The sequence below is a fragment of the Leuresthes tenuis genome, unplaced genomic scaffold (assembly GCF_036924035.1).
Source record: "Leuresthes tenuis unplaced genomic scaffold, fLeuTen1.0.hap1 SCAF_1, whole genome shotgun sequence".
Taxonomy (NCBI): domain Eukaryota; kingdom Metazoa; phylum Chordata; class Actinopteri; order Atheriniformes; family Atherinopsidae; genus Leuresthes; species Leuresthes tenuis.
The window spans coordinates 42,037,587-42,285,032 of NW_027325355.1; the positions used below are offsets into that span (position 1 = coordinate 42,037,587).

General features: G+C 47.3%; 12 non-coding genes and 450 pseudogenes across 12 annotated transcripts; 107 read left to right on the forward strand and 355 right to left on the reverse strand.

Annotated features, from left to right (window-relative positions):
- Window positions 1–24,207: 24,207 nt before the first annotated feature.
- LOC140300427 (5S ribosomal RNA) lies at window positions 24,208–24,326 on the reverse strand (annotated as a pseudogene).
- A 275-nt stretch (window positions 24,327–24,601) lies between these two features.
- LOC140291092 (5S ribosomal RNA) lies at window positions 24,602–24,720 on the reverse strand (annotated as a pseudogene).
- Window positions 24,721–25,265: 545 nt separating this feature from the next.
- Window positions 25,266–25,384, reverse strand: LOC140299241 (5S ribosomal RNA; annotated as a pseudogene).
- Window positions 25,385–25,653: 269 nt separating this feature from the next.
- On the reverse strand, window positions 25,654–25,772 carry LOC140283906 (5S ribosomal RNA; annotated as a pseudogene).
- Window positions 25,773–26,041: 269 nt separating this feature from the next.
- Window positions 26,042–26,160, reverse strand: LOC140305314 (5S ribosomal RNA; annotated as a pseudogene).
- Window positions 26,161–26,429: 269 nt separating this feature from the next.
- On the reverse strand, window positions 26,430–26,553 carry LOC140270912 (5S ribosomal RNA; annotated as a pseudogene).
- Window positions 26,554–26,822: 269 nt separating this feature from the next.
- LOC140289367 (5S ribosomal RNA) lies at window positions 26,823–26,940 on the reverse strand (annotated as a pseudogene).
- A 269-nt stretch (window positions 26,941–27,209) lies between these two features.
- LOC140293425 (5S ribosomal RNA) lies at window positions 27,210–27,327 on the reverse strand (annotated as a pseudogene).
- Window positions 27,328–27,596: 269 nt separating this feature from the next.
- LOC140293426 (5S ribosomal RNA) lies at window positions 27,597–27,714 on the reverse strand (annotated as a pseudogene).
- A 657-nt stretch (window positions 27,715–28,371) lies between these two features.
- LOC140291420 (5S ribosomal RNA) lies at window positions 28,372–28,490 on the reverse strand (annotated as a pseudogene).
- A 269-nt stretch (window positions 28,491–28,759) lies between these two features.
- Window positions 28,760–28,878, reverse strand: LOC140297671 (5S ribosomal RNA). The gene has a single exon (XR_011913386.1). It is a non-coding gene; the product is annotated as a 5S ribosomal RNA (ribosomal RNA).
- A 272-nt stretch (window positions 28,879–29,150) lies between these two features.
- On the reverse strand, window positions 29,151–29,269 carry LOC140292834 (5S ribosomal RNA; annotated as a pseudogene).
- Window positions 29,270–29,538: 269 nt separating this feature from the next.
- Window positions 29,539–29,657, reverse strand: LOC140304985 (5S ribosomal RNA; annotated as a pseudogene).
- A 269-nt stretch (window positions 29,658–29,926) lies between these two features.
- Window positions 29,927–30,045, reverse strand: LOC140314324 (5S ribosomal RNA; annotated as a pseudogene).
- Window positions 30,046–30,314: 269 nt separating this feature from the next.
- Window positions 30,315–30,433, reverse strand: LOC140297894 (5S ribosomal RNA). Its single transcript, XR_011913589.1, has one exon. It is a non-coding gene; the product is annotated as a 5S ribosomal RNA (ribosomal RNA).
- Window positions 30,434–31,090: 657 nt separating this feature from the next.
- LOC140290791 (5S ribosomal RNA) lies at window positions 31,091–31,209 on the reverse strand (annotated as a pseudogene).
- Window positions 31,210–31,478: 269 nt separating this feature from the next.
- On the reverse strand, window positions 31,479–31,597 carry LOC140272323 (5S ribosomal RNA; annotated as a pseudogene).
- A 269-nt stretch (window positions 31,598–31,866) lies between these two features.
- On the reverse strand, window positions 31,867–31,985 carry LOC140268203 (5S ribosomal RNA; annotated as a pseudogene).
- Window positions 31,986–32,254: 269 nt separating this feature from the next.
- On the reverse strand, window positions 32,255–32,373 carry LOC140295154 (5S ribosomal RNA; annotated as a pseudogene).
- A 272-nt stretch (window positions 32,374–32,645) lies between these two features.
- On the reverse strand, window positions 32,646–32,764 carry LOC140287973 (5S ribosomal RNA; annotated as a pseudogene).
- Window positions 32,765–33,033: 269 nt separating this feature from the next.
- Window positions 33,034–33,152, reverse strand: LOC140312759 (5S ribosomal RNA; annotated as a pseudogene).
- Window positions 33,153–33,421: 269 nt separating this feature from the next.
- LOC140297121 (5S ribosomal RNA) lies at window positions 33,422–33,540 on the reverse strand (annotated as a pseudogene).
- A 269-nt stretch (window positions 33,541–33,809) lies between these two features.
- On the reverse strand, window positions 33,810–33,928 carry LOC140312144 (5S ribosomal RNA; annotated as a pseudogene).
- A 272-nt stretch (window positions 33,929–34,200) lies between these two features.
- Window positions 34,201–34,319, reverse strand: LOC140300073 (5S ribosomal RNA; annotated as a pseudogene).
- A 269-nt stretch (window positions 34,320–34,588) lies between these two features.
- Window positions 34,589–34,707, reverse strand: LOC140298048 (5S ribosomal RNA; annotated as a pseudogene).
- A 272-nt stretch (window positions 34,708–34,979) lies between these two features.
- On the reverse strand, window positions 34,980–35,098 carry LOC140310045 (5S ribosomal RNA; annotated as a pseudogene).
- A 269-nt stretch (window positions 35,099–35,367) lies between these two features.
- LOC140312765 (5S ribosomal RNA) lies at window positions 35,368–35,486 on the reverse strand (annotated as a pseudogene).
- A 269-nt stretch (window positions 35,487–35,755) lies between these two features.
- Window positions 35,756–35,874, reverse strand: LOC140297122 (5S ribosomal RNA; annotated as a pseudogene).
- A 269-nt stretch (window positions 35,875–36,143) lies between these two features.
- LOC140304930 (5S ribosomal RNA) lies at window positions 36,144–36,262 on the reverse strand (annotated as a pseudogene).
- A 272-nt stretch (window positions 36,263–36,534) lies between these two features.
- On the reverse strand, window positions 36,535–36,653 carry LOC140300074 (5S ribosomal RNA; annotated as a pseudogene).
- A 269-nt stretch (window positions 36,654–36,922) lies between these two features.
- Window positions 36,923–37,041, reverse strand: LOC140305528 (5S ribosomal RNA; annotated as a pseudogene).
- Window positions 37,042–37,310: 269 nt separating this feature from the next.
- On the reverse strand, window positions 37,311–37,429 carry LOC140295792 (5S ribosomal RNA; annotated as a pseudogene).
- A 269-nt stretch (window positions 37,430–37,698) lies between these two features.
- On the reverse strand, window positions 37,699–37,817 carry LOC140294046 (5S ribosomal RNA; annotated as a pseudogene).
- Window positions 37,818–38,086: 269 nt separating this feature from the next.
- Window positions 38,087–38,205, reverse strand: LOC140290793 (5S ribosomal RNA; annotated as a pseudogene).
- A 269-nt stretch (window positions 38,206–38,474) lies between these two features.
- On the reverse strand, window positions 38,475–38,593 carry LOC140280219 (5S ribosomal RNA; annotated as a pseudogene).
- Window positions 38,594–38,862: 269 nt separating this feature from the next.
- On the reverse strand, window positions 38,863–38,981 carry LOC140307597 (5S ribosomal RNA; annotated as a pseudogene).
- Window positions 38,982–39,250: 269 nt separating this feature from the next.
- Window positions 39,251–39,369, reverse strand: LOC140295155 (5S ribosomal RNA; annotated as a pseudogene).
- A 269-nt stretch (window positions 39,370–39,638) lies between these two features.
- Window positions 39,639–39,757, reverse strand: LOC140269500 (5S ribosomal RNA; annotated as a pseudogene).
- A 272-nt stretch (window positions 39,758–40,029) lies between these two features.
- On the reverse strand, window positions 40,030–40,148 carry LOC140310051 (5S ribosomal RNA; annotated as a pseudogene).
- A 269-nt stretch (window positions 40,149–40,417) lies between these two features.
- LOC140312772 (5S ribosomal RNA) lies at window positions 40,418–40,536 on the reverse strand (annotated as a pseudogene).
- A 269-nt stretch (window positions 40,537–40,805) lies between these two features.
- Window positions 40,806–40,924, reverse strand: LOC140297797 (5S ribosomal RNA). The gene has a single exon (XR_011913500.1). It is a non-coding gene; the product is annotated as a 5S ribosomal RNA (ribosomal RNA).
- A 269-nt stretch (window positions 40,925–41,193) lies between these two features.
- LOC140294639 (5S ribosomal RNA) lies at window positions 41,194–41,312 on the reverse strand (annotated as a pseudogene).
- A 269-nt stretch (window positions 41,313–41,581) lies between these two features.
- Window positions 41,582–41,700, reverse strand: LOC140300665 (5S ribosomal RNA; annotated as a pseudogene).
- A 269-nt stretch (window positions 41,701–41,969) lies between these two features.
- On the reverse strand, window positions 41,970–42,093 carry LOC140270933 (5S ribosomal RNA; annotated as a pseudogene).
- A 269-nt stretch (window positions 42,094–42,362) lies between these two features.
- LOC140289564 (5S ribosomal RNA) lies at window positions 42,363–42,480 on the reverse strand (annotated as a pseudogene).
- Window positions 42,481–42,749: 269 nt separating this feature from the next.
- On the reverse strand, window positions 42,750–42,858 carry LOC140296727 (5S ribosomal RNA; annotated as a pseudogene).
- Window positions 42,859–43,127: 269 nt separating this feature from the next.
- Window positions 43,128–43,251, reverse strand: LOC140289230 (5S ribosomal RNA; annotated as a pseudogene).
- Window positions 43,252–43,520: 269 nt separating this feature from the next.
- LOC140278228 (5S ribosomal RNA) lies at window positions 43,521–43,638 on the reverse strand (annotated as a pseudogene).
- Window positions 43,639–43,907: 269 nt separating this feature from the next.
- LOC140293427 (5S ribosomal RNA) lies at window positions 43,908–44,025 on the reverse strand (annotated as a pseudogene).
- Window positions 44,026–44,682: 657 nt separating this feature from the next.
- LOC140316266 (5S ribosomal RNA) lies at window positions 44,683–44,801 on the reverse strand (annotated as a pseudogene).
- A 269-nt stretch (window positions 44,802–45,070) lies between these two features.
- LOC140314593 (5S ribosomal RNA) lies at window positions 45,071–45,189 on the reverse strand (annotated as a pseudogene).
- Window positions 45,190–45,846: 657 nt separating this feature from the next.
- On the reverse strand, window positions 45,847–45,965 carry LOC140291879 (5S ribosomal RNA; annotated as a pseudogene).
- A 272-nt stretch (window positions 45,966–46,237) lies between these two features.
- LOC140278410 (5S ribosomal RNA) lies at window positions 46,238–46,356 on the reverse strand (annotated as a pseudogene).
- A 269-nt stretch (window positions 46,357–46,625) lies between these two features.
- LOC140273797 (5S ribosomal RNA) lies at window positions 46,626–46,744 on the reverse strand (annotated as a pseudogene).
- Window positions 46,745–47,013: 269 nt separating this feature from the next.
- Window positions 47,014–47,132, reverse strand: LOC140299380 (5S ribosomal RNA; annotated as a pseudogene).
- Window positions 47,133–47,401: 269 nt separating this feature from the next.
- LOC140314603 (5S ribosomal RNA) lies at window positions 47,402–47,520 on the reverse strand (annotated as a pseudogene).
- A 657-nt stretch (window positions 47,521–48,177) lies between these two features.
- LOC140289288 (5S ribosomal RNA) lies at window positions 48,178–48,296 on the reverse strand (annotated as a pseudogene).
- A 272-nt stretch (window positions 48,297–48,568) lies between these two features.
- On the reverse strand, window positions 48,569–48,687 carry LOC140278418 (5S ribosomal RNA; annotated as a pseudogene).
- A 269-nt stretch (window positions 48,688–48,956) lies between these two features.
- On the reverse strand, window positions 48,957–49,075 carry LOC140310344 (5S ribosomal RNA; annotated as a pseudogene).
- A 269-nt stretch (window positions 49,076–49,344) lies between these two features.
- On the reverse strand, window positions 49,345–49,463 carry LOC140272086 (5S ribosomal RNA; annotated as a pseudogene).
- A 269-nt stretch (window positions 49,464–49,732) lies between these two features.
- Window positions 49,733–49,851, reverse strand: LOC140298980 (5S ribosomal RNA). The gene has a single exon (XR_011914572.1). It is a non-coding gene; the product is annotated as a 5S ribosomal RNA (ribosomal RNA).
- Window positions 49,852–50,120: 269 nt separating this feature from the next.
- Window positions 50,121–50,239, reverse strand: LOC140272088 (5S ribosomal RNA; annotated as a pseudogene).
- Window positions 50,240–50,508: 269 nt separating this feature from the next.
- LOC140300080 (5S ribosomal RNA) lies at window positions 50,509–50,627 on the reverse strand (annotated as a pseudogene).
- Window positions 50,628–50,896: 269 nt separating this feature from the next.
- On the reverse strand, window positions 50,897–51,015 carry LOC140312778 (5S ribosomal RNA; annotated as a pseudogene).
- Window positions 51,016–51,284: 269 nt separating this feature from the next.
- Window positions 51,285–51,403, reverse strand: LOC140297798 (5S ribosomal RNA). The gene has a single exon (XR_011913501.1). It is a non-coding gene; the product is annotated as a 5S ribosomal RNA (ribosomal RNA).
- Window positions 51,404–51,672: 269 nt separating this feature from the next.
- Window positions 51,673–51,791, reverse strand: LOC140294640 (5S ribosomal RNA; annotated as a pseudogene).
- Window positions 51,792–52,060: 269 nt separating this feature from the next.
- Window positions 52,061–52,179, reverse strand: LOC140300667 (5S ribosomal RNA; annotated as a pseudogene).
- Window positions 52,180–52,448: 269 nt separating this feature from the next.
- LOC140270944 (5S ribosomal RNA) lies at window positions 52,449–52,572 on the reverse strand (annotated as a pseudogene).
- Window positions 52,573–52,841: 269 nt separating this feature from the next.
- On the reverse strand, window positions 52,842–52,959 carry LOC140289565 (5S ribosomal RNA; annotated as a pseudogene).
- A 269-nt stretch (window positions 52,960–53,228) lies between these two features.
- On the reverse strand, window positions 53,229–53,337 carry LOC140296728 (5S ribosomal RNA; annotated as a pseudogene).
- Window positions 53,338–53,606: 269 nt separating this feature from the next.
- Window positions 53,607–53,730, reverse strand: LOC140289231 (5S ribosomal RNA; annotated as a pseudogene).
- Window positions 53,731–53,999: 269 nt separating this feature from the next.
- LOC140278234 (5S ribosomal RNA) lies at window positions 54,000–54,117 on the reverse strand (annotated as a pseudogene).
- Window positions 54,118–54,386: 269 nt separating this feature from the next.
- LOC140293428 (5S ribosomal RNA) lies at window positions 54,387–54,504 on the reverse strand (annotated as a pseudogene).
- A 657-nt stretch (window positions 54,505–55,161) lies between these two features.
- LOC140316272 (5S ribosomal RNA) lies at window positions 55,162–55,280 on the reverse strand (annotated as a pseudogene).
- A 269-nt stretch (window positions 55,281–55,549) lies between these two features.
- LOC140314607 (5S ribosomal RNA) lies at window positions 55,550–55,668 on the reverse strand (annotated as a pseudogene).
- Window positions 55,669–56,325: 657 nt separating this feature from the next.
- On the reverse strand, window positions 56,326–56,444 carry LOC140291880 (5S ribosomal RNA; annotated as a pseudogene).
- A 272-nt stretch (window positions 56,445–56,716) lies between these two features.
- LOC140278423 (5S ribosomal RNA) lies at window positions 56,717–56,835 on the reverse strand (annotated as a pseudogene).
- A 269-nt stretch (window positions 56,836–57,104) lies between these two features.
- Window positions 57,105–57,223, reverse strand: LOC140273803 (5S ribosomal RNA; annotated as a pseudogene).
- A 269-nt stretch (window positions 57,224–57,492) lies between these two features.
- LOC140299381 (5S ribosomal RNA) lies at window positions 57,493–57,611 on the reverse strand (annotated as a pseudogene).
- Window positions 57,612–57,880: 269 nt separating this feature from the next.
- On the reverse strand, window positions 57,881–57,999 carry LOC140314613 (5S ribosomal RNA; annotated as a pseudogene).
- A 657-nt stretch (window positions 58,000–58,656) lies between these two features.
- Window positions 58,657–58,775, reverse strand: LOC140289289 (5S ribosomal RNA; annotated as a pseudogene).
- Window positions 58,776–59,047: 272 nt separating this feature from the next.
- On the reverse strand, window positions 59,048–59,166 carry LOC140278431 (5S ribosomal RNA; annotated as a pseudogene).
- Window positions 59,167–59,435: 269 nt separating this feature from the next.
- Window positions 59,436–59,554, reverse strand: LOC140310362 (5S ribosomal RNA; annotated as a pseudogene).
- Window positions 59,555–59,823: 269 nt separating this feature from the next.
- Window positions 59,824–59,942, reverse strand: LOC140272094 (5S ribosomal RNA; annotated as a pseudogene).
- Window positions 59,943–60,211: 269 nt separating this feature from the next.
- LOC140298981 (5S ribosomal RNA) lies at window positions 60,212–60,330 on the reverse strand. The gene has a single exon (XR_011914573.1). It is a non-coding gene; the product is annotated as a 5S ribosomal RNA (ribosomal RNA).
- A 269-nt stretch (window positions 60,331–60,599) lies between these two features.
- LOC140272106 (5S ribosomal RNA) lies at window positions 60,600–60,718 on the reverse strand (annotated as a pseudogene).
- A 269-nt stretch (window positions 60,719–60,987) lies between these two features.
- Window positions 60,988–61,106, reverse strand: LOC140307602 (5S ribosomal RNA; annotated as a pseudogene).
- Window positions 61,107–61,763: 657 nt separating this feature from the next.
- On the reverse strand, window positions 61,764–61,882 carry LOC140293174 (5S ribosomal RNA; annotated as a pseudogene).
- A 272-nt stretch (window positions 61,883–62,154) lies between these two features.
- LOC140303480 (5S ribosomal RNA) lies at window positions 62,155–62,273 on the reverse strand (annotated as a pseudogene).
- A 269-nt stretch (window positions 62,274–62,542) lies between these two features.
- On the reverse strand, window positions 62,543–62,661 carry LOC140313906 (5S ribosomal RNA; annotated as a pseudogene).
- A 269-nt stretch (window positions 62,662–62,930) lies between these two features.
- Window positions 62,931–63,054, reverse strand: LOC140268466 (5S ribosomal RNA; annotated as a pseudogene).
- Window positions 63,055–63,323: 269 nt separating this feature from the next.
- Window positions 63,324–63,442, reverse strand: LOC140277087 (5S ribosomal RNA; annotated as a pseudogene).
- Window positions 63,443–63,714: 272 nt separating this feature from the next.
- On the reverse strand, window positions 63,715–63,833 carry LOC140295376 (5S ribosomal RNA; annotated as a pseudogene).
- Window positions 63,834–64,102: 269 nt separating this feature from the next.
- Window positions 64,103–64,221, reverse strand: LOC140312949 (5S ribosomal RNA; annotated as a pseudogene).
- Window positions 64,222–64,490: 269 nt separating this feature from the next.
- LOC140311648 (5S ribosomal RNA) lies at window positions 64,491–64,609 on the reverse strand (annotated as a pseudogene).
- Window positions 64,610–64,881: 272 nt separating this feature from the next.
- On the reverse strand, window positions 64,882–65,000 carry LOC140296664 (5S ribosomal RNA; annotated as a pseudogene).
- A 269-nt stretch (window positions 65,001–65,269) lies between these two features.
- LOC140276130 (5S ribosomal RNA) lies at window positions 65,270–65,388 on the reverse strand (annotated as a pseudogene).
- Window positions 65,389–65,657: 269 nt separating this feature from the next.
- On the reverse strand, window positions 65,658–65,776 carry LOC140289462 (5S ribosomal RNA; annotated as a pseudogene).
- Window positions 65,777–66,045: 269 nt separating this feature from the next.
- On the reverse strand, window positions 66,046–66,163 carry LOC140290153 (5S ribosomal RNA; annotated as a pseudogene).
- Window positions 66,164–66,819: 656 nt separating this feature from the next.
- On the reverse strand, window positions 66,820–66,938 carry LOC140296395 (5S ribosomal RNA; annotated as a pseudogene).
- Window positions 66,939–67,207: 269 nt separating this feature from the next.
- On the reverse strand, window positions 67,208–67,326 carry LOC140310891 (5S ribosomal RNA; annotated as a pseudogene).
- Window positions 67,327–67,596: 270 nt separating this feature from the next.
- Window positions 67,597–67,715, reverse strand: LOC140298850 (5S ribosomal RNA). Its single transcript, XR_011914452.1, has one exon. It is a non-coding gene; the product is annotated as a 5S ribosomal RNA (ribosomal RNA).
- Window positions 67,716–67,984: 269 nt separating this feature from the next.
- On the reverse strand, window positions 67,985–68,103 carry LOC140288769 (5S ribosomal RNA; annotated as a pseudogene).
- A 269-nt stretch (window positions 68,104–68,372) lies between these two features.
- LOC140273810 (5S ribosomal RNA) lies at window positions 68,373–68,491 on the reverse strand (annotated as a pseudogene).
- Window positions 68,492–68,760: 269 nt separating this feature from the next.
- Window positions 68,761–68,879, reverse strand: LOC140298983 (5S ribosomal RNA). Its single transcript, XR_011914575.1, has one exon. It is a non-coding gene; the product is annotated as a 5S ribosomal RNA (ribosomal RNA).
- A 269-nt stretch (window positions 68,880–69,148) lies between these two features.
- Window positions 69,149–69,267, reverse strand: LOC140272111 (5S ribosomal RNA; annotated as a pseudogene).
- A 657-nt stretch (window positions 69,268–69,924) lies between these two features.
- Window positions 69,925–70,043, reverse strand: LOC140289290 (5S ribosomal RNA; annotated as a pseudogene).
- Window positions 70,044–70,702: 659 nt separating this feature from the next.
- LOC140294590 (5S ribosomal RNA) lies at window positions 70,703–70,821 on the reverse strand (annotated as a pseudogene).
- A 269-nt stretch (window positions 70,822–71,090) lies between these two features.
- On the reverse strand, window positions 71,091–71,209 carry LOC140310902 (5S ribosomal RNA; annotated as a pseudogene).
- A 270-nt stretch (window positions 71,210–71,479) lies between these two features.
- LOC140298851 (5S ribosomal RNA) lies at window positions 71,480–71,598 on the reverse strand. The gene has a single exon (XR_011914453.1). It is a non-coding gene; the product is annotated as a 5S ribosomal RNA (ribosomal RNA).
- Window positions 71,599–71,867: 269 nt separating this feature from the next.
- On the reverse strand, window positions 71,868–71,986 carry LOC140288770 (5S ribosomal RNA; annotated as a pseudogene).
- Window positions 71,987–72,255: 269 nt separating this feature from the next.
- LOC140273816 (5S ribosomal RNA) lies at window positions 72,256–72,374 on the reverse strand (annotated as a pseudogene).
- A 269-nt stretch (window positions 72,375–72,643) lies between these two features.
- Window positions 72,644–72,762, reverse strand: LOC140298984 (5S ribosomal RNA). The gene has a single exon (XR_011914576.1). It is a non-coding gene; the product is annotated as a 5S ribosomal RNA (ribosomal RNA).
- Window positions 72,763–73,031: 269 nt separating this feature from the next.
- LOC140291456 (5S ribosomal RNA) lies at window positions 73,032–73,150 on the reverse strand (annotated as a pseudogene).
- A 269-nt stretch (window positions 73,151–73,419) lies between these two features.
- On the reverse strand, window positions 73,420–73,538 carry LOC140307607 (5S ribosomal RNA; annotated as a pseudogene).
- A 657-nt stretch (window positions 73,539–74,195) lies between these two features.
- Window positions 74,196–74,314, reverse strand: LOC140293175 (5S ribosomal RNA; annotated as a pseudogene).
- A 272-nt stretch (window positions 74,315–74,586) lies between these two features.
- LOC140303488 (5S ribosomal RNA) lies at window positions 74,587–74,705 on the reverse strand (annotated as a pseudogene).
- Window positions 74,706–74,974: 269 nt separating this feature from the next.
- On the reverse strand, window positions 74,975–75,093 carry LOC140313913 (5S ribosomal RNA; annotated as a pseudogene).
- Window positions 75,094–75,365: 272 nt separating this feature from the next.
- LOC140269713 (5S ribosomal RNA) lies at window positions 75,366–75,484 on the reverse strand (annotated as a pseudogene).
- A 269-nt stretch (window positions 75,485–75,753) lies between these two features.
- On the reverse strand, window positions 75,754–75,877 carry LOC140293693 (5S ribosomal RNA; annotated as a pseudogene).
- A 269-nt stretch (window positions 75,878–76,146) lies between these two features.
- Window positions 76,147–76,264, reverse strand: LOC140290154 (5S ribosomal RNA; annotated as a pseudogene).
- A 269-nt stretch (window positions 76,265–76,533) lies between these two features.
- On the reverse strand, window positions 76,534–76,651 carry LOC140290156 (5S ribosomal RNA; annotated as a pseudogene).
- Window positions 76,652–76,920: 269 nt separating this feature from the next.
- On the reverse strand, window positions 76,921–77,044 carry LOC140289813 (5S ribosomal RNA; annotated as a pseudogene).
- A 269-nt stretch (window positions 77,045–77,313) lies between these two features.
- Window positions 77,314–77,431, reverse strand: LOC140290157 (5S ribosomal RNA; annotated as a pseudogene).
- Window positions 77,432–77,700: 269 nt separating this feature from the next.
- On the reverse strand, window positions 77,701–77,818 carry LOC140290158 (5S ribosomal RNA; annotated as a pseudogene).
- Window positions 77,819–78,087: 269 nt separating this feature from the next.
- On the reverse strand, window positions 78,088–78,206 carry LOC140293299 (5S ribosomal RNA; annotated as a pseudogene).
- A 269-nt stretch (window positions 78,207–78,475) lies between these two features.
- On the reverse strand, window positions 78,476–78,599 carry LOC140290638 (5S ribosomal RNA; annotated as a pseudogene).
- Window positions 78,600–78,868: 269 nt separating this feature from the next.
- LOC140290159 (5S ribosomal RNA) lies at window positions 78,869–78,986 on the reverse strand (annotated as a pseudogene).
- A 269-nt stretch (window positions 78,987–79,255) lies between these two features.
- Window positions 79,256–79,374, reverse strand: LOC140293302 (5S ribosomal RNA; annotated as a pseudogene).
- Window positions 79,375–79,643: 269 nt separating this feature from the next.
- LOC140270278 (5S ribosomal RNA) lies at window positions 79,644–79,762 on the reverse strand (annotated as a pseudogene).
- Window positions 79,763–80,031: 269 nt separating this feature from the next.
- On the reverse strand, window positions 80,032–80,150 carry LOC140300269 (5S ribosomal RNA; annotated as a pseudogene).
- Window positions 80,151–80,419: 269 nt separating this feature from the next.
- Window positions 80,420–80,538, reverse strand: LOC140289404 (5S ribosomal RNA; annotated as a pseudogene).
- A 269-nt stretch (window positions 80,539–80,807) lies between these two features.
- On the reverse strand, window positions 80,808–80,926 carry LOC140299838 (5S ribosomal RNA; annotated as a pseudogene).
- A 269-nt stretch (window positions 80,927–81,195) lies between these two features.
- LOC140275531 (5S ribosomal RNA) lies at window positions 81,196–81,314 on the reverse strand (annotated as a pseudogene).
- A 272-nt stretch (window positions 81,315–81,586) lies between these two features.
- LOC140281371 (5S ribosomal RNA) lies at window positions 81,587–81,705 on the reverse strand (annotated as a pseudogene).
- Window positions 81,706–81,974: 269 nt separating this feature from the next.
- LOC140300270 (5S ribosomal RNA) lies at window positions 81,975–82,093 on the reverse strand (annotated as a pseudogene).
- A 269-nt stretch (window positions 82,094–82,362) lies between these two features.
- Window positions 82,363–82,481, reverse strand: LOC140289405 (5S ribosomal RNA; annotated as a pseudogene).
- Window positions 82,482–82,750: 269 nt separating this feature from the next.
- Window positions 82,751–82,869, reverse strand: LOC140296139 (5S ribosomal RNA; annotated as a pseudogene).
- Window positions 82,870–83,138: 269 nt separating this feature from the next.
- On the reverse strand, window positions 83,139–83,257 carry LOC140300981 (5S ribosomal RNA; annotated as a pseudogene).
- Window positions 83,258–83,913: 656 nt separating this feature from the next.
- LOC140299839 (5S ribosomal RNA) lies at window positions 83,914–84,032 on the reverse strand (annotated as a pseudogene).
- A 269-nt stretch (window positions 84,033–84,301) lies between these two features.
- On the reverse strand, window positions 84,302–84,420 carry LOC140275541 (5S ribosomal RNA; annotated as a pseudogene).
- Window positions 84,421–84,692: 272 nt separating this feature from the next.
- LOC140306993 (5S ribosomal RNA) lies at window positions 84,693–84,811 on the reverse strand (annotated as a pseudogene).
- Window positions 84,812–85,080: 269 nt separating this feature from the next.
- Window positions 85,081–85,199, reverse strand: LOC140270284 (5S ribosomal RNA; annotated as a pseudogene).
- Window positions 85,200–85,468: 269 nt separating this feature from the next.
- Window positions 85,469–85,587, reverse strand: LOC140291433 (5S ribosomal RNA; annotated as a pseudogene).
- Window positions 85,588–85,856: 269 nt separating this feature from the next.
- Window positions 85,857–85,975, reverse strand: LOC140289463 (5S ribosomal RNA; annotated as a pseudogene).
- Window positions 85,976–86,244: 269 nt separating this feature from the next.
- LOC140299467 (5S ribosomal RNA) lies at window positions 86,245–86,363 on the reverse strand (annotated as a pseudogene).
- A 269-nt stretch (window positions 86,364–86,632) lies between these two features.
- Window positions 86,633–86,751, reverse strand: LOC140302116 (5S ribosomal RNA; annotated as a pseudogene).
- A 269-nt stretch (window positions 86,752–87,020) lies between these two features.
- On the reverse strand, window positions 87,021–87,139 carry LOC140296487 (5S ribosomal RNA; annotated as a pseudogene).
- Window positions 87,140–87,408: 269 nt separating this feature from the next.
- On the reverse strand, window positions 87,409–87,527 carry LOC140300363 (5S ribosomal RNA; annotated as a pseudogene).
- Window positions 87,528–88,183: 656 nt separating this feature from the next.
- LOC140279904 (5S ribosomal RNA) lies at window positions 88,184–88,302 on the reverse strand (annotated as a pseudogene).
- A 269-nt stretch (window positions 88,303–88,571) lies between these two features.
- LOC140319128 (5S ribosomal RNA) lies at window positions 88,572–88,690 on the reverse strand (annotated as a pseudogene).
- A 269-nt stretch (window positions 88,691–88,959) lies between these two features.
- LOC140288532 (5S ribosomal RNA) lies at window positions 88,960–89,078 on the reverse strand (annotated as a pseudogene).
- Window positions 89,079–89,347: 269 nt separating this feature from the next.
- Window positions 89,348–89,466, reverse strand: LOC140305985 (5S ribosomal RNA; annotated as a pseudogene).
- Window positions 89,467–89,735: 269 nt separating this feature from the next.
- On the reverse strand, window positions 89,736–89,854 carry LOC140300479 (5S ribosomal RNA; annotated as a pseudogene).
- Window positions 89,855–90,123: 269 nt separating this feature from the next.
- Window positions 90,124–90,242, reverse strand: LOC140291230 (5S ribosomal RNA; annotated as a pseudogene).
- A 269-nt stretch (window positions 90,243–90,511) lies between these two features.
- LOC140279252 (5S ribosomal RNA) lies at window positions 90,512–90,630 on the reverse strand (annotated as a pseudogene).
- Window positions 90,631–90,902: 272 nt separating this feature from the next.
- LOC140296983 (5S ribosomal RNA) lies at window positions 90,903–91,020 on the reverse strand (annotated as a pseudogene).
- A 269-nt stretch (window positions 91,021–91,289) lies between these two features.
- On the reverse strand, window positions 91,290–91,408 carry LOC140313364 (5S ribosomal RNA; annotated as a pseudogene).
- A 269-nt stretch (window positions 91,409–91,677) lies between these two features.
- On the reverse strand, window positions 91,678–91,796 carry LOC140288533 (5S ribosomal RNA; annotated as a pseudogene).
- Window positions 91,797–92,065: 269 nt separating this feature from the next.
- LOC140299633 (5S ribosomal RNA) lies at window positions 92,066–92,184 on the reverse strand (annotated as a pseudogene).
- A 269-nt stretch (window positions 92,185–92,453) lies between these two features.
- On the reverse strand, window positions 92,454–92,572 carry LOC140300843 (5S ribosomal RNA; annotated as a pseudogene).
- A 269-nt stretch (window positions 92,573–92,841) lies between these two features.
- On the reverse strand, window positions 92,842–92,960 carry LOC140291232 (5S ribosomal RNA; annotated as a pseudogene).
- A 269-nt stretch (window positions 92,961–93,229) lies between these two features.
- On the reverse strand, window positions 93,230–93,348 carry LOC140279255 (5S ribosomal RNA; annotated as a pseudogene).
- Window positions 93,349–93,620: 272 nt separating this feature from the next.
- Window positions 93,621–93,738, reverse strand: LOC140296984 (5S ribosomal RNA; annotated as a pseudogene).
- Window positions 93,739–94,007: 269 nt separating this feature from the next.
- LOC140313369 (5S ribosomal RNA) lies at window positions 94,008–94,126 on the reverse strand (annotated as a pseudogene).
- A 269-nt stretch (window positions 94,127–94,395) lies between these two features.
- Window positions 94,396–94,514, reverse strand: LOC140288535 (5S ribosomal RNA; annotated as a pseudogene).
- A 269-nt stretch (window positions 94,515–94,783) lies between these two features.
- LOC140299635 (5S ribosomal RNA) lies at window positions 94,784–94,902 on the reverse strand (annotated as a pseudogene).
- A 269-nt stretch (window positions 94,903–95,171) lies between these two features.
- Window positions 95,172–95,290, reverse strand: LOC140285580 (5S ribosomal RNA; annotated as a pseudogene).
- Window positions 95,291–95,559: 269 nt separating this feature from the next.
- Window positions 95,560–95,678, reverse strand: LOC140278832 (5S ribosomal RNA; annotated as a pseudogene).
- Window positions 95,679–95,947: 269 nt separating this feature from the next.
- On the reverse strand, window positions 95,948–96,066 carry LOC140278838 (5S ribosomal RNA; annotated as a pseudogene).
- Window positions 96,067–96,335: 269 nt separating this feature from the next.
- LOC140313381 (5S ribosomal RNA) lies at window positions 96,336–96,454 on the reverse strand (annotated as a pseudogene).
- Window positions 96,455–96,723: 269 nt separating this feature from the next.
- LOC140309199 (5S ribosomal RNA) lies at window positions 96,724–96,842 on the reverse strand (annotated as a pseudogene).
- A 269-nt stretch (window positions 96,843–97,111) lies between these two features.
- LOC140302123 (5S ribosomal RNA) lies at window positions 97,112–97,230 on the reverse strand (annotated as a pseudogene).
- Window positions 97,231–97,499: 269 nt separating this feature from the next.
- Window positions 97,500–97,618, reverse strand: LOC140296488 (5S ribosomal RNA; annotated as a pseudogene).
- Window positions 97,619–97,887: 269 nt separating this feature from the next.
- On the reverse strand, window positions 97,888–98,006 carry LOC140300364 (5S ribosomal RNA; annotated as a pseudogene).
- Window positions 98,007–98,655: 649 nt separating this feature from the next.
- Window positions 98,656–98,774, reverse strand: LOC140279911 (5S ribosomal RNA; annotated as a pseudogene).
- Window positions 98,775–99,043: 269 nt separating this feature from the next.
- Window positions 99,044–99,162, reverse strand: LOC140288536 (5S ribosomal RNA; annotated as a pseudogene).
- A 269-nt stretch (window positions 99,163–99,431) lies between these two features.
- On the reverse strand, window positions 99,432–99,550 carry LOC140305992 (5S ribosomal RNA; annotated as a pseudogene).
- A 269-nt stretch (window positions 99,551–99,819) lies between these two features.
- LOC140300480 (5S ribosomal RNA) lies at window positions 99,820–99,938 on the reverse strand (annotated as a pseudogene).
- A 269-nt stretch (window positions 99,939–100,207) lies between these two features.
- LOC140291233 (5S ribosomal RNA) lies at window positions 100,208–100,326 on the reverse strand (annotated as a pseudogene).
- A 269-nt stretch (window positions 100,327–100,595) lies between these two features.
- On the reverse strand, window positions 100,596–100,714 carry LOC140279257 (5S ribosomal RNA; annotated as a pseudogene).
- A 272-nt stretch (window positions 100,715–100,986) lies between these two features.
- LOC140296986 (5S ribosomal RNA) lies at window positions 100,987–101,104 on the reverse strand (annotated as a pseudogene).
- Window positions 101,105–101,373: 269 nt separating this feature from the next.
- On the reverse strand, window positions 101,374–101,492 carry LOC140313387 (5S ribosomal RNA; annotated as a pseudogene).
- Window positions 101,493–101,761: 269 nt separating this feature from the next.
- On the reverse strand, window positions 101,762–101,880 carry LOC140288537 (5S ribosomal RNA; annotated as a pseudogene).
- Window positions 101,881–102,142: 262 nt separating this feature from the next.
- Window positions 102,143–102,261, reverse strand: LOC140279915 (5S ribosomal RNA; annotated as a pseudogene).
- A 269-nt stretch (window positions 102,262–102,530) lies between these two features.
- On the reverse strand, window positions 102,531–102,649 carry LOC140288538 (5S ribosomal RNA; annotated as a pseudogene).
- A 269-nt stretch (window positions 102,650–102,918) lies between these two features.
- On the reverse strand, window positions 102,919–103,037 carry LOC140305998 (5S ribosomal RNA; annotated as a pseudogene).
- Window positions 103,038–103,306: 269 nt separating this feature from the next.
- LOC140300483 (5S ribosomal RNA) lies at window positions 103,307–103,425 on the reverse strand (annotated as a pseudogene).
- A 269-nt stretch (window positions 103,426–103,694) lies between these two features.
- LOC140291234 (5S ribosomal RNA) lies at window positions 103,695–103,813 on the reverse strand (annotated as a pseudogene).
- Window positions 103,814–104,082: 269 nt separating this feature from the next.
- Window positions 104,083–104,201, reverse strand: LOC140279263 (5S ribosomal RNA; annotated as a pseudogene).
- Window positions 104,202–104,473: 272 nt separating this feature from the next.
- Window positions 104,474–104,591, reverse strand: LOC140296987 (5S ribosomal RNA; annotated as a pseudogene).
- A 269-nt stretch (window positions 104,592–104,860) lies between these two features.
- Window positions 104,861–104,979, reverse strand: LOC140313392 (5S ribosomal RNA; annotated as a pseudogene).
- Window positions 104,980–105,248: 269 nt separating this feature from the next.
- LOC140288539 (5S ribosomal RNA) lies at window positions 105,249–105,367 on the reverse strand (annotated as a pseudogene).
- Window positions 105,368–105,636: 269 nt separating this feature from the next.
- LOC140299636 (5S ribosomal RNA) lies at window positions 105,637–105,755 on the reverse strand (annotated as a pseudogene).
- Window positions 105,756–106,024: 269 nt separating this feature from the next.
- On the reverse strand, window positions 106,025–106,143 carry LOC140278853 (5S ribosomal RNA; annotated as a pseudogene).
- Window positions 106,144–106,412: 269 nt separating this feature from the next.
- On the reverse strand, window positions 106,413–106,531 carry LOC140278859 (5S ribosomal RNA; annotated as a pseudogene).
- A 269-nt stretch (window positions 106,532–106,800) lies between these two features.
- Window positions 106,801–106,919, reverse strand: LOC140313398 (5S ribosomal RNA; annotated as a pseudogene).
- A 269-nt stretch (window positions 106,920–107,188) lies between these two features.
- On the reverse strand, window positions 107,189–107,307 carry LOC140309204 (5S ribosomal RNA; annotated as a pseudogene).
- A 269-nt stretch (window positions 107,308–107,576) lies between these two features.
- LOC140302126 (5S ribosomal RNA) lies at window positions 107,577–107,695 on the reverse strand (annotated as a pseudogene).
- A 269-nt stretch (window positions 107,696–107,964) lies between these two features.
- On the reverse strand, window positions 107,965–108,083 carry LOC140296489 (5S ribosomal RNA; annotated as a pseudogene).
- Window positions 108,084–108,352: 269 nt separating this feature from the next.
- LOC140300365 (5S ribosomal RNA) lies at window positions 108,353–108,471 on the reverse strand (annotated as a pseudogene).
- Window positions 108,472–109,127: 656 nt separating this feature from the next.
- LOC140279923 (5S ribosomal RNA) lies at window positions 109,128–109,246 on the reverse strand (annotated as a pseudogene).
- A 269-nt stretch (window positions 109,247–109,515) lies between these two features.
- Window positions 109,516–109,634, reverse strand: LOC140288541 (5S ribosomal RNA; annotated as a pseudogene).
- A 269-nt stretch (window positions 109,635–109,903) lies between these two features.
- Window positions 109,904–110,022, reverse strand: LOC140306011 (5S ribosomal RNA; annotated as a pseudogene).
- A 269-nt stretch (window positions 110,023–110,291) lies between these two features.
- LOC140300484 (5S ribosomal RNA) lies at window positions 110,292–110,410 on the reverse strand (annotated as a pseudogene).
- Window positions 110,411–110,679: 269 nt separating this feature from the next.
- Window positions 110,680–110,798, reverse strand: LOC140291235 (5S ribosomal RNA; annotated as a pseudogene).
- A 269-nt stretch (window positions 110,799–111,067) lies between these two features.
- On the reverse strand, window positions 111,068–111,186 carry LOC140279270 (5S ribosomal RNA; annotated as a pseudogene).
- Window positions 111,187–111,458: 272 nt separating this feature from the next.
- On the reverse strand, window positions 111,459–111,576 carry LOC140296988 (5S ribosomal RNA; annotated as a pseudogene).
- A 269-nt stretch (window positions 111,577–111,845) lies between these two features.
- LOC140313405 (5S ribosomal RNA) lies at window positions 111,846–111,964 on the reverse strand (annotated as a pseudogene).
- A 269-nt stretch (window positions 111,965–112,233) lies between these two features.
- LOC140288542 (5S ribosomal RNA) lies at window positions 112,234–112,352 on the reverse strand (annotated as a pseudogene).
- Window positions 112,353–112,621: 269 nt separating this feature from the next.
- Window positions 112,622–112,740, reverse strand: LOC140299637 (5S ribosomal RNA; annotated as a pseudogene).
- A 269-nt stretch (window positions 112,741–113,009) lies between these two features.
- Window positions 113,010–113,128, reverse strand: LOC140300485 (5S ribosomal RNA; annotated as a pseudogene).
- Window positions 113,129–113,397: 269 nt separating this feature from the next.
- Window positions 113,398–113,516, reverse strand: LOC140278866 (5S ribosomal RNA; annotated as a pseudogene).
- Window positions 113,517–113,785: 269 nt separating this feature from the next.
- LOC140278869 (5S ribosomal RNA) lies at window positions 113,786–113,904 on the reverse strand (annotated as a pseudogene).
- A 269-nt stretch (window positions 113,905–114,173) lies between these two features.
- LOC140289106 (5S ribosomal RNA) lies at window positions 114,174–114,292 on the reverse strand (annotated as a pseudogene).
- Window positions 114,293–114,561: 269 nt separating this feature from the next.
- On the reverse strand, window positions 114,562–114,680 carry LOC140283177 (5S ribosomal RNA; annotated as a pseudogene).
- Window positions 114,681–114,949: 269 nt separating this feature from the next.
- Window positions 114,950–115,068, reverse strand: LOC140300157 (5S ribosomal RNA; annotated as a pseudogene).
- Window positions 115,069–115,337: 269 nt separating this feature from the next.
- LOC140292562 (5S ribosomal RNA) lies at window positions 115,338–115,456 on the reverse strand (annotated as a pseudogene).
- A 269-nt stretch (window positions 115,457–115,725) lies between these two features.
- LOC140293880 (5S ribosomal RNA) lies at window positions 115,726–115,844 on the reverse strand (annotated as a pseudogene).
- Window positions 115,845–116,500: 656 nt separating this feature from the next.
- LOC140291147 (5S ribosomal RNA) lies at window positions 116,501–116,619 on the reverse strand (annotated as a pseudogene).
- Window positions 116,620–116,888: 269 nt separating this feature from the next.
- On the reverse strand, window positions 116,889–117,007 carry LOC140315272 (5S ribosomal RNA; annotated as a pseudogene).
- A 269-nt stretch (window positions 117,008–117,276) lies between these two features.
- On the reverse strand, window positions 117,277–117,395 carry LOC140292564 (5S ribosomal RNA; annotated as a pseudogene).
- A 269-nt stretch (window positions 117,396–117,664) lies between these two features.
- On the reverse strand, window positions 117,665–117,783 carry LOC140296353 (5S ribosomal RNA; annotated as a pseudogene).
- Window positions 117,784–118,052: 269 nt separating this feature from the next.
- Window positions 118,053–118,171, reverse strand: LOC140287710 (5S ribosomal RNA; annotated as a pseudogene).
- A 269-nt stretch (window positions 118,172–118,440) lies between these two features.
- LOC140315283 (5S ribosomal RNA) lies at window positions 118,441–118,559 on the reverse strand (annotated as a pseudogene).
- Window positions 118,560–118,828: 269 nt separating this feature from the next.
- LOC140304024 (5S ribosomal RNA) lies at window positions 118,829–118,947 on the reverse strand (annotated as a pseudogene).
- Window positions 118,948–119,216: 269 nt separating this feature from the next.
- LOC140292565 (5S ribosomal RNA) lies at window positions 119,217–119,335 on the reverse strand (annotated as a pseudogene).
- A 272-nt stretch (window positions 119,336–119,607) lies between these two features.
- On the reverse strand, window positions 119,608–119,726 carry LOC140299997 (5S ribosomal RNA; annotated as a pseudogene).
- A 269-nt stretch (window positions 119,727–119,995) lies between these two features.
- On the reverse strand, window positions 119,996–120,114 carry LOC140294920 (5S ribosomal RNA; annotated as a pseudogene).
- A 269-nt stretch (window positions 120,115–120,383) lies between these two features.
- LOC140318287 (5S ribosomal RNA) lies at window positions 120,384–120,502 on the reverse strand (annotated as a pseudogene).
- A 269-nt stretch (window positions 120,503–120,771) lies between these two features.
- LOC140294921 (5S ribosomal RNA) lies at window positions 120,772–120,890 on the reverse strand (annotated as a pseudogene).
- Window positions 120,891–121,159: 269 nt separating this feature from the next.
- On the reverse strand, window positions 121,160–121,278 carry LOC140318292 (5S ribosomal RNA; annotated as a pseudogene).
- A 269-nt stretch (window positions 121,279–121,547) lies between these two features.
- Window positions 121,548–121,666, reverse strand: LOC140288904 (5S ribosomal RNA; annotated as a pseudogene).
- A 647-nt stretch (window positions 121,667–122,313) lies between these two features.
- Window positions 122,314–122,437, reverse strand: LOC140270955 (5S ribosomal RNA; annotated as a pseudogene).
- Window positions 122,438–122,706: 269 nt separating this feature from the next.
- LOC140287038 (5S ribosomal RNA) lies at window positions 122,707–122,824 on the reverse strand (annotated as a pseudogene).
- A 269-nt stretch (window positions 122,825–123,093) lies between these two features.
- On the reverse strand, window positions 123,094–123,211 carry LOC140293429 (5S ribosomal RNA; annotated as a pseudogene).
- A 269-nt stretch (window positions 123,212–123,480) lies between these two features.
- LOC140297289 (5S ribosomal RNA) lies at window positions 123,481–123,599 on the reverse strand (annotated as a pseudogene).
- A 269-nt stretch (window positions 123,600–123,868) lies between these two features.
- Window positions 123,869–123,987, reverse strand: LOC140299998 (5S ribosomal RNA; annotated as a pseudogene).
- A 269-nt stretch (window positions 123,988–124,256) lies between these two features.
- Window positions 124,257–124,375, reverse strand: LOC140294923 (5S ribosomal RNA; annotated as a pseudogene).
- A 269-nt stretch (window positions 124,376–124,644) lies between these two features.
- On the reverse strand, window positions 124,645–124,763 carry LOC140318297 (5S ribosomal RNA; annotated as a pseudogene).
- A 269-nt stretch (window positions 124,764–125,032) lies between these two features.
- On the reverse strand, window positions 125,033–125,151 carry LOC140288905 (5S ribosomal RNA; annotated as a pseudogene).
- A 647-nt stretch (window positions 125,152–125,798) lies between these two features.
- LOC140306018 (5S ribosomal RNA) lies at window positions 125,799–125,917 on the reverse strand (annotated as a pseudogene).
- A 269-nt stretch (window positions 125,918–126,186) lies between these two features.
- On the reverse strand, window positions 126,187–126,305 carry LOC140300486 (5S ribosomal RNA; annotated as a pseudogene).
- A 269-nt stretch (window positions 126,306–126,574) lies between these two features.
- On the reverse strand, window positions 126,575–126,693 carry LOC140291236 (5S ribosomal RNA; annotated as a pseudogene).
- A 269-nt stretch (window positions 126,694–126,962) lies between these two features.
- LOC140291859 (5S ribosomal RNA) lies at window positions 126,963–127,081 on the reverse strand (annotated as a pseudogene).
- A 272-nt stretch (window positions 127,082–127,353) lies between these two features.
- LOC140296989 (5S ribosomal RNA) lies at window positions 127,354–127,471 on the reverse strand (annotated as a pseudogene).
- A 269-nt stretch (window positions 127,472–127,740) lies between these two features.
- On the reverse strand, window positions 127,741–127,859 carry LOC140313411 (5S ribosomal RNA; annotated as a pseudogene).
- A 269-nt stretch (window positions 127,860–128,128) lies between these two features.
- On the reverse strand, window positions 128,129–128,247 carry LOC140288543 (5S ribosomal RNA; annotated as a pseudogene).
- A 269-nt stretch (window positions 128,248–128,516) lies between these two features.
- LOC140299638 (5S ribosomal RNA) lies at window positions 128,517–128,635 on the reverse strand (annotated as a pseudogene).
- Window positions 128,636–128,904: 269 nt separating this feature from the next.
- On the reverse strand, window positions 128,905–129,023 carry LOC140300487 (5S ribosomal RNA; annotated as a pseudogene).
- Window positions 129,024–129,292: 269 nt separating this feature from the next.
- LOC140278875 (5S ribosomal RNA) lies at window positions 129,293–129,411 on the reverse strand (annotated as a pseudogene).
- Window positions 129,412–129,680: 269 nt separating this feature from the next.
- Window positions 129,681–129,799, reverse strand: LOC140278882 (5S ribosomal RNA; annotated as a pseudogene).
- A 269-nt stretch (window positions 129,800–130,068) lies between these two features.
- Window positions 130,069–130,187, reverse strand: LOC140289107 (5S ribosomal RNA; annotated as a pseudogene).
- A 269-nt stretch (window positions 130,188–130,456) lies between these two features.
- On the reverse strand, window positions 130,457–130,575 carry LOC140283180 (5S ribosomal RNA; annotated as a pseudogene).
- A 269-nt stretch (window positions 130,576–130,844) lies between these two features.
- LOC140300158 (5S ribosomal RNA) lies at window positions 130,845–130,963 on the reverse strand (annotated as a pseudogene).
- A 269-nt stretch (window positions 130,964–131,232) lies between these two features.
- On the reverse strand, window positions 131,233–131,351 carry LOC140289109 (5S ribosomal RNA; annotated as a pseudogene).
- Window positions 131,352–131,620: 269 nt separating this feature from the next.
- On the reverse strand, window positions 131,621–131,739 carry LOC140283183 (5S ribosomal RNA; annotated as a pseudogene).
- Window positions 131,740–132,008: 269 nt separating this feature from the next.
- LOC140300159 (5S ribosomal RNA) lies at window positions 132,009–132,127 on the reverse strand (annotated as a pseudogene).
- A 269-nt stretch (window positions 132,128–132,396) lies between these two features.
- LOC140292566 (5S ribosomal RNA) lies at window positions 132,397–132,515 on the reverse strand (annotated as a pseudogene).
- Window positions 132,516–132,784: 269 nt separating this feature from the next.
- LOC140283187 (5S ribosomal RNA) lies at window positions 132,785–132,903 on the reverse strand (annotated as a pseudogene).
- A 269-nt stretch (window positions 132,904–133,172) lies between these two features.
- LOC140300160 (5S ribosomal RNA) lies at window positions 133,173–133,291 on the reverse strand (annotated as a pseudogene).
- A 269-nt stretch (window positions 133,292–133,560) lies between these two features.
- On the reverse strand, window positions 133,561–133,679 carry LOC140289110 (5S ribosomal RNA; annotated as a pseudogene).
- A 269-nt stretch (window positions 133,680–133,948) lies between these two features.
- On the reverse strand, window positions 133,949–134,067 carry LOC140283192 (5S ribosomal RNA; annotated as a pseudogene).
- A 269-nt stretch (window positions 134,068–134,336) lies between these two features.
- LOC140300248 (5S ribosomal RNA) lies at window positions 134,337–134,455 on the reverse strand (annotated as a pseudogene).
- Window positions 134,456–134,724: 269 nt separating this feature from the next.
- On the reverse strand, window positions 134,725–134,843 carry LOC140292567 (5S ribosomal RNA; annotated as a pseudogene).
- Window positions 134,844–135,112: 269 nt separating this feature from the next.
- LOC140293883 (5S ribosomal RNA) lies at window positions 135,113–135,231 on the reverse strand (annotated as a pseudogene).
- A 656-nt stretch (window positions 135,232–135,887) lies between these two features.
- Window positions 135,888–136,006, reverse strand: LOC140291149 (5S ribosomal RNA; annotated as a pseudogene).
- Window positions 136,007–136,275: 269 nt separating this feature from the next.
- LOC140315294 (5S ribosomal RNA) lies at window positions 136,276–136,394 on the reverse strand (annotated as a pseudogene).
- A 269-nt stretch (window positions 136,395–136,663) lies between these two features.
- LOC140292568 (5S ribosomal RNA) lies at window positions 136,664–136,782 on the reverse strand (annotated as a pseudogene).
- Window positions 136,783–137,051: 269 nt separating this feature from the next.
- Window positions 137,052–137,170, reverse strand: LOC140296354 (5S ribosomal RNA; annotated as a pseudogene).
- A 269-nt stretch (window positions 137,171–137,439) lies between these two features.
- LOC140287732 (5S ribosomal RNA) lies at window positions 137,440–137,558 on the reverse strand (annotated as a pseudogene).
- Window positions 137,559–137,827: 269 nt separating this feature from the next.
- LOC140319818 (5S ribosomal RNA) lies at window positions 137,828–137,946 on the reverse strand (annotated as a pseudogene).
- Window positions 137,947–138,215: 269 nt separating this feature from the next.
- Window positions 138,216–138,334, reverse strand: LOC140304031 (5S ribosomal RNA; annotated as a pseudogene).
- A 269-nt stretch (window positions 138,335–138,603) lies between these two features.
- Window positions 138,604–138,722, reverse strand: LOC140292570 (5S ribosomal RNA; annotated as a pseudogene).
- A 272-nt stretch (window positions 138,723–138,994) lies between these two features.
- On the reverse strand, window positions 138,995–139,113 carry LOC140301076 (5S ribosomal RNA; annotated as a pseudogene).
- Window positions 139,114–139,382: 269 nt separating this feature from the next.
- LOC140302619 (5S ribosomal RNA) lies at window positions 139,383–139,501 on the reverse strand (annotated as a pseudogene).
- A 269-nt stretch (window positions 139,502–139,770) lies between these two features.
- Window positions 139,771–139,889, reverse strand: LOC140288906 (5S ribosomal RNA; annotated as a pseudogene).
- A 647-nt stretch (window positions 139,890–140,536) lies between these two features.
- Window positions 140,537–140,655, reverse strand: LOC140293335 (5S ribosomal RNA; annotated as a pseudogene).
- A 269-nt stretch (window positions 140,656–140,924) lies between these two features.
- Window positions 140,925–141,043, reverse strand: LOC140304045 (5S ribosomal RNA; annotated as a pseudogene).
- A 269-nt stretch (window positions 141,044–141,312) lies between these two features.
- On the reverse strand, window positions 141,313–141,431 carry LOC140293267 (5S ribosomal RNA; annotated as a pseudogene).
- Window positions 141,432–141,703: 272 nt separating this feature from the next.
- Window positions 141,704–141,822, reverse strand: LOC140301087 (5S ribosomal RNA; annotated as a pseudogene).
- A 269-nt stretch (window positions 141,823–142,091) lies between these two features.
- Window positions 142,092–142,210, reverse strand: LOC140295502 (5S ribosomal RNA; annotated as a pseudogene).
- A 269-nt stretch (window positions 142,211–142,479) lies between these two features.
- Window positions 142,480–142,598, reverse strand: LOC140294924 (5S ribosomal RNA; annotated as a pseudogene).
- Window positions 142,599–142,867: 269 nt separating this feature from the next.
- LOC140318309 (5S ribosomal RNA) lies at window positions 142,868–142,986 on the reverse strand (annotated as a pseudogene).
- A 269-nt stretch (window positions 142,987–143,255) lies between these two features.
- On the reverse strand, window positions 143,256–143,374 carry LOC140292736 (5S ribosomal RNA; annotated as a pseudogene).
- A 650-nt stretch (window positions 143,375–144,024) lies between these two features.
- Window positions 144,025–144,148, reverse strand: LOC140270966 (5S ribosomal RNA; annotated as a pseudogene).
- Window positions 144,149–144,417: 269 nt separating this feature from the next.
- LOC140292871 (5S ribosomal RNA) lies at window positions 144,418–144,535 on the reverse strand (annotated as a pseudogene).
- A 269-nt stretch (window positions 144,536–144,804) lies between these two features.
- On the reverse strand, window positions 144,805–144,922 carry LOC140293431 (5S ribosomal RNA; annotated as a pseudogene).
- A 657-nt stretch (window positions 144,923–145,579) lies between these two features.
- Window positions 145,580–145,698, reverse strand: LOC140284389 (5S ribosomal RNA; annotated as a pseudogene).
- A 269-nt stretch (window positions 145,699–145,967) lies between these two features.
- On the reverse strand, window positions 145,968–146,086 carry LOC140290519 (5S ribosomal RNA; annotated as a pseudogene).
- A 269-nt stretch (window positions 146,087–146,355) lies between these two features.
- Window positions 146,356–146,474, reverse strand: LOC140299531 (5S ribosomal RNA; annotated as a pseudogene).
- Window positions 146,475–146,746: 272 nt separating this feature from the next.
- LOC140294539 (5S ribosomal RNA) lies at window positions 146,747–146,865 on the reverse strand (annotated as a pseudogene).
- Window positions 146,866–147,134: 269 nt separating this feature from the next.
- LOC140294303 (5S ribosomal RNA) lies at window positions 147,135–147,253 on the reverse strand (annotated as a pseudogene).
- A 266-nt stretch (window positions 147,254–147,519) lies between these two features.
- On the reverse strand, window positions 147,520–147,638 carry LOC140294156 (5S ribosomal RNA; annotated as a pseudogene).
- A 269-nt stretch (window positions 147,639–147,907) lies between these two features.
- LOC140292078 (5S ribosomal RNA) lies at window positions 147,908–148,026 on the reverse strand (annotated as a pseudogene).
- Window positions 148,027–148,295: 269 nt separating this feature from the next.
- On the reverse strand, window positions 148,296–148,414 carry LOC140292728 (5S ribosomal RNA; annotated as a pseudogene).
- A 269-nt stretch (window positions 148,415–148,683) lies between these two features.
- On the reverse strand, window positions 148,684–148,802 carry LOC140267513 (5S ribosomal RNA; annotated as a pseudogene).
- A 269-nt stretch (window positions 148,803–149,071) lies between these two features.
- On the reverse strand, window positions 149,072–149,190 carry LOC140292902 (5S ribosomal RNA; annotated as a pseudogene).
- Window positions 149,191–149,459: 269 nt separating this feature from the next.
- On the reverse strand, window positions 149,460–149,578 carry LOC140293918 (5S ribosomal RNA; annotated as a pseudogene).
- Window positions 149,579–149,841: 263 nt separating this feature from the next.
- Window positions 149,842–149,960, reverse strand: LOC140291294 (5S ribosomal RNA; annotated as a pseudogene).
- Window positions 149,961–150,223: 263 nt separating this feature from the next.
- LOC140293060 (5S ribosomal RNA) lies at window positions 150,224–150,342 on the reverse strand (annotated as a pseudogene).
- A 272-nt stretch (window positions 150,343–150,614) lies between these two features.
- Window positions 150,615–150,733, reverse strand: LOC140300013 (5S ribosomal RNA; annotated as a pseudogene).
- A 269-nt stretch (window positions 150,734–151,002) lies between these two features.
- Window positions 151,003–151,121, reverse strand: LOC140293919 (5S ribosomal RNA; annotated as a pseudogene).
- A 269-nt stretch (window positions 151,122–151,390) lies between these two features.
- Window positions 151,391–151,509, reverse strand: LOC140316080 (5S ribosomal RNA; annotated as a pseudogene).
- Window positions 151,510–151,781: 272 nt separating this feature from the next.
- Window positions 151,782–151,900, reverse strand: LOC140301098 (5S ribosomal RNA; annotated as a pseudogene).
- A 269-nt stretch (window positions 151,901–152,169) lies between these two features.
- LOC140302630 (5S ribosomal RNA) lies at window positions 152,170–152,288 on the reverse strand (annotated as a pseudogene).
- Window positions 152,289–152,557: 269 nt separating this feature from the next.
- Window positions 152,558–152,676, reverse strand: LOC140288907 (5S ribosomal RNA; annotated as a pseudogene).
- Window positions 152,677–153,323: 647 nt separating this feature from the next.
- LOC140293532 (5S ribosomal RNA) lies at window positions 153,324–153,442 on the reverse strand (annotated as a pseudogene).
- A 269-nt stretch (window positions 153,443–153,711) lies between these two features.
- Window positions 153,712–153,830, reverse strand: LOC140305295 (5S ribosomal RNA; annotated as a pseudogene).
- Window positions 153,831–154,099: 269 nt separating this feature from the next.
- LOC140304049 (5S ribosomal RNA) lies at window positions 154,100–154,218 on the reverse strand (annotated as a pseudogene).
- A 269-nt stretch (window positions 154,219–154,487) lies between these two features.
- On the reverse strand, window positions 154,488–154,606 carry LOC140292571 (5S ribosomal RNA; annotated as a pseudogene).
- A 272-nt stretch (window positions 154,607–154,878) lies between these two features.
- LOC140301109 (5S ribosomal RNA) lies at window positions 154,879–154,997 on the reverse strand (annotated as a pseudogene).
- A 269-nt stretch (window positions 154,998–155,266) lies between these two features.
- Window positions 155,267–155,385, reverse strand: LOC140295504 (5S ribosomal RNA; annotated as a pseudogene).
- Window positions 155,386–155,654: 269 nt separating this feature from the next.
- Window positions 155,655–155,773, reverse strand: LOC140294925 (5S ribosomal RNA; annotated as a pseudogene).
- A 269-nt stretch (window positions 155,774–156,042) lies between these two features.
- Window positions 156,043–156,161, reverse strand: LOC140318314 (5S ribosomal RNA; annotated as a pseudogene).
- A 269-nt stretch (window positions 156,162–156,430) lies between these two features.
- LOC140288909 (5S ribosomal RNA) lies at window positions 156,431–156,549 on the reverse strand (annotated as a pseudogene).
- A 269-nt stretch (window positions 156,550–156,818) lies between these two features.
- On the reverse strand, window positions 156,819–156,937 carry LOC140293533 (5S ribosomal RNA; annotated as a pseudogene).
- A 269-nt stretch (window positions 156,938–157,206) lies between these two features.
- On the reverse strand, window positions 157,207–157,330 carry LOC140270977 (5S ribosomal RNA; annotated as a pseudogene).
- A 269-nt stretch (window positions 157,331–157,599) lies between these two features.
- On the reverse strand, window positions 157,600–157,717 carry LOC140287049 (5S ribosomal RNA; annotated as a pseudogene).
- Window positions 157,718–157,986: 269 nt separating this feature from the next.
- LOC140293432 (5S ribosomal RNA) lies at window positions 157,987–158,104 on the reverse strand (annotated as a pseudogene).
- Window positions 158,105–158,761: 657 nt separating this feature from the next.
- LOC140284398 (5S ribosomal RNA) lies at window positions 158,762–158,880 on the reverse strand (annotated as a pseudogene).
- A 269-nt stretch (window positions 158,881–159,149) lies between these two features.
- Window positions 159,150–159,268, reverse strand: LOC140290520 (5S ribosomal RNA; annotated as a pseudogene).
- Window positions 159,269–159,537: 269 nt separating this feature from the next.
- On the reverse strand, window positions 159,538–159,656 carry LOC140299553 (5S ribosomal RNA; annotated as a pseudogene).
- A 272-nt stretch (window positions 159,657–159,928) lies between these two features.
- On the reverse strand, window positions 159,929–160,047 carry LOC140294540 (5S ribosomal RNA; annotated as a pseudogene).
- A 269-nt stretch (window positions 160,048–160,316) lies between these two features.
- Window positions 160,317–160,435, reverse strand: LOC140294304 (5S ribosomal RNA; annotated as a pseudogene).
- Window positions 160,436–160,701: 266 nt separating this feature from the next.
- On the reverse strand, window positions 160,702–160,820 carry LOC140294157 (5S ribosomal RNA; annotated as a pseudogene).
- Window positions 160,821–161,089: 269 nt separating this feature from the next.
- Window positions 161,090–161,208, reverse strand: LOC140294926 (5S ribosomal RNA; annotated as a pseudogene).
- Window positions 161,209–161,477: 269 nt separating this feature from the next.
- Window positions 161,478–161,596, reverse strand: LOC140318320 (5S ribosomal RNA; annotated as a pseudogene).
- Window positions 161,597–161,865: 269 nt separating this feature from the next.
- Window positions 161,866–161,984, reverse strand: LOC140288910 (5S ribosomal RNA; annotated as a pseudogene).
- Window positions 161,985–162,253: 269 nt separating this feature from the next.
- On the reverse strand, window positions 162,254–162,372 carry LOC140293534 (5S ribosomal RNA; annotated as a pseudogene).
- Window positions 162,373–162,641: 269 nt separating this feature from the next.
- LOC140270988 (5S ribosomal RNA) lies at window positions 162,642–162,765 on the reverse strand (annotated as a pseudogene).
- Window positions 162,766–163,034: 269 nt separating this feature from the next.
- LOC140287060 (5S ribosomal RNA) lies at window positions 163,035–163,152 on the reverse strand (annotated as a pseudogene).
- A 269-nt stretch (window positions 163,153–163,421) lies between these two features.
- Window positions 163,422–163,539, reverse strand: LOC140293434 (5S ribosomal RNA; annotated as a pseudogene).
- Window positions 163,540–164,196: 657 nt separating this feature from the next.
- Window positions 164,197–164,315, reverse strand: LOC140284406 (5S ribosomal RNA; annotated as a pseudogene).
- Window positions 164,316–164,584: 269 nt separating this feature from the next.
- LOC140290521 (5S ribosomal RNA) lies at window positions 164,585–164,703 on the reverse strand (annotated as a pseudogene).
- Window positions 164,704–164,972: 269 nt separating this feature from the next.
- LOC140279792 (5S ribosomal RNA) lies at window positions 164,973–165,091 on the reverse strand (annotated as a pseudogene).
- Window positions 165,092–165,363: 272 nt separating this feature from the next.
- Window positions 165,364–165,482, reverse strand: LOC140294542 (5S ribosomal RNA; annotated as a pseudogene).
- Window positions 165,483–165,751: 269 nt separating this feature from the next.
- LOC140294305 (5S ribosomal RNA) lies at window positions 165,752–165,870 on the reverse strand (annotated as a pseudogene).
- A 266-nt stretch (window positions 165,871–166,136) lies between these two features.
- LOC140294159 (5S ribosomal RNA) lies at window positions 166,137–166,255 on the reverse strand (annotated as a pseudogene).
- A 269-nt stretch (window positions 166,256–166,524) lies between these two features.
- LOC140289069 (5S ribosomal RNA) lies at window positions 166,525–166,643 on the reverse strand (annotated as a pseudogene).
- Window positions 166,644–166,912: 269 nt separating this feature from the next.
- Window positions 166,913–167,031, reverse strand: LOC140292730 (5S ribosomal RNA; annotated as a pseudogene).
- A 269-nt stretch (window positions 167,032–167,300) lies between these two features.
- LOC140267518 (5S ribosomal RNA) lies at window positions 167,301–167,419 on the reverse strand (annotated as a pseudogene).
- Window positions 167,420–167,688: 269 nt separating this feature from the next.
- Window positions 167,689–167,807, reverse strand: LOC140292903 (5S ribosomal RNA; annotated as a pseudogene).
- A 269-nt stretch (window positions 167,808–168,076) lies between these two features.
- On the reverse strand, window positions 168,077–168,195 carry LOC140293920 (5S ribosomal RNA; annotated as a pseudogene).
- A 263-nt stretch (window positions 168,196–168,458) lies between these two features.
- LOC140293061 (5S ribosomal RNA) lies at window positions 168,459–168,577 on the reverse strand (annotated as a pseudogene).
- Window positions 168,578–168,849: 272 nt separating this feature from the next.
- On the reverse strand, window positions 168,850–168,968 carry LOC140278309 (5S ribosomal RNA). Its single transcript, XR_011909187.1, has one exon. It is a non-coding gene; the product is annotated as a 5S ribosomal RNA (ribosomal RNA).
- Window positions 168,969–169,237: 269 nt separating this feature from the next.
- On the reverse strand, window positions 169,238–169,356 carry LOC140315970 (5S ribosomal RNA; annotated as a pseudogene).
- Window positions 169,357–169,625: 269 nt separating this feature from the next.
- On the reverse strand, window positions 169,626–169,744 carry LOC140293921 (5S ribosomal RNA; annotated as a pseudogene).
- A 269-nt stretch (window positions 169,745–170,013) lies between these two features.
- Window positions 170,014–170,132, reverse strand: LOC140308874 (5S ribosomal RNA; annotated as a pseudogene).
- Window positions 170,133–170,401: 269 nt separating this feature from the next.
- Window positions 170,402–170,520, reverse strand: LOC140295945 (5S ribosomal RNA; annotated as a pseudogene).
- Window positions 170,521–170,789: 269 nt separating this feature from the next.
- LOC140293062 (5S ribosomal RNA) lies at window positions 170,790–170,908 on the reverse strand (annotated as a pseudogene).
- A 272-nt stretch (window positions 170,909–171,180) lies between these two features.
- On the reverse strand, window positions 171,181–171,299 carry LOC140299272 (5S ribosomal RNA; annotated as a pseudogene).
- Window positions 171,300–171,568: 269 nt separating this feature from the next.
- Window positions 171,569–171,677, reverse strand: LOC140295830 (5S ribosomal RNA; annotated as a pseudogene).
- A 269-nt stretch (window positions 171,678–171,946) lies between these two features.
- Window positions 171,947–172,065, reverse strand: LOC140288700 (5S ribosomal RNA; annotated as a pseudogene).
- A 272-nt stretch (window positions 172,066–172,337) lies between these two features.
- Window positions 172,338–172,456, reverse strand: LOC140299609 (5S ribosomal RNA; annotated as a pseudogene).
- Window positions 172,457–180,495: 8,039 nt separating this feature from the next.
- On the forward strand, window positions 180,496–180,614 carry LOC140296774 (5S ribosomal RNA; annotated as a pseudogene).
- A 269-nt stretch (window positions 180,615–180,883) lies between these two features.
- Window positions 180,884–181,002, forward strand: LOC140316021 (5S ribosomal RNA; annotated as a pseudogene).
- A 272-nt stretch (window positions 181,003–181,274) lies between these two features.
- LOC140301824 (5S ribosomal RNA) lies at window positions 181,275–181,393 on the forward strand (annotated as a pseudogene).
- Window positions 181,394–181,665: 272 nt separating this feature from the next.
- On the forward strand, window positions 181,666–181,784 carry LOC140289173 (5S ribosomal RNA; annotated as a pseudogene).
- Window positions 181,785–182,442: 658 nt separating this feature from the next.
- Window positions 182,443–182,561, forward strand: LOC140267872 (5S ribosomal RNA; annotated as a pseudogene).
- Window positions 182,562–182,830: 269 nt separating this feature from the next.
- Window positions 182,831–182,949, forward strand: LOC140289635 (5S ribosomal RNA; annotated as a pseudogene).
- A 272-nt stretch (window positions 182,950–183,221) lies between these two features.
- Window positions 183,222–183,340, forward strand: LOC140289174 (5S ribosomal RNA; annotated as a pseudogene).
- Window positions 183,341–183,609: 269 nt separating this feature from the next.
- Window positions 183,610–183,728, forward strand: LOC140267883 (5S ribosomal RNA; annotated as a pseudogene).
- Window positions 183,729–183,997: 269 nt separating this feature from the next.
- On the forward strand, window positions 183,998–184,116 carry LOC140289636 (5S ribosomal RNA; annotated as a pseudogene).
- A 272-nt stretch (window positions 184,117–184,388) lies between these two features.
- On the forward strand, window positions 184,389–184,507 carry LOC140280908 (5S ribosomal RNA; annotated as a pseudogene).
- Window positions 184,508–184,776: 269 nt separating this feature from the next.
- Window positions 184,777–184,895, forward strand: LOC140314518 (5S ribosomal RNA; annotated as a pseudogene).
- Window positions 184,896–185,164: 269 nt separating this feature from the next.
- LOC140266416 (5S ribosomal RNA) lies at window positions 185,165–185,283 on the forward strand (annotated as a pseudogene).
- Window positions 185,284–185,930: 647 nt separating this feature from the next.
- LOC140290522 (5S ribosomal RNA) lies at window positions 185,931–186,049 on the forward strand (annotated as a pseudogene).
- Window positions 186,050–186,318: 269 nt separating this feature from the next.
- On the forward strand, window positions 186,319–186,437 carry LOC140274885 (5S ribosomal RNA; annotated as a pseudogene).
- Window positions 186,438–186,706: 269 nt separating this feature from the next.
- LOC140266438 (5S ribosomal RNA) lies at window positions 186,707–186,825 on the forward strand (annotated as a pseudogene).
- Window positions 186,826–187,094: 269 nt separating this feature from the next.
- Window positions 187,095–187,213, forward strand: LOC140293760 (5S ribosomal RNA; annotated as a pseudogene).
- Window positions 187,214–187,482: 269 nt separating this feature from the next.
- Window positions 187,483–187,601, forward strand: LOC140290935 (5S ribosomal RNA; annotated as a pseudogene).
- Window positions 187,602–187,870: 269 nt separating this feature from the next.
- On the forward strand, window positions 187,871–187,989 carry LOC140289637 (5S ribosomal RNA; annotated as a pseudogene).
- Window positions 187,990–188,261: 272 nt separating this feature from the next.
- Window positions 188,262–188,380, forward strand: LOC140286674 (5S ribosomal RNA; annotated as a pseudogene).
- A 272-nt stretch (window positions 188,381–188,652) lies between these two features.
- Window positions 188,653–188,771, forward strand: LOC140289175 (5S ribosomal RNA; annotated as a pseudogene).
- A 658-nt stretch (window positions 188,772–189,429) lies between these two features.
- Window positions 189,430–189,548, forward strand: LOC140267894 (5S ribosomal RNA; annotated as a pseudogene).
- Window positions 189,549–189,817: 269 nt separating this feature from the next.
- Window positions 189,818–189,936, forward strand: LOC140289638 (5S ribosomal RNA; annotated as a pseudogene).
- A 272-nt stretch (window positions 189,937–190,208) lies between these two features.
- On the forward strand, window positions 190,209–190,327 carry LOC140280351 (5S ribosomal RNA; annotated as a pseudogene).
- Window positions 190,328–190,599: 272 nt separating this feature from the next.
- On the forward strand, window positions 190,600–190,718 carry LOC140289762 (5S ribosomal RNA; annotated as a pseudogene).
- A 269-nt stretch (window positions 190,719–190,987) lies between these two features.
- LOC140267905 (5S ribosomal RNA) lies at window positions 190,988–191,106 on the forward strand (annotated as a pseudogene).
- A 269-nt stretch (window positions 191,107–191,375) lies between these two features.
- LOC140289639 (5S ribosomal RNA) lies at window positions 191,376–191,494 on the forward strand (annotated as a pseudogene).
- A 272-nt stretch (window positions 191,495–191,766) lies between these two features.
- Window positions 191,767–191,885, forward strand: LOC140280919 (5S ribosomal RNA; annotated as a pseudogene).
- A 269-nt stretch (window positions 191,886–192,154) lies between these two features.
- LOC140314521 (5S ribosomal RNA) lies at window positions 192,155–192,273 on the forward strand (annotated as a pseudogene).
- A 269-nt stretch (window positions 192,274–192,542) lies between these two features.
- Window positions 192,543–192,661, forward strand: LOC140266449 (5S ribosomal RNA; annotated as a pseudogene).
- A 647-nt stretch (window positions 192,662–193,308) lies between these two features.
- Window positions 193,309–193,427, forward strand: LOC140290523 (5S ribosomal RNA; annotated as a pseudogene).
- Window positions 193,428–193,696: 269 nt separating this feature from the next.
- On the forward strand, window positions 193,697–193,815 carry LOC140274891 (5S ribosomal RNA; annotated as a pseudogene).
- Window positions 193,816–194,084: 269 nt separating this feature from the next.
- LOC140266460 (5S ribosomal RNA) lies at window positions 194,085–194,203 on the forward strand (annotated as a pseudogene).
- Window positions 194,204–194,472: 269 nt separating this feature from the next.
- On the forward strand, window positions 194,473–194,591 carry LOC140293761 (5S ribosomal RNA; annotated as a pseudogene).
- Window positions 194,592–194,860: 269 nt separating this feature from the next.
- Window positions 194,861–194,979, forward strand: LOC140290936 (5S ribosomal RNA; annotated as a pseudogene).
- Window positions 194,980–195,248: 269 nt separating this feature from the next.
- On the forward strand, window positions 195,249–195,367 carry LOC140293247 (5S ribosomal RNA; annotated as a pseudogene).
- Window positions 195,368–195,636: 269 nt separating this feature from the next.
- On the forward strand, window positions 195,637–195,755 carry LOC140290524 (5S ribosomal RNA; annotated as a pseudogene).
- Window positions 195,756–196,024: 269 nt separating this feature from the next.
- On the forward strand, window positions 196,025–196,143 carry LOC140274898 (5S ribosomal RNA; annotated as a pseudogene).
- Window positions 196,144–196,412: 269 nt separating this feature from the next.
- LOC140287436 (5S ribosomal RNA) lies at window positions 196,413–196,531 on the forward strand (annotated as a pseudogene).
- A 272-nt stretch (window positions 196,532–196,803) lies between these two features.
- LOC140277547 (5S ribosomal RNA) lies at window positions 196,804–196,922 on the forward strand (annotated as a pseudogene).
- Window positions 196,923–197,191: 269 nt separating this feature from the next.
- Window positions 197,192–197,310, forward strand: LOC140292194 (5S ribosomal RNA; annotated as a pseudogene).
- A 272-nt stretch (window positions 197,311–197,582) lies between these two features.
- On the forward strand, window positions 197,583–197,701 carry LOC140288822 (5S ribosomal RNA; annotated as a pseudogene).
- A 272-nt stretch (window positions 197,702–197,973) lies between these two features.
- Window positions 197,974–198,092, forward strand: LOC140277555 (5S ribosomal RNA; annotated as a pseudogene).
- A 269-nt stretch (window positions 198,093–198,361) lies between these two features.
- LOC140292195 (5S ribosomal RNA) lies at window positions 198,362–198,480 on the forward strand (annotated as a pseudogene).
- Window positions 198,481–198,752: 272 nt separating this feature from the next.
- LOC140288823 (5S ribosomal RNA) lies at window positions 198,753–198,871 on the forward strand (annotated as a pseudogene).
- A 272-nt stretch (window positions 198,872–199,143) lies between these two features.
- LOC140293026 (5S ribosomal RNA) lies at window positions 199,144–199,262 on the forward strand (annotated as a pseudogene).
- A 269-nt stretch (window positions 199,263–199,531) lies between these two features.
- On the forward strand, window positions 199,532–199,650 carry LOC140292196 (5S ribosomal RNA; annotated as a pseudogene).
- Window positions 199,651–199,919: 269 nt separating this feature from the next.
- On the forward strand, window positions 199,920–200,038 carry LOC140299096 (5S ribosomal RNA). The gene has a single exon (XR_011914678.1). It is a non-coding gene; the product is annotated as a 5S ribosomal RNA (ribosomal RNA).
- Window positions 200,039–200,307: 269 nt separating this feature from the next.
- LOC140294288 (5S ribosomal RNA) lies at window positions 200,308–200,426 on the forward strand (annotated as a pseudogene).
- Window positions 200,427–200,695: 269 nt separating this feature from the next.
- LOC140300668 (5S ribosomal RNA) lies at window positions 200,696–200,814 on the forward strand (annotated as a pseudogene).
- Window positions 200,815–201,083: 269 nt separating this feature from the next.
- Window positions 201,084–201,202, forward strand: LOC140296853 (5S ribosomal RNA; annotated as a pseudogene).
- Window positions 201,203–201,471: 269 nt separating this feature from the next.
- LOC140288959 (5S ribosomal RNA) lies at window positions 201,472–201,590 on the forward strand (annotated as a pseudogene).
- A 269-nt stretch (window positions 201,591–201,859) lies between these two features.
- LOC140285267 (5S ribosomal RNA) lies at window positions 201,860–201,978 on the forward strand (annotated as a pseudogene).
- Window positions 201,979–202,635: 657 nt separating this feature from the next.
- On the forward strand, window positions 202,636–202,754 carry LOC140294482 (5S ribosomal RNA; annotated as a pseudogene).
- A 269-nt stretch (window positions 202,755–203,023) lies between these two features.
- LOC140296180 (5S ribosomal RNA) lies at window positions 203,024–203,141 on the forward strand (annotated as a pseudogene).
- Window positions 203,142–203,410: 269 nt separating this feature from the next.
- On the forward strand, window positions 203,411–203,529 carry LOC140295929 (5S ribosomal RNA; annotated as a pseudogene).
- Window positions 203,530–203,766: 237 nt separating this feature from the next.
- Window positions 203,767–203,885, forward strand: LOC140290525 (5S ribosomal RNA; annotated as a pseudogene).
- A 269-nt stretch (window positions 203,886–204,154) lies between these two features.
- Window positions 204,155–204,273, forward strand: LOC140293826 (5S ribosomal RNA; annotated as a pseudogene).
- Window positions 204,274–204,542: 269 nt separating this feature from the next.
- On the forward strand, window positions 204,543–204,661 carry LOC140314282 (5S ribosomal RNA; annotated as a pseudogene).
- Window positions 204,662–205,321: 660 nt separating this feature from the next.
- Window positions 205,322–205,440, forward strand: LOC140288393 (5S ribosomal RNA; annotated as a pseudogene).
- A 269-nt stretch (window positions 205,441–205,709) lies between these two features.
- LOC140300670 (5S ribosomal RNA) lies at window positions 205,710–205,828 on the forward strand (annotated as a pseudogene).
- Window positions 205,829–206,097: 269 nt separating this feature from the next.
- Window positions 206,098–206,216, forward strand: LOC140281468 (5S ribosomal RNA; annotated as a pseudogene).
- A 269-nt stretch (window positions 206,217–206,485) lies between these two features.
- On the forward strand, window positions 206,486–206,604 carry LOC140293224 (5S ribosomal RNA; annotated as a pseudogene).
- A 269-nt stretch (window positions 206,605–206,873) lies between these two features.
- Window positions 206,874–206,992, forward strand: LOC140288544 (5S ribosomal RNA; annotated as a pseudogene).
- Window positions 206,993–207,649: 657 nt separating this feature from the next.
- Window positions 207,650–207,767, forward strand: LOC140294427 (5S ribosomal RNA; annotated as a pseudogene).
- A 269-nt stretch (window positions 207,768–208,036) lies between these two features.
- LOC140299938 (5S ribosomal RNA) lies at window positions 208,037–208,155 on the forward strand (annotated as a pseudogene).
- Window positions 208,156–208,392: 237 nt separating this feature from the next.
- On the forward strand, window positions 208,393–208,511 carry LOC140290526 (5S ribosomal RNA; annotated as a pseudogene).
- Window positions 208,512–208,780: 269 nt separating this feature from the next.
- LOC140296641 (5S ribosomal RNA) lies at window positions 208,781–208,899 on the forward strand (annotated as a pseudogene).
- A 269-nt stretch (window positions 208,900–209,168) lies between these two features.
- On the forward strand, window positions 209,169–209,287 carry LOC140266471 (5S ribosomal RNA; annotated as a pseudogene).
- A 272-nt stretch (window positions 209,288–209,559) lies between these two features.
- LOC140290005 (5S ribosomal RNA) lies at window positions 209,560–209,678 on the forward strand (annotated as a pseudogene).
- A 269-nt stretch (window positions 209,679–209,947) lies between these two features.
- Window positions 209,948–210,066, forward strand: LOC140292197 (5S ribosomal RNA; annotated as a pseudogene).
- A 269-nt stretch (window positions 210,067–210,335) lies between these two features.
- Window positions 210,336–210,454, forward strand: LOC140266482 (5S ribosomal RNA; annotated as a pseudogene).
- A 272-nt stretch (window positions 210,455–210,726) lies between these two features.
- Window positions 210,727–210,845, forward strand: LOC140290006 (5S ribosomal RNA; annotated as a pseudogene).
- Window positions 210,846–211,114: 269 nt separating this feature from the next.
- On the forward strand, window positions 211,115–211,233 carry LOC140295982 (5S ribosomal RNA; annotated as a pseudogene).
- Window positions 211,234–211,505: 272 nt separating this feature from the next.
- LOC140290007 (5S ribosomal RNA) lies at window positions 211,506–211,624 on the forward strand (annotated as a pseudogene).
- Window positions 211,625–211,893: 269 nt separating this feature from the next.
- LOC140292198 (5S ribosomal RNA) lies at window positions 211,894–212,012 on the forward strand (annotated as a pseudogene).
- A 269-nt stretch (window positions 212,013–212,281) lies between these two features.
- Window positions 212,282–212,400, forward strand: LOC140274061 (5S ribosomal RNA; annotated as a pseudogene).
- A 272-nt stretch (window positions 212,401–212,672) lies between these two features.
- LOC140290008 (5S ribosomal RNA) lies at window positions 212,673–212,791 on the forward strand (annotated as a pseudogene).
- Window positions 212,792–213,060: 269 nt separating this feature from the next.
- On the forward strand, window positions 213,061–213,179 carry LOC140292199 (5S ribosomal RNA; annotated as a pseudogene).
- A 269-nt stretch (window positions 213,180–213,448) lies between these two features.
- LOC140312019 (5S ribosomal RNA) lies at window positions 213,449–213,567 on the forward strand (annotated as a pseudogene).
- Window positions 213,568–213,836: 269 nt separating this feature from the next.
- LOC140295990 (5S ribosomal RNA) lies at window positions 213,837–213,955 on the forward strand (annotated as a pseudogene).
- A 397-nt stretch (window positions 213,956–214,352) lies between these two features.
- Window positions 214,353–214,471, forward strand: LOC140282229 (5S ribosomal RNA; annotated as a pseudogene).
- A 272-nt stretch (window positions 214,472–214,743) lies between these two features.
- LOC140295054 (5S ribosomal RNA) lies at window positions 214,744–214,862 on the forward strand (annotated as a pseudogene).
- A 269-nt stretch (window positions 214,863–215,131) lies between these two features.
- On the forward strand, window positions 215,132–215,250 carry LOC140299174 (5S ribosomal RNA; annotated as a pseudogene).
- A 269-nt stretch (window positions 215,251–215,519) lies between these two features.
- Window positions 215,520–215,638, forward strand: LOC140301125 (5S ribosomal RNA; annotated as a pseudogene).
- Window positions 215,639–215,907: 269 nt separating this feature from the next.
- On the forward strand, window positions 215,908–216,026 carry LOC140296750 (5S ribosomal RNA; annotated as a pseudogene).
- Window positions 216,027–216,448: 422 nt separating this feature from the next.
- LOC140301126 (5S ribosomal RNA) lies at window positions 216,449–216,567 on the forward strand (annotated as a pseudogene).
- Window positions 216,568–216,836: 269 nt separating this feature from the next.
- On the forward strand, window positions 216,837–216,955 carry LOC140295677 (5S ribosomal RNA; annotated as a pseudogene).
- A 657-nt stretch (window positions 216,956–217,612) lies between these two features.
- LOC140316695 (5S ribosomal RNA) lies at window positions 217,613–217,731 on the forward strand (annotated as a pseudogene).
- Window positions 217,732–218,000: 269 nt separating this feature from the next.
- On the forward strand, window positions 218,001–218,119 carry LOC140294048 (5S ribosomal RNA; annotated as a pseudogene).
- Window positions 218,120–218,388: 269 nt separating this feature from the next.
- On the forward strand, window positions 218,389–218,507 carry LOC140291832 (5S ribosomal RNA; annotated as a pseudogene).
- A 269-nt stretch (window positions 218,508–218,776) lies between these two features.
- Window positions 218,777–218,895, forward strand: LOC140296146 (5S ribosomal RNA; annotated as a pseudogene).
- Window positions 218,896–219,167: 272 nt separating this feature from the next.
- Window positions 219,168–219,286, forward strand: LOC140289722 (5S ribosomal RNA; annotated as a pseudogene).
- Window positions 219,287–219,555: 269 nt separating this feature from the next.
- Window positions 219,556–219,674, forward strand: LOC140291477 (5S ribosomal RNA; annotated as a pseudogene).
- A 269-nt stretch (window positions 219,675–219,943) lies between these two features.
- Window positions 219,944–220,062, forward strand: LOC140282891 (5S ribosomal RNA; annotated as a pseudogene).
- A 269-nt stretch (window positions 220,063–220,331) lies between these two features.
- Window positions 220,332–220,450, forward strand: LOC140291834 (5S ribosomal RNA; annotated as a pseudogene).
- A 269-nt stretch (window positions 220,451–220,719) lies between these two features.
- LOC140292354 (5S ribosomal RNA) lies at window positions 220,720–220,838 on the forward strand (annotated as a pseudogene).
- Window positions 220,839–221,110: 272 nt separating this feature from the next.
- LOC140289723 (5S ribosomal RNA) lies at window positions 221,111–221,229 on the forward strand (annotated as a pseudogene).
- Window positions 221,230–221,498: 269 nt separating this feature from the next.
- On the forward strand, window positions 221,499–221,617 carry LOC140291478 (5S ribosomal RNA; annotated as a pseudogene).
- A 269-nt stretch (window positions 221,618–221,886) lies between these two features.
- Window positions 221,887–222,005, forward strand: LOC140282894 (5S ribosomal RNA; annotated as a pseudogene).
- Window positions 222,006–222,274: 269 nt separating this feature from the next.
- On the forward strand, window positions 222,275–222,393 carry LOC140291034 (5S ribosomal RNA; annotated as a pseudogene).
- Window positions 222,394–222,662: 269 nt separating this feature from the next.
- LOC140309479 (5S ribosomal RNA) lies at window positions 222,663–222,781 on the forward strand (annotated as a pseudogene).
- A 269-nt stretch (window positions 222,782–223,050) lies between these two features.
- On the forward strand, window positions 223,051–223,169 carry LOC140294976 (5S ribosomal RNA; annotated as a pseudogene).
- Window positions 223,170–223,438: 269 nt separating this feature from the next.
- LOC140316701 (5S ribosomal RNA) lies at window positions 223,439–223,557 on the forward strand (annotated as a pseudogene).
- A 269-nt stretch (window positions 223,558–223,826) lies between these two features.
- On the forward strand, window positions 223,827–223,945 carry LOC140296903 (5S ribosomal RNA; annotated as a pseudogene).
- Window positions 223,946–224,214: 269 nt separating this feature from the next.
- On the forward strand, window positions 224,215–224,333 carry LOC140294840 (5S ribosomal RNA; annotated as a pseudogene).
- A 269-nt stretch (window positions 224,334–224,602) lies between these two features.
- On the forward strand, window positions 224,603–224,721 carry LOC140295118 (5S ribosomal RNA; annotated as a pseudogene).
- A 269-nt stretch (window positions 224,722–224,990) lies between these two features.
- LOC140299358 (5S ribosomal RNA) lies at window positions 224,991–225,109 on the forward strand (annotated as a pseudogene).
- The last annotated feature ends 22,337 nt before the right edge of the window (window positions 225,110–247,446 follow it).

Here is a 247,446-nt window from a genome sequence, read left to right on the forward strand (position 1 = left end):
GCCAGGCGACAGCAAGTCCCAGACCCAGGCCCAATCATCACCACACACACTTTCACGTCCCATACATCCACACATCCACACGTCATCCCTCCCTTGACTCCGCTGGGGTCTAGCACAGTGGGCACACCATGGGGCCAGAAGCCCCCCAGCCACCACAGACCCTGAACCAGCAGAATAATTAATTCCTCCTGGCCACTCCTTCCCGAGCAGCAACCAGGAAGCAGGGGTGTGAGAAGACCCCTCCCCTCACCCTTCTGGCTCTTCAATATTTTCTAATAGTGAGCGATTAAAATTGAGGGGCAGCCAACCTTGTAGAACTGGGAGGGCGGCCCTCTGGGCAGCCTACATACCCAAAGAGCCCCGTCCACCAGATGCCACTCAGTGCAACCACCCCCCAAGACCTAATGTGTGTGTGTGTGTGTGTTTGATAAGTAGTGATGTCTAAGGTGTAATTAAAAGAGGGGCGGGGAACTGCAGAGTGCAGCCAAAGGGACCACCTACGTGGCCCCATCCACTACACCCCACAGAACACACACGCCCCCAAAACCCTTCATGTGTGAGTGTGTGCTGTGTATAGGAGCCAAAAGGGAGAGGGTATGGGGATATACACCGGGAGAGCTACTCTCCCCCGGAGAGGGCAGCCAGGGACTGGCAGCAATAGGCACCCCCGCTACCTGGGACCCAGCACAGGGCAGAAGGGCCTGATGTCCACCAGGCTCGGGGCCTGCAGCGACCATATTCCGGGAGCTACTGTACCCCAAGAAGGTACCCACCCCGCCCCACCCCACTCAACCCAACCCCACCCCAACCCGGAGGACCTCTACAAACAAACACACAAACAACAGCAAACAAACCACCCGGTCACACCAGACGCAGCAGCCCGGGCCTGAGACCCACCATCACCCTGGCCCCCCCCCATCAGGGGAAAAGCAACCCCCCCACCGCACGCCCCAACACCCTAAAGGAAACAACCACCTGCGGACACCCTGGAGGTCCCAGAGCAACAAGCCTGGCACCAGGACCTGCACTAACCCACCCATACTGTGGCATGTCCAGGGCAACCCAGCCCCCCCGGGCGCAAGGCAGCGCCCAGCCACCAGGGCCCAGGCCCAGCACTACCACCCACGCCAGAGCGGCCCGGCCACCCGGTACAGAGCCAGCAGCCACCACCCCAAGGCCCCTAAGGGACCCCGCCCCACACAGCAAGACAGCCCCACCCGCAAGCCCCCAAAACTGCCCTCCAAGCCCGACACACAGTCCCCCCCAGCAATGACCAACCCGGTCCCCACGACCCGAGAGACCACCAGACGCCCAAAGCCACACAGCCCCCCCCCAGCACACACCCAACCGCCCAGAGCGACGGGACAGCAACCCACCACCACCACTATGTGATAAAGCTAATCAGCGGGGACCAGAGAGAATGAAATTCAGCCAATTGATGTTTTGAGGAGGCAGACATTGTTTCCATGCTAATATAATCTAAAACAACATTTCTAAACTGCTTAATACACAGACTGTTTTTCGCTTTCCAATTCATGAGAATAGTTTTCTTTGCGATACATAACACTGCGAGGACCATGCAAACAAGCAGAGAAAAAACAAACACACAAACAAACAAAAACAAGCACAAGTAGTGGCAATCGCATACAACACAACTGTGCATATAGATGACCTGAGGCGACATGGTAATACATCAACTGCTACTGGACTAATGAATGTGTATTGTGTGTGTGTGTGTGTGTGTGAGAACATGCAACACCCATGGCACAGGACCTACATGATAACCGTTCATACTTATGAGTGTATAAGTGTACACGGCCACAATCCACAGCCCCCCCAAGCAATCAGAAACAGGCAGAGAGGCCCACAAGACCCAGGCCACCAGCAGCCCCCACGGAGCACAGAACCCAGGATGCCCACCGCAGGGACAACCACGCATCCACCCAGAAGACAGCAGTGGAAGCCCCCGGACAGAGCCCCCATAAGCATAGGGCAGAGGCGCCCGGGAGCCAGGGGCAACAGCCCACCGACCCCACCAGGCCCCAGCCGCCCAGACATGGGCCGTGCACCGGACCCGGCCCCAGGAGCTCGAGCGCCCCAAAACCCCCCGGCAGAGGCCCCACCCAATACCCGGGAGGGCCAAGCGCCCCAGACAGCCACGCAGTGGGTCAGCGCCTGCCCCAGTGCCCCTGGCCAAGAGCCCTGGCAGTCAAGACGTGCCCACAGGTGGGTGAAGTCGCGAGGAGTGGGGAGAGGCAACGCCGCCCCCCCATTGGGAGAAGCACAGGCAGGCCAGGCGACAGCAAGTCCCAGACCCAGGCCCAATCATCACCACACACACTTTCACGTCCCATACATCCACACATCCACACGTCATCCCTCCCTTGACTCTGCTGGGGTCTAGCACAGTGGGCACACCATGGGGCCAGCAGCCCCCCAGCCACCACAGACCCTGAACCAGCAGAATAATTCATTCCTCCTGGCCACTCCTTCCTGAGCAGCAACCAGGAAGCAGGGGTGTGAGAAGACCCCTCCCCTCACCCTTCTGGCTCTTCAATATTTTCTAATAGTGAGCGATTAAAATTGAGGGGCAGCCAACCTTGTAGAACTGGGAGCGCGGCCCTCTGGGCAGCCTACATACCCAAAGAGCCCCGTCCACCAGATGCCACTCAGTGCAACCACCCCCCAAGACCTAATGTGTGTGTGTGTGTGTGTTTGATAAGTAGTGATGTCTAAGGTGTAATTAAAACAGGGGCGGGGAACTGCAGAGTGCAGCCAAGGGGACCGCCTACGTGGCCCCATCCACTACACCCCACAGAACACACACGCCCCCAAAACTCTTCATGTGTGAGTGTGTGCTGTGTACAGGAGCCAAAAGGGAGAGGGGTATGGGGATATACACTGGGAGAGCTAGTCTCCCCCAGAGAGGGCAGCCAGGGACTGGCTGCAATAGGCACCCGCTACCTCGGACCCAACACATCAGGACATCAAGAGGGCCTGATGTCCACCAGGCTCGGGGCTTGCAGCAACCATATTCCGGGAGCTACTGTACCCCCAGAAAGTACCCACCCCGTCCAACCCCACTCAACCCAACCCCATCCCACCCCGGAGGACCTCTACAAAAAAACAAACAAACAACAACAAACAAACCACCCGGTCACACCAGACGCAGCAGCCCGGGCCTGAGACCCACCATCACCCAGGCCCCCCCCCTCAACAGGGGAAAAGCACCCCCCCCACCGCACGCCCCAACACCCTAAAGAAAACAACCACCTGCGGACACCCTGGAGGTCCCAGAGCAACAAGCCTGGCACCAGGACCTGCACCAACCCACCCATACTGTGGCATGTCCAGGGCAACCCAGCCACCAGGGCCCAGGCCCAGCACCACCACCCACGCCAGAGCGGCCCAGCCACCCGGTACAGAGCCAGCAGCCACCACCCCAAGGCCCCTAAGGGACCCCGCCCCACACAGCAAGACAGCCCCACCCGCAAGCCCCCAAAACTGCCCTCCAAGCCCGACACACAGTCCCCCCCAGCAATGACCAACCCGGTCCCCACGACCCGAGAGACCACCAGACGCCCAAAGCCACACAGCCCCCCCCCAGCACACACCCAACCGCCCAGAGCGACGGGACAGCAACCCACCACCACCACTATGTGATAAAGCTAATCAGCGGGGACCAGAGAGAATGAAATTCAGCCAATTGATGTTTTGAGGAGGCAGACATTGTTTCCATGCTAATATAATCTAAAATAACATTTCTAAACTGCTTAATACACAGACTGTTTTTCGCTTTCCAGTTCATGAGAATAGTTTTCTTTGCGATACATAACACTGCGAGGACCATGCAAACAAGCAGAGAAAAAACAAACACACAAACAAACAAAAACAAGCACAAGTAGTGGCAATCGCATACAACACAACTGTGCATATAGATGACCTGAGGCGACATGGTAATACATCAACTGCTACTGGACTAATGAATGTGTATTGTGTGTGTGTGTGTGAGAACATGCAACACCCATGGCACAGGACCTACATGATAACCGTTCTTACTTATGAGTGTATAAGTGTACACGGCCACAATCCACAGCCCCCCCAAGCAATCAGAAACAGGCAGAGAGGCCCACAATACCCAGGCCACCAGCAGCCCCCACGGAGCACAGAACCCAGGATGCCCACCGCAGGGACAACCACGCATCCACCCAGAAGACAGCAGTGGAAGCCCCCGGACAGAGCCCCCATAAGCATAGGGCAGAGGCGCCCGGGAGCCAGGGGCAACAGCCCACCGACCCCACCAGGCCCCAGCCGCCCAGACATGGGCCGTGCACCGGACCCGGCCCCAGGAGCCCGAGCGCCCCAAAACCCCCCGGCAGAGGCCCCACCCAATACCCGGGAGGGCCAAGCGCCCCAGACAGCCACGCAGTGGGTCAGCGCCTGTCCCAGTGCCCCTGGCCAAGAGCCCTGGCAGTCAAGACGTGCCCACAGGTGGGTGAAGTCGCGAGGAGTGGGGAGAGGCAACGCCGCCCCCCCATTGGGAGAAGCACAGGCAGGCCAGGCGACAGCAAGTCCCAGACCCAGGCCCAATCATCACCACACACACTTTCACGTCCCATACATCCACACATCCACACGTCATCCCTCCCTTGACTCCGCTGGGGTCTAGCACAGTGGGCACACCATGGGGCCAGCAGCCCCCCAGCCACCACAGACCCTGAACCAGCAGAATAATTAATTCCTCCTGGCCACTCCTTCCCGAGCAGCAACCAGGAAGCAGGGGTGTGAGAAGACCCCTCCCCTCACCCTTCTGGCTCTTCAATATTTTCTAATAGTGAGCGATTAAAATTGAGGGGCAGCCAACCTTGTAGAACTGGAAGCGCGGCCCTCTGGGCAGCCTACATACCCAAAGAGCCCCGTCCACCAGATGCCACTCAGTGCAACCACCCCCCAAGACCTAATGTGTGTGTGTGTGTGTGTTTGATAAGTAGTGATGTCTAAGGTGTAATTAAAACAGGGGTGGGGAACTGCAGAGTGCAGCCAAGGGGACCGCCTACGTGGCCCCATCCACTACACCCCACAGAACACACACGCCCCCAAAACCCTTCATGTGTGAGTGTGTGCTGTGTACAGGAGCCAAAAGGGAGAGGGGTATGGGGATATACACCGGGAGAGCTAGTCTCCCCCAGAGAGGGCAGCCAGGGACTGGCTGCAATAGGCACCCCGCTACCTCGGACCCAACACATCAGGACATCAAGAGGGCCTGATGTCCACCAGGCTCGGGGCTTGCAGCGACCATATTCCGGGAGCTACTGTACCCCCAGAAAGTACCCACCCCGTCCAACCCCACTCAACCCAACCCCATCCCAGCCCGGAGGACCTCTACAAAAAAACAAACAAACAACAACAAACAAACCACCCGGTCACACCAGACGCAGCAGCCCGGGCCTGAGATCCACCATCACCCAGGCCCCAACACCCTAAAGAAAACAACCACCTGCGGACACCCTGGAGGTCCCAGAGCAACAAGCCTGGCACCAGGACCTGCACTAACCCACCCATACTGTGGCATGTCCAGGGCAACCCAGCCCCCCCGGGCGCAAGGCAGCGCCCAGCCACCAGGGCCCAGGCCCAGCACTACCACCCACGCCAGAGCGGCCCGGCCACCCGGTACAGAGCCAGCAGCCACCACCCCAAGGCCCCTAAGGGACCCCGCCCCACACAGCAAGACAGCCCCACCCGCAAGCCCCCAAAACTGCCCTCCAAGCCCGACACACAGTCCCCCCCAGCAATGACCAACCCGGTCCCCACGACCCGAGAGACCACCAGACGCCCGAAGCCACACAGTTAATCAGCGGGGACCAGAGAGAATGAAATTCAGCCAATTGATGTTTTAAGGAGGCAGACATTGTTTCCATGCTAATATAATCTAAAAGAACATTTCTAAACAGGTTAATACACAGATTATTCTTCACTTTCCAGTTCATGAGAATAGTTTTCTTTGCGATACATAACACTGTGAGGACCATGTGTGCTGAGTTAATTTCCATGTTGATGTTGTCTAAGTCACCCAGCATGCAGGAATGCTACACTTTAGCCATGTTGATAGGTCCGTACACACTTCAAACCAGAACTTCTGGACAGGCGCACAAAACCACAAAGCGTGTGCATAATCATCAGGTGTGTTATCTGTGCAATGTGAGCAGATGTGTGTTAGACCCATCCTGAACATCCTTTGTCCTGTATAGTGTGTTCTATGAAGAATTTTGTATTGTATGAGCTGTAAATTAGGATTTCGAGTCATTCTAAAGGTGTTCAAACATATTTGTGGCCAGAAGCTGTGTGGTTCATCTATTGGGCTAGGTTTAAACCATTTTGATATATACTGTAACCTATTGGCTAAGGAATAGCGCTGAAAATGAGGTAAATCTAATCAACCACTTTCCTTGGTTTTCTGTAGCGTTTTTAAACTAATACGTGGTGGTTTGTTTTTCCACAGAAATTTGGAGATGCATTAATCTAGTGACTTAAACCAAGTAGCAGATGGTTTTATGGGGATCATTGAGAACAAATAGTTAACTTTTGGTAGTATCATCATTTTAATGGTTGTAACTCTCCCCATAAGTGATATAGGTAAGGACTTCCAACGAGAGAGATCGTCCTCTACTGTCTTTAATAATTGCACATAATTTAGCTTTGTTAGCTCTGAGAGCCTGGAGGAAATGTTTATGCCTAAATATCTAATATTTCCTGACTGTAAAGTGATCGCAGGTATATTCTGGACCCTACAGTTAATGGGCAGAACTGTGGTCTTAGACCAATTGATAGAGTAGTCAGAAAGTGCTGAGAATTTATTTATGAGTGTGATCGTGTGAGTGAGAGATGTCTGTGAGTTGTGGAGGAAAAGTAATACATCATCAGCATAAAGACTTATTTTATGCTCAATATTTTGGGGTTGGATGCCTTTAATATTTCTATCTTGTCTGATAGCAGCTGCAAAAGGTTCGATGAAAATAGCAAAAAGTGATGGAGAAAGTGGGCAACCCTGTCTTGTACCTCTCTGCAGACTGAAGCTTGGAGAAGTTTGATCATTTGTCCTGACACTTGCATTTGGGGAGCTATATAATATCCTTATCCAGTTGATGAAGTGTGACCCAAACCCGAATTTTTTTAATGCTGCGAATAAAAATTTCCAGTTCACTCGATCAAATGCTTTTTCTGCATCTAGAGAGACTATTGTGGTTTCCAGGTTGTCGATGGTAGAATAGTCTATGAGATTAATTAGCCTGCGAGTGTTAGTGGATGATCGTCTACCCTTTATGAAACCTGTCTGGTCAGGATGTATTATAAGTGGAGTTATTTTTTCTATTCTTTTGGCGAGGACTTTACAAATTATTTTGAGGTCTGCATTTATTAGAGATATTGGGCGGTAGCTGGATGGAAGTATGGGGTCTTTTCCTGGTTTCTGTAGCAGGATAATGTTAGCAGAGTTCATGTGTGGGGATAATCTGCCATTCTGCTTAACTTGTAATACCATTTTGTGAAATGCAGTGCCAAAACAGTCCACAATTCTTTGTAGAACTCTGCTGGAAAACCATCTGGTGGCCACCCGGGGCTTTGTTACTAGGCATATGTTGAAGGGCTTCATGGAGTTCTCCTATTGAGAGAGGTGAATCCAGAGCCATTGCCTGTTCGGTTTGTAATTTTGGAAGGTTGATATTACTAAGAAACTGATCTATGTTACTGTCTGATGGATCATTTTGTGATGAATATAAGGTTTTATAGAAGTCCCTAAAAGCATTGTTGATTTCATGGGTGACATTTCTTTTTCAGTCTTTAACAGAAGTGATTGTTGTTTTCTCTTTATTTCTCTTTAGAAAATGGATTTTGGTGTCTGAAATATCCCTCATCAAGGAACTGCTAACTATGAATTCCTTCACTTAAACCAAGTTAAAACTGCTTTGTCCTTCATATTTATCCACGTCTACGCTGGTTTCAATGATAAACTTCTTTATATTACCTTATATGAGAAAGAACCACACTTGTTCTTCTAGAATCCGAAATTCGCTTTCTTTCAAGGAGATAGTGAAGATTTCAGATATTGCCATAAAATGAATTGCTTCACTCAAACCAAGTTAAAACTGCTTTGTCCTTCATATTTGTCAATGTTTAAGATGGTTTCAAACATAAATTTCTTTTTATAATCTTGTATGAGAAAAAAACACATGTTTGAGCAATACACTCCTTATGAGGAGTAATGCACGTTTCAGGATTTTGCTGTAAAATGAAATCCTTCACTTCAACCAAGTTAAAACTGCTTTGTCCTTCTTATTTATCCATGTCTAAGCTGGTTTCGAGTATAAACTTCTTTATATTACCTTATATGAGAAAGAACCACACTTGTTCTTCTAGAATCCGAAATTCGCTTTCTTTCAAGGAGATAGTGAAGATTTCAGATATTGCCATAAAATGAATTGCTTCACTCAAACCAAGTTAAAACTGCTTTGTCCTTCATATTTGTCAATGTTTAAGATGGTTTCAAACATAAATTTCTTTTTATAATCTTGTATGAGAAAAAAACACATGTTTGAGCAATACACTCCTTATGAGGAGTAATGCACGTTTCAGGATTTTGCTGTAAAATGAAATCCTTCACTTCAACCAAGTTAAAACTGCTTTGTCCTTCTTATTTATCCATGTCTAAGCTGGTTTCGAGTATAAACTTCTTTATATTACCTTATATGAGAAAGAACCACACTTGTTCTTCTAGAATCCGAAATTCGCTTTCTTTCAAGGAGATAGTGAAGATTTCAGATATTGCCATAAAATGAATTGCTTCACTCAAACCAAGTTAAAACTGCTTTGTCCTTCATATTTGTCAATGTTTAAGATGGTTTCAAACATAAATTTCTTTTTATAATCTTGTATGAGAAAAAAACACATGTTTGAGCAATACACTCCTTATGAGGAGTAATGCACGTTTCAGGATTTTGCTGTAAAATGAAATCCTTCACTTCAACCAAGTTAAAACTGCTTTGTCCTTCTTATTTATCCATGTCTAAGCTGGTTTCGAGTATAAACTTCTTTATATTACCTTATATGAGAAAGAACCACACTTGTTCTTCTAGAATCCGAAATTCGCTTTCTTTCAAGGAGATAGTGAAGATTTCAGATATTGCCATAAAATGAATTGCTTCACTCAAACCAAGTTAAAACTGCTTTGTCCTTCATATTTGTCAATGTTTAAGATGGTTTCAAACATAAATTTCTTTTTATAATCTTGTATGAGAAAAAAACACATGTTTGAGCAATACACTCCTTATGAGGAGTAATGCACGTTTCAGGATTTTGCTGTAAAATGAAATCCTTCACTTCAACCAAGTTAAAACTGCTTTGTCCTTCTTATTTATCCATGTCTAAGCTGGTTTCGAGTATAAACTTCTTTATATTACCTTATATGAGAAAGAACCACACTTGTTCTTCTAGAATCCGAAATTCGCTTTCTTTCAAGGAGATAGTGAAGATTTCAGATATTGCCATAAAATGAATTGCTTCACTCAAACCAAGTTAAAACTGCTTTGTCCTTCATATTTGTCAATGTTTAAGATGGTTTCAAACATAAATTTCTTTTTATAATCTTGTATGAGAAAAAAACACATGTTTGAGCAATACACTCCTTATGAGGAGTAATGCACGTTTCAGGATTTTGCTGTAAAATGAAATCCTTCACTTCAACCAAGTTAAAACTGCTTTGTCCTTCTTATTTATCCATGTCTAAGCTGGTTTCGAGTATAAACTTCTTTATATTACCTTATATGAGAAAGAACCACACTTGTTCTTCTAGAATCCGAAATTCGCTTTCTTTCAAGGAGATAGTGAAGATTTCAGATATTGCCATAAAATGAATTGCTTCACTCAAACCAAGTTAAAACTGCTTTGTCCTTCATATTTGTCAATGTTTAAGATGGTTTCAAACATAAATTTCTTTTTATAATCTTGTATGAGAAAAAAACACATGTTTGAGCAATACACTCCTTATGAGGAGTAATGCACGTTTCAGGATTTTGCTGTAAAATGAAATCCTTCACTTCAACCAAGTTAAAACTGCTTTGTCCTTCTTATTTATCCATGTCTAAGCTGGTTTCGAGTATAAACTTCTTTATATTACCTTATATGAGAAAGAACCACACTTGTTCTTCTAGAATCCGAAATTCGCTTTCTTTCAAGGAGATAGTGAAGATTTCAGATATTGCCATAAAATGAATTGCTTCACTCAAACCAAGTTAAAACTGCTTTGTCCTTCATATTTGTCAATGTTTAAGATGGTTTCAAACATAAATTTCTTTTTATAATCTTGTATGAGAAAAAAACACATGTTTGAGCAATACACTCCTTATGAGGAGTAATGCACGTTTCAGGATTTTGCTGTAAAATGAAATCCTTCACTTCAACCAAGTTAAAACTGCTTTGTCCTTCTTATTTATCCATGTCTAAGCTGGTTTCGAGTATAAGCTTCTTTATATTACCTTATATGAGAAAGAACCACACTTGTTCTTCTAGAATCCGAAATTCGCTTTCTTTCAAGGAGATAGTGAAGATTTCAGATATTGCCATAAAATGAATTGCTTCACTCAAACCAAGTTAAAACTGCTTTGTCCTTCATATTTGTCAATGTTTAAGATGGTTTCAAACATAAATTTCTTTTTATAATCTTGTATGAGAAAAAAACACATGTTTGAGCAATACACTCCTTATGAGGAGTAATGCACGTTTCAGGATTTTGCTGTAAAATGAAATCCTTCACTTCAACCAAGTTAAAACTGCTTTGTCCTTCTTATTTATCCATGTCTAAGCTGGTTTCGAGTATAAACTTCTTTATATTACCTTATATGAGAAAGAACCACACTTGTTCTTCTAGAATCCGAAATTCGCTTTCTTTCAAGGAGATAGTGAAGATTTCAGATATTGCCATAAAATGAATTGCTTCACTCAAACCAAGTTAAAACTGCTTTGTCCTTCATATTTGTCAATGTTTAAGATGGTTTCAAACATAAATTTCTTTTTATAATCTTGTATGAGAAAAAAACACATGTTTGAGCAATACACTCCTTATGAGGAGTAATGCACGTTTCAGGATTTTGCTGTAAAATGAAATCCTTCACTTCAACCAAGTTAAAACTGCTTTGTCCTTCTTATTTATCCATGTCTAAGCTGGTTTCGAGTATAAACTTCTTTATATTACCTTATATGAGAAAGAACCACACTTGTTCTTCTAGAATCCGAAATTCGCTTTCTTTCAAGGAGATAGTGAAGATTTCAGATATTGCCATAAAATGAATTGCTTCACTCAAACCAAGTTAAAACTGCTTTGTCCTTCATATTTGTCAATGTTTAAGATGGTTTCAAACATAAATTTCTTTTTATAATCTTGTATGAGAAAAAAACACATGTTTGAGCAATACACTCCTTATGAGGAGTAATGCACGTTTCAGGATTTTGCTGTAAAATGAAATCCTTCACTTCAACCAAGTTAAAACTGCTTTGTCCTTCTTATTTATCCATGTCTAAGCTGGTTTCGAGTATAAACTTCTTTATATTACCTTATATGAGAAAGAACCACACTTGTTCTTCTAGAATCCGAAATTCGCTTTCTTTCAAGGAGATAGTGAAGATTTCAGATATTGCCATAAAATGAATTGCTTCACTCAAACCAAGTTAAAACTGCTTTGTCCTTCATATTTGTCAATGTTTAAGATGGTTTCAAACATAAATTTCTTTTTATAATCTTGTATGAGAAAAAAACACATGTTTGAGCAATACACTCCTTATGAGGAGTAATGCACGTTTCAGGATTTTGCTGTAAAATGAAATCCTTCACTTCAACCAAGTTAAAACTGCTTTGTCCTTCTTATTTATCCATGTCTAAGCTGGTTTCGAGTATAAACTTCTTTATATTACCTTATATGAGAAAGAACCACACTTGTTCTTCTAGAATCCGAAATTCGCTTTCTTTCAAGGAGATAGTGAAGATTTCAGATATTGCCATAAAATGAATTGCTTCACTCAAACCAAGTTAAAACTGCTTTGTCCTTCATATTTGTCAATGTTTAAGATGGTTTCAAACATAAATTTCTTTTTATAATCTTGTATGAGAAAAAAACACATGTTTGAGCAATACACTCCTTATGAGGAGTAATGCACGTTTCAGGATTTTGCTGTAAAATGAAATCCTTCACTTCAACCAAGTTAAAACTGCTTTGTCCTTCTTATTTATCCATGTCTAAGCTGGTTTCGAGTATAAGCTTCTTTATATTACCTTATATGAGAAAGAACCACACTTGTTCTTCTAGAATCCGAAATTCGCTTTCTTTCAAGGAGATAGTGAAGATTTCAGATATTGCCATAAAATGAATTGCTTCACTCAAACCAAGTTAAAACTGCTTTGTCCTTCATATTTGTCAATGTTTAAGATGGTTTCAAACATAAATTTCTTTTTATAATCTTGTATGAGAAAAAAACACATGTTTGAGCAATACACTCCTTATGAGGAGTAATGCACGTTTCAGGATTTTGCTGTAAAATGAAATCCTTCACTTCAACCAAGTTAAAACTGCTTTGTCCTTCTTATTTATCCATGTCTAAGCTGGTTTCGAGTATAAACTTCTTTATATTACCTTATATGAGAAAGAACCACACTTGTTCTTCTAGAATCCGAAATGGCTGCTGGCTCTGTACCGGGTGGCTGGGCCGCTCTGGCGTGGGTGGTGGTGCTGGGCCTGGGCCCTGGTGGCTGGGCGCTGCCTTGCGCCCGGGGGGGCTGGGTTGCCCTGGACATGCCACAGTATGGGTGGGTTGGTGCAGGTCCTGGTGCCAGGCTTGTTGCTCTGGGACCTCCAGGGTGTCCGCAGGTGGTTGTTTTCTTTAGGGTGTTGGGGCGTGCGGTGGGGGGGGTGCTTTTCCCCTGTTGAGGGGGGGGCCTGGGTGATGGTGGGTCTCAGGCCCGGGCTGCTGCGTCTGGTGTGACCGGGTGGTTTGTTTGTTTTTTTGTAGAGGTCCTCCGGGGTGGGATGGGGTTGGGTTGAGTGGGGTTGGGCGGGGTGGGTACCTTCTGGGGGTACAGTAGCTCCCGGAATATGGTCGCTGCAAGCCCCGAGCCTGGTGGACATCAGGCCCTCCTGCCCTGTGCTGGGTCCCAGGTAGCGGGGGTGCCTATTGCAGCCAGTCCCTGGCTGCCCTCTCTGGGGGAGACTAGCTCTCCCGGTGTATATCCCCATACCCCTCTCCCTTTTGGCTCCTGTACACAGCACACACTCACACATGAAGGGTTTTGGGGGGCGTGTGTGTTCTGTGGGGTGTAGTGGATGGGGCCACGTAGGTGGTCCCCTTGGCTGCACTCTGCAGTTCCCCGCCCCTGTTTTAATTACACCTTAGACATCACTACTTATCAAACACACACACACACACACATTAGGTCTTGGGGGGTGGTTGCACTGAGTGGCATCTGGTGGACGGGGCTCTTTGGGTATGTAGGCTGCCCAGAGGGCTGCGCTCCCAGTTCTACAAGGTTGGCTGCCCCTCAATTTTAATCGCTCACTATTAGAAAATATTGAAGAGCCAGAAGTGTGAGGGGAGGGGTCTTCTCACACCCCTGCTTCCTGGTTGCTGCTCGGGAAGGAGTGGCCAGGAGGAATTAATTATTCTGCTGGTTCAGGGTCTGTGGTGGCTGGGGGGCTGCTGGCCCCATGGTGTGCCCACTGTGCTAGACCCCAGCAGAGTCAAGGGAGGGATGACGTGTGGATGTGTGGATGTATGGGACGTGAAAGTGTGTGTGGTGATGATTGGGCCTGGGTCTGGGACTTGCTGTCGCCTGGCCTGCCTGTGCTTCTCCCAATGGGGGGGCGGCGTTGCCTCTCCCCACTCCTCGCGACTTCACCCACCTGTGGGCACGTCTTGACTGCCAGGGCTCTTGGCCAGGGGCACTGGGGCAGGCGCTGACCCACTGCGTGGCTGTCTGGGGCGCTTGGCCCTCCCGGGTATTGGGTGGGGCCTCTGCCGGGGGGTTTTGGGGCGCTCGGGCTCCTGGGGCCGGGTCCGGTGCACGGCCCATGTCTGGGCGGCTGGGGCCTGGTGCGGTCGGTGGGCTGTTGCCCTTGGCTCCCGGGCGCCTCTGCCCTATGCTTATGGGGGCTCAGTCCGGGGGCTTCCACTGCTGTCTTCTGGGTGGATGCGTGGTTGTCCCTGCGGTGGGCATCCTGGGTTCTGTGCTCCGTGGGGGCTGCTGGTGGCCTGGGTCTTATGGGCCTCTCTGCCTGTTTCTGATTGCTTGGGGGGGCTGTGGATTGTGGCCGTGTACACTTATACACTCATAACTAAGCACGGTTATCATGTAGGTCCTGTGCCATGGGTGTTGCATGTTCTCACACACACACACACACACACACAATACACATTCATTAGTCCAGTAGCAGTTAATGTATTACCATGTCGCCTCAGGTCATCTATATGCACAGTTGTGTTGTATGCGATTGCCACTACTTGTGCTTGTTTTTGTTTGTTTGTGTGTTTGTTTTTTCTCTGCTTGTTTGCATGGTCCTCGCAGTGTTATGTATCGCAAAGAAAACTATTCTCATGAACTGGAAAGCGAAAAACAGTCTGTGTATTAAGCAGTTTAGAAATGTTATTTTAGATTATATTAGCATGGAAACAATGTCTGCCTCCTCAAAACATCAATTGGCTGAATTTCATTCTCTCTGGTCCCCGCTGATTAGCTTTATCACATAGTGGTGGTGGTGGGTTGCTGTCCCGTCGCTCTGGGCGGTTGGGTGTGTGCTGGGGGGGGGCTGTGTGGCTTTGGGCGTCTGGTGGTCTCTCGGGTCGTGGGGACCGGGTTGGTCATTGCTGGGGGGGACTGTGTGTCGGGCTTGGAGGGCAGTTTTGGGGGCTTGCGGGTGGGGCTGTCTTGCTGTGTGGGGCGGGGTCCCTTAGGGGCCTTGGGGTGGTGGCTGCTGGCTCTGTACCGGGTGGCTGGGCCGCTCTGGCGTGGGTGGTGGTGCTGGGCCTGGGCCCTGGTGGCTGGGCGCTGCCTTGCGCCCGGGGGGGCTGGGTTGCCCTGGACATGCCACAGTATGGGTGGGTTGGTGCAGGTCCTGGTGCCAGGCTTGTTGCTCTGGGACCTCCAGGGTGTCCGCAGGTGGTTGTTTTCTTTAGGGTGTTGGGGCGTGCGGTGGGGGGGGTGCTTTTCCCCTGTTGAGGGGGGTGCCTGGGTGATGGTGGGTCTCAGGCCCGGGCTGCTGCGTCTGGTGTGACCGGGTGGTTTGTTTGTTTTTTTGTAGAGGTCCTCCGGGGTGGGATGGGGTTGGGCGGGGTGGGTACCTTCTGGGGGTACAGTAGCTCCCGGAATATGGTCGCTGCAAGCCCCGAGCCTGGTGGACATCAGGCCCTCCTGCCCTGTGCTGGGTCCCAGGTAGCGGGGGTGCCTATTGCAGCCAGTCCCTGGCTGCCTTCATACCCTCTCCCTTTTGGCTCCTGTACACAGCACACACTCACACATGAAGGGTTTTGGGGGGCGTGTGTGTTCTGTGGGGTGTAGTGGATGGGGCCACGTAGGTGGTCCCCTTGGCTGCACTCTGCAGTTCCCCGCCCCTGTTTTAATTACACCTTAGACATCACTACTTATCAAACACACACACACACATTAGGTCTTGGGGGGTGGTTGCACTGAGTGGCATCTGGTGGACGGGGCTCTTTGGGTATGTAGGCTGCCCAGAGGGCCGCGCTCCCAGTTCTACAAGGTTGGCTGCCCCTCAATTTTAATCGCTCACTATTAGAAAATATTGAAGAGCCAGAAGGGTGAGGGGAGGGGTCTTCTCACACCCCTGCTTCCTGGTTGCTGCTCGGGAAGGAGTGGCCAGGAGGAATTAATTATTCTGCTGGTTCAGGGTCTGTGGTGGCTGGGGGGCTGCTGGCCCCATGGTGTGCCCACTGTGCTAGACCCCAGCGGAGTCAAGGGAGGGATGACGTGTGGATGTATGGGACGTGAAAGTGTGTGTGGTGATGATTGGGCCTGGGTCTGGGACTTGCTGTCGCCTGGCCTGCCTGTGCTTCTCCCAATGGGGGGGCGGCGTTGCCTCTCCCCACTCCTCGCGACTTCACCCACCTGTGGGCACGTCTTGACTGCCAGGGCTCTTGGCCAGGGGCACTGAGGCAGGCGCTGACCCACTGCATGGCTGTCTGGGGCGCTTGGCCCTCCCGGGTATTGGGTGGGGCCTCTGCCGGGGGGTTTTGGGGCGCTCGGGCTCCTGGGGCCGGGTCCGGTGCACGGCCCATGTCTGGGCGGCTGGGGCCTGGTGGGGTCGGTGGGCTGTTGCCCCTGGCTCCCGGGCGCCTCTGCCCTATGCTTATGGGGGCTCTGTCCGGGGGCTTCCACTGCTGTCTTCTGGGTGGATGCGTGGTTGTCCCTGCGGTGGGTATCCTGGGTTCTGTGCTCCGTGGGGGCTGCTGGTGGCCTGGGTCTTGTGGGCCTCTCTGCCTGTTTCTGATTGCTTGGGGGGGCTGTGGATTGTGGCCGTGTACACTTATACACTCATAAGTAAGAACGGTTATCATGTAGGTCCTGTGCCATGGGTGTTGCATGTTCTCACACACACACACACACACACAATACACATTCATTAGTCCAGTAGCAGTTGATGTATTACCATGTCGCCTCAGGTCATCTATATGCACAGTTGTGTTGTATGCGATTGCCACTACTTGTGCTTGTTTTTGTTTGTTTGTGTGTTTGTTTTTTCTCTGCTTGTTTGCATGGTCCTCGCAGTGTTATGTATCGCAAAGAAAACTATTCTCATGACCTGGAAAGCGAAAAACAGTCTGTGTATTAAGCAGTTTAGAAATGTTATTTTAGATTATATTAGCATGGAAACAATGTCTGCCTCCTCAAAACATCAATTGGCTGAATTTCATTCTCTCTGGTCCCCGCTGATTAGCTTTATCACATAGTGGTGGTGGTGGGTTGCTGTCCCGTCGCTCTGGGCGGTTGGGTGTGTGCTGGGGGGGGCTGTGTGGCTTTGGGCGTCTGGTGGTCTCTCGGGTCGTGGGGACCGGGTTGGTCATTGCTGGGGGGGACTGTGTGTCGGGCTTGGAGGGCAGTTTTGGGGGCTTGCGGGTGGGGCTGTCTTGCTGTGTGGGGCGGGGTCCCTTAAGGGCCTTGGGGTGGTGGCTGCTGGCTCTGTACCGGGTGGCTGGGCCGCTCTGGCGTGGGTGGTGGTGCTGGGCCTGGGCCCTGGTGGCTGGGCGCTGCCTTGCGCCCGGGGGGGCTGGGTTGCCCTGGACATGCCACAGTATGGGTGGGTTGGTGCAGGTCCTGGTGCCAGGCTTGTTGCTCTGGGACCTCCAGGGTATCCGCAGGTGGTTGTTTTCTTTAGGGTGTTGGGGCGTGCGGTGGGGGGGTGCTTTTCCTCTGTTGAGGGGGGGGCCTGGGTGATGGTGGGTCTCAGGCCCGGGCTGCTGCGTCTGGTGTGACCGGGTGGTTTGTTTGTTTTTTTGTAGAGGTCCTCCGGGGTGGGATGGGGTTGGGTTGAGTGGGGTTGGGCGGGGTGGGTACCTTCTGGGGGTACAGTAGCTCCCGGAATATGGTCGCTGCAAGCCCCGAGCCTGGTGGACATCAGGCCCTCCTGCCCTGTGCTGGGTCCCAGGTAGCGGGGGTGCCTATTGCTGCCAGTCCCTGGCTGCCCTCTCCGGGGGAGAGTAGCTCTCCCGGTGTATATCCCCATACCCTCTCCCTTTTGGCTCCTGTACACAGCACACACTCACACATGAAGGGTTTTGGGGGGCGTGTGTGTTCTGTGGGGTGTAGTGGATGGGGCCACGTAGGTGGTCCCCTTGGCTGCACTCTGCAGTTCCCCGCCCCTGTTTTAATTACACCTTAGACATCACTACTTATCAAACACACACACACACATTAGGTCTTGGGGGGTGGTTGCACTGAGTGGCATCTGGTGGACGGGGCTCTTTGGGTATGTAGGCTGCCCAGAGGGCCGCGCTCCCAGTTCTACAAGGTTGGCTGCCCCTCAATTTTAATCGCTCACTATTAGAAAATATTGAAGAGCCAGAAGGGTGAGGGGAGGGGTCTTCTCACACCCCTGCTTCCTGGTTGCTGCTCGGGAAGGAGTGGCCAGCAGGAATTAATTATTCTGCTGGTTCAGGGTCTGTGGTGGCTGGGGGGCTGCTGGCCCCATGGTGTGCCCAATGTGCTAGACCCCAGCGGAGTCAAGGGAGGGATGACGTGTGGATGTATGGGACGTGAAAGTGTGTGTGGTGATGATTGGGCCTGGGTCTGGGACTTGCTGTCGCCTGGCCTGCCTGTGCTTCTCCCAATGGGGGGGCGGCGTTGCCTCTCCCCACTCCTCGCGACTTCACCCACCTGTGGGCACGTCTTGACTGCCAGGGCTCTTGGCCAGGGGCACTGAGGCAGGCGCTGACCCACTGCATGGCTGTCTGGGGCGCTTGGCCCTCCCGGGTATTGGGTGGGGCCTCTGCCGGGGGGTTTTGGGGCGCTCGGGCTCCTGGGGCCGGGTCCGGTGCACGGCCCATGTCTGGGCTGCTGGGGCCTGGTGGGGTCGGTGGGCTGTTGCCCCTGGCTCCCGGGCGCCTCTGCCCTATGCTTATGGGGGCTCTGTCCGGGGGCTTCCACTGCTGTCTTCTGGGTGGATGCGTGGTTGTCCCTGCGGTGGGTATCCTGGGTTCTGTGCTCCGTGGGGGCTGCTGGTGGCCTGGGTCTTGTGGGCCTCTCTGCCTGTTTCTGATTGCTTGGGGGGGCTGTGGATTGTGGCCGTGTACACTTATACACTCATAAGTAAGAACGGTTATCATGTAGGTCCTGTGCCATGGGTGTTGCATGTTCTCACACACACACACACAATACACATTCATTAGTCCAGTAGCAGTTGATGTATTACCATGTCGCCTCAGGTCATCTATATGCACAGTTGTGTTGTATGCGATTGCCACTACTTGTGCTTGTTTTTGTTTGTTTGTGTGTTTGTTTTTTCTCTGCTTGTTTGCATGGTCCTCGCAGTGTTATGTATCGCAAAGAAAACTATTCTCATGACCTGGAAAGCGAAAAACAGTCTGTGTATTAAGCAGTTTAGAAATGTTATTTTAGATTATATTAGCATGGAAACAATGTCTGCCTCCTCAAAACATCAATTGGCTGAATTTCATTCTCTCTGGTCCCCGCTGATTAGCTTTATCACATAGTGGTGGTGGTGGGTTGCTGTCCCGTCGCTCTGGGCGGTTGGGTGTGTGCTGGGGGGGGCTGTGTGGCTTTGGGCGTCTGGTGGTCTCTCGGGTCGTGGGGACCGGGTTGGTCATTGCTAGGGGGGACTGTGTGTCGGGCTTGGAGGGCAGTTTTGGGGGCTTGCGGGTGGGGCTGTCTTACTGTGTGGGGCGGGGTCCCTTAGGGGCCTTGGGGTGGTGGCTGCTGGCTCTGTACCGGGTGGCCGGGCCGCTCTGGCGTGGGTGGTAGTGCTGGGCCTGGGACCTGGTGGCTGGGCGCTGCCTTGCGCCCGGGGGGGCTGGGTTGCCCTGGACATGCCACAGTATGGGTGGGTTAGTGCAGGTCCTGGTGCCAGGCTTGTTGCTCTGGGACCTCCAGGGTGTCCGCAGGTGGTTGTTTTCTTTAGGGTGTTGGGGCGTGCGGTGGGGGGGGTGCTTTTCCTCTGTTGAGGGGGGGGCCTGGGTGATGGTGGGTCTCAGGCCCGGGCTGCTGCGTCTGGTGTGACCGGGTGGTTTGTTTGTTTTTTTGTAGAGGTCCTCCGGGGTGGGATGGGGTTGGGTTGAGTGGGGTTGGGCGGGGTGGGTACCTTCTGGGGGTACAGTAGCTCCCGGAATATGGTCGCTGCAAGCCCCGAGCCTGGTGGACATCAGGCCCTCCTGCCCTGTGCTGGGTCCCAGGTAGCGGGGGTGCCTATTGCAGCCAGGCCCTGGCAGCCCTCTCCGGGGGAGAGTAGCTCCCCCGGTGTATATCCCCATACCCTCTCCCTTTTGGCTCCTGTACACAGCACACACTCACACATGAAGGGTTTTGGGGGGCGTGTGTGTTCTGTGGGGTGTAGTGGATGGGGCCACGTAGGTGGTCCCCTTGGCTGCACTCTGCAGTTCCCCGCCCCTGTTTTAATTACACCTTAGACATCACTACTTATCAAACACACACACACACACACATTAGGTCTTGGGGGGTGGTTGCACTGAGTGGCATCTGGTGGACGGGGCTCTTTGGGTATGTAGGCTGCCCAGAGGGCCGCGCTCCCAGTTCTACAAGGTTGGCTGCCCCTCAATTTTAATCGCTCACTATTAGAAAATATTGAAGAGCCAGAAGGGTGAGGGGAGGGGTCTTCTCACACCCCTGCTTCCTGGTTGCTGCTCGGGAAGGAGTGGCCAGGAGGAATTAATTATTCTGATGGTTCAGGGTCTGTGGTGGCTGGGGGGCTGCTGGCCCCATGGTGTGCCCACTGTGCTAGACCCCAGCGGAGTCAAGGGAGGGATGACGTGTGGATGTATGGGACGTGAAAGTGTGTGTGGTGATGATTGGGCCTGGGTCTGGGACTTGCTGTCGCCTGGCCTGCCTGTGCTTCTCCCAATGGGGGGGCGGCGTTGCCTCTCCCCACTCCTCGCGACTTCACCCACCTGTGGGCACGTCTTGACTGCCAGGGCTCTTGGCCAGGGGCACTGAGGCAGGCGCTGACCCACTGCATGGCTGTCTGGGGCGCTTGGCCCTCCCGGGTATTGGGTGGGGCCTCTGCCGGGGGGTTTTGGGGCGCTCGGGCTCCTGGGGCCGGGTCCGGTGCACGGCCCATGTCTGGGCGGCTGCGGCCTGGTGGTGTCGGTGGGCTGTTGCCCCTGGCTCCCGGGCGCCTCTGCCCTATGCTTATGGGGGCTCTGTCCGGGGGCTTCCACTGCTGTCTTCTGGGTGGATGCGTGGTTGTCCCTGCGGTGGGTATCCTGGGTTCTGTGCTCCGTGGGGGCTGCTGGTGGCCTGGGTCTTGTGGGCCTCTCTGCCTGTTTCTGATTGCTTGGGGGGGCTGTGGATTGTGGCCGTGTACACTTATACACTCATAAGTAAGAACGGTTATCATGTAGGTCCTGTGCCATGGGTGTTGCATGTTCTCACACACACACACACACACACACAATACACATTCATTAGTCCAGTAGCAGTTGATGTATTACCATGTCGCCTCAGGTCATCTATATGCACAGTTGTGTTGTATGCGATTGCCACTACTTGTGCTTGTTTTTGTTTGTTTGTGTGTTTGTTTTTTCTCTGCTTGTTTGCATGGTCCTCGCAGTGTTATGTATCGCAAAGAAAACTATTCTCATGACCTGGAAAGCGAAAAACAGTCTGTGTATTAAGCAGTTTAGAAATGTTATTTTAGATTATATTAGCATGGAAACAATGTCTGCCTCCTCAAAACATCAATTGGCTGAATTTCATTCTCTCTGGTCCCCGCTGATTAGCTTTATCACATAGTGGTGGTGGTGGGTTGCTGTCCCGTCGCTCTGGGCGGTTGGGTGTGTGCTGGGGGGGGCTGTGTGGCTTTGGGCGTCTGGTGGTCTCTCGGGTCGTGGGGACCGGGTTGGTCATTGCTGGGGGGGACTGTGTGTCGGGCTTGGAGGGCAGTTTTGGGGGCTTGCGGGTGGGGCTGTCTTGCTGTGTGGGGCGGGGTCCCTTAGGGGCCTTGGGGTGGTGGCTGCTGGCTCTGTACCGGGTGGCCGGGCCGCTCTGGCGTGGGTAGTAGTGCTGGGCCTGGGACCTGGTGGCTGGGCGCTGCCTTGCGCCCGGGGGGGCTGGGTTGCCCTGGACATGCCACAGTATGGGTGGGTTAGTGCAGGTCCTGGTGCCAGGCTTGTTGCTCTGGGACCTCCAGGGTGTCCGCAGGTGGTTGTTTTCTTTAGGGTGTTGGGGCGTGCGGTGGGGGGGTTGCTTTTCCCCTGATGGGGGGGGGCCTGGGTGATGGTGGGTCTCAGGCCCGGGCTGCTGCGTCTGGTGTGACCGGGTGGTTTGTTTGTTGTTATTTGTGTGTTTGTTTGTAGAGGTCCTCCGGGGTGGGGTGGGGTTGGGTTGAGTGGGGTGGGGCGGGGTGGGTACCTTCTGGGGGTACAGTAGCTCCCGGAATATGGTCGCTGCAAGCCCCGAGCCTGGTGGACATCAGGCCCTCCTGCCCTGTGCTGGGTCCCAGGTAGCGGGGGTGCCTATTGCTGCCAGTCCCTGGCTGCCCTCTCCGGGGGAGAGTAGCTCTCCCGGTGTATATCCCCATACCCTCTCCCTTTTGGCTCCTGTACACAGCACACACTCACACATGAAGGGTTTTGGGGGGCGTGTGTGTTCTGTGGGGTGTAGTGGATGGGGCCACGTAGGTGGTCCCCTTGGCTGCACTCTGCAGTTCCCCGCCCCTGTTTTAATTACACCTTAGACATCACTACTTATCAAACACACACACACACATTAGGTCTTGGGGGGTGGTTGCACTGAGTGGCATCTGGTGGACGGGGCTCTTTGGGTATGTAGGCTGCCCAGAGGGCCGCGCTCCCAGTTCTACAAGGTTGGCTGCCCCTCAATTTTAATCGCTCACTATTAGAAAATATTGAAGAGCCAGAAGGGTGAGGGGAGGGGTCTTCTCACACCCCTGCTTCCTGGTTGCTGCTCGGGAAGGAGTGGCCAGCAGGAATTAATTATTCTGCTGGTTCAGGGTCTGTGGTGGCTGGGGGGCTGCTGGCCCCATGGTGTGCCCACTGTGCTAGACCCCAGCGGAGTCAAGGGAGGGATGACGTGTGGATGTATGGGACGTGAAAGTGTGTGTGGTGATGATTGGGCCTGGGTCTGGGACTTGCTGTCGCCTGGCCTGCCTGTGCTTCTCCCAATGGGGGGGCGGCGTTGCCTCTCCCCACTCCTCGCGACTTCACCCACCTGTGGGCACGTCTTGACTGCCAGGGCTCTTGGCCAGGGGCACTGGGGCAGGCGCTGACCCACTGCGTGGCTGTCTGGGGCGCTTGGCCCTCCCGGGTATTGGGTGGGGCCTCTGCCGGGGGGTTTTGGGGCGCTCGGGCTCCTGGGGCCGGGTCCGGTGCACGGCCCATGTCTGGGCAGCTGGGGCCTGGTGGGGTCGGTGGGCTGTTGCCCCTGGCTCCCGGGCGCCTCTGCCCTATGCTTATGGGGGCTCTGTCCGGGGGCTTCCACTGCTGTCTTCTGGGTGGATGCGTGGTTGTCCCTGCGGTGGGCATCCTGGGTTCTGTGCTCCGTGGGGGCTGCTGGTGGCCTGGGTCTTGTGGGCCTCTCTGCCTGTTTCTGATTGCTTGGGGGGGCTGTGGATTGTGGCCGTGTACACTTATACACTCATAAGTAAGAACGGTTATCATGTAGGTCCTGTGCCATGGGTGTTGCATGTTCTCACACACACACACACACACACACACACAATACACATTCATTAGTCCAGTAGCAGTTGATGTATTACCATGTCGCCTCAGGTCATCTATATGCACAGTTGTGTTGTATGCGATTGCCACTACTTGTGCTTGTTTTTGTTTGTTTGTGTGTTTGTTTTTTCTCTGCTTGTTTGCATGGTCCTCGCAGTGTTATGTATCGCAAAGAAAACTATTCTCATGAACTGGAAAGCGAAAAACAGTCTGTGTATTAACCTGTTTAGAAATGTTCTTTTAGATTATATTAGCATGGGAACAATGTCTGCCTCCTTAAAACATCAATTGGCTGAATTTCATTCTCTCTGGTCCCCGCTGATTAACTGTGTGGCTTCGGGCGTCTGGTGGTCTCTCGGGTCGTGGGGACCGGGTTGGTCATTGCTGGGGGGGACTGTGTGTCGGGCTTGGAGGGCAGTTTTGGGGGCTTGCAGGTGGGGCTGTCTTGCGGTGTGGGGCGGGGTCCCTTAGGGGCCTTGGGGTGGTGGCTGCTAAGTACTGGAATCATACACTTCCTCTATGTAACCAGATAATTGCAGAGAAAGGCTGATGTGTAGTGGGCATATCATCTTCTCTGATGTGATCATTCTCTCCAGCTGAAACTGAGACTCTCAGATCACTTCGTGTCTGCCAACAAAGCAGCAGCAGCTGAAGATGACCAACTTCCTCATGTGTCACAGGGTGATCAGACGTTGCAACAAAAGACATGCAGGTGGTCAAGAGAAGACAAAAAGCTTACAGCACCTGGTATTCCCAAGCGGTCTCCCATTTAAGTACTAACCAGGCCCAACACTGCTTGGCTTCTGAGATCAGACGAGGTCAGACATATTCAGGGTGGTTTGGCCGTAAGCAACAATCTCTGTGACAAATGTGCATTATATAGGTACTGGAATCATACGGTCCCTCTATGTAACCAGATAATTGCAGAAAAAAGCTGACTTGTAGTGGGCACATCTTCTTCCCTGACGTGATTATTCTCTGCAGCTGAAACTGAGACTCTCAGATCACTTCGTGTCTGCCAACAAAGCAGCAGCAGCAGCAGCTGAAGATGACCAACTTCCTCATGTGTCACAGGGTGATCAGACGTTGCAACAAAAGACATGCAGGTGGTAGAGAGAAGAGAAAAAGCTTACAGCACCTGGTATTCCCAGACAGTCTACCATCCAAGTACTAACCAGGCCAAAACCTGCTTGATTTCCGAGATCAGACGAGGTTGGGCATATTCAGGGTGGTGTGGCCGTAAGCAACCATAACTGTGACAAATGTGCATTATATAGGTACTGGAATCATACAGTTCCTCTATGTAACCAGATAATTGCAGAGAAAGGCTGACTTGTAGTGGGCACATCTTGTAGCTCAGGAGGAAGGTCGGTGGTTCGACTCTGGCTTCCCCAGGATACATGTCGAAGCGTCCTTGGGCAAGACACTGAACCCCACGTTGCTCCCCCAGTGTATCATTGGGGGTATGAATGTGTGTGAATGCTTAGAAAGCACGTAGTTATATCCTAAGACGTGCTGTATGAATGTGTGTGAGTGGGGTGAATGCGGCATGTAGTGAAGCGCTTTGAGTGGTCAGCTAGACTAGAAAAGCGCTATACAAGTACAAGTCCATTTACCATTTACCATTCTTCGCTGATGTGATTATTCTCTGCAGCTGAAACTGAGACTCTCAGATCACTTCGTGTCTGCCAACAAAGCAGCAGCAGCTGAAGATGACCAACTTCTTCATGTGTCACAGAGTGATCAGACGTTGCAACAAAAGACATGCAGGTGGTAGAGAAAAGAGAAAAAGCTTACAGCACCTGGTATTCCCAAGCGGTCTCCCACCCAAGTACTAACCAGGCCCAACCCTGCTTGGCTTCCGAGATCAGACGAGGTCAGGCAAATTCAGGGTGGTGTGGCCGTAAATAACAATGTCTGTGACCAATGTGCATTATATAAGTACAGGAATCATACGGTTCCTCTATGTAACCAAATAATTGCTGAGAAAGGCTGATGTGTAGTGGGCATATCATCTTCTCTGATGTGGTCATTCTCTGCAACTTAAACTGAGACTCTCAGATTACCTCATGTCTGCCAACAAAGCAGCAGGAGCTGAAGATGACCAACTTCCTCATGTGTCACAGGGTGATCAGACGTTGCAACAAAAGACATGCAGGTGGTAGAGAGAAGACAAAAAGCTTACAGCACCTGGTATTCCCAAGCAGTCTCCCATTTAAGTACTAACCAGGCCCAACCCTACTTGGCTTCCGAGATCAGACGAGGTCTGTCATGTTCAGGGTGGTGTGGCCGTAAGCAACAATGTCTGTGACAAATGTGCATTATATAGGTACTGGAATCATACGGTTCCTCTATGTAACCAGATAATTGCAGAGAAAAGCTGACTTGTAGTGGGCACATCTTCTTCCCTGACGTGATTATTCTCTGCAGCTGAAACTGAGACTCTCAGATTACCTCATGTCTGCCAACAAAGCAGCAGGAGCTGAAGATGACCAACTTCCTCATGTGTCACAGGGTGATCAGACGTTGCAACAAAAGACATGCAGGTGGTAGAGAGAAGACAAAAAGCTTACAGCACCTGGTATTCCCAAGCAGTCTCCCATTTAAGTACTAACCAGGCCCAACCCTACTTGGCTTCCGAGATCAGACAAGGTCGGGCATGTTCAGGGTGGTGTGGCCGTAAGCAACATGGTCTGTGACAAATGTGCATTATATAGGTACTGGAATCATACGGTTCCTCTATGTAACCAGATAATTGCCGAGAAAGGCTGACTTGTAGTGGATACATCTTCTTGCCTGATGTGATTATTCTCTGCAGCTGAAACTGAGACTCTCAGATCACTTTGTGTCTGCCAACAAAGCAGCAGCAGCTGAAGATGACCAACTTCCTCATGTGTCACAGGGTGATCAGACGTTGCAACAAAAGACATGCAGGTGGTAGAGAGAAGAGAAAAAGCTTACAGCACCTGGTATTCCCAAGCAGTCTCCCACCCAAGTACTAACCAGGCACAACCCCGCTTGGCTTCCGAGATCGGACGAGGTCGGGCATATTATATTCAGGGTGGTGTGGCCGTAAGCGACAATCTCTGTGACAAATGTGCATTATATAGGTACTGGAATCATACGGTTCCTCTATGTAACCAGATAATTGCAGAGAAAGGCTTATGTGTAGTGGGCACATCTTCTTCCCTGACGTGATTATTCTCTGCAGCTGAAACTGAGACTCTCAGATCACTTCGTGTCTGCCAACAAAGCAGCAGCAGCTGAAGATGACCAACTTCCTCATGTGTCACAGGGTGATCAGACGTTGCAACAAAAGACATTCAGGTGGTCCAGAGAAGAGATAAAGCTTACAGCACCTGGTATTCCCAAGCAGTCTCCCACCCAAGTACTAACCAGGCCAACCTTGCTTGGCTTCCGAGATCAGACGAGGTCAGGCATGTTCAGGGTGGTGTGGCCGTAAGCGACAATGTCTGTGACAAATGTGCATTATATAGGTACTGGAATCATATGGTTCCTCTATGTAACCAGATAATTGCAGAGAAAGGCTTATGTGTAGTGGGCACATCTTCTTCCCTGACGTGATTATTCTCTGCAGCTGAAACTGAGACTCTCAGATCACTTCATGTCTGCCAACAAAGCAGCAGAAGCTGAAGATGACCAACTTCCTCATGTGTCACAGGGTGATCAGACGTTGCAACAAAAGACATTCAGGTGGTCCAGAGAAGAGATAAAGCTTACAGCACCTGGTATTCCCAAGCAGTCTCCCACCCAAGTACTAACCAGGCCAACCGTGCTTGGCTTCCGAGATCAGACGAGGTCAGGCATATTGAGGGTGGTGTGGCCGTAAGCAACAATGTCTGTGACAAATGTGCATTATATAGGTACTGGAATCATACACTTCTTCTATGTAACCAGATAATTGCCGAGAAAGGCTGATGTGTAGTGGGCACATCTTCTTCCCTGACGTTATTATTCTCTGCAGCTGAAACTGAGACTCTCAGATCACTTTGTGTCTGCCAACAAAGCAGCAGAAGCTGAAGATGACCAACTTCCTCATGTGTCACAGGGTGATCAGACGTTGCAACAAAAGACATTCAGTTGGTCCAGAGAAGAGATAAAGCTTACAGCACCTGGTATTCCCAAGCAGTCTCCCACCCAAGTACTAACCAGGCCAACCGTGCTTGGCTTCCGAGATCAGACGAGGTCAGGCATATTGAGGGTGGTGTGGCCGTAAGCAACAATGTCTGTGACAAATGTGCATTATATAGGTACTGGAATCATACAGTTCCTCTATGTAACCAGATAATTGCAGAGAAAGGCTGATGTGTAGTGGGCACATCTTCTTCCCTGACGTTATTATTCTCTTCAGTTGAAACTGAGACTCTCAGATCACTTCGTGTCTGCCAACAAAGCAGCAGCAGCTGAAGATGACAAACTTCCTCATGTGTCACAGGGTGATCAGACGTTGCAACAAAACACATGCAGGTGGTAGAGAGAAGAGAAAAAGCTTACAGCACCTGGTATTCCCAAGCAGTCTCCCATTGAAGTACGAACCAGACCCAACCCCGCTTGGCTTCCAGGATAAGACAAGGTGGGGCTTATTCAGGGTGGTGTGGCGGTAAGCAACAATATTTGTTAGAAATGTGAATTATATAGGTACTGGAATCATACACTTCCTCTATGAAACCAGATAATTGCCGAGAAAGGCTGATGTGTAGTGGGCATATCATCTTCTCTGATGTGATCATTCTCTTCAGCTGAAACTGAGACTCTCAGATCACTTCATGTCTGCCAACAAAGCAGCAGAAGCTGAAGATGACCAACTTCCTCATGTGTCACAGGGTGATCAGACGTTGCAACAAAAGACATTCAGGTGGTCCAGAGAAGAGATAAAGCTTACAGCACCTGGTATTCCCAAGCAGTCTCCCACCCAAGTACTAACCAGGCCGAACCCTCCTTGGCTTCTGAGAGCAGACGAGGTCAGACATATTCAGGGTGGTTTGGCCGTAAGCAACAATCTCTGTGACAAATGTGCATTATATAGGCAATGGAATCATATGGTTCCTCTATGTAACAAGATAATTGCCGAGAAAGGCTGATATGTAGTGGGCACATCTTGTTCCCTGACGTGATAATTTTCTCCATTTGAAAATGAGACTCTAAGATCACTTCGTGTCTGCCAACAAAGCAGCAGCAGCTGAAGATGACCAACTTCCTCATGTGTCACAGGGTGATCAGACGTTGCAACAAAAGACATGCAGGTGGTTGAGAGAAGAGAAAAAGCTTACAGCACCTGGTATTCCCAAGCAGTCTCCCATCCAAGTACTAACCAGGCCCAACCCTGCTTGGCTTCCAAGATCAGACGAGGTCGGGCATATTCAGGGTGGTGTGGCCGTAAGCAACAATATCTGTGACAAATGTGCATTATATAGGTACTGGAATCATACACTTCCTCTATGTAACCAGATAATTGCCGAGAAAGGCTGACTTGTAGTGGGCACATCTTCTTCCCTGATGTGATTATTCTCTGCAGCTGAAACTGAGACTCTCAGATCACTTCGTGTCTGCCAACAAAGAAGCAGCAGCAGCTGAAGATGACCAACTTCCTCATGTGTCACAGGGCGATCAGACATTAAAACAAAAGACATGCAGGTGGTAGAGAGAGGAGAAAAAGCTTATAGCACCTGGTATTCCCAAGCAGTCTCCCATTATAGTACTAACAAGGCCCAACCCTGCTTGGGTTCTGAGATCAGACGAGGTCGGGCATATTCAGGGTGGTGTGGCCGTAAGCAACAATGTCTCTGACAAATGTGCATTATATAGGTACTGGAATCATACGGTTCCTCTATGCAACCAGATAATTGCCGAGAAAGGCTGATGTGTAGCGGGCATATCATCTTCTCTGATGTGATCATTCTCTGCAACTGAAACTGAGACTCTCAGATCACTTCGTGTCAGCCAACAAAGCAGCAGCAGCTGAAGATGACCAACTTCCTCATGTGTCACAGGGTGATCAGACGTTGCAACAAAAGACATGCAGGTGGTAGAGAGAAGAGAAAAAGCTTACAGCACCTGGTATTCCGAAGTGGTCTCCCATCCAAGTACTAACCAGGCCCAACCCTGCTTTTCTTCCAAGATCAGACGAGGTCAGGCATATTCAGGGTGGTGCGGCCGTAAGCAAAAATAGCTGTGACAAATGTGCATTATATAGGTACTGGAATCATACACTTCTTCTATGTAACCAGATAATTGCAGAGAAAGGCTGACTTGTAGTGGGCACATCTTCTTCCCTGACGTGATTATTCTCTGCAACTGAAACTGAGACTCTCAGATCACTTTGTGTCTGCCAACAAAGCAGCAGCAGCTGAAGATGACCAACTTCCTCATGTGTCACAGGGTGATCAGACGTTGCAAGAAAAGACATGCAGGTGGTAGAGAGAAGAGAAGAAGCTTACAGCACCTGGTATTCCCAAGCAGTCTCCCATCCAAGCACTAAGCAGGCTCAACCCTGCTTAGCTTCCGAGATCAGACGAGGTCGGGCATGTTCAGGGTGGTGTGGCCGTAAGCAACAATGTCTCTGACAAATGTGCATTATATAGGTACTGGAATCATACAATTCCTCTATGCAACCAGATAATTGCCGAGAAAGGCTGATGTGTAGCGGGCATATCATCTTCTCTGATGTGATCATTCTTTTCAGCTGAAACTGAGACTCTCAGATCACTTCGTGTCTGCCAACAAAGCAGCAGAAGCTGAAGATGACCAACTTCCTCATGTGTCACAGGGTGATCAGACGTTGCAACAAAAGACATGCAGGTGGTCGAGAGAAGAGAAAAAGCTTACAGCACCTGGTATTCCCAAGCGGTCTACCATTCAAGTACTAACCAGGCCCAACCCTGCTTGGCTTCCGAGATCAGACGAGGTCGGGCTTATTCAGGGTGGTGTGGCCGTAAGCAACAATATCGGTGACAAATGTGCATTATATAGGTACTGGAATCATACACTTCCTCTGTGTAACCAGACAATTGCCGAAAAAGGCTGACTTGTAGTGGGTTCATCTTCCTCCTTGATGTGATTATTCTCTTCAGCTGAAACTGAGACTCTCAGATCACCTCGTGTCTATCAACAAAGCAGCAGCAGCTGAAGATGACCAACTTCCTCATGTGTCACAGGGTGATAAGACGTTGCAACAAAAGACATGCAGGTTGTAGAGAGAAGAGAAAAAGCTTACAGCACCTGGTATTCCCAAGCTGTCTCCCATCCAAGTACTAACCAGGTACAACCCTGCTTGGGTTCTGAGATCAGTCAAGGTCTGGCATATTCAGGGTGGTGTGGCCGTAAGTAACAATGTCTCTGACAAATGTGCATTATATAGGTACTGGAATCATATGGTTCCTCTATGCAACCAGATAATTGCCGAGAAAGGCTGATGTGTAGCGGGTAAATCATCTTCTCTGATGTGATCATTCTCTGCAACTGAAACTGAGACTCTCAGATCACTTCATGTCTGCCAACAAAGCAGCAGCAGCTGAAGATGACCAACTTCCTCATGTGTCACAGGGTGGTCAGACGTTGCAACAAAAGACATTCAGGTGGTCCAGAGAAGAGAAAAAGCTTACAGCACCTGGTATTCCCAAGCGGTCTCTCATCAAAGTACTAACCAGGCCCAACCCTCCTTGGCTTCTGAGATCACACGAGATTGGGCATATTCAGGGTGGTTTGGCCGTAAGCAACAATCTCTGTGACAAATGTGCATTATATAGGCAATGGAATCATATGGTTCCTCTATGTAACAAGATAATTGCCGAAAAAGTCTGATATATAGTGGGCACATCTTGTTCCCTGACGTGATAATTTTCTCCAGCTGAAAATGAGACTCTAAGATCACTTCGTGTCTGCCAACAAAGCAGCAGAAAATGAAGATGACCAACTTCCTCATGTGTCACAGGGTGATCAGACGTTGCAACAAAAGACATGCAGGTGGTTGAGAGAAGAGAAAAAGCTTACAGCACCTGATAATCCCAAGCAGTCTCCCATCCAAGTACTAACCAGGCACAACCCTGCTTGGCTTCCGAGATCAGACGAGGTCGGGCATATTCAGGGTGGTGTGGCCGTAAGCAACAATGTCTGTGACAAATGTAAATTGTATAGGTACTGGAATCATACGTTTCCTCTATATAACCAGATAATTGCAGAGAAAGGCTGATAAATAGTGGGCACATCTTGTTCCCTGACGTGATTATTCTCTCCAGCTGAAAATGAGACTCTCAGATCACTTCGTGTCTGCCAACAAAGCAGCAGCAGCTGAAGATGACCAACTTCCTCATGTGTCAGAGGGCGATCAGACCTTGCAACAAAATACATGCAGGTGGTAGAGAGAAGAGAAAAAGCTTACAGCACCTGGCATTCCCAAGGGGTCTCCCATTCAAGTACTAACCAGGCCCAACCCTGCTTGGGTTCCGAGATCAGTCGAGGTCGGGCATATTCAGGGTGGTGTGGCCGCAAGTAACAATGTCTGTGAAAAATGTGCATTATATAGGAACTGGAATAATACAGTTCCTCTATGTAACCAGATAATTGCAGAGAAAGGCTAACTTGTTGTGGGCACATCTTCTTCCTTGATGTTATTATTCTCTGCAGCTGAAACTGAGACTCTCAGATCACTTCGTGTCTGCCAACAAAGCAGCAGCAGCTGAAGATGACCAACTTCCTCATGTGTCACAGGGCGATCAGACATTGCAACAAAAGACATGTAGGTGGTAGAGAGAAGAGAAAAAGCTTACAGCACCTGGTATTCCCAAGCGGTGTCCCATCAAAGTACTAACCAGGCCCAGCCCCCCTTGGCTTCCGAGATCAGACAAGGTCAGACATATTCAGGGTGGTTTGGCCATAAGTAACAATCTCCGTGACAAATGTGCATTATATAGGCAATGGAATCATACACTTCCTCTATGTAACCAGATAATTGCCGAGAAAGGCTGATATGTAGTGGGCACATCTTCTTCCCTGATGTGATTATTCTCTGCAGCTGAAATTGAGACTATCAGATCACTTCGTGTCTGCCAACAAAGAAGCAGCAGCAGCTGAAGATGACCAACTTCCTCATGTGTCACAGGAGGATCAGACGTTGCCACAAAAGACATTCAGGTGGTCCAGAGAAGAGATAAAGCTTACAGCACCTGGTATTCCCAAGCAGTCTCCCATTTAAGTACTAACCAAGCCCAACCCTCCTTGGCTTCTGAGATCAGACGAGGTCGGGCATGTTCAGGGTGGTGTGGCCGTAAGCAACATGGTCTGTGACAAATGTGCATTATATAGGTACTGGAATCATACGGTTCCTCTATGTAACCAGATAATTGCCGAGAAAGGCTGACTTGTAGTGGGCACATCTTCTTCCCTGATGTGATTATTCTCTGCAGCTGAAACTGAGACTCTCAGATCACTTTGTGTCTGCCAACAAAGCAGCAGCAGCTGAAGATGACCAACTTCCTCATGTGTCACAGGGTGATCAGACGTTGCAACAAAAGACATGCAGGTGGTAGAGAGAAGAGAAAAAGCTTACAGCACCTGGTATTCCCAAGCCGTCTCCCATTTAAGTACTAACCAGGCCCAACCCTCCTTGGCTTCCGAGATCAGACGAGGTCGGGCATGTTCAGGGTGGTGTGGCCGTAAGCAACCATAACTGTGACAAATGTGCATTATATAGGTACTGGAATCATACACTTCCTCTATGTAACCAGATAATTGCCGAGAAAGGCTGACTTGTAGTGGGCACATCTTCTTCCCTGACGTGATTATTCTCTGCAGCTGAAATTGAGACTCTCAGATCACTTCGTGTCTGCCAACAAAGCAGCAGCAGCTGAAGATGACCAACTTCCTCATGTGTCACAGGGCGATCAGACCTTGCAACAAAATACATGCAGGTGGTAGAGAGAAGAGAAAAAGCTTAAAGCACCTGGCATTCCCAAGGGGTCTCCCATTCAAGTACTAACCAGGTCCAACCCTGCTTGGGTTCCAAGATCAGACAAGGTCAGACATATTCAGGGTGGTTTGGCCGTAAGTAACAATCTCCGTGACAAATGTGCATTATATAGGCAATGGAATCATACACTTCCTCTATGTAACCAGATAATTGCCGAGAAAGGCTGATATGTAGTGGGCACATCTTCTTCCCTGACGTGATAATTCTCTCCAGCTGAAAATTAGACTCTCAGATCACTTTGTGTCTGCCAACAAAGCAGCAGCAGCTGAAGATGACCAACTTCCTCATGTGTCAAAGGGTGATCAGACGTTGCAACAAAAGACATGCAGGTGGTAGAGAGAAGAGAAAAAGCTTACAGCACCTGGTATTCCCAAGCAGTCTCCCATCCAAGTACTAACCAGGCCCAAACCTGCTTGACTTCCAAGATCAAATGAGGTCGAGCTTATTCAGGGTGGTGTGGCCGTAAGCAACAATATCTGTGACAAATGTGCATTATATAGGTACTGGAATCATACACTTCCTCTATGTAACCAGATAATTGCCGAGAAAGGCTGACTTGTAGTGGGCACATCTTCTTCCCTGATGTGATTATTCTCTGCAGCTGAAATTGAGACTCTCAGATCACTTCGTGTCTGCCAACAAAGAAGCAGCAGCAGCTGAAGATGACCAACTTCCTCATGTGTCACAGGGTGATCAGACGTTGCAACAAAAGACATGCAGGTGGTCGAGAGAAGACAAAAAGCTTACAGCTCCTGGTATTCCCAAGCGGTCTCCCATTTAAGTACTAACCAGGCCCAACCCTCCTTAGCTACCGAGATCAGACGAGGTCGGGCATGTTCAGGGTGGTGTGGCCGTAAGCAACAATGTCTGTGACAAATGTGCATTATATAGGTACTGGAATCATACGGTTCCTCTATGTAACCAGATAATTGCCGAGAAAGGCAAACTTGTAGTGGGCAAATCTTCTTCCCTCATGTGATCATTCTCTGCAGCTGAAACTGAGACTCTCAGATCACTTCGTGTCTGCCAACAAAGCAGCAGCAGCTGAAAATGACCAACTTCCTCATGTGTCACAGGGTGATCAGACGTTGCAACAAAAGACATGCAGGTGGTCGAGAGAAGAGAAAAAGCTTACAGCACCTGGTATTCCCAAGCAGTCTCCCATCCAAGTACTAACCAGGCCCAAACCTGCTTGACTTCCAAGATCAGACGAGGTCGGGCTTATTCAGGGTGGTGTGGCCGTAAGCAACAATATCTGTGACAAATGTGCATTATATAGGTACTGGAATCATACACTTCCTCTATGTAACCAGATAATTGCCGAGAAAGGCTGACTTGTAGTGGGCACATCTTCTTCCCTGATGTGATTATTCTCTGCAGCTGAAATTGAGACTATCAGATCACTTCGTGTCTGCCAACAAAGAAGCAGCAGCAGCTGAAGATGACCAACTTCCTCATGTGTCACAGGAGGATCAGACGTTGCCACAAAAGACATTCAGGTGGTCCAGAGAAGAGATAAAGCTTACAGCACCTGGTATTCCCAAGCAGTCTCCCATTTAAGTACTAACCAAGCCCAACCCTCCTTGGCTTCCGAGATCAGACGAGGTCGGGCATGTTCAGGGTGGTGTGGCCGTAAGCAACATGGTCTGTGACAAATGTGCATTATATAGGTACTGGAATCATACGGTTCCTCTATGTAACCAGATAATTGCCGAGAAAGGCTGACTTGTAGTGGGCACATCTTCTTCCCTGATGTGATTATTCTCTGCAGCTGAAACTGAGACTCTCAGATCACTTTGTGTCTGCCAACAAAGCAGCAGCAGCTGAAGATGACCAACTTCCTCATGTGTCACAGGGTGATCAGACGTTGCAACAAAAGACATGCAGGTGGTAGAGAGAAGAGAAAAAGCTTACAGCACCTGGTATTCCCAAGCCGTCTCCCATTTAAGTACTAACCAGGCCCAACCCTCCTTGGCTTCCGAGATCAGACGAGGTCGGGCATGTTCAGGGTGGTGTGGCCGTAAGCAACCATAACTGTGACAAATGTGCATTATATAGGTACTGGAATCATACACTTCCTCTATGTAACCAGATAATTGCCGAGAAAGGCTGACTTGTAGTGGGCACATCTTCTTCCCTGACGTGATTATTCTCTGCAGCTGAAATTGAGACTCTCAGATCACTTCGTGTCTGCCAACAAAGCAGCAGCAGCTGAAGATGACCAACTTCCTCATGTGTCACAGGGCGATCAGACCTTGCAACAAAATACATGCAGGTGGTAGAGAGAAGAGAAAAAGCTTAAAGCACCTGGCATTCCCAAGGGGTCTCCCATTCAAGTACTAACCAGGTCCAACCCTGCTTGGGTTCCAAGATCAGACAAGGTCAGACATATTCAGGGTGGTTTGGCCGTAAGTAACAATCTCCGTGACAAATGTGCATTATATAGGCAATGGAATCATACACTTCCTCTATGTAACCAGATAATTGCCGAGAAAGGCTGATATGTAGTGGGCACATCTTCTTCCCTGACGTGATAATTCTCTCCAGCTGAAAATTAGACTCTCAGATCACTTTGTGTCTGCCAACAAAGCAGCAGCAGCTGAAGATGACCAACTTCCTCATGTGTCAAAGGGTGATCAGACGTTGCAACAAAAGACATGCAGGTGGTAGAGAGAAGAGAAAAAGCTTACAGCACCTGGTATTCCCAAGCAGTCTCCCATCCAAGTACTAACCAGGCCCAAACCTGCTTGACTTCCAAGATCAGATGAGGTCGAGCTTATTCAGGGTGGTGTGGCCGTAAGCAACTATATCTGTGACAAATGTGCATTATATAGGTACTGGAATCATACACTTCCTCTATGTAACCAGATAATTGCCGAGAAAGGCTGACTTGTAGTGGGCACATCTTCTTCCCTGATGTGATTATTCTCTGCAGCTGAAATTGAGACTCTCAGATCACTTCGTGTCTGCCAACAAAGAAGCAGCAGCAGCTGAAGATGACCAACTTCCTCATGTGTCACAGGGTGATCAGACGTTGCAACAAAAGACATGCAGGTGGTCGAGAGAAGACAAAAAGCTTACAGCTCCTGGTATTCCCAAGCGGTCTCCCATTTAAGTACTAACCAGGCCCAACCCTCCTTAGCTACCGAGATCAGACGAGGTCGGGCATGTTCAGGGTGGTGTGGCCGTAAGCAACAATGTCTGTGACAAATGTGCATTATATAGGTACTGGAATCATACGGTTCCTCTATGTAACCAGATAATTGCCGAGAAAGGCAAACTTGTAGTGGGCAAATCTTCTTCCCTCATGTGATCATTCTCTGCAGCTGAAACTGAGACTCTCAGATCACTTCGCGTCTGCCAACAAAGCAGCAGCAGCTGAAAATGACCAACTTCCTCATGTGTCACAGGGTGATCAGACGTTGCAACAAAAGACATGCAGGTGGTCGAGAGAAGAGAAAAAGCTTACAGCACCTGGTATTCCCAAGAGGTCTTCCATCCAAGTACTAACCACGCCCAACCCTCCTTGGCTTCCGAGATCAGACGAGGTCGGGCATGTTCAGGGTGGTGTGGCCGTAAGCAACAATGTCTCTGACAAATGTGCATTATATAGGTACTGGAATCATACGGTTCCTCTATGCAACCAGATCATTTCCGAGAAAGGCTGACTTGTAGTGGGCACATCTTCTTCCCTGACGTGATTATTCTCTGCAGCTGAAACTGAGACTCTCAGATCACTTTGTGTCTGCCAACAAAGCAGCAGTAGCTGAAGATGACCAACTTCCTCATGTGTCACAGGGTGATCAGACGTTGCAACAAAAGACATGCAGGTGGTAGAGAGAAGAGAAAAAGCTTACAGCACCTGGTATTCCCAGAGAGTCTACCATCAAAGTACTAACCAGGCCAAAACCTGCTTGGCTTCCGAGATCAGACGTGGTCAGGCATTTTCAGGGTGGTGTGGCCGTAATTAACCACAACTGTGACAAATGTGCATTATAAAGGTACTGGAATCATACAGTTCCTCTATGTAACCAGATAATTGCCGAGAAAAGCTGATAAGTAGTGGGCACATCTTCTTCCCTGACGTGATTATTCTCTCGAGCTGAAACTGAGACTCTCAGATCACTTCGTGTCTGCCAACAAAGCAGCAGAAGCTGAAGATGACCAACTTCCTCATGTGTCACAGGGTGATCAGACGTTGCAACAAAAGACATGCAGGTGGTAGAGAGAAGAGAAAAAGCTTACAGCACCTCGTATTCCCAAGAGGTCTTCCATCCAAGTACAAACCAGGCCCAACTGTGCTTGGCTTCCGAGATCAGACGAGGTCGGGCATGTTCAGGGTTGTGTGGCCGTAAGCAACAATGTCTCTGACAAATGTGCATTATATAGGTACTGGAATCATATGGTTCCTCTATGCACCCAGATAATTGCTGAGAAAGGCTGATGTGTAGTGGGCAAATCTTCTTCCTTGACGTGATTATTCTCTTCAGCTGAAACTGAGACTCTCAGATCACTTCGTGTCTGCCAACAAAGCAGCAGCAGCTGAAGATGACCAACTTCCTCATGTGTCAGAGGGCGATCAGACCTTGCAACAAAATACATGCAGGTGGTAGAGAGAAGAGAAAAAGCTTACAGCACCTGGTATTCCCAAGCGGTCTCTCATCAAAGTACTAACCAGGCCCAACCCTCCTTGGCTTCTGAGATCACACGAGATTGGGCATATTCAGGGTGGTTTGGCCGTAAGCAACAATCTCTGTGACAAATGTGCATTATATAGGCAATGGAATCATATGGTTCCTCTATGTAACAAGATAATTGCCGAAAAAGTCTGATATATAGTGGGCACATCTTGTTCCCTGACGTGATAATTTTCTCCAGCTGAAAATGAGACTCTAAGATCACTTCGTGTCTGCCAACAAAGCAGCAGAAAATGAAGATGACCAACTTCCTCATGTGTCACAGGGTGATCAGACGTTGCAACAAAAGACATGCAGGTGGTTGAGAGAAGAGAAAAAGCTTACAGCACCTGATAATCCCAAGCGGTCTCCCATCCAAGTACTAACCAGGCACAACCCTGCTTGGCTTCCGAGATCAGACAAGGTCGGGCATATTCAGGGTGGTGTGGCCGTAAGCAACAATGTCTGTGACAAATGTAAATTGTATAGGTACTGGAATCATACGTTTCCTCTATATAACCAGATAATTGCAGAGAAAGGCTGATAAATAGTGGGCACATCTTCTTCCCTGACGTGATTATTCTCTCCAGCTGAAAATGAGACTCTCAGATCACTTCGTGTCTGCCAACAAAGCAGCAGCAGCTGAAGATGACCAACTTCCTCATGTGTCAGAGGGCGATCAGACCTTGCAACAAAATACATGCAGGTGGTAGAGAGAAGAGAAAAAGCTTACAGCACCTGGCATTCCCAAGGGGTCTCCCATTCAAGTACTAACCAGGCCCAACCCTGCTTGGGTTCCGAGATCAGTCGAGGTCGGGCATATTCAGGGTGGTGTGGCCGTAAGTAACAATGTCTGTGAAAAATGTGCATTATATAGGTACTGGAATAATACAGTTCCTCTATGTAACCAGATAATTGCAGAGAAAGGCTAACTTGTTGTGGGCACATCTTCTTCCTTGATGTTATTATTCTCTGCAGCTGAAACTGAGACTCTCAGATCACTTCGTGTCTGCTAACAAAGCAGCAGCAGCTGAAGATGACCAACTTCCTCATGTGTCACAGGGCGATCAGACATTGCAACAAAAGACATGTAGGTGGTAGAGAGAAGAGAAAAAGCTTACAGCACCTGGTATTCCCAAGCGGTGTCCCATCAAAGTACTAACCAGGCCCAGCCCCCCTTGGCTTCCGAGATCAGACAAGGTCAGACATATTCAGGGTGGTTTGGCCATAAGTAACAATCTCCGTGACAAATGTGCATTATATAGGCAATGGAATCATACACTACCTCTATGTAACCAGATAATTGCCGAGAAAGGCTGATATGTAGTGGGCACATCTTCTTCCCTGACATGATAATTCTCTCCAGCTGAAAATGAGACTCTCAGATCACTTTGTGTCTGCCAACAAAGCAGCAGCAGCTGAAGATGACCAACTTCCTCATGTGTCACAGGGTGATCAGACGTTGCAACAAAAGACATGCAGGTGGTAGAGAGAAGAGAAAAAGCTTACAGCACCTGGTATTCCCAAGCTGTCTCCCATCCAAGTACTAACCAGGCCCAAACCTGCTTGACTTCCAAGATCAGACGAGGTCGGGCTTATTCAGGGTGGTGTGGCCGTAAGCAACAATATCTGTGACAAATGTGCATTATATAGGTACTGGAATCATACACTTCCTCTATGTAACCAGATAATTGCCGAGAAAGGCTGACTTGTAGTGGGCACATCTTCTTCCCTGATGTGATTATTCTCTGCAGCTGAAATTGAGACTATCAGATCACTTCGTGTCTGCCAACAAAGAAGCAGCAGCAGCTGAAGATGACCAACTTCCTCATGTGTCACAGGAGGATCAGACGTTGCCACAAAAGACATTCAGGTGGTCCAGAGAAGAGATAAAGCTTACAGCACCTGGTATTCCCAAGCAGTCTCCCATTTAAGTACTAACCAAGCCCAACCCTCCTTGGCTTCCGAGATCAGACGAGGTCGGGCATGTTCAGGGTGGTGTGGCCGTAAGCAACATGGTCTGTGACAAATGTGCATTATATAGGTACTGGAATCATACGGTTCCTCTATGTAACCAGATAATTGCCGAGAAAGGCTGACTTGTAGTGGGCACATCTTCTTCCCTGATGTGATTATTCTCTGCAGCTGAAACTGAGACTCTCAGATCACTTTGTGTCTGCCAACAAAGCAGCAGCAGCTGAAGATGACCAACTTCCTCATGTGTCACAGGGTGATCAGACGTTGCAACAAAAGACATGCAGGTGGTAGAGAGAAGAGAAGAAGCTTACAGCACCTGGTATTCCCAAGCCGTCTCCCATTTAAGTACTAACCAGGCCCAACCCTCCTTGGCTTCCGAGATCAGACGAGGTCGGGCATGTTCAGGGTGGTGTGGCCGTAAGCAACCATAACTGTGACAAATGTGCATTATATAGGTACTGGAATCATACAGTTCCTCTATGTAACCAGATAATTGCCGAGAAAAGCTGATAAGTAGTGGGCACATCTTCTTCCTTGACGTGATTATTCTCTTGAGCTGAAAGTGAGACTCTCAGATCACTTTGTGTCTGCCAACAAAGCAGCAGAAGCTGAAGATGACCAACTTCCTCATGTGTCACAGGGCGATCAGACCTTGCAACAAAATACATGCAGGTGGTACAGAGTAGAGAAGAAGCTTACAGCACCTGGTATTCCCAAGCGGTCTCCCATCCAAGTACTAACCAGGCCCAACCCTGCTTGGCTTCCGAGATCAGACGAGGTCAGGCATGTTCCGGGTGGTGTGGCCGTAAGCATCAATGTGTCTGACAAATGTGCATTATATAAGTACAGGAATCATACGGTTCCTCTATGTAACCAGATAATTGCTGAGAAAGGCTGATGTGTAGTTGGCACATCTTCTTCCCTGACGTGATTATTCTCTTCAGCTGAAACTGAGACTCTCAGATCACTTCGTGTCTTCCAACAAAGCAGCAGCAGCTGAAGATGGCCAACTTTCTCATGTGTCAAAGGGTGATCAGACGTTGCAACAAAAGACATGCAGGTTGTAGAGAGAAGAGAATATGCTTACAGCACCTGGTATTCCCAAGCAGTCTCCCATTAAAGTACTAACCAGGCCCAACCCTCCTTGGCTTCCGAGATTAGACGAGGTCGGGCTTATTCAGGGTGGTGTAGCCGTAAGGAACAATTTCTGTGACAAATGTGCATTATATAGGTACTGGAATCATACAATTCCTCTATGTAACCAGATAATTGATGAGAAAGGCTGACTTGTTATGGGCACATCTTCTTCCCTGATGTGATTATTCTCTGCAGCTGAAACTGAGACTCTCAGATCACTTCGTGTCTGCCAACAAAGCAGCAGAAGCTGAAGATGACCAACTTCCTCATGTGTCACAGGGGGATCAGACGTTGCAACAAAAGACATGCAGGTGGTCGAGAGAAGACAAAAAGCTTACAGCTCCTGGTATTCCCAAGCGGTCTCCCATTTAAGTACTAACCAGGCCCAACCCTCCTTGGCTTCCGAGATCAGACGAGGTCGGGCATGTTCAGGGTGGTGTGGCCGTAAGCAACATGGTCTGTGACAAATGTGCATTATATAGGTACTGGAATCATATGGTTCCTCTATGTAACCAGATAATTGCCGAGAAAGGCTGACTTGTAGTGGGCACATCTTCTTGCCTGATGTGATTATTCTCTGCAGCTGAAACTGAGACTCTCAGATCACTTTGTGTCTGCCAACAAAGCAGCAGCAGCTGAAGATGACCAACTTCCTCATGTGTCACAGGGTGATCAGACGTTGCAACAAAAGACATGCAGGTGGTAGAGAGAAGAGAAAAAGCTTACAGCACCTGGTATTCCCAAGCAGTCTCCCACCCAAGTACTAACCAGGCACAACCCCGCTTGGCTTCCGAGATCGGACGAGGTCGGGCATATTATATTCAGGGTGGTGTGGCCGTAAGCGACAATCTCTGTGACAAATGTGCATTATATAGGTACTGGAATCATACGGTTCCTCTATGTAACCAGATAATTGCAGAGAAAGGCTTATGTGTAGTGGGCACATCTTCTTCCCTGACGTGATTATTCTCTGCAGCTGAAACTGAGACTCTCAGATCACTTCGTGTCTGCCAACAAAGCAGCAGAAGCTGAAGATGACCAACTTCCTCATGTGTCACAGGGTGATCAGACGTTGCAACAAAAGACATTCAGGTGGTCCAGAGAAGAGAAAAAGCTTACAGCACCTGGTATTCCCAAGCAGTCTCCCACCCAAGTACTAACCAGGCCAACCGTGCTTGGCTTCCGAGATCAGACGAGGTCAGGCATGTTCAGGGTGGTGTGGCCGTAAGCGACAATCTCTGTGACAAATGTGCATTATATAGGTACTGGAATCATACGGTTCCTCTATGTAACCAGATAATTGATGAGAAAGGCTGACTTGTTATGGGCACATCTTCTTCCCTGATGTGATTATTCTCTGCAGCTTAAACTGAGACTCTCAGATCACTTCGTGTCTGCCAACAAAGCAGCAGCAGCTGAAGATGACCAACTTCCTCATGTGTCACAGGGGGATCAGACGTTGCAACAAAAGACATGCAGGTGGTGGAGAGAAGACAAAAAGCTTACAGCTCCTGGTATTCCCAAGCGGTCTCCCATTTAAGTACTAACCAGGCCCAACCCTCCTTGGCTTCCGAGATCAGACATGTTCAGGGTGGTGTGGCCGTAAGCAACATGGTCTGTGACAAATGTGCATTATATAGGTACTGGAATCATACGGTTCCTCTATGTAACCAGATAATTGCCGAGAAAGGCTGACTTGTAGTGGGCACATCTTCTTCCCTGATGTGATTATTCTCTGCAGCTGAAACTGAGACTCTCAGATCACTTCGTGTCTGCCAACAAAGCAGCAGCAGCTGAAGATGACCAACTTCCTCATGTGTCACAGGGTGATCAGAAGTTGCAACAAAAGACATGCAGGTGGTAGAGAGAAGAGAAAAAGCTTACAGCACCTGGTATTCCCAAGCAGTCTCCCACCCAAATACTAACCAGGCACAACCCCGCTTGGCTTCCGAGATCGGACGAGGTCGGGCATATTATATTCAGGGTGGTGTGGCCGTAAGCGACAATCTCTGTGACAAATGTGCATTATATAGGTACTGGAATCATACGGTTCCTCTATGTAACCAGATAATTGCAGAGAAAGGCTTATGTGTAGTGGGCACATCTTCTTCCCTGACGTGATTATTCTCTGCAGCTGAAACTGAGACTCTCAGATCACTTCGTGTCTGCCAACAAAGCAGCAGAAGCTGAAGATGACCAACTTCCTCATGTGTCACAGGGTGATCAGACGTTGCAACAAAAGACATTCGGGTGGTCCAGAGAAGAGATAAAGCTTACAGCACCTGGTATTCCCAAGCAGTCTCCCACCCAAGTACTAACCAGGCCAACCGTGCTTGGCTTCCGAGATCAGACGAGGTCGGGCATGTTCAGGGTGGTGTGGCCGTAAGCGACAATGTCTGTGACAAATGTGCATTATATAGGTACTGGAATCATACGGTTCCTCTATGTAACCAGATAATTGCAGAGAAAGGCTTATGTGTAGTGGGCACATCTTCTTCCCTGACGTGATTATTCTCTGCAGCTGAAACTGAGACTCTCAGATCAATTCGTGTCTGCCAACAAAGCAGCAGAAGCTGAAGATGACTAACTTCCTCATGTGTCACAGGGTGATCAGACGTTGCAACAAAAGACATTCAGGTGGTCCAGAGAAGAGATAAAGCTTACAGCACCTGGTATTCCCAAGCAGTCTCCCACCCAAGTACTAACCAGGCCAACCGTGCTTGGCTTCCGAGATCAGACGAGGTCAGGCATATTGAGGGTGGTGTGGCCGTAAGCAACAATGTCTGTGACAAATGTGCATTATATAGGTACTGGAATCATACAGTTCCTCTATGTAACCAGATAATTGCCGAGAAAGGCTGATGTGTAGTGGGCACATCTTGTTCCCTGACGTTATTATTCTCTTCAGTTGAAACTGAGACTCTCAGATCACTTCGTGTCTGCCAACAAAGTAGCAGAAGCTGAAGATGACAAACTTCCTCATGTGTCACAGGGTGATCAGATGTTGCAACAAAAGACATGCAGGTGGTAGAGAGAAGAGAAAAAGCTTACAGCACCTGGTATTCCCAAGCAGTCTCCCATTGAAGTACAAACCAGTCCCAACCCTGCTTGGCTTCCAGGTTAAGACAAGGTGGGGCATATTCAGGGTGGTGTGGCGGTAAGCAACAATATTTGTTACAAATGTGAATTATATAGGTACTGGAATCATACACTTCCTCTATGAAACCAGATAATTGCCGAGAAAGGCTGATGTGTAGTGGGCATATCATCTTCTCTGATGTGATCATTCTCTTCAGCTGAAACTGAGACTCTCAGATCACTTCGTGTCTGCCAACAAAGCAGCAGCAGCTGAAGATGACCAACTTCCTCATGTGTCACAGGGTGATCAGACGTTGCAACAAAACACATGCAGGTGGTAGAGAGAAGAGAAAAAGCTTACAGCACCTGGTATTCCCAAGCGGTCTCCCACCCAAGTACTAAACAGGCCCAACACTGCTTGGCTTCCGAGATCAGACGAGGTCAGGCAAATTCAGGGTGGTGTGGCCGTAAGTAACAATGTCTGTGACAAATGTGCATTATATAGGTACTGGAATCATACGGTTCCTCTATGCAACCATATAATTGCCAAGAAAGGCTGATATGTAGTGGGCACATCTTGTTCCCTGACGTGATAATTTTCTCCAGCTGAAAATGAGACTTTAAGATCACTTCGTGTCTGCCAACAAAGCAGCAGAAAATGAAGATGACCAACTTCCTCATGTGTCACAGGGTGATCAGACGTTGCAACAAAAGACATGCAGGTGGTAGAGAGAAGAGAAAAAGCTTACAGCACCTGATAATCCCAAGCGGTCTCCCATCCAAGTACTAATCAGGCACAACCCTGCTTGGCTTTCGAGATCAGACGAGGTCGGGCATATTCAGGGTGGTGTGGCCGTAAGCAACAATGTCTCTGACAAATGTAAATTGTATAGGTACTGGAATCATACGTTTCCTCTATATAACCAGATAATTGCAGAGAAAGGCTGATAAATAGTGGACACATCTTCTTCCCTGACGTGATTATTCTCTCCAGCTGAAAATGAGACTCTCAGATCACTTCGTGTCTGCCAACAAAGCAGCAGCAGCTGAAGATGACCAACTTCCTCATGTGTCACAGGGCGATCAGACGTTGCAACAAAATACATGCAGGTGGTAGAGAGAAGAGAAAAAGATTACATCACCTGGTATTCCCAAGCGGTGTCCCATCAAAGTACTAACCAGAACCAGCCCTCCTTGGCTTCCGAGATCAGACAAGGTCAGACATATTCAGGGTGGTTTGTCCGTAAGTAACAATCTCTGTGACAAATGTGCATTATATAGGCAATGGAATCATACACTTCCTCTATGTAACCAGATAATTGCCGAGAAAGGCTGATATGTAGTGGGCACATCTTCTTCCCTGACGTGATAATTCTCTCCAGCTGAAAATGAGACTCTCAGATCACTTTGTGTCTGCCAACAAAGCAGCAGCAGCTGAAGATGACCAACTTCCTCATGTGTCACAGGGTGATCAGACGTTGCAACAAAAGACATGCAGGTGGTAGAGAGAAGAGAAAAAGCTTACAGCACCTGGTATTCCCAAGCAGTCTTCCATCCAAGTACTAAACAGGCCCAAACCTGCTTGACTTCCAAGATCAGACAAGGTCGGGCTTATTCAGGGTGGTGTGGCCGTAAGCAACAATATCTGTGACAAATGTGCATTATATAGGTACTGGAATCATACACTTCCTCTATGTAACCAGATAATTGCCCAGAAAGGCTGACTTGTAGTGGGCACATCTTCTTCCCTGATGTGATTATTCTCTGCAGCTGAAATTGACACTCTCAGATCACTTCGTGTCTGCCAACAAAGACGCAAAAGCAGCTGAAGATGACCAACTTCCTCATGTGTCACAGGAGGATCAGACGTTGCCACAAAAGACATGAAGGTGGTAGAGAGTAGAGAAGAAGCTTACAGCACCTGGTATTCCCAAGTGGTCTCCTATGCAAGTACTAACCAGGCCCAACCCTGCTTGGCTTCCAAGATCAGACGAGGTCAGGCATGTTCCGGGTGGTGTGGCCGTAAGCAGCAATGTCTCTGACAAATGTGCATTATATAGGTACTGGAATCATACGGTTCCTCTATGCAACCAGATAATTGCCGAGAAAAGCTGATGTGTAGCGGGTAAATCATCTTCTCTGATGTGATCATTCTCTGCAACTGAAACTGAGACTCTCAGATCACTTTGTGTCTGCCAACAAAGCAGCAGCAGCTGAAGATGACCAACTTCCTCATGTGTCACAGGGCGATCAGACGTTGCAACAAAAGACATGCAGGTGGTAGAGAGAAGAGAAAAAGCTTACAGCACCTGGTATTCCCAAGCGGTCTCTCATCAAAGTACTAACCAGGCCCAACCCTCCTTGGCTTCTGAGATCAAACGAGGTCAGACATATTCAGGGTGGTTTGGCCGTAAGCAACAATCTCTGTGACAAATGTGCATTATATAGGCAATGGAATCATATGGTTCCTCTATGTAACAAGATAATTGCCGAAAAAGGCTGATATATAGTGGGCACATCTTGTTCCCTGACGTGATAATTTTCTCCAGCTGAAAATGAGACTCTAAGATCACTTCGTGTCTGCCAACAAAGCAGCAGCAGCTGAAGATGACCAACTTCCTCATGTGTCACAGGGTGATCAGACGTTGCAACAAAAGACATGCAGGTGGTTGAGAGAAGAGAAAAAGCTTACAGCACCTGGTATTCCCAAGCGGTCTCCCACCCAAGTACTAACCAGGCCCAACCCTGCTTGGCTTCCAAGATCAGACGAGGTTGGGCATATTCCGGGTGGTGTGGCCGTAAGTAACAATGTTTGTGACAAATGTGCATTATATAGGTACTGGAATCATACGGTTCCTCTATGCAACCATATAATTGCCAAGAAAGGCTGATATGTAGTGGGCACATCTTGTTCCCTGACGTGATAATTTTCTCCAGCTGAAAATGAGACTTTAAGATCACTTCGTGTCTGCCAACAAAGCAGCAGAAAATGAAGATGACCAACTTCCTCATGTGTCACAGGGTGATCAGACGTTGCAACAAAAGACATGCAGGTGGTAGAGAGAAGAGAAAAAGCTTACAGCACCTGATAATCCCAAGCGGTCTCCCATCCAAGTACTAATCAGGCACAACCCTGCTTGGCTTTCGAGATCAGACGAGGTCGGGCATATTCAGGGTGGTGTGGCCGTAAGCAACAATGTCTCTGACAAATGTAAATTGTATAGGTACTGGAATCATACGTTTCCTCTATATAACCAGATAATTGCAGAGAAAGGCTGATAAATAGTGGACACATCTTCTTCCCTGACGTGATTATTCTCTCCAGCTGAAAATGAGACTCTCAGATCACTTCGTGTCTGCCAACAAAGCAGCAGCAGCTGAAGATGACCAACTTCCTCATGTGTCACAGGGCGATCAGACGTTGCAACAAAATACATGCAGGTGGTAGAGAGAAGAGAAAAAGATTACATCACCTGGTATTCCCAAGCGGTGTCCCATCAAAGTACTAACCAGAACCAGCCCTCCTTGGCTTCCGAGATCAGACAAGGTCAGACATATTCAGGGTGGTTTGTCCGTAAGTAACAATCTCTGTGACAAATGTGCATTATATAGGCAATGGAATCATACACTTCCTCTATGTAACCAGATAATTGCCGAGAAAGGCTGATATGTAGTGGGCACATCTTCTTCCCTGACGTGATAATTCTCTCCAGCTGAAAATGAGACTCTCAGATCACTTTGTGTCTGCCAACAAAGCAGCAGCAGCTGAAGATGACCAACTTCCTCATGTGTCACAGGGTGATCAGACGTTGCAACAAAAGACATGCAGGTGGTAGAGAGAAGAGAAAAAGCTTACAGCACCTGGTATTCCCAAGCAGTCTTCCATCCAAGTACTAACCAGGCCCAAACCTGCTTGACTTCCAAGATCAGACAAGGTCGGGCTTATTCAGGGTGGTGTGGCCGTAAGCAACAATATCTGTGACAAATGTGCATTATATAGGTACTGGAATCATACACTTCCTCTATGTAACCAGATAATTGCCCAGAAAGGCTGACTTGTAGTGGGCACATCTTCTTCCCTGATGTGATTATTCTCTGCAGCTGAAATTGACACTCTCAGATCACTTCGTGTCTGCCAACAAAGACGCAAAAGCAGCTGAAGATGACCAACTTCCTCATGTGTCACAGGAGGATCAGACGTTGCCACAAAAGACATGAAGGTGGTAGAGAGTAGAGAAGAAGCTTACAGCACCTGGTATTCCCAAGTGGTCTCCTATGCAAGTACTAACCAGGCCCAACCCTGCTTGGCTTCCAAGATCAGACGAGGTCAGGCATGTTCCGGGTGGTGTGGCCGTAAGCAGCAATGTCTCTGACAAATGTGCATTATATAGGTACTGGAATCATACGGTTCCTCTATGCAACCAGATAATTGCCGAGAAAGGCTGATGTGTAGCGGGTAAATCATCTTCTCTGATGTGATCATTCTCTGCAACTGAAACTGAGACTCTCAGATCACTTCATGTCTGCCAACAAAGCAGCAGCAGCTGAAGATGACCAACTTCCTCATGTGTCACAGGGTGATCAGACGTTGCAACAAAAGACATGCAGGTGGTTGAGAGAAGAGAAAAAGCTTACAGCACCTGGTATTCCCAAGCGGTCTCCCATCCAAGTACTAACCAGGCCCAACCCTGCTTGGCTTCAAAGATCAGACGAGGTTGGGCATATTCCGGGTGGTGTGGCCGTAAGTAACAATGTTTGTGACAAATGTGCATTATATAGGTACTGGAATCATACGGTTCCTCTATGCAACCATATAATTGCCAAGAAAGGCTGATATGTAGTGGGCACATCTTGTTCCCTGACGTGATAATTTTCTCCAGCTGAAAATGAGACTTTAAGATCACTTCGTGTCTGCCAACAAAGCAGCAGAAAATGAAGATGACCAACTTCCTCATGTGTCACAGGGTGATCAGACGTTGCAACAAAAGACATGCAGGTGGTTGAGAGAAGAGAAAAAGCTTACAGCACCTGATAATCCCAAGCGGTCTCCCATCCAAGTACTAACCAGGCACAACCCTGCTTGGCTTTCGAGATCAGACGAGGTCGGGCATATTCAGGGTGGTGTGGCCGTAAGCAACAATGTCTCTGACAAATGTAAATTGTATAGGTACTGGAATCATACGTTTCCTCTATATAACCAGATAATTGCAGAGAAAGGCTGATAAATAGTGGACACATCTTCTTCCCTGACGTGATTATTCTCTCCAGCTGAAAATGAGACTCTCAGATCACTTTGTGTCTGCCAACAAAGCAGCAGCAGCTGAAGATGACCAACTTCCTCATGTGTCACAGGGCGATCAGACCTTGCAACAAAATACATGCAGGTGGTAGAGAGAAGAGAAAAAGCTTACAGCACCTGGTATTCCCAAGCGGTCTCCCATCCAAGTACTAACCAGGCCCAACCCTGCTTGGCTTCCAAGATCAGACGAGGTTGGGCATATTCCGGGTGGTGTGGCCGTAAGTAACAATGTTTGTGACAAATGTGCATTATATAGGTACTGGAATCATACGGTTCCTCTATGCAACCATATAATTGCCAAGAAAGGCTGATATGTAGTGGGCACATCTTGTTCCCTGACGTGATAATTTTCTCCAGCTGAAAATGAGACTTTAAGATCACTTCGTGTCTGCCAACAAAGCAGCAGAAAATGAAGATGACCAACTTCCTCATGTGTCACAGGGTGATCAGACGTTGCAACAAAAGACATGCAGGTGGTTGAGAGAAGAGAAAAAGCTTACAGCACCTGATAATCCCAAGCGGTCTCCCATCCAAGTACTAACCAGGCACAACCCTGCTTGGCTTTCGAGATCAGACGAGGTCGGGCATATTCAGGGTGGTGTGGCCGTAAGCAACAATGTCTCTGACAAATGTAAATTGTATAGGTACTGGAATCATACGTTTCCTCTATATAACCAGATAATTGCAGAGAAAGGCTGATAAATAGTGGACACATCTTCTTCCCTGACGTGATTATTCTCTCCAGCTGAAAATGAGACTCTCAGATCACTTCGTGTCTGCCAACAAAGCAGCAGCAGCTGAAGATGACCAACTTCCTCATGTGTCACAGGGCGATCAGACCTTGCAACAAAATACATGCAGGTGGTAGAGAGAAGAGAAAAAGCTTACAGCACCTGGCATTCCCAAGGGGTCTCCCATTCAAGTACTAACCAGGCCCAACCCTGCTTGGGTTCCGAGATCAGTCGAGGTCGGGCATGTTCAGGGTGGTGTGGCCGTAAGCAACATGGTCTGTGACAAATGTGCATTATATAGGTACTGGAATCATACGGTTCCTCTATGTAACCAGATAATTGCCGAGAAAGGCTGACTTGTAGTGGGCACATCTTCTTCCCTGATGTGATTATTCTCTGCAGCTGAAACTGAGACTCTCAGATCACTTTGTGTCTGCCAACAAAGCAGCAGCAGCTGAAGATGACCAACTTCCTCATGTGTCACAGGGTGATCAGACGTTGCAACAAAAGACATGCAGGTGGTAGAGAGAAGAGAAGAAGCTTACAGCACCTGGTATTCCCAAGCCGTCTCCCATTTAAGTACTAACCAGGCCCAACCCTCCTTGGCTTCCGAGATCAGACGAGGTCGGGCATGTTCAGGGTGGTGTGGCCGTAAGCAACCATAACTGTGACAAATGTGCATTATATAGGTACTGGAATCATACAGTTCCTCTATGTAACCAGATAATTGCCGAGAAAAGCTGATAAGTAGTGGGCACATCTTCTTCCCTGACGTGATTATTCTCTTGAGCTGAAAGTGAGACTCTCAGATCACTTTGTGTCTGCCAACAAAGCAGCAGAAGCTGAAGATGACCAACTTCCTCATGTGTCACAGGGCGATCAGACCTTGCAACAAAATACATGCAGGTGGTACAGAGTAGAGAAGAAGCTTACAGCACCTGGTATTCCCAAGCGGTCTCCCATCCAAGTACTAACCAGGCCCAACCCTGCTTGGCTTCCGAGATCAGACGAGGTCAGGCATGTTCCGGGTGGTGTGGCCGTAAGCATCAATGTGTCTGACAAATGTGCATTATATAAGTACAGGAATCATACGGTTCCTCTATGTAACCAGATAATTGCTGAGAAAGGCTGATGTGTAGTTGGCACATCTTCTTCCCTGACGTGATTATTCTCTTCAGCTGAAACTGAGACTCTCAGATCACTTCGTGTCTTCCAACAAAGCAGCAGCAGCTGAAGATGGCCAACTTTCTCATGTGTCAAAGGGTGATCAGACGTTGCAACAAAAGACATGCAGGTTGTAGAGAGAAGAGAATATGCTTACAGCACCTGGTATTCCCAAGCAGTCTCCCATTAAAGTACTAACCAGGCCCAACCCTCCTTGGCTTCCGAGATTAGACGAGGTCGGGCTTATTCAGGGTGGTGTAGCCGTAAGGAACAATTTCTGTGACAAATGTGCATTATATAGGTACTGGAATCATACAATTCCTCTATGTAACCAGATAATTGATGAGAAAGGCTGACTTGTTATGGGCACATCTTCTTCCCTGATGTGATTATTCTCTGCAGCTGAAACTGAGACTCTCAGATCACTTCGTGTCTGCCAACAAAGCAGCAGAAGCTGAAGATGACCAACTTCCTCATGTGTCACAGGGGGATCAGACGTTGCAACAAAAGACATGCAGGTGGTCGAGAGAAGACAAAAAGCTTACAGCTCCTGGTATTCCCAAGCGGTCTCCCATTTAAGTACTAACCAGGCCCAACCCTCCTTGGCTTCCGAGATCAGACGAGGTCGGGCATGTTCAGGGTGGTGTGGCCGTAAGCAACATGGTCTGTGACAAATGTGCATTATATAGGTACTGGAATCATATGGTTCCTCTATGTAACCAGATAATTGCCGAGAAAGGCTGACTTGTAGTGGGCACATCTTCTTGCCTGATGTGATTATTCTCTGCAGCTGAAACTGAGACTCTCAGATCACTTTGTGTCTGCCAACAAAGCAGCAGCAGCTGAAGATGACCAACTTCCTCATGTGTCACAGGGTGATCAGACGTTGCAACAAAAGACATGCAGGTGGTAGAGAGAAGAGAAAAAGCTTACAGCACCTGGTATTCCCAAGCAGTCTCCCACCCAAGTACTAACCAGGCACAACCCCGCTTGGCTTCCGAGATCGGACGAGGTCGGGCATATTATATTCAGGGTGGTGTGGCCGTAAGCGACAATCTCTGTGACAAATGTGCATTATATAGGTACTGGAATCATACGGTTCCTCTATGTAACCAGATAATTGCAGAGAAAGGCTTATGTGTAGTGGGCACATCTTCTTCCCTGACGTGATTATTCTCTGCAGCTGAAACTGAGACTCTCAGATCACTTCGTGTCTGCCAACAAAGCAGCAGAAGCTGAAGATGACCAACTTCCTCATGTGTCACAGGGTGATCAGACGTTGCAACAAAAGACATTCAGGTGGTCCAGAGAAGAGAAAAAGCTTACAGCACCTGGTATTCCCAAGCAGTCTCCCACCCAAGTACTAACCAGGCCAACCGTGCTTGGCTTCCGAGATCAGACGAGGTCAGGCATGTTCAGGGTGGTGTGGCCGTAAGCGACAATCTCTGTGACAAATGTGCATTATATAGGTACTGGAATCATACGGTTCCTCTATGTAACCAGATAATTGATGAGAAAGGCTGACTTGTTATGGGCACATCTTCTTCCCTGATGTGATTATTCTCTGCAGCTTAAACTGAGACTCTCAGATCACTTCGTGTCTGCCAACAAAGCAGCAGCAGCTGAAGATGACCAACTTCCTCATGTGTCACAGGGGGATCAGACGTTGCAACAAAAGACATGCAGGTGGTGGAGAGAAGACAAAAAGCTTACAGCTCCTGGTATTCCCAAGCGGTCTCCCATTTAAGTACTAACCAGGCCCAACCCTCCTTGGCTTCCGAGATCAGACATGTTCAGGGTGGTGTGGCCGTAAGCAACATGGTCTGTGACAAATGTGCATTATATAGGTACTGGAATCATACGGTTCCTCTATGTAACCAGATAATTGCCGAGAAAGGCTGACTTGTAGTGGGCACATCTTCTTCCCTGATGTGATTATTCTCTGCAGCTGAAACTGAGACTCTCAGATCACTTCGTGTCTGCCAACAAAGCAGCAGCAGCTGAAGATGACCAACTTCCTCATGTGTCACAGGGTGATCAGAAGTTGCAACAAAAGACATGCAGGTGGTAGAGAGAAGAGAAAAAGCTTACAGCACCTGGTATTCCCAAGCAGTCTCCCACCCAAATACTAACCAGGCACAACCCCGCTTGGCTTCCGAGATCGGACGAGGTCGGGCATATTATATTCAGGGTGGTGTGGCCGTAAGCGACAATCTCTGTGACAAATGTGCATTATATAGGTACTGGAATCATACGGTTCCTCTATGTAACCAGATAATTGCAGAGAAAGGCTTATGTGTAGTGGGCACATCTTCTTCCCTGACGTGATTATTCTCTGCAGCTGAAACTGAGACTCTCAGATCACTTCGTGTCTGCCAACAAAGCAGCAGAAGCTGAAGATGACCAACTTCCTCATGTGTCACAGGGTGATCAGACGTTGCAACAAAAGACATTCGGGTGGTCCAGAGAAGAGATAAAGCTTACAGCACCTGGTATTCCCAAGCAGTCTCCCACCCAAGTACTAACCAGGCCAACCGTGCTTGGCTTCCGAGATCAGACGAGGTCGGGCATGTTCAGGGTGGTGTGGCCGTAAGCGACAATGTCTGTGACAAATGTGCATTATATAGGTACTGGAATCATACGGTTCCTCTATGTAACCAGATAATTGCAGAGAAAGGCTTATGTGTAGTGGGCACATCTTCTTCCCTGACGTGATTATTCTCTGCAGCTGAAACTGAGACTCTCAGATCAATTCGTGTCTGCCAACAAAGCAGCAGAAGCTGAAGATGACTAACTTCCTCATGTGTCACAGGGTGATCAGACGTTGCAACAAAAGACATTCAGGTGGTCCAGAGAAGAGATAAAGCTTACAGCACCTGGTATTCCCAAGCAGTCTCCCACCCAAGTACTAACCAGGCCAACCGTGCTTGGCTTCCGAGATCAGACGAGGTCAGGCATATTGAGGGTGGTGTGGCCGTAAGCAACAATGTCTGTGACAAATGTGCATTATATAGGTACTGGAATCATACAGTTCCTCTATGTAACCAGATAATTGCCGAGAAAGGCTGATGTGTAGTGGGCACATCTTGTTCCCTGACGTTATTATTCTCTTCAGTTGAAACTGAGACTCTCAGATCACTTCGTGTCTGCCAACAAAGTAGCAGAAGCTGAAGATGACAAACTTCCTCATGTGTCACAGGGTGATCAGATGTTGCAACAAAAGACATGCAGGTGGTAGAGAGAAGAGAAAAAGCTTACAGCACCTGGTATTCCCAAGCAGTCTCCCATTGAAGTACAAACCAGTCCCAACCCTGCTTGGCTTCCAGGTTAAGACAAGGTGGGGCATATTCAGGGTGGTGTGGCGGTAAGCAACAATATTTGTTACAAATGTGAATTATATAGGTACTGGAATCATACACTTCCTCTATGAAACCAGATAATTGCCGAGAAAGGCTGATGTGTAGTGGGCATATCATCTTCTCTGATGTGATCATTCTCTTCAGCTGAAACTGAGACTCTCAGATCACTTCGTGTCTGCCAACAAAGCAGCAGCAGCTGAAGATGACCAACTTCCTCATGTGTCACAGGGTGATCAGACGTTGCAACAAAACACATGCAGGTGGTAGAGAGAAGAGAAAAAGCTTACAGCACCTGGTATTCCCAAGCGGTCTCCCACCCAAGTACTAAACAGGCCCAACACTGCTTGGCTTCCGAGATCAGACGAGGTCAGGCAAATTCAGGGTGGTGTGGCCGTAAGTAACAATGTCTGTGACAAATGTGCATTATATAGGTACTGGAATCATACGGTTCCTCTATGCAACCATATAATTGCCAAGAAAGGCTGATATGTAGTGGGCACATCTTGTTCCCTGACGTGATAATTTTCTCCAGCTGAAAATGAGACTTTAAGATCACTTCGTGTCTGCCAACAAAGCAGCAGAAAATGAAGATGACCAACTTCCTCATGTGTCACAGGGTGATCAGACGTTGCAACAAAAGACATGCAGGTGGTAGAGAGAAGAGAAAAAGCTTACAGCACCTGATAATCCCAAGCGGTCTCCCATCCAAGTACTAATCAGGCACAACCCTGCTTGGCTTTCGAGATCAGACGAGGTCGGGCATATTCAGGGTGGTGTGGCCGTAAGCAACAATGTCTCTGACAAATGTAAATTGTATAGGTACTGGAATCATACGTTTCCTCTATATAACCAGATAATTGCAGAGAAAGGCTGATAAATAGTGGACACATCTTCTTCCCTGACGTGATTATTCTCTCCAGCTGAAAATGAGACTCTCAGATCACTTCGTGTCTGCCAACAAAGCAGCAGCAGCTGAAGATGACCAACTTCCTCATGTGTCACAGGGCGATCAGACGTTGCAACAAAATACATGCAGGTGGTAGAGAGAAGAGAAAAAGATTACATCACCTGGTATTCCCAAGCGGTGTCCCATCAAAGTACTAACCAGAACCAGCCCTCCTTGGCTTCCGAGATCAGACAAGGTCAGACATATTCAGGGTGGTTTGTCCGTAAGTAACAATCTCTGTGACAAATGTGCATTATATAGGCAATGGAATCATACACTTCCTCTATGTAACCAGATAATTGCAGAGAAAGGCTGATATGTAGTGGGCACATCTTCTTCCCTGACGTGATAATTCTCTCCAGCTGAAAATGAGACTCTCAGATCACTTTGTGTCTGCCAACAAAGCAGCAGCAGCTGAAGATGACCAACTTCCTCATGTGTCACAGGGTGATCAGACGTTGCAACAAAAGACATGCAGGTGGTAGAGAGAAGAGAAAAAGCTTACAGCACCTGGTATTCCCAAGCAGTCTTCCATCCAAGTACTAAACAGGCCCAAACCTGCTTGACTTCCAAGATCAGACAAGGTCGGGCTTATTCAGGGTGGTGTGGCCGTAAGCAACAATATCTGTGACAAATGTGCATTATATAGGTACTGGAATCATACACTTCCTCTATGTAACCAGATAATTGCCCAGAAAGGCTGACTTGTAGTGGGCACATCTTCTTCCCTGATGTGATTATTCTCTGCAGCTGAAATTGACACTCTCAGATCACTTCGTGTCTGCCAACAAAGACGCAAAAGCAGCTGAAGATGACCAACTTCCTCATGTGTCACAGGAGGATCAGACGTTGCCACAAAAGACATGAAGGTGGTAGAGAGTAGAGAAGAAGCTTACAGCACCTGGTATTCCCAAGTGGTCTCCTATGCAAGTACTAACCAGGCCCAACCCTGCTTGGCTTCCAAGATCAGACGAGGTCAGGCATGTTCCGGGTGGTGTGGCCGTAAGCAGCAATGTCTCTGACAAATGTGCATTATATAGGTACTGGAATCATACGGTTCCTCTATGCAACCAGATAATTGCCGAGAAAAGCTGATGTGTAGCGGGTAAATCATCTTCTCTGATGTGATCATTCTCTGCAACTGAAACTGAGACTCTCAGATCACTTTGTGTCTGCCAACAAAGCAGCAGCAGCTGAAGATGACCAACTTCCTCATGTGTCACAGGGCGATCAGACGTTGCAACAAAAGACATGCAGGTGGTAGAGAGAAGAGAAAAAGCTTACAGCACCTGGTATTCCCAAGCGGTCTCTCATCAAAGTACTAACCAGGCCCAACCCTCCTTGGCTTCTGAGATCAAACGAGGTCAGACATATTCAGGGTGGTTTGGCCGTAAGCAACAATCTCTGTGACAAATGTGCATTATATAGGCAATGGAATCATATGGTTCCTCTATGTAACAAGATAATTGCCGAAAAAGGCTGATATATAGTGGGCACATCTTGTTCCCTGACGTGATAATTTTCTCCAGCTGAAAATGAGACTCTAAGATCACTTCGTGTCTGCCAACAAAGCAGCAGCAGCTGAAGATGACCAACTTCCTCATGTGTCACAGGGTGATCAGACGTTGCAACAAAAGACATGCAGGTGGTTGAGAGAAGAGAAAAAGCTTACAGCACCTGGTATTCCCAAGCGGTCTCCCACCCAAGTACTAACCAGGCCCAACCCTGCTTGGCTTCCAAGATCAGACGAGGTTGGGCATATTCCGGGTGGTGTGGCCGTAAGTAACAATGTTTGTGACAAATGTGCATTATATAGGTACTGGAATCATACGGTTCCTCTATGCAACCATATAATTGCCAAGAAAGGCTGATATGTAGTGGGCACATCTTGTTCCCTGACGTGATAATTTTCTCCAGCTGAAAATGAGACTTTAAGATCACTTCGTGTCTGCCAACAAAGCAGCAGAAAATGAAGATGACCAACTTCCTCATGTGTCACAGGGTGATCAGACGTTGCAACAAAAGACATGCAGGTGGTAGAGAGAAGAGAAAAAGCTTACAGCACCTGATAATCCCAAGCGGTCTCCCATCCAAGTACTAATCAGGCACAACCCTGCTTGGCTTTCGAGATCAGACGAGGTCGGGCATATTCAGGGTGGTGTGGCCGTAAGCAACAATGTCTCTGACAAATGTAAATTGTATAGGTACTGGAATCATACGTTTCCTCTATATAACCAGATAATTGCAGAGAAAGGCTGATAAATAGTGGACACATCTTCTTCCCTGACGTGATTATTCTCTCCAGCTGAAAATGAGACTCTCAGATCACTTCGTGTCTGCCAACAAAGCAGCAGCAGCTGAAGATGACCAACTTCCTCATGTGTCACAGGGCGATCAGACGTTGCAACAAAATACATGCAGGTGGTAGAGAGAAGAGAAAAAGATTACATCACCTGGTATTCCCAAGCGGTGTCCCATCAAAGTACTAACCAGAACCAGCCCTCCTTGGCTTCCGAGATCAGACAAGGTCAGACATATTCAGGGTGGTTTGTCCGTAAGTAACAATCTCTGTGACAAATGTGCATTATATAGGCAATGGAATCATACACTTCCTCTATGTAACCAGATAATTGCCGAGAAAGGCTGATATGTAGTGGGCACATCTTCTTCCCTGACGTGATAATTCTCTCCAGCTGAAAATGAGACTCTCAGATCACTTTGTGTCTGCCAACAAAGCAGCAGCAGCTGAAGATGACCAACTTCCTCATGTGTCACAGGGTGATCAGACGTTGCAACAAAAGACATGCAGGTGGTAGAGAGAAGAGAAAAAGCTTACAGCACCTGGTATTCCCAAGCAGTCTTCCATCCAAGTACTAACCAGGCCCAAACCTGCTTGACTTCCAAGATCAGACAAGGTCGGGCTTATTCAGGGTGGTGTGGCCGTAAGCAACAATATCTGTGACAAATGTGCATTATATAGGTACTGGAATCATACACTTCCTCTATGTAACCAGATAATTGCCCAGAAAGGCTGACTTGTAGTGGGCACATCTTCTTCCCTGATGTGATTATTCTCTGCAGCTGAAATTGACACTCTCAGATCACTTCGTGTCTGCCAACAAAGACGCAAAAGCAGCTGAAGATGACCAACTTCCTCATGTGTCACAGGAGGATCAGACGTTGCCACAAAAGACATGAAGGTGGTAGAGAGTAGAGAAGAAGCTTACAGCACCTGGTATTCCCAAGTGGTCTCCTATGCAAGTACTAACCAGGCCCAACCCTGCTTGGCTTCCAAGATCAGACGAGGTCAGGCATGTTCCGGGTGGTGTGGCCGTAAGCAGCAATGTCTCTGACAAATGTGCATTATATAGGTACTGGAATCATACGGTTCCTCTATGCAACCAGATAATTGCCGAGAAAGGCTGATGTGTAGCGGGTAAATCATCTTCTCTGATGTGATCATTCTCTGCAACTGAAACTGAGACTCTCAGATCACTTCATGTCTGCCAACAAAGCAGCAGCAGCTGAAGATGACCAACTTCCTCATGTGTCACAGGGTGATCAGACGTTGCAACAAAAGACATGCAGGTGGTTGAGAGAAGAGAAAAAGCTTACAGCACCTGGTATTCCCAAGCGGTCTCCCATCCAAGTACTAACCAGGCCCAACCCTGCTTGGCTTCAAAGATCAGACGAGGTTGGGCATATTCCGGGTGGTGTGGCCGTAAGTAACAATGTTTGTGACAAATGTGCATTATATAGGTACTGGAATCATACGGTTCCTCTATGCAACCATATAATTGCCAAGAAAGGCTGATATGTAGTGGGCACATCTTGTTCCCTGACGTGATAATTTTCTCCAGCTGAAAATGAGACTTTAAGATCACTTCGTGTCTGCCAACAAAGCAGCAGAAAATGAAGATGACCAACTTCCTCATGTGTCACAGGGTGATCAGACGTTGCAACAAAAGACATGCAGGTGGTTGAGAGAAGAGAAAAAGCTTACAGCACCTGATAATCCCAAGCGGTCTCCCATCCAAGTACTAACCAGGCACAACCCTGCTTGGCTTTCGAGATCAGACGAGGTCGGGCATATTCAGGGTGGTGTGGCCGTAAGCAACAATGTCTCTGACAAATGTAAATTGTATAGGTACTGGAATCATACGTTTCCTCTATATAACCAGATAATTGCAGAGAAAGGCTGATAAATAGTGGACACATCTTCTTCCCTGACGTGATTATTCTCTCCAGCTGAAAATGAGACTCTCAGATCACTTCGTGTCTGCCAACAAAGCAGCAGCAGCTGAAGATGACCAACTTCCTCATGTGTCACAGGGCGATCAGACCTTGCAACAAAATACATGCAGGTGGTAGAGAGAAGAGAAAAAGCTTACAGCACCTGGTATTCCCAAGCGGTCTCCCATCCAAGTACTAACCAGGCCCAACCCTGCTTGGCTTCCAAGATCAGACGAGGTTGGGCATATTCCGGGTGGTGTGGCCGTAAGTAACAATGTTTGTGACAAATGTGCATTATATAGGTACTGGAATCATACGGTTCCTCTATGCAACCATATAATTGCCAAGAAAGGCTGATATGTAGTGGGCACATCTTGTTCCCTGACGTGATAATTTTCTCCAGCTGAAAATGAGACTTTAAGATCACTTCGTGTCTGCCAACAAAGCAGCAGAAAATGAAGATGACCAACTTCCTCATGTGTCACAGGGTGATCAGACGTTGCAACAAAAGACATGCAGGTGGTTGAGAGAAGAGAAAAAGCTTACAGCACCTGATAATCCCAAGCGGTCTCCCATCCAAGTACTAACCAGGCACAACCCTGCTTGGCTTTCGAGATCAGACGAGGTCGGGCATATTCAGGGTGGTGTGGCCGTAAGCAACAATGTCTCTGACAAATGTAAATTGTATAGGTACTGGAATCATACGTTTCCTCTATATAACCAGATAATTGCAGAGAAAGGCTGATAAATAGTGGACACATCTTCTTCCCTGACGTGATTATTCTCTCCAGCTGAAAATGAGACTCTCAGATCACTTCGTGTCTGCCAACAAAGCAGCAGCAGCTGAAGATGACCAACTTCCTCATGTGTCACAGGGCGATCAGACCTTGCAACAAAATACATGCAGGTGGTAGAGAGAAGAGAAAAAGCTTACAGCACCTGGCATTCCCAAGGGGTCTCCCATTCAAGTACTAACCAGGCCCAACCCTGCTTGGGTTCCGAGATCAGTCGAGGTCGGGCATATTCAGGGTGGTGTGGCCGTAAGTAACAATGTCTGTGAAAAATGTGCATTATATAGGTACTGGAATAATACAGTTCCTCTATGTAACCAGATAATTGCAGAGAAAGGCTAACTTGTTGTGGGCACATCTTCTTCCTTGATGTGATTATTCTCTGCAGCTGAAACTGAGACTCTCAGATCACTTCGTGTCTGCTAACAAAGCAGCAGCAGCTGAAGATGACCAACTTCCTCATGTGTCACAGGGCGATCAGACATTGCAACAAAAGACATGTAGGTGGTAGAGAGAAGAGAAAAAGCTTACAGCACCTGGTATTCCCAAGCGGTGTCCCATCAAAGTACTAACCAGAACCAGCCCTCCTTGGCTTCCGAGATCAGACAAGGTCAGACATATTCAGGGTGGTTTGTCCGTAAGTAACAATCTCTGTGACAAATGTGCACTATATAGGCAATGGAATCATACACTTCCTCTATGTAACCAGATAATTGCCGAGAAAGGCTGATATGTAGTGGGCACATCTTCTTCCCTGACGTGATAATTCTCTCCAGCTGAAAATGAGACTCTCAGATCACTTTGTGTCTGCCAACAAAGCAGCAGCAGCTGAAGATGACCAACTTCCTCATGTGTCACAGGGTGATCAGACGTTGCAACAAAAGACATGCAGGTGGTAGAGAGAAGAGAAAAAGCTTACAGCACCTGGTATTCCCAAGCAGTCTCCCATCCAAGTACTAACGAGGCCCAAACCTGCTTGACTTCCAAGATCAGACAAGGTCGGGCTTATTCAGGGTGGTGTGGCCGTAAGCAACAATATCTGTGACAAATGTGCATTATATAGGCAATGGAATCATACACTTCCTCTATGTAACCAGATAATTGCCGAGAAAGGCTGACTTGTAGTGGGCACATCTTCTTCCCTGATGTGATTATTCTCTGCAGCTGAAATTGACACTCTCAGATCACTTCGTGTCTGCCAACAAAGACGCAGCAGCAGCTGAAGATGACCAACTTCCTCATGTGTCACAGGAGGATCAGACGTTGCCACAAAAGACATGAAGGTGGTAGAGAGTAGAGAAGAAGCTTACAGCACCTGGTATTCCCAAGTGGTCTCCCATGCAAGTACTAACCAGGCCCAACCCTGCTTGGCTTCCAAGATCAGACGAGGTCAGGCATGTTCCGGGTGGTGTGGCCGTAAGCAGCAATGTCTCTGACAAATGTGCATTATATAGGTACTGGAATCATACGGTTCCTCTATGCAACCAGATAATTGCCGAGAAAGGCTGATGTGTAGCGGGTAAATCATCTTCTCTGATGTGATCATTCTCTGCAACTGAAACTGAGACTCTCAGATCACTTCATGTCTGCCAACAAAGCAGCAGCAGCTGAAGATGACCAACTTCCTCATGTGTCACAGGGTGGTCAGACGTTGCAACAAAATACATGCAGGTGGTTGAGAGAAGAGAAAAAGCTTACAGCACCTGGTATTCCCAAGTTGTCTCCAATTCAAGTACTAACAAGGCCCAACCCTGCTTGGCTTCCAAGATCAGACGAGCTCGGGCATGTTCAGGGTGGTGTGGCCGTAAGCAACAATGTCTGTGACAAATGTGCATTATATAGGTACTGGAATCATACGGTTCCTCTATGCAACCAGATAATTGCCGAGAAAGGCTGACTTGTTATGGGCACATCTTCTTCCCTGATGTGATTATTCTCTGCAGCTGAAACTGAGACTCTCAGATCACTTTGTGTCTGCCAACAAAGCAGCAGCAGCTGAAGATGACCAACTTCCTCATGTGTCACAGGGTGATCAGATGTTACAACAAAAGACATGCAGGTGGTAGAGAGAAGAGAAAAAGCTTACAGCACCTGGTATTCCCAAGCAGTCTCCCACCCAAGTACTAACCAGGCACAACCCTGCTTGGCTTCCGAGATCAGACGAGGTCGGGCATATTATATTCAGGGTGGTGTGGCCGTAAGCGACAATCTCTGTGACAAATGTGTATTATATAGGTACTGGAATCATACACTTCCTCTATGTAACCAGATAATTGCCGAGAAAGGCTGACTCTTAGTGGTTACATCTTCCTTCTTGATGTGATCATTCTCTTCAGCTGAAACTGAGACTCTCAGATCACTTCGTGTCTGCCAACAAAGCAGCAGAAGCTGAAGATGACCAACTTCCTCATGTGTCACAGGGTGATCAGACATTGCAACAAAAGACATGCAGGTTGTAGAGAGAAGAGAAAAAGCTTACAGCACCTGGTATTCGCAAGCAGTCTCCCATTCAAGAACTAACCAGGCCCAACCCTGCTTGGCTTCCGAGATCAGACGAGGTCGAGCTTATTCAGGGTGGTGTGGCTGTAAGCAACAATATCTGGTACAAATGTGTATTATATAGGTACTGGAATCATACACTTCCTCTATGTAACCAGATAATTGCCGAGAAAGGCTGACTCTTAGTGGGCACATCTTCCTCCTTGATGTGATTATTCTCTGGAGCTGAAACTGAGACTCTCAGATCACTTCATGTCTGCCAACAAAGCAGCAGCAGCAGCTGAAGATGATCAACTTCCTCATGTGTCACAGGGTGATCAGACGTTGCAACAAAAGACATGCAGGTTGTAGAGAGAAGAGAAAAAGCTTACAGCAAATGGTATTTTCAAGCGGTCTCCCACCCAAGTACTAACCAGAACCAACCCTGCTTGGCTTCCAAGATCAGACGAGGTCGGGCATATTCAGGGTGGTGCGGCCGTAAGCAACAATAGCTGTGACAAATGTGCATTATATAAGTACAGGAATCATACGGTTCCTCTATGTAACCAGATAATTGCTGAGAAAGGCTGATGTGTAGTGGGCACATCATCTTCCCTGACGTGATTATTCTCTTCAGCTGAAACTGAGACTCTCAGATCACTTCGTGTCTTCCAACAAAGCAGCAGCAGCTGAAGATGACCAACTTCCTCATGTGTCACAGGGTGATCAGACGTTGCAACAAAAGACATGCAGGTTGTAGAGAGAAGAGAAAACGCTTACAGCACCTGGTATTCCCAAGCAGTCTCCCATTGAAGTACTAACCAGGCCCAACCCTCCTTAGCTTCCGAGATCAGACGAGGTCGGGCATATTCAGGGTGGTGTGGCCGTAAGGAACAATTTCTGTGACAAATGTGCATTATATAAGTACTGGAATCATACACTTCCTCTATGTAACCAGATCATTTCCGAGAAAGGCTCACTTGTTATGGGCACATCTTCTTCCCTGATGTGATCATTCTCTGCAGCTGAAACTGAGACTCTCAGATCACTTCGTGTCTGCCAACAAAGCAGCAGCAGCTGAAGATGACCAACTTCCTCATGTGTCACAGGGTGATCAGACGTTGCAACAAAAGACATGCAGGTGGTAGAGAGAAGAGAAAAAGCTTACAGCACCTGGTATTCCCAAGAGGTCTTCCATCCAAGTACTAACCAGGCCCAACCCTCCTTGGCTTCCAAGATCAGACGAGGTCGGGCATATTCAGGGTGGTGCGGCCGTAAGCAACAATAGCTGTGACAAATGTGCATTATATAGGTACTGGAATCATACACTTCTTCTATGTAACCAGATAATTGCAGAGAAAGGCTGACTTGTAGTGGGCACATCTTCTTCCCTGATGTGATTATTCTCTGCAGCTGAAACTGAGACTCTCAGATCACTTCGTGTCTAACAACAAAGAAGCAGCAGCTGCTGAAGATGACCAACTTCCTCATGTGTCACAGGATGATCAGACGTTGCAACAAAAGACATGCAGGTGGTAGAGAGAAGAGAAGAAGCTTACAGCACCTGGTATTCCCAAGTAGTCTCCCATCCAAGTACTAAGCAGGCTCAACCCTGCTTGGCTTCCGAGATCAGACGAGGTCGGGCATGTTCAGGGTGGTGTGGCCGTAAGCAACAATGTCTCTGACAAATGTGCATTATATAGGTACTGGAATCATACGGTTCCTCTATGCAACCAGATAATTGCCGAGAAAGGCTGATAAGTAGTGGGCACATCTTCTTCCCTGACGTGATTATTCTCTCGAGCTGAAACTGAGACTCTCAGATCACTTTGTGTCTGCCAACAAAGCAGCAGAAGCTGAAGATGACCAACTTCCTCATGTGTCACAGGGTGATCAGACATTGCAACAAAAGACATGCAGGTGGTAGAGAGAAGAGAAAAAGCTTACAACACCTGGTATTCCGAAGAGGTCTTCCATCCAAGTACAAACCAGGCCCAACCCTGCTTGGCTTCCGAGATCAGACGAGGTCGGGCATGTTCAGGGTTGTGTGGCCGTAAGCAACAATGTCTCTGACAAATGTGCATTATATAGGTACTGGAATCATACGGTTCCTCTATGCACCCAGATAATTGCAGAGAAAGGCTGATGTGTAGCGGGCATATCATCTTCTCTGATGTGATCATTCTCTGCAACTGAAACTGAGACTCTCAGATCACTTCGTGTCAGCCAACAAAGCAGCAGCAGCTGAAGATGACCAACTTCCTCATGTGTCACAGGGTGATCAGACGTTGCAACAAAAGACATGCAGGTGGTAGAGAGAAGAGAAAAAGCTTACAGCACCTGGTATTCCCAAGAGGTCTTCCATCCAAGTACTAACCACGCCCAACCCTCCTTGGCTTCCAAGATCAGACGAGGTCGGGCATATTCAGGGTGGTGCGGCCGTAAGCAACAATAGCTGTGACAAATGTGCATTATATAGGTACTGGAATCATACACTTCTTCTATGTAACCAGATAATTGCAGAGAAAGGCTGACTTGTAGTGGGCACATCTTCTTCCCTGATGTGATTATTCTCTGCAGCTGAAACTGAGACTCTCAGATCACTTTGTGTCTGCCAACAAAGCAGCAGCAGCTGAAGATGACCAACTTCCTCATGTGTCACAGGGTGATCAGACGTTGCAACAAAAGACATTCAGGTGGTCCAGAGAAGAGATAAAGCTTACAGCACCTGGTATTCCCAAGCAGTCTCCCACCCAAGTACTAACCAGGCCAACCGTGCTTGGCTTCCGAGATCAGACGAGGTCGGGCATGTTCAGGGTGGTGTGGCCGTAAGTAATAATCTCTGTGACAAATGTGCATTATATAGGTACTGGAATCATACGGTTCCTCTATGTAACCAGATAATTGCCAAGAAAGGCTGATGTGTAGTGGGCACATATTCTTCCCTGATGTGATTATTCTCTGCAGCTGAAACTGAGACTCTCAGATCACTTTGTGTCTGCCAACAAAGCAGCAGCAGCTGAAGATGACCAACTTCCTCATGTGTCACAGGGTGATCAGACGTTGCAACAAAAGACATGCAGGTGGTAGAGAGAAGAGAAAAAGCTTACAGCACCTGGTATTCCCAAGCTGTCTCCCATCCAAGTACTAACCAGGTACAACCTTCTTGGTGTCCGAGATCAGACGAGGTCTGGCTTATTCAGGGTGGTGTGGCCGTAAGCAACAATGTCTCTGACAAATGTGCATTATATAGGTACTGGAATCATACGGTTCCTCTATGCAACCAGATAATTGCCGAGAAAGGCTGATGTGTAGCGGGCAAATCATCTTCTCTGATGTGATCATTCTCTGCAACTGAAACTGAGACTCTCAGATCACTTTGTGTCAGCCAACAAAGCAGGAGCAGCTGAAGATGACCAACTTCCTCATGTGTCACAGGGTGATCAGATGTTGCAACAAAAGACATGCAGGTTGTAGAGAGAAGAGAAAACACTTACAGCACCTGGTATTCCCAAGCAGTCTCCCATCCAAGTACTAAGCAGGCTCAACGCTGCTTGGCTTCCAAGATCAGACGAGGGCGGGTATGTTCAGGGTGGTGTGGCCGTAAGCAACAATGTGTCTGACAAAAGTGCATTATATTAGTACAGGAATCATACGGTTCCTCTATGTAACCAGATAATTGCTGAGAAAGGCTGATGTGTAGTGGGCATATCTTCTTCCCTGACGTGATTATTCTCTTCAGCTGAAACTGAGACTCTCAGATCACTTCGTGTCTTCCAACAAAGCAGCAGCAGCTGAAGATGACCAACTTCCTCATGTGTCACAGGGTGATCAGACGTTGCAACAAAAGACATGCAGGTTGTAGAGAGAAGAGAAAACGCTTACAGCACCTGGTATTCCCAAGCAGTCTCCCATCCAAGTACTAACCAGGCCCAACCCTCCTTGGCTTCTGAGATCAGACGAGGTCAGACATATTCAGGGTGGTTTGGCCGTAAGCAACAATCTCTGTGACAAATGTGCATTATATAGGCAATGGAATCATATGGTTCCTCTATGTAACAAGATAATTGCCAAAAAAAGGCTGATATATAGTGGGCACATCTTGTTCCCTGACGTGATAATTTTCTCCAGCTGAAAATGAGACTCTAAGATCACTTCGTGTCTGCCAACAAAGCAGCAGCAGCTGAAGATGACCAACTTCCTCATGTGTCACAGGGTGATCAGACGTTGCAACAAAAGACATGCAGGTGGTTGAGAGAAGAGAAAAAGCTTACAGCACCTGGTATTCCCAAGCGGTCTCCCATCCAAGTACTAACCAGGCCCAACCGTGCTTGGCTTCCAAGATCAGACGAGGTTGGGCATATTCAGGGTGGTGTGGCCGTAAGTAACAATGTCTGTGACAAATGTGCATTATATAGGTACTGGAATCATACGGTTCCTCTATGCAACCATATAATTGCCAAGAAAGGCTGATATGTAGTGGGCACATCTTGTTCCCTGACGTGATCATTTTCTCCAGCTGAAAATGAGACTCTAAGATCACTTCGTGTCTGCCAACAAAGCAGCAGAAAATGAAGATGACCAACTTCCTCATGTGTCACAGGGTGATCAGACGTTGCAACAAAAGACATGCAGGTGGTTGAGAGAAGAGAAAAAGCTTACATCACCTGATAATCCCAAGCGGTCTCCCATCCAAGTACTAACCAGGCCCAACCCTGCTTGGCTTCCGAGATCAGACGAGGTCAGGCATGTTCCGGGTGGTGTGGCCGTAAGCAGCAATGTCTCTGACAAATGTGCATTATATAGGTACTGGAATCATACGGTTCCTCTATGCAACCAGATAATTGCCGAGAAAAGCTGATGTGTAGCGGGTAAATCATCTTCTCTGATGTGATCATTCTCTGCAACTGAAACTGAGACTCTCAGATCACTTTGTGTCTGCCAACAAGGCAGCAGCAGCTGAAGATGACCAACTTCCTCATGTGTCACAGGGCGATCAGACGTTGCAACAAAAGACATGCAGGTGGTAGAGAGAAGAGAAAAAGCTTACAGCACCTGGTATTCCCAAGCGGTCTCTCATCAAAGTACTAACCAGGCCCAACCCTCCTTGGCTTCTGAGATCAAACGAGGTCAGACATATTCAGGGTGGTTTGGCCGTAAGCAACAATCTCTGTGACAAATGTGCATTATATAGGCAATGGAATCATATGGTTCCTCTATGTAACAAGATAATTGCCGAAAAAGGCTGATATATAGTGGGCACATCTTGTTCCCTGACGTGATAATTTTCTCCAGCTGAAAATGAGACTCTAAGATCACTTCGTGTCTGCCAACAAAGCAGCAGCAGCTGAAGATGACCAACTTCCTCATGTGTCACAGGGTGATCAGACGTTGCAACAAAAGACATGCAGGTGGTTGAGAGAAGAGAAAAAGCTTACAGCACCTGGTATTCCCAAGCGGTCTCCCATCCAAGTACTAACCAGGCCCAACCCTGCTTGGCTTCCAAGATCAGACGAGGTTGGGCATATTCCGGGTGGTGTGGCCGTAAGTAACAATGTTTGTGACAAATGTGCATTATATAGGTACTGGAATCATACGGTTCCTCTATGCAACCATATAATTGCCAAGAAAGGCTGATATGTAGTGGGCACATCTTGTTCCCTGACGTGATAATTTTCTCCAGCTGAAAATGAGACTTTAAGATCACTTCGTGTCTGCCAACAAAGCAGCAGAAAATGAAGATGACCAACTTCCTCATGTGTCACAGGGTGATCAGACGTTGCAACAAAAGACATGCAGGTGGTTGAGAGAAGAGAAAAAGCTTACAGCACCTGATAATCCCAAGCGGTCTCCCATCCAAGTACTAACCAGGCACAACCCTGCTTGGCTTTCGAGATCAGACGAGGTCGGGCATATTCAGGGTGGTGTGGCCGTAAGCAACAATGTCTCTGACAAATGTAAATTGTATAGGTACTGGAATCATACGTTTCCTCTATATAACCAGATAATTGCAGAGAAAGGCTGATAAATAGTGGACACATCTTCTTCCCTGACGTGATTATTCTCTCCAGCTGAAAATGAGACTCTCAGATCACTTCGTGTCTGCCAACAAAGCAGCAGCAGCTGAAGATGACCAACTTCCTCATGTGTCACAGGGCGATCAGACGTTGCAACAAAATACATGCAGGTGGTAGAGAGAAGAGAAAAAGATTACATCACCTGGTATTCCCAAGCGGTGTCCCATCAAAGTACTAACCAGAACCAGCCCTCCTTGGCTTCCGAGATCAGACAAGGTCAGACATATTCAGGGTGGTTTGTCCGTAAGTAACAATCTCTGTGACAAATGTGCATTATATAGGCAATGGAATCATACACTTCCTCTATGTAACCAGATAATTGCCGAGAAAGGCTGATATGTAGTGGGCACATCTTCTTCCCTGACGTGATAATTCTCTCCAGCTGAAAATGAGACTCTCAGATCACTTTGTGTCTGCCAACAAAGCAGCAGCAGCTGAAGATGACCAACTTCCTCATGTGTCACAGGGTGATCAGACGTTGCAACAAAAGACATGCAGGTGGTAGAGAGAAGAGAAAAAGCTTACAGCACCTGGTATTCCCAAGCAGTCTTCCATCCAAGTACTAACCAGGCCCAAACCTGCTTGACTTCCAAGATCAGACAAGGTCGGGCTTATTCAGGGTGGTGTGGCCGTAAGCAACAATATCTGTGACAAATGTGCATTATATAGGTACTGGAATCATACACTTCCTCTATGTAACCAGATAATTGCCCAGAAAGGCTGACTTGTAGTGGGCACATCTTCTTCCCTGATGTGATTATTCTCTGCAGCTGAAATTGACACTCTCAGATCACTTCGTGTCTGCCAACAAAGACGCAAAAGCAGCTGAAGATGACCAACTTCCTCATGTGTCACAGGAGGATCAGACGTTGCCACAAAAGACATGAAGGTGGTAGAGAGTAGAGAAGAAGCTTACAGCACCTGGTATTCCCAAGCTGTCTCCCATCCAAGTACTAACCAGGTACAACCTTCTTGGTGTCCGAGATCAGACGAGGTCTGGCTTATTCAGGGTGGTGTGGCCGTAAGCAACAATGTCTCTGACAAATGTGCATTATATAGGTACTGGAATCATACGGTTCCTCTATGCAACCAGATAATTGCCGAGAAAGGCTGATGTGTAGCGGGCAAATCATCTTCTCTGATGTGATCATTCTCTGCAACTGAAACTGAGACTCTCAGATCACTTTGTGTCAGCCAACAAAGCAGGAGCAGCTGAAGATGACCAACTTCCTCATGTGTCACAGGGTGATCAGATGTTGCAACAAAAGACATGCAGGTTGTAGAGAGAAGAGAAAACACTTACAGCACCTGGTATTCCCAAGCAGTCTCCCATCCAAGTACTAAGCAGGCTCAACGCTGCTTGGCTTCCGAGATCAGACGAGGGCGGGTATGTTCAGGGTGGTGTGGCCGTAAGCAACAATGTGTCTGACAAAAGTGCATTATATTAGTACAGGAATCATACGGTTCCTCTATGTAACCAGATAATTGCTGAGAAAGGCTGATGTGTAGTGGGCACATCTTCTTCCCTGACGTGATTATTCTCTTCAGCTGAAACTGAGACTCTCAGATCACTTCGTGTCTTCCAACAAAGCAGCAGCAGCTGAAGATGACCAACTTCCTCATGTGTCAGAGGGCGATCAGACCTTGCAACAAAAGACATGCAGGTTGTAGAGAGAAGAGAAAACGCTTACAGCACCTGGTATTCCCAAGCAGTCTCCCATCCAAGTACTAACCAGGCCCAACCCTCCTTGGCTTCTGAGATCAGACGAGGTCAGACATATTCAGGGTGGTTTGGCCGTAAGCAACAATCTCTGTGACAAATGTGCATTATATAGGCAATGGAATCATATGGTTCCTCTATGTAACAAGATAATTGCCAAAAAAAGGCTGATATATAGTGGGCACATCTTGTTCCCTGACGTGATAATTTTCTCCAGCTGAAAATGAGACTCTAAGATCACTTCGTGTCTGCCAACAAAGCAGCAGCAGCTGAAGATGACCAACTTCCTCATGTGTCACAGGGTGATCAGACGTTGCAACAAAAGACATGCAGGTGGTTGAGAGAAGAGAAAAAGCTTACAGCACCTGGTATTCCCAAGCGGTCTCCCATCCAAGTACTAACCAGGCCCAACCGTGCTTGGCTTCCAAGATCAGACGAGGTTGGGCATATTCAGGGTGGTGTGGCCGTAAGTAACAATGTCTGTGACAAATGTGCATTATATAGGTACTGGAATCATACGGTTCCTCTATGCAACCATATAATTGCCAAGAAAGGCTGATATGTAGTGGGCACATCTTGTTCCCTGACGTGATCATTTTCTCCAGCTGAAAATGAGACTCTAAGATCACTTCGTGTCTGCCAACAAAGCAGCAGAAAATGAAGATGACCAACTTCCTCATGTGTCACAGGGTGATCAGACGTTGCAACAAAAGACATGCAGGTGGTTGAGAGAAGAGAAAAAGCTTACATCACCTGATAATCCCAAGCGGTCTCCCATCCAAGTACTAACCAGGCCCAACCCTGCTTGGCTTCCGAGATCAGACGAGGTCAGGCATGTTCCGGGTGGTGTGGCCGTAAGCAGCAATGTCTCTGACAAATGTGCATTATATAGGTACTGGAATCATACGGTTCCTCTATGCAACCAGATAATTGCCGAGAAAAGCTGATGTGTAGCGGGTAAATCATCTTCTCTGATGTGATCATTCTCTGCAACTGAAACTGAGACTCTCAGATCACTTTGTGTCTGCCAACAAGGCAGCAGCAGCTGAAGATGACCAACTTCCTCATGTGTCACAGGGCGATCAGACGTTGCAACAAAAGACATGCAGGTGGTAGAGAGAAGAGAAAAAGCTTACAGCACCTGGTATTCCCAAGCGGTCTCTCATCAAAGTACTAACCAGGCCCAACCCTCCTTGGCTTCTGAGATCAAACGAGGTCAGACATATTCAGGGTGGTTTGGCCGTAAGCAACAATCTCTGTGACAAATGTGCATTATATAGGCAATGGAATCATATGGTTCCTCTATGCAACCAGATAATTGCCGAGAAAGGCTGATGTGTAGCGGGTAAATCATCTTCTCTGATGTGATCATTCTCTGCAACTGAAACTGAGACTCTCAGATCACTTCATGTCTGCCAACAAAGCAGCAGCAGCTGAAGATGACCAACTTCCTCATGTGTCACAGGGTGATCAGACGTTGCAACAAAAGACATGCAGGTGGTTGAGAGAAGAGAAAAAGCTTACAGCACCTGGTATTCCCAAGCGGTCTCCCATCCAAGTACTAACCAGGCCCAACCCTGCTTGGCTTCCAAGATCAGACGAGGTTGGGCATATTCCGGGTGGTGTGGCCGTAAGTAACAATGTTTGTGACAAATGTGCATTATATAGGTACTGGAATCATACGGTTCCTCTATGCAACCATATAATTGCCAAGAAAGGCTGATATGTAGTGGGCACATCTTGTTCCCTGACGTGATAATTTTCTCCAGCTGAAAATGAGACTTTAAGATCACTTCGTGTCTGCCAACAAAGCAGCAGAAAATGAAGATGACCAACTTCCTCATGTGTCACAGGGTGATCAGACGTTGCAACAAAAGACATGCAGGTGGTTGAGAGAAGAGAAAAAGCTTACAGCACCTGATAATCCCAAGCGGTCTCCCATCCAAGTACTAACCAGGCACAACCCTGCTTGGCTTTCGAGATCAGACGAGGTCGGGCATATTCAGGGTGGTGTGGCGGTAAGCAACAATATCTGGTACAAATGTGTATTATATAGGTACTGGAATCATACGTTTCCTCTATATAACCAGATAATTGCAGAGAAAGGCTGATAAATAGTGGACACATCTTCTTCCCTGACGTGATTATTCTCTCCAGCTGAAAATGAGAATCTCAGGTCACTTCGTGTCTGCCAACAAAGCAGCAGCAGCTGAAGATGACCAACTTCCTCATGTGTCAGAGGGCGATCAGACCTTGCAACAAAATACATGCAGGTGGTAGAGAGAAGAGAAAAAGCTTACAGCACCTGGCATTCCCAAGGGGTCTCCCATTCAAGTACTAACCAGGCCCAACCCTGCTTGGGTTCCGAGATCAGTCGAGGTCGGGCATATTCAGGGTGGTGTGGCCGTAAGTAACAATGTCTGTGAAAAATGTGCATTATATAGGTACTGGAATAATACAGTTCCTCTATGTAACCAGATAATTGCAGAGAAAGGCTAACTTGTTGTGGGCACATCTTCTTCCTTGATGTGATTATTCTCTGCAGCTGAAACTGAGACTCTCAGATCACTTCGTGTCTGCTAACAAAGCAGCAGCAGCTGAAGATGACCAACTTCCTCATGTGTCACAGGGCGATCAGACATTGCAACAAAAGACATGTAGGTGGTAGAGAGAAGAGAAAAAGCTTACAGCACCTGGTATTCCCAAGCGGTGTCCCATCAAAGTACTAACCAGAACCAGCCCTCCTTGGCTTCCGAGATCAGACAAGGTCAGACATATTCAGGGTGGTTTGTCCGTAAGTAACAATCTCTGTGACAAATGTGCACTATATAGGCAATGGAATCATACACTTCCTCTATGTAACCAGATAATTGCCGAGAAAGGCTGATATGTAGTGGGCACATCTTCTTCCCTGACGTGATAATTCTCTCCAGCTGAAAATGAGACTCTCAGATCACTTTGTGTCTGCCAACAAAGCAGCAGCAGCTGAAGATGACCAACTTCCTCATGTGTCACAGGGTGATCAGACGTTGCAACAAAAGACATGCAGGTGGTAGAGAGAAGAGAAAAAGCTTACAGCACCTGGTATTCCCAAGCAGTCTCCCATCCAAGTACTAACGAGGCCCAAACCTGCTTGACTTCCAAGATCAGACAAGGTCGGGCTTATTCAGGGTGGTGTGGCCGTAAGCAACAATATCTGTGACAAATGTGCATTATATAGGTACTGGAATCATACACTTCCTCTATGTAACCAGATAATTGCCGAGAAAGGCTGACTTGTAGTGGGCACATCTTCTTCCCTGATGTGATTATTCTCTGCAGCTGAAATTGACACTCTCAGATCACTTCGTGTCTGCCAACAAAGACGCAGCAGCAGCTGAAGATGACCAACTTCCTCATGTGTCACAGGAGGATCAGACGTTGCCACAAAAGACATGAAGGTGGTAGAGAGTAGAGAAGAAGCTTACAGCACCTGGTATTCCCAAGTGGTCTCCCATGCAAGTACTAACCAGGCCCAACCCTGCTTGGCTTCCAAGATCAGACGAGGTCAGGCATGTTCCGGGTGGTGTGGCCGTAAGCAGCAATGTCTCTGACAAATGTGCATTATATAGGTACTGGAATCATACGGTTCCTCTATGCAACCAGATAATTGCCGAGAAAGGCTGATGTGTAGCGGGTAAATCATCTTCTCTGATGTGATCATTCTCTGCAACTGAAACTGAGACTCTCAGATCACTTCATGTCTGCCAACAAAGCAGCAGCAGCTGAAGATGACCAACTTCCTCATGTGTCACAGGGTGGTCAGACGTTGCAACAAAAGACATGCAGGTGGTTGAGAGAAGAGAAAAAGCTTACAGCACCTGGTATTCCCAAGTTGTCTCCAATTCAAGTACTAACAAGGCCCAACCCTGCTTGGCTTCCAAGATCAGACGAGCTCGGGCATGTTCAGGGTGGTGTGGCCGTAAGCGACAATGTCTTTGACAAATGTGCATTATATAGGTAATGGAATCATACGGTTCCTCTATGTAACCAGATAATTGCCGAGAAAGGCTGACTTGTAGTGGGCAAATCTTCTTCCCTCATGTGATCATTCTCTGCAGCTGAAACTGAGACTCTCAGATCACTTCGTGTCTGCCAACAAAGCAGCAGCAGCTGCTGAAGATGACCAACTTCCTCATGTGTCACAGGGTGATCAGACGTTGCAACAAAAGACATGCAGGTGGTCGAAAGAAGAGAAAAAGCTTAAAGCACCTGGTATTCCCAAGAGGTCTTCCATCCAAGTACTAACCAGGCCCAACCGTGCTTGGCTTCCGAGATCAGACGAGGTCGGGCATGTTCAACGTGGTGTGGCCGTAAGCAACAATGTCACTGACAAATGTGCATCATATAGGTACTGGAATCATACGGTTCCTCTATGCAACTAGATAATTGCAGAGAAAGGCTGATGTGTAGCTGGCATATCATCTTCTCTGATGTGATCATTCTCTGCAGCTGAAACTGAGACTCTCAGATCACTTCGTGTCTGCCAACAAAGCAGCAGCAGCTGAAGATGACCAACTTCCTCATGTGTCACAGGGTGATCAGATGTTGCAACAAAAGACATGCAGGTGGTAGAGAGAAGAGAAAAAGCTTACAGCACCTGGTATTCCCAAGCAGTCTCCCACCCAAGTACTAACCAGGCACAATCCTGCTTGGCTTCCGAGATCAGGCGAGGTCGGGCATATTATATTCAGGGTGGTGTGGCCGTAAGCGACAATCTCTGTGACAAATGTGCATTATATAGGTACTGGAATCATACGGTTCCTCTATGTAACCAGATAATTGCAGAGAAAGGCTTATGTGTAGTGGGCACATCTTCTTCCCTGACGTGATTATTCTCTGCAGCTGAAACTGAGACTCTCAGATCACTTCGTGTCTCCCAACAAAGCAGCAGAAGCTGAAGATGACCAACTTCCTCATGTGTCACAGGGTGATCAGACGTTGCAACAAAAGACATTCAGGTGGTCCAGAGAAGAGATAAAGCTTACAGCACCTGGTATTCCCAAGCAGTCTCCCACCCAAGTACTAACCAGGCCAACCGTGCTTGGCTTCCGAGATCAGACGAGGTCGGGCATGTTCAGGGTGGTGTGGCCGTAAGTAATAATCTCTGTGACAAATGTGCATTATATAGGTACTAGAATCATACGGTTCCTCTATGTAACCAGATAATTGCCAAGAAAGGCTGATGTGTAGTGGGCACATATTCTTCCCTGATGTGATTATTCTCTGCAGCTGAAACTGAGACTCTCAGATCACTTTGTGTCTGCCAACAAAGCAGCAGCAGCTGAAGATGACCAACTTCCTCATGTGTCACAGGGTGATCAGACGTTGCAACAAAAGACATTCAGGTGGTCCAGAGAAGAGATAAAGCTTACAGCACCTGGTATTCCCAAGCAGTCTCCCACCCAAGTACTAACCAGGCCAACCGTGCTTGGCTTCCGAGATCAGACGAGGTCGGGCATGTTCAGGGTGGTGTGGCCGTAAGTAATAATCTCTGTGACAAATGTGCATTATATAGGTACTGGAATCATACGGTTCCTCTATGTAACCAGATAATTGCCAAGAAAGGCTGATGTGTAGTGGGCACATATTCTTCCCTGATGTGATTATTCTCTGCAGCTGAAACTGAGACTCTCAGATCACTTTGTGTCTGCCAACAAAGCAGCAGCAGCTGAAGATGACCAACTTCCTCATGTGTCACAGGGTGATCAGACGTTGCAACAAAAGACATGCAGGTGGTAGAGAGAAGAGAAAAAGCTTACAGCACCTGGTATTCCCAAGCAGTCTCCCACCCAAGTACTAACCAGGCACAATCCTGCTTGGCTTCCGAGATCAGACGAGGTCGGGCATATTATATTCAGGGTGGTGTGGCCGTAAGCGACAATCTCTGTGACAAATGTGCATTATATAGGTACTGGAATCATACGGTTCCTCTATGTAACCAGATAATTGCAGAGAAAGGCTTATGTGTAGTGGGCACATCTTCTTCCCTGACGTGATTATTCTCTGCAGCTGAAACTGAGACTCTCAGATCACTTCGTGTCTCCCAACAAAGCAGCAGAAGCTGAAGATGACCAACTTCCTCATGTGTCACAGGGTGATCAGACGTTGCAACAAAAGACATTCAGGTGGTCCAGAGAAGAGATAAAGCTTACAGCACCTGGTATTCCCAAGCAGTCTCCCACCCAAGTACTAACCAGGCCAACCGTGCTTGGCTTCCGAGATCAGACGAGGTCGGGCATGTTCAGGGTGGTGTGGCCGTAAGTAATAATCTCTGTGACAAATGTGCATTATATAGGTACTAGAATCATACGGTTCCTCTATGTAACCAGATAATTGCCAAGAAAGGCTGATGTGTAGTGGGCACATATTCTTCCCTGATGTGATTATTCTCTGCAGCTGAAACTGAGACTCTCAGATCACTTTGTGTCTGCCAACAAAGCAGCAGCAGCTGAAGATGACCAACTTCCTCATGTGTCACAGGGTGATCAGACGTTGCAACAAAAGACATTCAGGTGGTCCAGAGAAGAGATAAAGCTTACAGCACCTGGTATTCCCAAGCAGTCTCCCACCCAAGTACTAACCAGGCCAACCGTGCTTGGCTTCCGAGATCAGACGAGGTCGGGCATGTTCAGGGTGGTGTGGCCGTAAGTAATAATCTCTGTGACAAATGTGCATTATATAGGTACTGGAATCATACGGTTCCTCTATGTAACCAGATAATTGCCAAGAAAGGCTGATGTGTAGTGGGCACATATTCTTCCCTGATGTGATTATTCTCTGCAGCTGAAACTGAGACTCTCAGATCACTTTGTGTCTGCCAACAAAGCAGCAGCAGCTGAAGATGACCAACTTCCTCATGTGTCACAGGGTGATCAGACGTTGCAACAAAAGACATGCAGGTTGTAGAGAGAAGAGAAAAAGCTTACAGCAAATGGTATTTTCAAGCGGTCTCCCACCCAAGTACTAACCAGGCCCAACCCTGCTTGGCTTCCGAGATCAGACGAGGTCAGGCATATTGAGGGTGGTGTGGCCGTAAGCAACAATGTCTGTGACAAATGTGCATTATATAAGTACAGGAATCATACGGTTCCTCTATGCAACCAGTTAATTTCCGAGAAAGGCTGATGTGTACTGGGCACATCTTCTTCCCTGACGTGATTATTCTCTGCAGCTGAAACTGAGACTCTCAGATCACTTTGTGTCTGCCAACAAAGCAGCAGCAGCTGAAGATGACCAACTTCCTCATGTGTCACAGGGTGATCAGACGTTGCAACAAAAGACATGCAGGTGGTAGAGAGAAGAGAAAAAGCTTACAGCACCTGGTATTCCCAGACAGTCTCCCACCCAAGTACTAACCAGGCACAATCCTGCTTGGCTTCCGAGATCAGACGAGGTCGGGCATATTATATTCAGGGTGGTGTGGCCGTAAGCGACAATCTCTGTGACAAATGTGCATTATATAGGTACTGGAATCATACGGTTCCTCTATGTAACCAGATAATTGCAGAGAAAGGCTTATGTGTAGTGGGCACATCTTCTTCCCTGACGTGATTATTCTCTGCAGCTGAAACTGAGACTCTCAGATCACTTCGTGTCTCCCAACAAAGCACCAGAAGCTGAAGATGACCAACTTCCTCATGTGTCACAGGGTGATCAGACGTTGCAACAAAAGACATTCAGGTGGTCCAGAGAAGAGATAAAGCTTACAGCACCTGGTATTCCCAAGCAGTCTCCCACCCAAGTACTAACCAGGCCAACCGTGCTTGGCTTCCGAGATCAGACGAGGTCGGGCATGTTCAGGGTGGTGTGGCCGTAAGTAATAATCTCTGTGACAAATGTGCATTATATAGGTACTGGAATCATACGGTTCCTCTATGTAACCAGATAATTGCCAAGAAAGGCTGATGTGTAGTGGGCACATATTCTTCCCTGATGTGATTATTCTCTGCAGCTGAAACTGAGACTCTCAGATCACTTTGTGTCTGCCAACAAAGCAGCAGCAGCTGAAGATGACCAACTTCCTCATGTGTCACAGGGTGATCAGACGTTGCAACAAAAGACATGCAGGTTGTAGAGAGAAGAGAAAAAGCTTACAGCAAATGGTATTTTCAAGCGGTCTCCCACCCAAGTACTAACCAGGCCCAACCCTGCTTGGCTTCCGAGATCAGACGAGGTCAGGCATATTGAGGGTGGTGTGGCCGTAAGCAACAATGTCTGTGACAAATGTGCATTATATAAGTACAGGAATCATACGGTTCCTCTATGCAACCAGTTAATTTCCGAGAAAGGCTGATGTGTACTGGGCACATCTTCTTCCCTGACGTGATTATTCTCTGCAGCTGAAACTGAGACTCTCAGATCACTTTGTGTCTGCCAACAAAGCAGCAGCAGCTGAAGATGACCAACTTCCTCATGTGTCACAGGGTGATCAGACGTTGCAACAAAAGACATGCAGGTGGTAGAGAGAAGAGAAAAAGCTTACAGCACCTGGTATTCCCAGACAGTCTACCATCCAAGTACTAACCAGGCCCAAACCTGCTTGGCTTCTGAGATCAGACGAGGTCGGGCATATTCAGGGTGGTGTGGCCGTAAGCAACCATAACTGTGACAAATGTGCATTATATAGGTACTGGAATCATACAGTTCCTCTATGTAACCAGATAATTGCCGTGAAAAGCTGATAAGTAGTGGGCACATCTTCTTCCCTGACGTGATTATTCTCTCGAGCTGAAACTGAGACTCTCAGATCACTTTGTGTCTGCCAACAAAGCAGCAGAAGCTGAAGATGACCAACTTCCTCATGTGTCACAGGGTGATCAGACATTGCAACAAAAGACATGCAGGTGGTAGAGAGAAGAGAAAAAGCTTACAGCTCCTGGTATTCCCAAGCGGTCTCCCATTTAAGTACTAACCAGGCCCAACCCTCCTTGGCTACCGAGATCAGACGAGGTCGGGCGTGTTCAGGGTGGTGTGGCCGTAAGCAACAATGTCTGTGACAAATGTGCATTATATAGGCACTGGAATCATACGGTTCCTCTATGCAACCAGATAATTGCCGAGAAAGGCACACTTGTAGTGGGCAAATCTTCTTCCCTCATGTGATCATTCTCTGCAGCTGAAACTGAGACTCTCAGATCACTTCGTGTCTGCCAACAAAGCAGCAGCAGCTGAAAATGACCACCTTTCTCATGTGTCACAGGGTGATCAGACGTTGCAACAAAAGACATGCAGGTGGTCGAGAGAAGAGAAAAAGCTTAGAGCACCTGGTATTCCCAAGAGGTCTTCCATCCAAGTACTAACCACGCCCAACCCTCCTTGGCTTCCGAGATCAGACGAGGTCGGGCATGTTCAGGGTGGTGTGGCCGTAAGCAACAATGTCTCTGACAAATGTGCATTATATAGGTACTGGAATCATACGGTTCCTCTATGCAACCAGATAATTGCCGAGAAAGGCTGATGTGTAGCGGGCAAATCATCTTCTCTGATGTGATCATTCTCTGCAACTGAAACTGAGACTCTCAGATCACTTTGTGTAAGCCAACAAAGCAGCAGCAGCTGAAGATGACCAACTTCCTCATGTGTCACAGGGTGATCAGACGTTGCAACAAAAGACATGCAGGTTGTAGAGAGAAGAGAAAAAGCTTACAGCACCTGGTATTCCCAAGCAGTCTCCCATCCAAGTACTAAGCAGGCTCAACCCTGCTTGGCTTCCGAGATCAGACGAGGTCGGGTATGTTCAGGGTGGTGTGGCCGTAAGCAACAATGTGTCTGACAAAAGTGCATTATATAAGTACAGGAATCATACGGTTCTTCTATGTAACCAGATAATTGCTGAGAAAGGCTGATGTGTAGTGGGCACATCTTCTTCCCTGACGTGATTATTCTCTTCAGCTGAAACTGAGACTCTCAGATCACTTCGTGTCTTCCAACAAAGCAGCAGCAGCTGAAGATGACCAACTTCCTCATGTGTCACAGGGTGATCAGACGTTGCAACAAAAGACATGCAGGTTGTAGAGAGAAGAGAAAACGCTTACAGCACCTGGTATTCCCAAGCAGTCTCCCATTAAAGTACTAACCAGGCCCAACCCTCCTTGGCTTCCGAGATCAGACGAGGTCGGGCATATTCAGGGTGGTGTGGCCGTAAGGAACAATTTCTGTGACAAATGTGCATTATATAAGTACTGGAATCATACACTTCCTCTATGTAACCAGATAATTTCCGAGAAAGGCTCACTTGTTATGGGCACTTCTTCTTCCCTGATGTGATCATTCTCTGCAGCTGAAACTGAGACTCTCAGATCACTTCGTGTCTGCCAACAAAGCAGCAGCAGCTGCTGAAGATGACCAACTTCCTCATGTGTCACAGGGTGATCAGACGTTGCAACAAAAGACATGCAGGTGGTAGAGAGAAGAGAAAAAGCTTAAAGCACCTGGTATTCCCAAGAGGTCTACCATCCAAGTACTAACCAGGCCCAAACCTGCTTGGCTTCTGAGATCAGACGAGGTCGGGCATATTCAGGGTGGTGTGGCCGTAAGCAACCATAACTGTGACAAATGTGCATTATATAGGTACTGGAATCATACAGTTCCTCTATGTAACCAGATAATTGCCGTGAAAAGCTGATAAGTAGTGGGCACATCTTCTTCCCTGACGTGATTATTCTCTCGAGCTGAAACTGAGACTCTCAGATCACTTTGTGTCTGCCAACAAAGCAGCAGAAGCTGAAGATGACCAACTTCCTCATGTGTCACAGGGTGATCAGACATTGCAACAAAAGACATGCAGGTGGTAGAGAGAAGAGAAAAAGCTTACAGCTCCTGGTATTCCCAAGCGGTCTCCCATTTAAGTACTAACCAGGCCCAACCCTCCTTGGCTACCGAGATCAGACGAGGTCGGGCGTGTTCAGGGTGGTGTGGCCGTAAGCAACAATGTCTGTGACAAATGTGCATTATATAGGCACTGGAATCATACGGTTCCTCTATGCAACCAGATAATTGCCGAGAAAGGCACACTTGTAGTGGGCAAATCTTCTTCCCTCATGTGATCATTCTCTGCAGCTGAAACTGAGACTCTCAGATCACTTCGTGTCTGCCAACAAAGCAGCAGCAGCTGAAAATGACCACCTTTCTCATGTGTCACAGGGTGATCAGACGTTGCAACAAAAGACATGCAGGTGGTCGAGAGAAGAGAAAAAGCTTAGAGCACCTGGTATTCCCAAGAGGTCTTCCATCCAAGTACTAACCACGCCCAACCCTCCTTGGCTTCCGAGATCAGACGAGGTCGGGCATGTTCAGGGTGGTGTGGCCGTAAGCAACAATGTCTCTGACAAATGTGCATTATATAGGTACTGGAATCATACGGTTCCTCTATGCAACCAGATCATTTCCGAGAAAGGCTGATGTGTAGTGGGCACATCTTCTTCCCTGACGTGATTATTCTCTGCAGCTGAAACTGAGACTCTCAGATCACTTCGTGTCTGCCAACAAAGCAGCAGTAGCTGAAGATGACCAACTTCCTCATGTGTATCAGGGTGATCAGACGTTGCAACAAAAGACATGCAGGTGGTAGAGAGAAGAGAAAAAGCTTACAGCACCTGATATTCCCAGAGAGTCTACCATCCAAGTACTAACCAGGCCAAAACCTGCTTGGCTTCCGAGATCAGACGTGGTCAGGCATTTTCAGGGTGGTGTGGCCGTAATTAACCATAACTGTGACAAATGTGCATTATAAAGGTACTGGAATCATACAGTTCCTCTATGTAACCAGATAATTGCCGAGAAAAGCTGATAAGTAGTGGGCACATCTTCTTCCCTGACGTGATTATTCTCTCGAGCTGAAACTGAGACTCTCAGATCACTTCGTGTCTGCCAACAAAGCAGCAGAAGCTGAAGATGACCAACTTCCTCATGTGTCACAGGGTGATCAGACGTTGCAACAAAAGACATGCAGGTGGTAGAGAGAAGAGAAAAAGCTTAAGGCACCTGGTATTCCCAAGCGGTCTACCATTCAAGTACTAACCAGGCCCAACCCTGCTTGGCTTCCGAGATCAGACGAGGTCGGGCTTATTCAGGGTGGTGTGGCCGTAAGCAACAATATCGGTGACAAATGTGCATTATATAGGTACTGGAATCATACACTTCCTCTGTGTAACCAGATAATTGCCGAAAAAGGCTGACTTGTAGTGGGTTCATCTTTCTCCTTGATGTGATTATTCTCTTCAGCTGAAACTGAGACTCTCAGATCACCTCGTGTCTATCAACAAAGCAGCAGCAGCTGAAGATGACCAACTTCTTCACGTGTCACAGGGTGATCAGACGTTGCAACAAAAGACATGCAGGTGGTAGAGAGAAGAGAAAAAGCTTACAGCACCTGGTATTCCCAAGCTGTCTCCCATCCAAGTACTAACCAGGTACAACCTTCTTGGTGTCCGAGATCAGACGAGGTCGGGCTTATTCAGGGTGGTGTGGCCGTAAGCAACAATGTCTCTGACAAATGTGCATTATATAGGTACTGGAATCATACGGTTCCTCTATGCAACCAGATAATTGCCGAGAAAGGCTGATGTGTAGCGGGCAAATCATCTTCTCTGATGTGATCATTCTCTGCAACTGAAACTGAGACTCTCAGATCACTTTGTGTAAGCCAACAAAGCAGCAGCAGCTGAAGATGACCAACTTCCTCATGTGTCACAGGGTGATCAGACGTTGCAACAAAAGACATGCAGGTTGTAGAGAGAAGAGAAAAAGCTTACAGCACCTGGTATTCCCAAGCAGTCTCCCATCCAAGTACTAAGCAGGCTCAACCCTGCTTGGCTTCCGAGATCAGACGAGGTCGGGTATGTTCAGGGTGGTGTGGCCGTAAGCAACAATGTGTCTGACAAAAGTGCATTATATAAGTACAGGAATCATACGGTTCCTCTATGTAACCAGATAATTGCTGAGAAAGGCTGATGTGTAGTGGGCACATCTTCTTCCCTGACGTGATTATTCTCTTCAGCTGAAACTGAGACTCTCAGATCACTTCGTGTCTTCCAACAAAGCAGCAGCAGCTGAAGATGACCAACTTCCTCATGTGTCACAGGGTGATCAGACGTTGCAACAAAAGACATGCAGGTTGTAGAGAGAAGAGAAAACGCTTACAGCACCTGGTATTCCCAAGCAGTCTCCCATTAAAGTACTAACCAGGCCCAACCCTCCTTGGCTTCCGAGATCAGACGAGGTCGGGCATATTCAGGGTGGTGTGGCCGTAAGGAACAATTTCTGTGACAAATGTGCATTATATAAGTACTGGAATCATACACTTCCTCTATGTAACCAGATAATTTCCGAGAAAGGCTCACTTGTTATGGGCACTTCTTCTTCCCTGATGTGATCATTCTCTGCAGCTGAAACTGAGACTCTCAGATCACTTCGTGTCTGCCAACAAAGCAGCAGCAGCTGCTGAAGATGACCAACTTCCTCATGTGTCACAGGGTGATCAGACGTTGCAACAAAAGACATGCAGGTGGTAGAGAGAAGAGAAAAAGCTTAAAGCACCTGGTATTCCCAAGAGGTCTTCCATCCAAGTACTAACCAGGCCCAACCCTCCTTGGCTTCCGAGATCAGACGAGGTCGGGCATGTTCAGGGTGGTGTGGCCGTAAGCAACAATGTCTCTGACAAATGTGCATTATATAGGTACTGGAATCATACGGTTCCTCTATGCAACCAGTTAATTTCCGAGAAAGGCTGATGTGTACTGGGCACATCTTCTTCCCTGACGTGATTATTCTCTGCAGCTGAAACTGAGACTCTCAGATCACTTTGTGTCTGCCAACAAAGCAGCAGCAGCTGAAGATGACCAACTTCCTCATGTGTCACAGGGTGATCAGACGTTGCAACAAAAGACATGCAGGTGGTAGAGAGAAGAGAAAAAGCTTACAGCACCTGGTATTCCCAGACAGTCTACCATCCAAGTACTAACCAGGCCCAAACCTGCTTGGCTTCTGAGATCAGACGAGGTCGGGCATATTCAGGGTGGTGTGGCCGTAAGCAACCATAACTGTGACAAATGTGCATTATATAGGTACTGGAATCATACAGTTCCTCTATGTAACCAGATAATTGCAGAGAAAAGCTGATAAGTAGTGGGCACATCTTCTTCCCTGACGTGATTATTCTCTCGAGCTGAAAGTGAGACTCTCAGATCACTTTGTGTCTGCCAACAAAGCAGCAGAAGCTGAAGATGACCAACTTCCTCATGTGTCACAGGGTGATCAGACATTGCAACAAAAGACATGCAGGTGGTAGAGAGAAGAGAAAAAGCTTAAAGCACCTGGTATTCCCAAGAGGTCTTCCATCCAAGTACAAACCATGCCCAACCCTGCTTGGTTTCCGAGATCAGACGAGGTCGGGCATGTTCAGGGTTGTGTGGCCGTAAGCAACAATGTCTCTGACAAATGTGCATTATATAGGTACTGGAATCATACGGTTCCTCTATGCACCCAGATAATTGCAGAGAAAGGCTGATGTGTAGCGGGCATATCATCTTCTCTGATGTGATCATTCTCTGCAACTGAAACTGAGACTCTCAGATCACTTTGTGTCTGCCAACAAAGCAGCAGCAGCTGAAGATGACCAACTTCCTCATGTGTCACAGGGTGATCAGACGTTGCAACAAAAGACATGCAGGTGGTAGAGAGAAGAGAAAAAGCTTACAGCACCTGGTATTCCCAAGAGGTCTTCCATCCAAGTACTAACCACGCCCAACCCTCCTTGGCTTCCAAGATCAGACGAGGTCGGGCATATTCAGGGTGGTGCGGCCGTAAGCAACAATAGCTGTGACAAATGTGCATTATATACGTACTGGAATCATACACTTCTTCTATGTAACCAGATAATTGCAGAGAAAGGCTGACTTGTAGTGGGCACATCTTCTTCCCTGATGTGATTATTCTCTTCAGCTGAAACTGAGACTCTCAGATCACTTCGTGTCTGCCAACAAAGCAGCAGAAGCTGAAGATGACCAACTTCCTCATGTGTCACAGGGTGATCAGATGTTGCAACAAAAGACATGCAGGTGGTAGAGAGAAGAGAAAACGCTTACAGCACATGGTATTCCCAAGAGGTCTTCCATCCAAGTACTAACCACGCCCAACCCTCCTTGGCTTCCGAGATCAGACGAGGTCGGGTATGTTCAGGGTGGTGTGGCCGTAAGCAACAATGTCTCTGACAAATGTGCATTATATAGGTACTGGAATCATACGGTTCCTCTATGCAACCAGATCATTTCCGAGAAAGGCTGATGTGTAGTGGGCACATCTTCTTCCCTGACGTGATTATTCTCTGCAGCTGAAACTGAGACTCTCAGATCACTTTGTGTCTGCCAACACAGCAGCAGCAGCTGAAGATGACCAACTTCCTCATGTGTCACAGGGTGATCAGACGTTGCAACAAAAGACATGCAGGTGGTAGAGAGAAGAGAAAAAGCTTACAGCACCTGGTATTCCCAGACAGTCTACCATCCAAGTACTAACCAGGCCCAAACCTGCTTGGCTTCCGAGATCAGACGTGGTCGGGCATATTCAGGGTGGTGTGGCCGTAAGCAACCATAACTGTGACAAATGTGCATTATATAGGTACTGGAATCATACAGTTCCTCTATGTAACCAGATAATTGCCGAGAAAAGCTGATAAGTAGTGGGCACATTTTCTTCCCTGACGTGATTATTCTCTCGAGCTGAAACTGAGACTCTCAGATCACTTTGTGTCTGCCAACAAAGCAGCAGAAGCTGAAGATGACCAACTTCCTCATGTGTCACAGGGTGATCAGACGTTGCAACAAAAGACATGCAGGTGGTACAGAGAAGAGAAAAAGCTTACAGCACCTCGTATTCCCAAGAGGTCTTCCATCCAAGTACAAACCAGGCCCAACTGTGCTTGGCTTCCGAGATCAGACTAGGTCGGGCATGTTCAGGGTTGTGTGGCCGTAAGCAACAATGTCTCTGACAAATGTGCATTATATAGGTACTGGAATCATACGGTTCCTCTATGCAACCAGATAATTGCCGAGAAAGGCTGATGTGTAGCGGGCATATCATCTTCTCTGATGTGATCATTCTCTGCAACTGAAACTGAGGCTCTCAGATCACTTCGTGTCAGCCAACAAAGCAGCAGCAGCTGAAGATGACCAACTTCCTCATGTGTCACAGGGTGATCAGACGTTGCAACAAAAGACATGCAGGTGGTAGAGAGAAGAGAAAAAGCTTACAGCACCTGGTATTCCGAAGTGGTCTCCCATCCAAGTACTAACCAGGCCCAACCCTGCTTTTCTTCCAAGATCAGACGAGGTCAGGTATATTCAGGGTGGTGCGGCCGTAAGCAACAATATCGGTGACAAATGTGCATTATATAGGTACTGGAATCATACACTTCCTCTGTGTAACCAGATAATTGCCGAAAAAGGCTGACTTGTAGTTGGTTCATCTTCCTCCTTGATGTGATTATTCTCTTCAGCTGAAACTGAGACTCTCAGATCACCTCGTGTCTATCAACAAAGCAGCAGCAGCTGAAGATGACCAACTTCTTCACGTGTCACAGGGTGATCAGACGTTGCAACAAAAGACATGCAGGTGGTAGAGAGAAGAGAAAAAGCTTACAGCACCTGGTATTCCCAAGCTGTCTCCCATCCAAGTACTAACCAGGTACAACCTTCTTGGTGTCCGAGATCAGACGAGGTCGGGCTTATTCAGGGTGGTGTGGCCGTAAGCAACAATGTCTCTGACAAATGTGCATTATATAGGTACTGGAATCATACGGTTCCTCTATGCAACCAGATAATGGCCGAGAAAGGCTGATGTGTAGCGGGCAAATCATCTTCTCTGATGTGATCATTCTCTGCAACTGAAACTGAGACTCTCAGATCACTTTGTGTCAGCCAACAAAGCAGCAGCAGCTGAAGATGACCAACTTCCTCATGTGTCACAGGGTGATCAGACGTTGCAACAAAAGACATGCAGGTTGTAGAGAGAAGAGAAAATGCTTACAGCACCTGGTATTCCCAAGCAGTCTCCCATCCAAGTACTAAGCAGGTTCAACCCTGCTTGGCTTCCAAGATCAGACGAGGTCGGGTATGTTCAGGGTGGTGTGGCCGTAAGCAACAATGGGTCTGACAAAAGTGCATTATATAACTACAGGAATCATACGGTTCCTCTATGTAACCAGATAATTGCTGAGAAAGGCTGATGTGTAGTGGGCACATCTTCTTCCCTGACGTGATTATTCTCTTCAGTTGAAACTGAGACTCTCAGATCACTTCGTGTCTTCCAACAAAGCAGCAGCAGCTGAAGATGGCCAACTTCCTCATGTGTCACAGGGTGATCAGACGTTGCAACAAAAGACATGCAGGTGGTACAGAGAAGAGAAAAAGCTTACAGCACCTCGTATTCCCAAGCGGTCTCCCATTTAAGTACTAACCAGGCCCAACCCTCCTTGGCTACCGAGATCAGACGAGGTCGGGCATGTTCAGGGTGGTGTGGCCGTAAGCAACAATGTCTGTGACAAATGTGCATTATATAGGTACTGGATTCATACGGTTCCTCTATGTAACCAGATAATTGCCGAGAAAGGCTGACTTGTAGTGGGCAAATCTTCTTCCCTCATGTGATCATTCTCTGCAGCTGAAACTGAGACTCTCAGATCACTTCGTGTCTTCCAACAAAGCAGCAGCAGCTGAAGATGGCCAACTTCCTCATGTGTCACAGGGTGATCAGACGTTGCAACAAAAGACATGCAGGTGGTCGAGATAAGACAAAACGCTTACAGCACCTGGTATTCCCAAGCAGTCTCCCATTAAAGTACTAACCAGGCCCAACCCTCCTTGGCTTCCGAGATCAGACGAGGTCGGGCTTATTCAGGGTGGTGTGGCCGTAAGGAACAATTTCTGTGACAAATGTGCATTATATAGGTACTGGAATCATACAATTCCTCTATGTAACCAGATAATTGCAGAGAAAGGCTGACTTGTTATGGGCACATCTTCTTCCCTGATGTGATTATTCTCTGCAGCTGAAACTGAGACTCTCAGATCACTTCGTGTCTGCCAACAAAGCAGCAGCAGCTGAAGATGACCAACTTCCTCATGTGTCACAGGGTGATCAGACGTTGCAACAAAAGACATGCAGGTGGTCGAGAGAAGACAAAAAGCTTACAGCTCCTGGTATTCCCAAGCGGTCTCCCATTTAAGTACTAACCAGGCCCAACCCTCCTTGGCTACCGAGATCAGACGAGGTCGGGCATGTTCAGGGTGGTGTGGCCGTAAGCAACAATGTCTGTGACAAATGTGCATTATATAGGTACTGGAATCATACGGTTCCTCTATGTAACCAGATAATTGCCGAGAAAGGCTGACTTGTAGTGGGCAAATCTTCTTCCCTCATGTGATCATTCTCTGCAGCTGAAACTGAGACTCTCAGATCACTTCGTGTCTGCCAACAAAGCAGCAGCAGCTGAAGATGACCACCTTCCTCATGTGTCACAGGGTGATCAGACGTTGCAACAAAAGACATGCAGGTGGTCGAGAGAAGAGAAAAAGCTTACAGCACCTGGTATTCCCAAGAGGTCTTCCATCCAAGTACTAACCACGCCCAACCCTCCTTGGCTTCCGAGATCAGACGAGGTCGGGTATGTTCAGGGTGGTGTGGCCGTAAGCAACAATGTCTCTGACAAATGTGCATTATATAGGTACTGGAATCATACGGTTCCTCTATGCAACCAGATCATTTCCGAGAAAGGCTGATGTGTATTGGGCACATCTTCTGCCCTGACGTGATTATTCTCTGCAGCTGAAACTGAGACTCTCAGATCACTTTGTGTCTGCCAACACAGCAGCAGCAGCTGAAGATGACCAACTTCCTCATGTGTCACAGGGTGATCAGACGTTGCAACAAAAGACATGCAGGTGGTAGAGAGAAGAGAATCAGCTTACAGCACCTGGTATTCCCAGATATTCTACCATCCAAGTACTAACCAGGCCCAAACCTGCTTGGCTTCCGAGATCAGACGTGGTCAGGCATATTCAGGGTGGTGTGGCCGTAAGCAACCATAACTGTGACAAATGTGCATTATATAGGTACTGGAATCATACAGTTCCTCTATGTAACCAGATAATTGCCGAGAAAAGCTGATAAGTAGTGGGCACATCTTCTTCCCTGACGTGATTATTCTCTCGAGCTGAAACTGAGACTCTCAGATCACTTTGTGTCTGCCAACAAAGCAGCAGAAGCTGAAGATGACCAACTTCCTCATGTGTCACAGGGTGATCAGACGTTGCAACAAAAGACATGCAGGTGGTACAGAGAAGAGAAAAAGCTTACAGCACCTCGTATTCCGAAGTGGTCTCCCATCCAAATACTAACGAGGCCCAACCCTGCTTTTCTTCCAAGATCAGACGAGGTCAGGTATATTCAGGGTGGTGCGGCCGTAAGCAACAATATCGGTGACAAATGTGCATTATATAGGTACTGGAATCATACACTTCCTCTGTGTAACCAGATAATTGCCGAAAAAGGCTGACTTGTAGTGGGCACATCATCTTCCTCCTTGATGTGATTATTCTCTTCAGCTGAAACTGAGACTCTCAGATCACCTCGTGTCTATCAACAAAGCAGCAGCAGCTGAAGATGACCAACTTCTTCACGTGTCACAGGGTGATCAGACGTTGCAACAAAAGACATGCAGGTGGTAGAGAGAAGAGAAAAAGCTTACAGCACCTGGTATTCCCAAGCTGTCTCCCATCCAAGTACTAACCAGGTACAACCTTCTTGGTGTCCGAGATCAGACGAGGTCGGGCTTATTCAAGGTGGTGTGGCCGTAAGCAACAATGTCTCTGACAAATGTGCATTATATAGGTATTGGAATCATACGGTTCCTCTATGCAACCAGATAATTGCCGAGAAAGGCTGATGTGTAGCGGGCAAATCATCTTCTCTGATGTGATCATTCTCTGCAACCGAAACTGAGACTCTCAGATCACTTTGTGTCAGCCAACAAAGCAGCAGCAGCTGAAGATGACCAACTTCCTCATGTGTCACAGGGTGATCAGACGTTGCAACAAAAGACATGCAGGTTGTAGAGAGAAGAGAAAACGCTTACAGCACCTGGTATTCCCAAGCAGTCTCCCATCCAAGTACTAAGCAGGTTCAACCCTGCTTGGCTTCCGAGATCAGACGAGGTCGGGTATGTTCAGGGTGGTGTGGCCGTAAGCAACAATGTGTCTGACAAAAGTGCATTATATAAGTACAGGAATCATACGGTTCCTCTATGTAACCAGATAATTGCTGAGAAAGGCTGATGTGTAGTGGGCACATCTTCTTCCCTGACGTGATTATTCTCTTCAGTTGAAACTGAGACTCTCAGATCACTTCGTGTCTTCCAACAAAGCAGCAGCAGCTGAAGATGGCCAACTTCCTCATGTGTCACAGGGTGATCAGACGTTGCAAGAAAAGACATGCAGGTTGTAGAGAGAAGAGAAAACGCTTACAGCACCTGGTATTCCCAAGCAGTCTCCCATTAAAGTACTAACCAGGCCCAACCCTCCTTGGCTTCCGAGATCAGACGAGGTCGGGCTTATTCAGGGTGGTGTGGCCGTAAGGAACAATTTCTGTGACAAATGTGCATTATATAGGTACTGGAATCATACAATTCCTCTATGTAACCAGATAATTGCAGAGAAAGGCTGACTTGTTATGGGCACATCTTCTTCCCTGATGTGATCATTCTCTGCAGCTGAAACTGAGACTCTCAGATCACTTCGTGTCTGCCAACAAAGCAGCAGCAGCTGAAGATGACCAACTTCCTCATGTGTCACAGGGTGATCAGACGTTGCAACAAAAGACATGCAGGTGGTCGAGAGAAGACAAAAAGCTTACAGCTCCTGGTATTCCCAAGTGGTCTCCCATCCAAGTACTAACCAGGCCCAACCCTCCTTGGCTACCGAGATCAGACGAGGTCGGGCATGTTCAGGGTGGTGTGGCCGTAAGCAACAATGTCTGTGACAAATGTGCATTATATAGGTACTGGAATCATACGGTTCCTCTATGTAACCAGATAATTGCCGAGAAAGGCTGACTTGTAGTGGGCAAATCTTCTTCCCTCATGTGATCATTCTCTGCAGCTGAAACTGAGACTCTCAGATCACTTCGTGTCTGCCAACAAAGCAGCAGAAGCTGAAGATGACCACCTTCCTCATGTGTCACAGGGTGATCAGACGTTGCAACAAAAGACATGCAGGTGGTCGAGAGAAGACAAAAAGCTTACAGCTCCTGGTATTCCCAAGTGGTCTCCCATCCAAGTACTAACCACGCCCAACCCTCCTTGGCTTCCGAGATCAGACGAGGTCGGGTATGTTCAGGGTGGTGTGGCCGTAAGCAACAATGTCTCTGACAAATGTGCATTATATAGGTACTGGAATCATACGGTTCCTCTATGCAACCAGATCATTTCCGAGAAAGGCTGATGTGTAGTGGGCACATCTTCTGCCCTGACGTGATTATTCTCTGCAGCTGAAACTGAGACTCTCAGATCACTTTGTGTCTGCCAACACAGCAGCAGCAGCTGAAGATGACCAACTTCCTCATGTGTCACAGGGTGATCAGACGTTGCAACAAAAGACATGCAGGTGGTAGAGAGAAGAGAATCAGCTTACAGCACCTGGTATTCCCAGATATTCTACCATCCAAGTACTAACCAGGCCCAAACCTGCTTGGCTTCCGAGATCAGACGTGGTCAGGCATATTCAGGGTGGTGTGGCCGTAAGCAACCATAACTGTGACAAATGTGCATTATATAGGTACTGGAATCATACAGTTCCTCTATGTAACCAGATAATTGCCGAGAAAAGCTGATAAGTAGTGGGCACATCTTCTTCCCTGACGTGATTATTCTCTCGAGCTGAAACTGAGACTCTCAGATCACTTTGTGTCTGCCAACAAAGCAGCAGAAGCTGAAGATGACCAACTTCCTCATGTGTCACAGGGTGATCAGACGTTGCAACAAAAGACATGCAGGTGGTACAGAGAAGAGAAAAAGCTTACAGCACCTCGTATTCCGAAGTGGTCTCCCATCCAAATACTAACGAGGCCCAACCCTGCTTTTCTTCCAAGATCAGACGAGGTCAGGTATATTCAGGGTGGTGCGGCCGTAAGCAACAATATCGGTGACAAATGTGCATTATATAGGTACTGGAATCATACACTTCCTCTGTGTAACCAGATAATTGCCGAAAAAGGCTGACTTGTAGTGGGCACATCATCTTCCTCCTTGATGTGATTATTCTCTTCAGCTGAAACTGAGACTCTCAGATCACCTCGTGTCTATCAACAAAGCAGCAGCAGCTGAAGATGACCAACTTCTTCACGTGTCACAGGGTGATCAGACGTTGCAACAAAAGACATGCAGGTGGTAGAGAGAAGAGAAAAAGCTTACAGCACCTGGTATTCCCAAGCTGTCTCCCATCCAAGTACTAACCAGGTACAACCTTCTTGGTGTCCGAGATCAGACGAGGTCGGGCTTATTCAAGGTGGTGTGGCCGTAAGCAACAATGTCTCTGACAAATGTGCATTATATAGGTATTGGAATCATACGGTTCCTCTATGCAACCAGATAATTGCCGAGAAAGGCTGATGTGTAGCGGGCAAATCATCTTCTCTGATGTGATCATTCTCTGCAACCGAAACTGAGACTCTCAGATCACTTTGTGTCAGCCAACAAAGCAGCAGCAGCTGAAGATGACCAACTTCCTCATGTGTCACAGGGTGATCAGACGTTGCAACAAAAGACATGCAGGTTGTAGAGAGAAGAGAAAACGCTTACAGCACCTGGTATTCCCAAGCAGTCTCCCATCCAAGTACTAAGCAGGTTCAACCCTGCTTGGCTTCCGAGATCAGACGAGGTCGGGTATGTTCAGGGTGGTGTGGCCGTAAGCAACAATGTGTCTGACAAAAGTGCATTATATAAGTACAGGAATCATACGGTTCCTCTATGTAACCAGATAATTGCTGAGAAAGGCTGATGTGTAGTGGGCACATCTTCTTCCCTGACGTGATTATTCTCTTCAGTTGAAACTGAGACTCTCAGATCACTTCGTGTCTTCCAACAAAGCAGCAGCAGCTGAAGATGGCCAACTTCCTCATGTGTCACAGGGTGATCAGACGTTGCAAGAAAAGACATGCAGGTTGTAGAGAGAAGAGAAAACGCTTACAGCACCTGGTATTCCCAAGCAGTCTCCCATTAAAGTACTAACCAGGCCCAACCCTCCTTGGCTTCCGAGATCAGACGAGGTCGGGCTTATTCAGGGTGGTGTGGCCGTAAGGAACAATTTCTGTGACAAATGTGCATTATATAGGTACTGGAATCATACAATTCCTCTATGTAACCAGATAATTGCAGAGAAAGGCTGACTTGTTATGGGCACATCTTCTTCCCTGATGTGATCATTCTCTGCAGCTGAAACTGAGACTCTCAGATCACTTCGTGTCTGCCAACAAAGCAGCAGCAGCTGAAGATGACCAACTTCCTCATGTGTCACAGGGTGATCAGACGTTGCAACAAAAGACATGCAGGTGGTCGAGAGAAGACAAAAAGCTTACAGCTCCTGGTATTCCCAAGTGGTCTCCCATCCAAGTACTAACCAGGCCCAACCCTCCTTGGCTACCGAGATCAGACGAGGTCGGGCATGTTCAGGGTGGTGTGGCCGTAAGCAACAATGTCTGTGACAAATGTGCATTATATAGGTACTGGAATCATACGGTTCCTCTATGTAACCAGATAATTGCCGAGAAAGGCTGACTTGTAGTGGGCAAATCTTCTTCCCTCATGTGATCATTCTCTGCAGCTGAAACTGAGACTCTCAGATCACTTCGTGTCTGCCAACAAAGCAGCAGAAGCTGAAGATGACCACCTTCCTCATGTGTCACAGGGTGATCAGACGTTGCAACAAAAGACATGCAGGTGGTCGAGAGAAAAGAAAAAGCTTACAGCACCTGGTATTCCCAAGAGGTCTTCCATCCAAGTACTAACCACGCCCAACCCTCCTTGGCTTCCGAGATCAGACGAGGTAGGGTATGTTCAGGGTGGTGTGGCCGTAAGCAACAATGTCTGTGACAAATGTGCATTATATAGGTACTGGAATCATACGGTTCCTCTATGCAACCAGATCATTTCCGAGAAAGGCTGATGTGTAGTGGGCACATCTTCTTCCCTGACGTGATTATTCTCTGCAGCTGAAACTGAGACTCTCAGATCACTTTGTGTCTGCCAACAAAGCAGCAGCAGCTGAAGATGACCAACTTCCTCATGTGTCACAGGGTGATCAGACGTTGCAACAAAAGACATGGAGGTGGTAGAGAGAAGAGAATCAGCTTACAGCACCTGGTATTCCCAGATAGTCCACCATCCAAGTACTAACCAGGCCCAACCCTGCTTTTCTTCCAAGATCAGACGAGGTCAGGCATATTCAGGGTGGTGCGGCCGTAAGCAACAATAGCTGTGTCAAATGTGCATTATATAGGTACTGGAATCATACACTTCTTCTATGTAACCAGATAATTGCAGAGAAAGGCTGACTTGTAGTGGGCACATCTTCTTCCCTGACGTGATTATTCTCTGTAGCTGAAACTGAGACTCTCAGATCACTTTGTGTCTGCCAACAAAGCAGCAGCAGCTGAAGATGACCAACTTCCTCATGTGTCACAGGGTGATCAGACGTTGCAACAAAAGACATGCAGGTGGTAGAGAGAAGAGAAGAAGCTTACAGCACCTGGTATTCCCAGATAGTCCACCATCCAAGTACTAACCAGGCCCAACCCTGCTTTTCTTCCAAGATCAGACGAGGTCAGGCATATTCAGGGTGGTGCGGCCGTAAGCAACAATAGCTGTGACAAATGTGCATTATATAGGTACTGGAATCATACACTTCTTCTATGTAACCAGATAATTGCAGAGAAAGGCTGACTTGTAGTGGGCACATCTTCTTCCCTGACGTGATTATTCTCTGTAGCTGAAACTGAGACTCTCAGATCACTTTGTGTCTGCCAACAAAGCAGCAGCAGCTGAAGATGACCAACTTCCTCATGTGTCACAGGGTGATCAGACGTTGCAACAAAAGACATGCAGGTTGTAGAGAGAAGAGAAAACGCTTACAGCACCTGGTATTCCCAAGCAGTCTCCCATCCAAGTACTAAGCAGGTTCAACCCTGCTTGGCTTCCGAGATCAGACGAGGTCGGGTATGTTCAGGGTGGTGTGGCCGTAAGCAACAATGTGTCTGACAAAAGTGCATTATATAAGTACAGGAATCATACGGTTCCTCTATGTAACCAGATAATTGCTGAGAAAGGCTGATGTGTAGTGGGCACATCTTCTTCCCTGACGTGATTATTCTCTTCAGTTGAAACTGAGACTCTCAGATCACTTCGTGTCTTCCAACAAAGCAGCAGCAGCTGAAGATGGCCAACTTCCTCATGTGTCACAGGGTGATCAGACGTTGCAAGAAAAGACATGCAGGTTGTAGAGAGAAGAGAAAACGCTTACAGCACCTGGTATTCCCAAGCAGTCTCCCATCCAAGTACTAACCACGCCCAACCCTCCTTGGCTTCCGAGATCAGACGAGGTCGGGTATGTTCAGGGTGGTGTGGCCGTAAGCAACAATGTCTCTGACAAATGTGCATTATATAGGTACTGGAATCATACGGTTCCTCTATGCAACCAGATCATTTCCGAGAAAGGCTGATGTGTAGTGGGCACATCTTCTTCCCTGACGTGATTATTCTCTGCAGCTGAAACTGAGACTCTCAGATCACTTTGTGTCTGCCAACACAGCAGCAGCAGCTGAAGATGACCAACTTCCTCATGTGTCACAGGGTGATCAGACGTTGCAACAAAAGACATGCAGGTGGTAGAGAGAAGAGAAAAAGCTTACAGCACCTGGTATTCCCAGACAGTCTACCATCCAAGTACTAACCAGGCCCAAACCTGCTTGGCTTCCGAGATCAGACGTGGTCGGGCATATTCAGGGTGGTGTGGCCGTAAGCAACCATAACTGTGACAAATGTGCATTATATAGGTACTGGAATCATACAGTTCCTCTATGTAACCAGATAATTGCCGAGAAAAGCTGATAAGTAGTGGGCACATCTTCTTCCCTGACGTGATTATTCTCTCGAGCTGAAACTGAGACTCTCAGATCACTTTGTGTCTGCCAACAAAGCAGCAGAAGCTGAAGATGACCAACTTCCTCATGTGTCACAGGGTGATCAGACGTTGCAACAAAAGACATGCAGGTGGTACAGAGAAGAGAAAAAGCTTACAGCACCTCGTATTCCCAAGAGGTCTTCCATCCAAGTACAAACCAGGCCCAACTGTGCTTGGCTTCCGAGATCAGACTAGGTCGGGCATGTTCAGGGTTGTGTGGCCGTAAGCAACAATGTCTCTGACAAATGTGCATTATATAGGTACTGGAATCATACGGTTCCTCTATGCAACCAGATAATTGCCGAGAAAGGCTGATGTGTAGCGGGCATATCATCTTCTCTGATGTGATCATTCTCTGCAACTGAAACTGAGGCTCTCAGATCACTTCGTGTCAGCCAACAAAGCAGCAGCAGCTGAAGATGACCAACTTCCTCATGTGTCACAGGGTGATCAGACGTTGCAACAAAAGACATGCAGGTGGTAGAGAGAAGAGAAAAAGCTTACAGCACCTGGTATTCCGAAGTGGTCTCCCATCCAAGTACTAACCAGGCCCAACCCTGCTTTTCTTCCAAGATCAGACGAGGTCAGGTATATTCAGGGTGGTGCGGCCGTAAGCAACAATATCGGTGACAAATGTGCATTATATAGGTACTGGAATCATACACTTCCTCTGTGTAACCAGATAATTGCCGAAAAAGGCTGACTTGTAGTTGGTTCATCTTCCTCCTTGATGTGATTATTCTCTTCAGCTGAAACTGAGACTCTCAGATCACCTCGTGTCTATCAACAAAGCAGCAGCAGCTGAAGATGACCAACTTCTTCACGTGTCACAGGGTGATCAGACGTTGCAACAAAAGACATGCAGGTGGTAGAGAGAAGAGAAAAAGCTTACAGCACCTGGTATTCCCAAGGTGTCTCCCATCCAAGTACTAACCAGGTACAACCTTCTTGGTGTCCGAGATCAGACGAGGTCGGGCTTATTCAGGGTGGTGTGGCCGTAAGCAACAATGTCTCTGACAAATGTGCATTATATAGGTACTGGAATCATACGGTTCCTCTATGCAACCAGATAATGGCCGAGAAAGGCTGATGTGTAGCGGGCAAATCATCTTCTCTGATGTGATCATTCTCTGCAACTGAAACTGAGACTCTCAGATCACTTTGTGTCAGCCAACAAAGCAGCAGCAGCTGAAGATGACCAACTTCCTCATGTGTCACAGGGTGATCAGACGTTGCAACAAAAGACATGCAGGTTGTAGAGAAAATGCTTACAGCACCTGGTATTCCCAAGCAGTCTCCCATCCAAGTACTAAGCAGGTTCAACCCTGCTTGGCTTCCAAGATCAGACGAGGTCGGGTATGTTCAGGGTGGTGTGGCCGTAAGCAACAATGGGTCTGACAAAAGTGCATTATATAAGTACAGGAATCATACGGTTCCTCTATGTAACCAGATAATTGCTGAGAAAGGCTGATGTGTAGTCGGCACATCTTCTTCCCTGACGTGATTATTCTCTTCAGTTGAAACTGAGACTCTCAGATCACTTCGTGTCTTCCAACAAAGCAGCAGCAGCTGAAGATGGCCAACTTCCTCATGTGTCACAGGGTGATCAGACGTTGCAACAAAAGACATGCAGGTGGTCGAGAGAAGACAAAACGCTTACAGCACCTGGTATTCCCAAGCAGTCTCCCATTAAAGTACTAACCAGGCCCAACCCTCCTTGGCTTCCGAGATCAGACGAGGTCGGGCTTATTCAGGGTGGTGTGGCCGTAAGGAACAATTTCTGTGACAAATGTGCATTATATAGGTACTGGAATCATACAATTCCTCTATGTAACCAGATAATTGCAGAGAAAGGCTGACTTGTTATGGGCACATCTTCTTCCCTGATGTGATTATTCTCTGCAGCTGAAACTGAGACTCTCAGATCACTTCGTGTCTGCCAACAAAGCAGCAGCAGCTGAAGATGACCAACTTCCTCATGTGTCACAGGGTGATCAGACGTTGCAACAAAAGACATGCAGGTGGTCGAGAGAAGACAAAAAGCTTACAGCTCCTGGTATTCCCAAGCGGTCTCCCATTTAAGTACTAACCAGGCCCAACCCTCCTTGGCTACCGAGATCAGACGAGGTCGGGCATGTTCAGGGTGGTGTGGCCGTAAGCAACAATGTCTGTGACAAATGTGCATTATATAGGTACTGGAATCATACGGTTCCTCTATGTAACCAGATAATTGCCGAGAAAGGCTGACTTGTAGTGGGCAAATCTTCTTCCCTCATGTGATCATTCTCTGCAGCTGAAACTGAGACTCTCAGATCACTTCGTGTCTGCCAACAAAGCAGCAGCAGCTGAAGATGACCACCTTCCTCATGTGTCACAGGGTGATCAGACGTTGCAACAAAAGACATGCAGGTGGTCGAGAGAAGAGAAAAAGCTTACAGCACCTGGTATTCCCAAGAGGTCTTCCATCCAAGTACTAACCACGCCCAACCCTCCTTGGCTTCCGAGATCAGACGAGGTCGGGTATGTTCAGGGTGGTGTGGCCGTAAGCAACAATGTCTCTGACAAATGTGCATTATATAGGTACTGGAATCATACGGTTCCTCTATGCAACCAGATCATTTCCGAGAAAGGCTGATGTGTAGTGGGCACATCTTCTGCCCTGACGTGATTATTCTCTGCAGCTGAAACTGAGACTCTCAGATCACTTTGTGTCTGCCAACACAGCAGCAGCAGCTGAAGATGACCAACTTCCTCATGTGTCACAGGGTGATCAGACGTTGCAACAAAAGACATGCAGGTGGTAGAGAGAAGAGAATCAGCTTACAGCACCTGGTATTCCCAGATATTCTACCATCCAAGTACTAACCAGGCCCAAACCTGCTTGGCTTCCGAGATCAGACGTGGTCAGGCATATTCAGGGTGGTGTGGCCGTAAGCAACCATAACTGTGACAAATGTGCATTATATAGGTACTGGAATCATACAGTTCCTCTATGTAACCAGATAATTGCCGAGAAAAGCTGATAAGTAGTGGGCACATCTTCTTCCCTGACGTGATTATTCTCTCGAGCTGAAACTGAGACTCTCAGATCACTTTGTGTCTGCCAACAAAGCAGCAGAAGCTGAAGATGACCAACTTCCTCATGTGTCACAGGGTGATCAGACGTTGCAACAAAAGACATGCAGGTGGTACAGAGAAGAGAAAAAGCTTACAGCACCTCGTATTCCGAAGTGGTCTCCCATCCAAATACTAACGAGGCCCAACCCTGCTTTTCTTCCAAGATCAGACGAGGTCAGGTATATTCAGGGTGGTGCGGCCGTAAGCAACAATATCGGTGACAAATGTGCATTATATAGGTACTGGAATCATACACTTCCTCTGTGTAACCAGATAATTGCCGAAAAAGGCTGACTTGTAGTGGGCACATCATCTTCCTCCTTGATGTGATTATTCTCTTCAGCTGAAACTGAGACTCTCAGATCACCTCGTGTCTATCAACAAAGCAGCAGCAGCTGAAGATGACCAACTTCTTCACGTGTCACAGGGTGATCAGACGTTGCAACAAAAGACATGCAGGTGGTAGAGAGAAGAGAAAAAGCTTACAGCACCTGGTATTCCCAAGCTGTCTCCCATCCAAGTACTAACCAGGTACAACCTTCTTGGTGTCCGAGATCAGACGAGGTCGGGCTTATTCAAGGTGGTGTGGCCGTAAGCAACAATGTCTCTGACAAATGTGCATTATATAGGTATTGGAATCATACGGTTCCTCTATGCAACCAGATAATTGCCGAGAAAGGCTGATGTGTAGCGGGCAAATCATCTTTTCTGATGTGATCATTCTCTGCAACCGAAACTGAGACTCTCAGATCACTTTGTGTCAGCCAACAAAGCAGCAGCAGCTGAAGATGACCAACTTCCTCATGTGTCACAGGGTGATCAGACGTTGCAACAAAAGACATGCAGGTTGTAGAGAGAAGAGAAAACGCTTACAGCACCTGGTATTCCCAAGCAGTCTCCCATCCAAGTACTAAGCAGGTTCAACCCTGCTTGGCTTCCGAGATCAGACGAGGTCGGGTATGTTCAGGGTGGTGTGGCCGTAAGCAACAATGTGTCTGACAAAAGTGCATTATATAAGTACAGGAATCATACGGTTCCTCTATGTAACCAGATAATTGCTGAGAAAGGCTGATGTGTAGTGGGCACATCTTCTTCCCTGACGTGATTATTCTCTTCAGTTGAAACTGAGACTCTCAGATCACTTCGTGTCTTCCAACAAAGCAGCAGCAGCTGAAGATGGCCAACTTCCTCATGTGTCACAGGGTGATCAGACGTTGCAAGAAAAGACATGCAGGTTGTAGAGAGAAGAGAAAACGCTTACAGCACCTGGTATTCCCAAGCAGTCTCCCATTAAAGTACTAACCAGGCCCAACCCTCCTTGGCTTCCGAGATCAGACGAGGTCGGGCTTATTCAGGGTGGTGTGGCCGTAAGGAACAATTTCTGTGACAAATGTGCATTATATAGGTACTGGAATCATACAATTCCTCTATGTAACCAGATAATTGCAGAGAAAGGCTGACTTGTTATGGGCACATCTTCTTCCCTGATGTGATCATTCTCTGCAGCTGAAACTGAGACTCTCAGATCACTTTGTGTCAGCCAACAAAGCAGCAGCAGCTGAAGATGACCAACTTCCTCATGTGTCACAGGGTGATCAGACGTTGCAACAAAAGACATGCAGGTTGTAGAGAAAATGCTTACAGCACCTGGTATTCCCAAGCAGTCTCCCATCCAAGTACTAAGCAGGTTCAACCCTGCTTGGCTTCCAAGATCAGACGAGGTCGGGTATGTTCAGGGTGGTGTGGCCGTAAGCAACAATGGGTCTGACAAAAGTGCATTATATAAGTACAGGAATCATACGGTTCCTCTATGTAACCAGATAATTGCTGAGAAAGGCTGATGTGTAGTGGGCACATCTTCTTCCCTGACGTGATTATTCTCTTCAGTTGAAACTGAGACTCTCAGATCACTTCGTGTCTTCCAACAAAGCAGCAGCAGCTGAAGATGGCCAACTTCCTCATGTGTCACAGGGTGATCAGACGTTGCAACAAAAGACATGCAGGTGGTCGAGAGAAGACAAAACGCTTACAGCACCTGGTATTCCCAAGCAGTCTCCCATTAAAGTACTAACCAGGCCCAACCCTCCTTGGCTTCCGAGATCAGACGAGGTCGGGCTTATTCAGGGTGGTGTGGCCGTAAGGAACAATTTCTGTGACAAATGTGCATTATATAGGTACTGGAATCATACAATTCCTCTATGTAACCAGATAATTGCAGAGAAAGGCTGACTTGTTATGGGCACATCTTCTTCCCTGATGTGATTATTCTCTGCAGCTGAAACTGAGACTCTCAGATCACTTCGTGTCTGCCAACAAAGCAGCAGCAGCTGAAGATGACCAACTTCCTCATGTGTCACAGGGTGATCAGACGTTGCAACAAAAGACATGCAGGTGGTCGAGAGAAGACAAAAAGCTTACAGCTCCTGGTATTCCCAAGCGGTCTCCCATTTAAGTACTAACCAGGCCCAACCCTCCTTGGCTACCGAGATCAGACGAGGTCGGGCATGTTCAGGGTGGTGTGGCCGTAAGCAACAATGTCTGTGACAAATGTGCATTATATAGGTACTGGAATCATACGGTTCCTCTATGTAACCAGATAATTGCCGAGAAAGGCTGACTTGTAGTGGGCAAATCTTCTTCCCTCATGTGATCATTCTCTGCAGCTGAAACTGAGACTCTCAGATCACTTCGTGTCTGCCAACAAAGCAGCAGCAGCTGAAGATGACCACCTTCCTCATGTGTCACAGGGTGATCAGACGTTGCAACAAAAGACATGCAGGTGGTCGAGAGAAGAGAAAAAGCTTACAGCACCTGGTATTCCCAAGAGGTCTTCCATCCAAGTACTAACCACGCCCAACCCTCCTTGGCTTCCGAGATCAGACGAGGTCGGGTATGTTCAGGGTGGTGTGGCCGTAAGCAACAATGTCTCTGACAAATGTGCATTATATAGGTACTGGAATCATACGGTTCCTCTATGCAACCAGATCATTTCCGAGAAAGGCTGATGTGTAGTGGGCACATCTTCTGCCCTGACGTGATTATTCTCTGCAGCTGAAACTGAGACTCTCAGATCACTTTGTGTCTGCCAACACAGCAGCAGCAGCTGAAGATGACCAACTTCCTCATGTGTCACAGGGTGATCAGACGTTGCAACAAAAGACATGCAGGTGGTAGAGAGAAGAGAATCAGCTTACAGCACCTGGTATTCCCAGATATTCTACCATCCAAGTACTAACCAGGCCCAAACCTGCTTGGCTTCCGAGATCAGACGTGGTCAGGCATATTCAGGGTGGTGTGGCCGTAAGCAACCATAACTGTGACAAATGTGCATTATATAGGTACTGGAATCATACAGTTCCTCTATGTAACCAGATAATTGCCGAGAAAAGCTGATAAGTAGTGGGCACATCTTCTTCCCTGACGTGATTATTCTCTCGAGCTGAAACTGAGACTCTCAGATCACTTTGTGTCTGCCAACAAAGCAGCAGAAGCTGAAGATGACCAACTTCCTCATGTGTCACAGGGTGATCAGACGTTGCAACAAAAGACATGCAGGTGGTACAGAGAAGAGAAAAAGCTTACAGCACCTCGTATTCCGAAGTGGTCTCCCATCCAAATACTAACGAGGCCCAACCCTGCTTTTCTTCCAAGATCAGACGAGGTCAGGTATATTCAGGGTGGTGCGGCCGTAAGCAACAATATCGGTGACAAATGTGCATTATATAGGTACTGGAATCATACACTTCCTCTGTGTAACCAGATAATTGCCGAAAAAGGCTGACTTGTAGTGGGCACATCATCTTCCTCCTTGATGTGATTATTCTCTTCAGCTGAAACTGAGACTCTCAGATCACCTCGTGTCTATCAACAAAGCAGCAGCAGCTGAAGATGACCAACTTCTTCACGTGTCACAGGGTGATCAGACGTTGCAACAAAAGACATGCAGGTGGTAGAGAGAAGAGAAAAAGCTTACAGCACCTGGTATTCCCAAGCTGTCTCCCATCCAAGTACTAACCAGGTACAACCTTCTTGGTGTCCGAGATCAGACGAGGTCGGGCTTATTCAAGGTGGTGTGGCCGTAAGCAACAATGTCTCTGACAAATGTGCATTATATAGGTATTGGAATCATACGGTTCCTCTATGCAACCAGATAATTGCCGAGAAAGGCTGATGTGTAGCGGGCAAATCATCTTTTCTGATGTGATCATTCTCTGCAACCGAAACTGAGACTCTCAGATCACTTTGTGTCAGCCAACAAAGCAGCAGCAGCTGAAGATGACCAACTTCCTCATGTGTCACAGGGTGATCAGACGTTGCAACAAAAGACATGCAGGTTGTAGAGAGAAGAGAAAACGCTTACAGCACCTGGTATTCCCAAGCAGTCTCCCATCCAAGTACTAAGCAGGTTCAACCCTGCTTGGCTTCCGAGATCAGACGAGGTCGGGTATGTTCAGGGTGGTGTGGCCGTAAGCAACAATGTGTCTGACAAAAGTGCATTATATAAGTACAGGAATCATACGGTTCCTCTATGTAACCAGATAATTGCTGAGAAAGGCTGATGTGTAGTGGGCACATCTTCTTCCCTGACGTGATTATTCTCTTCAGTTGAAACTGAGACTCTCAGATCACTTCGTGTCTTCCAACAAAGCAGCAGCAGCTGAAGATGGCCAACTTCCTCATGTGTCACAGGGTGATCAGACGTTGCAAGAAAAGACATGCAGGTTGTAGAGAGAAGAGAAAACGCTTACAGCACCTGGTATTCCCAAGCAGTCTCCCATTAAAGTACTAACCAGGCCCAACCCTCCTTGGCTTCCGAGATCAGACGAGGTCGGGCTTATTCAGGGTGGTGTGGCCGTAAGGAACAATTTCTGTGACAAATGTGCATTATATAGGTACTGGAATCATACAATTCCTCTATGTAACCAGATAATTGCAGAGAAAGGCTGACTTGTTATGGGCACATCTTCTTCCCTGATGTGATCATTCTCTGCAGCTGAAACTGAGACTCTCAGATCACTTCGTGTCTGCCAACAAAGCAGCAGCAGCTGAAGATGACCAACTTCCTCATGTGTCACAGGGTGATCAGACGTTGCAACAAAAGACATGCAGGTGGTCGAGAGAAGACAAAAAGCTTACAGCTCCTGGTATTCCCAAGTGGTCTCCCATCCAAGTACTAACCAGGCCCAACCCTCCTTGGCTACCGAGATCAGACGAGGTCGGGCATGTTCAGGGTGGTGTGGCCGTAAGCAACAATCTTTGTGACAAATGTGCATTATATAGGTACTGGAATCATACGGTTCCTCTATGTAACCAGATAATTGCCGAGAAAGGCTGACTTGTAGTGGGCAAATCTTCTTCCCTCATGTGATCATTCTCTGCAGCTGAAACTGAGACTCTCAGATCACTTCGTGTCTGCCAACAAAGCAGCAGAAGCTGAAGATGACCACCTTCCTCATGTGTCACAGGGTGATCAGACGTTGCAACAAAAGACATGCAGGTGGTCGAGAGAAAAGAAAAAGCTTACAGCACCTGGTATTCCCAGATAGTCCACCATCCAAGTACTAACCAGGCCCAACCCTGCTTTTCTTCCAAGATCAGACGAGGTCAGGCATATTCAGGGTGGTGCGGCCGTAAGCAACAATAGCTGTGTCAAATGTGCATTATATAGGTACTGGAATCATACACTTCTTCTATGTAACCAGATAATTGCAGAGAAAGGCTGACTTGTAGTGGGCACATCTTCTTCCCTGACGTGATTATTCTCTGTAGCTGAAACTGAGACTCTCAGATCACTTTGTGTCTGCCAACAAAGCAGCAGCAGCTGAAGATGACCAACTTCCTCATGTGTCACAGGGTGATCAGACGTTGCAACAAAAGACATGCAGGTGGTAGAGAGAAGAGAAGAAGCTTACAGCACCTGGTATTCCCAGATAGTCCACCATCCAAGTACTAACCAGGCCCAACCCTGCTTTTCTTCCAAGATCAGACGAGGTCAGGCATATTCAGGGTGGTGCGGCCGTAAGCAACAATAGCTGTGACAAATGTGCATTATATAGGTACTGGAATCATACACTTCTTCTATGTAACCAGATAATTGCAGAGAAAGGCTGACTTGTAGTGGGCACATCTTCTTCCCTGACGTGATTATTCTCTGTAGCTGAAACTGAGACTCTCAGATCACTTTGTGTCTGCCAACAAAGCAGCAGCAGCTGAAGATGACCAACTTCCTCATGTGTCACAGGGTGATCAGACGTTGCAACAAAAGACATGCAGGTTGTAGAGAGAAGAGAAAACGCTTACAGCACCTGGTATTCCCAAGCAGTCTCCCATCCAAGTACTAAGCAGGTTCAACCCTGCTTGGCTTCCGAGATCAGACGAGGTCGGGTATGTTCAGGGTGGTGTGGCCGTAAGCAACAATGTGTCTGACAAAAGTGCATTATATAAGTACAGGAATCATACGGTTCCTCTATGTAACCAGATAATTGCTGAGAAAGGCTGATGTGTAGTGGGCACATCTTCTTCCCTGACGTGATTATTCTCTTCAGTTGAAACTGAGGCTCTCAGATCACTTCGTGTCTTCCAACAAAGCAGCAGCAGCTGAAGATGGCCAACTTCCTCATGTGTCACAGGGTGATCAGACGTTGCAAGAAAAGACATGCAGGTTGTAGAGAGAAGAGAAAACGCTTACAGCACCTGGTATTCCCAAGCAGTCTCCCATCCAAGTACTAACCACGCCCAACCCTCCTTGGCTTCCGAGATCAGACGAGGTCGGGTATGTTCAGGGTGGTGTGGCCGTAAGCAACAATGTCTCTGACAAATGTGCATTATATAGGTACTGGAATCATACGGTTCCTCTATGCAACCAGATCATTTCCGAGAAAGGCTGATGTGTAGTGGGCACATCTTCTTCCCTGACGTGATTATTCTCTGCAGCTGAAACTGAGACTCTCAGATCACTTTGTGTCTGCCAACACAGCAGCAGCAGCTGAAGATGACCAACTTCCTCATGTGTCACAGGGTGATCAGACGTTGCAACAAAAGACATGCAGGTGGTAGAGAGAAGAGAAAAAGCTTACAGCACCTGGTATTCCCAGACAGTCTACCATCCAAGTACTAACCAGGCCCAAACCTGCTTGGCTTCCGAGATCAGACGTGGTCGGGCATATTCAGGGTGGTGTGGCCGTAAGCAACCATAACTGTGACAAATGTGCATTATATAGGTACTGGAATCATACAGTTCCTCTATGTAACCAGATAATTGCCGAGAAAAGCTGATAAGTAGTGGGCACATCTTCTTCCCTGACGTGATTATTCTCTCGAGCTGAAACTGAGACTCTCAGATCACTTTGTGTCTGCCAACAAAGCAGCAGAAGCTGAAGATGACCAACTTCCTCATGTGTCACAGGGTGATCAGACGTTGCAACAAAAGACATGCAGGTGGTACAGAGAAGAGAAAAAGCTTACAGCACCTCGTATTCCCAAGAGGTCTTCCATCCAAGTACAAACCAGGCCCAACTGTGCTTGGCTTCCGAGATCAGACTAGGTCGGGCATGTTCAGGGTTGTGTGGCCGTAAGCAACAATGTCTCTGACAAATGTGCATTATATAGGTACTGGAATCATACGGTTCCTCTATGCAACCAGATAATTGCCGAGAAAGGCTGATGTGTAGCGGGCATATCATCTTCTCTGATGTGATCATTCTCTGCAACTGAAACTGAGGCTCTCAGATCACTTCGTGTCAGCCAACAAAACAGCAGCAGCTGAAGATGACCAACTTCCTCATGTGTCACAGGGTGATCAGACGTTGCAACAAAAGACATGCAGGTGGTAGAGAGAAGAGAAAAAGCTTACAGCACCTGGTATTCCGAAGTGGTCTCCCATCCAAGTACTAACCAGGCCCAACCCTGCTTTTCTTCCAAGATCAGACGAGGTCAGGTATATTCAGGGTGGTGCGGCCGTAAGCAACAATATCGGTGACAAATGTGCATTATATAGGTACTGGAATCATACACTTCCTCTGTGTAACCAGATAATTGCCGAAAAAGGCTGACTTGTAGTTGGTTCATCTTCCTCCTTGATGTGATTATTCTCTTCAGCTGAAACTGAGACTCTCAGATCACCCCGTGTCTATCAACAAAGCAGCAGCAGCTGAAGATGACCAACTTCTTCACGTGTCACAGGGTGATCAGACGTTGCAACAAAAGACATGCAGGTGGTAGAGAGAAGAGAAAAAGCTTACAGCACCTGGTATTCCCAAGCTGTCTCCCATCCAAGTACTAACCAGGTACAACCTTCTTGGTGTCCGAGATCAGACGAGGTCGGGCTTATTCAGGGTGGTGTGGCCGTAAGCAACAATGTCTCTGACAAATGTGCATTATATAGGTACTGGAATCATACGGTTCCTCTATGCAACCAGATAATGGCCGAGAAAGGCTGATGTGTAGCGGGCAAATCATCTTCTCTGATGTGATCATTCTCTGCAACTGAAACTGAGACTCTCAGATCACTTTGTGTCAGCCAACAAAGCAGCAGCAGCTGAAGATGACCAACTTCCTCATGTGTCACAGGGTGATCAGACGTTGCAACAAAAGACATGCAGGTTGTAGAGAGAAGAGAAAATGCTTACAGCACCTGGTATTCCCAAGCAGTCTCCCATCCAAGTACTAAGCAGGTTCAACCCTGCTTGGCTTCCAAGATCAGACGAGGTCGGGTATGTTCAGGGTGGTGTGGCCGTAAGCAACAATGGGTCTGACAAAAGTGCATTATATAAGTACAGGAATCATACGGTTCCTCTATGTAACCAGATAATTGCTGAGAAAGGCTGATGTGTAGTCGGCACATCTTCTTCCCTGACGTGATTATTCTCTTCAGTTGAAACTGAGACTCTCAGATCACTTCGTGTCTTCCAACAAAGCAGCAGCAGCTGAAGATGGCCAACTTCCTCATGTGTCACAGGGTGATCAGACGTTGCAACAAAAGACATGCAGGTGGTCGAGAGAAGACAAAACGCTTACAGCACCTGGTATTCCCAAGCAGTCTCCCATTAAAGTACTAACCAGGCCCAACCCTCCTTGGCTTCCGAGATCAGACGAGGTCGGGCTTATTCAGGGTGGTGTGGCCGTAAGGAACAATTTCTGTGACAAATGTGCATTATATAGGTACTGGAATCATACAATTCCTCTATGTAACCAGATAATTGCAGAGAAAGGCTGACTTGTTATGGGCACATCTTCTTCCCTGATGTGATTATTCTCTGCAGCTGAAACTGAGACTCTCAGATCACTTCGTGTCTGCCAACAAAGCAGCAGCAGCTGAAGATGACCAACTTCCTCATGTGTCACAGGGTGATCAGACGTTGCAACAAAAGACATGCAGGTGGTCGAGAGAAGACAAAAAGCTTACAGCTCCTGGTATTCCCAAGCGGTCTCCCATTTAAGTACTAACCAGGCCCAACCCTCCTTGGCTACCGAGATCAGACGAGGTCGGGCATGTTCAGGGTGGTGTGGCCGTAAGCAACAATGTCTGTGACAAATGTGCATTATATAGGTACTGGAATCATACGGTTCCTCTATGTAACCAGATAATTGCCGAGAAAGGCTGACTTGTAGTGGGCAAATCTTCTTCCCTCATGTGATCATTCTCTGCAGCTGAAACTGAGACTCTCAGATCACTTCGTGTCTGCCAACAAAGCAGCAGCAGCTGAAGATGACCACCTTCCTCATGTGTCACAGGGTGATCAGACGTTGCAACAAAAGACATGCAGGTGGTCGAGAGAAGAGAAAAAGCTTACAGCACCTGGTATTCCCAAGAGGTCTTCCATCCAAGTACTAACCACGCCCAACCCTCCTTGGCTTCCGAGATCAGACGAGGTCGGGTATGTTCAGGGTGGTGTGGCCGTAAGCAACAATGTCTCTGACAAATGTGCATTATATAGGTACTGGAATCATACGGTTCCTCTATGCAACCAGATCATTTCCGAGAAAGGCTGATGTGTAGTGGGCACATCTTCTGCCCTGACGTGATTATTCTCTGCAGCTGAAACTGAGACTCTCAGATCACTTTGTGTCTGCCAACACAGCAGCAGCAGCTGAAGATGACCAACTTCCTCATGTGTCACAGGGTGATCAGACGTTGCAACAAAAGACATGCAGGTGGTAGAGAGAAGAGAATCAGCTTACAGCACCTGGTATTCCCAGATATTCTACCATCCAAGTACTAACCAGGCCCAAACCTGCTTGGCTTCCGAGATCAGACGTGGTCAGGCATATTCAGGGTGGTGTGGCCGTAAGCAACCATAACTGTGACAAATGTGCATTATATAGGTACTGGAATCATACAGTTCCTCTATGTAACCAGATAATTGCCGAGAAAAGCTGATAAGTAGTGGGCACATCTTCTTCCCTGACGTGATTATTCTCTCGAGCTGAAACTGAGACTCTCAGATCACTTTGTGTCTGCCAACAAAGCAGCAGAAGCTGAAGATGACCAACTTCCTCATGTGTCACAGGGTGATCAGACGTTGCAACAAAAGACATGCAGGTGGTACAGAGAAGAGAAAAAGCTTACAGCACCTCGTATTCCGAAGTGGTCTCCCATCCAAATACTAACGAGGCCCAACCCTGCTTTTCTTCCAAGATCAGACGAGGTCAGGTATATTCAGGGTGGTGCGGCCGTAAGCAACAATATCGGTGACAAATGTGCATTATATAGGTACTGGAATCATACACTTCCTCTGTGTAACCAGATAATTGCCGAAAAAGGCTGACTTGTAGTGGGCACATCATCTTCCTCCTTGATGTGATTATTCTCTTCAGCTGAAACTGAGACTCTCAGATCACCTCGTGTCTATCAACAAAGCAGCAGCAGCTGAAGATGACCAACTTCTTCACGTGTCACAGGGTGATCAGACGTTGCAACAAAAGACATGCAGGTGGTAGAGAGAAGAGAAAAAGCTTACAGCACCTGGTATTCCCAAGCTGTCTCCCATCCAAGTACTAACCAGGTACAACCTTCTTGGTGTCCGAGATCAGACGAGGTCGGGCTTATTCAAGGTGGTGTGGCCGTAAGCAACAATGTCTCTGACAAATGTGCATTATATAGGTATTGGAATCATACGGTTCCTCTATGCAACCAGATAATTGCCGAGAAAGGCTGATGTGTAGCGGGCAAATCATCTTCTCTGATGTGATCATTCTCTGCAACCGAAACTGAGACTCTCAGATCACTTTGTGTCAGCCAACAAAGCAGCAGCAGCTGAAGATGACCAACTTCCTCATGTGTCACAGGGTGATCAGACGTTGCAACAAAAGACATGCAGGTTGTAGAGAGAAGAGAAAACGCTTACAGCACCTGGTATTCCCAAGCAGTCTCCCATCCAAGTACTAAGCAGGTTCAACCCTGCTTGGCTTCCGAGATCAGACGAGGTCGGGTATGTTCAGGGTGGTGTGGCCGTAAGCAACAATGTGTCTGACAAAAGTGCATTATATAAGTACAGGAATCATACGGTTCCTCTATGTAACCAGATAATTGCTGAGAAAGGCTGATGTGTAGTGGGCACATCTTCTTCCCTGACGTGATTATTCTCTTCAGTTGAAACTGAGACTCTCAGATCACTTCGTGTCTTCCAACAAAGCAGCAGCAGCTGAAGATGGCCAACTTCCTCATGTGTCACAGGGTGATCAGACGTTGCAAGAAAAGACATGCAGGTTGTAGAGAGAAGAGAAAACGCTTACAGCACCTGGTATTCCCAAGCAGTCTCCCATTAAAGTACTAACCAGGCCCAACCCTCCTTGGCTTCCGAGATCAGACGAGGTCGGGCTTATTCAGGGTGGTGTGGCCGTAAGGAACAATTTCTGTGACAAATGTGCATTATATAGGTACTGGAATCATACAATTCCTCTATGTAACCAGATAATTGCAGAGAAAGGCTGACTTGTTATGGGCACATCTTCTTCCCTGATGTGATCATTCTCTGCAGCTGAAACTGAGACTCTCAGATCACTTCGTGTCTGCCAACAAAGCAGCAGCAGCTGAAGATGACCAACTTCCTCATGTGTCACAGGGTGATCAGACGTTGCAACAAAAGACATGCAGGTGGTCGAGAGAAGACAAAAAGCTTACAGCTCCTGGTATTCCCAAGTGGTCTCCCATCCAAGTACTAACCAGGCCCAACCCTCCTTGGCTACCGAGATCAGACGAGGTCGGGCATGTTCAGGGTGGTGTGGCCGTAAGCAACAATGTCTGTGACAAATGTGCATTATATAGGTACTGGAATCATACGGTTCCTCTATGTAACCAGATAATTGCCGAGAAAGGCTGACTTGTAGTGGGCAAATCTTCTTCCCTCATGTGATCATTCTCTGCAGCTGAAACTGAGACTCTCAGATCACTTCGTGTCTGCCAACAAAGCAGCAGAAGCTGAAGATGACCACCTTCCTCATGTGTCACAGGGTGATCAGACGTTGCAACAAAAGACATGCAGGTGGTCGAGAGAAAAGAAAAAGCTTACAGCACCTGGTATTCCCAAGAGGTCTTCCATCCAAGTACTAACCACGCCCAACCCTCCTTGGCTTCCGAGATCAGACGAGGTCGGGTATGTTCAGGGTGGTGTGGCCGTAAGCAACAATGTCTCTGACAAATGTGCATTATATAGGTACTGGAATCATACGGTTCCTCTATGCAACCAGATCATTTCCGAGAAAGGCTGATGTGTAGTGGGCACATCTTCTTCCCTGACGTGATTATTCTCTGCAGCTGAAACTGAGACTCTCAGATCACTTTGTGTCTGCCAACAAAGCAGCAGCAGCTGAAGATGACCAACTTCCTCATGTGTCACAGGGTGATCAGACGTTGCAACAAAAGACATGGAGGTGGTAGAGAGAAGAGAATCAGCTTACAGCACCTGGTATTCCCAGATAGTCCACCATCCAAGTACTAACCAGGCCCAACCCTGCTTTTCTTCCAAGATCAGACGAGGTCAGGCATATTCAGGGTGGTGCGGCCGTAAGCAACAATAGCTGTGTCAAATGTGCATTATATAGGTACTGGAATCATACACTTCTTCTATGTAACCAGATAATTGCAGAGAAAGGCTGACTTGTAGTGGGCACATCTTCTTCCCTGACGTGATTATTCTCTGTAGCTGAAACTGAGACTCTCAGATCACTTTGTGTCTGCCAACAAAGCAGCAGCAGCTGAAGATGACCAACTTCCTCATGTGTCACAGGGTGATCAGACGTTGCAACAAAAGACATGCAGGTGGTAGAGAGAAGAGAAGAAGCTTACAGCACCTGGTATTCCCAGATAGTCCACCATCCAAGTACTAACCAGGCCCAACCCTGCTTTTCTTCCAAGATCAGACGAGGTCAGGCATATTCAGGGTGGTGCGGCCGTAAGCAACAATAGCTGTGACAAATGTGCATTATATAGGTACTGGAATCATACACTTCTTCTATGTAACCAGATAATTGCAGAGAAAGGCTGACTTGTAGTGGGCACATCTTCTTCCCTGACGTGATTATTCTCTGTAGCTGAAACTGAGACTCTCAGATCACTTTGTGTCTGCCAACAAAGCAGCAGCAGCTGAAGATGACCAACTTCCTCATGTGTCACAGGGTGATCAGACGTTGCAACAAAAGACATGCAGGTGGTAGAGAGAAGAGAAGAAGCTTACAGCACCTGGTATTCCCAAGCAGTCTCCCATCCAAGCACTAAGCAGGCTCAACCCTGCTTGGCTTCCGAGATCATACGAGGTCGGGCATGTTCAGGGTGGTGTGGCCGTAAGCAACAATGTCTCTGACAAATGTGCATTATATAGGTACTGGAAGCATACGGTTCCTCTATGCAACCAGATAATTGCCGAGAAAGGCTGATGTGTAGCGGGCATATAATCTTCTCTGATGTGATCATTCTCTTCAGCTGAAACTGAGACTCTCAGATCACTTCGTGTCTGCCAACAAAGCAGCAGAAGCTGAAGATGACCAACTTCCTCATGTGTCACAGGGTGATCAGACGTTGCAACAAAAGACATGCAGGTGGTAGAGAGAAGAGAAGAAGCTTACATCACCTGGTATTCCGAAGTGGTCTCCCATCCAAGTACTAACCAGGCCCAACCCTGCTTTTCTTCCAAGATCAGACGAGGTCAGGCATATTCAGGGTGGTGCGGCCGTAAGCAACAATAGCTGTGACAAATGTGCATTATATAGGTACTGGAATCATACACTTCTTCTATGTAACCAGATAATTGCAGAGAAAGGCTGACTTGTAGTGGGCACATCTTCTTCCCTGATGTGATTATTCTCTTCAGCTGAAACTGAGACTCTCAGATCACTTCGTGTCTGCCAACAAAGCAGCAGAAGCTGAAGATGACCAACTTCCTCATGTGTAACAGGGTGATCAGACGTTGCAACAAAAGACATGCAGGTGGTATAGAGAAGAGAAAAAGCTTACAGCACCTGGTATTCCCAAGCGGTCTCCCATTCAAGTCCTAACCAGGCCCAACCCTGCTTGGCTTCCGAGATCAGACGAGGTCGGGCTTATTCAGGGTGGTGTGGCCGTAAGCAACAATATCGGTGACAAGTGTGCATTATATAGGTACTGGGATCATACACTTCCTCTGTGTAACCAGATAATTGCCGAAAAAGGCTGACTTGTAGTGGGTTCATCTTCCTCCTTGATGTGATTATTCTCTTCAGCTGAAAATGAGACTCTCAGATCAACTCGTGTCTATCAACAAAGAAGCAGCAGCTGAAGATGACCAACTTCTTCACGTGTCACAGGGTGATCAGACGTTGCAACAAAAGACTTGCAGGTGGTAGAGAGAAGAGAAAAAGCTTACAGCACCTGGTGTTCCCAAGCTGTCTCCCATCCAAGTACTAACCAGGTACAACCCTGTTTGGCGTCCGAGATCAGACGAGGTCGGGCTTATTCAGGGTGGTGTGGCCGTAAGCAACAATGTCTCTGACAAATGTGCATTATATAGGTACTGGAATCATACGGTTCCTCTATGCAACCAGATAATTGCCGAGAAAGGCTGATGTGTAGCGGGCAAATCATCTTCTCTGATGTGATCATTCTCTGCAACTGAAACTGAGACTCTCAGATCACTTTGTGTCAGCCAACAAAGCAGCAGCAGCTGAAGATGACCAACTTCCTCATGTGTCACAGGGTGATCAGACGTTGCAACAAAAGACATGCAGGTGGTAGAGAGAAGAGAAAAAGCTTACAGCACCTGGTATTCCCAGAATGTCTACCACCCAAGTACTAACCAGGCCCAAACCTGCTTGGCTTCTGAGATCAGATGAGGTTGGGCATATTCAGGGTGGTGTGGCCGTAAGCAACCATAACTGTGACAAATGTGCATTATATAGGTACTGGAATCATACAGTTCCTCTGTGTAACCAGATAATTGCCGAAAAAGGCTGACTTGTAGTGGGTTCATCTTCATCCTTGATGTGATTATTCTCTTCAGCTGAAACTGAGACTCTCAGATCACCTCGTGTCTATCAACAAAGCAGCAGCAGCTGAAGATGACCAACTTCTTCACGTGTCACAGGGTGATCAGACGTTGCAACAAAAGACATGCAGGTGGTAGAGAGAAGAGAAAAAGCTTACAGCACCTGGTATTCCCAAGATGTCTCCCATCCAAGTACTAACCAGGTACAACCTTCTTGGTGTCCGAGATCAGGCGAGGTCGGGCTTATTCAGGGTGGTGTGGCCGTAAGCAACAATGTCTCTGACAAATGTGCATTATATAGGTACTGGAATCATACGGTTCCTCTATGCAACCAGATAATTGCCGAGAAAGGCTGATGTGTAGCGGGCAAATCATCTTCTCTGATGTGATCATTCTCTGCAACTGAAACTGAGACTCTCAGATCACTTTGTGTCAGCCAACAAAGCAGCAGCAGCTGAATATCACCAACTTCCTCATGTGTCACAGGGTGATCAGACGTTGCAACAAAAGACATGCAGGTTGTAGAGAGAAGAGAAAACGCTTACAGCACCTGGTATTCCCAAGCAGTCTCCCATCCAAGTACTAAGGAGGCTCAACCCTGCTTGGCTTCCGAGATCAGACGAGGTCGGGCATGTTCAGGGTGGTGTGGCCGTAAGCAACAATGTGTCTGACAAATGTGCATTATATAACTACAGGAATCATACGGTTCCTCTATGTAACCAGATAATTGCTGAGAAAGGCTGATGTGTAGTCGGCACATCTTCTTCCCTGACGTGATTATTCTCTTCAGTTGAAACTGAGACTCTCAGATCACTTCGTGTCTTCCAACAAAGCAGCAGCAGCTGAAGATGGCCAACTTCCTCGTGTGTCACAGGGTGATCAGACGTTGCAACAAAAGACATGCAGGTTGTAGAGAGAAGAGAAAACGCTTACAGCACCTGGTATTCCCAAGCAGTCTCCCATTAAAGTACTAACCAGGCCCAACCCTCCTTGGCTACCGAGATCAGACGAGGTCGGGCATGTTCAGGGTGGTGTGGCCGTAAGCAACAATGTCTGTGACAAATGTGCATTATATAGGTACTGGAATCATACGGTTCCTCTATGTAACCAGATAATTGCCGAGAAAGGCTGACTTGTAGTGGGCACATCTTCTTCCCTCATGTGATCATTCTCTGCAGCTGAAACTGAGACTCTCAGATCACTTCGTGTCTGCCAACAAAGCAGCAGAAGCTGAAGATGACCAACTTCCTCATGTGTCACAGGGTGATCAGACGTTGCAACAAAAGACATGCAGGTGGTTGAGAGAAGAGAAAAAGCTTACAGCACCTGGTGTTCCCAAGCTGTCTCCCATCCAAGTACTAACCAGGTACAACCCTGTTTGGCGTCCGAGATCAGACGAGGTCGGGCTTATTCAGGGTGGTGTGGCCGTAAGCAACAATGTCTCTGACAAATGTGCATTATATAGGTACTGGAATCATACGGTTCCTCTATGCAACCAGATAATTGCCGAGAAAGGCTGATGTGTAGCGGGCAAATCATCTTCTCTGATGTGATCATTCTCTGCAACTGAAACTGAGACTCTCAGATCACTTTGTGTCAGCCAACAAAGCAGCAGCAGCTGAAGATGACCAACTTCCTCATGTGTCACAGGGTGATCAGACGTTGCAACAAAAGACATGCAGGTGGTAGAGAGAAGAGAAAAAGCTTACAGCACCTGGTATTCCCAGAATGTCTACCATCCAAGTACTAACCAGGCCCAAACCTCCTTGGCTTCTGAGATCAGATGAGGTTGGGCATATTCAGGGTGGTGTGGCCGTAAGCAACCATAACTGTGACAAATGTGCATTATATAGGTACTGGAATCATACGGTTCCTCTATGCAACCAGATAATTGCCGAGAAAGGCTGATGTGTAGCGGGCAAATCATCTTCTCTGATGTGATCATTCTCTGCAACTGAAACTGAGACTCTCAGATCACTTTGTGTCAGCCAACAAAGCAGCAGCAGCTGAAGATGACCAACTTCCTCATGTGTCACAGGGTGATCAGACGTTGCAACAAAAGACATGCAGGTGGTCGAGAGAAGAGAAAAAGCTTACAGCACCTGGTATTCCCAAGAGGTCTTCCATCCAAGTACTAAGGAGGCTCAACCCTGCTTGGCTTCCGAGATCAGACGAGGTCGGGCATGTTCAGGGTGGTGTGGCCGTAAGCAACAATGTGTCTGACAAATGTGCATTATATAACTACAGGAATCATACGGTTCCTCTATGTAACCAGATAATTGCTGAGAAAGGCTGATGTGTAGTCGGCACATCTTCTTCCCTGACGTCATTATTCTCTTCAGTTGAAACTGAGACTCTCAGATCACTTCGTGTCTTCCAACAAAGCAGCAGCAGCTGAAGATGGCCAACTTCCTCGTATGTCACAGGGTGATCAGACGTTGCAACAAAAGACATGCAGGTTGTAGAGAGAAGAGAAAACGCTTACAGCACCTGGTATTCCCAAGCAGTCTCCCATTAAAGTACTAACCAGGCCCAACCCTCCTTGGCTACCGAGATCAGACGAGGTCGGGCATGTTCAGGGTGGTGTGGCCGTAAGCAACAATGTCTGTGACAAATGTGCATTATATAGGTACTGGAATCATACGGTTCCTCTATGTAACCAGATAATTGCCGAGAAAGGCTGACTTGTAGTGGGCAAATCTTCTTCCCTCATGTGATTATTCTCTGCAGCTGAAACTGAGACTCTCAGATCACTTCGTGTCTACCAACAAAGCAGCAGCAGCTGAAGATGACCAACTTCCTCATGTGTCACAGGGTGATCAGACGTTGCAACAAAAGACATGCAGGTGGTAGAGAGAAGAGAAAAAGCTTACAGCACCTGGTGTTCCCAAGAGGTCTCCCATCCAAGTACTAACCAGGTACAACCCTGTTTGGCGTCCGAGATCAGACGAGGTCGGGCATGTTCAGGGTGGTGTGGCCGTAAGCAACAATGTCTCTGACAAATGTGCATTATATAGGTACTGGAATCATACGGTTCCTCTATGTAACCAGATAATTGCCGAGAAAAGCTGATAAGTAGTGGGCACATCTTCTTCCCTGACGTGATTATTCTCTCGAGCTGAAACTGAGACTCTCAGATCACTTTGTGTCTGCCAACAAAGCAGCAGCAGCTGAAGATGACCAACTTCCTCATGTGTCACAGGGTGATCAGACGTTGCAACAAAAGACATGCAGGTGGTAGAGAGAAGAGAAAAAGCTTACAGCACCTGGTGTTCCCAAGCTGTCTCCCATCCAAGTACTAACCAGGTACAACCCTGTTTGGCGTCCGAGATCAGACGAGGTCGGGCTTATTCAGGGTGGTGTGGCCGTAAGCAACAATGTCTCTGACAAATGTGCATTATATAGGTACTGGAATCATACGGTTCCTCTATGCAACCAGATAATTGCTGAGAAAGGCTGATGTGTAGCGCGCAAATCATCTTCTCTGATGTGATCATTCTCTGCAACTGAAACTGAGACTCTCAGATCACTTTGTGTCTGCCAACAAAGCAGCAGCAGTAACTGAAGATGACCAACTTCCTCATGTGTCACAGGGTGATCAGACGTTGCAACAAAAGACATGCAGGTGGTAGAGAGAAGAGAAGAAGCTTACAGCACCTCGTATTCCCAAGCGGTCACCCATCCAAGTACTAACCAGCCCCAACCCTGCTTGGCTTCCGAGATCAGACGAGGTCGGGCATATTCAGGGTGGTGTGGCCGTAAGCGACAATTTCTGTGACAAATGTGCATTATATAGGTAATGGAGTCATACGGTTCCTCTATGTAACCAGATAATTGCCGAGAAAGGCTGATGTGTAGTGGGCACATCTTGTTCCCTGACGTGATAATTCTCTCCAGCTGAAAATGAGACTCTCAGATCACTTTGTGTCTGCCAACAAAGCAGCAGAAGCTGAAGATGACCAACTTCTTCACGTGTCACAGGGTGATCAGACGTTGCAACAAAAGACATGCAGGTGGTAGAGAGAAGAGAAAAAGCTTACAGCACCTGGTATTCCCAAGCTGTCTCCCATCCAAGTACTAAGCAGGCTCAACCCTGCTTGGCTTCCGAGATCAGACAAGGTCGGGCATGTTCAGGGTAGTGTGGCCGTAAGAAACAATGTGTCTGACAAATGTGCATTATATAAGTACAGGAATCATACGGTTCCTCTATGTAACCAGATAATTGCTGAGAAAGGCTGATGTGTAGTGGGCACATCTTCTTCCCTGACGTGATTATTCTCTTCAGCTGAAACTGAGACTCTCAGATCACTTCGTGTCTTCCAACAAAGCAGCAGCAGCTGAAGATGGCCAACTTTCTCATGTGTCACAGGGTGATCAGACGTTGCAACAAAAGACATGCAGGTTGTAGAGAGAAGAGAAAATGCTTACAGCACCTGGTATTCCCAAGCAGTCTCCCATTAAAGTACTAACCAGGCCCAACCCTCCTTGGCTTCCGAGATCAGACGAGGTCGGGCTTATTCAGGGTGGTATGGCCGTAAGGAACAATTTCTGTGACAAATGTGCATTATATAGGTACTGGAATCATACAATTCCTCTATGTAACCAGATAATTGCAGAGAAAGGCTGACTTGTTATGGGCACATCTTCTTCCCTGATGTGATTATTCTCTGCAGCTGAAACTGAGACTCTCAGATCACTTCGTGTCTGCCAACAAAGCAGCAGCAGCTGAAGATGACCAACTTCCTCATGTGTCACAGGGGGATCAGACGTTGCAACAAAAGACATGCAGGTGGTCGAGAGAAGACAAAAAGCTTACAGCACCTGGTATTCCCAAGCTGTCTCCCATCCAAGTACTAAGCAGGCTCAACCCTGCTTGGCTTCCGAGATCAGACAAGGTCGGGCATGTTCAGGGTAGTGTGGCCGTAAGAAACAATGTGTCTGACAAATGTGCATTATATAAGTACAGGAATCATACGGTTCCTCTATGTAACCAGATAATTGCTGAGAAAGGCTGATGTGTAGTGGGCACATCTTCTTCCCTGACGTGATTATTCTCTTCAGCTGAAACTGAGACTCTCAGATCACTTCGTGTCTTCCAACAAAGCAGCAGCAGCTGAAGATGGCCAACTTTCTCATGTGTCACAGGGTGATCAGACGTTGCAACAAAAGACATGCAGGTTGTAGAGAGAAGAGAAAATGCTTACAGCACCTGGTATTCCCAAGCAGTCTCCCATTAAAGTACTAACCAGGCCCAACCCTCCTTGGCTTCCGAGATCAGACGAGGTCGGGCTTATTCAGGGTGGTATGGCCGTAAGGAACAATTTCTGTGACAAATGTGCATTATATAGGTACTGGAATCATACAATTCCTCTATGTAACCAGATAATTGCAGAGAAAGGCTGACTTGTTATGGGCACATCTTCTTCCCTGATGTGATTATTCTCTGCAGCTGAAACTGAGACTCTCAGATCACTTCGTGTCTGCCAACAAAGCAGCAGCAGCTGAAGATGACCAACTTCCTCATGTGTCACAGGGGGATCAGACGTTGCAACAAAAGACATGCAGGTGGTCGAGAGAAGACAAAAAGCTTACAGCTCCTGGTATTCCCAAGCGGTCTCCCATTTAAGTACTAACCAGGCCCAACCCTCCTTGGCTTCCGAGATAAGACGAGGTCGGGCATGTTCAGGGTGGTGTGGCCGTAAGCAACAATGTCTGTGACAAATGTGCATTATATAGGTACTGGAATCATACGGTTCCTCTATGTAACCAGATAATTGCAGAGAAAAGCTGACTTGTAGTGGGCACATCTTCTTCCCTGACGTGATTATTCTCTGCAGCTGAAACTGAGACTCTCAGATCACTTCGTGTCTGCCAACAAAGCAGCAGCAGCTGAAGATGACCAACTTCCTCATGTGTCACAGGGTGATCAGACGTTGCAACAAAAGACATGCAGGTGGTAGAGAGAAGAGAAAAAGCTTAAAGCACCTGGTATTCCCAGGCAGTCTACCTTCCAAGTACTAACCAGGCCCAAACCTGCTTGGCTTCCGAGATCGTGCTTATTCAGGGTGGTGTGGCTGTAAGCAACAATATATGTGACAAATGTGCCTTATATAAGTACTGGAATCATACACTTCCTCTATGTAACCAGATAATTGCCGAGAAAGGCTGACTTGTAGTGGGCACATCTTCTTCCCTGATGTGATTATTCTCTGCAGCTGAAACTGAGACTCTCAGATCACTTTGTGTCTGCCAACAAAGCAGCAGCAGCTGAAGATGACCAACTTCCTCATGTGTCACAGGGTGATCAGACGTTGCAACAAAAGACATGCAGGTGGTAGAGAGAAGAGAAAAAGCTTACAGCACCTGGTATTCCCAAGCAGTCTCCCACCCAAGTACTAACCAGGCACAACCCCGCTTGGCTTCCGAGATCGGACGAGGTCGGGCATATTATATTCAGGGTGGTGTGGCCGTAAGCGACAATCTCTGTGACAAATGTGCATTATATAGGTACTGGAATCATACGGTTCCTCTATGTAACCAGATAATTGCAGAGAAAGGCTTATGTGTAGTGGGCACATCTTCTTCCCTGACGTGATTATTCTCTGCAGCTGAAACTGAGACTCTCAGATCACTTCGTGTCTGCCAACAAAGCAGCAGAAGCTGAAGATGACCAACTTCCTCATGTGTCACAGGGTGATCAGACGTTGCAACAAAAGACATTCAGGTGGTCCAGAGAAGAGATAAAGCTTACAGCACCTGGTATTCCCAAGTGGTCTCCCACCCAAGTACTAACCAGGCCAACCGTGCTTGGCTTCCGAGATCAGACGAGGTCAGGCATGTTCAGGGTGGTGTTGCCGTAAGCGACAATGTCTGTGACAAATGTGCATTATATAGGTACTGGAATCATACGGTTCCTCTATGTAACCAGATAATTGCCGAGAAAGGCTTATGTGTAGTGGGCACATCTTCTTCCCTGACTTGATTATTCTCTGCAGCTGAAACTGAGACTCTCAGATCACTTCGTGTCTGCAAACAAAGCAGCAGAAGCTGAAGATGACCAACTTCCTCATGTGTCACAGGGTGATCAGACGTTGCAACAAAAGACATTCAGGTGGTCCAGAGAAGAGATAAAGCTTACAGCACCTGGTATTCCCAAGCAGTCTCCCACCCAAGTACTAACCAGGCCAACCGTGCTTGGCTTCCGAGATCAGACGAGGTCAGGCATATTGAGGGTGGTGTGGCCGTAAGCAACAATGTCTGTGACAAATGTGCATTATATAGGTACTGGAATCATACAGTTCCTCTATGTAACCAGATAATTGCCGAGAAAGGCTGATGTGTAGGGGGCACATCTTCTTCCCTGACGTTATTATTCTCTTCAGTTGAAAATGAGACTCTCAGATCACTTCGTGTCTGCCAACAAAGCAGCAGAAGCTGAAGATGACAAACTTCCTCATGTGTCACAGGGTGATCAGATGTTGCAACAAAAGACATGCAGGTGGTAGAGAGAAGATAAAAAGCTTACAGCACCTGGTATTCCCAAGCAGTCTCCCATTGAAGTACGAACCAGGCCCAACCCTGCTTGGCTTCCAGGATAAGACAAGGTGGGGCTTATTCAGGGTGGTGTGGCCGTAAGCAACAATGTTTGTTACAAATGTGAATTATATAGGTACTGGAATCATACACTTCCTCTATGAAACCAGATAATTGCCGAGAAAGGCTGATGTGTAGTGGGCATATCATCTTCTCTGATGTGATCATTCTCTTCAGCTGAAACTGAGACTCTCAGATCACTTCGTGTCTGCCAACAAAGCAGCAGAAGCTGAAGATGACCAACTTCCTCATGTGTCACAGGGTGATCAGACGTTGCAACAAAAGACATGCAGGTGGTAGAGAGAAGAGAAGAAGCTTACAGCACCTCGTATTCCCAAGCGGTCACCCATCCAAGTACTAACCAGCCCCAACCCTGCTTGGCTTCCGAGATCAGACGAGGTCGGGCATATTCAGGGTGGTGTGGCCGTAAGCGACAATTTCTGTGACAAATGTGCATTATATAGGTAATGGAGTCATACGGTTCCTCTATGTAACCAGATAATTGCCGAGAAAGGCTGATGTGTAGTGGGCACATCTTGTTCCCTGACGTGATAATTCTCTCCAGCTGAAAATGAGACTCTCAGATCACTTTGTGTCTGCCAACAAAGCAGCAGAAGCTGAAGATGACCAACTTCTTCACGTGTCACAGGGTGATCAGACGTTGCAACAAAAGACATGCAGGTGGTAGAGAGAAGAGAAAAAGCTTACAGCACCTGGTATTCCCAAGCTGTCTCCCATCCAAGTACTAAGCAGGCTCAACCCTGCTTGGCTTCCGAGATCAGACAAGGTCGGGCATGTTCAGGGTAGTGTGGCCGTAAGAAACAATGTGTCTGACAAATGTGCATTATATAAGTACAGGAATCATACGGTTCCTCTATGTAACCAGATAATTGCTGAGAAAGGCTGATGTGTAGTGGGCACATCTTCTTCCCTGACGTGATTATTCTCTTCAGCTGAAACTGAGACTCTCAGATCACTTCGTGTCTTCCAACAAAGCAGCAGCAGCTGAAGATGGCCAACTTTCTCATGTGTCACAGGGTGATCAGACGTTGCAACAAAAGACATGCAGGTTGTAGAGAGAAGAGAAAATGCTTACAGCACCTGGTATTCCCAAGCAGTCTCCCATTAAAGTACTAACCAGGCCCAACCCTCCTTGGCTTCCGAGATCAGACGAGGTCGGGCTTATTCAGGGTGGTATGGCCGTAAGGAACAATTTCTGTGACAAATGTGCATTATATAGGTACTGGAATCATACAATTCCTCTATGTAACCAGATAATTGCAGAGAAAGGCTGACTTGTTATGGGCACATCTTCTTCCCTGATGTGATTATTCTCTGCAGCTGAAACTGAGACTCTCAGATCACTTCGTGTCTGCCAACAAAGCAGCAGCAGCTGAAGATGACCAACTTCCTCATGTGTCACAGGGGGATCAGACGTTGCAACAAAAGACATGCAGGTGGTCGAGAGAAGACAAAAAGCTTACAGCTCCTGGTATTCCCAAGCGGTCTCCCATTTAAGTACTAACCAGGCCCAACCCTCCTTGGCTTCCGAGATAAGACGAGGTCGGGCATGTTCAGGGTGGTGTGGCCGTAAGCAACAATGTCTGTGACAAATGTGCATTATATAGGTACTGGAATCATACGGTTCCTCTATGTAACCAGATAATTGCAGAGAAAAGCTGACTTGTAGTGGGCACATCTTCTTCCCTGACGTGATTATTCTCTGCAGCTGAAACTGAGACTCTCAGATCACTTCGTGTCTGCCAACAAAGCAGCAGCAGCTGAAGATGACCAACTTCCTCATGTGTCACAGGGTGATCAGACGTTGCAACAAAAGACATGCAGGTGGTAGAGAGAAGAGAAAAAGCTTAAAGCACCTGGTATTCCCAGGCAGTCTACCTTCCAAGTACTAACCAGGCCCAAACCTGCTTGGCTTCCGAGATCGTGCTTATTCAGGGTGGTGTGGCTGTAAGCAACAATATATGTGACAAATGTGCCTTATATAAGTACTGGAATCATACACTTCCTCTATGTAACCAGATAATTGCCGAGAAAGGCTGACTTGTAGTGGGCACATCTTCTTCCCTGATGTGATTATTCTCTGCAGCTGAAACTGAGACTCTCAGATCACTTCGTGTCTGCCAACAAAGCAGCAGCAGCTGAAGATGACCAACTTCCTCATGTGTCACAGGGTGATCAGACGTTGCAACAAAAGACATGCAGGTGGTCGAGAGAAGACAAAAAGCTTACAGCTCCTGGTATTCCCAAGCGGTCTCCCATTTAAGTACTAACCAGGCCCAACCCTCCTTGGCTACCGAGATCAGACGAGGTCGGGCATGTTCAGGGTGGTGTGGCCGTAAGCAACAATGTCTGTGACAAATGTGCATTATATAGGTACTGGAATCATACGGTTCCTCTATGTAACCAGATAATTGCCGAGAAAGGCTGACTTGTAGTGGGCAAATCTTCTTCCCTCATGTGATCATTCTCTGCAGCTGAAACTGAGACTCTCAGATCACTTCGTGTCTGCCAACAAAGCAGCAGCAGCTGAAGATGACCACCTTCCTCATGTGTCACAGGGTGATCAGACGTTGCAACAAAAGACATGCAGGTGGTCGAGAGAAGAGAAAAAGCTTACAGCACCTGGTATTCCCAAGAGGTCTTCCATCCAAGTACTAACCACGCCCAACCCTCCTTGGCTTCCGAGATCAGACGAGGTCGGGTATGTTCAGGGTGGTGTGGCCGTAAGCAACAATGTCTCTGACAAATGTGCATTATATAGGTACTGGAATCATACGGTTCCTCTATGCAACCAGATCATTTCCGAGAAAGGCTGATGTGTAGTGGGCACATCTTCTGCCCTGACGTGATTATTCTCTGCAGCTGAAACTGAGACTCTCAGATCACTTTGTGTCTGCCAACACAGCAGCAGCAGCTGAAGATGACCAACTTCCTCATGTGTCACAGGGTGATCAGACGTTGCAACAAAAGACATGCAGGTGGTAGAGAGAAGAGAATCAGCTTACAGCACCTGGTATTCCCAGATATTCTACCATCCAAGTACTAACCAGGCCCAAACCTGCTTGGCTTCCGAGATCAGACGTGGTCAGGCATATTCAGGGTGGTGTGGCCGTAAGCAACCATAACTGTGACAAATGTGCATTATATAGGTACTGGAATCATACAGTTCCTCTATGTAACCAGATAATTGCCGAGAAAAGCTGATAAGTAGTGGGCACATCTTCTTCCCTGACGTGATTATTCTCTCGAGCTGAAACTGAGACTCTCAGATCACTTTGTGTCTGCCAACAAAGCAGCAGAAGCTGAAGATGACCAACTTCCTCATGTGTCACAGGGTGATCAGACGTTGCAACAAAAGACATGCAGGTGGTACAGAGAAGAGAAAAAGCTTACAGCACCTCGTATTCCGAAGTGGTCTCCCATCCAAATACTAACGAGGCCCAAACCTGCTTTTCTTCCAAGATCAGACGAGGTCAGGTATATTCAGGGTGGTGCGGCCGTAAGCAACAATATCGGTGACAAATGTGCATTATATAGGTACTGGAATCATACACTTCCTCTGTGTAACCAGATAATTGCCGAAAAAGGCTGACTTGTAGTGGGCACATCATCTTCCTCCTTGATGTGATTATTCTCTTCAGCTGAAACTGAGACTCTCAGATCACCTCGTGTCTATCAACAAAGCAGCAGCAGCTGAAGATGACCAACTTCTTCACGTGTCACAGGGTGATCAGACGTTGCAACAAAAGACATGCAGGTGGTAGAGAGAAGAGAAAAAGCTTACAGCACCTGGTATTCCCAAGCTGTCTCCCATCCAAGTACTAACCAGGTACAACCTTCTTGGTGTCCGAGATCAGACGAGGTCGGGCTTATTCAAGGTGGTGTGGCCGTAAGCAACAATGTCTCTGACAAATGTGCATTATATAGGTATTGGAATCATACGGTTCCTCTATGCAACCAGATAATTGCCGAGAAAGGCTGATGTGTAGCGGGCAAATCATCTTCTCTGATGTGATCATTCTCTGCAACCGAAACTGAGACTCTCAGATCACTTTGTGTCAGCCAACAAAGCAGCAGCAGCTGAAGATGACCAACTTCCTCATGTGTCACAGGGTGATCAGACGTTGCAACAAAAGACATGCAGGTTGTAGAGAGAAGAGAAAACGCTTACAGCACCTGGTATTCCCAAGCAGTCTCCCATCCAAGTACTAAGCAGGTTCAACCCTGCTTGGCTTCCGAGATCAGACGAGGTCGGGTATGTTCAGGGTGGTGTGGCCGTAAGCAACAATGTGTCTGACAAAAGTGCATTATATAAGTACAGGAATCATACGGTTCCTCTATGTAACCAGATAATTGCTGAGAAAGGCTGATGTGTAGTGGGCACATCTTCTTCCCTGACGTGATTATTCTCTTCAGTTGAAACTGAGACTCTCAGATCACTTCGTGTCTTCCAACAAAGCAGCAGCAGCTGAAGATGGCCAACTTCCTCATGTGTCACAGGGTGATCAGACGTTGCAAGAAAAGACATGCAGGTTGTAGAGAGAAGAGAAAACGCTTACAGCACCTGGTATTCCCAAGCAGTCTCCCATTAAAGTACTAACCAGGCCCAACCCTCCTTGGCTTCCGAGATCAGACGAGGTCGGGCTTATTCAGGGTGGTGTGGCCGTAAGGAACAATTTCTGTGACAAATGTGCATTATATAGGTACTGGAATCATACAATTCCTCTATGTAACCAGATAATTGCAGAGAAAGGCTGACTTGTTATGGGCACATCTTCTTCCCTGATGTGATCATTCTCTGCAGCTGAAACTGAGACTCTCAGATCACTTCGTGTCTGCCAACAAAGCAGCAGCAGCTGAAGATGACCAACTTCCTCATGTGTCACAGGGTGATCAGACGTTGCAACAAAAGACATGCAGGTGGTCGAGAGAAGACAAAAAGCTTACAGCTCCTGGTATTCCCAAGTGGTCTCCCATCCAAGTACTAACCAGGCCCAACCCTCCTTGGCTACCGAGATCAGACGAGGTCGGGCATGTTCAGGGTGGTGTGGCCGTAAGCAACAATGTCTGTGACAAATGTGCATTATATAGGTACTGGAATCATACGGTTCCTCTATGTAACCAGATAATTGCCGAGAAAGGCTGACTTGTAGTGGGTTCATCTTCTTCCCTCATGTGATCATTCTCTGCAGCTGAAACTGAGACTCTCAGATCACTTCGTGTCTGCCAACAAAGCAGCAGAAGCTGAAGATGACCACCTTCCTCATGTGTCACAGGGTGATCAGACGTTGCAACAAAAGACATGCAGGTGGTCGAGAGAAAAGAAAAAGCTTACAGCACCTGGTATTCCCAAGAGGTCTTCCATCCAAGTACTAACCACGCCCAACCCTCCTTGGCTTCCGAGATCAGACGAGGTCGGGTATGTTCAGGGTGGTGTGGCCGTAAGCAACAATGTCTCTGACAAATGTGCATTATATAGGTACTGGAATCATACGGTTCCTCTATGCAACCAGATCATTTCCGAGAAAGGCTGATGTGTAGTGGGCACATCTTCTTCCCTGACGTGATTATTCTCTGCAGCTGAAACTGAGACTCTCAGATCACTTTGTGTCTGCCAACAAAGCAGCAGCAGCTGAAGATGACCAACTTCCTCATGTGTCACAGGGTGATCAGACGTTGCAACAAAAGACATGGAGGTGGTAGAGAGAAGAGAATCAGCTTACAGCACCTGGTATTCCCAGATAGTCCACCATCCAAGTACTAACCAGGCCCAACCCTGCTTTTCTTCCAAGATCAGACGAGGTCAGGCATATTCAGGGTGGTGCGGCCGTAAGCAACAATAACTGTGACAAATGTGCATTATATAGGTACTGGAATCATACACTTCTTCTATGTAACCAGATAATTGCAGAGAAAGGCTGACTTGTAGTGGGCACATCTTCTTCCCTGACGTGATTATTCTCTGTAGCTGAAACTGAGACTCTCAGATCACTTTGTGTCTGCCAACAAAGCAGCAGCAGCTGAAGATGACCAACTTCCTCATGTGTCACAGGGTGATCAGACGTTGCAACAAAAGACATGCAGGTGGTAGAGAGAAGAGAAGAAGCTTACAGCACCTGGTATTCCCAGATAGTCCACCATCCAAGTACTAACCAGGCCCAACCCTGCTTTTCTTCCAAGATCAGACGAGGTCAGGCATATTCAGGGTGGTGCGGCCGTAAGCAACAATAGCTGTGACAAATGTGCATTATATAGGTACTGGAATCATACACTTCTTCTATGTAACCAGATAATTGCAGAGAAAGGCTGACTTGTAGTGGGCACATCTTCTTCCCTGACGTGATTATTCTCTGTAGCTGAAACTGAGACTCTCAGATCACTTTGTGTCTGCCAACAAAGCAGCAGCAGCTGAAGATGACCAACTTCCTCATGTGTCACAGGGTGATCAGACGTTGCAACAAAAGACATGCAGGTGGTAGAGAGAAGAGAAGAAGCTTACAGCACCTGGTATTCCCAAGCAGTCTCCCATCCAAGCACTAAGCAGGCTCAACCCTGCTTGGCTTCCGAGATCATACGAGGTCGGGCATGTTCAGGGTGGTGTGGCCGTAAGCAACAATGTCTCTGACAAATGTGCATTATATAGGTACTGGAAGCATACGGTTCCTCTATGCAACCAGATAATTGCCGAGAAAGGCTGATGTGTAGCGGGCATATAATCTTCTCTGATGTGATCATTCTCTTCAGCTGAAACTGAGACTCTCAGATCACTTCGTGTCTGCCAACAAAGCAGCAGAAGCTGAAGATGACCAACTTCCTCATGTGTCACAGGGTGATCAGACGTTGCAACAAAAGACATGCAGGTGGTAGAGAGAAGAGAAGAAGCTTACATCACCTGGTATTCCGAAGTGGTCTCCCATCCAAGTACTAACCAGGCCCAACCCTGCTTTTCTTCCAAGATCAGACGAGGTCAGGCATATTCAGGGTGGTGCGGCCGTAAGCAACAATAACTGTGACAAATGTGCATTATATAGGTACTGGAATCATACACTTCTTCTATGTAACCAGATAATTGCAGAGAAAGGCTGACTTGTAGTGGGCACAACTTCTTCCCTGATGTGATTATTCTCTTCAGCTGAAACTGAGACTCTCAGATCACTTCGTGTCTGCCAACAAAGCAGCAGAAGCTGAAGATGACCAACTTCCTCATGTGTAACAGGGTGATCAGACGTTGCAACAAAAGACATGCAGGTGGTATAGAGAAGAGAAAAAGCTTACAGCACCTGGTATTCCCAAGCGGTCTCCCATTCAAGTCCTAACCAGGCCCAACCCTGCTTGGCTTCCGAGATCAGACGAGGTCGGGCTTATTCAGGGTGGTGTGGCCGTAAGCAACAATAGCTGTGACAAATGTGCATTATATAGGTACTGGGATCATACACTTCCTCTGTGTAACCAGATAATTGCCGAAAAAGGCTGACTTGTAGTGGGTTCATCTTCCTCCTTGATGTGATTATTCTCTTCAGCTGAAAATGAGACTCTCAGATCACCTCGTGTCTATCAACAAAGCAGCAGCAGCTGAAGATGACCAACTTCTTCACGTGTCACAGGGTGATCAGACGTTGCAACAAAAGACATGCAGGTGGTAGAGAGAAGAGAAGAAGCTTACAGCACCTGGTATTCCCAAGCAGTCTCCCATCCAAGCACTAAGCAGGCTCAACCCTGCTTGGCTTCCGAGATCATACGAGGTCGGGCATGTTCAGGGTGGTGTGGCCGTAAGCAACAATGTCTCCGACAAATGTGCATTATATAGCTACTGGAAGCATACGGTTCCTCTATGCAACCAGATAATTGCCGAGAAAGGCTGATGTGTAGCGGGCATATAATCTTCTCTGATGTGATCATTCTCTTCAGCTGAAACTGAGACTCTCAGATCACTTCGTGTCTGCCAACAAAGCAGCAGAAGCTGAAGATGACCAACTTCCTCATGTGTCACAGGGTGATCAGACGTTGCAACAAAAGACATGCAGGTGGTAGAGAGAAGAGAAGAAGCTTACATCACCTGGTATTCCGAAGTGGTCTCCCATCCAAGTACTAACCAGGCCCAACCCTGCTTTTCTTCCAAGATCAGACGAGGTCAGGCATATTCAGGGTGGTGCGGCCGTAAGCAACAATAGCTGTGACAAATGTGCATTATATAGGTACTGGAATCATACACTTCTTCTATGTAACCAGATAATTGCAGAGAAAGGCTGACTTGTAGTGGGCACAACTTCTTCCCTGATGTGATTATTCTCTTCAGCTGAAACTGAGACTCTCAGATCACTTCGTGTCTGCCAACAAAGCAGCAGAAGCTGAAGATGACCAACTTCCTCATGTGTAACAGGGTGATCAGACGTTGCAACAAAAGACATGCAGGTGGTATAGAGAAGAGAAAAAGCTTACAGCACCTGGTATTCCCAAGCGGTCTCCCATTCAAGTCCTAACCAGGCCCAACCCTGCTTGGCTTCCGAGATCAGACGAGGTCGGGCTTATTCAGGGTGGTGTGGCCGTAAGCAACAATATCGGTGACAAGTGTGCATTATATAGGTACTGGGATCATACACTTCCTCTGTGTAACCAGATAATTGCCGAAAAAGGCTGACTTGTAGTGGGTTCATCTTCCTCCTTGATGTGATTATTCTCTTCAGCTGAAAATGAGACTCTCAGATCACCTCGTGTCTATCAACAAAGCAGCAGCAGCTGAAGATGACCAACTTCTTCACGTGTCACAGGGTGATCAGACGTTGCAACAAAAGACTTGCAGGTGGTAGAGAGAAGAGAAAAAGCTTACAGCACCTGGTGTTCCCAAGCTGTCTCCCATCCAAGTACTAACCAGGTACAACCCTGTTTGGCGTCCGAGATCAGACGAGGTCGGGCTTATTCAGGGTGGTGTGGCCGTAAGCAACAATGTCTCTGACAAATGTGCATTATATAGGTACTGGAATCATACGGTTCCTCTATGCAACCAGATAATTGCCGAGAAAGGCTGATGTGTAGCGGGCAAATCATCTTCTCTGATGTGATCATTCTCTGCAACTGAAACTGAGACTCTCAGATCACTTCGTGTCTGCCAACAAAGCAGCAGAAGCTGAAGATGACCAACTTCCTCATGTGTCACAGGGTGATCAGACGTTGCAACAAAAGACATGCAGGTGGTAGAGAGAAGAGAAGAAGCTTACATCACCTGGTATTCCGAAGTGGTCTCCCATCCAAGTACTAACCAGGCCCAACCCTGCTTTTCTTCCAAGATCAGACGAGGTCAGGCATATTCAGGGTGGTGCGGCCGTAAGCAACAATAATTGTGACAAATGTGCATTATATAGGTACTGGAATCATACACTTCTTCTATGTAACCAGATAATTGCAGAGAAAGGCTGACTTGTAGTGGGCACAACTTCTTCCCTGATGTGATTATTCTCTTCAGCTGAAACTGAGACTCTCAGATCACTTCGTGTCTGCCAACAAAGCAGCAGAAGCTGAAGATGACCAACTTCCTCATGTGTAACAGGGTGATCAGACGTTGCAACAAAAGACATGCAGGTGGTATAGAGAAGAGAAAAAGCTTACAGCACCTGGTATTCCCAAGCGGTCTCCCATTCAAGTCCTAACCAGGCCCAACCCTGCTTGGCTTCCGAGATCAGACGAGGTCGGGCTTATTCAGGGTGGTGTGGCCGTAAGCAACAATAGCTGTGACAAATGTGCATTATATAGGTACTGGGATCATACACTTCCTCTGTGTAACCAGATAATTGCCGAAAAAGGCTGACTTGTAGTGGGTTCATCTTCCTCCTTGATGTGATTATTCTCTTCAGCTGAAAATGAGACTCTCAGATCACCTCGTGTCTATCAACAAAGCAGCAGCAGCTGAAGATGACCAACTTCTTCACGTGTCACAGGGTGATCAGACGTTGCAACAAAAGACATGCAGGTGGTAGAGAGAAGAGAAGAAGCTTACAGCACCTGGTATTCCCAAGCAGTCTCCCATCCAAGCACTAAGCAGGCTCAACCCTGCTTGGCTTCCGAGATCATACGAGGTCGGGCATGTTCAGGGTGGTGTGGCCGTAAGCAACAATGTCTCCGACAAATGTGCATTATATAGCTACTGGAAGCATACGGTTCCTCTATGCAACCAGATAATTGCCGAGAAAGGCTGATGTGTAGCGGGCATATAATCTTCTCTGATGTGATCATTCTCTTCAGCTGAAACTGAGACTCTCAGATCACTTCGTGTCTGCCAACAAAGCAGCAGAAGCTGAAGATGACCAACTTCCTCATGTGTCACAGGGTGATCAGACGTTGCAACAAAAGACATGCAGGTGGTAGAGAGAAGAGAAGAAGCTTACATCACCTGGTATTCCGAAGTGGTCTCCCATCCAAGTACTAACCAGGCCCAACCCTGCTTTTCTTCCAAGATCAGACGAGGTCAGGCATATTCAGGGTGGTGCGGCCGTAAGCAACAATAGCTGTGACAAATGTGCATTATATAGGTACTGGAATCATACACTTCTTCTATGTAACCAGATAATTGCAGAGAAAGGCTGACTTGTAGTGGGCACAACTTCTTCCCTGATGTGATTATTCTCTTCAGCTGAAACTGAGACTCTCAGATCACTTCGTGTCTGCCAACAAAGCAGCAGAAGCTGAAGATGACCAACTTCCTCATGTGTAACAGGGTGATCAGACGTTGCAACAAAAGACATGCAGGTGGTATAGAGAAGAGAAAAAGCTTACAGCACCTGGTATTCCCAAGCGGTCTCCCATTCAAGTCCTAACCAGGCCCAACCCTGCTTGGCTTCCGAGATCAGACGAGGTCGGGCTTATTCAGGGTGGTTTGGCCGTAAGCAACAATATCGGTGACAAGTGTGCATTATATAGGTACTGGGATCATACACTTCCTCTGTGTAACCAGATAATTGCCGAAAAAGGCTGACTTGTAGTGGGTTCATCTTCCTCCTTGATGTGATTATTCTCTTCAGCTGAAAATGAGACTCTCAGATCACCTCGTGTCTATCAACAAAGCAGCAGCAGCTGAAGATGACCAACTTCTTCACGTGTCACAGGGTGATCAGACGTTGCAACAAAAGACTTGCAGGTGGTAGAGAGAAGAGAAAAAGCTTACAGCACCTGGTGTTCCCAAGCTGTCTCCCATCCAAGTACTAACCAGGTACAACCCTGTTTGGCGTCCGAGATCAGACGAGGTCGGGCTTATTCAGGGTGGTGTGGCCGTAAGCAACAATGTCTCTGACAAATGTGCATTATATAGGTACTGGAATCATACGGTTCCTCTATGCAACCAGATAATTGCCGAGAAAGGCTGATGTGTAGCGGGCAAATCATCTTCTCTGATGTGATCATTCTCTGCAACTGAAACTGAGACTCTCAGATCACTTTGTGTCAGCCAACAAAGCAGCAGCAGCTGAAGATGACCAACTTCCTCATGTGTCACAGGGTGATCAGACGTTGCAACAAAAGACATGCAGGTGGTAGAGAGAAGAGAAAAAGCTTACAGCACCTGGTATTCCCAGAATGTCTACCACCCAAGTACTAACCAGGCCCAAACCTGCTTGGCTTCTGAGATCAGATGAGGTTGGGCATATTCAGGGTGGTGTGGCCGTAAGCAACCATAACTGTGACAAATGTGCATTATATAGGTACTGGAATCATACAGTTCCTCTGTGTAACCAGATAATTGCCGAAAAAGGCTGACTTGTAGTGGGTTCATCTTCATCCTTGATGTGATTATTCTCTTCAGCTGAAACTGAGACTCTCAGATCACCTCGTGTCTATCAACAAAGCAGCAGCAGCTGAAGATGACCAACTTCTTCACGTGTCACAGGGTGATCAGACGTTGCAACAAAAGACATGCAGGTGGTAGAGAGAAGAGAAAAAGCTTACAGCACCTGGTATTCCCAAGATGTCTCCCATCCAAGTACTAACCAGGTACAACCTTCTTGGTGTCCGAGATCAGGCGAGGTCGGGCTTATTCAGGGTGGTGTGGCCGTAAGCAACAATGTCTCTGACAAATGTGCATTATATAGGTACTGGAATCATACGGTTCCTCTATGCAACCAGATAATTGCCGAGAAAGGCTGATGTGTAGCGGGCAAATCATCTTCTCTGATGTGATCATTCTCTGCAACTGAAACTGAGACTCTCAGATCACTTTGTGTCAGCCAACAAAGCAGCAGCAGCTGAATATGACCAACTTCCTCATGTGTCACAGGGTGATCAGACGTTGCAACAAAAGACATGCAGGTTGTAGAGAGAAGAGAAAACGCTTACAGCACCTGGTATTCCCAAGCAGTCTCCCATCCAAGTACTAAGGAGGCTCAACCCTGCTTGGCTTCCGAGATCAGACGAGGTCGGGCATGTTCAGGGTGGTGTGGCCGTAAGCAACAATGTGTCTGACAAATGTGCATTATATAACTACAGGAATCATACGGTTCCTCTATGTAACCAGATAATTGCTGAGAAAGGCTGATGTGTAGTCGGCACATCTTCTTCCCTGACGTGATTATTCTCTTCAGTTGAAACTGAGACTCTCAGATCACTTCGTGTCTTCCAACAAAGCAGCAGCAGCTGAAGATGGCCAACTTCCTCGTGTGTCACAGGGTGATCAGACGTTGCAACAAAAGACATGCAGGTTGTAGAGAGAAGAGAAAACGCTTACAGCACCTGGTATTCCCAAGCAGTCTCCCATTAAAGTACTAACCAGGCCCAACCCTCCTTGGCTACCGAGATCAGACGAGGTCGGGCATGTTCAGGGTGGTGTGGCCGTAAGCAACAATGTCTGTGACAAATGTGCATTATATAGGTACTGGAATCATACGGTTCCTCTATGTAACCAGATAATTGCCGAGAAAGGCTGACTTGTAGTGGGCACATCTTCTTCCCTCATGTGATCATTCTCTGCAGCTGAAACTGAGACTCTCAGATCACTTCGTGTCTGCCAACAAAGCAGCAGAAGCTGAAGATGACCAACTTCCTCATGTGTCACAGGGTGATCAGACGTTGCAACAAAAGACATGCAGGTGGTTGAGAGAAGAGAAAAAGCTTACAGCACCTGGTGTTCCCAAGCTGTCTCCCATCCAAGTACTAACCAGGTACAACCCTGTTTGGCGTCCGAGATCAGACGAGGTCGGGCTTATTCAGGGTGGTGTGGCCGTAAGCAACAATGTCTCTGACAAATGTGCATTATATAGGTACTGGAATCATACGGTTCCTCTATGCAACCAGATAATTGCCGAGAAAGGCTGATGTGTAGCGGGCAAATCATCTTCTCTGATGTGATCATTCTCTGCAACTGAAACTGAGACTCTCAGATCACTTTGTGTCAGCCAACAAAGCAGCAGCAGCTGAAGATGACCAACTTCCTCATGTGTCACAGGGTGATCAGACGTTGCAACAAAAGACATGCAGGTGGTAGAGAGAAGAGAAAAAGCTTACAGCACCTGGTATTCCCAGAATGTCTACCATCCAAGTACTAACCAGGCCCAAACCTCCTTGGCTTCTGAGATCAGATGAGGTTGGGCATATTCAGGGTGGTGTGGCCGTAAGCAACCATAACTGTGACAAATGTGCATTATATAGGTACTGGAATCATACGGTTCCTCTATGCAACCAGATAATTGCCGAGAAAGGCTGATGTGTAGCGGGCAAATCATCTTCTCTGATGTGATCATTCTCTGCAACTGAAACTGAGACTCTCAGATCACTTTGTGTCAGCCAACAAAGCAGCAGCAGCTGAAGATGACCAACTTCCTCATGTGTCACAGGGTGATCAGACGTTGCAACAAAAGACATGCAGGTGGTCGAGAGAAGAGAAAAAGCTTACAGCACCTGGTATTCCCAAGAGGTCTTCCATCCAAGTACTAAGGAGGCTCAACCCTGCTTGGCTTCCGAGATCAGACGAGGTCGGGCATGTTCAGGGTGGTGTGGCCGTAAGCAACAATGTGTCTGACAAATGTGCATTATATAACTACAGGAATCATACGGTTCCTCTATGTAACCAGATAATTGCTGAGAAAGGCTGATGTGTAGTCGGCACATCTTCTTCCCTGACGTCATTATTCTCTTCAGTTGAAACTGAGACTCTCAGATCACTTCGTGTCTTCCAACAAAGCAGCAGCAGCTGAAGATGGCCAACTTCCTCGTGTGTCACAGGGTGATCAGACGTTGCAACAAAAGACATGCAGGTTGTAGAGAGAAGAGAAAACGCTTACAGCACCTGGTATTCCCAAGCAGTCTCCCACTAAAGTACTAACCAGGCCCAACCCTCCTTGGCTACCGAGATCAGACGAGGTCGGGCATGTTCAGGGTGGTGTGGCCGTAAGCAACAATGTCTGTGACAAATGTGCATTATATAGGTACTGGAATCATACGGTTCCTCTATGTAACCAGATAATTGCCGAGAAAGGCTGACTTGTAGTGGGCAAATCTTCTTCCCTCATGTGATTATTCTCTGCAGCTGAAACTGAGACTCTCAGATCACTTCGTGTCTACCAACAAAGCAGCAGCAGCTGAAGATGACCAACTTCCTCATGTGTCACAGGGTGATCAGACGTTGCAACAAAAGACATGCAGGTGGTAGAGAGAAGAGAAAAAGCTTACAGCACCTGGTGTTCCCAAGAGGTCTCCCATCCAAGTACTAACCAGGTACAACCCTGTTTGGCGTCCGAGATCAGACGAGGTCGGGCATGTTCAGGGTGGTGTGGCCGTAAGCAACAATGTCTCTGACAAATGTGCATTATATAGGTACTGGAATCATACGGTTCCTCTATGTAACCAGATAATTGCCGAGAAAAGCTGATAAGTAGTGGGCACATCTTCTTCCCTGACGTGATTATTCTCTCGAGCTGAAACTGAGACTCTCAGATCACTTTGTGTCTGCCAACAAAGCAGCAGCAGCTGAAGATGACCAACTTCCTCATGTGTCACAGGGTGATCAGACGTTGCAACAAAACACATGCAGGTGGTAGAGAGAAGAGAAAAAGCTTACAGCACCTGGTGTTCCCAAGCTGTCTCCCATCCAAGTACTAACCAGGTACAACCCTGTTTGGCGTCCGAGATCAGACGAGGTCGGGCTTATTCAGGGTGGTGTGGCCGTAAGCAACAATGTCTCTGACAAATGTGCATTATATAGGTACTGGAATCATACGGTTCCTCTATGCAACCAGATAATTGCTGAGAAAGGCTGATGTGTAGCGCGCAAATCATCTTCTCTGATGTGATCATTCTCTGCAACTGAAACTGAGACTCTCAGATCACTTTGTGTCTGCCAACAAAGCAGCAGCAGTAACTGAAGATGACCAACTTCCTCATGTGTCACAGGGTGATCAGACGTTGCAACAAAAGACATGCAGGTGGTAGAGAGAAGAGAAGAAGCTTACAGCACCTTGTATTCCCAAGCGGTCTCCCATCCAAGTACTAACCAGCCCCAACCCTGCTTGGCTTCCGAGATCAGACGAGGTCGGGCATATTCAGGGTGGTGTGGCCGTAAGCGACAATTTCTGTGACAAATGTGCATTATATAGGTAATGGAGTCATACGGTTCCTCTATGTAACCAGATAATTGCCGAGAAAGGCTGATGTGTAGTGGGCACATCTTGTTCCCTGACGTGATAATTCTCTTCAGCTGAAACTGAGACTCTCAGATCACTTCGTGTCTTCCAACAAAGCAGCAGCAGCTGAAGATGGCCAACTTTCTCATGTGTCACAGGGTGATCAGACGTTGCAACAAAAGACATGCAGGTTGTAGAGAGAAGAGAAAATGCTTACAGCACCTGGTATTCCCAAGCAGTCTCCCATCCAAGTACTAACCAGGCCCAACCCTCCTTGGCTTCCGAGATCAGACGAGGTCGGGCTTATTCAGGGTGGTATGGCCGTAAGGAACAATTTCTGTGACAAATGTGCATTATATAGGTACTGGAATCATACAATTCCTCTATGTAACCAGATAATTGCAGAGAAAGGCTGACTTGTTATGGGCACATCTTCTTCCCTGATGTGATTATTCTCTGCAGCTGAAACTGAGACTCTCAGATCACTTCGTGTCTGCCAACAAAGCAGCAGCAGCTGAAGATGACCAACTTCCTCATGTGTCACAGGGGGATCAGACGTTGCAACAAAAGACATGCAGGTGGTCGAGAGAAGACAAAAAGCTTACAGCTCCTGGTATTCCCAAGCGGTCTCCCATTTAAGTACTAACCAGGCCCAACCCTCCTTGGCTTCCGAGATAAGACGAGGTCGGGCATGTTCAGGGTGGTGTGGCCGTAAGCAACAATGTCTGTGACAAATGTGCATTATATAGGTACTGGAATCATACGGTTCCTCTATGTAACCAGATAATTGCAGAGAAAAGCTGACTTGTAGTGGGCACATCTTCTTCCCTGACGTGATTATTCTCTGCAGCTGAAACTGAGACTCTCAGATCACTTCGTGTCTGCCAACAAAGCAGCAGCAGCTGAAGATGACCAACTTCCTCATGTGTCACAGGGTGATCAGACGTTGCAACAAAAGACATGCAGGTGGTAGAGAGAAGAGAAAAAGCTTAAAGCACCTGGTATTCCCAGGCAGTCTACCTTCCAAGTACTAACCAGGCCCAAACCTGCTTGGCTTCCGAGATCGTGCTTATTCAGGGTGGTGTGGCTGTAAGCAACAATATATGTGACAAATGTGCCTTATATAAGTACTGGAATCATACACTTCCTCTATGTAACCAGATAATTGCCGAGAAAGGCTGACTTGTAGTGGGCACATCTTCTTCCCTGATGTGATTATTCTCTGCAGCTGAAACTGAGACTCTCAGATCACTTTGTGTCTGCCAACAAAGCAGCAGCAGCTGAAGATGACCAACTTCCTCATGTGTCACAGGGTGATCAGACGTTGCAACAAAAGACATGCAGGTGGTAGAGAGAAGAGAAAAAGCTTACAGCACCTGGTATTCCCAAGATGTCTCCCATGTAAGTACTAACCAGGCCCAACCGTGCTTGGCTTCCGAGATCGGACAAGGTCGGATATGTTGAGGGTGGTGTGGCCGTAAGCAACAAAGTCTGTGACAAATGTGCATTATATTGGTACTGGAATCATACAGTTCCTCTATGTAACCAGATAATTGCCGAGAAAGGCTGATGTGTAGTGGGCATATCTTCTTCCCTGATGTGATTATTCTCTCCAGCTGAAACTGAGACTCTCAGATCACTTTGTGTCTGCCAACAAAGCAGCAGCAGCTGAAGATGACCAACTTCCTCATGTGTCACAGGGTGATCAGACGTTGCAACAAAAGACATGCAGGTGGTAGAGAGAAGAGAAAAAGCTTACAGCACCTGGTGTTCCCAAGAGGTCTCCCATCCAAGTACTAACCAGGTACAACCCTGTTTGGCGTCCGAGATCAGACGAGGTCGGGCATGTTCAGGGTGGTGTGGCCGTAAGCAACAATGTCTCTGACAAATGTGCCTTATATAGGTACTGGAATCATACGGTTCCTCTATGTAACCAGATAATTGCCGAGAAAAGCTGATAAGTAGTGGGCACATCTTCTTCCCTGACGTGATTATTCTCTCGAGCTGAAACTGAGACTCTCAGATCACTTTGTGTCTGCCAACAAAGCAGCAGCAGCTGAAGATGACCAACTTCCTCATGTGTCACAGGGTGATCAGACGTTGCAACAAAAGACATGCAGGTGGTAGAGAGAAGAGAAAAAGCTTACAGCACCTGGTGTTCCCAAGCTGTCTCCCATCCAAGTACTAACCAGGTACAACCCTGTTTGGTGTCCGAGATCAGACGAGGTCGGGCTTATTCAGGGTGGTGTGGCCGTAAGCAACAATGTCTCTGACAAATGTGCATTATATAGGTACTGGAATCATACGGTTCCTCTATGCAACCAGATAATTGCTGAGAAAGGCTGATGTGTAGCGCGCAAATCATCTTCTCTGATGTGATCATTCTCTGCAACTGAAACTGAGACTCTCAGATCACTTTGTGTCTGCCAACAAAGCAGCAGCAGTAACTGAAGATGACCAACTTCCTCATGTGTCACAGGGTGATCAGACGTTGCAACAAAAGACATGCAGGTGGTAGAGAGAAGAGAAGAAGCTTACAGCACCTTGTATTCCCAAGCGGTCTCCCATCCAAGTACTAACCAGCCCCAACCCTGCTTGGCTTCCGAGATCAGACGAGGTCGGGCATATTCAGGGTGGTGTGGCCGTAAGCGACAATTTCTGTGACAAATGTGCATTATATAGGTAATGGAGTCATACGGTTCCTCTATGTAACCAGATAATTGCCGAGAAAGGCTGATGTGTAGTGGGCACATCTTGTTCCCTGACGTGATAATTCTCTCCAGCTGAAAATGAGACTCTCAGATCACTTTGTGTCTGCCAACAAAGCAGCAGAAGCTGAAGATGACCAACTTCCTCATGTGTCACAGGGTGATCAGACGTTGCAACAAAAGACATGCAGGTGGTAGAGAGAAGAGAAAAAGCTTACAGCACCTGGTATTCCAAAGCAGTCTCCCATCTAAGTACTAACCAGGCCCAACCGTGCTTGGCTTCCGTGATCGGACAAGGTCGGATATGTTGAGGGTGGTGTGGCCGTAAGCAACAAAGTCTGTGACAAATGTGCATTATATTGGTACTGGAATCATACAGTTCCTCTATGTAACCAGATAATTGCCGAGAAAGGCTGATGTGTAGTGGGCATATCTTCTTCCCTGATGTGATTATTCTCTCCAGCTGAAACTGAGACTCTCAGATCACTTCGTGTCTGCCAACAAAGCAGCAGCAGCTGAAGATGACCAACTTCTTCACGTGTCACAGGGTGATCAGACGTTGCAACAAAAGACATGCAGGTGGTAGAGAGAAGAGAAAAAGCTTACAGCACCTGGTATTCCCAAGCTGTCTCCCATCCAAGTACTAAGCAGGCTCAACCCTGCTTGGCTTCCGAGATCAGACAAGGTCGGGCATGTTCAGGGTAGTGTGGCCGTAAGAAACAATGTGTCTGACAAATGTGCATTATATAAGTACAGGAATCATACGGTTCCTCTATGTAACCAGATAATTGCTGAGAAAGGCTGATGTGTAGTGGGCACATCTTCTTCCCTGACGTGATTATTCTCTTCAGCTGAAACTGAGACTCTCAGATCACTTCGTGTCTTCCAACAAAGCAGCAGCAGCTGAAGATGGCCAACTTTCTCATGTGTCACAGGGTGATCAGACGTTGCAACAAAAGACATGTAGGTTGTAGAGAGAAGAGAAAATGCTTACAGCACCTGGTATTCCCAAGCAGTCTCCCATTAAAGTACTAACCAGGCCCAACCCTCCTTGGCTTCCGAGATCAGACGAGGTCGGGCTTATTCAGGGTGGTATGGCCGTAAGGAACAATTTCTGTGACAAATGTGCATTATATAGGTACTGGAATCATACAATTCCTCTATGTAACCAGATAATTGCAGAGAAAGGCTGACTTGTTATGGGCACATCTTCTTCCCTGATGTGATTATTCTCTGCAGCTGAAACTGAGACTCTCAGATCACTTCGTGTCTGCCAACAAAGCAGCAGCAGCTGAAGATGACCAACTTCCTCATGTGTCACAGGGGGATCAGACGTTGCAACAAAAGACATGCAGGTGGTCGAGAGAAGACAAAAAGCTTACAGCTCCTGGTATTCCCAAGCGGTCTCCCATTTAAGTACTAACCAGGCCCAACCCTCCTTGGCTTCCAAGATAAGACGAGGTCGGGCATGTTCAGGGTGGTGTGGCCGTAAGCAACAATATATGTGACAAATGTGCCTTATATAAGTACTGGAATCATACACTTCCTCTATGTAACCAGATAATTGCCGAGAAAGGCTGACTTGTAGTGGGCACATCTTCTTCCCTGATGTGATTATTCTCTGCAGCTGAAACTGAGACTCTCAGATCACTTTGTGTCTGCCAACAAAGCAGCAGCAGCTGAAGATGACCAACTTCCTCATGTGTCACAGGGTGATCAGACGTTGCAACAAAAGACATGCAGGTGGTAGAGAGAAGAGAAAAAGCTTACAGCACCTGGTATTCCAAAGCAGTCTCCCATGTAAGTACTAACCAGGCCCAACCGTGCTTGGCTTCCGAGATCGGACAAGGTCGGATATGTTGAGTGGCCGTAAGCAACAAAGTCTGTGACAAATGTGCATTATATTGGTACTGGAATCATACAGTTCCTCTATGTAACCAGATAATTGCCGAGAAAGGCTGATGTGTAGTGGGCATATCTTCTTCCCTGATGTGATTATTCTCTCCAGCTGAAACTGAGACTCTCAGATCACTTTGTGTCTGCCAACAAAGCAGCAGCAGCTGAAGATGACCAACTTCCTCATGTGTCACAGGGTGATCAGACGTTGCAACAAAAGACATGCAGGTGGTAGAGAGAAGAGAAAAAGCTTACAGCACCTGGTATTCCCAAGCAGTCTCCCACCCAAGTACTAACCAGGCACAACCCCGCTTGGCTTCCGAGATCGGACGAGGTCGGGCATATTATATTCAGGGTGGTGTGGCCGTAAGCGACAATCTCTGTGACAAATGTGCATTATATAGGTACTGGAATCATACGGTTCCTCTATGTAACCAGATAATTGCAGAGAAAGGCTTATGTGTAGTGGGCACATCTTCTTCCCTGACGTGATTATTCTCTGCAGCTGAAACTGAGACTCTCAGATCACTTCGTGTCTGCCAACAAAGCAGCAGAAGCTGAAGATGACCAACTTCCTCATGTGTCACAGGGTGATCAGACGTTGCAACAAAAGACATTCAGGTGGTCCAGAGAAGAGATAAAGCTTACAGCACCTGGTATTCCCAAGTGGTCTCCCACCCAAGTAGTAACCAGGCCAACCGTGCTTGGCTTCCGAGATCAGACGAGGTCAGGCATGTTCAGGGTGGTGTTGCCGTAAGCGACAATGTCTGTGACAAATGTGCATTATATAGGTACTGGAATCATACGGTTCCTCTATGTAACCAGATAATTGCCGAGAAAGGCTTATGTGTAGTGGGCACATCTTCTTCCCTGACGTGATTATTCTCTGCAGCTGAAACTGAGACTCTCAGATCACTTCGTGTCTGCAAACAAAGCAGCAGAAGCTGAAGATGACCAACTTCCTCATGTGTCACAGGGTGATCAGACGTTGCAACAAAAGACATTCAGGTGGTCCAGAGAAGAGATAAAGCTTACAGCACCTGGTATTCCCAAGCAGTCTCCCACCCAAGTACTAACCAGGCCAACCGTGCTTGGCTTCCGAGATCAGACGAGGTCAGGCATATTGAGGGTGGTGTGGCCGTAAGCAACAATGTCTGTGACAAATGTGCATTATATAGGTACTGGAATCATACAGTTCCTCTATGTAACCAGATAATTGCCGAGAAAGGCTGATGTGTAGGGGGCACATCTTCTTCCCTGACGTTATTATTCTCTTCAGTTGAAAATGAGACTCTCAGATCACTTCGTGTCTGCCAACAAAGCAGCAGAAGCTGAAGATGACAAACTTCCTCATGTGTCACAGGGTGATCAGATGTTGCAACAAAAGACATGCAGGTGGTAGAGAGAAGAGAAAAAGCTTACAGCACCTGGTATTCCCAAGCAGTCTCCCATTGAAGTACGAACCAGGCCCAACCCTGCTTGGCTTCCAGGATAAGACAAGGTGGGGCTTATTCAGGGTGGTGTGGCCATAAGCAACAATGTTTGTTACAAATGTGAATTATATAGGTACTGGAATCATACACTTCCTCTATGAAACCAGATAATTGCCGAGAAAGGCTGATGTGTAGTGGGCATATCATCTTCTCTGATGTGATCATTCTCTTCAGCTGAAACTGAGACTCTCAGATCACTTCGTGTCTGCCAACAAAGCAGCAGCAGCTGAAGATGACCAACTTCCTCATGTGTCACAGGGTGATCAGACGTTGCAACAAAACACATGCAGGTGGTAGAGAGAAGAGAAAACGCTTACAGCACCTGGTATTCCCAAGCGGTCTCCCACCCAAGTACTAACCAGGCCCAACAATGCTTGGCTTCCGAGATCAGACGAGGTCAGGCAAATTCAGGGTGGTGTGGCCGTAAGTAACAATGTCTGTGACAAATGTGCATTATATAAGTACAGGAATCATACGGTTCCTCTATGTAACCAGATAATTGATGAGAAAGGCTGATGTGTAGTGGGCACATCTTCTTCCCTGACGTGATTATTCTCTTCAGCTGAAACTGAGATTCTCAGTTCACTTCGTGTCTTCCAACAAAGCAGCAGCAGCTGAAGATGACCAACTTCTTCACGTGTCACAGGGTGATCAGACGTTGCAACAAAAGACATGCAGGTGGTAGAGAGAAGAGAAAAAGCTTACAGCACCTGGTATTCCCAAGCTGTCTCCCATCCAAGTACTAACCAGGTACAACCCTGCTTGGCGTCCGAGATCAGACGAGGTCGGGCTTATTCAGGGTGGTGTGGCCGTAAGCAACAATATCTCTGACAAATGTGCATTATATAGGTACTTGAATCATACGGTTCCTCTATGCAACCAGATAATTGCCGAGAAAGGCTGATGTGTAGCGGGCAAATCATCTTCTCTGATGTGATCATTCTCTGCAACTGAAACTGAGACTCTCAGATCACTTCGTGTCTGCCAACAAAGCAGCAGAAGCTGAAGATGACCACCTTCCTCATGTGTCACAGGGTGATCAGACGTTGCAACAAAAGACATGCAGGTGGTAGAGAGAAGAGAAAAAGCTTACAGCACCTGGTATTCCGAAGTGGTCTCCCATTCAAGTACTAACCAGGCCCAACCCTGCTTTTCTTCCAAGATCAGACGAGGTCGGGCATATTCAGGGTGGTGCGGCCGTAAGCAACAATAACTGTGACAAATGTGCATTATATAGGTACTGGAATCATACACTTCTTCTATGTAACCAGAGAATTGCAGAGAAAGGCTGACTTGTAGTGGGCACATCTTCTTCCCTGATGTGATTATTCTCTGCAGCTGAAACTGAGACTCTCAGATCACTTCGTGTCTGCCAACAAAGAAGCAGCAGCTGCTGAAGATGACCAACTTCCTCATGTGTCACAGGGTGATCAGACGTTGCAACAAAAGACATGCAGGTGGTAGAGAGAAGAGAAGAAGCTTACAGCACCTGGTATTCCCAAGCAGTCTCCCATCCAAGTACTAAGCAGGCTCAACCCTGTTTGGCTTCCGAGATCACACGAGGTTGGGCATATTCAGGGTGGTGTGGCCGTAAGTAACAATGTCTGTGACAAATGTGCATTATATAGGTACTGGAATCATACGGTTCCTCTATGCAACCAGATAATTGCCAAGAAAGGCAGACTTGTAGTGGGCACATCTTCTTCCCCGATGTGATTATTCTCTACAGCTGAAACTGAGACTCTCAGATCACTTCGTGTCTGCCAACAAAGCAGCAGCTGCTGAAGATGACCAACTTCCTCATGTGTCACAGGGTGATCAGACGTTGCAACAAAAGACATGCAGGTGGTAGAGAGAAGAGAAAAAGCTTACAGCACCTGGTATTCCCAAGCGGTCTCTCATCCAAGTACTAACCAGGGCCAACCCTCCTTGGCTTCTGAGAGCAGACGAGGTCAGACATATTCAGGGTGGTTGGGCCGTAAGCAACAATCTCTGTGACAAATGTGCATTATATAGGCAATGGAATCATATGGTTCCTCTATGTAACAAGATAATTGCCGAGAAAGGCTGATAAGTAGTGGAAACATCTTCCCTGACGTGATTATTCTCTCCAGCTGAAACTGAGACTCTCATATCACTTCGTGTCTGCCAACAAAGCAGCAGCAGCTGAAGATGACCAACTTCTTCATGTGTCACAGGGTGATCAGACGTTGCAACAAAAGACATGTAGGTGGTAGAGAGAAGAGAAAAAGCTTACAGCACCTGGTATTCGCAAGCGGTCTCCCATTCAAGTACTAACCAGGTCCAACCCTGCTTGGGTTCTTAGATCAGACGAGGTCGGGCATATTCAGGGTGGTGTGGCCGTAAGTAACATTATCTGTGACAAATGTGCATTATATAGGTACTGGAATCATACGGTTCCTCTATGCAACCAGATAATTGCCAAGAAAGGCTGATATGTAGTGGGCACATCTTGTTCCCTGACGTGATAATTTTCTCCAGCTGAAAATGAGACTCTCAGATCACTTCGTGTCTGCCAACAAAGCAGCAGAAAATGAAGATGACCAACTTCCTCATGTGTCACAGGGTGATCATACGTTGCAACAAAAGACATGCAGGTGGTTGAGAGAAGAGAAAAAGCTTACAGCACCTGATAATCCAAAGGGGTCTCCCATCCAAGTACTAAACAGGCCCAACCCTAATTGGCTTCCAAGATCAGACGAGGTCGGGCATATTCAGGGTGGTGTGGCCGTAAACAACCATGTCTGTGACAAATATAAATTGTATAGGTACAGGAATCATACGGTTCCTCTATATAACCAGATAATTGCCAAGAAAGGCTGACTTGTAGTGAGCACATCTTCTTCCCTGACGTGATCATTCTCTTCAGCTGAAACTGAGACTCTCAGATCACTTCATGTCTGCCAACAAAGCAGCAGCAGCTGAAGATGACCAACTTCCTCATGTGTCACAGGGCGATCAGACATTGCAGAAAAAGACATGCAGGTGGTAGAGAGAAGAGAAAAAGCTTACAGCACCTGGTATTCCCAAGCGGTCTAACATTCAAGTACTAACCAGGCCCAACCCTGCTTGGGTTCCGAGATTAGACGAGGTCGGGCATATTCAGGGTGGTGTGGCCGTAAGTAACAATGTCTGTGACAAATGTGCATTATATAGGTACTGGAATCATACGGTTCCTCTATGCAACCAGATAATTGCCGAAAAAGGCTGACTTGTAGTGGGTTCATCTTCTTCCCTGATGTGATTATTCTCTGGTACTGAAACTGAGACTCTCAGATCACTTTGTGTCTGCCAACAAAGCAGCAGCAGCTGAAGATGACCAACTTCCTCATGTGTCACAGGGCGATCAGACATTGCAACAAAAGACATGCAGGTGGTAAAGAGAAGAGAAAAAGCCTACAGCACCTGGTATTCCCAAGCGGTCTCGCATTCAAGTACTAACCAGGCCAAACCCTGCTTGACTTCCGAGATCAGATGAGGTCGGGCTTATTCAGGGTGGTATGGCCGTAAGTAACAATCTCTCTGAAAAATGTTTATAATATAGGTACTGGAATCATACGGTTCCTCTATATAACCAGATAATTGCAGAGAAAGGCTGATGTGTAGCGGGCATATCATCTTCTCTGATGTGATCATTCTCTTCAGCTGAAACTGAGACTCTCAGATCACTTCGTGTCTGCCAACAAAGCAGCAGCAGCTGAAGATGACCAACTTCCTCATGTGTCACAGGGTGGTCAGACGTTGCAACAAAAGACATGCAGGTGGTAGAGAGAAGAGAAAAAGCTTACAGCACCTGGTATTCCCAAGCAGTCTCCCATTCAAGTACTAACAAGGCCCAACCCTGCTTGGCTTCCAAGATGAGACGAGGTCGGGCATGTTCAGGGTGGTGTGGCCGTAAGCAACAATGTCTGTGACAAATGTGCATTATATAGGTACTGGAATAATACAGTTCCTCTATGTAACCAGATAATTGTCGAGAAAGGCTAACTTGTAGTGGGCACATCTTCTTCCCTGATGTGATTATTCTCTCCAGCTGAAACTGAGACTCTCAGATCACTTCGTGTCTGCCAACAAAGCAGCAGCAGCTGAAGATGACCAACTTCCTCATGTGTCACAGGGTGGTCAGACGTTGCAACAAAAGACATGTAGGTGGTAGAGAGAAGAGAAAAAGCTTACAGCACCTGGTATTCGCAAGCGGTCTCCCATTCAAGAACTAACCAGGCCCAACCCTGCTTGGCTTCCGAGATCAGACGAGGTTGAGCTTATTCAGGGTGGTGTGGCGGTAAGCAACGCTATCTGTTACAAATGTGTATTATATAGGTACTGGAATCATACACTTCCTCTATGTAACCAGATAATTGCCGAGAAAGGCTGACTTGTAGTGGGCACATCTTCTTCCCTGATGTGATTATTCTCTGCAGCTGAAACTCTGAGATCACTTTGTGTCTGCCAACAAAGCAGCAGCAGCTGAAGATGACCAACTTCCTCACGTGTCACAGGGCGATCAGACATTGCAACAAAAGACATGTAGGTGGTAGAGAGAAGAGAAAAAGCTTACAGCACCTGGTATTCCCAAGTGGTGTCCCATTAAAGTACTAACCAGGCCCAGCCCTCCTTGGCTTCCGAGATCAGAAGAGTTCAGACATATTCAGGGTGGTTTGGCCGTAAGTAACAATCTCCGTGACAAATGTGCATTATATAGGCAATGGAATCATACACTTCCTCTATGTAACCAGATAATTGCCAAGAAAGGCTGACTTGTAGTGGGCACATCTTCTTCCCTGATGTGATTATTCTCTGCAGCTGAAACTCTGAGATCACTTTGTATCTGCCAACAAAGCAGCAGCAGCTGAAGATGACCAACTTCTTCACGTGTCACAGGGTGATCAGACGTTGCAACAAAAGACATGGAGGTGGTAGAGAGAAGAGAAAAAGCTTACAGCACCTGGTATTCCCAAGCGGTGTCCCATCAAAGTACTAACCAGGCCCAGCCCTCCTTGGCTTCCGAGATCAGACAAGGTCAGACATATTCAGGGTGGTTTGGCCGTAAGTAACAATCTCCGTGACAAATGTGCATTATATAGGCAATGGAATCATACACTTCCTCTATGTAACCAGATAATTGCCGAGAAAGGCTGACTTGTAGTGGGCACATCTTCTTCCCTGATGTGATTATTCTCTGCAGCTGAAACTGAGACTCTCAGATCACTTCGTGTCTGCCAACAAAGAAGCAGCAGCAGCTGAAGATGACCAACTTCCTCATGTGTCACAGGAGGATCAGACGTATCCACAAAAGACATGAAGGTGGTAGAGAGTAGAGAAAAAGCTTACAGCACCTGGTATTCCCAAGCGGTCTCTCATCCAAGTACTAACCAGGCACAACCCTGCTTGGCTTCCGAGATCAGACGAGGTCGGGCATATTCAGGGTGGTGTGGCCGTAAGCAACAATGTCTGTGACAAATGTGCATTATATAGGTACTGGAATCATACAGTTCCTCTATGTAACCAGATTATTGCCGAGAAAAGCTGATAAGTAGTGGGCACATCTTCTTCCCTGACGTGATTATTCTCTCGAGCTGAAACTGAGACTCTCAGATCACTTCGTGTCAGCCAACAAAGCAGCAGCAGCTGAAGATGACCACCTTCCTCATGTGTCACAGGGTGATCAGACGTTGCAACAAAAGACATGCAGGTGGTAGAGAGAAGAGAAAAAGCTTACAGCACCTGGTATTCGCAAGCGGTCTCCCATTCAAGAACTAACCAGGCCCAACCCTGCTTGGCTTCCGAGATCAGACGAGGTTGAGCTTATTCAGGGTGGTGTGGCGGTAAGCAACGATATCTGTTACAAATGTGTATTATATAGGTACTGGAATCATACACTTCCTCTATGTAACCAGATAATTGCCGAGAAAGGCTGACTTGTAGTGGGCACATCTTCTTCCCTGATGTGATTATTCTCTGCAGCTGAAACTGAAACTCTGAGATCACTTTGTGTCTGCCAACAAAGCAGCAGCAGCTGAAGATGACCAACTTCTTCGCGTGTCACAGGGTGATCAGACGTTGCAACAAAAGACATGGAGGTGGTAGAGAGAAGAGAAAAAGCTTACAGCACCTGGTATTCCCAAGCGGTCTCCCATCCAAGTACTAACCAGGTACAACCCTGTTTGGCGTCCGAGATCAGACGAGGTCGGGCTTATTCAGGGTGGTGTGGCCGTAAGCAACAATGTCTCTGACAAATGTGCATTATATAGGTACTGGAATCATACGGTTCCTCTATGCAAACAGATAATTGCTGAGAAAGGCTGATGTGTAGCGCGCAAATCATCTTCTCTGATGTGATCATTCTCTGCAACTGAAACTGAGACTCTCAGATCACTTTGTGTCTGCCAACAAAGCAGCAGCAGTAACTGAAGATGACCAACTTCCTCATGTGTCACAGGGTGATCAGACGTTGCAACAAAAGACATGCAGGTGGTAGAGAGAAGAGAAGAAGCTTACAGCACCTTGTATTCCCAAGCGGTCTCCCATCCAAGTACTAACCAGCCCCAACCCTGCTTGGCTTCCGAGATCAGACGAGGTCGGGCATATTCAGGGTGGTGTGGCCGTAAGCGACAATTTCTGTGACAAATGTGCATTATATAGGTAATGGAGTCATACGGTTCCTCTATGTAACCAGATAATTGCCGAGAAAGGCTGATGTGTAGTGGGCACATCTTGTTCCCTGACGTGATAATTCTCTTCAGCTGAAACTGAGACTCTCAGATCACTTCGTGTCTTCCAACAAAGCAGCAGCAGCTGAAGATGGCCAACTTTCTCATGTGTCACAGGGTGATCAGACGTTGCAACAAAAGACATGCAGGTTGTAGAGAGAAGAGAAAATGCTTACAGCACCTGGTATTCCCAAGCAGTCTCCCATCCAAGTACTAACCAGGCCCAACCCTCCTTGGCTTCCGAGATCAGACGAGGTCGGGCTTATTCAGGGTGGTATGGCCGTAAGGAACAATTTCTGTGACAAATGTGCATTATATAGGTACTGGAATCATACAATTCCTCTATGTAACCAGATAATTGCAGAGAAAGGCTGACTTGTTATGGGCACATCTTCTTCCCTGATGTGATTATTCTCTGCAGCTGAAACTGAGACTCTCAGATCACTTCGTGTCTGCCAACAAAGCAGCAGCAGCTGAAGATGACCAACTTCCTCATGTGTCACAGGGGGATCAGACGTTGCAACAAAAGACATGCAGGTGGTCGAGAGAAGACAAAAAGCTTACAGCTCCTGGTATTCCCAAGCGGTCTCCCATTTAAGTACTAACCAGGCCCAACCCTCCTTGGCTTCCGAGATAAGACGAGGTCGGGCATGTTCAGGGTGGTGTGGCCGTAAGCAACAATGTCTGTGACAAATGTGCATTATATAGGTACTGGAATCATACGGTTCCTCTATGTAACCAGATAATTGCAGAGAAAAGCTGACTTGTAGTGGGCACATCTTCTTCCCTGACGTGATTATTCTCTGCAGCTGAAACTGAGACTCTCAGATCACTTCGTGTCTGCCAACAAAGCAGCAGCAGCTGAAGATGACCAACTTCCTCATGTGTCACAGGGTGATCAGACGTTGCAACAAAAGACATGCAGGTGGTAGAGAGAAGAGAAAAAGCTTAAAGCACCTGGTATTCCCAGGCAGTCTACCTTCCAAGTACTAACCAGGCCCAAACCTGCTTGGCTTCCGAGATCGTGCTTATTCAGGGTGGTGTGGCTGTAAGCAACAATATATGTGACAAATGTGCCTTATATAAGTACTGGAATCATACACTTCCTCTATGTAACCAGATAATTGCCGAGAAAGGCTGACTTGTAGTGGGCACATCTTCTTCCCTGATGTGATTATTCTCTGCAGCTGAAACTGAGACTCTCAGATCACTTTGTGTCTGCCAACAAAGCAGCAGCAGCTGAAGATGACCAACTTCCTCATGTGTCACAGGGTGATCAGACGTTGCAACAAAAGACATGCAGGTGGTAGAGAGAAGAGAAAAAGCTTACAGCACCTGGTATTCCAAAGCAGTCTCCCATGTAAGTACTAACCAGGCCCAACCGTGCTTGGCTTCCGAGATCGGACAAGGTCGGATATGTTGAGGGTGGTGTGGCCGTAAGCAACAAAGTCTGTGACAAATGTGCATTATATTGGTACTGGAATCATACAGTTCCTCTATGTAACCAGATAATTGCCGAGAAAGGCTGATGTGTAGTGGGCATATCTTCTTCCCTGATGTGATTATTCTCTCCAGCTGAAACTGAGACTCTCAGATCACTTTGTGTCTGCCAACAAAGCAGCAGCAGCTGAAGATGACCAACTTCCTCATGTGTCACAGGGTGATCAGACGTTGCAACAAAAGACATGCAGGTGGTAGAGAGAAGAGAAAAAGCTTACAGCACCTGGTATTCCCAAGCAGTCTCCCATTAAAGTACTAACCAGGCCCAACCCTCCTTGGCTACCGAGATCAGACGAGGTCGGGCATGTTCAGGGTGGTGTGGCCGTAAGCAACAATGTCTGTGACAAATGTGCATTATATAGGTACTGGAATCATACGGTTCCTCTATGTAACCAGATAATTGCCGAGAAAGGCTGACTTGTAGTGGGCAAATCTTCTTCCCTCATGTGATTATTCTCTGCAGCTGAAACTGAGACTCTCAGATCACTTCGTGTCTACCAACAAAGCAGCAGCAGCTGAAGATGACCAACTTCCTCATGTGTCACAGGGTGATCAGACGTTGCAACAAAAGACATGCAGGTGGTAGAGAGAAGAGAAAAAGCTTACAGCACCTGGTGTTCCCAAGAGGTCTCCCATCCAAGTACTAACCAGGTACAACCCTGTTTGGCGTCCGAGATCAGACGAGGTCGGGCATGTTCAGGGTGGTGTGGCCGTAAGCAACAATGTCTCTGACAAATGTGCATTATATAGGTACTGGAATCATACGGTTCCTCTATGTAACCAGATAATTGCCGAGAAAAGCTGATAAGTAGTGGGCACATCTTCTTCCCTGACGTGATTATTCTCTCGAGCTGAAACTGAGACTCTCAGATCACTTTGTGTCTGCCAACAAAGCAGCAGCAGCTGAAGATGACCAACTTCCTCATGTGTCACAGGGTGATCAGACGTTGCAACAAAAGACATGCAGGTGGTAGAGAGAAGAGAAAAAGCTTACAGCACCTGGTGTTCCCAAGCTGTCTCCCATCCAAGTACTAACCAGGTACAACCCTGTTTGGCGTCCGAGATCAGACGAGGTCGGGCTTATTCAGGGTGGTGTGGCCGTAAGCAACAATGTCTCTGACAAATGTGCATTATATAGGTACTGGAATCATACGGTTCCTCTATGCAACCAGATAATTGCTGAGAAAGGCTGATGTGTAGCGCGCAAATCATCTTCTCTGATGTGATCATTCTCTGCAACTGAAACTGAGACTCTCAGATCACTTTGTGTCTGCCAACAAAGCAGCAGCAGTAACTGAAGATGACCAACTTCCTCATGTGTCACAGGGTGATCAGACGTTGCAACAAAAGACATGCAGGTGGTAGAGAGAAGAGAAGAAGCTTACAGCACCTTGTATTCCCAAGCGGTCTCCCATCCAAGTACTAACCAGCCCCAACCCTGCTTGGCTTCCGAGATCAGACGAGGTCGGGCATATTCAGGGTGGTGTGGCCGTAAGCGACAATTTCTGTGACAAATGTGCATTATATAGGTAATGGAGTCATACGGTTCCTCTATGTAACCAGATAATTGCCGAGAAAGGCTGATGTGTAGTGGGCACATCTTGTTCCCTGACGTGATAATTCTCTCCAGCTGAAAATGAGACTCTCAGATCACTTTGTGTCTGCCAACAAAGCAGCAGAAGCTGAAGATGACCAACTTCCTCATGTGTCACAGGGTGATCAGACGTTGCAACAAAAGACATGCAGGTGGTAGAGAGAAGAGAAAAAGCTTACAGCACCTGGTATTCCAAAGCAGTCTCCCATCTAAGTACTAACCAGGCCCAACCGTGCTTGGCTTCCGTGATCGGACAAGGTCGGATATGTTGAGGGTGGTGTGGCCGTAAGCAACAAAGTCTGTGACAAATGTGCATTATATTGGTACTGGAATCATACAGTTCCTCTATGTAACCAGATAATTGCCGAGAAAGGCTGATGTGTAGTGGGCATATCTTCTTCCCTGATGTGATTATTCTCTCCAGCTGAAACTGAGACTCTCAGATCACTTCGTGTCTGCCAACAAAGCAGCAGCAGCTGAAGATGACCAACTTCTTCACGTGTCACAGGGTGATCAGACGTTGCAACAAAAGACATGCAGGTGGTAGAGAGAAGAGAAAAAGCTTACAGCACCTGGTATTCCCAAGCTGTCTCCCATCCAAGTACTAAGCAGGCTCAACCCTGCTTGGCTTCCGAGATCAGACAAGGTCGGGCATGTTCAGGGTAGTGTGGCCGTAAGAAACAATGTGTCTGACAAATGTGCATTATATAAGTACAGGAATCATACGGTTCCTCTATGTAACCAGATAATTGCTGAGAAAGGCTGATGTGTAGTGGGCACATCTTCTTCCCTGACGTGATTATTCTCTTCAGCTGAAACTGAGACTCTCAGATCACTTCGTGTCTTCCAACAAAGCAGCAGCAGCTGAAGATGGCCAACTTTCTCATGTGTCACAGGGTGATCAGACGTTGCAACAAAAGACATGCAGGTTGTAGAGAGAAGAGAAAATGCTTACAGCACCTGGTATTCCCAAGCAGTCTCCCATTAAAGTACTAACCAGGCCCAACCCTCCTTGGCTTCCGAGATCAGACGAGGTCGGGCTTATTCAGGGTGGTATGGCCGTAAGGAACAATTTCTGTGACAAATGTGCATTATATAGGTACTGGAATCATACAATTCCTCTATGTAACCAGATAATTGCAGAGAAAGGCTGACTTGTTATGGGCACATCTTCTTCCCTGATGTGATTATTCTCTGCAGCTGAAACTGAGACTCTCAGATCACTTCGTGTCTGCCAACAAAGCAGCAGCAGCTGAAGATGACCAACTTCCTCATGTGTCACAGGGGGATCAGACGTTGCAACAAAAGACATGCAGGTGGTCGAGAGAAGACAAAAAGCTTACAGCTCCTGGTATTCCCAAGCGGTCTCCCATTTAAGTACTAACCAGGCCCAACCCTCCTTGGCTTCCGAGATAAGACGAGGTCGGGCATGTTCAGGGTGGTGTGGCCGTAAGCAACAATATATGTGACAAATGTGCCTTATATAAGTACTGGAATCATACACTTCCTCTATGTAACCAGATAATTGCCGAGAAAGGCTGACTTGTAGTGGGCACATCTTCTTCCCTGATGTGATTATTCTCTGCAGCTGAAACTGAGACTCTCAGATCACTTTGTGTCTGCCAACAAAGCAGCAGCAGCTGAAGATGACCAACTTCCTCATGTGTCACAGGGTGATCAGACGTTGCAACAAAAGACATGCAGGTGGTAGAGAGAAGAGAAAAAGCTTACAGCACCTGGTATTCCAAAGCAGTCTCCCATGTAAGTACTAACCAGGCCCAACCGTGCTTGGCTTCCGAGATCGGACAAGGTCGGATATGTTGAGGGTGGTGTGGCCGTAAGCAACAATATATGTGACAAATGTGCCTTATATAAGTACTGGAATCATACAGTTCCTCTATGTAACCAGATAATTGCCGAGAAAGGCTGATGTGTAGTGGGCATATCTTCTTCCCTGATGTGATTATTCTCTCCAGCTGAAACTGAGACTCTCAGATCACTTTGTGTCTGCCAACAAAGCAGCAGCAGCTGAAGATGACCAACTTCCTCATGTGTCACAGGGTGATCAGACGTTGCAACAAAAGACATGCAGGTGGTAGAGAGAAGAGAAAAAGCTTACAGCACCTGGTATTCCCAAGCAGTCTCCCACCCAAGTACTAACCAGGCACAACCCCGCTTGGCTTCCGAGATCGGACGAGGTCGGGCATATTATATTCAGGGTGGTGTGGCCGTAAGCGACAATCTCTGTGACAAATGTGCATTATATAGGTACTGGAATCATACGGTTCCTCTATGTAACCAGATAATTGCAGAGAAAGGCTTATGTGTAGTGGGCACATCTTCTTCCCTGACGTGATTATTCTCTGCAGCTGAAACTGAGACTCTCAGATCACTTCGTGTCTGCCAACAAAGCAGCAGAAGCTGAAGATGACCAACTTCCTCATGTGTCACAGGGTGATCAGACGTTGCAACAAAAGACATTCAGGTGGTCCAGAGAAGAGATAAAGCTTACAGCACCTGGTATTCCCAAGTGGTCTCCCACCCAAGTACTAACCAGGCCAACCGTGCTTGGCTTCCGAGATCAGACGAGGTCAGGCATGTTCAGGGTGGTGTTGCCGTAAGCGACAATGTCTGTGACAAATGTGCATTATATAGGTACTGGAATCATACGGTTCCTCTATGTAACCAGATAATTGCCGAGAAAGGCTTATGTGTAGTGGGCACATCTTCTTCCCTGACGTGATTATTCTCTGCAGCTGAAACTGAGACTCTCAGATCACTTCGTGTCTGCAAACAAAGCAGCAGAAGCTGAAGATGACCAACTTCCTCATGTGTCACAGGGTGATCAGACGTTGCAACAAAAGACATTCAGGTGGTCCAGAGAAGAGATAAAGCTTACAGCACCTGGTATTCCCAAGCAGTCTCCCACCCAAGTACTAACCAGGCCAACCGTGCTTGGCTTCCGAGATCAGACGAGGTCAGGCATATTGAGGGTGGTGTGGCCGTAAGCAACAATGTCTGTGACAAATGTGCATTATATAGGTACTGGAATCATACAGTTCCTCTATGTAACCAGATAATTGCCGAGAAAGGCTGATGTGTAGGGGGCACATCTTCTTCCCTGACGTTATTATTCTCTTCAGTTGAAAATGAGACTCTCAGATCACTTCGTGTCTGCCAACAAAGCAGCAGAAGCTGAAGATGACAAACTTCCTCATGTGTCACAGGGTGATCAGATGTTGCAACAAAAGACATGCAGGTGGTAGAGAGAAGAGAAAAAGCTTACAGCACCTGGTATTCCCAAGCAGTCTCCCATTGAAGTACGAACCAGGCCCAACCCTGCTTGGCTTCCAGGATAAGACAAGGTGGGGCTTATTCAGGGTGGTGTGGCCATAAGCAACAATGTTTGTTACAAATGTGAATTATATAGGTACTGGAATCATACACTTCCTCTATGAAACCAGATAATTGCCGAGAAAGGCTGATGTGTAGTGGGCATATCATCTTCTCTGATGTGATCATTCTCTTCAGCTGAAACTGAGACTCTCAGATCACTTCGTGTCTGCCAACAAAGCAGCAGCAGCTGAAGATGACCAACTTCCTCATGTGTCACAGGGTGATCAGACGTTGCAACAAAACACATGCAGGTGGTAGAGAGAAGAGAAAACGCTTACAGCACCTGGTATTCCCAAGCGGTCTCCCACCCAAGTACTAACCAGGCCCAACAATGCTTGGCTTCCGAGATCAGACGAGGTCAGGCAAATTCAGGGTGGTGTGGCCGTAAGTAACAATGTCTGTGACAAATGTGCATTATATAAGTACAGGAATCATACGGTTCCTCTATGTAACCAGATAATTGATGAGAAAGGCTGATGTGTAGTGGGCACATCTTCTTCCCTGACGTGATTATTCTCTTCAGCTGAAACTGAGATTCTCAGTTCACTTCGTGTCTTCCAACAAAGCAGCAGCAGCTGAAGATGACCAACTTCTTCACGTGTCACAGGGTGATCAGACGTTGCAACAAAAGACATGCAGGTGGTAGAGAGAAGAGAAAAAGCTTACAGCACCTGGTATTCCCAAGCTGTCTCCCATCCAAGTACTAACCAGGTACAACCCTGCTTGGCGTCCGAGATCAGACGAGGTCGGGCTTATTCAGGGTGGTGTGGCCGTAAGCAACAATATCTCTGACAAATGTGCATTATATAGGTACTTGAATCATACGGTTCCTCTATGCAACCAGATAATTGCCGAGAAAGGCTGATGTGTAGTGGGCAAATCATCTTCTCTGATGTGATCATTCTCTGCAACTGAAACTGAGACTCTCAGATCACTTCGTGTCTGCCAACAAAGCAGCAGAAGCTGAAGATGACCACCTTCCTCATGTGTCACAGGGTGATCAGACGTTGCAACAAAAGACATGCAGGTGGTAGAGAGAAGAGAAAAAGCTTACAGCACCTGGTATTCCGAAGTGGTCTCCCATTCAAGTACTAACCAGGCCCAACCCTGCTTTTCTTCCAAGATCAGACGAGGTCGGGCATATTCAGGGTGGTGCGGCCGTAAGCAACAATAACTGTGACAAATGTGCATTATATAGGTACTGGAATCATACACTTCTTCTATGTAACCAGAGAATTGCAGAGAAAGGCTGACTTGTAGTGGGCACATCTTCTTCCCTGATGTGATTATTCTCTGCAGCTGAAACTGAGACTCTCAGATCACTTCGTGTCTGCCAACAAAGAAGCAGCAGCTGCTGAAGATGACCAACTTCCTCATGTGTCACAGGGTGATCAGACGTTGCAACAAAAGACATGCAGGTGGTAGAGAGAAGAGAAGAAGCTTACAGCACCTGGTATTCCCAAGCAGTCTCCCATCCAAGTACTAAGCAGGCTCAACCCTGTTTGGCTTCCGAGATCACACGAGGTTGGGCATATTCAGGGTGGTGTGGCCGTAAGTAACAATGTCTGTGACAAATGTGCATTATATAGGTACTGGAATCATACGGTTCCTCTATGCAACCAGATAATTGCCAAGAAAGGCTAACTTGTAGTGGGCACATCTTCTTCCCCGATGTGATTATTCTCTACAGCTGAAACTGAGACTCTCAGATCACTTCGTGTCTGCCAACAAAGCAGCAGCTGCTGAAGATGACCAACTTCCTCATGTGTCACAGGGTGATCAGACGTTGCAACAAAAGACATGCAGGTGGTAGAGAGAAGAGAAAAAGCTTACAGCACCTGGTATTCCCAAGCGGTCTCTCATCCAAGTACTAACCAGGGCCAACCCTCCTTGGCTTCTGAGAGCAGACGAGGTCAGACATATTCAGGGTGGTTGGGCCGTAAGCAACAATCTCTGTGACAAATGTGCATTATATAGGCAATGGAATCATATGGTTCCTCTATGTAACAAGATAATTGCCGAGAAAGGCTGATAAGTAGTGGAAACATCTTCCCTGACGTGATTATTCTCTCCAGCTGAAACTGAGACTCTCATATCACTTCGTGTCTGCCAACAAAGCAGCAGCAGCTGAAGATGACCAACTTCTTCATGTGTCACAGGGTGATCAGACGTTGCAACAAAAGACATGTAGGTGGTAGAGAGAAGAGAAAAAGCTTACAGCACCTGGTATTCGCAAGCGGTCTCCCATTCAAGTACTAACCAGGTCCAACCCTGCTTGGGTTCTTAGATCAGACGAGGTCGGGCATATTCAGGGTGGTGTGGCCGTAAGTAACATTATCTGTGACAAATGTGCATTATATAGGTACTGGAATCATACGGTTCCTCTATGCAACCAGATAATTGCCAAGAAAGGCTGATATGTAGTGGGCACATCTTGTTCCCTGACGTGATAATTTTCTCCAGCTGAAAATGAGACTCTCAGATCACTTCGTGTCTGCCAACAAAGCAGCAGCAGCTGAAGATGACCAACTTCTTCACGTGTCACAGGGTGATCAGACGTTGCAACAAAAGACATGCAGGTGGTAGAGAGAAGAGAAAAAGCTTACAGCACCTGGTATTCCCAAGCTGTCTCCCATCCAAGTACTAAGCAGGCTCAACCCTGCTTGGCTTCCGAGATCAGACAAGGTCGGGCATGTTCAGGGTAGTGTGGCCGTAAGAAACAATGTGTCTGACAAATGTGCATTATATAAGTACAGGAATCATACGGTTCCTCTATGTAACCAGATAATTGCTGAGAAAGGCTGATGTGTAGTGGGCACATCTTCTTCCCTGACGTGATTATTCTCTTCAGCTGAAACTGAGACTCTCAGATCACTTCGTGTCTTCCAACAAAGCAGCAGCAGCTGAAGATGGCCAACTTTCTCATGTGTCACAGGGTGATCAGACGTTGCAACAAAAGACATGCAGGTTGTAGAGAGAAGAGAAAATGCTTACAGCACCTGGTATTCCCAAGCAGTCTCCCATTAAAGTACTAACCAGGCCCAACCCTCCTTGGCTTCCGAGATCAGACGAGGTCGGGCTTATTCAGGGTGGTATGGCCGTAAGGAACAATTTCTGTGACAAATGTGCATTATATAGGTACTGGAATCATACAATTCCTCTATGTAACCAGATAATTGCAGAGAAAGGCTGACTTGTTATGGGCACATCTTCTTCCCTGATGTGATTATTCTCTGCAGCTGAAACTGAGACTCTCAGATCACTTCGTGTCTGCCAACAAAGCAGCAGCAGCTGAAGATGACCAACTTCCTCATGTGTCACAGGGGGATCAGACGTTGCAACAAAAGACATGCAGGTGGTCGAGAGAAGACAAAAAGCTTACAGCTCCTGGTATTCCCAAGCGGTCTCCCATTTAAGTACTAACCAGGCCCAACCCTCCTTGGCTTCCGAGATAAGACGAGGTCGGGCATGTTCAGGGTGGTGTGGCCGTAAGCAACAATATATGTGACAAATGTGCCTTATATAAGTACTGGAATCATACACTTCCTCTATGTAACCAGATAATTGCCGAGAAAGGCTGACTTGTAGTGGGCACATCTTCTTCCCTGATGTGATTATTCTCTGCAGCTGAAACTGAGACTCTCAGATCACTTTGTGTCTGCCAACAAAGCAGCAGCAGCTGAAGATGACCAACTTCCTCATGTGTCACAGGGTGATCAGACGTTGCAACAAAAGACATGCAGGTGGTAGAGAGAAGAGAAAAAGCTTACAGCACCTGGTATTCCAAAGCAGTCTCCCATGTAAGTACTAACCAGGCCCAACCGTGCTTGGCTTCCGAGATCGGACAAGGTCGGATATGTTGAGGGTGGTGTGGCCGTAAGCAACAAAGTCTGTGACAAATGTGCATTATATTGGTACTGGAATCATACAGTTCCTCTATGTAACCAGATAATTGCCGAGAAAGGCTGATGTGTAGTGGGCATATCTTCTTCCCTGATGTGATTATTCTCTCCAGCTGAAACTGAGACTCTCAGATCACTTTGTGTCTGCCAACAAAGCAGCAGCAGCTGAAGATGACCAACTTCCTCATGTGTCACAGGGTGATCAGACGTTGCAACAAAAGACATGCAGGTGGTAGAGAGAAGAGAAAAAGCTTACAGCACCTGGTATTCCCAAGCAGTCTCCCACCCAAGTACTAACCAGGCACAACCCCGCTTGGCTTCCGAGATCGGACGAGGTCGGGCATATTATATTCAGGGTGGTGTGGCCGTAAGCGACAATCTCTGTGACAAATGTGCATTATATAGGTACTGGAATCATACGGTTCCTCTATGTAACCAGATAATTGCAGAGAAAGGCTTATGTGTAGTGGGCACATCTTCTTCCCTGACGTGATTATTCTCTGCAGCTGAAACTGAGACTCTCAGATCACTTCGTGTCTGCCAACAAAGCAGCAGAAGCTGAAGATGACCAACTTCCTCATGTGTCACAGGGTGATCAGACGTTGCAACAAAAGACATTCAGGTGGTCCAGAGAAGAGATAAAGCTTACAGCACCTGGTATTCCCAAGTGGTCTCCCACCCAAGTACTAACCAGGCCAACCGTGCTTGGCTTCCGAGATCAGACGAGGTCAGGCATGTTCAGGGTGGTGTTGCCGTAAGCGACAATGTCTGTGACAAATGTGCATTATATAGGTACTGGAATCATACGGTTCCTCTATGTAACCAGATAATTGCCGAGAAAGGCTTATGTGTAGTGGGCACATCTTCTTCCCTGACGTGATTATTCTCTGCAGCTGAAACTGAGACTCTCAGATCACTTCGTGTCTGCAAACAAAGCAGCAGAAGCTGAAGATGACCAACTTCCTCATGTGTCACAGGGTGATCAGACGTTGCAACAAAAGACATTCAGGTGGTCCAGAGAAGAGATAAAGCTTACAGCACCTGGTATTCCCAAGCAGTCTCCCACCCAAGTACTAACCAGGCCAACCGTGCTTGGCTTCCGAGATCAGACGAGGTCAGGCATATTGAGGGTGGTGTGGCCGTAAGCAACAATGTCTGTGACAAATGTGCATTATATAGGTACTGGAATCATACAGTTCCTCTATGTAACCAGATAATTGCCGAGAAAGGCTGATGTGTAGGGGGCACATCTTCTTCCCTGACGTTATTATTCTCTTCAGTTGAAAATGAGACTCTCAGATCACTTCGTGTCTGCCAACAAAGCAGCAGAAGCTGAAGATGACAAACTTCCTCATGTGTCACAGGGTGATCAGATGTTGCAACAAAAGACATGCAGGTGGTAGAGAGAAGAGAAAAAGCTTACAGCACCTGGTATTCCCAAGCAGTCTCCCATTGAAGTACGAACCAGGCCCAACCCTGCTTGGCTTCCAGGATAAGACAAGGTGGGGCTTATTCAGGGTGGTGTGGCCATAAGCAACAATGTTTGTTACAAATGTGAATTATATAGGTACTGGAATCATACACTTCCTCTATGAAACCAGATAATTGCCGAGAAAGGCTGATGTGTAGTGGGCATATCATCTTCTCTGATGTGATCATTCTCTTCAGCTGAAACTGAGACTCTCAGATCACTTCGTGTCTGCCAACAAAGCAGCAGCAGCTGAAGATGACCAACTTCCTCATGTGTCACAGGGTGATCAGACGTTGCAACAAAACACATGCAGGTGGTAGAGAGAAGAGAAAACGCTTACAGCACCTGGTATTCCCAAGCGGTCTCCCACCCAAGTACTAACCAGGCCCAACAATGCTTGGCTTCCGAGATCAGACGAGGTCAGGCAAATTCAGGGTGGTGTGGCCGTAAGTAACAATGTCTGTGACAAATGTGCATTATATAAGTACAGGAATCATACGGTTCCTCTATGTAACCAGATAATTGATGAGAAAGGCTGATGTGTAGTGGGCACATCTTCTTCCCTGACGTGATTATTCTCTTCAGCTGAAACTGAGATTCTCAGTTCACTTCGTGTCTTCCAACAAAGCAGCAGCAGCTGAAGATGACCAACTTCTTCACGTGTCACAGGGTGATCAGACGTTGCAACAAAAGACATGCAGGTGGTAGAGAGAAGAGAAAAAGCTTACAGCACCTGGTATTCCCAAGCTGTCTCCCATCCAAGTACTAACCAGGTACAACCCTGCTTGGCGTCCGAGATCAGACGAGGTCGGGCTTATTCAGGGTGGTGTGGCCGTAAGCAACAATATCTCTGACAAATGTGCATTATATAGGTACTTGAATCATACGGTTCCTCTATGCAACCAGATAATTGCCGAGAAAGGCTGATGTGTAGCGGGCAAATCATCTTCTCTGATGTGATCATTCTCTGCAACTGAAACTGAGACTCTCAGATCACTTCGTGTCTGCCAACAAAGCAGCAGAAGCTGAAGATGACCACCTTCCTCATGTGTCACAGGGTGATCAGACGTTGCAACAAAAGACATGCAGGTGGTAGAGAGAAGAGAAAAAGCTTACAGCACCTGGTATTCCGAAGTGGTCTCCCATTCAAGTACTAACCAGGCCCAACCCTGCTTTTCTTCAAAGATCAGACGAGGTCGGGCATATTCAGGGTGGTGCGGCCGTAAGCAACAATAACTGTGACAAATGTGCATTATATAGGTACTGGAATCATACACTTCTTCTATGTAACCAGAGAATTGCAGAGAAAGGCTGACTTGTAGTGGGCACATCTTCTTCCCTGATGTGATTATTCTCTGCAGCTGAAACTGAGACTCTCAGATCACTTCGTGTCTGCCAACAAAGAAGCAGCAGCTGCTGAAGATGACCAACTTCCTCATGTGTCACAGGGTGATCAGACGTTGCAACAAAAGACATGCAGGTGGTAGAGAGAAGAGAAGAAGCTTACAGCACCTGGTATTCCCAAGCAGTCTCCCATCCAAGTACTAAGCAGGCTCAACCCTGTTTGGCTTCCGAGATCACACGAGGTTGGGCATATTCAGGGTGGTGTGGCCGTAAGTAACAATGTCTGTGACAAATGTGCATTATATAGGTACTGGAATCATACGGTTCCTCTATGCAACCAGATAATTGCCAAGAAAGGCTAACTTGTAGTGGGCACATCTTCTTCCCCGATGTGATTATTCTCTACAGCTGAAACTGAGACTCTCAGATCACTTCGTGTCTGCCAACAAAGCAGCAGCTGCTGAAGATGACCAACTTCCTCATGTGTCACAGGGTGATCAGACGTTGCAACAAAAGACATGCAGGTGGTAGAGAGAAGAGAAAAAGCTTACAGCACCTGGTATTCCCAAGCGGTCTCTCATCCAAGTACTAACCAGGGCCAACCCTCCTTGGCTTCTGAGAGCAGACGAGGTCAGACATATTCAGGGTGGTTGGGCCGTAAGCAACAATCTCTGTGACAAATGTGCATTATATAGGCAATGGAATCATATGGTTCCTCTATGTAACAAGATAATTGCCGAGAAAGGCTGATAAGTAGTGGAAACATCTTCCCTGACGTGATTATTCTCTCCAGCTGAAACTGAGACTCTCATATCACTTCGTGTCTGCCAACAAAGCAGCAGCAGCTGAAGATGACCAACTTCTTCATGTGTCACAGGGTGATCAGACGTTGCAACAAAAGACATGTAGGTGGTAGAGAGAAGAGAAAAAGCTTACAGCACCTGGTATTCGCAAGCGGTCTCCCATTCAAGTACTAACCAGGTCCAACCCTGCTTGGGTTCTTAGATCAGACGAGGTCGGGCATATTCAGGGTGGTGTGGCCGTAAGTAACATTATCTGTGACAAATGTGCATTATATAGGTACTGGAATCATACGGTTCCTCTATGCAACCAGATAATTGCCAAGAAAGGCTGATATGTAGTGGGCACATCTTGTTCCCTGACGTGATAATTTTCTCCAGCTGAAAATGAGACTCTCAGATCACTTCGTGTCTGCCAACAAAGCAGCAGAAAATGAAGATGACCAACTTCCTCATGTGTCACAGGGTGATCATACGTTGCAACAAAAGACATGCAGGTGGTTGAGAGAAGAGAAAAAGCTTACAGCACCTGATAATCCCAAGGGGTCTCCCATCCAAGTACTAAACAGGCCCAACCCTAATTGGCTTCCAAGATCAGACGAGGTCGGGCATATTCAGGGTGGTGTGGCCGTAAACAACCATGTCTGTGACAAATATAAATTGTATAGGTACAGGAATCATACGGTTCCTCTATATAACCAGATAATTGCCAAGAAAGGCTGACTTGTAGTGAGCACATCTTCTTCCCTGACGTGATCATTCTCTTCAGCTGAAACTGAGACTCTCAGATCACTTCATGTCTGCCAACAAAGCAGCAGCAGCTGAAGATGACCAACTTCCTCATGTGTCACAGGGCGATCAGACATTGCAGAAAAAGACATGCAGGTGGTAGAGAGAAGAGAAAAAGCTTACAGCACCTGGTATTCCCAAGCGGTCTAACATTCAAGTACTAACCAGGCCCAACCCTGCTTGGGTTCCGAGATTAGACGAGGTCGGGCATATTCAGGGTGGTGTGGCCGTAAGTAACAATGTCTGTGACAAATGTGCATTATATAGGTACTGGAATCATACGGTTCCTCTATGCAACCAGATAATTGCCGAAAAAGGCTGACTTGTAGTGGGTTCATCTTCTTCCCTGATGTGATTATTCTCTGGTACTGAAACTGAGACTCTCAGATCACTTTGTGTCTGCCAACAAAGCAGCAGCAGCTGAAGATGACCAACTTCCTCATGTGTCACAGGGCGATCAGACATTGCAACAAAAGACATGCAGGTGGTAAAGAGAAGAGAAAAAGCCTACAGCACCTGGTATTCCCAAGCGGTCTCGCATTCAAGTACTAACCAGGCCAAACCCTGCTTGACTTCCGAGATCAGATGAGGTCGGGCTTATTCAGGGTGGTATGGCCGTAAGTAACAATCTCTCTGAAAAATGTTTATAATATAGGTACTGGAATCATACGGTTCCTCTATATAACCAGATAATTGCAGAGAAAGGCTGATGTGTAGCGGGCATATCATCTTCTCTGATGTGATCATTCTCTTCAGCTGAAACTGAGACTCTCAGATCACTTCGTGTCTGCCAACAAAGCAGCAGCAGCTGAAGATGACCAACTTCCTCATGTGTCACAGGGTGGTCAGACGTTGCAACAAAAGACATGCAGGTGGTAGAGAGAAGAGAAAAAGCTTACAGCACCTGGTATTCCCAAGCAGTCTCCCATTCAAGTACTAACAAGGCCCAACCCTGCTTGGCTTCCAAGATGAGACGAGGTCGGGCATGTTCAGGGTGGTGTGGCCGTAAGCAACAATGTCTGTGACAAATGTGCATTATATAGGTACTGGAATAATACAGTTCCTCTATGTAACCAGATAATTGTCGAGAAAGGCTAACTTGTAGTGGGCACATCTTCTTCCCTGATGTGATTATTCTCTCCAGCTGAAACTGAGACTCTCAGATCACTTCGTGTCTGCCAACAAAGCAGCAGCAGCTGAAGATGACCAACTTCCTCATGTGTCACAGGGTGGTCAGACGTTGCAACAAAAGACATGTAGGTGGTAGAGAGAAGAGAAAAAGCTTACAGCACCTGGTATTCGCAAGCGGTCTCCCATTCAAGAACTAACCAGGCCCAACCCTGCTTGGCTTCCGAGATCAGACGAGGTTGAGCTTATTCAGGGTGGTGTGGCGGTAAGCAACGCTATCTGTTACAAATGTGTATTATATAGGTACTGGAATCATACACTTCCTCTATGTAACCAGATAATTGCCGAGAAAGGCTGACTTGTAGTGGGCACATCTTCTTCCCTGATGTGATTATTCTCTGCAGCTGAAACTCTGAGATCACTTTGTATCTGCCAACAAAGCAGCAGCAGCTGAAGATGACCAACTTCTTCACGTGTCACAGGGTGATCAGACGTTGCAACAAAAGACATGGAGGTGGTAGAGAGAAGAGAAAAAGCTTACAGCACCTGGTATTCCCAAGCGGTGTCCCATCAAAGTACTAACCAGGCCCAGCCCTCCTTGGCTTCCGAGATCAGACAAGGTCAGACATATTCAGGGTGGTTTGGCCGTAAGTAACAATCTCCGTGACAAATGTGCATTATATAGGCAATGGAATCATACACTTCCTCTATGTAACCAGATAATTGCCGAGAAAGGCTGACTTGTAGTGGGCACATCTTCTTCCCTGATGTGATTATTCTCTGCAGCTGAAACTGAGACTCTCAGATCACTTCGTGTCTGCCAACAAAGAAGCAGCAGCAGCTGAAGATGACCAACTTCCTCATGTGTCACAGGAGGATCAGACGTATCCACAAAAGACATGAAGGTGGTAGAGAGTAGAGAAGAAGCTTACAGCACCTGGTATTCCCAAGTGGTCTCCCATCCAAGTACTAACCAGGCCCAACCCTGCTTGGCTTCCGAGGTCAGATGAGGTCGGGCATATTCCGGGTGGTGTGGCCGTAAGCAGCAATGTCTCTGACAAATGTGCATTATATAGGTACTGGAATCATACGGTTCCTCTATGCAACCAGATAATTGCCGAGAAAGTTTGATGTGTAGCGGGTAAATCATCTTCTCTGATGTGATCATTCTCTGCAACTGAAACTGAGACTCTCAGATCACTTCATGTCTGCCAACAAAGCAGCAGCAGCTGAAGATGACCAACTTCCTCATGTGTCACAGGGTGGTCAGACGTTGCAACAAAAGACATGCAGGTGGTTGAGAGAAGAGAAAAAGCTTATAGCACCTGGTATTCCCAAGCGGTCTCTCATCCAAGTACTAACCAGGCACAACCCTGCTTGGCTTCCGAGATCAGACGAGGTCGGGCATATTCAGGGTGGTGTGGCCGTAAGCAACAATGTCTGTGACAAATGTGCATTATATAGGTACTGGAATCATACAGTTCCTCTATGTAACCAGATTATTGCCGAGAAAAGCTGATAAGTAGTGGGCACATCTTCTTCCCTGACGTGATTATTCTCTCGAGCTGAAACTGAGACTCTCAGATCACTTCGTGTCAGCCAACAAAGCAGCAGCAGCTGAAGATGACCACCTTCCTCATGTGTCACAGGGTGATCAGACGTTGCAACAAAAGACATGCAGGTGGTAGAGAGAAGAGAAAAAGCTTACAGCACCTGGTATTCGCAAGCGGTCTCCCATTCAAGAACTAACCAGGCCCAACCCTGCTTGGCTTCCGAGATCAGACGAGGTTGAGCTTATTCAGGGTGGTGTGGCGGTAAGCAACGATATCTGTTACAAATGTGTATTATATAGGTACTGGAATCATACACTTCCTCTATGTAACCAGATAATTGCCGAGAAAGGCTGACTTGTAGTGGGCACATCTTCTTCCCTGATGTGATTATTCTCTGCAGCTGAAACTGAAACTCTGAGATCACTTTGTGTCTGCCAACAAAGCAGCAGCAGCTGAAGATGACCAACTTCTTCGCGTGTCACAGGGTGATCAGACGTTGCAACAAAAGACATGGAGGTGGTAGAGAGAAGAGAAAAAGCTTACAGCACCTGGTATTCCCAAGCGGTCTCCCATCCAAGTACTAACCAGGCACAACCCTGCTTGGCTTCCGAGATCAGACGAGGTTAGGCATATTCAGGGTGGTGTGGCCGTAAGCAACAATGTCTGTGACAAATGTAAATTGTATAGGTACTGGAATCATACGGTTCCTCTATATAACCAGATAATTGCAGAGAAAGGCTGATAAATAGTGGGCACATCTTCTTCCCTGACGTGATTATTCTCTCCAGCTGAAAATGAGACTCTCAGATCACTTCGTGTCTGCCAACAAAGCAGCAGCAGCTGAAGATGACCAACTTCCTCATGTGTCACAGGGCGATCAGACCTTGCAACAAAATACATGCAGGTGGTAGAGAGAAGAGAAAAAGCTTACAGCACCTGGCATTCCCAAGGGGTCTCCCATTCAAGTACTAACCAGGCCCAACCCTGCTTGGGTTCCGAGATTAGTCGAGGTCGGGCATATTTACGGTGGTGTGGCCGTAAGTAACAATGTCTGTGAAAAATGTGCATTATATAGGTACTGGAATAATACAGTTCCTCTATGTAACCAGATAATTGCAGGGAAAGGCTAACTTGTTGTGGGCACATCTTCTTCCTTGATGTGATTATTCTCTGCAGCTGAAACTGAGACTCTCAGATCACTTCGTGTCTGCTAACAAAGCAGCAGCAGCTGAAGATGACCAACTTCCTCATGTGTCACAGGGCGATCAGACATTGCAACCAAAGACATGCAGGTGGTAGAGAGAAGAGAAAAAGCTTACAGCACCTGGTATTCCCAAGCGGTGTCCCATCAAAGTACTAACCAGGCCCAGCCCTCCTTGGCTTCCGAGATCAGACAAGGTCAGACATATTCAGGGTGGTTTGGCCGTAAGTAACAATCTCCGTGACAAATGTGCATTATATAGGCAATGGAATCATACACTTCCTCTATGTAACCAGATAATTGCCTAGAAAGGCTGACTTGTAGTGGGCACATGTTCTTCCCTGATGTGATTATTCTCTGCAGCTGAAATTGAGACTCTCAGATCACTTCGTGTCTGCCAACAAAGAAGCAGCAGCAGCTGAAGATGACCAACTTCCTCATGTGTCACAGGAGGATCAGACGTTGCCACAAAAGACATGAAGGTGGTAGAGAGTAGAGAAGAAGCTTACAGCACCTGGTATTACCAAGTGGTCTCCCATCCAAGTACTAACCAGGCCCAACCCTGCTTGGCTTCCGAGATCAGACGAGGTCGGGCATGTTCCGGGTGGTGTGGCCGTAAGCAGCAATGTCTCTGACAAATGTGCATTATATAGGTCCTGGAATCATACGGTTCCTCTATACAACCAGATAATTGCCGAGAAAGGCTGATGTGTAGCGGGTAAATCATCTTCTCTGATGTGATCATTCTCTGCAACTGAAACTGAGACTCTCAGATCACTTCATGTCTGCCAACAAAGCAGCAGCAGCTGAAGATGACCAACTTCCTCATGTGTCACAGGATGATCAGACGTTGCAACAAAAGACATGGAGGTGGTAGAGAGAAGAGAAGAAGCTTACAGCACCTGGTATTCCCAAGCAGTCTCCCATCCAAGTACTAACCAGGCCCAACCCTCCTTGGCTTCCGAGATCAGACATATTCAGGGTGGTTTGGCCGTAAGCAACAGTCTCTGTGACAAATGTGCATTATATAGGCAATGGAATCATATGGTTCCTCTATGTAACCAGATAATTGCCGAGAAAGGCTGATATGTAGTGGGCACATCTTGTTCCCTGACGTGATAATTCTCTCTAGCTGAAAATGAGACTCTCAGATCACTTCGTGTCTGCCAACAAAGCAGCAGCAGCTGAAGATGACCAACTTCCTCATGTGTCACAGGGTGATCAGACGTTGCAACAAAAGACATGCAGGTGGTTGAGAGGAGAGAAAAAGCTTACAGCACCTGGTATTCCCAAGCTGTATACCAACAAAGTACTAACCAGGCCCAACACTGCTTGGCTTCCGAGATCAGACGAGGTCGGGCATATTCAGGGTGGTGTGGCCGTAAGCGACAATGTCTTTGACAAATGTGCATTATATAGGTAATGGAATCATACGGTTCCTCTATGTAACCACATAATTGCCGAGAAAGGCTGACTTGTAGTGGGCAAATCTTCTTCCCTCATGTGATCATTCTCTGCAGCTGAAACTGAGACTCTCAGATCACTTCGTGTCTGCCAACAAAGCAGCAGCAGCTGCTGAAGATGACCAACTTCCTCATGTGTCACAGGGTGATCAGACGTTGCAACAAAAGACATGCAGGTGGTCGAAAGAAGAGAAAAAGCTTACAGCACCTGGTATTCCCAAGAGGTCTTCCATCCAAGTACTAACCAGGCCCAACCGTGCTTGGCTTCCGAGATCAGACGAGGTCGGGCATGTTCAACGTGGTGTGGCCGTAAGCAACAATGTCACTGACAAATGTGCATCATATAGGTACTGGAATCATACGGTTCCTCTATGCAACTAGATAATTGCAGAGAAAGGCTGATGTGTAACGGGCATATCATCTTCTCTGATGTGATCATTCTCTGCAGCTGAAACTGAGACTCTCAGATCACTTCGTGTCTGCCAACAAAGCAGCAGCTGAAGATGACCACCTTCCTCATGTGTCACAGGGTGATCAGACGTTGCAACAAAAGGTGGTAGAGAGAAGAGAAAAAGCTTAAAGCACCTGGTATTCCCAGGCAGTCTACCATCCAAGTACTAGTAGTAGTAAAAATAAAAAGGATGGAAAACATTCAAGAAAAGTGCAAATGAAGCAAGGTTTTTTGGTATAACTATCATGTATTATTCATTTGAACTTTTTTAGAACTTTGAACATTTACAAAACATAAGTAAGATCTCAATCTCAGCTCGGCTGCTGACTACTTGGTCCTGGGGCCTGCTGCTGTCTAGCTCTGGTTCATTCCCGTTTAGGAGATAGCTGATGATTAATGTCATCCTCTTCTAAAAGTCACTGTCAGACTCTGAATTTGATCTTCATATTCTGAAACCTCTTTCTTGACCAAAATCAATTTCAAGGCCTTGTGTGCGATGAATCTTTTGGTTGTTGCGGAGAATCGGTTGTATTAGTAGTTATCACTGGGAAAGCTATATTTATTGCCCCCCCCCCCCCAAAAAAAAAGAGGAGGGGAAAAAAGAGGGAAAATGAAAAATGTGCAGGAATATGATTACAGGTGCAAGTGCTTGAATGTCGGTTTGACACATGCACACGTGTATAATTACAACAAACAGTTTGAAAGTAGTGTTTCTTTTACAGATCACCAAGAAGCTGGCTGGCGCTATTGGGGACAGTGCTGCATGGATGATAAACATCGGCAACGAGTTTGGCCAGGTTCTGAACTCTGTTCTGACAACGGGTGAAGGTGCAGGGTTGGAAGAGTTGTGCCATGGCATCGTCACTCGATACAAGAATGCGGGCCAAGCTGAACCTGAGGTCATCTATGTTGACCGGGACTGCTGCAGCCAGTCAGGTGGGTAAAAATGATAAAATTCTTTATCAAATATACGTTTGAAAAACTGTGTGCCACACACACACACACTGTTACCACTCCACTTGTGGGAGGAGTGGTACTGGCAATTGGGCAGCGGCTGACTTTGTTTTTCACAGGTGTGTCTTCAGTGGTCAAACTCTTCCACCCATGGAGGTCTGCAGTGCGCTTGGACAGCTTCCATTTCATGCGACGTTTTAACTGCGGCGTTAAGTTTACGTTAAGTGTCTGTCTGTCTGTCTGTCTGTTCGCAGATGATTGCTCGTCTGTTACTGTGTGATTATTGTTACAATGTTAATAAAGTTTGATAATTTTACTTGAACCAAGAACAGCCTTCACATTTTTATTTAATTTCCCTTTGCAAAACAGGACGACAGTGAGTGTGAGTGACATCCATTTAATGCAATTGTCAAAAGTGAAGCCAGAATTACTTGGAGAATTATTTTACATTTATTAACAAAACCCAACACTCTTTGTCTCAACCAAAGATTTTTTAAAAATACTTTCTTTGCTCAATTTGGAATTTGTTTCATTCACTTGTGTTGCACAAATAGTGATACAGATAGATAGCTAGTCTCTCAAATAATTGAGTGTACCAAAAAAAGAGGGGAAAAATGATGGGAGGCTTATTTACATTTACAGTTATACACATGTTGTGTGCTCCCCCCTACAGTAGGCTTTAGTAAAGTCCAAAGCACTGTGGTATGTTGGGGTGTTGCCACAATACAGGTTCGAATCCCACAAGAAACATGAAAATTAAACAGATGATAAACCTTGCAATAAGTGCAGAGGTGTGTGTAAACAATGTTGAGAAGATAAGAGAATAGAGAAAAGTGGATAAAGTGTACGTTTTTTTCTCCTTTTCTTTTTCTCTCTCCCCCCCCCTCCTTCCTCTTTTTTTCCTTTTCCCCCCTTTCGGGCAGTCCCTTTTGCCCCTTTTTTGGCCGAAAGGTTAGCACTCTGGACTTTGAATCCAGTGATCCGAGTTCAAATCTCGGTGGAACCTACAGGTGTGCTGTCATGTTTGTGTTCTGGAAAGAAAATGAGTGGATGAGGTTAGTCAGTTGTCAAGTCACACCAGAGTGTGTGATTGACCAATTCCAAAGAGAGGGCTTAAATTGTTTAATGTTGAAAAAGTGAAACATTCAGCTGAGAGGGTCTGTGCTATTTGCCTTCTCACCTCCGGGTGTCACTAATTGAATCTATTTGATTTCTTCTTCCATATTAATTTGCAATGCATATATTTTTCCATGCTCTCCGTTTGGAATTTGGACACAGAAGCCAAAGGAGAAGGAAACAGGAAAAACAATCCCATGGTAACAATCAGCGACAAGGAGAACTACTCAAAAGCCTACATAATTAACCCGGTGCCCAACCATGGGCCAACCAATCATCCAATCAAGGAGCGGCAATTTCTGCCGGCCGGGATCTGAGCGCCAACTCCATGCGGTGCGCACAAGTTGGTACTGATTTAGGAAAAAGAGGATTGTACAATTTTACTCCTTGGTATGGATACTCTTTCAAAAAAGTCCAAAAAATAAAATATGTGGTTGACAAAACTGTGTGACTCAGTCCTTCAACACAAAAGGCAGGCAAAGGAAAATCAGCTGTCCTCTCTATCTAATCATAGGAGGATGGCCTGACTACGATCAGGGACCTGAGCAGCAAAGAATAGATAGACATGATAAATAGTTATATATATATATACATATATATATGTACATACTAGTCTCCAATACTACTATGATAAAAAGAGATCCAATGTACAGGTCTAAGTTGTACAGGAATGTGTTGTAGAAATTTGTTCTATATTTTTGTTGTAAATCCACAACAGGTTTCATCATCTGCTAATCCTGAAGGAGACACTAGTTGTAAAGGAATTTATTAATACATAAAAATGCTTATATTATAAGACTGAAACATCCTTGAACAGCAGATCACTGTAAAGACATACATATAATATTGTGATTATGTCAGTGGGTCAACAATTTTGTAAAGGCAACTTTACATAAAAAAATTTAAAATCTTGTAAAAATATAACAATGTAAACATAAAAACAGCAACCTCAAAACAAAACATAGCATGTTACCTGGATGGAAAACCATGCGTCTCTACAGCCTGAAGGAAGAAATCTTGGGCTGTTGATGACTTGTTGTTATTGGTAGCATGTCGGTACATGATCTTTGTGAGCATTTGGAAAACATAAAAACCACAGAAACACATTAAACATTAACTACAATAATATAAGAATAATAAATGAATGAAATATTGTTCCATGTGTAATGTTAGACTTAAAGCTATACTTACCTTTCTGGCATGTAGCACGGCACTTATTAAAAATTTAAACATGAAAAACTCCCCCTCCCTCCAAAGTCTCACCCTCTTCCCCCTGCCTGACCTGTGACGCTCCCTTCCTCCCTGACGTGTGAGGTGAGAAAGTGATGGTGCGTTCCATCTCCCCCGGATGTCGGAGCGGAGAATGTTGTCAAGTTATCAGCGGTCCAGTTACCACGTCCATCAAGGCTATTCTTGTGCTTGCCGTGTCCGAATATAAACAACTTGTGATCTACAACGGCCTGCGTTGTAGTTCGCGTGTAATTTCAACACCTGGTGGCTTGCTTTTCCATTTTAGTGCGCCATAAGCTTATTAGGAGCATTTTAAGCTTACAAAAGAAAAGTATAGCTTTAAATAAATTAAGTTGAATATTATATCACACACTATAATCTCCATGGGGACACTGACCTTTCTTGAAGAGACATCTATTCCAAACATTACCACACCATATCTGTTCAATAAAAATGTATCAATTGTTTAACGCAGCTACATCGTGGTCCATTACACCAGATTCCAGAACTCTGCAGAATGTATGCCATAGACCATTTTTTAAATCAATATATAAATATATAATGTCCATGTGATGTCCTTTGCTGTCAGCTTACCTGATCAACTTGTGGTTGGTATCTATATGTACGAGTGACAGAGGAGCTGCGACATTGTAGGTCCTTCTCACAACACATCCGAGGCTTGTCATTCTCTGTAGTATTCCTACCCTATCAACCCGGTGCATCGAATCCCACACTCTGTCCACTGAACTCTGTGGCCTAAAGCCCTAAGACGACCTTTTACCATTCTGTGACCTGTAGGAAAAGAAGTGAAAACCACTTTTATTTAAGATATATTGATTGATAATCATGTAAACAAACAATTTAGGCATTTAACTTTTTCTCAGGTATACATGCTATGATGACCGTTGCTATGATAATGTCCAGGACTCTCCACTAAGGCACAGAAAATTTAAAAAATAATATTGATAGCCTTTAGGCTATAAAAATAGCAGTCATTAAAGTAGCCGGCCCTCAGCTAGACTTAGTTGTGGAGCCTATATGGCCGGCAATTTCAAATGTTACTTTTATGGCACAAATCTTTTTATAATGCTATGGACAAGTGCATGATATAATTCAAATAAAAACTTTCTGTAAAAAGCACCAACCCAAATTCTGGGAGTCTTGCTTGATGGCAGAGACCAAGCTGTCAAGTTCATCATCTGTCATTTTACTGTAGCCTTCCCTTTTTGAGAGGCCCCACTGTCGCATTCTGCGTTTCAGTGTTCTCACTGATACACCAGCAGTGTGGAAATACAGGGGGCAGAGAGGTCAATTTCAATCAAATGCTGGACGTGGTCTTTGGAAAAAAACATATGCTGGCTTGTTCACAGATACGAGACTTGTGTTCTTTTCACTGATTTTTACTGTGGTCTTCATCGTCGGCTTTCACCACAAGTACACCGTAGAACTGATAAAACACAAATGATGTACAAATATTACATTACACATGCCTCAACTAAAAGAAAATATATTATTTACAAACACAAACTTACATACCACTTTGGCCTGCAAGTGGACAAACCGGTAAACTTAAAACCGCTTATGGTCTTCGTTGATTGCTTTCTTTATTGGATCCATATCAATGATACCAGTTTACCGGACCGCTTTTTTAAACCGGAAGTGACATCACCGTCACCTTAAACTAAACTTATCAAGTTTTAACTTTTAACTTTTACCTAACACCAAATGTTATTAACTATATCCTTTAAACATTGCTAAATATTAAATATATACATCAAAACACTTAAAACAAACGTGTTATACGGACATTCTCTATGGCCATAAAATCATAGCTGCATCTAGTGGCGAAACATAAATATAACTGCCGTTACATTGCCTGTTTGACAGTTTAAAGCGGCTGCACGTGCACTTTTTCTATCTGGCCTCAGTACATTTCTGAAATGTATTCATTTGTGTTTGGAAAACATTGGAAACTTTATTTCTGAGTCCACATCAGTGGGTTCTGGTTGTTAGCACATAGATGAGGAGACAGTTCAAGTAGTTTAAATTTTTAATAAGTGCCGTGCTACATGCCAGAAAGGTAAGTATAGCTTTAAGTCTAACATTACACATGGAACAATATTTCATTCATTTATTATTCTTATATTATTGTAGTTAATGTTTAATGTGTTTCTGTGGTTTTTATGTTTTCCAAATGCTCACAAAGATCATGTACCGACATGCTACCAATAACAACAAGGCATCAACAGCCCAAGATTTCTTCCTTCAGGCTGTAGAGACGCATGGTTTTCCATCCAGGTAACATGCTATGTTTTGTTTTGAGGTTGCTGTTTTTATGTTTACATTGTTATATTTTTACAAGATTTTAAATTTTTTTATGTAAAGTTGCCTTTACAAAATTGTTGACCCACTGACATAATCACAATATTATATGTATGTCTTTACAGTGATCTGCTGTTCAAGAATGTTTCAGTCTTATAATATAAGCATTTTTATGTATTAATAAATTCCTTTACAACTAGTGTCTCCTTCAGGATTAGCAGATGATGAAACCTGTTGTGGATTTACAACAAAAATATAGAACAAATTTCTACAACACATTCCTGTACAACTTAGACCTGTACATTGGATCTCTTTTTATCATAGTAGTATTGGAGACTAGTATGTACATATATATATGTATATATATATATATATAACTATTTATCATGTCTATCTATTCTTTGCTGCTCAGGTCCCTGATCGTAGTCAGGCCATCCTCCTATGATTAGATAGAGAGGACAGCTGATTTTCCTTTGCCTGCCTTTTGTGTTGAAGGACTGAGTCACACAGTTTTGTCAACCACATATTTTATTTTTTGGACTTTTTTGAAAGAGTATCCATACCAAGGAGTAAAATTGTACAATCCTCTTTTTCCTAAATCAGTACCAACTTGTGCGCACCGCATGGAGTTGGCGCTCAGATCCCGGCCGGCAGAAATTGCCGCTCCTTGATTGGATGATTGGTTGGCCCATGGTTGGGCACCGGGTTAATTATGTAGGCTTTTGAGTAGTTCTCCTTGTCGCTGATTGTTACCATGGGATTGTTTTTCCTGTTTCCTTCTCCTTTGGCTTCTGTGTCCAAATTCCAAACGGAGAGCATGGAAAAATATATGCATTGCAAATTAATATGGAAGAAGAAATCAAATAGATTCAATTAGAGACACCCGGAGGTGAGAAGGCAAATAGCACAGACCCTCTCAGCTGAATGTTTCACTTTTTCAACATTAAACAATTTAAGCCCTCTCTTTGGAATTGGTCAATCACACACTCTGGTGTGACTTGACAACTGACTAACCTCATCCACTCATTTTCTTTCCAGAACACAAACATGACAGCACACCTGTAGGTTCCACCGAGATTTGAACTCGGATCACTGGATTCAAAGTCCAGAGTGCTGACCTTTCGGCCAAAAAAGGGGCAAAAGGGACTGCCCGAAAGGGGGGAAAAGGAAAAAAAGAGGAAGGGGGGGGGGAGAAAAGGAGATAAAACGTACACTATATCCACTTTTCTCTTATCTTCTCAACATTGTTTACACACACCTCTGCACTTATTGCAAGGTTTATCATCTGTTTAATTTTCATGTTTCTTGTGGGATTCGAACCTGTATTGTGGCAACACCCCAACATACCACAGTGCTTTGGACTTTACTAAAGCCTACTGTAGGGGGGAGCACACAACATGTGTATAACTGTAAATGTAAATAAGCCTCCCATCATTTTTCCCCTCTTTTTTTGGTACACTCAATTATTTGAGAGACTAGCTATCTATCTGTATCACTATTTGTGCAACACAAGTGAATGAAACAAATTCCAAATTGAGCAAAGAAAGTATTTTTAAAAAATCTTTGGTTGAGACAAAGAGTGTTGGGTTTTGTTAATAAATGTAAAATAATTCTCCAAGTAATTCTGGCTTCACTTTTGACAATTGCATTAAATGGATGTCACTCACACTCACTGTCGTCCTGTTTTGCAAAGGGAAATTAAATAAAAATGTGAAGGCTGTTCTTGGTTCAAGTAAAATTATCAAACTTTATTAACATTGTAACAATAATCACACAGTAACAGACGAGCAATCATCTGCGAACAGACAGACAGACAGACAGACACTTAACGTAAACTTAACGCCGCAGTTAAAACGTCGCACCTATCGTACCTATATAATGCACATTTGTCACAGTTATTGTTGCTTACGGCCACACCACCCTGAATAAGTCTGATCTCGGAAGCCAAGCAGGGTTGGGCCTTGTTAGTATTTGGATGGGAGACTGCTTGGGAATACCAGGTGCTGTAGGTTTTTTCTTTTCTCTCTACAACCTGCATGTCTTTTGTTGCAACGTCTGATCACCCTGTGACACATGAGGAAGTTGGTCATCTTCAGCTGCTGCTGCTTTATTGGCAGACACGAAGTGATCTGAGAGTCTCATTTTCAGCTGGAGAAAATTATCACGTCAGGGAACAAGATGTGCCCACTACATATCAGCCTTTCTCGGCAATTATCTGGTTACATAGAGGAACCATATGATTCCATTGCCTATATAATGCACATTTGTCACAGAGATTGTTGCTTACGGCCAAACCACCCTGAATATGTCTGACCTCGTCTGATCTCAGAAGCCAAGGAGGTTTGGGCGTGGTTAGTACTTTGATGAGAGACCGCTTGGGAATACCAGGTGATGTAAGCTTTTTCTCTTCTCTCTACCACCTGCATGTCTTTTGTTGCAACGTCTGATCACCCTGTGACACGTGAAGAAGTTCGTCATCTTCAGCTGCTGCTGCTTTTTTGGCAGACACGAAGTGATCTGAGAGTCTCAGTTTCAGCTGTAGAGAATAATCACATCAGGGAAGAAGATGTGCCCACTACAAGTTAGCCTTTCTTGGCAATTATCTGGTTGCATAGAGGAACCGTATGATTCCAGTACCTATATAATGCACATTTGTCACAGACATTGTTACTTACGGCCACACCACCCTGAATATGCCCAACCTCGTGTGATCTCGGAACCCAAGCAGGGTTGGGCCTGGTTAGTACTTCGATGGGAGACCTCTTGGGAATACCAGGTGCTGTAAGCTTCTTCTCTTCTGTCTACCACCTCCATGTCTTTTGTTGCAACGTCTGATCATCCTGTGACACATGAGGAAGTTGGTCATCTTCAGCAGCTGCTGCTTCTTTGTTGGCAGACACGAAGTGATCTGAGAGTCTCAGTTTCAGCTGCAGAAAATAATCACATGGGGGAAGAAGATGTGCCCGCTACACATCAGCCTTTCTCTGCAATTAACTGGTTGCATAGAGGAACCGTATGATTCCAGTACCTATATAATGGACATTTGTCAGAGATATTGTTGCTTACGGCCACACCACCCTGAATAAGCCCGACCTCGTCTGATCTCGGAAGCAGAGCAGGTTTGGGCCTGGTTAGTACTTCGATGGGAGACCTCTTGGGAATACCAGGTGCTGTAAGCTTCTTCTCTTCTCTCTACCACCTGCATGTCTTTTGTTGCAACGTCTGATCATCCTGTGACACATGAGGAAGTTGGTCATCTTCAGCAGCTGCTGCTTCTTTGTTGGCAGACACGAAGTGATCTGAGAGTCTCAGTTTCAGCTGCAGAAAATAATCACATCGGGGAAGAAGATGTGCCCACTACAAGTCAGCCTTTCTCGGCAATTATCTGGTTACATAGAGGAAGTGTATGATTCCAGTACTTATATAATGCACATTTGTCACAGATATTGTTGCTTACGGCCACACCACCCTGAATAAGCCCGACCTCGTCTGATCTTGGAAGCCAAGCAGGTTTGGGCCTGGTTAGTACTTGGATGGGAGACTGCTTGGGAATACCAGGTGCTTTAAGCTTTTTCTCTTCTCTCTACCACCTGCATGTCTTTTGTTGCAACGTCTGATCACCTTGTGACACATGAGGAAGTTGGTCATCTTCAGCTGCTGCTGCTTTGTTGGCAGACACGAAGTGATCTGAGAGTCTCATTTTCAGCTGGAGAGAATTATCACGTCAGGGAAGAAGATGTGCCCACTACAAGTCAGCCTTTCTCGGCAATTATCTGGTTGCATAGAGGAACCGTATGATTCCAGTACCTATATAATGCACATTTGTCAGAGACATTGTTGCTTACGGCCACACCACCCTGAATAAGCCCCACCTCGTCTGATCTCGGACGCCAAGCAGGGTTGTAACTGCTTACTACTTGGATGGGAGACAGCTTGTGAATAACCAGGTGCTGTAAGCTTTTTCTCTTCTCTCTACCACCTGCATGTCTTTTGTTGCAATGTCTGATCACCCTGTGACACGTGAAGAAGTTGGTCATCTTCAGCTGCTGCTGCTTTGTTGATAGACACGAGGTGATCTGAGAGTCTCATTTTCAGCTGGAGAGAATAATCACATCAAGGAGGAAGATGAACCCACTACAAGTCAGCCTTTTTCGGCAATTATCTGGTTACACAGAGGAAGTGTATGATTCCAGTACCTATATAATGCACATTTGTCACCGATATTGTTGCTTACGGCCACACCACCCTGAATAAGCCCGACCTCGTCTGATCTCGGAAGCCAAGCAGGGTTGGGCCTGGTTAGTACTTGAATGCGAGACCGCTTGGGAATACCAGGTGCCTTAAGCTTTTTCTCTTCTCTCTACCACCTACATGTCTTTTGTTGCAACGTCTGATCACCCTGAGACACATGAGGAAGTTGGTCATCTTCAGCTTCTGCTGCTTTGTTGGCAGACACGAAGTGATCTGAGAGTCTCAGTTTCAGCTGAAGAGAATGATCACATCAGAGAAGATGATATGCCCGCTACACATCAGCCTTTCTCGGCAATTATCTGGTTGCATAGAGGAACCGTATGATTCCAGTACCTATATAATGCACATTTGTCAGAGACATTGTCGCTTGCGGCCACACCACCCTGAACATGCCCGACCTCGTCTGATCTCGGAAGCCAAACAGGGTTGAGCCTGCTTAGTACTTGGATGGGAGACTGCTTGGGAATACCAGGTGCTGTACGCTTCTTCTCTCCTCTCTACCACCTGCATGTCTTTTGTTGCAACGTCTGATCATCCTGTGACACATGAGGAAGTTGGTCATCTTCAGCAGCTGCTGCTTCTTTGTTGGCAGACACAAAGTGATCTGAGAGTCTCAGTTTCAGCTGCAGAAAATAATCACATCGGGGAAGAAGATGTGCCCACTACAAGTCAGCCTTTCTCGGCAATTATCTGGTTACATAGAGGAAGTGTATGATTCCAGTACTTATATAATGCACATTTGTCACAGATATTGTTGCTTACGGCCACACCACCCTGAATAAGCCCGACCTCGTCTGATCTTGGAAGCCAAGCAGGTTTGGGCCTGGTTAGTACTTGGATGGGAGACTGCTTGGGAATACCAGGTGCTTTAAGCTTTTTCTCTTCTCTCTACCACCTGCATGTCTTTTGTTGCAATGTCTGATCACCCTGTGACACGTGAAGAAGTTGGTCATCTTCAGCTGCTGCTGCTTTGTTGATAGACACGAGGTGATCTGAGAGTCTCATTTTCAGCTGGAGAGAATAATCACATCAAGGAGGAAGATGAACCCACTACAAGTCAGCCTTTTTCGGCAATTATCTGGTTACACAGAGGAAGTGTATGATTCCAGTACCTATATAATGCACATTTGTCACCGATATTGTTGCTTACGGCCACACCACCCTGAATAAGCCCGACCTCGTCTGATCTCGGAAGCCAAGCAGGGTTGGGCCTGGTTAGTACTTGAATGCGAGACCGCTTGGGAATACCAGGTGCCTTAAGCTTTTTCTCTTCTCTCTACCATCTACATGTCTTTTGTTGCAACGTCTGATCACCCTGAGACACATGAGGAAGTTGGTCATCTTCAGCTTCTGCTGCTTTGTTGGCAGACACGAAGTGATCTGAGAGTCTCAGTTTCAGCTGAAGAGAATGATCACATCAGAGAAGATGATATGCCCGCTACACATCAGCCTTTCTCGGCAATTATCTGGTTGCATAGAGGAACCGTATGATTCCAGTACCTATATAATGCACATTTGTCAGAGACATTGTCGCTTGCGGCCACACCACCCTGAACATGCCCGACCTCGTCTGATCTCGGAAGCCAAACAGGGTTGAGCCTGCTTAGTACTTGGATGGGAGACTGCTTGGGAATACCAGGTGCTGTACGCTTCTTCTCTCCTCTCTACCACCTGCATGTCTTTTGTTGCAACGTCTGATCATCCTGTGACACATGAGGAAGTTGGTCATCTTCAGCAGCTGCTGCTTCTTTGTTGGCAGACACAAAGTGATCTGAGAGTCTCAGTTTCAGCTGCAGAGAATAATCACATCAGGGAAGAAGATGTGCCCACTACAAGTCAGCCTTTCTCTGCAATTATCTGGTTACATAGAAGAAGTGTATGATTCCAGTACCTATATAATGCACATTTGTCACAGTTAATGTCGCTTACGGCCACACCACCCTGAATAAGCCCGACCTCGTCTGATCTTGGAAGCCAAGCAGGATTGGGCCTTGTTAGTACTTGGATGGGAGTCCTCTTGGGAATACCAGGTGCTGTAAGCTTTTTCTCCTCTCTCTACCACCTGCATGTCTTTTGTTGCAACGTCTGATCACCCTGTGACACATGAGGAAGGTGGTCATCTTCAGCTGCTGCTGCTTTGTTGGCAGACACGAAGTGATCTGAGAGTCTCAGTTTCAGCTCGAGAGAATAATCACGTCAGGGAAGAAGATGTGCCCACTACTTATCAGCTTTTCTCGGCAATAATCTGGTTACATAGAGGAACTGTATGATTCCAGTACCTATATAATGCACATTTGTCACAGTTATTGTTGCTTACGGCCACACCACCCTGAATATACCCGACCTCGTCTGATCTCGGAAGCCAAGCAGGTTTGGGCCTGGTTAGTACTTGGATGGTAGACTGCATGGGAATACCAGGTGCTTTAAGCTTTTTCTCTTCTCTCTACCACCTTCATGTCTTTTGTTGCAACGTCTGAGCACCCTGTGACACATGAGGAAGTTGGTCATCTTCATTTTCTGCTGCTTTGTTGGCAGACACGAAGTGATCTGAGAGTCTCAATTTCAGCTGAAGAGAATAATCACATCAAGGAGGAAGATGAACCCACTACAAGTCAGCCTTTTTCGGCAATTATCTGGTTACACAGAGGAAGTGTATGATTCCAGTACCTATATAATGCACAATTGTCACCGATATTTTTGCTTACGGCCACACCACCCTGAATAAGCCCGACCTCGTCTGATCTCGGAAGCCAAGCACGGTTGGGCCTGGTTAGTACTTGAATGGGAGACCGCTTGGGAATACCAGGTACCTTAAGCTTTTTCTCTTCTCTCTACCACCTGCATGTCTTTTGTTGCAACGTCTGATCACCCTGTGACACATGAGGAAGTTGGTCATCTTCAGCTTCTGCTGCTTTGTTGGCAGACACGAAGTGATCTGAGAGTCTCATGTTCAGCTGGAGAAAATTATCACGTCAGGGAAGAAGATGTGCCCACTACAGATCAGCCTTTCTCAGCAATTATCTGGTTACATAGAGGAACCGTATGATTCCTGTACTTATATAATGCACATTTGTCAGACACATTGTTGCTTACGGCCACACCACCCTGAACATGCCTGATCTCGTAAGCCAAGCAGGGTTGAGCCTCCTTAGTACTTGGATGGGAGACTGCTTGGGAATACCAGGTGCTGTAAGCTTTTTCTCTTCTCTCTACCACCTGCATGTCTTTTGTTGCAACGTCTGATCACCCTGTGACACATGAGGAAGTTGGTCATCTTCAGCTGCTGCTGCTTTGTTGGCTGACACGAAGTGATCTGAGAGTCTCAGTTTAAGTTGCAGAGAATGATCACATCAGAGAAGATGATTTGCCCGCTACACATCAGCCTTTCTCGGCAATTATCTGGTTGCATAGAGGAACCGTATGATTCCAGTACCTATATAATGCACATTTGTCAGAGACATTGTTGCTTACGGCCACACCACCCTGAATAAGCCCGACCTCGTCTGATCTCGGACGCCAAGCAGGGTTGTACCTGGTTAGTACTTGGATGGGAGACAGCTTGGGAATACCAGGTGCTGTAAGCTTTTTCTCTTCTCTCTACCACCTGCATGTCTTTTGTTGCAACGTCTGATCACCCTGTGACACGTGAAGAAGTTAGTCATCTTCAGCTGCTGCTGCTTTGTTGATAGACACGAGGTGATCTGAGAGTCTCAGTTTCAGCTGCAGAGAATAATCACATCAAGGAGGAAGATGAACCCACTACAAGTCAGCCTTTTTCGGCAATTATCTGGTTATACAGAGGAAGTGTATGATTCCAGTACCTATATAATGCACATTTGTCACCAAAATTTTTGCTTATGGCCACACCACCCTGAATAAGCCCAACCTCGTCTGATCTCGGAAGCCAAGCAGGGTTGGGCCTGGTTAGTACTTGAATGGGAGACTGCTTGGGAATACCAGGTGCCTTAAGCTTTTTCTCTTCTCTCTACCACCTGCATGTCTTTTGTTGCAACGTCTGATCACCCTGTGACACATGAGGAAGTTGGTCATCTTCATTTTCTGCTGCTTTGTTGGCAGACACGAAGTGATCTGAGAGTCTCAGTTTCAGCTGAAGAGAATAATCACATCAAGGAGGAAGATGAACCCACTACAAGTCAGCCTTTTTCGGCAATTATCTGGTTACACAGAGGAAGTGTATGATTCCAGTACCTATATAATGCACAATTGTCACCGATATTTTTGCTTACGGCCACACCACCCTGAATAAGCCCGACCTCGTCTGATCTCGGAAGCCAAGCACGGTTGGGCCTGGTTAGTACTTGAATGGGAGACCGCTTGGGAATACCAGGTACCTTAAGCTTTTTCTCTTCTCTCTACCACCTGCATGTCTTTTGTTGCAACGTCTGATCACCCTGTGACACATGAGGAAGATGGTCATCTTCAGCTTCTGCTGCTTTGTTGGCAGACACGAAGTGATCTGAGAGTCTCATGTTCAGCTGGAGAAAATTATCACGTCAGGGAAGAAGATGTGCCCACTACAGATCAGCCTTTCTCAGCAATTATCTGGTTACATAGAGGAACCGTATGATTCCAGTACCTATATAATGCACATTTGTCACAGAAATTGTTCCTTACGGCCACACCACCCTGAATAAGCCCGACCTCGTCTGATCTCGGAAGCCAAGGAGGGTTGGGCCTGGTTAGTACTTTAATGGGAGACTGCTTGGGAATACCAGGTTCTGTAAGCGTTTTCTCTTCTCTCTACAACCTGCATGTCTTTTGTTGCAACGTCTGATCACCCTGTGACACATGAGGAAGTTGGTCATCTTCAGCTGCTGCTGCTTTGTTGGCAGACACGAAGTGATCTGAGAGTCTCAGTTTCAGCTGCAGAGAATAATCACATCAGGGAAGAAGATGTGCCCATAACACGTCAGCCTTTCTCTGCAATTATCTGGTTACATAGAGGAAGTGTATGATTCCAGTACCTATATAATGCACATTTGTCACAGAAATTGTTCCTTATGGCCACACCACCCTGAATAAGCCCGACCTCGTCTGATCTCGGAAGCCAAGGAGGGTTGGGCCTGGTTAGTACTTTAATGGGAGACTGCTTGGGAATACCAGGTGCTGTAAGCGTTTTCTCTTCTCTCTACAACCTGCATGTCTTTTGTTGCAACGTCTGATCACCCTGTGACACATGAGGAAGTTGGCCATCTTCAGCTGCTGCTGCTTTGTTGGAAGACACGAAGTGATCTGAGAGTCTCAGTTTCAGCTAAAGAGAATAATCACTTCAGGGAAGAAGATGTGCCCACTACAGATCAGCCTTTCTCAGCAATTATCTGGTTACATAGAGGAACCGTATGATTCCAGTACCTATATAATGCACATTTGTCAGAGACATTGTCGCTTGCGGCCACACCACCCTGAACATGCCCGACCTCGTCTGATCTCGGAAGCCAAACAGGGTTGAGCCTGCTTAGTACTTGGATGGGAGACTGCTTGGGAATACCAGGTGCTGTACGCTTCTTCTCTCCTCTCTACCACCTGCATGTCTTTTGTTGCAACGTCTGATCATCCTGTGACACATGAGGAAGTTGGTCATCTTCAGCAGCTGCTGCTTCTTTGTTGGCAGACACGAAGTGATCTGAGAGTCTCAGTTTCAGCTGCAGAAAATAATCACATGGGGGAAGAAGATGTGCCCGCTACACATCAGCCTTTCTCTGCAATTAACTGGTTGCATAGAGGAACCGTATGATTCCAGTACCTATATAATGGACATTTGTCAGAGATATTGTTGCTTACGGCCACACCACCCTGAATAAGCCCGACCTCGTCTGATCTCGGAAGCAGAGCAGGTTTGTGCCTGGTTAGTACTTCGATGGGAGACCTCTTGGGAATACCAGGTGCTGTAAGCTTCTTCTCTTCTCTCTACCACCTGCATGTCTTTTGTTGCAACGTCTGATCATCCTGTGACACATGAGGAAGTTGGTCATCTTCAGCAGCTGCTGCTTCTTTGTTGGCAGACACGAAGTGATCTGAGAGTCTCAGTTTCAGCTGCAGAAAATAATCACATCGGGGAAGAAGATGTGCCCACTACAAGTCAGCCTTTCTCGGCAATTATCTGGTTACATAGAGGAAGTGTATGATTCCAGTACTTATATAATGCACATTTGTCACAGATATTGTTGCTTACGGCCACACCACCCTGAATAAGCCCGACCTCGTCTGATCTTGGAAGCCAAGCAGGTTTGGGCCTGGTTAGTACTTGGATGGGAGACTGCTTGGGAATACCAGGTGCTTTAAGCTTTTTCTCTTCTCTCTACCACCTGCATGTCTTTTGTTGCAACGTCTGATCACCTTGTGACACATGAGGAAGTTGGTCATCTTCAGCTGCTGCTGCTTTGTTGGCAGACACGAAGTGATCTGAGAGTCTCATTTTCAGCTGGAGAGAATTATCACGTCAGGGAAGAAGATGTGCCCACTACAAGTCAGCCTTTCTCGGCAATTATCTGGTTGCATAGAGGAACCGTATGATTCCAGTACCTATATAATGCACATTTGTCAGAGACATTGTTGCTTACGGCCACACCACCCTGAATAAGCCCCACCTCGTCTGATCTCGGACGCCAAGCAGGGTTGTAACTGCTTACTACTTGGATGGGAGACAGCTTGTGAATAACCAGGTGCTGTAAGCTTTTTCTCTTCTCTCTACCACCTGCATGTCTTTTGTTGCAATGTCTGATCACCCTGTGACACGTGAAGAAGTTGGTCATCTTCAGCTGCTGCTGCTTTGTTGATAGACACGAGGTGATCTGAGAGTCTCATTTTCAGCTGGAGAGAATAATCACATCAAGGAGGAAGATGAACCCACTACAAGTCAGCCTTTTTCGGCAATTATCTGGTTACACAGAGGAAGTGTATGATTCCAGTACCTATATAATGCACATTTGTCACCGATATTGTTGCTTACGGCCACACCACCCTGAATAAGCCCGACCTCGTCTGATCTCGGAAGCCAAGCAGGGTTGGGCCTGGTTAGTACTTGAATGCGAGACCGCTTGGGAATACCAGGTGCCTTAAGCTTTTTCTCTTCTCTCTACCACCTACATGTCTTTTGTTGCAACGTCTGATCACCCTGAGACACATGAGGAAGTTGGTCATCTTCAGCTTCTGCTGCTTTGTTGGCAGACACGAAGTGATCTGAGAGTCTCAGTTTCAGCTGAAGAGAATGATCACATCAGAGAAGATGATATGCCCGCTACACATCAGCCTTTCTCGGCAATTATCTGGTTGCATAGAGGAACCGTATGATTCCAGTACCTATATAATGCACATTTGTCAGAGACATTGTCGCTTGCGGCCACACCACCCTGAACATGCCCGACCTCGTCTGATCTCGGAAGCCAAACAGGGTTGAGCCTGCTTAGTACTTGGATGGGAGACTGCTTGGGAATACCAGGTGCTGTACGCTTCTTCTCTTCTCTCTACCACCTGCATGTCTTTTGTTGCAACGTCTGATCATCCTGTGACACATGAGGAAGTTGGTCATCTTCAGCAGCTGCTGCTTCTTTGTTGGCAGACACAAAGTGATCTGAGAGTCTCAGTTTCAGCTGCAGAAAATAATCACATCGGGGAAGAAGATGTGCCCACTACAAGTCAGCCTTTCTCGGCAATTATCTGGTTACATAGAGGAAGTGTATGATTCCAGTACTTATATAATGCACATTTGTCACAGATATTGTTGCTTACGGCCACACCACCCTGAATAAGCCCGACCTCGTCTGATCTTGGAAGCCAAGCAGGTTTGGGCCTGGTTAGTACTTGGATGGGAGACTGCTTGGGAATACCAGGTGCTGTACGCTTCTTCTCTCCTCTCTACCACCTGCATGTCTTTTGTTGCAACGTCTGATCATCCTGTGACACATGAGGAAGTTGGTCATCTTCAGCAGCTGCTGCTTCTTTGTTGGCAGACACAAAGTGATCTGAGAGTCTCAGTTTCAGCTGCAGAAAATAATCACATCGGGGAAGAATATGTGCCCACTACAAGTCAGCCTTTCTCGGCAATTATCTGGTTACATAGAGGAAGTGTATGATTCCAGTACTTATATAATGCACATTTGTCACAGATATTGTTGCTTACAGCCACACCACCCTGAATAAGCCCGACCTCGTCTGATCTTGGAAGCCAAGCAGGTTTGGGCCTGGTTAGTACTTGGATGGGAGACTGCTTGGGAATACCAGGTGCTTTAAGCTTTTTCTCTTCTCTCTACCACCTGCATGTCTTTTGTTGCAATGTCTGATCACCCTGTGACACGTGAAGAAGTTGGTCATCTTCAGCTGCTGCTGCTTTGTTGATAGACACGAGGTGATCTGAGAGTCTCATTTTCAGCTGGAGAGAATAATCACATCAAGGAGGAAGATGAACCCACTACAAGTCAGCCTTTTTCGGCAATTATCTGGTTACACAGAGGAAGTGTATGATTCCAGTACCTATATAATGCACATTTGTCACCGATATTGTTGCTTACGGCCACACCACCCTGAATAAGCCCGACCTCGTCTGATCTCGGAAGCCAAGCAGGGTTGGGCCTGGTTAGTACTTGAATGCGAGACCGCTTGGGAATACCAGGTGCCTTAAGCTTTTTCTCTTCTCTCTACCACCTACATGTCTTTTGTTGCAACGTCTGATCACCCTGAGACACATGAGGAAGTTGGTCATCTTCAGCTTCTGCTGCTTTGTTGGCAGACACGAAGTGATCTGAGAGTCTCAGTTTCAGCTGAAGAGAATGATCACATCAGAGAAGATGATATGCCCGCTACACATCAGCCTTTCTCGGCAATTATCTGGTTGCATAGAGGAACCGTATGATTCCAGTACCTATATAATGCACATTTGTCAGAGACATTGTCGCTTGCGGCCACACCACCCTGAACATGCCCGACCTCGTCTGATCTCGGAAGCCAAACAGGGTTGAGCCTGCTTAGTACTTGGATGGGAGACTGCTTGGGAATACCAGGTGCTGTACGCTTCTTCTCTCCTCTCTACCACCTGCATGTCTTTTGTTGCAACGTCTGATCATCCTGTGACACATGAGGAAGTTGGTCATCTTCAGCAGCTGCTGCTTCTTTGTTGGCAGACACAAAGTGATCTGAGAGTCTCAGTTTCAGCTGCAGAGAATAATCACATCAGGGAAGAAGATGTGCCCACTACAAGTCAGCCTTTCTCTGCAATTATCTGGTTACATAGAAGAAGTGTATGATTCCAGTACCTATATAATGCACATTTGTCACAGTTAATGTCGCTTACGGCCACACCACCCTGAATAAGCCCGACCTCGTCTGATCTTGGAAGCCAAGCAGGATTGGGCCTTGTTAGTACTTGGATGGGAGTCCTCTTGGGAATACCAGGTGCTGTAAGCTTTTTCTCCTCTCTCTACCACCTGCATGTCTTTTGTTGCAACGTCTGATCACCCTGTGACACATGAGGAAGGTGGTCATCTTCAGCTGCTGCTGCTTTGTTGGCAGACACGAAGTGATCTGAGAGTCTCAGTTTCAGCTCGAGAGAATAATCACGTCAGGGAAGAAGATGTGCCCACTACTTATCAGCTTTTCTCGGCAATAATCTGGTTACATAGAGGAACTGTATGATTCCAGTACCTATATAATGCACATTTGTCACAGTTATTGTTGCTTACGGCCACACCACCCTGAATATACCCGACCTCGTCTGATCTCGGAAGCCAAGCAGGTTTGGGCCTGGTTAGTACTTGGATGGTAGACTGCATGGGAATACCAGGTGCTTTAAGCTTTTTCTCTTCTCTCTACCACCTTCATGTCTTTTGTTGCAACGTCTGAGCACCCTGTGACACATGAGGAAGTTGGTCATCTTCATTTTCTGCTGCTTTGTTGGCAGACACGAAGTGATCTGAGAGTCTCAGTTTCAGCTGAAGAGAATAATCACATCAAGGAGGAAGATGAACCCACTACAAGTCAGCCTTTTTCGGCAATTATCTGGTTACACAGAGGAAGTGTATGATTCCAGTACCTATATAATGCACAATTGTCACCGATATTTTTGCTTACGGCCACACCACCCTGAATAAGCCCGACCTCGTCTGATCTCGGAAGCCAAGCACGGTTGGGCCTGGTTAGTACTTGAATGGGAGACCGCTTGGGAATACCAGGTACCTTAAGCTTTTTCTCTTCTCTCTACCACCTGCATGTCTTTTGTTGCAACGTCTGATCACCCTGTGACACATGAGGAAGTTGGTCATCTTCAGCTTCTGCTGCTTTGTTGGCAGACACGAAGTGATCTGAGAGTCTCATGTTCAGCTGGAGAAAATTATCACGTCAGGGAAGAAGATGTGCCCACTACAGATCAGCCTTTCTCAGCAATTATCTGGTTACATAGAGGAACCGTATGATTCCTGTACTTATATAATGCACATTTGTCAGACACATTGTTGCTTACGGCCACACCACCCTGAACATGCCTGATCTCGTAAGCCAAGCAGGGTTGAGCCTCCTTAGTACTTGGATGGGAGACTGCTTGGGAATACCAGGTGCTGTAAGCTTTTTCTCTTCTCTCTACCACCTGCATGTCTTTTGTTGCAACGTCTGATCACCCTGTGACACATGAGGAAGTTGGTCATCTTCAGCTGCTGCTGCTTTGTTGGCTGACACGAAGTGATCTGAGAGTCTCAGTTTAAGTTGCAGAGAATGATCACATCAGAGAAGATGATTTGCCCGCTACACATCAGCCTTTCTCGGCAATTATCTGGTTGCATAGAGGAACCGTATGATTCCAGTACCTATATAATGCACATTTGTCAGAGACATTGTTGCTTACGGCCACACCACCCTGAATAAGCCCGACCTCGTCTGATCTCGGACGCCAAGCAGGGTTGTACCTGGTTAGTACTTGGATGGGAGACAGCTTGGGAATACCAGGTGCTGTAAGCTTTTTCTCTTCTCTCTACCACCTGCATGTCTTTTGTTGCAACGTCTGATCACCCTGTGACACGTGAAGAAGTTAGTCATCTTCAGCTGCTGCTGCTTTGTTGATAGACACGAGGTGATCTGAGAGTCTCAGTTTCAGCTGCAGAGAATAATCACATCAAGGAGGAAGATGAACCCACTACAAGTCAGCCTTTTTCGGCAATTATCTGGTTATACAGAGGAAGTGTATGATTCCAGTACCTATATAATGCACATTTGTCACCAAAATTTTTGCTTATGGCCACACCACCCTGAATAAGCCCAACCTCGTCTGATCTCGGAAGCCAAGCAGGGTTGGGCCTGGTTAGTACTTGAATGGGAGACTGCTTGGGAATACCAGGTGCCTTAAGCTTTTTCTCTTCTCTCTACCACCTGCATGTCTTTTGTTGCAACGTCTGATCACCCTGTGACACATGAGGAAGTTGGTCATCTTCATTTTCTGCTGCTTTGTTGGCAGACACGAAGTGATCTGAGAGTCTCAGTTTCAGCTGAAGAGAATAATCACATCAAGGAGGAAGATGAACCCACTACAAGTCAGCCTTTTTCGGCAATTATCTGGTTACACAGAGGAAGTGTATGATTCCAGTACCTATATAATGCACAATTGTCACCGATATTTTTGCTTACGGCCACACCACCCTGAATAAGCCCGACCTCGTCTGATCTCGGAAGCCAAGCACGGTTGGGCCTGGTTAGTACTTGAATGGGAGACCGCTTGGGAATACCAGGTACCTTAAGCTTTTTCTCTTCTCTCTACCACCTGCATGTCTTTTGTTGCAACGTCTGATCACCCTGTGACACATGAGGAAGATGGTCATCTTCAGCTTCTGCTGCTTTGTTGGCAGACACGAAGTGATCTGAGAGTCTCATGTTCAGCTGGAGAAAATTATCACGTCAGGGAAGAAGATGTGCCCACTACAGATCAGCCTTTCTCAGCAATTATCTGGTTACATAGAGGAACCGTATGATTCCAGTACCTATATAATGCACATTTGTCACAGAAATTGTTCCTTACGGCCACACCACCCTGAATAAGCCCGACCTCGTCTGATCTCGGAAGCCAAGGAGGGTTGGGCCTGGTTAGTACTTTAATGGGAGACTGCTTGGGAATACCAGGTTCTGTAAGCGTTTTCTCTTCTCTCTACAACCTGCATGTCTTTTGTTGCAACGTCTGATCACCCTGTGACACATGAGGAAGTTGGTCATCTTCAGCTGCTGCTGCTTTGTTGGCAGACACGAAGTGATCTGAGAGTCTCAGTTTCAGCTGCAGAGAATAATCACATCAGGGAAGAAGATGTGCCCATAACACGTCAGCCTTTCTCTGCAATTATCTGGTTACATAGAGGAAGTGTATGATTCCAGTACCTATATAATGCACATTTGTCACAGAAATTGTTCCTTATGGCCACACCACCCTGAATAAGCCCGACCTCGTCTGATCTCGGAAGCCAAGGAGGGTTGGGCCTGGTTAGTACTTTAATGGGAGACTGCTTGGGAATACCAGGTGCTGTAAGCGTTTTCTCTTCTCTCTACAACCTGCATGTCTTTTGTTGCAACGTCTGATCACCCTGTGACACATGAGGAAGTTGGCCATCTTCAGCTGCTGCTGCTTTGTTGGAAGACACGAAGTGATCTGAGAGTCTCAGTTTCAGCAAAAGAGAATAATCACTTCAGGGAAGAAGATGTGCCCACTACAGATCAGCCTTTCTCAGCAATTATCTGGTTACATAGAGGAACCGTATGATTCCTGTACTTATATAATGCACATTTGTCAGACACATTGTTGCTTACGGCCACACCACCCTGAACATGCCCGACCTCGTCTGATCTCGGAAGCCAAGCAGGGCTGAACCTCCTTAGTACTTGGGTGGGAGACTGCTTGGGAATACCAGGTGCTGTAAGCTTCTTCTCTTCTCTCTAGCACCTGCATGTCTTTTGTTGCAACTCCTGATCACCCTGTGACACATGAGGAAGTTGGTCATCTTCAGCTGCTGCTGCTTTGTTGGCTGACACGAAGTGATCTGAGAGTCTCAGTTTCAGTTGCAGATAATGATCACATCAGAGAAGATGATTTGCCCGCTACACATCAGCCTTTCTCGGCAATTATCTGGTTGCATAGAGGAACCGTATGATTCCAGTACCTATATAATGCACATTTGTCAGAGACAATGTTGCTTACGGCCACACCACCCTGAATAAGCCCGACCTCGTCTGATCTCGGACGCCAAGCAGGGTTGTACCTGGTTAGTACTTGGATGGGAGACAGCTTGGGAATACCAGGTGCTGTAAGCTTTCTCTCTTCTCTCTACCACCTGCATGTCTTTTGTTGCAACGTCTGATCACCCTGTGACACGTGAAGAAGTTAGTCATCTTCAGCTGCTGCTGCTTTGTTGATAGACACGAGGTGATCTGAGAGTCTCAGTTTCAGCTGCAGAGAATAATCACATCAAGGAGGAAGATGAACCCACTACAAGTCAGCCTTTTTCGGCAATTATCTGGTTATACAGAGGAAGTGTATGATTCCAGTACCTATATAATGCACATTTGTCACCAAAATTGTTGCTTATGGCCACACCACCCTGAATAAGCCCAACCTCGTCTGATCTCGGAAGCCAAGCAGGGTTGGGCCTGGTTAGTACTTGAATGGGAGACTGCTTGGGAATACCAGGTGCCTTAAGCTTTTTCTCTTCTCTCTACCACCTGCATGTCTTTTGTTGCAACGTCTGATCACCCTGTGACACATGAGGAAGTTGGTCATCTTCATTTTCTGCTGCTTTGTTGGCAGACACGAAGTGATCTGAGAGTCTCAGTTTCAGCTGAAGAGAATAATCACATCAAGGAGGAAGATGAACCCACTACAAGTCAGCCTTTTTCGGCAATTATCTGGTTACACAGAGGAAGTGTATGATTCCAGTACCTATATAATGCACAATTGTCACCGATATTTTTGCTTACGGCCACACCACCCTGAATAAGCCCGACCTCGTCTGATCTCGGAAGCCAAGCACGGTTGGGCCTGGTTAGTACTTGAATGGGAGACCGCTTTGGAATACCAGGTACCTTAAGCTTTTTCTCTTCTCTCTACCACCTGCATGTCTTTTGTTGCAACGTCTGATCACCCTGTGACACATGAGGAAGTTGGTCATCTTCAGCTTCTGCTGCTTTGTTGGCAGACACGAAGTGATCTGAGAGTCTCATGTTCAGCTGGAGAAAATTATCACGTCAGGGAAGAAGATGATTTGCCCGCTACACATCAGCCTTTCTCAGCAATTATCTGGTTGCATAGAGGAACCGTATGATTCCAGTACCTATATAATGCACATTTGTCAGAGACATTGTTGCTTACGGCCACACCACCCTGAATAAGCCCGACCTCGTCTGATCTCGGAAGCCAAGCAGGGTTGTACCTGGTTAGTACTTGGATAGGAGACAGCTTGGGAATACCAGGTGCTGTAAGCTTTTTCTCTTCTCTCTACCACCTGCATGTCTTTTGTTGCAACGTCTGATCACCCTGTGACACGTGAAGAAGTTGGTCATCTTCAGCTGCTGCTGCTTTGTTGATAGACACGAGGTGATCTGAGAGTCTCAGTTTCAGTTGCAGAGAATGATCACATCAGAGAAGATGATTTGTCCGCTACACATCAGCCTTTCTCGGCAATTATCTGGTTGCATAGAGGAACCGTATGATTCCAGTACCTATATAATGCACATTTGTCAGAGACATTGTTGCTTACGGCCACACCACCCTGAATAAGCCCGACCTCGTCTGATCTCGGACGCCAAGCAGGGTTGTACCTGGTTAGTACTTGGATAGGAGTCAGCTTGGGAATACCAGGTGCTGTAAGCTTTTTCTCTTCTCTCTACCACCTGCATGTCTTTTGTTGCAACGTCTGATCACCCTGTGACACATGAGGAAGTTGGTCATCTTCAGCTGCTGCTGCTGCTTTGTTGGCAGACATGAAGTGATCTGAGAGTCTCAGTTTCAGCTCCAGAGAATAATCACATCAAGGAGGAAGATGAACCCACTACAAGTCAGCCTTTTTCGGCAATTATCTGGTTATACAGAGGAAGTGTATGATTCCAGTACCTATATAATGCACATTTGTCACCGATATTGTTGCTTACGGCCACACCACCCTGAATAAGTCCGACCTCGTCTGATCTCGGAAGCCAAGCACGGTTGGGCCTGGTTAGTACTTGAATGGGAGACCGCTTGGGAATACCAGGTACCTTAAGCTTTTTCTCTTCTCTCTACCACCTGCATGTCTTTTGTTGCAACGTCTGATCACCCTGTGACACATGAGGAAGTTGGTCATCTTCAGCTTCTGCTGCTTTGTTGGCAGACACGAAGTGATCTGAGAGTCTCATGTTCAGCTGGAGAAAATTATCACGTCAGGGAAGAAGATGATTTGCCCGCTACACATCAGCCTTTCTCAGCAATTATCTGGTTGCATAGAGGAACCGTATGATTCCAGTACCTATATAATGCACATTTGTCAGAGACATTGTTGCTTACGGCCACACCACCCTGAATAAGCCCGACCTCGTCTGATCTCGGAAGCCAAGCAGGGTTGTACCTGGTTAGTACTTGGATAGGAGACAGCTTGGGAATACCAGGTGCTGTAAGCTTTTTCTCTTCTCTCTACCACCTGCATGTCTTTTGTTGCAACGTCTGATCACCCTGTGACACGTGAAGAAGTTGGTCATCTTCAGCTGCTGCTGCTTTGTTGATAGACACGAGGTGATCTGAGAGTCTCAGTTTCAGTTGCAGAGAATGATCACATCAGAGAAGATGATTTGTCCGCTACACATCAGCCTTTCTCGGCAATTATCTGGTTGCATAGAGGAACCGTATGATTCCAGTACCTATATAATGCACATTTGTCAGAGACATTGTTGCTTACGGCCACACCACCCTGAATAAGCCCGACCTCGTCTGATCTCGGACGCCAAGCAGGGTTGTACCTGGTTAGTACTTGGATAGGAGTCAGCTTGGGAATACCAGGTGCTGTAAGCTTTTTCTCTTCTCTCTACCACCTGCATGTCTTTTGTTGCAACGTCTGATCACCCTGTGACACATGAGGAAGTTGGTCATCTTCAGCTGCTGCTGCTGCTTTGTTGGCAGACATGAAGTGATCTGAGAGTCTCAGTTTCAGCTCCAGAGAATAATCACATCAAGGAGGAAGATGAACCCACTACAAGTCAGCCTTTTTCGGCAATTATCTGGTTATACAGAGGAAGTGTATGATTCCAGTACCTATATAATGCACATTTGTCACCGATATTGTTGCTTACGGCCACACCACCCTGAATAAGTCCGACCTCGTCTGATCTCGGAAGCCAAGCACGGTTGGGCCTGGTTAGTACTTGAATGGGAGACCGCTTGGGAATACCAGGTACCTTAAGCTTTTTCTCTTCTCTCTACCACCTGCATGTCTTTTGTTGCAACGTCTGATCACCCTGTGACACATGAGGAAGTTGGTCATCTTCAGCTTCTGCTGCTTTGTTGGCAGACACGAAGTGATCTGAGAGTCTCATGTTCAGCTGGAGAAAATTATCACGTCAGGGAAGAAGATGATTTGCCCGCTACACATCAGCCTTTCTCGGCAATTATCTGGTTGCATAGAGGAACCGTATGATTCCAGTACCTATATAATGCACATTTGTCAGAGACATTGTTGCTTACGGCCACACCACCCTGAATAAGCCCGACCTCGTCTGATCTCGGACGCCAAGCAGGGTTGTACCTGGTTAGTACTTGGATAGGAGACAGCTTTGGAATACCAGGTGCTGTAAGCTTTTTCTCTTCTCTCTACCACCTGCATGTCTTTTGTTGCAACGTCTGATCACCCTGTGACACGTGAAGAAGTTGGTCATCTTCAGCTGCTGCTGCTTTGTTGATAGACACGAGGTGATCTGAGAGTCTCAGTTTCAGTTGCAGAGAATGATCACATCAGAGAAGATGATTTGTCCGCTACACATCAGCCTTTCTCGGCAATTATCTGGTTGCATAGAGGAACCGTATGATTCCAGTACCTATATAATGCACATTTGTCAGAGACATTGTTGCTTACGGCCACACCACCCTGAATAAGCCCGACCTCGTCTGATCTCGGACGCCAAGCAGGGTTGTACCTGGTTAGTACTTGGATAGGAGTCAGCTTGGGAATACCAGGTGCTGTAAGCTTTTTCTCTTCTCTCTACCACCTGCATGTCTTTTGTTGCAACGTCTGATCACCCTGTGACACGTGAAGAAGTTGGTCATCTTCAGCTGCTGCTGCTTTGTTGATAGACACGAGGTGATCTGAGAGTCTCAGTTTCAGCTCCAGAGAATAATCACATCAAGGAGGAAGATGAATCCACTACAAGTCAGCCTTTTTCGGCAATTATCTGGTTATACAGAGGAAGTGTATGATTCCAGTACCTATATAATGCACATTTGTCACCGATATTGTTGCTTACGGCCACACCACCCTGAATAAGCCCAACCTCGTCTGATCTCGGAAGCCAAGCAGGGTTGGGCCTGGTTAGTACTTGAATGGGAGACCGCTTGGGAATACCAGGTGCTGTAAGCTTTTTCTCTTCTCTCTACCACCTGCATGTCTTTTGTTGCAACGTCTGATCACCCTGTGACACATGAGGAAGTTGGCCATCTTCAGCTGCTGCTGCTTTGTTGGAAGACACGAAGTGATCTGAGAGTCTCAGTTTCAGCTAAAGAGAATAATCACTTCAGGGAAGAAGATGTGCCCACTACAGATCAGCCTTTCTCAGCAATTATCTGGTTACATAGAGGAACCGTATGATTCCTGTACTTATATAATGCACATTTGTCAGACACATTGTTGCTTACGGCCACACCACCCTGAACATGCCCGACCTCGTCTGATCTCGGAAGCCAAGCAGGGTTGAACCTCCTTAGTACTTGTATGGGAGACTGCTTGGGAATACCAGGTGCTGTAAGCTTCTTCTCTTCTCTCTACCACCTGCATGTCTTTTGTTGCAACGTCTGATCACCCTGTGACACATGAGGAAGTTGGTCATCTTCAGCTGCTGCTGCTTTGTTGGCTGACACGAAGTGATCTGAGAGTCTCAGTTTAAGTTGCAGAGAATGATCACATCAGAGAAGATGATTTGCCCGCTACACATCAGCCTTTCTCGGCAATTATCTGGTTGCATAGAGGAACCGTATGATTCCAGTACCTATATAATGCACATTTGTCAGAGACATTGTTGCTTACGGCCACACCACCCTGAACATGCCCGACCTCGTCTGATCTCGGAAGCCAAGGAGGGTTGGGCCTGGTTAGTACTTAAATGGGAGACCGCTTGGGAATACCAGGAGCTGTAAGCTTTTTGTCTTCTCTCGACCACCTGCATGTCTTTTGTTGCAACGTCTGATCACCCTGTGACACATGACGAAGTTGGTCATCTTCAGCTGCTGCTGCTTTGTTGGCAGACACGAAGTGATCTGAGAGTCTCAGTTTCAGCTGCAGAGAATAATCACATCAGGGAAGAAGATGTGCCCATAACAAGTCAGCCTTTCTCTGCAATTATCTGGTTACATAGAGGAATTGTATGATTCCAGTACCTATATAATGCACATTTGTCACAGAAATTGTTCCTTACGGCCACACCACCCTGAATAAGCCCGACCTCGTCTTATCTCGGAAGCCAAGGAGGGTTGGGCCTGGTTAGTACTTTAATGGGAGACTGCTTGGGAATACCAGGTTCTGTAAGAGTTTTCTCTTCTCTCTACAACCTGCATGTCTTTTGTTGCAACGTCTGATCACCCTGTGACACATGAGGAAGTTGGTCATCTTCAGCTGCTGCTGCTTTGTTGGCAGACACGAAGTGATCTGAGAGTCTCAGTTTCAGCTGCAGAGAATAATCACATCAGGGAAGAAGATGTTTCCATAACAAGTCAGCCTTTCTCTGCAATTATCTGGTTACATAGAGGAAGTGTATGATTCCAGTACCTATATAATGCACATTTGTCACAGAAATTGTTCCTTACGGCCACACCACCCTGAATAAGCCCGACCTCGTCTGATCTCGGAAGCCAAGGAGGGTTGGGCCTGGTTAGTACTTCAATGGGAGACTGCTTGGGAATACCAGGTGCTGTAAGCGTTTTCTCTTCTCTCTACAACCTGCATGTCTTTTGTTGCAACGTCTGATCACCCTGTGACACATGAGGAAGTTGGTCATCTTCAGCAGCTTCTGCTTTGTTGGCAGACACGAAGTGATCTGAGAGTCTCAGTTTCAGCTGAAGAGAATGATCACATCAGAGAAGATGATACACCCGCTACACATCAGCCTTTCTCGGCAATTATCTGGTTGCATAGAGGAACCGTATGATTCCAGTGCCTATGTAATGCACATTTGTCAGATACATTGCTGCTTACGGCCACACCACCCTGAACATGCCCGACCTCGTCTGATCTCAGGAGCCAAGCAGGGTTGGTCCTGGTTAGTACTTGAATGGGAGACTGCTTGGGAATACCAGGTGCTGTAAGCGTTTTCTCTTCTCTCTACAACCTGCATGTCTTTTGTTGCAACGTCTGATCACCCTGTGACACATGAGGAAGTTGGTCATCTTCAGCAGCTGCTGCTTTGTTGGCAGACACGAAGTGATCTGAGAGTCTCAGTTTCAGCTGAAGAGAATGATCACATCAGAGAAGATGATATGCCCACTACACATCAGCCTTTCTCGGCAATTATCTGGTTTCATAGAGCAAGTGTATGATTCCAGTACCTATATAATTAACATTTGTAACAGATATTGTCGCTTACCGCCACACCACCCTGAATAAGCCCCACCTTGTCTTATCTCGGAAGCCAAGCAGGGTTGGGTCTGGTTTGTACTTCAATGGGAGACTGCTTGGGAATACCAGGTGATGTAAGCTGTTTCTCTTCTCTCTACCACCTGCATGTCTTTTGTTGCAACGTCTGATCACCCTGTGACACATGAGGAAGTTGGTCATCTTCAGCTGCTGCTGCTTTGTTGGCAGACACGAAGTGATCTAAGAGTCTCAGTTTCAGCTGAAGAGAATGATCACATCAGAGAAGATGATATCCCCACTACACATCAGCCTTTCTCGGCAATTATCTGGTTTCATAGAGGAAGTGTATGATTCCAGTACCTATATAATTCACATTTGTAACAAATATATTTGCTTACCGCCACACCACCCTGAATAAGCCCGACCTCGTCTGATCTCGGACGCCAAGCAGGGTTGTACCTGGTTAGTACTTGGATAGGAGACAGCTTGGGAATACCAGGTGCTGTAAGCTTTTTCTCTTCTCTCGACCACCTGCATGTCTTTTGTTGCAACGTCTGATCACCCTGTGACACGTGAAGAAGTTGGTCATCTTCAGCTCCTGCTGCTTTGTTGGCAGACATGAGGTAATCTGAGAGTCTCAGTTTCAGCTGGAGAGAATAATCACATCAGAGAAGATGATTTGTCCGCTACAAGTCAGCTTTTCTCTGCAATTATTTGGTTGCATAGAGGAACCGTATGATTCCAGTACCTATATAATGCACATTTGTCAGAGACATTGTTGCTTACGGCCACACCACCCTGAATAAGCCCGACCTCGTCTGATCTCGGAAGCCAAGCAGGTTTAGGCCTGCTTAGTATTTGATGGGAGACTGCTTGGGAATACCAGGTGCTGTAAGCTTTTTCTCTTCTCTCTACCACCTGCATGTCTTTTGTTGCAACGTCTGATCACCCTGTGACACGTGAAGAAGCTGGTCATCTTCAGCTGCTGCTGCTTTGTTGATAGACACGAGGTGATCTGAGAGTCTCAGTTTCAGCTCCAGAGAATAATCACATCAAGGAGGAAGATGAACCCACTATAAGTCAGCCTTTTTCGGCAATTATCTGGTTATACAGAGGAAGTGTATGATTCCAGTACCTATATAATGCACATTTGTCACCGATATTGTTGCTTACGGCCACACCACCCTGAATAAGCCCAACCTCGTCTGATCTCGGAAGCCAAGCAGGGTTGGGCCTCCTTAGTACTTGGATGGGAGACTGCTTGGGAATACCAGGTCCTGTAAGCTTCTTCTCTTCTCTCTACCACCTGCATGTCTTTTGTTGCAACTTCTGATCACCCTGTGACACATGAGGAAGTTGGTCATCTTCAGCTGCTGCTGCTTTGTTGGCTGACACGAAGTGATCTGAGAGTCTCAGTTTCAGTTGCAGATAATGATCACATCAGAGAAGATGATTATCTGGTTCCATAGAGGAACCGTATGATTCCAGTACCTATATAATGCACATTTGTCAGAGACATTGTTGCTTACGGCCACACCACCCTGAATAAGCCCGACCTCGTCTGATCTCGGACGCCAAGCAGGGTTGTACCTGGTTAGTACTTGGATGGGAGACAGCTTGGGAATACCAGGTGCTGTAAGCTTTTTCTCTTCTCTCTACCACCTGCATGTCTTTTGTTGCAACGTCTGATCACCCTGTGACACGTGAAGAAGTTGGTCATCTTCAGCTGCTGCTGCTTTGTTGGCTGACACGAAGTGATCTGAGAGTCTCAGTTTCAGTTGCAGATAATGATCACATCAGAGAAGATGATTTCCCCGCTACACATCAGCCTTTCTCGGCAATTATCTGGTTGCATAGAGGAACCGTATGATTCCAGTACCTATATAATGCACATTTGTCAGAGACATTGTTGCTTACGGCCACACCACCCTGAATAAGCCCGACCTCGTCTGATCTCGGACGCCAAGCAGGGTTGTACCTGGTTAGTACTTGGATGGGAGACAGCTTGGGAATACCAGGTGCTGTACGCTTTTTCTCTTCTCTCTACCACCTGCATGTCTTTTGTTGCAACGTCTGATCACCCTGTGACACGTGAAGAAGTTAGTCATCTTCAGCTGCTGCTGCTTTGTTGATAGACACGAGGTGATCTGAGAGTCTCAGTTTCAGCTCCAGAGAATAATCACATCAAGGAGGAAGATGAACCCACTACAAGTCAGCCTTTTTCGGCAATTATCTGGTTATACAGAGGAAGTGTATGATTCCAGTACCTATATAATGCACATTTGTCACCGATATTGTTGCTTACGGCCACACCACCCTGAATGAGCCCGACCTCGTCTGATCTCGGAAGCCAAGCACGGTTGGGCCTGGTTAGTACTTGAATGGGAGACCGCTTGGGAATACCAGGTACCTTAAGCTTTTTCTCTTCTCTCTACCACCTGCATGTCTTTTGTTGCAACGTCTGATCACCCTGTGACACATGAGGAAGTTTGTCATCTTCAGCTTCTGCTGCTTTGTTGGCAGACACGAAGTGATCTGAGAGTCTCATGTTCAGCTGGAGAAAATTATCACGTCAGGGAAGAAGATGATTTGCCCGCTACACATCAGCCTTTCTCGGCAATTATCTGGTTGCATAGAGGAACCGTATGATTCCAGTACCTATATAATGCACATTTGTCAGAGACATTGTTGCTTACGGCCACACCACCCTGAATAAGCCCCACCTTGTCTTATCTCGGACGCCAAGCAGGGTTGTACCTGGTTAGTACTTAGATGGGAGTCTGCTTGGGATTACCAGGTGCTGTAAGCTTTTTGTCTTCTCTCGACCACCTGCATGTCTTTTGTTGCAACGTCTGATCACCCTGTGACACATGAGGAAGTTGGTCATCTTCAGCTCCTGCTGCTTTGTTGATAGACACGAGGTGATCTGAGAGTCTCAGTTTCAGTTGCAGAGAATGATCACATCAGAGAAGAAGATGTGCCCACTACAAGTCAGCTTTTCTCTGCAATTATCTGGTTGCATAGAGGAACCGTATGATTCCAGTACCTATATAATGCACATTTGTCACAGACATTGTCGCTTACGGCCACACCACCCTGAATAAGCCCGACCTCGTCTGATCTCGGACGCCAAGCAGGGTTGTACCTGGTTAGTACTTGGATTGGAGTCAGCTTGGGAATACCAGGTGCTGTAAGCTTTTTCTCTTCTCTCTACCACCTGCATGTCTTTTGTTGCAACGTCTGATCACCCTGTGACACATGAGGAAGTTGGTCATCTTCAGCTGCTGCTGCTTTGTTGGCTGACACGAAGTGATCTGAGAGTCTCAGTTTAAGTTGCAGAGAATGATCACATCAGAGAAGATAATTTGCCCGCTACACATCAGCCTTTCTCGGCAATTATCTGGTTGCATAGAGGAACCGTATGATTCCTGTACCTATATAATGCACATTTGTCAGAGACATTGTTGCTTACGGCCACACCACCCTGAACATGCCCGACCTCGTCTGATCTCGGAAGCCAAGGAGGGTTGGGCCTGGTTAGTACTTAAATGGGAGACCGCTTGGGAATACCAGGAGCTGTAAGCTTTTTGTCTTCTCTCGACCACCTGCATGTCTTTTGTTGCAACGTCTGATCACCCTGTGACACATGACGAAGTTGGTCATCTTCAGCTGCTGCTGCTTTGTTGGCAGACACGAAGTGATCTGAGAGTCTCAGTTTCAGCTGCAGAGAATAATCACATCAGGGAAGAAGATGTGCCCATAACAAGTCAGCCTTTCTCTGCAATTATCTGGTTACATAGAGGAATTGTATGATTCCAGTACCTATATAATGCACATTTGTCACAGAAATTGTTCCTTACGGCCACACCACCCTGAATAAGCCCGACCTCGTCTGATCTCGGAAGCCAAGGAGGGTTGGGCCTGGTTAGTACTTAAATGGGAGACCGCTTGGGAATACCAGGAGCTGTAAGCTTTTTGTCTTCTCTCGACCACCTGCATGTCTTTTGTTGCAACGTCTGATCACCCTGTGACACATGACGAAGTTGGTCATCTTCAGCTGCTGCTGCTTTGTTGGCAGACACGAAGTGATCTGAGAGTCTCAGTTTCAGCTGCAGAGAATAATCACATCAGGGAAGAAGATGTGCCCATAACAAGTCAGCCTTTCTCTGCAATTATCTGGTTACATAGAGGAATTGTATGATTCCAGTACCTATATAATGCACATTTGTCACAGAAATTGTTCCTTACGGCCACACCACCCTGAATAAGCCCGACCTCGTCTGATCTCGGAAGCCAAGGAGGGTTGGGCCTGGTTAGTACTTTAATGGGAGACTGCTTGGGAATACCAGGTTCTGTAAGAGTTTTCTCTTCTCTCTACAACCTGCATGTCTTTTGTTGCAACGTCTGATCACCCTGTGACACATGAGGAAGTTGGTCATCTTCAGCTGCTGCTGCTTTGTTGGCAGACACGAAGTGATCTGAGAGTCTCAGTTTCAGCTGCAGAGAATAATCACATCAGGGAAGAAGATGTTTCCATAACAAGTCAGCCTTTCTCTGCAATTATCTGGTTACATAGAGGAAGTGTATGATTCCAGTACCTATATAATGCACATTTGTCACAGAAATTGTTCCTTACGGCCACACCACCCTGAATAAGCCCGACCTCGTCTGATCTCGGAAGCCAAGGAGGGTTGGGCCTGGTTAGTACTTTAATGGGAGACTGCTTGGGAATACCAGGTGCTGTAAGCGTTTTCTCTTCTCTCTACAACCTGCATGTCTTTTGTTGCAACGTCTGATCACCCTGTGACACATGAGGAAGTTGGTCATCTTCAGCAGCTGCTGCTTTGTTGGCAGACACGAAGTGATCTGAGAGTCTCAGTTTCAGCTGAAGAGAATGATCACATCAGAGAAGATGATATGCCCACTACACATCAGCCTTTCTCGGCAATTATCTGGTTTCATAGAGCAAGTGTATGATTCCAGTACCTATATAATTCACATTTGTAACAGATATGTTCGCTTACCGCCACACCACCCTGAATAAGCCCCACCTTGTCTTATCTCGGAAGCCAAGCAGGGTTGGGTCTGGTTTGTACTTCAATGGGAGACTGCTTGGGAATACCAGGTGCTGTAAGCTGTTTCTCTTCTCTCTACCACCTGCATGTGTTTTGTTGCAACGTCTGATCACCCTGTGACACATGAGGAAGTTGGTCATCTTCAGCTGCTGCTGCTTTGTTGGCAGACATGAGGTAATCTGAGAGTCTCAGTTTCAGCTGGAGAGAATAATCACATCAGAGAAGAAGATGTGCCCACTACAAGTCAGCTTTTCTCTGCAATTATTTGGTTGCATAGAGGAACCGTATGATTCCAGTACCTATATAATGCACATTTGTCACAGACATTGTCGCTTACGGCCAAACCACCCTGAATAAGCCCGACCTCGTCTGATCTCGGAAGCCAAGCAGGTTTAGGCCTGCTTAGTACTTGATGGGAGACTGCTTGGGAATACCAGGTGCTGTAAGCTTTTTCTCTTCTCTCTACCACCTGCATGTCTTTTGTTGCAACGTCTGATCACCCTGTGACACGTGAAGAAGCTGGTCATCTTCAGCTGCTGCTGCTTTGTTGATAGACACGAGGTGATCTGAGAGTCTCAGTTTCAGCTCCAGAGAATAATCACATCAAGGAGGAAGATGAACCCACTATAAGTCAGCCTTTTTCGGCAATTATCTGGTTATACAGAGGAAGTGTATGATTCCAGTACCTATATAATGCACATTTGTCACCGATATTGTTGCTTACGGCCACACCACCCTGAATAAGCCCAACCTCGTCTGATCTCGGAAGCCAAGCAGGGTTGGGCCTGGTTAGTACTTGGATGGGAGACTGCTTGGGAATACCAGGTGCTGTAAGCTTCTTCTCTTCTCTCTACCACCTGCATGTCTTTTGTTGCAACTTCTGATCACCCTGTGACACATGAGGAAGTTGGTCATCTTCAGCTGCTGCTGCTTTGTTGGCTGACACGAAGTGATCTGAGAGTCTCAGTTTCAGTTGCAGATAATGATCACATCAGAGAAGATGATTATCTGGTTGCATAGAGGAACCGTATGATTCCAGTACCTATATAATGCACATTTGTCAGAGACATTTTTGCTTACGGCCACACCACCCTGAATAAGCCCGACCTCGTCTGATCTCGGACGCCAAGCAGGGTTGTACCTGGTTAGTACTTGGATGGGAGACAGCTTGGGAATACCAGGTGCTGTAAGCTTTTTCTCTTCTCTCTACCACCTGCATGTCTTTTGTTGCAACGTCTGATCACCCTGTGACACGTGAAGAAGTTGGTCATCTTCAGCTGCTGCTGCTTTGTTGGCTGACACGAAGTGATCTGAGAGTCTCAGTTTCAGTTGCAGATAATGATCACATCAGAGAAGATGATTTGCCCGCTACACATCAGCCTTTCTCGGCAATTATCTGGTTGCATAGAGGAACCGTATGATTCCAGTACCTATATAATGCACATTTGTCAGAGACATTGTTGCTTACGGCCACACCACCCTGAATAAGCCCGACCTTGTCTAATCTCGGACGCCAAGCAGGGTTGTACCTGGTTAGTACTTGGATGGGAGACAGCTTGGGAATACCAGGTGCTGTAAGCTTTTTCTCTTCTCCCTACCACCTGCATGTCTTTTGTTGCAACGTCTGATCACCCTGTGACACGTGAAGAAGTTGGTCATCTTCAGCTGCTGCTGCTTTGTTGATAGACACGAGGTGATCTGAGAGTCTCAGTTTCAGCTCCAGAGAATAATCACATCAAGGAGGAAGATGAACCCACTACAAGTCAGCCTTTTTCGGCAATTATCTGGTTATACAGAGGAAGTGTATGATTCCAGTACCTATATAATGCACATTTGTCACCGATATTGTTGCTTACGGCCACACCACCCTGAATAAGCCCGACCTCGTCTGATCTCGGAAGCCAAGCACGGTTGGGCCTGGTTAGTACTTGAATGGGAGACCGCTTGGGAATACCAGGTACCTTAAGCTTTTTCTCTTCTCTCTACCACCTGCATGTCTTTTGTTGCAACGTCTGATCACCCTGTGACACATGAGGAAGTTGGTCATCTTCAGCTTCTGCTGCTTTGTTGGCAGACACGAAGTGATCTGAGAGTCTCATGTTCAGCTGGAGAAAATTATCACGTCAGGGAAGAAGATGATTTGCCCGCTACACATCAGCCTTTCTCGGCAATTATCTGGTTGCATAGAGGAACCGTATGATTCCAGTACCTATATAATGCACATTTGTCAGAGACATTGTTGCTTACGGCCACACCACCCTGAATAAGCCCGACCTCGTCTGATCTCGGACGCCAAGCAGGGTTGTACCTGGTTAGTACTTGGATAGGAGACAGCTTGGGAATACCAGGTGCTGTAAGCTTTTTCTCTTCTCTCTACCACCTGCATGTCTTTTGTTGCAACGTCTGATCACCCTGTGACACGTGAAGAAGTTGGTCATCTTCAGCTGCTGCTGCTTTGTTGATAGACACGAGGTGATCTGAGAGTCTCAGTTTCAGTTGCAGAGAATGATCACATCAGAGAAGATGATTTGTCCGCTACACATCAGCCTTTCTCGGCAATTATCTGGTTGCATAGAGGAACCGTATGATTCCAGTACCTATATAATGCACATTTGTCAGAGACATTGTTGCTTACGGCCACACCACCCTGAATAAGCCCGACCTCGTCTGATCTCGGACGCCAAGCAGGGTTGTACCTGGTTAGTACTTGGATAGGAGTCAGCTTGGGAATACCAGGTGCTGTAAGCTTTTTCTCTTCTCTCTACCACCTGCATGTCTTTTGTTGCAACGTCTGATCACCCTGTGACACGTGAAGAAGTTGGTCATCTTCAGCTGCTGCTGCTTTGTTGATAGACACAAGGTGATCTGAGAGTCTCAGTTTCAGCTCCAGAGAATAATCACATCAAGGAGGAAGATGAATCCACTACAAGTCAGCCTTTTTCGGCAATTATCTGGTTATACAGAGGAAGTGTATGATTCCAGTACCTATATAATGCACATTTGTCACCGATATTGTTGCTTACGGCCACACCACCCTGAATAAGCCCGACCTCGTCTGATCTCGGAAGCCAAGCACGGTTGGGCCTGGTTAGTACTTGAATGGGAGACCGCTTGGGAATACCAGGTACCTTAAGCTTTTTCTCTTCTCTCTACCACCTGCATGTCTTTTGTTGCAACGTCTGATCACCCTGTGACACATGAGGAAGTTGGTCATCTTCAGCTTCTGCTGCTTTGTTGGCAGACACGAAGTGATCTGAGAGTCTCATGTTCAGCTGGAGAAAATTATCACGTCAGGGAAGAAGATGATTTGCCCGCTACACATCAGCCTTTCTCGGCAATTATCTGGTTGCATAGAGGAACCGTATGATTCCAGTACCTATATAATGCACATTTGTCAGAGACATTGTTGCTTACGGCCACACCACCCTGAATAAGCCCGACCTCGTCTGATCTCGGACGCCAAGCAGGGTTGTACCTGGTTAGTACTTGGATAGGAGACAGCTTGGGAATACCAGGTGCTGTAAGCTTTTTCTCTTCTCTCTACCACCTGCATGTCTTTTGTTGCAACGTCTGATCACCCTGTGACACGTGAAGAAGTTGGTCATCTTCAGCTGCTGCTGCTTTGTTGATAGACACGAGGTGATCTGAGAGTCTCAGTTTCAGTTGCAGAGAATGATCACATCAGAGAAGATGATTTGTCCACTACACATCAGCCTTTCTCGGCAATTATCTGGTTGCATAGAGGAACCGTATGATTCCAGTACCTATATAATGCACATTTGTCAGAGACATTGTTGCTTACGGCCACACCACCCTGAATAAGCCCGACCTCGTCTGATCTCGGACGCCAAGCAGCGTTGTACCTGGTTAGTACTTGGATAGGAGTCAGCTTGGGAATACCAGGTGCTGTAAGCTTTTTCTCTTCTCTCTACCACCTGCATGTCTTTTGTTGCAACGTCTGATCACCCTGTGACACATGAGGAAGTTGGTCATCTTCAGCTTCTGCTGCTTTGTTGGCAGACACGAAGTGATCTGAGAGTCTCATGTTCAGCTGGAGAAAATTATCACGTCAGGGAAGAAGATGATTTGCCCGCTACACATCAGCCTTTCTCGGCAATTATCTGGTTGCATAGAGGAACCGTATGATTCCAGTACCTATATAATGCACATTTGTCAGAGACATTGTTGCTTACGGCCACACCACCCTGAATAAGCCCGACCTCGTCTGATCTCGGACGCCAAGCAGGGTTGTACCTGGTTAGTACTTGGATAGGAGACAGCTTGGGAATACCAGGTGCTGTAAGCTTTTTCTCTTCTCTCTACCACCTGCATGTCTTTTGTTGCAACGTCTGATCACCCTGTGACACGTGAAGAAGTTGGTCATCTTCAGCTGCTGCTGCTTTGTTGATAGACACGAGGTGATCTGAGAGTCTCAGTTTCAGTTGCAGAGAATGATCACATCAGAGAAGATGATTTGTCCGCTACACATCAGCCTTTCTCGGCAATTATCTGGTTGCATAGAGGAACCGTATGATTCCAGTACCTATATAATGCACATTTGTCAGAGACATTGTTGCTTACGGCCACACCACCCTGAATAAGCCCGACCTCGTCTGATCTCGGACGCCAAGCAGGGTTGTACCTGGTTAGTACTTGGATAGGAGTCAGCTTGGGAATACCAGGTGCTGTAAGCTTTTTCTCTTCTCTCTACCACCTGCATGTCTTTTGTTGCAACGTCTGATCACCCTGTGACACGTGAAGAAGTTGGTCATCTTCAGCTGCTGCTGCTTTGTTGATAGACACGAGGTGATCTGAGAGTCTCAGTTTCAGCTCCAGAGAATAATCACATCAAGGAGGAAGATGAATCCACTACAAGTCAGCCTTTTTCGGCAATTATCTGGTTATACAGAGGAAGTGTATGATTCCAGTACCTATATAATGCACATTTGTCACCGATATTGTTGCTTACGGCCACACCACCCTGAATAAGCCCGACCTCGTCTGATCTCGGAAGCCAAGCACGGTTGGGCCTGGTTAGTACTTCAATGGGAGACCGCTTGGGAATACCAGGTACCTTAAGCTTTTTCTCTTCTCTCTACCACCTGCATGTCTTTTGTTGCAACGTCTGATCACCCTGTGACACATGAGGAAGTTGGTCATCTTCAGCTTCTGCTGCTTTGTTGGCAGACACGAAGTGATCTGAGAGTCTCATGTTCAGCTGGAGAAAATTATCACGTCAGGGAAGAAGATGATTTGCCCGCTACACATCAGCCTTTCTCGGCAATTATCTGGTTGCATAGAGGAACCGTATGATTCCAGTACCTATATAATGCACATTTGTCAGAGACATTGTTGCTTACGGCCACACCACCCTGAATAAGCCCGACCTCGTCTGATCTCGGACGCCAAGCAGGGTTGTACCTGGTTAGTACTTGGATAGGAGACAGCTTGGGAATACCAGGTGCTGTAAGCTTTTTCTCTTCTCTCTACCACCTGCATGTCTTTTGTTGCAACGTCTGATCACCCTGTGACACGTGAAGAAGTTGGTCATCTTCAGCTGCTGCTGCTTTGTTGATAGACACGAGGTGATCTGAGAGTCTCAGTTTCAGTTGCAGAGAATGATCACATCAGAGAAGATGATTTGTCCGCTACACATCAGCCTTTCTCGGCAATTATCTGGTTGCATAGAGGAACCGTATGATTCCAGTACCTATATAATGCACATTTGTCAGAGACATTGTTGCTTACGGCCACACCACCCTGAATAAGCCCGACCTCGTCTGATCTCGGACGCCAAGCAGGGTTGTACCTGGTTAGTACTTGGATAGGAGTCAGCTTGGGAATACCAGGTGCTGTAAGCTTTTTCTCTTCTCTCTACCACCTGCATGTCTTTTGTTGCAACGTCTGATCACCCTGTGACACGTGAAGAAGTTGGTCATCTTCAGCTGCTGCTGCTTTGTTGATAGACACAAGGTGATCTGAGAGTCTCAGTTTCAGCTCCAGAGAATAATCACATCAAGGAGGAAGATGAATCCACTACAAGTCAGCCTTTTTCGGCAATTATCTGGTTATACAGAGGAAGTGTATGATTCCAGTACCTATATAATGCACATTTGTCACCGATATTGTTGCTTACGGCCACACCACCCTGAATAAGCCCAACCTCGTCTGATCTCGGAAGCCAAGCAGGGTTGGGCCTGGTTAGTACTTGAATGGGAGACCGCTTGGGAATACCAGGTGCCTTAAGCTTTTTCTCTTCTCTCTACCACCTGCATGTCTTTTGTTGCAACGTCTGATCACCCTGTGACACATGAGGAAGTTGGCCATCTTCAGCTGCTGCTGCTTTGTTGGAAGACACGAAGTGATCTGAGAGTCTCAGTTTCAGCTAAAGAGAATAATCACTTCAGGGAAGAAGATGTGCCCACTACAGATCAGCCTTTCTCAGCAATTATCTGGTTACATAGAGGAACCGTATGATTCCTGTACTTATATAATGCACATTTGTCAGACACATTGTTGCTTACGGCCACACCACCCTGAACATGCCCGACCTCGTCTGATCTCGGAAGCCAAGCAGGGTTGAACCTCCTTAGTACGTGGATGGGAGACTGCTTGGGAATACCAGGTGCTGTAAGCGTTTTCTCTTCTCTCTACCACCTGCATGTCTTTTGTTGCAACTCCTGATCACCCTGTGACACATGAGGAAGTTGGTCATCTTCAGCTGCTGCTGCTTTGTTGGCTGACACGAAGTGATCTGAGAGTCTCAGTTTCAGTTGCAGATAATGATCACATCAGAGAAGATGATTTGCCCGCTACACAACAGCCTTTCTCGGCAATTATCTGGTTGCATAGAGGAACCGTAGTTGGCAGACACGAAGTGATCTGAGAGTCTCAGTTTCAGCTGCAGAGAATAATCACGTCAGGGAAGAAGATGTGCCCACTACACATCAGCCTTTCTCGGAAATGATCTGGTTGCATAGAGGAACCGTATGATTCCAGTACCTATATAATGCACATTTGTCAGAGACATTGTTGCTTACGGCCACACCACCCTGAACATGCCCGACCTCGTCTGATCTCGGAAGCCAAGGAGGGTTGGGCCTAGTTAGTACTTGGATGGAAGACCTCTTGGGAATACCAGGTGCTTTAAGCTTTTTCTCTTCTCTCTACCACCTGCATGTCTTTTGTTGCAACGTCTGATCACCCTATGACACATGAGGAAGTTGGTCATCTTCAGCAGCTGATGCTGCTTTGTTGGCAGACACGAAGTGATCTGAGAGTCTCAGTTTCAGTTGCAGAGAATGATCACATCAGAGAAGATTATTTGCCCGCTACACATCAGCCTTTCTCGGCAATTATCTGGTTGCATAGAGGAACCGTATGATTCCAGTACCTATATAATGCACATTTGTCAGAGACATTTTTGCTTACGGCCACACCACCCTGAAGAAGCCTGACCTCGTCTGATCTCGGACGCCAAGCAGGGTTGTACCTGGTTAGTACTTGGATGGGAGACAGCTTGGGAGTACCAGGTGCTGTAAGCTTTTTCTCTTCTCTCTACCACCTGCATGTGTTTTGTTGCAACGTCTGATCACCCTGTGACACGTGAAGAAGTTGGTCATCTTCAGCTGCTGCTGCTTTGTTGATAGACACGAGGTGATCTGAGAGTCTCAGTTTCAGCTGAAGAGAATAATCACATCAAGGAGGAAGATGAGCCCACTACAAGTCAGCCTTTTTCGGCAATTATCTGGTTACACAGAGGAAGTGTATGATTCCAGTACCTATATAATGCACATTTGTCACCGATATTGTTGCTTACGGCCACACCACCCTGAATAAGCCCGACCTCGTCTGATCTCGGAAGCCAAGCAGGGTTGGGCCTGGTTAGTACTTTAATGGGAGACTGCTTGGGAATACCAGGTGCTGTAAGCGTTTTCTCTTCTCTCTACAACCTGCATGTCTTTTGTTGCAACGTCTGATCACCCTGTGACACATGAGGAAGTTGGTCATCTTCAGCTGTTGCTGCTTTGTTGGAAGACACGAAGTGATCTGAGAGTCTCAGTTTCAGCTGAAGAGAATAATCACGTCAGGGAAGAAGATGTGCCCACTACACATCAGCCTTTCTCAGCAATTATCTGGTTACATAGAGGAACCGTATGATTCCTGTACTTATATAATGCACATTTGTCACAGACATTGTTGCTTACGGCCACACCACCCTGAATATGCCTGACCTCGTCTGATCTCGGAAGCCAAGCAGAGTTGGGCCTGGTTAGTACTTGGGTGGGAGACCGCTTGAAAATACCAGGTGCTGTAAGCTTTTTCTCTTCTCTCTACCACCTGCATGTCTTTTTTTGCAACGTCTGATCACCCTGTGACACATGAGGAAGTTGGTCATCTTCAGCTGCTGCTGCTTTGTTGGCAGACACAGAGTGATCTGAGAGTCTCAGTTTCAGCTGCAGAGAATAATCACATCAGGGAAGAATATGTGCCCACTACAAGTCAGCCTTTCTCGGCAATTATCTGGTTTCATAGAGGAAGTGTATGATTCCAGTACCTATATAATGCACATTTTTCACAGAAATTGTTCCTTACGGCCACACCACCCTGAATAAGCCTGACCTCGTCTGATCTTGGAAGCCGAGGAGGGTTGGGCCTGGTTAGTACTTTAATGGGAGACTGCTTGGGAATACCAGGTGCTGTAAGCGTTTTCTCTTCTCTCTACAACCTACATGTCTTTTGTTGCAACGTCTGATCACCCTGTGACACATGAGGTATTTGGTCATCTTCAGCTGCGGCTGCTTTGTTGGCAAACACGAAGTGATCTGAGAGTCTCAGTTTCAGCTGAAGAGAATGATCACGTCAGGGAACAAGATGTGCCCACTACACATCAGCCTTTCTCTGCAATTATCTGGTTGCATAGAGGAACCGTATGATTCCAGTACCTGTTGCTGCTTTGTTGGAAGACACGAAGTGATCTGAGAGTCTCAGTTTCAGCTGAAGAGAATAATCACGTCAGGGAAGAAGATGTGCCCACTACACATCAGCCTTTCTCAGCAATTATCTGGTTACATAGAGGAACCGTATGATTCCTGTACTTATATAATGCACATTTGTCACAGACATTGTTGCTTACGGCCACACCACCCTGAATATGCCTGACCTCGTCTGATCTCGGAAGCCAAGCAGAGTTGGGCCTGGTTAGTACTTGGGTGGGAGACCGCTTGAAAATACCAGGTGCTGTAAGCTTTTTCTCTTCTCTCTACCACCTGCATGTCTTTTTTTGCAACGTCTGATCACCCTGTGACACATGAGGAAGTTGGTCATCTTCAGCTGCTGCTGCTTTGTTGGCAGACACAGAGTGATCTGAGAGTCTCAGTTTCAGCTGCAGAGAATAATCACATCAGGGAAGAATATGTGCCCACTACAAGTCAGCCTTTCTCGGCAATTATCTGGTTTCATAAAGGAAGTGTATGATTCCAGTACCTATATAATGCACATTTTTCACAGAAATTGTTCCTTACGGCCACACCACCCTGAATAAGCCTGACCTCGTCTGATCTCGGAAGCCGAGGAGGGTTGGGCCTGGTTAGTACTTTAATGGGAGACTGCTTGGGAATACCAGGTGCTGTAAGCGTTTTCTCTTCTCTCTACAACCTACATGTCTTTTGTTGCAACGTCTGATCACCCTGTGACACATGAGGTATTTGGTCATCTTCAGCTGCGGCTGCTTTGTTGGCAAACACGAAGTGATCTGAGAGTCTCAGTTTCAGCTGAAGAGAATGATCACGTCAGGGAACAAGATGTGCCCACTACACATCAGCCTTTCTCTGCAATTATCTGGTTGCATAGAGGAACCGTATGATTCCAGTACCTATATAATGCACATTTTTCAGAGATATTGTTGCTTACGGCCACACCACCCTGAACATCCCCTTCCTCGTCTGATCTCGGAAGCCAAGCACAGTTGGGCCTGGTTTGTACTTGGATGGAAGACCTCTTGGGAATACCAGGCGCTTTAAGCTTTTTCTCTTCTCTCAACCACCTGCATGTCTTTTGTTGCAATGTCTGATCACCCTGTGACACATGAGGAAGTTGGTCATCTTCAGCTGCTGCTGCTTTGTTGGCAGACACGAAGTGATCTGAGAGTCTCATTTTCAGCTGGAGAGAATTATCACGTCAGGGAACAAGATATGCCCGCTACATATCAGCCTTTCTCTGCAAATATCTGGTTACATAGAGGAACCATATGATTTGATTACCTATATAATGCGCATTTGTCACAGAGATTGTTGCTTACGGCCAAACCACCCTGAATATGTCCAACCTCGTCTGATCTCGGAAGCCAAGGAGGGTTGGGCCTGGTTAGTACTTTGATGGGAGACCGCTTGGGAATACCAGGTGCTGTAAGCTTTTTTTCTTCTCTCTACCACCTGCATGTCTTTTGTTGCAACGTCTGATCACCCTGTGACACATGAGGAAGGTGGTCATCTTCAGCTGCTGCTGCTTTGTTGGCAGACACAAAGTGATCTGAGAGTCTCAGTTTCAGCTGAAGAGAATGATCACATCAGAGAAGATGATATGCCCGCTACACATCAGCCTTTCTCGGCAATTATCTGGTTGCATAGAGGAACCGTATGATTCCAGTACCTATATAATGCACATTTGTCAGAGACATTGTTGCTTACGGCCACACAACCCTGAACATGCCCGACCTCGTCTGATCTCGGAAGCCAAGCACAGTTGGGCCTGGTTTGTACTTGGATGGAAGACCTCTTGGGAATACGAGGTGCTGTAAGCTTTTTCTCTTCTCTCTACCACCTGCATGTCTTTTGTTGCAACGTCTGATCACCCTGTGAAACATGTGGAAGTTGGTCATCTTCAGCTTCTGCTGCTTTGTTGGCAGACACAAAGTGATCTGAGAGTCTCAGTTTCAGCTCGAGAGAATAATCACGTCAGGGAAGAAGATGTGCCCACTACTTATCAGCTTTTCTCGGCAATTATCTGGTTACATAGAGGAACTGTATGATTCCAGTACCTTTATAATGCACATTTGTCACAGTTATGGTTGCTTACCGCCACACCACCCTGAATATGCCCGACCACGTCTGATCTCGGAAGCCAAGCAGGTTTGGGCCTGGTTTGTACTTGGATGGTAGACTCTCTGGGAATGCCAGGTGCTGTAAGCTTTTTCTCTTCTATCTACCACCTGCATGTCTTTTGTTGCAACGTCTGATCACCCTGTGACACATGAGGAAGTTGGTCATCTTCAGCTGCTGCTGCTTTGTTGGCAGACACAAAGTGATCTGAGAGTCTCAGTTTCAGCTGCAGAGAATAATCACGTCAGGGAAGAAGATGTGCCCACTACACATCAGCCTTTCTCGGAAATGATCTGGTTGCATAGAGGAACCGTATGATTCCAGTACCTATATAATGCACATTTGTCAGAGACATTGTTGCTTACGGCCACACCACCCTGAACATGCTCAACCTCGTCTGATCTCGGAAGCCAAGGAGGTTTGGGCCTGGTTAGTACTTGGATAGGAGACCTCTTGGGAATACCAGGTGTGGTAAGCTTTTTCTCTTCTCTCTACCACCTGCATGTCTTTTGTTGCAACGTCTGATCACCCTATGACACATGAGGAAGTTGGTCATCTTCAGCAGCTGCTGCTGCTTTGTTGGCAGACACGAAGTGATCTGAGAGTCTCAGTTTCAGCTGCAGAGAATGATCACATCAGGGAAGAAGATATGCCCATAACAAGTGAGCCTTTCTCGGAAATTATCTGGTTACATAGAGGAAGTGTATGATTCCAGTACTTATATAATGCACATTTGTCACAGTTATTGTTGCTTACGGCCACACCACCCTGAATATACCCGACCTCGTCTGATCTCGGAAGCCAAGCACGTTTGAGCCTGGTTAGTACTTGGATGGTAGACTGCTTGGGAATACCAGGTGCTGTAAGCGTTTTCTCTTCTCTCTACAACCTGCATGTCTTTTGTTGCAACGTCTGATCACCCTGTGACACATGAGGAAGTTGGTGATCTTCAGCTGCTGCTGCTTTGTTGGCAGACACCAAGTGATCTGAGAGTCTCAGTTTCAGCTGCAGAGAATAATCACATCAGGGAAGAAGATGTGCCCATAACAAGTCAGCCTTTCTCTGCAATTATCTGGTTACATAGAGGAAGTGTATGATTCCAGTACCTATATAATGCACATTTGTCACAGAAATTGTTCCTTACGATCACACCACCCTGAATATGCCCGACCTCGTCTGATCTCGGAAGCCAAGGAGGGTTGGGCCTGGTTAGTACTTTAATGGGAGACTGCTTGGGAATACCAGGTGCTGTAAGCGTTTTCTCTTCTCTCAACAACCTGCATGTCTTTTGTTGCAACGTCTGATCACCCTGTGACACATGAGGAAGTTGGTCATCTTCAGCTGCTGCTGCTTTGTTGGCAGACACGAAGTGATCTGAGAGTCTCAGTTTCAGCTGAAGAGAATAATCACGTCAGGGAAGAAGATGTGCCCACTACACATCAGCCTTTCTCAGCAATTATCTGGTTACATAGAGGAACCGTATGATTCCTGTACTTATATAATGCACATTTGTCACAGACATTGTTGCTTACGGCCACACCACCCTCAATATGCCTGACCTCGTCTGATCTCGGAAGCCAAGAAGAGTTGGGCCTGGTTAGTACTTTGGTGGGAGACCGCTTGAAAATACCAGGTGCTGTAAGCTTTTTCTCTTCTCTCTACCACCTGCATGTCTTTTTTTGCAACGTCTGATCACCCTGTGACACATGAGAAAGTTGGTCATCTTCAGCTGCTGCTGCTTTGTTGGCAGACACAAAGTGATCTGAGAGTCTCAGTTTCAGCTCGAGAGAATAATCACGTCAGGGAAGAAGATGTGCCCACTACTTATCAGCTTTTCTCGGCAATTATCTGGTTACATAGAGGAACTGTATGATTCCAGTACCTTTATAATGCACATTTGTCACAGTTATGGTTGCTTACCGCCACACCACCCTGAATATGCCCGACCACGTCTGATCTCGGAAGCCAAGCAGGTTTGGGCCTGGTTTGTACTTGGATGGTAGACTCTCTGGGAATGCCAGGTGCTGTAAGCTTTTTCTCTTCTATCTACCACCTGCATGTCTTTTGTTGCAACGTCTGATCACCCTGTGACACATGAGGAAGTTGGTCATCTTCAGCTGCTGCTGCTTTGTTGGCAGACACAAAGTGATCTGAGAGTCTCAGTTTCAGCTGCAGAGAATAATCACGTCAGGGAAGAAGATGTGCCCACTACACATCAGCCTTTCTCGGAAATGATCTGGTTGCATAGAGGAACCGTATGATTCCAGTACCTATATAATGCACATTTGTCAGAGACATTGTTGCTTACGGCCACACCACCCTGAACATGCTCGACCTCGTCTGATCTCGGAAGCCAAGGAGGTTTGGGCCTGGTTAGTACTTGGATAGGAGACCTCTTGGGAATACCAGGTGTGGTAAGCTTTTTCTCTTCTCTCTACCACCTGCATGTCTTTTGTTGCAACGTCTGATCACCCTATGACACATGAGGAAGTTGGTCATCTTCAGCAGCTGCTGCTGCTTTGTTGGCAGACACGAAGTGATCTGAGAGTCTCAGTTTCAGCTGCAGAGAATGATCACATCAGGGAAGAAGATATGCCCATAACAAGTGAGCCTTTCTCGGAAATTATCTGGTTACATAGAGGAAGTGTATGATTCCAGTACTTATATAATGCACATTTGTCACAGTTATTGTTGCTTACGGCCACACCACCCTGAATATACCCGACCTCGTCTGATCTCGGAAGCCAAGCACGTTTGAGCCTGGTTAGTACTTGGATGGTAGACTGCTTGGGAATACCAGGTGCTGTAAGCGTTTTCTCTTCTCTCTACAACCTGCATGTCTTTTGTTGCAACGTCTGATCACCCTGTGACACATGAGGAAGTTGGTCATCTTCAGCTGCTGCTGCTTTGTTGGCAGACACCAAGTGATCTGAGAGTCTCAGTTTCAGCTGCAGAGAATAATCACATCAGGGAAGAAGATGTGCCCATAACAAGTCAGCCTTTCTCTGCAATTATCTGGTTACATAGAGGAAGTGTATGATTCCAGTACCTATATAATGCACATTTGTCACAGAAATTGTTCCTTACGATCACACCACCCTGAATATGCCCGACCTCGTCTGATCTCGGAAGCCAAGGAGGGTTGGGCCTGGTTAGTACTTTAATGGGAGACTGCTTGGGAATACCAGGTGCTGTAAGCGTTTTCTCTTCTCTCAACAACCTGCATGTCTTTTGTTGCAACGTCTGATCACCCTGTGACACATGAGGAAGTTGGTCATCTTCAGCTGCTGCTGCTTTGTTGGCAGACACGAAGTGATCTGAGAGTCTCAGTTTCAGCTGAAGAGAATAATCACGTCAGGGAAGAAGATGTGCCCACTACACATCAGCCTTTCTCAGCAATTATCTGGTTACATAGAGGAACCGTATGATTCCTGTACTTATATAATGCACATTTGTCACAGACATTGTTGCTTACGGCCACACCACCCTCAATATGCCTGACCTCGTCTGATCTCGGAAGCCAAGAAGAGTTGGGCCTGGTTAGTACTTTGGTGGGAGACCGCTTGAAAATACCAGGTGCTGTAAGCTTTTTCTCTTCTCTCTACCACCTGCATGTCTTTTTTTGCAACGTCTGATCACCCTGTGACACATGAGGAAGTTGGTCATCTTCAGCTGCTGCTGCTTTGTTGGCAGACACAGAGTGATCTGAGAGTCTCAGTTTCAGTTGCAGAGAATAATCACATCAGGGAAGAATATGTGCCCACTACAACTCAGCCTTTCTCGGCAATTATCTGGTTTCATAGAGGAAGTGTATGATTCCAGTACCTATATAATGCACATGTGTCACAGAAATTGTTCCTTACGGCCACACCACCCTGAATAAGCCTGACCTCGTCTGATCTCGGAAGCCAAGGAGGGTTGGGCCTGGTTAGTACTTGAATGGGAGACTGCTTGGGAATACCAGGTGCTGTAAGCGTTTTCTCTTCTCTCTACAACCTGCATGTCTTTTGTTGCAACGTCTGATCACCCTGTGACACATGAGGAAGTTGGCCATCTTCAGCTGCTGCTGCTTTGTTGGAAGACACGAAGTGATCTGAGAGTCTCAGTTTCAGCTGAAGAGAATAATCACGTCAGGGAAGAAGATGTGCCCACTACACATCAGCCTTTCTCTGCAATTATCTGGTTACATAGAGGAACCGTATGATTCCTGTACCTATATAATGCACATTTGTCACAGACATTGTTACTTACGGCCACACCACCCTGAATTTGCCTGACCTCGTCTGATCTCGGAAGCCAAGCAGTGTTGGGCCTGGTTAGTACTTGGGTGGGAGACCTTTTGGGAATACCAGGTGCTGTAAGGTTTTTCTCTTCTCTCTACCACCTGCATGTGTTTTGTTGCAACGTCTGATCACCCTGTGACACATGAGGTATTTGGTCATCTTCAGCTGCGGCTGCTTTGTTGGCAAACACGAAGTGATCTGAGAGTCTCAGTTTCAGCTGAAGAGAATGATCACGTCAGGGAACAAGATGTGCCCACTACACATCAGCCTTTCTCTGCAATTATCTGGTTGCATAGAGGAACCGTATGATTCCAGTACCTATATAATGCACATTTTTCAGAGATATTGTTGCTTACGGCCACACCACCCTGAACATGCCCGCCCTCGTCTGATCTCGGAAGCCAAGCACAGTTGGGCCTGGTTTGTACTTGGATGGAAGACCTTTTGGGAATACCAGGTGCTTTAAGCTTTTTCTCTTCTCTCAACCACCTGCATGTCTTTTGTTGCAATGTCTGATCACCCTGTGACACATGAGGAAGTTGGTCATCTTCAGCTGCTGCTGCTTTGTTGGCAGACACGAAGTGATCTGAGAGTCTCATTTTCAGCTGGAGAGAATTATCACGTCAGGGAAAAAGATATGCCCGCTACATATCAGCCTTTCTCTGCAATTATCTGGTTACATAGAGGAACCATATGATTTGATTGCCTATATAATGCGCATTTGTCACAGAGATTGTTGCTTACGGCCAAACCACCCTGAATATGTCCAACCTCGTCTGATCTCGGAAGCCAAGGAGGGTTGGGCCTGGTTAGTACTTTGATGGGAGACCGCTTGGGAATACCAGGTGCTGTAAGCTTTTTTTCTTCTCTCTACCACCTGCATGTCTTTTGTTGCAACGTCTGATCACCCTGTGACACATGAGGAAGGTGGTCATCTTCAGCTGCTGCTGCTTTGTTGGCAGACACGAAGTGATCTGAGAGTCTCAGTTTCAGCTGAAGAGAATGATCACATCAGAGAAGATGATATGCCCGCTACACATCAGCCTTTCTCGGCAATTATCTGGTTGCATAGAGGAACCATATGATTCCAGTACCTATATAATGCACATTTGTCAGAGACATTGTTGCTTACGGCCACACAACCCTGAACATGCCCGACCTCGTCTGATCTCGGAAGCCAAGCACAGTTGGGCCTGGTTTGGACTTGGATGGAAGACCTCTTGGGAATACGAGGTGCTGTAAGCTTTTTCTCTTCTCTCTACCACCTGCATGTCTTTTGTTGCAACGTCTGATCACCCTGTGACACATGAGGAAGTTGGTCATCTTCAGCTTCTGCTGCTTTGTTGGCAGACACAAAGTGATCTGAGAGTCTCAGTTTCAGCTCGAGAGAATAATCACGTCAGGGAAGAAGATGTGCCCACTACTTATCAGCTTTTCTTGGCAATTATCTGGTTACATAGAGGAACTGTATGATTCCAATATCTTTATAATGCACATTTGTCACAGTTATGGTTGCTTACCGCCACACCACCCTGAATATGCCTGACCACGTCTGATCTCGGAAGCCAAGCAGGTTTGGGCCTGGTTAGTACTTGGATGATAGACTCTCTGGGAATACCAGGTGCTGTAAGCTTTTTCTCTTCTCTCTACCACCTGCATGTCTTTTGTTGCAACGTCTGATCACCCTGTGACACATGAGGAAGTTGGTCATCTTCAGCTGCTGCTGCTTTGTTGGCAGACACAAAGTGATCTGAGAGTCTCAGTTTCAGCTGCAGAGAATAATCACGTCAGGGAAGAAGATGTGCCCACTACACATCAGCCTTTCTCGGAAATGATCTGGTTGCATAGAGGAACCGTATGATTCCAGTACCTATATAATGCACATTAGTCAGAGACATTGTTGCTTACGGCCACACCACCCTGAACATGCTCGACCTCGTCTGATCTCGGAAGCCAAGGAGGTTTGGGCCTGGTTAGTACTTGGATGGAAGACCTCTTGGGAATGCCAGGTATGGTAAGCTTTTTCTCTTCTCTCTACCACCTGCATGTCTTTTGTTGCAACGTCTGATCACCCTGTGACACATGAGGAAGTTGGTCATCTTCAGCAGCTGCTGCTTTGTTGATAGACACGAGGTGATCTGAGAGTCTCAGTTTCAGTTGCAGAGAATGACCACATCAGAGAAGATGATATGCCCGCTACACATCAGCCTTTCTCGGCAATTATCTGGTTGCATAGAGGAACCGTATGATTCCAGTACCTATATAATGCACATTTGTCAGAGACATTGTTGCTTACGGCCACACCACCCTGAACATGCCTGACCTCGTCTGATCTCGGAAGCCAAGCAGTGTTGGGCCTGGTTAGTACTTGGATGGGAGATCTCTTGGGAATACCAGGTGCTGTAAGCTTCTTCTCTTCTCTCGACCACCTGCATGTCTTTTGTTGCAACGTCTGATCATCCTGTGACACATGAGGAAGTTGGTCATCTTCAGCAGCTGCTGCTTCTTTGTTGGCAGACACGAAGTGATCTGAGAGTCTCAGTTTCAGCTGCAGAGAATAATCACATCAGGGAGGAAGATGTGCCCACTACAAGTCAGCCTTTCTCGGCAATTATCTGGTTACATAGAGGAAGTGTATGATTCCAGTACTTAGCAGCCACCACCCCAAGGCCCCTAAGGGACCCCGCCCCACACCGCAAGACAGCCCCACCTGCAAGCCCCCAAAACTGCCCTCCAAGCCCGACACACAGTCCCCCCCAGCAATCACCAACCCAGTCCCCACGACCCGAGAGACCACCAGACGCCCGAAGCCACACAGCCCCCCCCCAGCACACACCCAACCGCCCAGAGCGACGGGACAGCAACCCACCACCACCACTATGTGATAAAGCTAATCAGCGGGGACCAGAGAGAATGAAATTCAGCCAATTGATGTTTGAAAGAGGCAGACATTGTTTCCATGCTAATGTAATCTAAAAGAACATTTCTAAACTGGTTAATACACAGATTGTTCTTCGCTTTCCAGTTCATGAGAATAGTTTTCTTTGCGATACATAACACTGTGATGACCATGTGTGCTGAGTTCATTTCCATGTTGATGTTGTCTAAGTCACCCAGTATGCACAGTGTGGGGCATGCAGGAATGCTACACTTTAGCCATGTTGATAGGTCCGTACAGACTTCAAACCAGACCTTCTGGACAGGCGCACAAAACCACAAAGCGTGTGCATAATCATCAGGTGTGTTATCTGTGCAATGTGAGTAGATGTTTGAGCGTGTTAGACCCATCCTTAACATCCTTTGTCCTGTATAGTGTGTTCTATGAAGAATTTTGTATTGTATGAGCTGTAAATTAGGATTTCGAGTCATTCTGAAGGTGTTCAAACATATTTGTGGCCAGAAGCTATGACTAGAACTGATGGATAAATCTGCCTCCCATTTTTAGGATGGTAAAGACATTGTGTCATCTATCTTAGACAATAATTTATGTATTTTTGATAGTAGTTTTGGGATGCAGATGCTTAGAAATTCTGCTACTCTAATCGGGAGTTGTAAGCCAATAGGTTACAGTATATATCAAAATGGTTTAAACCTAGCCCAATAGATGAACCATGGATGAATATAGAACAAGCATTGTGTGATAATCTGGAAATCTCTGACCTGCCACTTATTAGTCAAAACGTAAAAAAATCACAAATGTTTTAAAAGCATTAACATCAGCACCTCTCTGACAGCCTGGTGGGAATTTCTAAAAATAACAAAGTCTTCACTTGTCCCGTGTAAGCTTACACCCATCTGGAACAATCCTGACATCCTGCAAAACAAAAAAATGCTAAACTTTACTCTGTGGAAGATCAAAGGAATCAAACATCTGGAACATATAATCCAAAATGGAAATTTTATTTCATTTGATGAGCTCATATCACAACATGAGATAGGCAGCAATAAATTCCTAGAATATCAACAACTTAAGTCTATAATAAGAAAGAAATATATCCTCCACCAACCAGACTTACAACTCCCGATTAGGGTAGCAGAATTTCTAAGCATCTGCACCCCAAAACTACTATCAAAAATATATAAAGTATTGTGAGGGAGAAAGTGGGCAACCCGGTCTTGTACCTCTCTGCAGACTGAAGCTTGGAGAAGTTTGATCATTTGTCCTGACACTTGCATTTGGGGAGCTATATAATATCCTTATCCAGTTGATGAAGTGTGACCCAAACCCGAACTGGTAGAACTGGGAGCACGGCCCTCTGGGCAGCCTACATACCCAAAGAGCCCCGCCCACCAGATGCCACTCAGTGCAACCACCTAGTGTGTATGTGTGTGTTTGATAAGTAGTGATGTCTAAGGTGTAATTAAAAAAGGGGTGGGGAACTGCAGAGTGCAGCCAAGGGGACCGCCTACGTGGCCCCATCCACTACACCCCACAGAACACACACGCCCCCAAAACCCTTCATGTGTGAGTGTGTGCTGTGTACAGGAGCCAAAAGGGAGAGGGGTATGGGGATATACACCGGGAGAGCTAGTCTCCCCCAGAGAGGGCAGCCAGGGACTGGCTGCAATAGGCACCCGCTACCTCGGACCCAACACATCAGGACATCAAGAGGGCCTAATGTCCACCAGGCTCGGGGCTTGCAGCGACCATATTCCGGGAGCTACTGTACCCCCAGAAAGTACCCACCCCGTCCAACCCCACTCAACCAACCCCATCCCACCCCGGAGGACCTCTACAAAAAAACAAACAAACAACAACAAACAAACCACCCGGTCACACCAGACGCAGCAGCCCGGGCCTGAGACCCACCATCACCCAGGCCCCCCCCTCAACAGGGGAAAAGCACCCCCCCCCACCGCACGCCCCAACACCCTAAAGAAAACAACCACCTGCGGATACCCTGGAGGTCCCAGAGCAACAAGCCTGGCACCAGGACCTGCACCAACCCACCCATACTGTGGCATGTCCAGGGCAACCCAGCCCCCCCGGGCGCAAGGCAGCGCCCAGCCACCAGGGCCCAGGCCCAGCACCACCACCCATGCCAGAGTGGCCCAGCCACCCGGTACAGAGCCAGCAGCCACCACCCCAAGGCCCCTAAGGGACCCCGCCCCACACAGCAAGACAGCCCCACCCGCAAGCCCCCAAAACTGCCCTCCAAGCCCGACATACAGTCCCCCCCAGCAATGACCAACCCGGTCCCCACGACCCGTGAGACCACCAGACGCCCAAAGCCACACAGCCCCCCCCCAGCACACACCCAACCGCCCAGAGCGACGGGACAGCAACCCACCACCACCACTATGTGATAAAGCTAATCAGCGGGGACCAGAGAGAATGAAATTCAGCCAATTGATGTTTTGAGGAGGCAGACATTGTTTCCATGCTAATATAATCTAAAACAACATTTCTAAACTGCTTAATACACAGACTGTTTTTCGCTTTCCAGTTCATGAGAATAGTTTTCTTTGCGATACATAACACTGCGAGGACCATGCAAACAAGCAGAGAAAAAACAAACACACAAACAAACAAAAACAAGCACAAGTAGTGGCAATCGCATACAACACAACTGTGCATATAGATGACCTGAGGCGACATGGTAATACATCAACTGCTACTGGACTAATGAATGTGTATTGTGTGTGTGTGTGTGTGTGAGAACATGCAACACCCATGGCACAGGACCTACATGATAACCGTTCTTACTTATGAGTGTATAAGTGTACACGGCCACAATCCACAGCCCCCCCAAGCAATCAGAAACAGGCAGAGAGGCCCACAAGACCCAGGCCACCAGCAGCCCCCACGGAGCACAGAACCCAGGATGCCCACCGCAGGGACAACCACGCATCCACCCAGAAGACAGCAGTGGAAGCCCCCGGACAGAGCCCCCATAAGCATAGGGCAGAGGCGCCCGGGAGCCAGGGGCAACAGCCCACCGACCCCACCAGGCCCCAGCCGCCCAGACATGGGCCGTGCACCGGACCCGGCCCCAGGAGCCCGAGCGCCCCAAAACCCCCCGGCAGAGGCCCCACCCAATACCCGGGAGGGCCAAGCGCCCCAGACAGCCACGCAGTGGGTCAGCGCCTGCCCCAGTGCCCCTGGCCAAGAGCCCTGGCAGTCAGGACGTGCCCACAGGTGGGTGAAGTCGCGAGGAGTGGGGAGAGGCAACGCCGCCCCCCCATTGGGAGAAGCACAGGCAGGCCAGGCGACAGCAAGTCCCAGACCCAGGCCCAATCATCACCACACACACTTTCACGTCCCATACATCCACACGTCATCCCTCCCTTGACTCCGCTGGGGTCTAGCACAGTGGGCACACCATGGGGCCAGCAGCCCCCCAGCCACCACAGACCCTGAACCAGCAGAATAATTAATTCCTCCTGGCCACTCCTTCCCGAGCAGCAACCAGGAAGCAGGGGTGTGAGAAGACCCCTCCCCTCACCCTTCTGGCTCTTCAATATTTTCTAATAGTGAGCGATTAAAATTGAGGGGCAGCCAACCTTGTAGAACTGGGAGGGCGGCCCTCTGGGCAGCCTACATACCCAAAGAGCCCCGTCCACCAGATGCCACTCAGTGCAACCACCCCCCAAGACGTAATGTGTGTGTGTGTGTGTGTTTGATAAGTAGTGATGTCTAAGGTGTAATTAAAACAGGGGCGGGGAACTGCAGAGTGCAGCCAAGGGGACCACCTACGTGGCCCCATCCACTACACCCCACAGAACACACACGCCCCCCAAAACCCTTCATGTGTGAGTGTGTGCTGTGTACAGGAGCCAAAAGGGAGAGGGTATGGGGATATACACCGGGAGAGCTACTCTCCCCCGGAGAGGGCAGCCAGGGACTGGCAGCAATAGGCACCCCCGCTACCTGGGACCCAGCACAGGGCAGGAGGGCCTGATGTCCACCAGGCTCGGGGCCTGCAGCGACCATATTCCGGGAGCTACTCTACCCCCAGAAGGTACCCACCCCGCCCCACCCCACTCAACCCAACCCCACCCCGGAGGACCTCTACAAACAAACACACAAACAACAACAAACAAACCACCCGGTCACACCAGACGCAGCAGCCCGGGCCTGAGACCCACCATCACCCTGGCCCCCCCCCATCAGGGGAAAAGCAACCCCCCCACCGCACGCCCCAACACCCTAAAGAAAACAACCACCTGCGGACACCCTGGAGGTCCCAGAGCAACAAGCCTGGCACCAGGACCTGCACTAACCCACCCATACTGTGGCATGTCCAGGGCAACCCAGCCCCCCCGGGCGCAAGGCAGCGCCCAGCCACCAGGGCCCAGGCCCAGCACCACCACCCACGCCAGAGCGGCCCAGCCACCCGGTATAGAGCCAGCAGCCACCACCCCAAGGCCCCTAAGGGACCCCGCCCCACACAGCAAGACAGCCCCACCCGCAAGCCCCCAAAACTGCCCTCCAAGCCCGACACACAGTCCCCCCCAGCAATGACCAACCCGGTCCCCACGACCCGAGAGACCACCAGACGCCCGAAGCCACACAGTTAATCAGCGGGGACCAGAGAGAATGAAATTCAGCCAATTGATGTTTTAAGGAGGCAGACATTGTTTCCATGCTAATATAATCTAAAAGAACATTTCTAAACAGGTTAATACACAGATTATTCTTCACTTTCCAGTTCATGAGAATAGTTTTCTTTGCGATACATAACACTGTGAGGACCATGTGTGCTGAGTTAATTTCCATGTTGATGTTGTCTAAGTCACCCAGCATGCAGGAATGCTACACTTTAGCCACGTTGATAGGTCCGTACACACTTCAAACCAGAACTTCTGGACAGGCGCACAAAACCACAAAGCGTGTGCATAATCATCAGGTGTGTTATCTGTGCAATGTGAGCAGATGTTAGAGTGTGTTAGACCCATCCTGAACATCCTTTGTCCTGTATAGTGTGTTCTATGAAGAATTTTGTATTGTATGAGCTGTAAATTAGGATTTCGAGTCATTCTAAAGGTGTTCAAACATATTTGTGGCCAGAAGCTGTGTGGTTCATCTATTGGGCTAGGTTTAAACCATTTTGATATATACTGTAACCTATTGGCTAAGGAATAGCGCTGAAAATGAGGTAAATCTAATCAACCACTTTCCTTGGTTTTCTGTAGCGTTTTTAAACTAATACGTGGTGGTTTGTTTTTCCACAGAAATTTGGAGATGCATTAATCTAGTGACTTAAACCAAGTAGCAGATGGTTTTATGGGGATCATTGAGAACAAATAGTTAACTTTTGGCAGTATCATCATTTTAATGGTTGTAACTCTCCCCATAAGTGATATAGGTAAGGACTTCCAACGAGAGAGATCGTCCTCTACTGTCTTTAATAATTGCACATAATTTAGCTTTGTTAGCTCTGAGAGCCTGGAGGAAATGTTTATGCCTAAATATCTAATATTTCCTGACTGTAAAGTGATCGCAGGTATATTCTGGACCCTACAGTTAATGGGCAGAACTGTGGTCTTAGACCAATTGATAGAGTAGTCAGAAAGTGCTGAGAATTTATTTATGAGTGTGATCGTGTGAGTGAGAGATGTCTGTGAGTTGTGGAGGAAAAGTAATACATCATCAGCATAAAGACTTATTTTATGCTCAATATTTTGGGGTTGGATGCCTTTAATATTTCTATCTTGTCTGATAGCAGCTGCAAAAGGTTCGATGAAAATAGCAAAAAGTGATGGAGAAAGTGGGCAACCCTGTCTTGTACCTCTCTGCAGACTGAAGCTTGGAGAAGTTTGATCATTTGTCCTGACACTTGCATTTGGGGAGCTATATAATATCCTTATCCAGTTGATGAAGTGTGACCCAAACCCGAATTTTTTTAATGCTGCGAATAAAAATTTCCAGTTCACTCGATCAAATGCTTTTTCTGCATCTAGAGAGACTATTGTGGTTTCCAGGTTGTCGATGGTAGAATAGTCTATGAGATTAATTAGCCTGCGAGTGTTAGTGGATGATCGTCTACCCTTTATGAAACCTGTCTGGTCAGGATGTATTATAAGTGGAGTTATTTTTTCTATTCTTTTGGCGAGGACTTTACAAATTATTTTGAGGCCTGCATTTATTAGAGATATTGGGCGGTAGCTGGATGGAAGTATGGGGTCTTTTCCTGGTTTCTGTAGCAGGATAATGTTAGCAGAGTTCATGTGTGGGGATAATCTGCCATTCTGCTTAACTTGTAATACCATTTTGTGAAATGCAGTGCCAAAACAGTCCACAATTCTTTGTAGAACTCTGCTGGAAAACCATCTGGTGGCCACCCGGGGCTTTGTTACTAGGCATATGTTGAAGGGCTTCATGGAGTTCTCCTATTGAGAGAGGTGAATCCAGAGCCATTGCCTGTTCGGTTTGTAATTTTGGAAGGTTGATATTACTAAGAAACTGATCTATGTTACTGTCTGATGGATCATTTTGTGATGAATATAAGGTTTTATAGAAGTCCCTAAAAGCATTGTTGATTTCATGGGTGACATTTCTTTTTCAGTCTTTAACAGAAGTGATTGTTGTTTTCTCTTTATTTCTCTTTAGAAAATGGATTTTGGTGTCTGAAATATCCCTCATCAAGGAACTGCTAACTATGAATTCCTTCACTTAAACCAAGTTAAAACTGCTTTGTCCTTCATATTTATCCACGTCTACGCTGGTTTCAATGATAAACTTCTTTATATTACCTTATATGAGAAAGAACCACACTTGTTCTTCTAGAATCCGAAATTCGCTTTCTTTCAAGGAGATAGTGAAGATTTCAGATATTGCCATAAAATGAATTGCTTCACTCAAACCAAGTTAAAACTGCTTTGTCCTTCATATTTGTCAATGTTTAAGATGGTTTCAAACATAAATTTCTTTTTATAATCTTGTATGAGAAAAAAACACATGTTTGAGCAATACACTCCTTATGAGGAGTAATGCACGTTTCAGGATTTTGCTGTAAAATGAAATCCTTCACTTCAACCAAGTTAAAACTGCTTTGTCCTTCTTATTTATCCATGTCTAAGCTGGTTTCGAGTATAAACTTCTTTATATTACCTTATATGAGAAAGAACCACACTTGTTCTTCTAGAATCCGAAATTCGCTTTCTTTCAAGGAGATAGTGAAGATTTCAGATATTGCCATAAAATGAATTGCTTCACTCAAACCAAGTTAAAACTGCTTTGTCCTTCATATTTGTCAATGTTTAAGATGGTTTCAAACATAAATTTCTTTTTATAATCTTGTATGAGAAAAAAACAAAACATGTTTGAGCAATACACTCCTTATGAGGAGTAATGCACGTTTCAGGATTTTGCTGTAAAATGAAATCCTTCACTTCAACCAAGTTAAAACTGCTTTGTCCTTCTTATTTATCCATGTCTAAGCTGGTTTCAAGTATAAACTTCTTTATATTACCTTATATGAAAAAGAACCACACGTTCTTCTGGAATCCGAAATTCGCTTTCTTTTAAGGAGATAGTCAAGATTTCAGATATTGCCATAAAATGAATTGCTTCATTCAAACCAAGTTAAAACTGCTTTGTCCTTCATATTTGTCCATGTTTAAGCTGGTTTCAAACATAAACTTCTTTTTATAACCTTGTATGAGAAAGAGCATCCCTTACGGTTGAGCAATACACTCCTTATGAGGAGTTATGCACGATTCAGGATTTTGCTGTAAAATGAATTCCTTCACTTCAACCAAGTTAAAACTGCTTTGTCCTTCTTATTTATCCATGTCTAAGCTGGTTTCAAGTATAAACTTCTTTATATTACCTTATATGAGAAAGAACCACACGTTCTTCTGGAATCCGAAATTCGCTTTCTTTTAAGTAGATAGTCAAGATTTCAGATATTGCCATAAAATTAATTGCTTCACTCAAACCAAGTTAAAACTGCTTTGTCCTTCATATTTGTCCATGTTTAAGCTGGTTTCAAACATAAACTTCTTTGTATAACCTTCTATGAGAAAGAACCACACTTATGGTTGAGCAATACGCTCTTTATGAGGATTTAGCTGTAAAATGAATTCCTTCACTTTTTTCCCTTGTTCTGTTCAGCATTATGGCAGCAGAATTGTGAATACCTTTTATGCCAAACTGATTTGCTTTGCCAAGGGAAGTTTTATAAATGTAAAGCTCCCCTTGATGCCCATTTATTTATTTCTTGTTATATATAACATGTAATGGAACTGAACCGGACCGGGGGAAAAGGAAAGAAGAGGAAACAGAACAAAAAAAGAAACAAAAACCAGACAACCAGCTGCTACACCTGTAAAAAAACAAAACAGACAATAATCCATGGTCTCTGTTGCGAATCCAGCCTTTGCGCCACCAGGAGCACCTGAAAGCAGACAAGCAGAGAACAAACAACAACAAGCACAAGTAGTGGCAATCGCATACAACACAACTGTGGATATAGATGACCTGAGGCGACATGGTAATACATCAACTGCTACTGGACTAATGAATGTGTGTTGTGTGTGTGTGTGGGGGGGGAACATGCAACACCCATGGCACAGGACCTACATGATAACCGTGCTTAGTTATGAGTGCCACAATCCACAGCCCCCCCCAAGCAATCAGAAGCAGGCAGAGAGGCCCACAAGACCCAGGCCACCAGCAGCCCCCACGGAGCACAGAACCCAGGATGCCCACCGCAGGGACAACCACGCATCCACCCAGTAGACAGCAGTGGAAGCCCCCGGACAGAGCCCCCATAAGCATAGGGCAGAGGCCCCCCGGGAGCCAGGGACAACAGCCCACCGACCCCACCAGGCCACGGACCCGGGCCCCAGGAACCCAAAACGCCCCAAAACCCCCCGGCAGAGGCCCCACCCAATACCCGGGAGGGCCAAGCACCACAGACAGCCACGCAGTGGGTCAAGCGCCTGCCCCAGCTTCCCTGGCCAAGTTACTGGGAGTCACGACGTGCCCACAGGTGGGTGAAGTTGCGAGCAGTGGGGAGAGGCAACGCCGCCCCCCTATTGGGAGAAGCACAGGCAGGCTAGGCGATGGCAAGTCCCAGACCCAGGCCCAATCATCACCACACACACTTTGACGTCCCATACATCCACACATCCACACGTCCTCCCTCCCTTGACTCCGCTGGGGTGTAGCGCAGCGGGCACACAGCGTGCTGTGTACAGGAGCCAAAAGGGAGAGGGGTATGGGGATATACACCGGGGGACTGGCTGCAATATGCACCCCCACTACCTGGGACCCAACACAGGGCAGGAGGGCCTGATGTCCACCAGGCTCGGGGCCTGCAGCGACTGTATCCCCAGAAGGTACGCACCCAACCCCACCCCACTCAACCCAACCCCACCCCACTCCGGAGGACCTCTACAAACAAACAAACAAACAACAACAAACAAACCACCCGGTCACACCAGACGCAGCAGCCCGGGCCTGAGATCCACCATCACCCAGGCCACCCCCCCAACAGGGGAAAAGCACAACGCCCACCGCACGCCCCAACACCCTAAAGAAAACAACCACCTGCGGACACCCTGGAGGTCCCAGAGCAACAAGCCTGGCACCAGGACCTGCACCAACCCACCCATACTCCATGAAGCCCTTCAACATATGCCTAGTAACAAAGCCCCGGGTGGCCACCAGATGGTTTTCCAGCAGAGTTCTACAAAGAATTTTGGACTGTTTTGGCACCTGCATTTCACAAAATGGTATTACAAGTTAAGCAGAATGGCAGATTATCCCCACACATGAACTCTGCTAACATTATCCTGCTACAGAAACTAGGAAAAGACCCCATACTTCCATCCAGCTACCGCCCAATAACTCTAATAAATGCAGACCTCAAAATAATTTGTAAAGCCCTCGCCAAAAGAATAGAAAAAATAACTGCACTTATAATACATCCTGACTAGACAGGTTTCATAAAGGGTAGACACTCATCCACTAACACTCACAGGCTAATTAATCTCATAGACGATTCTACCATCGACAACCTGGAAACCACAATAGTCTCTCTAGATGCAGAAAAAGCATTTGATCGAGTGAACTGGAAATTTTTATTCGCAGCATTAAAAAAATTCGGGTTTGGGTCACACTTCATCAACTGGATAAGGATATTATATAGCTCCTCAAATGCAAGTGTCGGGACAAATGATCAAACTTCTCCAAGCTTCAGTCTGCAGAGAGGTACAAGACAGGGTTGCCCACTTTCTCCATCACTTTTTGCTATTTTCATCGAACCTTTAGCAGCTGCTAACAGACAAGATAGAAATATTAAAGGCATCCAACCCCAAAATAATTGAGCATAAAATAAGTCTTTATGCTGATGATGTATTACTTTTCCTCCACAACTCACAGACGTCTCTCACTCACACGATCACACTCATAAATAAATTCTCAGCACTTTCTGACTACTCTATCAATTGGTCTAAGACCACAGTTCTGCCCATTAACTGTAGGGTCCAGAATATACATGCGATCACTTTACAGTCAGGAAATATTAGATATTTAGGCATAAACATTTCCTCCAGGCTCTCAGAGCTAACAAAGCTAAATTATGTGCAATTATTAAAGACAGTAGAGGACGATCTCTCTTGTTGGAAGTTCTTAGCTATATCACTTATGGGGAGAGTTACAACCATTAAAATGATGATACTACCAAAAGTTAACTATTTGTTCTCAATGATCCCCATAAAACCACCTGCTACTTGGTTTAAGTCACTAGATTCATGCATCTCCAAATTTCTGTGGAAAAACAAACCACCACGTATTAGTTTAAAAACGCTACAGAAAACCAAGGAAAGTGGTGGATTAGATTTACCTCATTTTCAGCGCTATTCCTTAGCCAATAGGTTACAGTATATATCAAAATGGTTTAAACCTAGCCCAATAGATGAACCATGGATAAATATAGAACAAGCATTGTGTGATAATCTGGAAATCTCTGACCTGCCACTTATTAGTCAAAACGTAAAAAAATCACAAATGTTTTAAAAGCATTAACATCAGCACCTCTCTGACAGCCTGGTGGGAATTTCTAAAAATAACAAAGTCTTCACTTGTCCCGTGTAAGCTTACACCCATCTGGAACAATCCTGACATCCTGCAAAACAAAAAAATGCTAAACTTTACTCTGTGGAAGATCAAAGGAATCAAACATCTGGAACATATAATCCAAAATGGAAATTTTATTTCATTTGATGAGCTCATATCACAACATGAGATAGGCAGCAATAAATTCCTAGAATATCAACAACTTAAGTCTATAATAAGAAAGAAATATATCCTCCACCAACCAGACTTACAACTCCCGATTAGGGTAGCAGAATTTCTAAGCATCTGCACCCCAAAACTACTATCAAAAATATATAAAGTATTGTGAGGGAGAAAGTGGGCAACCCGGTCTTGTACCTCTCTGCAGACTGAAGCTTGGAGAAGTTTGATCATTTGTCCTGACACTTGCATTTGGGGAGCTATATAATATCCTTATCCAGTTGATGAAGTGTGACCCAAACCCGAACTGGTAGAACTGGGAGCACGGCCCTCTGGGCAGCCTACATACCCAAAGAGCCCCGCCCACCAGATGCAACTCAGTGCAACCACCCCGCAAGACCTAATGTGTATGTGTGTGTTTGATAAGTAGTGATGTCTAAGGTGTAATTAAAACAGGGGTGGGGAACTGCAGAGTGCAGCCAAGGGGACCGCCTACGTGGCCCCATCCACTACACCCCACAGAACACACACGCCCCCAAAACCCTTCATGTGTGAGTGTGTGCTGTGTACAGGAGCCAAAAGGGAGAGGGGTATGGGGATATACACTGGGACAGCTAGTCTCCCCCAGAGAGGGCAGCCAGGGACTGGCTGCAATAGGCACCCGCTACCTCGGACCCAACACATCAGGACATCAAGAGGGCCTGATGTCCACCAGGCTCGGGGCTTGCAGCGACCATATTCCGGGAGCTACTGTACCCCCAGAAAGTACCCACCCCGTCCAACCCCACTCAACCCAACACCATCCCACCCCGGAGGACCTCTACAAAAAAACAAACAAACAACAACAAACAAACCACCCGGTCACACCAGACGCAGCAGCCCGGGCCTGAGACCCACCATCACCCAGGCCCCCCCCTCAACAGGGGAAAAGCACCCCCCCCACCGCACGCCCCAACACCCTAAAGAAAACAACCACCTGCGGATACCCTGGAGGTCCCAGAGCAACAAGCCTGGCACCAGGACCTGCACCAACCCACCCATACTGTGGCATGTCCAGGGCAACCCAGCCCCCCCGGGCGCAAGGCAGCGCCCAGCCACCAGGGCCCAGGCCCAGCACCACCACCCACGCCAGAGCGGCCCAGCCACCCGGTACAGAGCCAGCAGCCACCACCCCAAGGCCCCTAAGGGACCCCGCCCCACACAGCAAGACAGCCCCACCCGCAAGCCCCCAAAACTGCCCTCCAAGCCCGACACACAGTCCCCCCCAGCAATGACCAACCCGGTCCCCACGACCCGAGAGACCACCAGACACCCAAAGCCACACAGCCCCCCCCCCCCAGCACACACCCAACCGCCCAGAGCGACGGGACAGCAACCCACCACCACCACTATGTGATAAAGCTAATCAACGGGGACCAGAGAGAATGAAATTCAGCCAATTGATGTTTTGAGGAGGCAGACATTGTTTCCATGCTAATATAATCTAAAATAACATTTCTAAACTGCTTAATACACAGACTGTTTTTCGCTTTCCAGTTCATGAGAATAGTTTTCTTTGCGATACATAACACTGCGAGGACCATGCAAACAAGCAGAGAAAAAACAAACACACAAACAAACAAAAACAAGCACAAGTAGTGGCAATCGCATACAACACAACTGTGCATATAGATGACCTGAGGCGACATGGTAATACATCAACTGCTACTGGACTAATGAATGTGTATTGTGTGTGTGTGTGTGAGAACATGCAACACCCATGGCACAGGACCTACATGATAACCGTTCTTACTTATGAGTGTATAAGTGTACACGGCCACAATCCACAGCCCCCCCAAGCAATCAGAAACAGGCAGAGAGGCCCACAAGACCCAGGCCACCAGCAGCCCCCACGGAGCACAGAACCCAGGATGCCCACCACAGGGACAACCACGCATCCACCCAGAAGACAGCAGTGGAAGCCCCCGGACAGAGCCCCCATAAGCATAGGGCAGAGGCGCCCGGGAGCCAGGGGCAACAGCCCACCGACCCCACCAGGCCCCAGCCGCCCAGACATGGGCCGTGCACCGGACCCGGCCCCAGGAGCCCGAGCGCCCCAAAACCCCCCGGCAGAGGCCCCACCCAATACCCGGGAGGGCCAAGCGCCCCAGACAGCCACGCAGTGGGTCAGCGCCTGCCCCAGTGCCCCTGGCCAAGAGCCCTGGCAGTCAAGACGTGCCCACAGGTGGGTGAAGTCGCGAGGAGTGGGGAGAGGCAACGCTGCCCCCCCATTGGGAGAAGCACAGGCAGGCCAGGCGACAGCAAGTCCCAGACCCAGGCCCAATCATCACCACACACATTTTCACGTCCCATACATCCACACATCCACACGTCATCCCTCCCTTGACTCCGCTGGGGTCTAGCACAGTGGGCACACCATGGGGCCAGCAGCCCCCCAGCCACCACAGACCCTGAACCAGCAGAATAATTAATTCCTCCTGGCCACTCCTTCCCGAGCAGCAACCAGGAAGCAGGGGTGTGAGAAGACCCCTCCCCTCACCCTTCTGGCTCTTCAATATTTTCTAATAGTGAGCGATTAAAATTGAGGGGCAGCCAACCTTGTAGAACTGGGAGCGCGGCCCTCTGGGCAGCCTACATACCCAAAGAGCCCCGTCCACCAGATGCCACTCAGTGCAACCACCCCCCAAGACCTAATGTGTGTGTGTGTGTGTGTTTGATAAGTAGTGATGTCTAAGGTGTAATTAAAACAGGGGCGGGGAACTGCAGAGTGCAGCCAAGGGGACCACCTACGTGGCCCCATCCAATACACCCCACAGAACACACACGCCCCCAAAACTCTTCATGTGTGAGTGTGTGCTGTGTACAGGAGCCAAAAGGGAGAGGGGTATGGGGATATACACTGGGAGAGCTAGTCTCCCCCAGAGAGGGCAGCCAGGGACTGGCTGCAATAGGCACCCGCTACCTCGGACCCAACACATCAAGACATCAAGAGGGCCTGATGTCCACCAGGCTCGGGGCTTGCAGCGACCATATTCCGGGAGCTACTGTACCCCCAGAAAGTACCCACCCCGTCCAACCCCACTCAACCCAACCCCATCCCAGCCTGGAGGACCTCTACAAAAAAACAAACAAACAACAACAAACAAACCACCCGGTCACACCAGACGCAGCAGCCCGGGCCTGAGACCCACCATCACCCAGGCCCCCCCCCTCAACAGGGGAAAAGCACCCCCCCCACCGCACGCCCCAACACCCTAAAGAAAACAACCACCTGCGGACACCCTGGAGGTCCCAGAGCAACAAGCCTGGCACCAGGACCTGCACCAACCCACCCATACTGTGGCATGTCCAGGGCAACCCAGCCACCAGGGCCCAGGCCCAGCACCACCACCCACGCCAGAGCGGCCCAGCCACCCGGTACAGAGCCAGCAGCCACCACCCCAAGGCCCCTAAGGGACCCCGCCCCACACAGCAAGACAGCCCCACCCGCAAGCCCCCAAAACTGCCCTCCAAGCCCGACACACAGTCCCCCCCAGCAATGACCAACCCGGTCCCCACGACCCGAGAGACCACCAGATGCCCAAAGCCACACAGCCCCCCCCCAGCACACACCCAACCGCCCAGAGCGACGGGACAGCAACCCACCACCACCACTATGTGATAAAGCTAATCAGCGGGGACCAGAGAGAATGAAATTCAGCCAATTGATGTTTTGAGGAGGCAGACATTGTTTCCATGCTAATATGATCTAAAATAACATTTCTAAACTGCTTAATACACAGACTGTTTTTCGCTTTCCAGTTCATGAGAATAGTTTTCTTTGCGATACATAACACTGCGAGGACCATGCAAACAAGCAGAGAAAAAACAAACACACAAACAAACAAAAACAAGCACAAGTAGTGGCAATCGCATACATCACAACTGTGCATATAGATGACCTGAGGCGACATGGTAATACATCAACTGCTACTGGACTAATGAATGTGTATTGTGTGTGTGTGTGTGAGAACATGCAACACCCATGGCACAGGACCTACATGATAACCGTTCTTACTTATGAGTGTATAAGTGTACACGGCCACAATCCACAGCCCCCCCAAGCAATCAGAAACAGGCAGAGAGGCCCACAAGACCCAGGCCACCAGCAGCCCCCACGGAGCACAGAACCCAGGATGCCCACCGCAGGGACAACCACGCATCCACCCAGAAGACAGCAGTGGAAGCCCCCGGACAGAGCCCCCATAAGCATAGGGCAGAGGCGCCCGGGAGCCAGGGGCAACAGCCCACCGACACCACCAGGCCCCAGCCGCCCAGACATGGGCCGTGCACCGGACCCGGCCCCAGGAGCCCGAGCGCCCCAAAACCCCCCGGCAGAGGCCCCACCCAATACCCGGGAGGGCCAAGCGCCCCAGACAGCCACGCAGTGGGTCAGCGCCTGTCCCAGTGCCCCTGGCCAAGAGCCCTGGCAGTCAAGACGTGCCCACAGGTGGGTGAAGTCGCGAGGAGTGGGGAGAGGCAACGCCGCCCCCCCATTGGGAGAAGCACAGGCAGGCCAGGCGACAGCAAGTCCCAGACCCAGGCCCAATCATCACCACACACACTTTCACGTCCCATACATCCACACATCCACACGTCATCCCTCCCTTGACTCCGCTGGGGTCTAGCACAGTGGGCACACCATGGGGCCAGCAGCCCCCCAGCCACCACAGACCCTGAACCAGCAGAATAATTAATTCCTCCTGGCCACTCCTTCCCGAGCAGCAACCAGGAAGCAGGGGTGTGAGAAGACCCCTCCCCTCACCCTTCTGGCTCTTCAATATTTTCTAATAGTGAGCGATTAAAATTGAGGGGCAGCCAACCTTGTAGAACTGGGAGCGCGGCCCTCTGGGCAGCCTACATACCCAAAGAGCCCCGTCCACCAGATGCCACTCAGTGCAACCACCCCCCAAGACCTAATGTGTGTGTGTGTGTGTGTTTGATAAGTAGTGATGTCTAAGGTGTAATTAAAACAGGGGTGGGGAACTGCAGAGTGCAGCCAAGGGGACCGCCTACGTGGCCCCATCCACTACACCCCACAGAACACACACGCCCCCAAAACCCTTCATGTGTGAGTGTGTGCTGTGTACAGGAGCCAAAAGGGAGAGGGGTATGGGGATATACACTGGGAGAGCTAGTCTCCCCCAGAGAGGGCAGCCAGGGACTGGCTGCAATAGGCACCCGCTACCTCGGACCCAACACATCAGGACATCAAGAGGGCCTGATGTCCACCAGGCTCGGGGCTTGCAGCGACCATATTCCGGGAGCTACTGTACCCCCAGAAAGTACCCACCCCGTCCAACCCCACTCAACCCAACACCATCCCACCCCGGAGGACCTTTACAAAAAAACAAACAAACAACAACAAACAAACCACCCGGTCACACCAGACGCAGCAGCCCGGGCCTGAGACCCACCATCACCCAGGCCCCCCCCTCAACAGGGGAAAAGGACCCCCCCCCCACCGCACGCCCCAACACCCTAAAGAAAACAACCACCTGCGGACACCCTAGAGGTCCCAGAGCAACAAGCCTGGCACCAGGACCTGCACCAACCCACCCATACTGTGGCATGTCCAGGGCAACCCAGCCACCAGGGCCCAGGCCCAGCACCACCACCCACGCCAGAGCGGCCCAGCCACCCGGTACAGAGCCAGCAGCCACCACCCCAAGGCCCCTAAGGGACCCCGCCCCACACAGCAAGACAGCCCCACCCGCAAGCCCCCAAAACTGCCCTCCAAGCCCGACACACAGTCCCCCCCAGCAATGACCAACCCGGTCCCCACGACCCGAGAGACCACCAGATGCCCAAAGCCACACAGCCCCCCCCCAGCACACACCCAACCGCCCAGAGCGACGGGACAGCAACCCACCACCACCACTATGTGATAAAGCTAATCAGCGGGGACCAGAGAGAATGAAATTCAGCCAATTGATGTTTTGAGGAGGCAGACATTGTTTCCATGCTAATATGATCTAAAATAACATTTCTAAACTGCTTAATACACAGACTGTTTTTCGCTTTCCAGTTCATGAGAATAGTTTTCTTTGCGATACATAACACTGCGAGGACCATGCAAACAAGCAGAGAAAAAACAAACACACAAACAAACAAAAACAAGCACAAGTAGTGGCAATCGCATACATCACAACTGTGCATATAGATGACCTGAGGCGACATGGTAATACATCAACTGCTACTGGACTAATGAATGTGTATTGTGTGTGTGTGTGTGAGAACATGCAACACCCATGGCACAGGACCTACATGATAACCGTTCTTACTTATGAGTGTATAAGTGTACACGGCCACAATCCACAGCCCCCCCAAGCAATCAGAAACAGGCAGAGAGGCCCACAAGACCCAGGCCACCAGCAGCCCCCACGGAGCACAGAACCCAGGATGCCCACCACAGGGACAACCACGCATCCACCCAGAAGACAGCAGTGGAAGCCCCCGGACAGAGCCCCCATAAGCATAGGGCAGAGGCGCCCGGGAGCCAGGGGCAACAGCCCACCGACCCCACCAGGCCCCAGCCGCCCAGACATGGGCCGTGCACCGGACCCGGCCCCAGGAGCCCGAGCGCCCCAAAACCCCCCGGCAGAGGCCCCACCCAATACCCGGGAGGGCCAAGCGCCCCAGACAGCCACGCAGTGGGTCAGCGCCTGCCCCAGTGCCCCTGGCCAAGAGCCCTGGCAGTCAAGACGTGCCCACAGGTGGGTGAAGTCGCGAGGAGTGGGGAGAGGCAACGCCGCCCCCCCATTGGGAGAAGCACAGGCAGGCCAGGCGACAGCAAGTCCCAGACCCAGGCCCAATCATCACCACACACACTTTCACGTCCCATACATCCACACATCCACACGTCATCCCTCCCTTGACTCCGCTGGGGTCTAGCACAGTGGGCACACCATGGGGCCAGCAGCCCCCCAGCCACCACAGACCCTGAACCAGCAGAATAATTAATTCCTCCTGGCCACTCCTTCCCGAGCAGCAACCAGGAAGCAGGGGTGTGAGAAGACCCCTCCCCTCACCCTTCTGGCTCTTCAATATTTTCTAATAGTGAGCGATTAAAATTGAGGGGCAGCCAACCTTGTAGAACTGGGAGCGCGGCCCTCTGGGCAGCCTACATACCCAAAGAGCCCCGTCCACCAGATGCCACTCAGTGCAACCACCCCCCAAGACCTAATGTGTGTGTGTGTGTGTGTTTGATAAGTAGTGATGTCTAAGGTGTAATTAAAACAGGGGCGGGGAACTGCAGAGTGCAGCCAAGGGGACCACCTACGTGGCCCCATCCAATACACCCCACAGAACACACACGCCCCCAAAACTCTTCATGTGTGAGTGTGTGCTGTGTACAGGAGCCAAAAGGGAGAGGGGTATGGGGATATACACTGGGAGAGCTAGTCTCCCCCAGAGAGGGCAGCCAGGGACTGGCTGCAATAGGCACCCGCTACCTCGGACCCAACACATCAAGACATCAAGAGGGCCTGATGTCCACCAGGCTCGGGGCTTGCAGCGACCATATTCCGGGAGCTACTGTACCCCCAGAAAGTACCCACCCCGTCCAACCCCACTCAACCCAACCCCATCCCAGCCCGGAGGACCTCTACAAAAAAACAAACAAACAACAACAAACAAACCACCCGGTCACACCAGACGCAGCAGCCCGGGCCTGAGACCCACCATCACCCAGGCCCCCCCCCTCAACAGGGGAAAAGCACCCCCCCCACCGCACGCCCCAACACCCTAAAGAAAACAACCACCTGCGGACACCCTGGAGGTCCCAGAGCAACAAGCCTGGCACCAGGACCTGCACCAACCCACCCATACTGTGGCATGTCCAGGGCAACCCAGCCACCAGGGCCCAGGCCCAGCACCACCACCCACGCCAGAGCGGCCCAGCCACCCGGTACAGAGCCAGCAGCCACCACCCCAAGGCCCCTAAGGGACCCCGCCCCACACAGCAAGACAGCCCCACCCGCAAGCCCCCAAAACTGCCCTCCAAGCCCGACACACAGTCCCCCCCAGCAATGACCAACCCGGTCCCCACGACCCGAGAGACCACCAGATGCCCAAAGCCACACAGCCCCCCCCCAGCACACACCCAACCGCCCAGAGCGACGGGACAGCAACCCACCACCACCACTATGTGATAAAGCTAATCAGCGGGGACCAGAGAGAATGAAATTCAGCCAATTGATGTTTTGAGGAGGCAGACATTGTTTCCATGCTAATATGATCTAAAATAACATTTCTAAACTGCTTAATACACAGACTGTTTTTCGCTTTCCAGTTCATGAGAATAGTTTTCTTTGCGATACATAACACTGCGAGGACCATGCAAACAAGCAGAGAAAAAACAAACACACAAACAAACAAAAACAAGCACAAGTAGTGGCAATCGCATACATCACAACTGTGCATATAGATGACCTGAGGCGACATGGTAATACATCAACTGCTACTGGACTAATGAATGTGTATTGTGTGTGTGTGTGTGAGAACATGCAACACCCATGGCACAGGACCTACATGATAACCGTTCTTACTTATGAGTGTATAAGTGTACACGGCCACAATCCACAGCCCCCCCAAGCAATCAGAAACAGGCAGAGAGGCCCACAAGACCCAGGCCACCAGCAGCCCCCACGGAGCACAGAACCCAGGATGCCCACCACAGGGACAACCACGCATCCACCCAGAAGACAGCAGTGGAAGCCCCCGGACAGAGCCCCCATAAGCATAGGGCAGAGGCGCCCGGGAGCCAGGGGCAACAGCCCACCGACCCCACCAGGCCCCAGCCGCCCAGACATGGGCCGTGCACCGGACCCGGCCCCAGGAGCCCGAGCGCCCCAAAACCCCCCGGCAGAGGCCCCACCCAATACCCGGGAGGGCCAAGCGCCCCAGACAGCCACGCAGTGGGTCAGCGCCTGCCCCAGTGCCCCTGGCCAAGAGCCCTGGCAGTCAAGACGTGCCCACAGGTGGGTGAAGTCGCGAGGAGTGGGGAGAGGCAACGCCGCCCCCCCATTGGGAGAAGCACAGGCAGGCCAGGCGACAGCAAGTCCCAGACCCAGGCCCAATCATCACCACACACACTTTCACGTCCCATACATCCACACATCCACACGTCATCCCTCCCTTGACTCCGCTGGGGTCTAGCACAGTGGGCACACCATGGGGCCAGCAGCCCCCCAGCCACCACAGACCCTGAACCAGCAGAATAATTAATTCCTCCTGGCCACTCCTTCCCGAGCAGCAACCAGGAAGCAGGGGTGTGAGAAGACCCCTCCCCTCACCCTTCTGGCTCTTCAATATTTTCTAATAGTGAGCGATTAAAATTGAGGGGCAGCCAACCTTGTAGAACTGGGAGCGCGGCCCTCTGGGCAGCCTACATACCCAAAGAGCCCCGTCCACCAGATGCCACTCAGTGCAACCACCCCCCAAGACCTAATGTGTGTGTGTGTGTGTGTTTGATAAGTAGTGATGTCTAAGGTGTAATTAAAACAGGGGCGGGGAACTGCAGAGTGCAGCCAAGGGGACCACCTACGTGGCCCCATCCAATACACCCCACAGAACACACACGCCCCCAAAACTCTTCATGTGTGAGTGTGTGCTGTGTACAGGAGCCAAAAGGGAGAGGGGTATGGGGATATACACTGGGAGAGCTAGTCTCCCCCAGAGAGGGCAGCCAGGGACTGGCTGCAATAGGCACCCGCTACCTCGGACCCAACACATCAAGACATCAAGAGGGCCTGATGTCCACCAGGCTCGGGGCTTGCAGCGACCATATTCCGGGAGCTACTGTACCCCCAGAAAGTACCCACCCCGTCCAACCCCACTCAACCCAACCCCATCCCAGCCCGGAGGACCTCTACAAAAAAACAAACAAACAACAACAAACAAACCACCCGGTCACACCAGACGCAGCAGCCCGGGCCTGAGACCCACCATCACCCAGGCCCCCCCCTCAACAGGGGAAAAGCACCCCCCCCACCGCACGCCCCAACACCCTAAAGAAAACAACCACCTGCGGACACCCTGGAGGTCCCAGAGCAACAAGCCTGGCACCAGGACCTGCACCAACCCACCCATACTGTGGCATGTCCAGGGCAACCCAGCCACCAGGGCCCAGGCCCAGCACCACCACCCACGCCAGAGCGGCCCAGCCACCCGGTACAGAGCCAGCAGCCACCACCCCAAGGCCCCTAAGGGACCCCGCCCCACACAGCAAGACAGCCCCACCCACAAGCCCCCAAAACTGCCCTCCAAGCCCGACACACAGTCCCCCCCAGCAATGACCAACCCGGTCCCCACGACCCGAGAGACCACCAGATGCCCAAAGCCACACAGCCCCCCCCCAGCACACACCCAACCGCCCAGAGCGACGGGACAGCAACCCACCACCACCACTATGTGATAAAGCTAATCAGCGGGGACCAGAGAGAATGAAATTCAGCCAATTGATGTTTTGAGGAGGCAGACATTGTTTCCATGCTAATATGATCTAAAATAACATTTC